This window comes from Phocoena sinus, chromosome 15, assembly GCF_008692025.1.
Source record: "Phocoena sinus isolate mPhoSin1 chromosome 15, mPhoSin1.pri, whole genome shotgun sequence".
Lineage (NCBI taxonomy): Eukaryota > Metazoa > Chordata > Mammalia > Artiodactyla > Phocoenidae > Phocoena > Phocoena sinus.
In genome coordinates this window covers 72,311,798-72,516,962 of record NC_045777.1, presented here as the reverse complement: position 1 = coordinate 72,516,962, position 205,165 = coordinate 72,311,798, and the positions used below count along the sequence as shown (strand labels likewise).

At 48.4% G+C, this 205,165-nt stretch overlaps 11 protein-coding genes and 2 non-coding genes across 36 annotated transcripts; 5 read left to right on the top strand and 8 right to left on the bottom strand.

Moving 5' to 3' along the window:
* Nucleotides 1-22,581: 22,581 nt before the first annotated feature.
* On the top strand, nucleotides 22,582-25,777 carry LOC116740370 (cardiotrophin-2-like; the record flags this gene model as incomplete). The annotated part of the gene is given in 3 exon segments (XM_032605961.1): nucleotides 22,582-22,731; nucleotides 25,262-25,567; nucleotides 25,569-25,777. Coding segments are annotated over 3 exon segments (609 nt in total), but the record flags the coding sequence as incomplete, so codon positions are not given.
* Nucleotides 25,778-26,584: 807 nt separating this feature from the next.
* On the bottom strand, nucleotides 26,585-30,670 carry CTF1 (cardiotrophin 1). Of its 2 annotated transcripts, XM_032605956.1 has the most exons (3): nucleotides 30,610-30,670; nucleotides 29,312-29,430; nucleotides 26,585-27,664 (listed from the first exon to the last, which is right to left on the bottom strand). In XM_032605956.1, exons 1-3 carry the CDS (start codon nucleotides 30,632-30,634, stop codon nucleotides 27,194-27,196), a joined length of 615 nt encoding a protein of 204 aa, XP_032461847.1. In that variant the 5' UTR covers nucleotides 30,635-30,670; the 3' UTR covers nucleotides 26,585-27,193. The 2 variants fall into 2 exon arrangements, with proteins under 2 accessions (XP_032461847.1, XP_032461846.1); XM_032605955.1 differs by lacking the exon at nucleotides 30,610-30,670 and having other exon boundaries at nucleotides 29,312-30,453.
* Nucleotides 30,671-33,658: 2,988 nt separating this feature from the next.
* On the top strand, nucleotides 33,659-68,590 carry BCL7C (BAF chromatin remodeling complex subunit BCL7C). Of its 2 annotated transcripts, none has more exons than XM_032605958.1 (6): nucleotides 33,659-33,994; nucleotides 34,546-34,624; nucleotides 34,958-35,066; nucleotides 35,160-35,321; nucleotides 36,778-36,863; nucleotides 66,117-68,590. In XM_032605958.1, the coding sequence occupies exons 1-6, from the start codon at nucleotides 33,903-33,905 to the stop codon at nucleotides 66,315-66,317; spliced, it is 729 nt and encodes a 242-aa protein (XP_032461849.1). In that variant the 5' UTR covers nucleotides 33,659-33,902; the 3' UTR covers nucleotides 66,318-68,590. The 2 variants fall into 2 exon arrangements, with proteins under 2 accessions (XP_032461849.1, XP_032461848.1); XM_032605957.1 differs by lacking the exon at nucleotides 66,117-68,590 and adding an exon at nucleotides 37,416-37,611 and having other exon boundaries at nucleotides 33,670-33,994.
* On the bottom strand, nucleotides 50,913-50,985 carry TRNAK-UUU. The gene has a single exon. It is a non-coding gene; the product is annotated as a tRNA-Lys (tRNA).
* Nucleotides 68,591-77,610: 9,020 nt separating the features above from the next.
* Nucleotides 77,611-99,876, bottom strand: LOC116740488 (translation initiation factor IF-2-like). Its single transcript, XM_032606130.1, has 6 exons — nucleotides 99,842-99,876; nucleotides 99,111-99,329; nucleotides 87,721-88,126; nucleotides 86,267-86,343; nucleotides 83,138-83,203; nucleotides 77,611-78,007 (listed from the first exon to the last, which is right to left on the bottom strand). Exons 1-6 carry the CDS (start codon nucleotides 99,874-99,876, stop codon nucleotides 77,926-77,928), a joined length of 885 nt encoding a protein of 294 aa, XP_032462021.1. The 3' UTR covers nucleotides 77,611-77,925.
* ZNF629 (zinc finger protein 629) lies at nucleotides 98,953-107,769 on the top strand. 3 transcript variants are annotated; one of them, XM_032605929.1, is made up of 3 exons: nucleotides 98,953-99,130; nucleotides 101,630-101,737; nucleotides 101,892-107,769. In XM_032605929.1, the coding sequence occupies exons 2-3, from the start codon at nucleotides 101,665-101,667 to the stop codon at nucleotides 104,423-104,425; spliced, it is 2,607 nt and encodes an 868-aa protein (XP_032461820.1). In that variant the 5' UTR covers nucleotides 98,953-99,130; nucleotides 101,630-101,664; the 3' UTR covers nucleotides 104,426-107,769. The 3 variants fall into 3 exon arrangements, with proteins under 3 accessions (XP_032461820.1, XP_032461821.1, XP_032461822.1); XM_032605930.1 differs by having other exon boundaries at nucleotides 101,873-107,769; XM_032605931.1 differs by lacking the exon at nucleotides 101,630-101,737 and having other exon boundaries at nucleotides 98,975-99,130.
* Nucleotides 107,770-111,093: 3,324 nt separating this feature from the next.
* On the bottom strand, nucleotides 111,094-123,440 carry RNF40 (ring finger protein 40). 4 transcript variants are annotated; one of them, XM_032605927.1, is made up of 20 exons: nucleotides 123,310-123,440; nucleotides 122,997-123,200; nucleotides 122,401-122,568; nucleotides 122,125-122,266; nucleotides 121,263-121,469; nucleotides 120,575-120,696; nucleotides 120,307-120,453; nucleotides 120,133-120,207; nucleotides 119,030-119,149; nucleotides 118,758-118,937; nucleotides 118,415-118,550; nucleotides 117,453-117,574; nucleotides 116,939-117,366; nucleotides 116,735-116,852; nucleotides 116,463-116,612; nucleotides 116,073-116,285; nucleotides 115,867-115,992; nucleotides 114,491-114,631; nucleotides 114,298-114,399; nucleotides 111,094-112,306 (listed from the first exon to the last, which is right to left on the bottom strand). In XM_032605927.1, the coding sequence occupies exons 2-20, from the start codon at nucleotides 123,126-123,128 to the stop codon at nucleotides 112,169-112,171; spliced, it is 2,967 nt and encodes a 988-aa protein (XP_032461818.1). In that variant the 5' UTR covers nucleotides 123,129-123,200; nucleotides 123,310-123,440; the 3' UTR covers nucleotides 111,094-112,168. The 4 variants fall into 4 exon arrangements, with proteins under 4 accessions (XP_032461818.1, XP_032461816.1, XP_032461817.1 ...); XM_032605925.1 differs by having other exon boundaries at nucleotides 111,094-112,345; nucleotides 123,310-123,439; XM_032605926.1 differs by having other exon boundaries at nucleotides 111,094-112,345; nucleotides 123,273-123,365.
* Nucleotides 123,441-123,607: 167 nt separating this feature from the next.
* Nucleotides 123,608-127,985, top strand: CCDC189 (coiled-coil domain containing 189). 12 transcript variants are annotated; one of them, XM_032605946.1, is made up of 9 exons: nucleotides 123,608-124,098; nucleotides 124,431-124,462; nucleotides 125,045-125,110; nucleotides 125,283-125,452; nucleotides 125,993-126,063; nucleotides 126,248-126,364; nucleotides 126,446-126,515; nucleotides 126,588-126,677; nucleotides 127,767-127,985. In XM_032605946.1, exons 1-9 carry the CDS (start codon nucleotides 123,895-123,897, stop codon nucleotides 127,940-127,942), a joined length of 996 nt encoding a protein of 331 aa, XP_032461837.1. In that variant the 5' UTR covers nucleotides 123,608-123,894; the 3' UTR covers nucleotides 127,943-127,985. The 12 variants fall into 12 exon arrangements, 11 of the variants coding, with proteins under 11 accessions (XP_032461837.1, XP_032461844.1, XP_032461842.1 ...); XM_032605953.1 differs by having other exon boundaries at nucleotides 126,563-126,677; nucleotides 127,767-127,905; XM_032605951.1 differs by lacking the exon at nucleotides 126,588-126,677.
* Nucleotides 127,986-128,050: 65 nt separating this feature from the next.
* On the bottom strand, nucleotides 128,051-139,999 carry PHKG2 (phosphorylase kinase catalytic subunit gamma 2). Of its 2 annotated transcripts, none has more exons than XM_032605939.1 (10): nucleotides 139,892-139,999; nucleotides 139,448-139,560; nucleotides 132,700-132,875; nucleotides 132,390-132,444; nucleotides 131,309-131,374; nucleotides 131,062-131,225; nucleotides 129,163-129,253; nucleotides 128,914-129,067; nucleotides 128,716-128,841; nucleotides 128,051-128,617 (listed from the first exon to the last, which is right to left on the bottom strand). In XM_032605939.1, exons 2-10 carry the CDS (start codon nucleotides 139,540-139,542, stop codon nucleotides 128,324-128,326), a joined length of 1,221 nt encoding a protein of 406 aa, XP_032461830.1. In that variant the 5' UTR covers nucleotides 139,543-139,560; nucleotides 139,892-139,999; the 3' UTR covers nucleotides 128,051-128,323. The 2 variants fall into 2 exon arrangements, with proteins under 2 accessions (XP_032461830.1, XP_032461831.1); XM_032605940.1 differs by having other exon boundaries at nucleotides 128,056-128,617; nucleotides 139,965-139,998.
* A 4,386-nt stretch (nucleotides 140,000-144,385) lies between these two features.
* TMEM265 (transmembrane protein 265) lies at nucleotides 144,386-147,775 on the bottom strand. Its single transcript, XM_032605960.1, has 3 exons — nucleotides 147,355-147,775; nucleotides 146,132-146,302; nucleotides 144,386-144,856 (listed from the first exon to the last, which is right to left on the bottom strand). Exons 2-3 carry the CDS (start codon nucleotides 146,297-146,299, stop codon nucleotides 144,695-144,697), a joined length of 330 nt encoding a protein of 109 aa, XP_032461851.1. The 5' UTR covers nucleotides 146,300-146,302; nucleotides 147,355-147,775; the 3' UTR covers nucleotides 144,386-144,694.
* Nucleotides 147,776-147,923: 148 nt separating this feature from the next.
* SRCAP (Snf2 related CREBBP activator protein) lies at nucleotides 147,924-181,383 on the bottom strand. 5 transcript variants are annotated; one of them, XM_032605922.1, is made up of 34 exons: nucleotides 181,034-181,383; nucleotides 179,521-179,594; nucleotides 178,689-178,951; nucleotides 177,247-177,498; nucleotides 175,502-175,687; nucleotides 175,124-175,264; nucleotides 173,556-173,778; nucleotides 173,163-173,440; nucleotides 172,437-172,530; nucleotides 172,209-172,298; nucleotides 171,238-171,426; nucleotides 170,820-171,148; nucleotides 169,947-170,124; nucleotides 168,908-169,044; nucleotides 168,512-168,681; nucleotides 168,203-168,395; nucleotides 166,055-166,191; nucleotides 165,780-165,966; nucleotides 164,103-164,272; nucleotides 163,414-163,679; nucleotides 162,915-163,202; nucleotides 162,228-162,392; nucleotides 161,284-161,550; nucleotides 159,443-160,938; nucleotides 156,040-156,305; nucleotides 155,701-155,903; nucleotides 153,771-153,940; nucleotides 153,425-153,621; nucleotides 153,215-153,329; nucleotides 152,887-153,006; nucleotides 151,366-151,560; nucleotides 151,126-151,209; nucleotides 150,975-151,022; nucleotides 149,992-150,204 (listed from the first exon to the last, which is right to left on the bottom strand). In XM_032605922.1, the coding sequence occupies exons 3-34, from the start codon at nucleotides 178,740-178,742 to the stop codon at nucleotides 150,142-150,144; spliced, it is 6,951 nt and encodes a 2,316-aa protein (XP_032461813.1). In that variant the 5' UTR covers nucleotides 178,743-178,951; nucleotides 179,521-179,594; nucleotides 181,034-181,383; the 3' UTR covers nucleotides 149,992-150,141. The 5 variants fall into 5 exon arrangements, with proteins under 5 accessions (XP_032461809.1, XP_032461812.1, XP_032461810.1 ...); XM_032605918.1 differs by having other exon boundaries at nucleotides 147,924-151,022; nucleotides 181,034-181,376; XM_032605921.1 differs by having other exon boundaries at nucleotides 147,924-151,022; nucleotides 181,260-181,325.
* On the bottom strand, nucleotides 172,621-172,751 carry LOC116741036. Its single transcript, XR_004346014.1, has one exon. It is a non-coding gene; the product is annotated as a small nucleolar RNA SNORA30/SNORA37 family (small nucleolar RNA).
* LOC116740368 lies at nucleotides 181,152-181,763 on the top strand. Its single transcript, XM_032605959.1, is given in 4 exon segments — nucleotides 181,152-181,309; nucleotides 181,312-181,361; nucleotides 181,567-181,690; nucleotides 181,692-181,763. Coding segments are annotated over 4 exon segments (369 nt in total). The 5' UTR covers nucleotides 181,152-181,186.
* Nucleotides 181,764-205,165: the final 23,402 nt, after the last annotated feature.

Sequence of the window (205,165 nt, the reverse complement as noted above, 5' to 3'; positions counted from 1 at the left end):
CTCCCCTCTCTCCTCCTTCCCTCCTCCTCCTCCTCTTTACTCCCTCCTTCTCCCAGAAGAACCCCGCCCCCTGCCCCCTCCGTCCCCCACCACCGCCACTTTCCAGGACTAACACGCGCAGGGCACGACGGAACTCGTGGTCCTGCGGACGCTGGTGCCACCGTGCGAACAATGGGATGTTGGGGCCAGCGGGGACTACAAACAAGATGGTGGAGGACGTGCCAAACCGGGAGCCGAGGGTGCCGGGAGTTATAGTCCGGTTGCCCCGAGGCTCCCCGTTGCAGAGCATAGGGCAGCGGGAACGATGACTACAAACAACATGGCCTTCTTCCCCGGCCCGACCTCCTTCCCAGGCACTCACACGCCCTCCTGTCCACAACCCTCCGCGTCTGTGGTACCTGACGGGAGTCGCAGTCCATCTGCTGCCTTCCCGTTGCCATTTCTACTCGTCAGGAACAATGGAAAGGTGAAAAGGAACGAGGACTACAAGCAAGATGGCGGGAGAGGGGCGGACACCTGACTAGTAGTCGAGCTTATGAGGTACGATGGGAATAGTAGTTTCTTGGCCTTCTAGCGTTCCTTAAGAATGGCGGATCCAGGAGGATAAGGAGACTACCATAAAGATGGCAGGCTACCTAGCCTCTCCCCATCGCCTCATTCTACCACCTTGGCCATCTCGCCCGCCTGTAATACCGAAATCCCCATCCCGTTGGCGCAGAGCCTGACGGGAGTTGCAGTCTTCCCTGCTCCCCTCTATTATCTTCGGTCGAGACAATGGAAGGGGAAAGGGGCGGGGGCTACCAGCGAAGATGGCGGCCGAAGGAAAGGGGAGACGGCGACCTGGGATTTGTAGTCCATGCGCTAAGACTACTCCCTACGGAAACGGGGGAAAGGACTACAATAAGATGGCGGCCTATCACTCGCCCTCTGCGCCAGTGCCTGCTGGGGGACGTAGTCCCTTCCTTAGCTCTACAGAGAAAGGACGTGGGCTGTTGAAATATGCATCACGGCCGACACGCTAAATTGAGAGCGGACGGAAACAGAGGGTCTCTTTCCTTCTATCCCCGCCACCCGCTTCTGAACGACCTGCCGGGAAATGTAGTCTCATGCCTTCACTCGCTAGTAGCGGGGGAGAATTTATGTCACCAGTGGGGATCATTGCGGGTGAGGGAGAAAGACGTCCGGGCGATCCAGGAATATATAATATCCGCCTCCCCGTGTGGCTAGGACTTCATCTTTCGATGGAAGGTTCTTAAAGGAAAGAAACAGAAATCAGTGTTGTCGGGACAAGGGGGGCGTGGTTCTTGCCGAATATACCGTTACGCTGTTGTCCCTTGGAAAGCTTCGGCGCCTCACACCCGATGCTTGTTCCCCCAAACCTCAGAGAGTCGGTAGCTTCCAAGTCGTGAGAGCTCCAGGGGAAAGGCTCTGGAGTCATACAAAATCCCCGCCCCTTCTTGGGAAGTCACCAAACCTCGATTTTTCTCATCTGAAAAATGAGGATAACGATACCTACCTCGAAGCAGAGCTAGGAGTGTTAAGATAATGTTCACGAAAATGCCCAGCTCAGGGCCTGACACGGGGCACGTGTTGGTAGTTCCTTTTTCGAGGTCCCTTCCAGCCCACCTGTTCTGGGATCCCAGGAATCCATCATGCCGGAAGGAGTTAGCTCCTGTGAGAAGAAAACTGTGGCAGGCAGTCTACCCCATCTTGAGCCGCACCCCCTCCTCCCCCACCGCTCATCTGGGTCCTCCTGTGTCCAGTACCGAGTACTGCTCCCAGGGGGCGCCCATTCTCCATTTGACTGAGGTCTTACAAACTGACCAGATTCCTCAACCTGAAGTTGTAGGCGCTCCAAATCGCCCCGCCAGTCTTGGAGGCACCTGCCCTCACCCAGACACCTCAGCTGACAAAGCAAATGGAACTGCTTCCTACCTCTGTGCCTTCTTACCTGCCTTCTTGATATTCCTCCTCTGCCTGGAAAACAACTCGCTTTTGATCCCTGTGCTTCCCCCTCTCTTCTGTGTTTCAGAGAAGAGGGTTAGAGGGCCCTGCGGAAGACTTGGTGGGTGTGGTTTTTCTGTCAGGAAAGTTAACACAGGCCAGTGTGAGTGAAATCCTAAATTTTCAGGGACTGGCCTCACGCTGAACTGAGACTCCTTCTAGCTCACACTTTATCAGTTAGGAAGTCCTTGGCTCCCAGAAGATTATGTCCTCTGCGTCCTCACTGCTCTAGTTTGGGTTTGCATGATTGCCTCAGGGCTTTCTCTGGAGATGGTCCCTCTGCCTGTTAGGCCTTTCCCCTCCACCCTTCCCACTGCTGCACCCAGTTAACTGTTCATCCTTCTGGTCTCTGTCCCAGTGAAACCTTCATGTGTGGAATTCCCAGATGAGGTTCATTTGACTCTTCCCCTAGATTATAAGCTTTATGAAGAGCCCATCTCATATGTGCTTTCAGCATCTCATTTTATCCTCATAAGAATCCTATGAGGTAGAATCCCATTTTATAGATGAGGAAACTGGGAATGGATGTGTGATAGAGCTAGGATTCAAACCCAAGACTCCAGAGCCCATCGTCAGAGCAACTGCAGCATCCGCCAACTGATCAAATGCAGCCCCTTTGTGTGTTAAGTTTGGCAGAGCAACCACAAACTTCTCCTTTCACTTGAAATCCAGCAGCACTTAGTCTGCATTCCTTGAACAAGAATCAGCTGGAGGGGCTTCCCTGGTGGCGCAGTGGTTAAGAATCCACCTGCCAGGGGCTTCCCTGGTGGCGCAGTGGTTGTGAGCCCGCCTGCCGATGCAGGGGACACGGGTTCGTGCCCCGGTCCGGGAAGATCCCACATGCTGCAGAGCGTCTGGGCCCGTGAGCCATGGCCGCTGAGCCTGCGCGTCCGGAGCCTGTGCTCCGCAACGGTAGAGGCCACAACAGTGAGAGGCCGGCGTACCGCAAAAAAAAAAAAAAAAAAAAATCCACCTGCCAATGTAGGGCACACGGGTTCGAGTCCTGGTCCAGGAAGATCCCACATGCCGCGGAGCAACTAAGCCCATGAGCCACAACTACTGAGCCTGCAGTCTAGAGCCCGCGAGCCACAACTACTGAAGCCCGCGTACCTAGAGCCCGTGCTCTGCAACAAAAGAAGCCACCGCTTCAACGAATGAAGAGTAGCTCCAGCTCGCCGCAAGTAGAGATAAGCCCGCACACAGCAACGAAGACCCAGTGCAGCCAAAAATAAATAAATAAATAAATAAATGTATTTTAAAAATAGTCAGCTGGAGCTGAACAGTTGGCTGCCCATTTTGGATAAGACATGTACTCACAAGATCAACACAGTCCCCATCCAGCTTGCTTCAGTCCTAACGTAAGCACTATTGGCCCCACTTCCTTAACTGAGACACGAACATAAGCGTACTGAAGGTCAAGACCATTTTTTACACTGTGTAGAGGACCTCAGTGCCAGGCCCTGGGCCTACACCCCCAGCTGGCTGGGTAGGGAGATGGCTGAGTGAGACTGCGTACAGAGATAGAGGAAAACTTTTACTTTTCACTTTGTAATTTACTCTGCAGTTTGACATTTTTACCATGAGCAGATATTATTTATATATACTTAAAACATGAGTTGAAAATACTCTAATCCAGCCATGTTGACATTAAAGTATAATGACTTCAGACCTTCTCAGACAAACAAACTCAAGGTATTAGCACCCAAGAGCCCCTTTTCATTTGTACAAAAATAAGGTTTGTCTTCTTTTTTTTTTTTAATTAATTAATTTATCTATTTTTGACTGTGTTGGGTCTTCGTTGCTGCGTGTGGGCTTTCTCTAGTTGCGGCAAGTGGGAGCTACTCTTCATTTCATTGAAGCGGTGGCTTCTCTTGTTGTGGAGCACTGGCTCCAGGCTTCTGGGCTTCAGTAGTTGTGGCACACGGGCTCAGTAGTTGTGGCTCACGGGCTCTAGAGCGCAGGCTCAGTAGTTGTGGCGTACGGGCTTAGTTGCTCCGCGGCACGTAGGATCTTCCTGGACCAGGGATCGAACCCGTGTCCCCTGCATTGTCAGGCAGATTCTTAACCACTGCACCACCAGGGAAGTCCCAGCATCTACTTTAAAAATATGTGATTAATAGATGAGTCCATCTTTCATGTTTTTCAAAATCATTTTTTCTTAACCTTAGAGAAATATTATATGAAAAAAATGTCATTTGTGCTGCACACCAGAATCTAACATGATATTGTAAACCAACTATACTTCACTTTAAACTTTTTAATAAAAAAATTTTAAATGTTTAAAAATAAATGTCATTTGTAGTGAGGAAACATTTCTCTGAAGTTCCATCATCCTTTCAGTTCCGTTTCCATTTCCTTTTTTTCTGTTAAATTCAAATAAAGTTAAATACAATGTTTTTGTTTTGAAATAGGACATATTGTATGAATTGTTATAAATTTTTTCTTTATTTACTTATGAAATATCTAGAGTGATGTTCTCCAAATGTTAATGCAGTAATGACTATTTCTGGATGGTGAACTAGGGTAGTTTGTTGGTTTCTTCTTTGTTCTTTTCTGGTTTGCTTCAATTTTTATAATGGACAGGTATCATTTTAACAAAAATGATAAAGTCATTAGTCTTTTAAATGTATATATTTTTAATTAATTTATTTATTTTTGGCTGCGTTGGGTCTTCGTTGCTGTGCACGGGCTTCGTATTGTGGTGGCTTCTTTTGTTGCGGAGCACAGTCTCTAGGTGTGTGGGCTTAGTAGTTGTGGCACATGGGCTTAGTTGCTCTGTGGCATGTGGGATCTTCCCAGACCAGGGCTCGAACCTGTGTCCCCTGCACTGGCAGGCAGATGCTTAACCACTGCACCACCAGGGAAGCCCTAAATATATACTTTAAAGAATGTAAGTGGCAGACTTGACATTTCTCCAAAAAAGATATACAAATGGCCAGTAGCACATGGCAAGATGTTCAACATCATTAGTCATTTGGGAAATGCAGATCAAAACCACAATGAGATACCACTTCACACCCCTTAGGATGGCTATTATTTAAAAACAAACAGGGACTTCCCTGGCGGTCCAGTGGTTAAGACTGGGGCACAGTTCGATCCCTGGTCAGGGAACTAAGATCCCTCATGCCACGCGGCATAGCCGAAAAAAATAATAATAAAAATAAAAACAGAAAATAAGTGTTGACAAAGATGGGGAGAAATTAGAATCCTGTGCATTGCTGATGGAAATGTAAAATAGTCCAGCCACTGTGGATGACAGTATGGTGGGCCCTCAAAAAATTAAACATTAATTAATTAAACATTAATGTTTAATTAATAATAATTAATAAAAATTAATTAATTAAACATTAATGTTTAATTAATTAATCAAACGTAGAATTACTAGGGACTTCCCCGGTGGTCTAGTGGTTAAGACTCTGGGTTCCCAATACAGGGGGCATGGGTTTGATCCCTGGATCCCTGGTCGGGGAACTAAGATCCCACATGCCAAAAAAAATGGCACAGCCAAAAAAAAAAATTAGAATTACTATATGGTCTAGCAATTCCAATTCTGGGAATTGAAAGCAGAGACTTAAACAGATATTTGTACACCCAGGTTCATAGCAGCATATTCACGATAGCTAAAAGGTAGAAGCAAGCTTAAGTGTCCATTGATGAATGAATGGATAAATAAAATGTGGCATATATGAATATCACAAGGGGATATCATTCAACCTTAATAAGGAATAAATTCTAATACATGCTACAACATGGATGAATCTTGAAAACAGTATGCTAAGTGAAGCAAACCAGACACTAAAGGACAAATACTGTATGATTCCACTGGTATGAGGTCCCTAGAATAGCCAAATTCATAGAGACAGAAAGTGGAATGATGTTTACCAGGGCCCAGGGGAGGGGGAATGGGGACTTAGTGCTTAATAGGTACAGAGTTTCAATTTGGGAAGTTGAAAAAGTTCTGGAGATTGATAGTGGTGATGATTGTATAACATTGTGAATGTACTTAATGCCACTTAACTGCACTTAAAAATTGTTCAAATGGTAAATTTTGTGTTATGTATATTTACCACAACAAACCACTATACTGTAAGGGGCGGGGAGAAGAATGTAACGGCAACAGGTTTTCTAGTTTAGAATGGATATAGAAGATACGGGTTTTATTTATGCAATGAACTCAAAATATTACCTAGAAATTTTTAAAATTTATATTCCAGTTACTTGCCACTTTCTTTTTTTAAGTTTTTTAAAGCAAAGTTGAAGGAGAAGGGAGCCCTTGTGCATTAACACCCGCATCTGAGAACTGAAACCGGCTAGTATTTCAATGTCTCAGTCAGTAATTTCTCTTTTTTAAAATTAAATTTATTTGCTTATTTTGTCTGCGTTGGGTCTTTGTTGCTGCGCACGGGCTTTCTCTAGTTGTGGCGAGCGGGGTCTACTCATCATTGCGATGCGCAGGCTTCTCATCGTGGTGGTTTCTCTTTTTGCAGAGCACGGGCTGTAGGCACTTGGGCTTCAGTAATGGCTCACGGGCTCTAGAGCGCAGGCTCAGTAGTTGTGGCTCCCCCGCTTAGTTGCTTGGGGGCATGTGGCATCTTCCCCGACCAGGGCTCTGGCGTGTCTCCTGCATTACCAGGCGGATTCTTAACCACTGCTCCACTGGGGAAGACCTCCACTTTCTTATAAAGATAGAATATATAGATATAATTGTGGTTTAAAAACAAACAACTGGTATGGAATGATTATGAGCAACACTGTGAAATTTAAAAAGCAAGATGCAGAACAGTGTGTGTGGTTTGCTACTGTTTGTTTTAAAAAGGCAAACACCAAACCTACATATTTCATGACATATACATAAAATGTCCTGAAAGTATTCAGAAGAAGCAAGTATCCATGATTCCCTCCAGGGAGGGGAACTGGGAGGCTGGGGAAGAGAGGTGGGAGGAAAGCCTTTCACTGAACAGATACCTTTTTGGCCCTTTTGAATATTGAACCAGACAAATGACTGCACTACCTTGGCAAACAATTGCACACAATTATTAAAAAATGATGTTAAAAGCTTTCTGGAAAATTCTGATATGCACATCTGCTTGGTTGAGGACCACTACCACTAAATGGAATAAATGGGTATTAAGCATCTCTGGTGTGCCATGCCCCATGCTAGGCAGCTATGATGCAAAATTCCTGACCTAATCCAGAATGATGAGGGAGCCTCAGGCCTTTGTTCATTTAGAGATGAGGGTTTGAGATTTAGTCTCCTCATAATCTAAGATCTGTAAGTCTGTGGCCTCCTGCACAATACTGCATTCTTCCAAAGCTCCGTGGAGAGACCTGAATCCTCGTGTAATACTTCCACCAGCTGCTACTAGGCCTCCTGCCTTCATTCCCTTTCTGAAATGGGCCCAGCTTCACCACCCCTCTAGGCGCAGGCCAAGCCCTAAATTCCAGCCAGTCCTACACAGATATTAGGAAACCCTGAGGGCTTAGATTTCTGCTGCCCAAAGCTCTCTCTTCCACTAGATTGACCTGAATTCCACTTGCTTTGGTTAAGCAAGGGTCAGGGGTCAGCTGCCTCCCATGCTTGATTCTATCCTTCCTCCCTCCTTCCCTTCCCCTCCTTCCTTCTTCCCTTCCTTCCTCCCTCCCTCCCTTCCTTCCTTTTCTTTTTTTTTCATATTTATGGCTCTCTTTCCCCATCTGGAATGTTTTTTTTCTCTCTTGTTATTGTCTTTTCTAACCATTAAAATACAGTCAATCTGCAACAACTTTACAATTTGTATATTCTTTTAGCTTTCCTTTTTAAAATATTTATTTATTTACTTAGGCTGAACCAGGTCTTAGTTGCGGCACGCGGACTCCTTAGGTGCGGCATGCATGCGGGATCTAGTTCCCCAACCAGGGATCGAACCCAGGTCCCCTGCGTTGGGAGAATGGAGTCTTACCCACTGGACCACCAAGGAAGTCCCTCAACTATCAATGTACGATTTTTTAGCTTCAATTTGCTCTTTTAACTATTATGGAAAATTTCAAACACATATAAAAGTAGAAAAGTATAATGAACCCTCGCATCCTTCTAAACATAACACACTTCCAACATTTGTTACATGTGACAAATCTAGTTTCACCTATACCTCCATTCCTCCCATCTTCCCCTCCCCCATCATATTATTTTAAAGCAAATCCCAGACATCATAACATTTCATTTTTTAAAATTAATTAATTAATTAATTAATTAATTAATTAATTTTTGGCCGTTTGGGTCTTCGTTGCTGCGTGCCGGCTTTCTCTAGTTGTGACGAGCGGGAGTTACTCTTTGTTGCAGTGCGCAGGCTTCTCATTGCGGTGGCTTCTCTTGTTGTGGAGCACAAGCTCTAGGCGCGTGGGCTTCAGTAGTTGTGGCACGTGGGCTCAGTAGTTGTGGCTCGCGGGCTCTAGAGCACAGGCTCAGTAGTTGTGGCATTCGGGCTTAGTTGCTCCGCGGTATGTGGGATCTTCCTGGACTAGGGCTCGAACCCGTGTCCCGTGCATTGGCAGGCAGATTCTTTTTTTTTTTTTAACACCTTTATTGGCGTATAATCGCTTTACAATGGTGTGTTAGTTTCTGCTTTATAACACAGTGAATCAGCTATACATAAACATATATCCCCATATCTCTTCCCTCTTGCAACTCCTTCCCTACCATCCTCTCTATTCCACCCCTCTAGGTGGACACAAAGCACCGAGCTGATCTCCCTGTGCTATATGGCTGCTTCCCACTAGCTATTTTACATTTGGTAGTTTATGTATGTCCATGCCACTCTCTCACTTTGTCCCAGCTTACCCTTCCCCCTCCCCGTGTCCTCAAGTCCATTCTCTACGTCTGTATCTTTATTCCTGTCCTGTCCCTAGGTTCTACAGAACCACTTTTCTATTTTTTTTTTTTTAGATTCCATACGTATGTGTTAGCATACAGTATTTGTTTTTGGCAGGCGGATTCTTAACCACTGTGCCACCAAAGGAGTCCATAACATTTCATTTGTAATATTCTTTAGGCTTTATCTAAGATATAAGGAATTTTTAAAAAACATAACCACAGGTATTTGTCACATCTAAATAAATAATGGTAATTCCTTAGTATCATCCGATACATAGTCCATGTTCAAATTTCCTGGCTTATCTCATAAATGTCTCTACAGTTGGTTTATTGAAATCAGAACCCAACCCAGGTCCACACATCACATTTGGTTGTTGAAGTAGGCAGCTTCTGACACGGCTCCAAATGATCCCTGCCTCCTAGTATTCCCCTCCCCTTGGTGTAGTCTGGACCTAGTGACTTGCTTCTATAATGAACAGAATCAGTAAAAGTGATGGGATGTCATTTTCAAGATAGGCTATGAAAGACTGTCATTTCCATCTTCTGAGCCGTCTCTCTGGATCTTCTCGGCTTCGTTAATAAAGCAAGACGCCACGTTGTGAACTGCCCCATGGAGAGATCCACGTGGTCAGGAACTGGGAATTCCCTGCTGGGGCCTGGGTTCCATCCCTGGCCGGGGAACTAAGATCCCACAAGCCACGGGGCCAAAAAAAAAAACCACGGCAAGGAACTGAGGGCAGCCTCCAGCTAACAGCCAGGGGAGGGAAGGATGAGGCCCTGAGACCAACAATCCTCAGGGAACTGAATTCTGCCAAAGCCACGTGAGTGAACTTGGAAGCAGATTCTCCTGCCCCTTGAGATGACCGTAGCCCTGACCTTGATTGCAGCCTGTGAGAGCCTCTCAGCCCAGACCCCGACCCACAGAAACTGAAATCATAAACGTTGTTATTTTAAACTGCTAGTTTTGGGGATAAGTTGTTACACAGCAGTGATAACGAATCCTGCTGTTATGGCTCCAGAATCTCTTAATCCACAACGGTCCCCTGACCTCTTGTGTATCTCTCTCACCAGGGTTGGTTCTGTATAGAAGACAGAAGTGTGTGTGTTATTCAGTGTCCCTCAAAGCAGGACCCAGAGTCCCCTTGGAGATGGGGTGCGGTGGCCCCCATACTAAAAATGCAAATGCCCGGGCTCCTTGGGATCAATTGAATGTCTGGGTGGGGACCAGGAATCTGTATTTGTAAGAGTATCCCAGGGGATTCTTTTTTCCACTGAAGTCTAGAAACACATAGACTCAGTTGGGAGACCTGGCCTTACCTCTAGCTGTGGGGCAGCGTGTGACCTCACCTCTCTGAACTCTCTGAACAGTTTTCTCATCTGTAAGGTATGATTCTCATAGCATTTACTTTGTAGGATGTTGTGCCTAGGTGCTCCCTTTCTCGCTCTCTTTTTTGTTTTTTAAATATTTATTTATTTAGGCTGCCCCAGGTCTTTTTTTTTTTAATACATAAACTTCTTTAAATTTTATTTTATTTTATTTATTTACTTTTGGCCGTGTTGGGTCTTCATTGCTGCATGCGGGCTTTCTCTAGTTGCGGCGAGCAGGGGATACTCTTTGTTGCAGTGTGCGGGTTTCTCATTGTAGCAGTTTCTCTTGTTGCGGAGTATGAGCTTGGACTTCAGTAGTTGTGGCACACGGGCTCAGTAGTTGTAGCTCAGGGACTCTAGAGCGCAGGCTCAGTAGTTGTGGCGCAGAGGCTTAGTTGCTCCGCGGCATGTAGGATGTGCCCGGACCAGGGCTCAAACCCGTGTCCTCTGCATTGGCAGGCAGATTATTAACAACTGCTCCACCAAGGAAGCCCTGCGCTGGTCTTAGTTGCAGTCCGCGGGATCTTCGTTGTGGCCTGTGGGATTTTTTTTTTTTTCTTAGTTGTGTCATTGGAACTCTTAGTTGCAGCATGCATGCAGGATCTAGTTCCCCAACCAGGGATCAAACCCGGGCCCCCCGCACTGAGAGTGTGGAGTCTTACCCACTGGACCACCAGGGAAGTCCCTCCCTCTCTCTTGATTCATGGATTCTCTCTCTCTTTTGTGAGAGAGAAAGGGAATGAGTAGGCTGTAGGTGGAGTGAGGGGGAATTGGGCCTAGGGATGGACCCACATGTGCCCTCACACACATTCAGTGTTACTGGGAAGCACGTACACCTCAAGTCCTTGCATGGGAGCACCAACTTGGCTTTTCAGTTTGCCAAACAGAAGTTTCTTCTGCATGACAATTTTCACATATCTAAGACAACAAACTATGTTTATGGGACAGTCAGCTCAACTGCATATGAAATGTTGAAGATTTAAGAAATTCTAAGGAGTCTGAAATGTTAAACGCACTTTTATCTCGCTCTGTGCTGTGAACTGTCTGGATTCTTTCTGCAAATTGTTACTGAGTCTATGTAATTCAATTGCTCTTCATTTTTGTGCCATATATTTCACAGGGCCCCTGTGTTAGTTTATCTATTGCTTCCTAAATTTAGTGGCTTAAAACAATAACAGTCATTTATGATCTCTCATGGTTTCTGTGTATCAGGAATTCAGTCAGGCATCAGTAGGGATGGCTTGTCTCTGCTCTACCATGTTTGGGGGTGTCAACTATAAGACTTGAAAGCTGGGGCCGGGGTTGGGGGGACTTGGAATCATCTGAAGGCTCATTCACTCATATGTGTGACTATGGATGAGGGCTGAGCTTGGGGCTCACAGCCAGAACACCTACCACACGGCCTCTTATGTCGCCTGGGCTTCCTCACAACATGGCACCTAGGTTCCAAGGGCAAGTGTCCAGAGCGACACTTCTTATGCCCTAGCCTCAGAAGTCACACAAGATCATTCCTGTCACATTCTAGTTGCTACTAGCAAGTCACTAGAACCAGCCTGCATTCAAGGGAAGGGGAATCAGCCTGCTCCCTTTGAAGGGAGGCATGTCAAAAAATGTGGGCACATATTTTAAAATCATCATGATACTAATGAAAATATCAGTGAAAGCATGACATATTCGTGGTCTGCATTGTGAGAGAGTGCACGTGAGTAATCAAGAGCAATATTTGGGTACACTTATGGTAAAAAAAACAAAACTAGAGCTGTACTTATATTTATCAACATTTTACTTTTCACTTAATGTATGTTTTGTTTTGTGACTTTCTTTAGAAGAAAGAAAGATATTTTTGTTTAGTAAGTTTAGAGATCTCTTTCACATTTGTCTTTAACCTATAATTTATTTATTTTTTATTGAAATATAGTTGATTTACAATATTGTGTTAGTTTCAGTTGCACAGCAAAGTGATTCCGTTATACATATATTTTTTTCAGATTCTTTTCCGTTATAGTTATTATAAGATATTGAATATAGTTCCCTGTGCTATATAGTTATAATTTATTTTTTTTAATGGTGTTAGAAAGGGATCTGCCTTGGGTCAGTTTCCTGAGAAACAGAGCCCAGGATGGGGATTCTTTTTTTTTTTTTAACTCAATAAATTTGATGTGTAACACTGTATAAGTTTAATGTATACTTACTTTGGCACGTTTGTATATTGTAATTTGATTGTCAGTGTAGTGATATCTATCACATTATATAATTATAGTAAAATATTATTGTCTATATTCATTATACTGTGCATTAGATCTCTGTGACTTATTTACTACTCATTACAAGTTTGTACCTTTAAACACTGTCACTCTTATCCCCTCCGCCCCATCCTTTCGTAAAGACCATTTTATTCTCTGGTTTTTTACAGGTTTAACTTTCTTAAATTACACATATAAGAGACATCATACAGCACTTGTCTTTCTCTGTCTGACTTATCTCACTTAGCATAATGTGCTCAAGGTTCGTCCATATCTTCCTTTCTCACAACTGAATAATATTTCATTCTGTATATGTGCTACATCTATTGATGGGCTCTTGGGTTGTTTCCATATCTTGGCTATTGTGAATAATGTTGTGATAAACATGGAAACGCGTATATCTCGTTGAAATCCTATATTTATTTCCTTTGGGTACACACCCAGAAGTGGAATTGCTGGATGGTAAGGTAGATCTACTTTTAATTTTTTGAGGAACCTCTTTATTGTTTTCCATAGTAGTTGGACTTATTTACACTCCCACGAACAATGTATAAGGGTTTACTTTTCACCACATTCTTGCCAGAACCTGTTGTCTCTTGTCTTCTTCATGATAGACTTTCTAACAGGTGTGAGATGGTAGCTCATTGTGGTTTTGATTTGCATTTCCCTGATGACTAGTGATGTTAAGCATCTTTTCATGTGCCTGTTGGCCATTTTGATGTCCTGATGTCCTCTTTGGAATAATGTCTGTTCAGTTCTTCTGCCCATTTTTTAATTGGAATTTTTGGGTTTTTTTCCTTTTTTGTTACCTTTTTTTCTTTATTTTCGTGGCTGTTTGTTTGGTTCTTGTCTTTTAGTTTGTTTGTTATTAAGCTGACAGCTCTTTACATATTTTGGATATTAACCCCTTATTGAGGGACTTCCCTGGTGGTTTAGTGGGTAAGACTCTGCACTCCCAATGCAGGGGGCCCAGGTTTGATCCCTGGTTGGGATACTAGATCCCGCATGCATGCCACAAATAAGAAGTCCACATGCCACAACTAAAGATCCCATGTGCCACAACTAAGACCTTGTGCAGCCAAAAAAAACCCACCAACACTTACTGATATATGGTTTGCAAAACTTTTCTCCCATTCTATAGGTTGTCTTTTAATTTTGTTAATTGTTTTTTTTTTTTTTTTGCTGTGTAGAAGCTTTTGAGTTTAATATAGTCCAAGATGGAAATTATTGACCAAATGACTGGGGAAGTATTCTCAGGAGAATGGGGTCATCAGAATAGGGCAGTGACAAAAAGCTGAACAAGAATGTGGTCTCACCTGGTGACTAGCTTTGGAAAGAGAAAGTTCTGGAGCCCAAATTGTATCACCAAGTTAGTTTCACCTGGAGGCAAGGGATCTACCTTTTTATCAATCTGGTGCTAGTCTGTCATTGGCCAAGTTTTTCCAGGAGGAGAGGTGCTGGGCAATTCTCTGGAGGTGGGGCAGGTGGGGGATGGGTTTACAGTTGGTAAAGGGACCTGGCTGGGGCACAAACAGTGTGCACTACAGTGTACCTTTGCACTGTTCAAATCTACTTGCTTCTCCCATTAAGTTCTCTCCATCCAGGTGCAGCTTCCCCAAGATTCTGACTGATCATAATTTCTGGGTAAACGTAGAAAAGGAGGATTAGCTCCTGAGACTTAATTGATATTTATCACCTCTTTCCTCTGCCATCCACTCATTCTGGCCCTCCCCTTCCCTTCTGCTTCTGGCTTCAGCTAGTATTTCTGCTGGTCTCGACAGTTTGTCTGGTGGGTTGACCCTGGCCCTCACCCCTGAAGGGTCTGAGTCCCTAGTTAGCATGCCCTATGAGCCTATGGTGATGGTACTTGCCCACTTACAAATAAAACTCAGCATGGGGATCTGGAGATGTCTCAATGGATCACCTGAATGCTAAGCGTATTCCTGTCACCCCCATTACACAGAGGTGGTCCTACTTCCTGGTGATGACCATGGTCTATTACCCCTGCCCATATGGCATGTTCTTTCTTTGCCTGCTGGTCTATTGGCAGAAGGAGACCAAAGTGACCAGGGGTTGCGTGTAGCTCAAAATTTAATGGGACTCTTGCCATGTCCCCTGGTAGAAATGTCCATCCCCAATCTGGAAATTAGGATCTCTAGACCCACAGGGCCTAAAGTTAGGGGGCTGCAAGCACAAATTCCCCAAGGAGGTCACTGGGAGCAATACTAAGCGGGGCCACGCCTGCTTCTACTCCTTAATTCCCAGGCTCATGTACCTATGTTCTGGGTCACAGCACCGTAAAATAGCCATTGTTTTAAGGTGTACACCTTATTCCGAAGGATGGTACTGTATCCTCTCCACACTGGCATCTCAGCTGGGCCTTCCAGAAGTGGTTCCATCATCCTAAGAGGCCATCAGCTTCTGGGTAGTGCATCAAATGGCAGTGTGTCCACCACTGTGCTTCCATTGTTGTCATGTGGGTGCCTCCATCCCAGGGAGAAGGATGCAGCTGTGAGTCATTTGCAGCCAACACTCACACCAGCTTGAGATGGGTACGCTGCCAGTAAAGGGGATTTGGGTGGAACACCAGCTGCGTTCACTACATGAGCTAATTTAAACTTTTCCATATAGTTTTCCAATGGTTCCAATATCTTTTATTATTTTTATTATTTATTATTATTGGCTGTGCCACATAACTTGCCGGACCTTAGTTCCTCGACCAGGGATGGAACCTGGGCACAGCAGTGAAAGCACCGAGTCCTAACCACTGGACCACCAGGGAATTCCCTCTTTTATCTTAATAGTTTATCCTTATCCTCCCTCATATGAAGTGTCCCTTTTATCACATCCTTAATTCCTATGTATACATGGGTCTACTCCTGGTCTTTCTATTCTTTTCCACTGACCTACTTGCCCAGTTCTGCATCTCTGGCATGCAGTGTTTAGTATAGTTTTAGGGTCGTTTTTGCTATTTGGTAGGGTCTACTCATCTGATTAGAGTCTGTTCATATGTCACTTCTTTGGGAAGCTTGGGTTACACAGTGGGAATTCAGTATGTAACTGTGAATGGAGGGCAGCCATGCTGGCTCTTTTTCACTTTCATTACATGCTGTGCAGAAGGGCTTGAGGGATCTCAGTTCCCTGACCAGGGACAGGGATTGAACCAGGCCACAGTAATGAAAGCCCAGAATCCCAACCGCTAGGCCACCAGGGGACCCCCACTTTCTCCCAGTTTTAAAGCCAACACCTCAATCTCCCATCTGTGCTCTTCCTCTTCCTCTGGGCCTCCTCATCAAGCCCAGGGATGCTCAGGAAGCAGAGGCAAAGCTTGGGTGGATCCCAGAAGGTGCCAAGGACCAAGATGAGACTAGGTTAAGACATAGACACAAAGCACTGCTGGCTCTGTGCCTCCCATTTGGTCACCATGGTGTCCAACCATGTGTCCTCTGAATGCAGACAGATGGTGGTGCAGATACTGGGCTATGGGATAACAGGAACCAGCCCAGACATTGGGGCCGGTCTCCTCAGGTCTTAGTTGTGGTACACGGGCTCTAGAGCGCGAGTGCTCAGTAGTTGCAGCGCACGGGCTTAGTTGCCCCGGCATGTGGGATCTTAGTTCCCTGGCCAGGGATCGAACCTGAGTCCCCTGCATTGGAAGGCGGATTCTTAACCACTGGACCACCAGGGAAGTCCCCGTTCTGTGTGATCTTGACAAGAACCTCATCTGTAAAAGTGGGAATAATAACCATAAAACTTACTTCCCAGGGTCATTACAAGGATTAAATGAGATAATGTCTATGTATAAAGTGACTAATAAAGGCTAAAAAATATGATTCTTGTCTTTTCCCTGAATTTCATCTGCAAAATGGGGATGACAGCACCTCGTCAGTTTCCTGAAGGGAACCCAGGGGGACAAAGGCTGTAGAAAGGGTTCATAGACTGGGCTCTGGAGCCTGTGTTCAAACTCTAGCCATGCCTCCTACTAGCTGTGTGACCCTGAACTAATCACTTAACCTTGTTGTGCCTTAATTTCCTCATCTGTGAAATGGGGAAACAGTACTATCCATTCCATGGGGTTTTGTAAAGGAAAGAATTATTATACAGAAAGAGCTTACAACATCACCAGGCCCTTAGTCAGTGCTCAAGAAATGTTAGTGATGATGATGAAGACAACTGAGCTGCAAGGTTGTACCTTCCAGAAGGGCAGGATGCCCCTCGGTCCTGTTCACTCCCATCCCAGTCTCTGGAACAGTACCGCAAAGGCTCATGGATTCAATGAATGGAGTAGGCTGTGCTGCTCGTCCTGATGGTCCCTGCATTGGGACCATGTGCCCTCACTGCCCAGTTGGCCCGCCACCCCATCAAGACAAGGCACTGACATGGCATTCCCAGAGATCAGGTGCAGATCAGACTCCTTGGCCTGGCTTTGCAGAGCCCCCAGCTGGAACCAGTATGCTCCTGCCTTCCTTCACCCATCACTCACGGAGGTGTCTTCCTTGTGGGTGGCCTGGTGCTGGGGCTGTGGAAATGACCCCGCCTCCTGTCATGTAGATAGAGAAATGAGGAGACTGAGAATGACAATGCAGGGTGGTCAGTAAGTGGACAGGGGGTGGAGCTTGGGGGCAGTGGGAGCTCTGAAGGGGCAGAGGAGACAGCAAAAGCTTGCCAGAGGAGGTGAAACCAAAGTTGAAGGTTAAAATATGAGAAGGATTGTGTCAGGTGAAGGAGGAGTACTTTCTACACAGGGGGAATGACAGGAGGGGCTGGTGCTGAGCAGGCGTGAGAAGCAGGATACGCGGCTGGCATAGAAAGTGGGAAAAAGCAAGAAGTGAGGTGCAAGGCTGCACAGGGACTGGGGGATTAACGGCCTTGAAGGCCAGGCTACAGAGCTGGGACTATATCCTGAGAGCACTGGAGAGTCAAGGAAAGGTATGGGGGTGGCAAGGCGGGACAAGGCAACCCTTGCTCTTCCCCATTGTTTCATGTCTCAACAACAACCAATCTCTTTGCTCTGTCTACTAGCCATGCTTGTTTCTGAAACCTGCCAAGCATGTTCCCAACCTCAGGGCCTTTGCACTTGCTTCTCTCTTTGCCTGGAGATGTAGGGGGTGAAGATTTGCAGTTAGGGGTGGGAATGGGGTTGGGCCTAATATTGGGGTCTGGGTGAGGATCTGGCTTGGAGTTCATGTTCGTGTGTTCTGAATGGGCCTCACTATGGGACCTGCTGGATGACATTGGGGTCATGCTTGAGTGTCCTGGCAGATGGAAGGGACAGATCTCTTGGGAGCATTAGTGTGGCTGGTGGGGACTGGGCTCTAAGCATGGGATGGTGGGGCATTGAGGCTTTTGTCATTGGTTGGAGGCATTATGTACCATTGGGGCAACCCTTGAGGGGACTGGGAGGGGCCTCATAGCAGGGGTCAAGGCACTTGAGTCAGTGAGAACCTGGGAGGTGGGAATGATTTTTCCAGTTTCCAGATGAGGAAACAAACTAAAGCTCAGTGAGTTTAAGTAACTCGCCCAAGCTAGTGATGGACAAAGGGAGGATTTGCACCCAAGTCTCCTGACTCTTAATTTGCTAGGATTTCCCAGGCATCAGCTTCTGGTGAGACCAAAACAGAGATGGAGACACGTGGGCTGGGAGGTGGGGCAGGATAGGGTGGCAGAGCTAATGACATCTGCCAAGACAAATGCCTTGGACAAATGGAGCTGGGCCTGGGATGGGGGCCAATTCCTCCAGCTGTGAAGGGCACCTGGGTGCCCTGGATGTCCAGAGAGAGAGAAAGTGAAGTCCCCAAGAGGAATAGGAGGTGTGGGGTGGTTGGATGAGGGTGAGCCTGCCCTCTGGGGTGAAATTCGGCCCCACGTACACTGCCCACCTGTGCATAGCACCAGATCGGGTGTCTGCCTCCCTCTTCCCCTCCTCCCTCCTCCACTACCTGGCCTGGCCCATGCCTCACTGCACCCACTCAATGGGCCTAGTCTAATCCCTTGACATCACCGCCTGCCCAGCACAGGCCCTGCCTGGCGGCCTTGGCAGCCCTCAGGCTCAGAGACACAATTTAGGATCCCCCACCTCAGAACCCATCTTTCCCTCAACCTCTTCCCTCCTTCAGCTCACAGTTCCGATTGGGGATACCCCAGATCCAATCCCAAGCTGGGGGGCAGGTGTCTAGAATCTGTCCTGGTCTTGCTGTGTGACTCCAGGTAAGTAGCTGCCCCTCTCTGGGCCTCAGGCTCCTTATCTAAGTCTCCTTTACCCCCAGCTAATCACGTCAACCTGTTTTGGCTTCCTCTCAGCACCTTGTAGCTTTAGGAAATTTTGTTTGTTTATGAGTTCACATGTTCGTTGTCAGGGGACCACTGGACTGTGTGCCCCTTATTATTCACCCAGGTGCCAGCATATAGCAGGGGCTCCATCGATAACTGCTGACTGAATGTATACATGGGTGAATGAATGAACAGATGTAGCTCCTGCCTTAGCAGGAAGCATATGGACCTTCTCCCTCCACACCAGCCCCAATGGGGGAGAAAGGTAGAGCAGTATTTCAGCCCTGAAACTGGGTGGAAGCAGGGTGGGCGTCTGACCCACCATCTTCTGACTCGGCGGGTAGACAGAGGCTGAGAAGTGAATCTCCTTCATGGAGAGACTGGGAAAGCTCTGGAGAAGGACCAGAACCCCGGACCTGTCTCTCTGCCCTCCCTCTCTGCCACAAGGCTTCCCCGGGGCGGGGGTGGGGTGGGGGAGGGGAGGGCCTCAGGTATATGTCTGTGTGTCCCTGTGTGCTTTACCTGGGAAGAGGGCAGCCACTGACCCAAGATCTCCCAGGATAGCAGAGGCTGAGACACGGCTAAATCTCAGGACTCCTGACCTCCAGCTGCACACGTGTGTGTGTGTGCATACACGTGGCCATGGTGCGTGTACACGCCATATGTATATGTGTCTGCTCCAAGCATGTGCCTCTGGTGGGGTGTCTGGGTACGGTTGTGTGTTCATAGGCGTCTGTGTGGACGCGTGCGCAGTCCTGTGTCTGGCTCTCCCTGGCAGGGTATGTGGTCTAACACGGGTGTAGGCATGTCCACTAGAGTGTCAGCTCCAGAGGGAAGGGATTTGTGTCTGGCTTGCTCCCTGCTCTATCCCAGCATCTGGAACAGGGACAAGCACACAGTTGCGGTCAATACATCCTTGACTGAAAAAACATATGAAACTGTGTGCACATGTCTGGTGCGTGCCCACTTGCCAACCCGTGTGTAGACGTGCACATGCTCCTGTGTCTAAAGGTGCACCTGCGTGTGGGTGACGTTGCTGACATGTCAACCTCCTGTCCCTTTTCCAAACTCCTCAGCAGCCAGGGCCCAATACCTGGGTCCCCGTGGGGCGGAGCAGGGGCCTCCTCCTCACAGGAAACTGGATCCCTGGACGTGCAAAGCAGCAGGGAGCAGGGCAGCCCCTTTGTCCCCCCGATAATCCCCTCCCCGCCTGGCCCCCTTTCTCCCAGCAACCAGGGTTTAAGGTCGAGTTTGGGGGCTGTAGGGGACGAGGGTGTCACCTCAGTGTCCCCTTCCCTACATATTCCCTGTGCCCGGGGCTTCTGACTCCTTCCTTCCCACGTGGGCGGTCCTAGGGCTCAGCCCCAGGTATAAAGCCACCTGAAGGGCGGGAGGAAATATGCCCCAGAACCACCCGGAGACTGCAGAGATGAAGGAGCCAAGGAGAGAGCATGAGCTATCATCTGCCGTGTGAGTAAGGGAGGGCGCCAAGGTCCCGAGGCCAGGACGGGAGCGGGTACCGCCCGGCCCTCTGGCCCGTCTGACTCAGGTGCCTGGCTATTTTACATCTGTTGCGAACCTCCAAATCCTTAAACACAGAGGACTTCATTCATCATTCATTCATTCAAGAAATATTTACCAAGTGCTTGTTAGGCGCTAGGTAGTATTCTAAGCATTTGGGGACACAACAGTAAAGAAACAGGCAAAACGTTTGTTGAATGAATGAATGAATGAATGGGCCTTCACCTTCAGGCCTTCCCTTAAGTTCTGAATTTCTGGGAATTCAGGAATGTAGACAGGGAAGCCAAGGAGGCCACCCTGGTTTGTCTCTCGTCTCCATCATAGCTGGTGACCTGAGGGAATTGCCCTCCTCTCTGATCCTCACACAGTTGGTGGGGACAACTGGGCCCGACCCTTGAGAAGTCAATTTGGCAGGATTTACTCAAATTTAAAATAAATACACCCTCCAGTCCAGATATTTCCACTTTCAGCAGTTCCCCAAGAGGCTAGGATAAGGATGTTCACGGCAGCATCCATTCATTCAAAAAATATTTATGGGGGCTTCCTTGGTGGCACAGTGGTTAAGAATCCACCTGCCAATGCAGGGGACACGGGTTCGAGCCCTGGTCTGGGAAGATCCCACATGCCGCGGAGCAACTGAGCCCGTGCGCCACAACTACTGAGCCTGCGCTCTAGAGCCCGCGAGCCACAACTACTGAGTCCGCGTGCCACAACTACTGAAGCCCACACGCCTAGAGCCCGTGCTCCCCAACAAGAGAAGCCACCGCAATGAGAAACCTGCACACTGCAAAGAAGAGTAGCCCCCTACTCGCCGCAACTAGAGAAAAAGCCCACGCGTAGCAATGAAGATCCAACACAGCCAAAGATAAATAAATAAAATGAATAAATTTATTAAAAAATATATATATATTTATCAAGCTCTGCACTAGGTGCTGGGGAACCAGCAGTGAATGAAGCAGGTGAGGTTTCTTCTTTCCTGGAGCCAACATTCCAGGGGGAGAGATAGCAACAAGCAAGTAGACAAATAAATCAATGAGGGGTCTGTAAACAGCAGAAGTCTCTGAAGACTACACATCAGGGAGACAGAGGGGCTTTTGACTTGAGGCCTGAAGGACGAGAAGGAGCAGCCTTGGGTAGGGTTGTGGGGTGCTCACGGCAGGACCCAGCAAGGCAAAGCCTTCACGGGGCGCTGCAGAAAAGAGGGGCCAGGCCTGTAGCCCACACGGAGGACTCTGGCTTTCACTGTGTTAGGTGGGAGCCACGGGAAGGTTTGGGCAGAGGAGGGATCTAGCTGGAGTTGGAGAGTTGCGGGGTGGCGGAGGGAGGCAAGGGTGGAGACAGAGACACTAGCAGAGAGAGAGGTAGCTCGCTTCTAGATACTTCTTTTCATCTTTTAAAATTTTTTATTGAAAATAACGAATACGTACAGGGAAGTGTGCACAAGTCCTAAGTATACAGCTCAATGAATTTTCACAAAGTCAAGGTATCCTTGTCATAAGTGCTCAGATCAAGAAACACAGACAGGGCTTCCCTGGTGGCGCAGTGGTTGAGAGTCCGCCTGCCGATGCAGGGGACACGGGTTCGTGCCCCGGTCTGGGAAGATCCCACATGCCGCGGAGTGGCTGGGCCCATGAGCCATGGCCACTGAGCCTGCACGTCCGGAGCCTGTGCTCCGCAGCGGGAGAGGCCACAACAGTGAGAGGCCCGCGTACCACAAAAAAAAAAAAAAAAAGAAACACAGACAGACCGAGGGAGTTCCCTGGTGGCCTAGTAGTTAGGGTTTCAGGCTTTCACTCCGTAGCCCAGGTTCGATCCCTGGTTGGGAAACTGAGATCCCGCAGGCTGCACAGTCTGGCCGGAAAAAAAAACAACAACAGACCTCTTGGCCACCTTTTAAGGACAGAGCCAACAGGATTTACTCTGGGTTGAACATAAAAGAAGGAGAGAATGAAGTGTCTAAAAGGACCCCATGGTTTTGACCTGAGCACCTGGGAGAATGGATGTGCTCTTCCCTGAGTGGGGAAGGCTGGGAGAGGAAGGGGAAGAGGGCATCTTGGGCTGAGCGTTGGATTTTTTTTTTTTTTTTGAGCATTGGATATTTTGACTTTGAGAAGCTTATTAATATCCAAGGGAATATGTCAAGCGGGAAGTTGAACACATGAGTCTGGAGTTCAGGGGGATATTCTGGGCTGGAAATAATGGGCTTAAAGGATGGTTCTGCCCTGACTTGGTTACACAAGATCATTGTAGGCCACAAGGGCTGTATCCACTTGAGGAGCTCTTATGATGAATGAATGAATTGGCAGGCGAGGTGCTGACCTCTGATTTCTCCTGCCAGCCGCCCTCTGCCTGCTGGCCCTGCTGCTGCCACCCCTCAGTCTGGGAGCCCCCATCTCCCCAGCTGAGCCCATCAGTCAAGCCTACAGCCTGGCACTCTACATGCGGAAGAATACTTCAACACTGCTGCAGACTTATGTGAGTGATACAGCACCAGCAGGGAATGAGGGGAGAAGGGCGCCACCCTCCCGGCCCAGCTCTGGGTAGGGGAAGCAGAGCAAGGCCAGAGGAAGGCTCCTCCGCGGGTCCAAGGGTATAGGGACTCTGCCTTCTAGAGACATACTCCCAGGAACGTTGTCACTGATGGCTGGCTGACCTTGGGCAAGTCATTCCTTCTCTCCCAGTCTTAGCTTCCTCATCCGCCAAATGGGCTGGTGATCCTGCCTTGGCTGACCTCTCAGGACTGTTAGAAGATTCAAAGGAAGCACATAGAGGGAAAGGCTTTAGGGGAATCATGATTCTTTCCACAACTACCTCATGCCCCGTGCTTTCTTTTTTTCGATTTATTTATTTATTTATTTTTGGCTGCGTTGGGTCTTCGTTGCTGTGCACGGGCTTTCTCTAGTTGTGGCAATTGGGGGCTGCTCTCTGTTGCGGTGCGCGGGCTTCTCATTGCGGTGGCTTCTCTTGTTGCAGAGTACAGGCTCTAGAGCTCAGGTTCAGTAGTTGTGGCTCACGGGCTTAGTTGCTCCACAGCATGTGAGATCTTCCTGGACCAGGGCTCGAGCCCATGTTCCCTGCATTGGCAGGTGGATTCTTAACCACTACATCACCAGGGAAGCCTGCCCCGTGCTTGCTTGAGCCTAAGCCATGCTGGGAAGTCTAGCCTCATTATCTTTTTTAAATATTTATTTATTTATTTTTGGCTGCGTTGGGTCTTCGTTGCTGCACGCAGGCTTTCTCTAGTTGCAGCGAGCGGGGGCTACTCTTCGTTGCAGTGCATAGGCTTCTCATTGAGGTGGCTCCTCCTGCTGCGGAGCATGGGCTCTAGACACATGGGCTTCAGTAGTTGTGGCACGCGGGCTCAGTAGTTGTGGCACATGGGCTTAGTTGCTCCACGGCATGTGGGATCTTCCCGGACCAGGGCTTGAACCCACGTTCCCAGCACTGGCAGGCGGATTCTCAACCACTGCACCACTGGGGAAGTCCTTAGCCTCACTGTCTTATTGACTCCTCAAATAGTTCCGAGAGGTGGATTTACAACCCATTTTACAGATAAGGAATACTGAGTTTTAGAGAGGGGGAATAATTTGCCTGAGGTCATAAAATCTCAGGTCTAGAAGTTCAAACTGGCAGCCTCCTGATTGGGTCTGACCCACAGATGTTTTGTTTAGGCCATGCAATGCTTGTTCAGATTCTGTGTATGAGTACCTGTCAAAAACAGGCACAGGGATCCTATTGGCCTCCTGCCACCCCCACCCCCCTCTTAGTCCTGCCCTCTTCCCCAAGTGACATGATCTGCCTGGCCCCTGGAGGCCCTGGGGTTTGTGACTCTTCTGCTGTGTTATATTCTAGGTCCATGTGAAGTTACTTAATCTAGTTTCTAGTCTCATATCCACCAAACCCTGGGTAGCTTTGGGCAACCTGAGCCTCAGTTTCCCCACTTGTAAGATGGGGATGTAGGACCAGACGATCTATCAATTAGGGGATTTATCAGTGTGCATTAAAATTCTGTGGACCTAGGTTTGTGGAGGCGAGAACTTTAATGGAGAAGTCACTCAGCTAAATTTAATAATATTAAGAATTATTTATTAATGATTATAATAAAATGAACAAACATAAACCACTAAATGCTGTGAATAAAAAGGAAATAGGGCTGTAACTATTATACATTGTTAATAATATATTTATATTGAAAATATTGCAATAATAACATAGTCATAGTGTTCGTGATTCTAATATAAATATATAGTTCGTGAACAATATTAACGCCCTTATTGTATGCCAGATGCTGTGCTAAGTGCTTTATACGTTGCGTTGGCCAACTAGTTCGTTCAGTTGTTTTTGTTTGTTTGTTTGTTTGTTTTTGCGGTACGCGGGCCTCTCACTGTTGTGGCCTCTCGCGTCGCGGAACACAGGCTCCGGACGCGCAGGCTCAGTGGCCATGGCTCACGGGCCCAGCCGCTCCGCGGCATGTGGGATCTTCCCGGACCGGGGCAGGAACCCGTGTCTCCTGCATCAGCAGGTGGACTCTCAACCACTGCACCACCAGGGAAGCCCCATAGTTTGTTCAGTTTTGCGTAAAAATAAAAGACACATCTTTTGGGCCACAACAGTGAGAGGCCCGTGTACTGCAAAAAAAAAAAAAAGAAAGAAAAAAGAAAAGACACATCTTTCATTTTCACCAAGAACTTTATTGAATAGTGTATTCATTAACCGAACTAACTTTCTGGCCAGCCCAATACATTACTTATCTTCACCATAATAGTGCCACATGGGAATTACTGAAGCTGTGATTCAAAGTTGCACAACCTGTATGTGAGGGAGGCCAAACTGGAACCTAACAGAGCCCGGGCTCTGTGCTAGAACATTTCACCAACTCCCTGAGAGGCAGGGAATGTCATCTCCCGCTGGGAAGATGCCAGTCTCATGGAAGGCAGATGTGAAGTCAGGGGAGACCCAGGGCAGCCTTTTGGCCTCCTCACTCCCGTCTCTGTCCCTCATGCAGCTCCAGGGCCAAGGCAGCCCCGTTAGTGATCCTGGCTTCTCAGCACCAGAGCTCCAGCTCAGCAGCCTGGCTCCTGCCGCCGTCTCCTTCAGGACCTGGCATGCACTGAATGATAGGGAGCGTCTGAGCTGTGCCCAGGGGGCCTTCCTGGCCTTGACCCAGCACCTCCAGCTCGTGGGGGATGACCAGAGTGACCTGAACCCTGGCAGTCCCATCCTTCTGGTTCAGCTAGGGGCTGCAACACTCAGGGCCCAAGGCCTGCTGGGCAACATGGCTGCCATCATGACTGCCCTGGGCCTGCCTATCCCCCCCAGAAGAGGACACTCTCGGGCTTGTCCCCTTCGGGGCCTCGGCCTTCAAGAGGAAATGTCGAGGTTATGTAGTAACCTGGGAATGTGGCCATTGGACTGACAGAGCTGTGAGGGACTTGGCTCTGCTCAAGGCCAAATACCCTGGGTAGAGGAGGTGGAACTTCCCGTCAGAGGCTGCAATACTTCCCCTTTCACAACGGACTCTTTTCTGCCTTGCTTCTTGGCTAGAAAGGAGACACATCTTGTCTAGGAGACAGGGCTTGTGTACCATGTATTTGGGAAAATTTCCTGGTAACCAGGCCTCAAGTCGCCACTGCCTGGGCCTTCCTGCCTAGGTCCTATGGCCTCCCTTCCAGATCTGGGTGGGACTCTATGGATATCATTTTATGGATTGCCAGTCCAGTGGTACTGGTTGCTCGCCTCCTGGGTGGAAAAAAGTGTCTCTTTGAAGCGGCTTCACTTCCCACTCTACGGGGCAGTACAGTTGGCCTCCTTCCTGGGCTCTCCCTGAGACCTTCTCCCTCCTGTAATTTCGGGGAGGTCCAGGGGCTGCCTTCTTGTCTCTGTCTACCTCACTTCCTGTATGAAGATATGGACTTTCTGAGCAACTAGGCCTCCCTTCTTGCTGGAGCTCATTTCCTCCCCTAGTCTACCTTTCCGACTATGGCCACTGTTCCAACTTCCCATCTTAAGGGGCTTCACTTCTTATTCAATGGATGTCCGATTCTTGAAAAACTAAGGATTTGTGTCACATCTGTTTCCTGCTCAGGACACATCCACTTCCTGTTCTGGGCTGAGAGATGGCATCCCTGGCCTGGGGCTCTCATGAATCTCCTATTTATACTGTGGCTTTTGCGGATGTCTGGGGGAACCAGTTTGTAACCCAAGGACCTTATTCTCCTTAAAGGTGTCTCCCCATTTTCAACAACTATATACACTGGTAACTTTAGTGTTCTTTTTATTTTTAAACATTTTATTTACAAAAAATTAATTTATTCTCGTAAATAAAACTCTTTTTAAGGGGTGATTTTTTTTTCTCTCCAGTAGACCTAACTTGGGGGGAAGGGAAGGTACAGGGATAGGGCAGAGGGAGGGGAAGAAGGGAAAGGACATCAAAGGCAGAGGAGGCAGGGCCGCAAAGGGTGGGATGTGGGAGGGGGAGAGCAGCAGGTGGAGTGACCCTGGGGGAAGGTGGCTGAAATTTGTCTGGAGGAGCCCACCCACTACAGGGTCAGCAGACATGTCCCTGGCCAGGAAAGGACAGAGAGAAGGACAGAGGGAAACAGAGTGCCAGGTGTCCCCTTGAGATGAGGCGCAGATGTACACATGCTCACATGGGGCCAAGAGGAGGCAAGAGATGGGGAGAAGGGGAGACAGAGATCCTCAGCGAGGCAGGCCCAAGCGATGGAGAAGAAGAGGGGGAAAGCAAGGAAGTGATAGACATGGGAAGTCACAGACGGAGACAAGGAGGCCCCAGGGAGAAAAAGAGATCGAGAGTGTACAAAGCAAATAGAGAGATGGAGACGGTCGGAGAACACAGAGACGCTGCTGGAGATGGAGAGGGATGGAGAGGGGGAGACGGCCCAGGAGGGGACCGCGAGCTGCGGCGCGTGCCCCGCTCTTAGGCCGGGCCCCCGGGCGCCAGCTGGCCTAGGTCGGCCTCGGTGCGGCTCACCCACTCGCGGTAGAGGCCGCACACGCGGAGCCCCAGCACCTTGGCCGGGAAGACGCCCGCGGTGACAGTGGCCGCGGCAATGGCGGCGGCGGCGGCGGCGGGCTCCGGTTGGGGCCCGCGGGTCTCGGCGCCCAGCGCGGCCAGCACGGCCTCCACGGCGGCGCCCAGGGCCCGCGCCTGGCGCGCCGCGTCCTCCAGGCGCCGCAGCAGGCGCAGCGCGCGCGGGTTCAGCTCGGCCTGGCGGCGGCGCACGACGTCCAGCAGCGGTGGCAGCGCGGCTAGCGCCGCCTCGTCCAGCCGCAGGCGCTCGGGCACTGGCAGGCCCGCGTGGCCCGGGGCCGGGGCGCTCAGATCGGCCACCGGCAGCCGCGGGGGCGAGAAGCCAGGCAGCCCGAAGGGGTCTCCCTGGTGCTGCACCTGCGGAGACGCGGCAGTCAGGGCGGCTCCTCCGCCCGGGACTCAGCCCCCCACCCCTCTCCTGGGTCCTCAGTGTCCCCATCTCGTAAATGACACACTCCTGCCAACAGAGAGGCTGTGTTTGAGATAATACAAAACAACGAAAACCACCGTGCGCTTTACACCACTGCTTTGTTTCCTCATCTCCTCAATGGAGATAATAACCATATCAATTTCATAAGGTAGTTATGAGCCCGTTAAAATGCTTAAGGCAGGTTCTGACTCATTGGAAGGGCACAAAAAATGTTAGCTCTTTTATTAATGCTATCTGACAGACCCAGCTTCAAATCCTGTCTCCACCACTTACTAGCTGTGCCATTCAGTGCAAAACCGTTTCCTTCTCTGAGCCTCAGTGATCTCCTCTGTAAGATGGGGGAACAGTTCCCTGTCCTGCCTTCCTACCACGGACCTCTTGAGAATCACAGAAAATAGTGCAGGGACCGAGTTTGTTTCACTCCCTCCCCCCATTCTTCCCCACTTCTGCACCTGCTTGACACACAGCCAGGGGCTCAATGAATAACTGTCATGTGAATTGAATGAACAAATGAAAAGATAAAGGTGATTTGTAATTTGTAAAGATGCTATAACAATACCATTTATCCTTTCCTAACATTTTGCTTCTGGTTCAGGCACTGTGCTGCTTTAAACACACTATTTCCAATCTTCCCAATAATAGGTGTGATGATGATGATCATGGTCTTGTAAATGAGGATATTGGGACTGACTTATCCTAGGTCATCCATCTAGGAAGGGGCAGAAGCTGGAATTTGAACCAAAGTTGGTAGGACTACAAAGCTAGCTTTATTATCTTACTATTGCTGTCATAATTATTAAATTATTATGTTTAATGTTATTAGTACTGCCCATGGTCACAACAAGTTGGCAGGGCTACAGTCTATCTGATTCAAAACTATACCCTCCCTCCACTACATCAGAGTATTTTGGGGAACTATCTAGTTTCCTTTGTCAGTGTCCTCTGGCCAACCAAAGATTTTGGCAGATCCTTCTCCTCTGTAAAAGTGTCCTCTTGGGATGGCGTTTTTACCCCTAGATTGAAACCCCTTCTTAGCTTCTCTGCATAACACAGGTAGAAGAGTTCACAGCTCATCTTATTCAACTGCCTCCTTTTTTATTTTTTTTGGTCCTGCCGGGATCTTAGTTCCCCGACCAGGGATTGAACGCAGGCTCTGGCAGTGAAAGCGACCAAATCCTAATCACTGGACCTCCAGGGAATTCCCTTAACTGCCTCCTTTTACAACTGGGGAGTCCCAAGCTCATGGAGGTGAGATGACAAGATCACACAGAGCCTAAGAACATAGGTTTCCTGACTCCCAGACGAGTTCTCTTCACTCTCTCAGGTTGCTTCTGTCTTAAAGTACCAAGGAGGGAGCCTCCATGCTGAGGCTAATGGAGGGGCATTTGGGGCACAGACAGGGTCCTCCTCCAATTTGCTATGTGGCCAGGGGCCAGTTACTAACCCCTCTTGGGAGCCCCAATTTCTGCAGCTGTGAAGTGAGATTGAGAAAATGGGTGGTCAAGGACCCCTTGATCTGTATGTACTTCCCCATTCCCCAGGCCCCTGGTACCCACACCCCGAACCCCACTCACATATTCCTGGAGCAGCTGCTCAGCATATTTGGTGAGGAGGCGGGCAAGGCTGTGTGTCTGTTGGATCTTGGACTCCAAGTGGGGAAGGGGTGAGATTGAGGAGTCAGCCTGGGGGTCCTCTGGTGGGAAAAGGGGGGGAGGAATGAGGGCACCCCAACCCCTTGCTTCTTGACCACTTCTTCCAGGCTGGCTCTTCCTGAACCCGGAAGCTCCACTCTGAATTCTCCACCTTTTAAGCCAGGCAGGTTCTGTCCCATTCCAACTGAGGGAAAATAGGGCACCAGACATTTGCCAAACGGTTGTTCTCCTGAAATGTGTTCCCTGTCCCCAAATCATGGTTGAAATCCTATTAAAGCCAAATTCAAATACTGCCTCCTCAGTGCAGCCTCCAGATTCACCCCTCCTTTAATTAACTTCTTCCTTCTACTTAAGGCCATTTGTTCATACTTCCAAGGCGGTTCTTTTAATATCTCTTTTATCTGTGAGAATCTGCCTCAGCATGGGAGCCCTTTGAGGGCAGGGCTCACATATCTCTGTACCTCAGTGATTGTTGGTGGAATTCAGCATCATCGAAGCACAGAACTTAAAATTGAAACAAGCCTTTAAGCCCATTTTACAGATTGGGATACTGAAGTGCCATTTCTTCCCTGATGGTCCTTCTGTGCAAAACCGTGGGCTGGGCACCGTACAGTTTCAATGAATCAGCAACCGGCCTTAACCAGCACAAGTTAGAGGGTGGTGTCCCTGGAAGAAGAGTACATTTCCCGAGACGCCTAGCGCGCGTGCACAGGGCATGCTGGGGACTGTAGTCCTAGACCGGCAACTCCCGACCCGCCCCTCGCTAGAGTTTGCCCCGCGGGTCCCTATCCTTAACAGCCTTGACTTTCGTCTCCTGTTGTCACTTACCAGCCCCTGTGGCCCAAAGACTTCCGCCCCTAACTTTACCCCTCCTTCTGTCTCCCAGATCTGCTTCTTTCCCGGTACTCAGATAGGGTCCCGGCGTCCTGCCCCAGCCACGACCCCAATTCTCCCCCAGGGTGTACTCGAACCGGTAATCTACCTCCTGAGCCCAAGTCCCTGAAGTCACAGCCCCAGGCCTCCTCTAAACTCTGGCGCTTGCCCCTTCCCACAGCTGACGCACAACTCACCCGCTCGTTACCTGACACCGGGGCCCTGCTCTCCCCCGCTCAGGCCGCTCCCTTCCCGGACCTAGGGGTGGCGGGGCCCCAGACCCCAGCTTCCAGCCCTTCTGACCCCTGCTCCCCTCGGCGCTCGGATCCGGCCCTTCAGCCCCTTACCCAGACTTCCCTCCCTCCGGCTCATGCTGGCCCCAGGCTGATCCCGGTTGCCTCCACGCCCCCCTACCGAGGAGGGGAGAAGGGGGAAAAGGGTGGGGGCGTGGCCCGGCCGTAGCCAATCAGGGCTCAGACCCCAACAATCTACACCCCCTTCCACCCCACCTCCGCCGCTCCAGGCAGGATTCCTTGGCCCTGAGCTCAGCTCCCTGCATGCACGGCCTAGTCGGGAAGGGGGCGGCAGGTTGTCTGCAGAGTGGACTCGGGACCTGCAGGCTTGGGTTGCCGGGGCCTGGGAGTCAGCCCTGAGTCAGATGGGAGGAGAAGGCTCAGGCTCCGACTTGGGGGAAGGCTTGGCGCCCGGGCTGCTTTTCGGAGAAAGCTGGGGAGGGGTGGGAGGTGGAGAGGGAGCAGCTGGCAGGACAGGAATGTGCTGCCCTTCCTCTTGACTGGGGGAGGGGAGAGCGGGGTGCGTGAGAGGCCAAGGTGGGGGCCCTCAGGCTTAGGCCACACCTGCCTGGACATACACCTCCCGGCCTATCTCAGATGTCTCCTGCCCTTGTTTTCACAGTCACACCTACTAGGGGGCCACCTCACCTCACCTTACTAGACCCAGTAAGAGAATTCTTCTGACACACCCACATCTACTGAAGGGTTTTCACACAGGAACAAACTTAAGAGACAGGTACAGGGAGTCATACCCACACGTCAAACCACTAACCTGATGCAGACAAATGCTGAACGGTCTGTACGCACTTACTTATCCCCACAAATGGTTCCCAGGCACCCACACTCTCCTGAGCTCTGGGACCCAGAGATGATCCATTCTTGGTCTCTAGCCCCCTGAGGAGCTCACAGTCTGATGGGGAAACGATAGACAACAGCTTGTTATGGGGTTTGTGAATGAAGAAACTGGGAAGGAGACCTGTGTGTCTGTGAGTACATTGCCATGTGCAGACAACTGTCAGAATAAAGGAAGAAAGAGATGAACTGGCAGAGGGCACAGCAGGTGGGGCCATCACACACTTTTTTTTTTTGGAGGGGGGTTGCATTGGGTTTTTGTTGCTGTGCGCGGGCTTTCTCTAGTTGCGGTGAGCAGGGGCTACTCTTCGTTGCAGTGCGTGGGCTTCTCATTGCAGTGGCGTCTCTTGCTGCTGAGCACAGGCTCTAGGCGCACGGGCTTCAGTAGTTGCAGCACGTGGGCTCTAGAATGCAGGCTCAATAGTTGTGGCTCATGGTATTAGTTGCTCCGCTGCATGTGGGAGCTTCCCAGACCAGGGCTCGAACCCGTGTCCCCTGCATTGGCAGGCAGATTCTTAACCACTCCGCCACCAGGGAAGTCACCATCACACATTTTTTTAACAGAAACTGTTGTTGGGTATTTACTATGTGCAAGGCACTGTTCTAAGTTATACAGGTATTAACTCACTCCCATGTTATAGCTGAGGAATTAGAAATAAGTGACTTGTCTAAGGTCACTGGACAAGAAGAGCTGGGATTTTACCCCAGCAGTTTGGATCCAGAAATGCTGTCATAACCACCTTTCTATACCTTAACCCCTCTGAACATAGTAACACCAAAACACACAGACACAATAGCCACACCCTTGAAACACATGCACACGTAACAACAGAAATTTAGAAGGTGGCATCTGCTGACAAACACAGCCTCAAACAAAATCAACCAAGACACACTCATTTTAAGTAAACTTTCCATTGAAGTAAAATATACACAGGGAAAAGTACACACATCATAAGGGTACAGCCTGACGAATTTTCCAAGAGTAAATATGCCCTGGGAACCAGCACCAGATTAAGAAACAGAACATGACCAATTCCCAGAGCCCCCTCTCAGCCCCTCCCAGTCCCAAGGCTGACCACTATTCTGATTTCTCACAACATTAATCGGTTTCGTCTGTTTTTTTTAATTTTTAAATTTTAAAAAAATTTTTGGCTGCGTTTGGTCTTCATTGCTGCGCCACGGGCTTTCTTTAGTTGCGATGAGCGGGGGCTACTCTTTGTTGCGGTGTGCAGGCTTCTCACTGCGGTGGCCTCTCCATTTCGAAGCACCGGCTCCAGGGGCACAGGCTTGAGTAGTTGTGGCTCTTGGGCCCTATAGCGCAGGCTCAGCAGTTGTGGCACACAGGCTCAGTTGCTCCACAGCATGTGGGACCTTCCCCGACCAGGGCTCGAACCCGTGTCCCCTGAATTGACAGGCGGATTCTTAACCACTGCGCCACCAGGGAAGCCCGGTTTTGCCTGCTTTGAACTTTATATAAGTGGAATCATACAGTGTGTAGTGCTGTATCTGACTTCTTTCATGAGACTTGTCCCAGTTGTTGGGGGTAGCAGGACATCACTCTTCTTGCTGTGTCCTCCATGGTCTGAACAGACTACAATCATTTTGCACTCCCCTGTTGATGGGTTGTTTCCAGTCTGAGGCTATTATGAATAGAGCTATGAACATTCCAGTACAGGCCCCTTGGTTCTGATACCGGCGCATTTCTGTTGGGTGTTAACGACCTAGGAGTGGAACTGCTGGATCATAGAGTTTCACTCGAAAACCCGCCAGCTTTCCGAAGTGTCTCTACCAATTTACACTCCCCCAGAAATATGAGGGATCCAGTTGCTCTACTTCTTTGCCTCCACTTGGTAAGGTCCGTCATTCTCACTTTAGCCATTCTGATGGGTGGGGAGTCAGTCATATTTGCAGTGTCTGGCACGTAACTGGCAGTCAGTAGACTGTTGAATGAATGGGTAGTTAAACACTGTAGAACCAGAGAGCCTGACGAGGGGGACACACACCCACGCACACGCACACGCGCACACACACACACCCCGTTCCAGGGACGCCCCCACGCGCAGCGGTAGCACACAGGACACACACCCTCTCGCGCCCCCTGGCGCCCACGTGGTCTGAACGCAAGGCCGCAGCCCCACCGCGCGCGTCCAGTCGCCCAGCGGCCCCCAACCTGCCTCTCGGCGGCGGGCAGGGGGCGCTGCTCGTCCGGGTGCCCCGAGGGGGCGGGCCCGGTCGGGGCGGGGTCGGCCGGCTTCCAGGCCTGGGCTCTGGCCTCCCGCGCCGCCCGGCCGCTCCGGGGACGGGCCGGGGCGGGGCGCGGCGGCAGGAAGCGGGGCGGGGACTCGCGGAAGCCTTGGGGAGCGAGGGAGGGCGCGGCCAACTCCCGGAGAGAAGACAGGCCGAGAGAGCGGCGCCCCGGCCTGGCGCCGAGCCTGAGCCAGCCGGACGGGAGGCGGCCCAACCGCGGGCTCGGCCTCGGCCCCAGCCCCGCCAGCATGGCCGGCCGGACCGTGCGGGCCGAGACCCGGAGCCGGGCCAAGGATGACATCAAGAAGGTGATGGCGACCATCGAGAAGGTCCGGAGATGGTGAGCGCTGCCCCGGGGCCAGGGACGGGACACGATGGGCCACTCCTCCCCCAGATACGTCTACCCCCCTTCGCCAGCTGTGGCCCCCAGGTGTTAGGTGTGCCTCCCAGCTGCGCCCTGGATCTCCAGGGCTCTATCTGCCTTCTCCTGGCTACACCCTGGGGTCTACAAAGCGTGTTCCCCAGCCCTGCCCTCCCGAGGCTGGAGCCCCCATTTATGCCCCGCCCCCTGAAGCTTTGACACTCCTTTTGCAAGCATGCAGAGTGATCTTCATTGCTTTGGTCCCCAGCCCGGCCCATAGTCGCGATCTCCACGTATATACCCCAGGGGTCTGCAGAGCCATGACCCCAAGTCACACTCTCTCTCTAGAGGCACCCCCCATCTATACCCTTGGGTCTGCAGGGTTTCTCTCTCTAACTATGTCCCATTAGCAAAACTGCCCCTTCCCTCCGGCACCGCCACCACCTCTACAGGTATCCCCAGATGTGTCCAGCTTCTGGGGTGGCTCTCTCCTCAGGCCTCTCTGACCCAGTCCCCCCACCGTCCCACAGGGAGAAGCGCTGGGTGACTGTGGGCGACACTTCCCTTCGTATCTTCAAGTGGGTGCCAGTGGTGGACCCCCAGGAGGAGGTGAGCAAGTTCTCCCACACCAGGCCCTTCCTCTGTGCAGCCTCAGGCGAGCCCCTCCCCACCCTGGCCTCCACCTCCAGTCCCCACTCAGACCTCAAATGCAGGAGCCTGGACAGATGTTAACAATTAGTAGCAACTCCGCCTCTTCCCCCTCCCCCCACACCAGACCCCGCTCACCCCACCCCAGTTCAAGGCCTAACCCAGTGTGCACAACCTGTCCCCTCACGCAGGGCCTTCTGCTTCTCTGTGCCTCAGTTTCCTTATTTGTACAGTGGGGGCTTTGCAAGTGCTAACTAGAAAGCTGACTCTGACCCTTAGCCCTCTAACCCCCAGGAGCGACGGAGGGCAGGTGGCGGCGCAGAGAGGTCCCGAGGCCGGGAGCGGAGGGGCAGGGGCGCCAGTCCCCGAGCGGGTGGCCCTCTCATCCTGCTCGATCTCAATGGTATGTAGGGATGCTGAGATGTGGGGGGCTGTGGGGATTGAGGGAGGGGGCTGGAGGCCTCAGGCCCAACCCTTTTGGCTTTTGCTCCCACAGATGAGAACAGTAACCAGAGTTTCCATTCGGAAGGCTCCCTGCAAAAGGGCACCGATCCCAGCCCTGGGGGCACCCCCCAGCCCAGCCGCCCTGTGTCACCTGCTGGACCACCAGAAGGGGTCCCGGAGGATGCTCAGCCCCCACAGCTGGGCCAGGAGAGAGGTAGGACCAGGTGCCTCCCAGGAGCCCTCTCTTCTGAACCTTGTTCTCTCCAAGGTCGAAGCCACCAGCTTACCCCTCGACCTGCTCCCCATCCTGTGTTGCCTCCTTGGGAGGCCTTCCCTGAGTCCTGTGGAAAGTCACCGCCCTTCCTCTAGGGACTATCTGTCTCCTTCCCCTGGCTTCTTGGCATCTGTGGATAACTTAGCACTGTCTGAGGTTTTCATGTAAATTTAGCTTTTTACTAGTTAAGTATCTTTCTCTGCCACTCCCACCTCATGTCACTTCCTGAATGTTGGGCCCATATCAATCTTGTTCACCGCTGTATCCTCAGAACACCATGGAACACATAGTAGGTGCTTAATAAATATTTGCTAAGGAATAAGTAATCGTGATAATCGTAAGAGTGATTAGTAATAAGTGATAATAACAGCTAATACTTATTGAGCTCTTACTGTGTGCCAGGCACCCTTCTAAGCACTTTCCATGTTTTATCTCATTTAATCCTTACAACAACCCTGTGAGGGTTATGATCTCCATTTATAGATGAGAAACCGAAACCCAGAGAGGTTCAGTAAGTTGCCCAAGCTCACACAGCCAGTGAGCCAGGATCTGGGGTATGAGTCCTCCTCAGCTCCCCTTTCTTCCCATAGAGTCAACCCCCTATCTGGTCAGATTCACCTCCCCAATGTGTCTGCCTTCCCAGGCTCTGTCATCTCTCTCACCCGCACCCAGCTCCAGCCTCCTGGGTCTCCTGTCTTCCAGTTGGTCCCACACAGCTACCAGAGCACAAGGTTGACGAGGTCATTTTCCTGCTTCAAAGCCTTCAATGGCTGCCTGTGACCTTTGACTTCTCAGCCTGGCACTCCGGGCCCTTCGTGAACTGTCCCCTGCTGACCTCATTGTTCCCTTCCAAGAACACCATGGCTTGGGCCTGTGTTCCGTGTTGTCTAGATCATACCACACGCTCGTGTACCTTTACTAATATAAAAACAATAATTGGCACTTATCGAGCACTTCTGTGTGCGGGGCACCGTACTAATGGCTTTTCCTGTGTTATCTCATTTAATTCTTACAACAGTCTCATGTGGTAATTACTGTAATCATCTCCATTTTACAGGTGGGGAAAACAGGCTTAGAGCAATTACGTCACTTGCCCAGGGTCAGGATTCGAACCCAGGCAGTCCAACCCCAGAATCTGGGCTTGCCAAGCTTCTGTTCCCTCTGCCTGAAATGTACTCCAGCTCCCTATTTGTCTATCTGATCAAATCTACTCACCCATCAAGATCCCACCTAAATGTCCTTCCTGTGTTTTCTTCCTGGGTTGCAGCCAGGTGACTGGCTCCCCACTCAGTGCTCCCACAGCCCGCGGGCTTATGTGATTGGTGTGTTTCCCTCTTGGTCTGTGCTGTGGTACAGAGCATCTGTTCAGGGAACACCTGTTAATTTCATGTTCCAGATCCTGGGGGCATAACTGCGGGCGGCACCGATGAACCTCCAATGCTGACCAAGGAGGAGCCTGTTCCGGAATTGCTGGAGGCTGAGGTGAGAGTGGCCAGGAGGCTGGACTCCCAGGTCTTGGAGGGAATGGGGGCTCTGGGGTAGCCAAAGCCTTGGGGGCTGCACTCTTGAGGTCCGGGTGGGAAATGTAGACCTTGGACACAGCTAAAGGCTATAAGGCTGGGTTCTTGGGACTGAAAAGAAAAGGGTGTTTTAGAAACAAAATCCTGCGGGCTGGATTGGGGCTGATTTGAGACCATTAAAAGCCTGAAAAGATCATGGTGCACCTCCAAGTATTTTTTTTTTTAATCCTAAGAATGTAATTAGCTTAAGAAAGTCCCCCACAAACTTCTGACGTTTCCCACAAGGACTACCGTGATACGTTTTCGAGAAATATCAAATATCAACTTCTTTCCCCCAAACGGTGTTGTTGTTGTTTCCGGCGCCCTACTTCATCTGCGTCCTGGGGCCCTGGCCCTGGGCTAGACTCCCGGGTCCGGGAGGGGAGTGGAGTGGAGGCTTTCGAGAAGGCATAGGCTAGGAGGCTGCACTCCTGGGTTTGGGTGGAGCTCATGCCTGTCCACCCTTCCTCTCCAGGCCCCTGAAGCTTACCCCGTCTTTGAGCCAGTGCCACCTGTCCCCGAGGCAGCCCAGGGTGATACAGAGGACTCGGAGGGCGCCCCCCCACTCAAGCGCATCTGCCCAAATGCCCCTGACCCCTGAGAAGCCGGCCTGCCTGTCCTGCCGCCCTAGGGGTCCCTTTGGCTTTTTACAAATAAAGACCCTTTTGTAATTTTGTGTCATGTCATTTCCCCGTCAGGGCTGGGGAGGGTCTTTGGAGACAGTTTTGTCTCATGCTCCATTTCTCAGATGGGGTCACTGAGGCTCTGAGAGGACCTACCTGTAGTCACACCCTGAGTCAGACATGGAAGAGGGGTTTGAGCCAGGACCCTGCCTCCCCAGCACTCCCTCCACCCTGTCCTGTCCCCCTTACCTTTGACCCTTCCTTCAGCCCTCCTGCTCTGGGAATCCCAGGACCCCTTTTCTTCCTGCTCAGCCCTCCCCTGGGCCCAGCAATTACCAAAGCTCTGGGCAGCTAGGCCCGTGATTCCCATTCACACACAGGAACACAGAAGCCCAGAGGGACTTTGGGGCCTGGGATGACCCAACCCATTCCCTGCCCTCAGGAAGCTACAGCATTGTTCCTCCCTGCCTCTGCTTAGCCATTCCTCCACTGGAGCCCCTGCCCACACTTCTGGTTGAATCTTGCTTGTCTTCAGCTCAGTCACTACCTTCTCCAGGAAGCCTTCCCCAGGCTCAGTGAGTTTCTCCCCTTCGGGCTCCTACAACCCCGTGTGCGCCTTTCCCTTTGTCTCAGCATTTATCAGGCTGTTTGGGGATGGTTGGCTGTGGGCTCCTGAGAGCAGAGCTTGGTCCCAGCCTTGCCTAGCAGCACACTAGGCATAGAGCAGTCATAGCAATCGTTTGGTGAATGAATGAATTAATGAAGGGGCTGAGGCTCTCCGGGAAGGCTCCTCTGAGTAGGTGGCACACAAGCATGACTCTGAGACATGTACCTCAGTGTGGTAGATCTGAAGTCAGAAGTCCTGGTTAAAGTCCTGGCTCTGTTACTCACTAGCTGTGTGGCTCTATGCTGGCTGTTTCCCCTCTCTGAGCCTTAGTTTGTTCATCTGAGCAATGGGGAAAATAACTAGGCCTGATCTGCTGCAGTGGGAAACTTCAAATAATATAAGGGTACCTTCACTCTGTGCCTGCAAGAGAGCCAGAGTCAGGTGTATTAGCCCTATTTTTATTTTTATTTTTTTTTTCCTATTTTTATTTTTAACAAAGGAAGAGACTGAGGTTCAGAGAAGACCAAATTGAAGCTTTAAAGAACTTTTTAAAATATTCAGGGTGTTTCCAGCAGCTTCAGTGGTAATATTTGAGCCAGGCTGGCCAGGGGAGCCAGGTGTGCAGTGATGTGGTACATTCATTTCTTGTTGCTGCCTAACAAATTACCACAATTGTAGTGGCTTAAAACAATGCAAATGTATTATCTTAGCATCCTGGAGGTTAGAAGTCCAAAATTACTCTCAGTCGGTTAAAGTAAAAATGTCGACAGGGCTGGTTCCTTCCAGAGACTGTAGGGAAGAATCTGTTTGCCTGCTGTTTCCAGCTTCTGCAGACCACCTGCATCCCTTATGGCCCCTCCCTCCATCTTCAGACCCAGCAGCATAGCACCGTCCAAACTCCCGTTCTGTCTCTGCTTCCATTGTCACATCTGCTTCTCTGACTCTCCTGCCTCCCTCTATTAAAGACTTGTGATTACATTGGACCCACCTGCATAATCTAGGCTAATCTTCCCAGCTCAAGATTGTTAATTTCATCACCTTGGCAGAATCTTACTTTCCATGTAAAGTAACATATTCACAGGTTCTGGGGATAAGGCCTGGACATCTTTGGAGGGCCTTTATTCAGCCTCAGCACATGTGGTAAAAATCTCCGCCATTTCTAGGGTGTGTGGGTCATCTCGTTGTTCCCCTGAATCACCTCATGTGGTGATGAGAGTGCCCTGTAAAATGTAAAGTGCTTTGTATGGATTAGTAGTACAGTGTTAAGGCCCAGAATTCAGGCTCTGGGTTAGAATCTCAGCGTCACCATTCATTCACTGTGTGACCTTGAGCAAGTGACTTAACCTCTCTGTGCCTCAGTTTTCTCATCTGTACAATGGGGATAATAGTAACATCAGCCTGGTGAGATTATTGTGAGGATTAAATGAGGCAATACATGGAGAGAGAGTCCTTGGCTTGGTACATAGTAAGTGCTCAACAAATAGCAGCTGTTTTTCCTATTACCCCATTTTACAGATGAGGATATTAGGGGGTAGGGGTAGAGGCCAGAGACTCACCTGCCAGTGAGACTGGGGAGGAAGAGTCATTTCTGAGTAGGCTTGAAAGGCTGAAGTTTGAGTCTTCCCCATTCCTATCCCTCTCCTAGCCCAAGGCCCCAGTCCCCAGGCGGCTGTCCCTTAGCCCAAGCCTGCCCTCACCTTTTCTGTAGCCTACACTGTAACCTGGTTTAAAAGCCACCTCTTCCATAGCCATATCCCTGACCATCACCTTGCCATGCCATCCCCTTCCGCTCCCCACATCCACACTCTCTTTTTGGAAATTCTTCACCCTTGGCTCTCAGGCCCTAGCCTCCAGTGCTCTCTTCCCCTATGTCACTCTCTCCTTTTCCCGATCCCTTAAATATCTCTCGCTCCGGCCTAGCTCTTTTCATGAACACTTTCCCTGCTAGGTCCCACCTACTCCTTGAATTAATGGTTCCCAAGTCTCTGCCTCCCAGTTCTGCCTCCTACCTCCAGGCTCAGAGAGCCAAATGCCTCACGACATCTCCACCGAGACGTCCCACAGATCCTCAGCCTAGCCCTTCTCCCCACCTGTTCCCAGCATCCCCTCTGGGATTCCCCAGAAATGGCCCACAATCCCAGGAGCTGGCTAAGATGGGAGCACCCAGAAGTCAGAGTCAACATCCCATGAGTCACCCTGTCCCGTTAAGTCCTTGTCCTAAATAACCCTCCCACTTGCCCCTTTCTTTAGGGCCCCACTATTTTGCTGGTAGGCACCAGTGAGTTTCCCTGCTTCGCTCTGGCCCATCAGCAATGCATTGTCCACCCAGCAGCTGGGCGGTCTCAGAAGCCCGAATCTGCCCACGATGCTGCCCGGGGTTAGAACCCTCCAGTCCCCTCATTACCTGCAGGATGGCACCACACTCCGCCTCTTCCTCCCATCCCTGCACAGCTACCCTTGGAACTGCCTATAATCACCCCCAGACACTTTGCTTTTTTCCTCACCTCTGCGGCTTTGCGCATGCTGTTTGCTCGGCCAGGAGTGCCCTTCTCGTCCCTCTTCATCTGGGAGATGGCTTCTTGTGTTTCAAACCTCAGCTTCCTGGTGTGGTCTTCTCTCCTCTCCTCGTGCCCCCTGTCCCCTCTTCTGCCGTTTCCAGAGCATCAGGAATTCTCTTGTGATGGTCGATGTTGCCTTGGGTCTCCAGCACCAGACTGCAAGCTCCACGAAGGCGGGGAATTCCTTTATTCATAACAACGTGTATTTATTGTGCACTAACTGTTTGCCGGGTACTGTTCTAGGCCCTGGGGATACAGCATAGACAAGATGGAAAAATAGCCTTGCCTTCACGGAACTTAGCTTCAGTAAATCAGATTATATGTAGAAAGTTATAAGTACTGTGGAAAAAACAGAGTAAGGGAAGTAGGGAAAAAGCAGATTGCAATTTTAAATAGGGAGGTCAGGGGAGGCCTGACTGAGGAGACATTTGAGGAAAAGGTTGAAGGAAGTGAGGGAGAAAGCCTTGCACATATCTGGGGGAAATGCATTCCAGGAAGAGGGAACAGCCAGTGCAAAGGCCCTGAGGGGGCACATGCCTGGAAATGAGATCAGTGCCTCTGGAGCAGAGGGAGGAGGGAGAGAGTGGTGGGAAGTGAGGTCAGGTCAGCAAGGGCCTCAGCGGCAGGACAGGCACATAACCTGTCATTCAAACCTTGAGGATAAAAGAGGATGTATTAGTAATTATCCCCAGATAACAGGTGAAACGGGATAACCAGGATGTAAGGTTATCCTGCTTGGAGGCCATTGTCAGGACTTTGGCTTTTGTTCTGGATGAGATGAAGAGCTATTGAAGGGGTCTGAGCAGAGGAGTAACATGATCAGACTTAGGGGGTTTTTTCCCTTAATATTTTATTATAGTTTTAAAGTTTACAGCAAAATTGGAAGAATTGTACAGGTAACACTGATGTACCTACCACCTAGATTCTATATAACATTTTACTGTTTGCTTTATCACATAGCCCTATCCATCCATCTAACAACCTTTCTTATTTTCTTGATACACTTCAAAATAAGTTGCAAACAGGGCTTCCCTGGTGGCGCAGTGATTGAGCGTCTGCCTGCTAATGCAGGGGACGTGGGTTCGTGCCCCGGTCCGGGAAGATCCCACATGCCGCGGAGCGGCTGGGCCCGTGAGCCATGGCCGCTGAGCCTGTGCGTCTGGAGAGACCACAGCAGTAAGAGGCCCGCGTACTGCAAAAAAAAAAAAATAAATAAGTTGCAAACAGTGGTATACTTCCCTCTCTACACTTCGGCATGCACATTTTTCACTAGAGTCCAGTATTTATTTATAGGTTTTTCTTTTCCTGTAAAAAGAAAAACTATTCATATAGTATTCATATAGCAAAACTATTCATATAGCAAAATGCACAGGTGTTAACTGTGATCCAGTGAGTTTCAACAAATATATAATTTGCATGATCAACTATATCACTATCCCCCTCCCCCCCCGAAAGTCTCCTGTTGCCCCTTCCCTGTCCCCAGCTCCCTAGAGACAGTGCTGTTCTGATTTTGGTTTTGATTAGGTTAACCTGTTGTTGAACTTCGCATGCATGGAATGTATGTGCTCCTTTGCATCCAAGTCCTTTCACTCAGCATAATGTTTCTGAGAGTCATCCACACTGTTGCTTGGATCAGTAGTTTGTTCCTTTCTATCGCTGGGTTAGATGCCATAGGCTTGTCTTTGACTAGGATTGCTCTGCTGGGTGGAGAGCAGATGGGTCCAAGTTCTCTGCCTGTTTCTGTTTCCCCGCACAAGCCTGTCAGGCCTGGGGCTTAGAGCCCTGGATGAGTACATCCCAGGGAGATGGATAGCCTTTTCTCAGGGACCTTTCAAACCTCAGCTTCCTGTTGTGGTCTTCTCTCCTCTCCTCGCATCAGTCCCCCAGAAATCTGGGGAGACAGAACGATATCAGAGGTAGGATCTAGGGTGACCAAGCATTCTGGTTTGCCCAGGACTTTCCCCATGTTAGCCCTTCAAGTTCCATTCCCAGGAATCCCTCAGTTCTCGGCAAACTGGGATCCCACCACGGCCCCTAGGCTCCCAGGCCCTTTCTCACTCCAGACTACACTTCCTTCCTTCTAAGAATTGATTTTCCTTAAACTCCAAACTGGTGTGCTGCTCCCTTGCTCTAAAACTTCCCATGGCTCCCCATGGCTTTGCCTGGCAACCCAAAGGATATACTCAGCCTATGGCAGTGGTTCTCAAACTTTGCTGTGTATTGGAACCACCTGGGAAATTTTGATGTCTGGCTTCTACCCCCAGACATTTTCATTGGTATAGGATGCGACTGGGGCATTGGCTCCACAGGTGACGCTCATATCCTGCAAAGTTTGGGACTCACTGGCCTATGGGTATGATTTGATTGGCTTACCTGGTGTTGAATGTGTTGCCAATACTTAAAATTAAGTGATTTCATACAAAAATCTGGCCTCCCGGCTACCTTTGACAAAGCAGAAGTTCTGAGACATTGAGTCTGCTACGAAACATGGTCATTACCTAGGGGTGTGGGCGCTGGCTGCCCTTGGAGATGGAGCGTGTGCTCTCCAGTCCCTAGAGTCCCCACCACCCCTCCACGGCTTGCTCTTCTCGTTCATGTTCATTTGCATGGCCTGCAGGCTAATGTCTGAGCTCTCCAGCCTGGTCCCCGCTCACCTCCTCAGCCTCTTCTTCCAGGATGCTCGCCTCACTTCCTGCCTTCCTGCCACATGGGCCTCATGGTGCCCTTTCCCACCTGCCTTTGCCCATGCAGTTCTTGCGCCAAACTCTTTATCATGGCAGACCAGGCCCTGCTCAGTTGCTCAGTTTGGCCTCTGCCCTCCTCTCTCCCTCCTCCCCGCTGAGCTCTCTACCATCTAACCCACGGAACTTCAAACACACCAAAGCTGGCCAAAGCTAGTTCCCATCTTAGCCCTTGCTGCTCCGTCTGCCTGGGAAACCCTTCCCTTCCTCCCTTCCTCTTGCTTCCTGGCTGATGGCTACTCATCTTTCAGGCCTTGGCTTAGATCTCACCTCCTTCAGGAAGGTCCCGTGATCCTCAAACTAGGTCACATTCTGGGTTAGTCACCATACTTCCTCTTTCACTTGACGTGTCACTTTCCCCTGCTAGAGTAAGGCCACGTTGTTCATCTCTGTTGCAGGGCCTCCTGTAGTGACTGGTAAGTAGTAGGCGTTTGTTAGTGATAAATGAATGAAAGACCACCTCCCTTTCTCCACTGGCAAATCCTACTCTTTTTCCTGTTACATTTCTACTATAGCATTCAGCTCTCTGTTCTCCTGGAGACCCAAAACCTCACTGAGGTCAGGTGATCCACTGAGTTTTAGCTCAGGTCCTTCTCACAGTGGGCTGAGTGGGTCCCCAAACCCATCCTGTGGTGTTTGCCCAGTTTCAGAAGGTGTATCTGGAATAGGCATACTCAGCAACGGGTAGACTCCCCACATCCGTTGAAGCCAGGGCTGCGACTGGTTGGTGACCCCCAGGTCCCCACACAGGGCAAGTGAAAGGGCAGAGCACAATAACTTACTTTCCATTCCCTTATATTCGTCTGTTGGCAATGGCTCTTCTGCCTGTCCCCTCCTTTGTTCCTCCAGTCAGCTCTGGGATGCAACTGTGGTGTAGTGAAGGGTCAGGATGCAGAATAGGAATGGAGGTATTCCAGATTCAATTGATTTGTACTAACTGTGTGATCTTGGGAAAGTCATTTCCCTGTCTAGACCTTAGTTGCCTCATCTGAAACATGAAGCCAATATTATCTTTTCCATGTACAGTAAGTCTCCTACATATGAACCTTCAAGTTGTGAACTTTCAAAGATGCGAATTGCGTTCGCATGTCCAGTCACGTAAATTAGTTCACGTGTCTGGCGTACGTTGTCACCTGTGTGCATCCTCTACAAGTGGTTGTGTTTTTGTGTACTTTACTGTACAGTATTGTATAGGGTACAGTAGTACAGTATCTTTATTTCAAGCCCAGGATGTCTGGAAGCAAGTGTAAAAGCAGTGGTGTTGTAGCTGGTACTGCTAAGAAGCGCCAAGCTATAATGATGGAAACAAAAGTGAAAATAGGGCTTCCCCGGTGGCGCAGTGGTTGAGAGTCCGCCTGCCGATGCAGGGGACACGGGTTCGTGCCCCGGTCCGGGAAGATCCCACATGCCGCGGAGCGGCCGGGCCCGTGAGCCATGGCTGCTGAGCCTGCGCGTCCGGAGCCTGTGCTCCGCAACAGGAGAGGCCACAGCAGTGAGAGGCCCGCGTACTGCAAAAAAAAAAAAAAAATTGAGAGAGTGGAGCGAGGTGAAAAGATGGTAGATGTCACTCGTTCTTATAGCATGAATCGTTCAACCATCAGCACAATTCTAAAGAACAAGGACAAGATCATGGAACATGTGAAGTCTGCTGTGCCGAAGATGTCGACAATAGTATCGAAGAAGCGTGGAAAAGTGATGGAGGAGATGGAGAAACTTCTCAGAGTGTGGGTGCAGAATCAGCATCAGCGTCGAGTCCCGCTCAGCTTAATGCTGATTCAAGAGAAAGCTAAAACCCTTTATGAAGACTCAAAGAAGAAACACAGCGAAGAATCAGAAGGTGCATTGTTTAATGCCGGCTGGTTTCATCGGTTCCAGGCTAGAGCCAACCTTCAAAACGTAAAAGGAAGTGGTGAGGCAGCGAGTGCAGATACGGTAGCTGCCCGGGAGTTTCCTGAAACACTTCAAGCAATCATTGATGAAGGCACGTACTGTACTAATGAAGACCTGATGGAATTGGAGGCCCAGAGGAAGGACGAAGAGAGACAAGAGGAAGAAGAGATAACTGAAGAACCGAAGAGATTCACGATGCAGGAAATGGCAAGGGGATTTTCTTTATTAGAGGAGGCACTGTTAGTTTTTGAGGCACAGGACCTGAACGTAGAACAGTACACGAAGGTTGCAGCAGCCATTCAGCATGCAATCCAGTGCTACCATGTCATCTACAACAAGGAAAAAAGAGCTACTACCCAGACATCCCTGGATCGTTTTTTCAAGAGGGTTGATATAATTGAATCCAGCAAGGAACCAGAACCTGTGCCATCAACATTAGGCGTGAGTGAAATTGAAGCTTGCCCTCCATCTTCTATTGCTGACGATCCTTCAGCTCTACCATCTCCCACCTCTTCTCCCTCCTCCAGTCAGTAACTCTTCTTGCCTGTTCACTTGATACCAGCCCCTGTATGCCAGCTGTTGTAGTGCACTGCTGTACTTTTCAAGGTACTGTACTGTAAAATTGTTTTATTTTTTGTGTTTGTTTGTTATGTATTATTTGTGTGAAAAGTATTATTAACCTATTACAGTACAGTACTATATAGCCAGTTGTGTTAGTTGGGGTACCTAGGCTAGCTTTGTTGGACATAGGAACAAACTGGACTTAGGAACATGCTCTCGGAATGGAACTGGTTTGTATTTAGGGGACATATATATATATATATATATATATATATATATATATATATTTTTTTTTTTTTTTTTTTTTTAATCTTTTCCTCATCTATCTTTGACCCGTGTCAGGAGCAGAGTGAACCAAGTGCAGATCACGCACGGAGAAGCTGTATGTAAACCAAATTTTTGTGAAGCGAATAATACTTCCAATCTTTAATTTTTAAAATCACCGGTAGGACTACAGGCACTCTGGGAAATGCAGTGCTAAAGAAACGAAAGTAAAAGTCTGTTGTAATCGATTATAACCCCAGCTGAGGTTTTACTGTATCTATTGTAAGATATTGTGAGGGAGCCAGAGAGAGTCGGTTGGGATCAATGAAAACAGCCCTAAATGGGGCGCCAGGGCTCTGGTTCAGCTGCCGTGTGACTTCAGTCACCTTGTCTGTAAAATTGGACCCACAGACCCGGCTCCCCTTCCTGCCTTTGGTGAAGGTTCCTGGAAACAAAGGAGGGCAGTGCGCCTCGGAAACGGCCGAGCGCGGGGAGGGCGCCCCGCGGCGAATCAAGCGTTAAGGGCACCGAGCGCCCAGCTCGGGTCCTAGAGAGGCCGCGGCGGACTTCCGGTGCGGGCGCTCCGGACAAGATTTTTCCCAGGGCTGCGGGGCGCGAGCAGGGGATTGTGCCGCCGAGGTTGTGTTTGCTCTACAGCAGCAGATCAGGGTCACCTAGGCCGGGACCTGCGGACGTGTCCGCTTCCCCCGAGTTCCTGACCAGCATTTTTGACCGTGGGCAGCATCTGGACCCTCTGGGCCTTTGTCTCCCCGGCTGTAATGCCGGCGTGAGGATCCCGGGACTAGCCGATCACAGTCGGTTTCTTTTATTTACTTGCCCCTGGGAATCCACTGTCTCCCCATTATACAGTCCAGGAAACCGAGGCCCAGCAAGAGAATGTGACTTTGGAATGGCAAAGACAAGCTTTCCCACCAGTGTATATAGTCCGGGCAGAGGCATAGTTCAAAACCACATCCCTTGATTCCTAGCGCTGCTGCTCCGAGAGTTTAAGGACATTTATGATGAGAGCCACTATTGAGAGCTTACTCTGTGTCAGGAGCGGTGCATACATACCTCGGGAGATGTCCACATTTTGCAAGTAAGAAAAGTGAGGTTCAGGGCGATTTTCTCCACAGTCATGATGCAGGACAGTGGGTGAGTAGCGAGGGTTATAAACCAGGTTTGTGCAACTTGACTGGCAGTTCTGTTTGGGGGAATATTAGCTAACATTGAGTGCTTATGACTGAATCCTTTCATAAGGGGGCAAAAGCTTACCATAGGGAGATGATGGGGAGCGGGGGATGCTCACCGACCTGGTTAAGTTAAATAACAGTGGTCCTGGTTCAGGTATCTTTGCATCCTTTCATTTACCTCAAGGAGAAAAAAAATAAGATTTAACCGTTTTCTCTTTTTACTAACAACTTTTATTGAGAGATCATTCATATACCATACAATTCACCCATTTAACGTGTACAATCTAGTGGTTCTTTAAGTATATTCAAAGAGTTGTGCAGCTATCACCACAGTCAACTTTAGAACATTTTCATCACCCTCAAACCATACCCATTAGCAGTCATCCCCATTCTCCTCCAGCCCTAGACTATCACTAATCTACTTTCTGTCTCTGTAGACTTGCCTATTCTGGACATTTCATATACAGCCATAAGTGGCCTTTTATGACTGAGATAATCTCTTTTGAACAAAGTCCAGGACTTGAGCTCAGAGCTTTGGCCTATAACCATCGCAAGCGAGAATTGAATACCATCGTTTTGATTTTGTTGTATTTATTTTTTACCATTCTAGGGTAAGTGATAGGTACTTCCTGTTTATGGTAGTGATATAAAGTTTCCTTCTTGAATAAATGTTTTTCCATTTTAAAAGCTGATATTTTTAAAGGACAAGATTAAGCAAATAGTAGAGATGGTGTACAGGTGTCTGAAGGCTGGGAACATGGGATGTGAATGAAGTTTTGAAAACACTAGGTTGTCTGATTTGAGGCTTTACAGGACATAGTTGGAAAACCACCCTATTATTCCAGTTCAATCTCCTAACAGTTCGTAAGAGGAAGTGCATCATTTTACTGATGAAGAAACAGGTATAGGGACTTCGCTGGTGGTGCAGTGGTTAAGACTCTGCACTCCCAATGCAGGGGCCCTGGGTTCAATCCATGGTCAGGGAACTAGATTCCACATGCATGCTGCAACTAAGAGTTCGCATACCACAACTAAGAAGCCTGCGTACTGCAACTAAGGAGCCAACGAGCCACAACTAAGGATCCTGCGAGCCGCAACTGAGGAGCCCACCTGCTGCAACTATAAGGAGCCCACATGCCACAACTAAGGATCCCTCAAGTCACAACTAAGGACCCTGTGAGCTGCAACTAAGGAGGCCACCTGCCGCAACTAAGACCCAGTGCAACCAAATAAATTTAAAAAAAAAAAGAAAAAGGAACAGGTATAGAAAAGTTAACTATGGTAACTTGTCCAAGGTCACACAGCTAGTGACAGAACCTAGACTTAACCTAAGGTCTCTTTAATTCCAAAGACTACCTATTAACCAAGTTTGACTAAAACATGTGGGGACCAGGCTGGTTGTTTTGGGTATCCCTTCAAACAAATAATCAAATATTTTTTTAAAAAACAATGCAATTTGTGACTCTAAGCAGAGATTCCATCTCAGGCACTGTGGGGGCTTTCTTCCTCTCTCAAGGGCACACCAGAATCCAAGAAGTGTTGCCTGGATAACTAGGGGTGTGTGTATGTGTGTATGTGTTGGTGCCAGGGAGGGTCTAATCCCTTGTTCATCTTGGCTGCTTTTGGCATCGCTGTCCAAGGGACAGTGGTCCTTTAAAGTCCATGGCTTCTGCCCCATACCACATGCAAGGCACCGGAATCTAGGGCTGCCTGCGGCTCCTTGTATGTAGGATCCGATGATTCCTGGAATATCAGGCAGCCACCTACTCCTAGGACTGGCTAGTTTCATGGAGCACAGCCTTGGGGCATGTGCCAGGACTCCCTCTCTCCCCTTCCAGGCCTGGGGACTTTTCCATCCCTTGTCATCACCTCCCCCAAGACCCTCTGCCTCCCACCCTCCTACCCTTCTTAATACACCTTATATTCTTTCACTGTTGGCTTTAATAGCACATTAAACTCAGAGCCCATTTCCATTTAAACTAGTTTTCTTTTCCTCGAGGGCAAAGAAAGGAGGGAGCTTAATTTTTAAATCTTAACTTTAAAAATGTAGCATACAGAAGACAAACATACTTGGTCCTCCCCTCACATAGCTGTGCAATTCAGCTTGGACCCAAACTTGAAGTTAATCACACCTATCCTCCTTCAAAGGCAATTAGGGTCCATTGTTATTCAACTTGAGTGAGAATCTCAACCCTCACTCCAAGCAGTTTAGATCTAAGAATAATTTGGGGCCATATAGAACCAAATAGCTAACCCTGAGCCAGGTAATACTCTAAGAAACTACATGCATAACCTCACAAAAATCATTTCAACAACTCTGTGAGATAAGTATTATTATTGTGTCCATTTTACAGATGGGAAAACTGAGGCACGGAGAAGTTAAGTCACTTATCTAAGGTCCCCCAGTCAGTAAATAGTAGAGGCAGATGTGAGTCCACGTAGTCTGATTGGAGAGCGTGTGATCTCGAACACAGAGCACAGACTCTGAAGTCAGACTATTTCCTCCATCATCTACAGCAAAATTTTAGTGTTCCCTATTCTTCGCAACTTTCTAATGAAAGCAGGCTTTTTCCTTTTTTTAATTTTTCTTTATTTATTTTTGGCTGCGTTGGGTCTTCGTTGCTTTGCACGGGCTTTCTCTAGTTGCGGTGAGCGGGGGCTACTCTTGGTTGCAGTGCACGGGATTCTCACTGCGGTGGCTTCTCTTGTTGCAGAGCACGGGCTCTAGGCGCGCAGGCTTCAGTAGTTGTGGCACGCAGGCTCAGTAGTTGTGGCGCATGGGCTTAGTTGCTCCGCAGCATGTGGGATCTTCCCAGACCAGGGCTCGAACCCACGACCCCTGCACTGGCAGGTGGATTTTTAACCACTGCGCCACCAGGGAAGTATGAAAGCAGGCTGTTTTGTTTTTTTTTTCCCTTTTTTTTCAATTTCAAAATTAAACTCAAAGACCACTGTAAAGAGAGTGTTCCTGTAAAGAAAGGAGTCTCACAGTCTGCTCTAAGGAGACATTTTCTGCCACGGCTTTCAGAGCAGCAAGTGGGCTGAGGGGCTTGGAGTTTGGGGGAAAGGAGACGGGGATCCTTGAACCTTGTGGGGAGCAAGGACATGATGGTAACAGTGGCTCCCATTGACTGGGTCTTCCTAACATGCCAGGCCCTAGGTTAAGTGCTAGATAGATGGGTATATGTAATGTGTATGTTTACATGAGACACACAGTAGAGGTCAAGTTTTTATCCACCGCCCTACTCTACACTTCTAGATTTTTAGAGGGGAGTTTTTTTAGAGATCACTTCATACCTCCTAATTTATAGGTGAGGAATCATTTCGGTTCATTCCTCAACAGCCATGGAAGTTCTGTTCTATGCTGGGCCCCATGCTGAGCTCTTAGGAAAGATAGAAAAGAACAATTCAAGGTGTTAGCAATAGGAATCTCTGGGTGGTAGGAATATAGTGTTACTCTTATTTTTTCTTATCTGTATTTCTGTACTTTCTTTCTTTCTTTCTTGGCCATGCCGTGTGGCTTGTGGGATCTTAGTTCCCTGACCAGGGATCGAACCTGGGCCCTCGGCAGTAAAAGCGCAGAGTCCTAACCACTGGACCACCAGGGAATTCCCTGTATTTTCTTTTTCATAATAAAATAAAAATACGTTCCCCCCCCATTATGCCCCTACATGTACCGTACTCTTTCTCCAGTTTAAATGATTACACACCTCAAAACCCCATGGTGGGAGAAATTCCACTTAAGGAATTCAAGACCTTGTACTAGAGAGGTGTCCTCCTAATTCACATGGCAGCTGCAGCTGCAATCCCATCTGAGCAAATGTCATGACACCCCACTTTCCTCCTCTCAAATCCCCAGTGGGCCCAGGAATTGTCATCTGAACCCAATTTTCCATAACAGTGATTCTCAGTGGGGCCTGAGCATTCAGAAAAGCATAGGGCAGATTTGATTGTCATAATTTCTGAGGCCGCTACAGGCATGCAGTTAGCAGGGCCGAGGGACGGTGGTCATCCTGTAACTCACCAGGCAGCGTCCACAGCAAAGGTCATGCCCAGAACGCCAGTGGACTCCTGTAGGGTGGCCTGGTGGCCTGGGAGGTGTTTGGGCCTGGAAATACTGCCCGACTGGATCATGCCTACCCAGCTGATCAGATCTAACCTCTTGGGAAGTTTGAAAGCCAGACCCAGAAAAAGTGAACTGAAACAGCAGGGGCCATGAGAGCCCATATCAGGAGTCTGGTGGGGGTCACTGTGCTGGGAGTGAATGTACCACTTCTAAGGAACAAGGACGTTCCAGGGACCCCATGACTTCCGTGGGTCTCAAAGGGTATGACCAATGTCCCAGGTGTCTGTGAGGCTCCACCATAAATGCTCAGCAGCTACATGGGATATATAAACCTATGAAAAATCCTACACATTTTTTTCTTTTACTGAAAGTTATTGAATAGGCATAGAGTGGCATTTAAAATATTTTTAAACTACTTCCTCTATTAATGGATATTCTATATACCCTTCCTTATTTTCTTGAAATGTTTTAGGATTCATTCTTTCTGTGGGTTATTTTGGGATAGGTAGCATGCCCTCTGAGAGGGATATTCTTCTATGGAATGTTTGTGGCCTTTTTAATTTTTACAGCTCCAGGTCCCAAGGTCATAACAAGGAATGATTTGAAATTTGTATGAACTGGATCTGAAATCCTCAGAGTTGCCTATAAGTTGAACAGAAAGAAGTAAATTCACATATTTAAGTGTTTGGATAAGTAGACTTTGTGACTGGGGAAGTATTATACCCCTGAACAACATCTAGCTAAATATTTTGTTCAATATATAATTTTTGTTAATTAAAATAATTAACGTTATAGACTCAGAGAGGGAAAGCAATTGGCTCAGAGTCACACAGCAAGTTAGTGCAAAGCTAGAACTACAACTTTGGTTCCTTATCTTGAAGCTCAGTGCTCTTTCCATTCGTTCTCTCCCCATGACTGTTGACTCACAAAGCTATGGGCAAGAAGGAAGTTTGGCTTAAGAGTGAAGCTGGGGGAATTCCCTGGCAATCCAGTAGTTAGGACTCTGCACTTTCAGTGCCGAGGGCCTGGGTTCAATCTCTGGTCCGGGAACTAAGAACCACGCAAGGCACGCAATGTGGCCAAAAATATATATAAGATAAAATTTTAAAAAGAGTGAAGCTGAAAAGAAAAGGAAGATGAAGTAGAGGTCATAACAGGAAGACAAACATCTTAAGGCTTTTTTTTTGTTGTATCAGTATTCTATTGTTGTAGCAAATTACCACATATTTGGTGGCTTAAAATAACATAGATTTATTATCTTACAGTGTTGGAGGTCAGAAGTCCAACATGGGTCTCACTGGGCTAAAATCAAGGGGTAGGGAGTGCTGTGTTCCTTCCAAGGCTCTAGAGGAGGATCCGTTTCCTCACCTTTTCCTGCTTCCGGAGGAACTCCATAGTCCTTGGCTTGCGGTCCCCTTCCCCCTTCTTCAGAGCAGCAATGTTGCATCTCTCTGACCATTCTTCCACAGTTACGTCTCCCTCTGACCATAACCAGAAAAGGTTTTCCAATTTTAAGGACTCGTATGATTACACTGGCCACCTGGATTATCCCGGATAATGTCCCTGTCTCAAGGACTTCAGTTTAATCACATCTGCAGAGTCCCTTCTGCCATGTAAAGTAACAGATTCAGAGGTTGTGGGGATTAGGATGTGGACATTTTAGGACATTAGACAAAGGCCATTATTCTCCCTATCACAGTTATGAAATATCATGCATAGACATTCATATAGAAATAGCTTAACATGATATCATAGAACAAAATACCCTCATAACCACCACCCAGAACCAGAAATAAACATTGCCAGAATCTTGGCAAGAACTCTTCCCTCATTCTTGTTGTTTTGGTTGCATTTGCCTGAAAATTTTTGTCCGTTTATGTGAAACATTTTTGTCACTTTATGTGTTTCCTATAAATTGCTTATAGCTAGATTTTAAAGTCATTTAGTTTCTGCCTTATAATAGGTTAATCAGTCTGTTCATATTTATTGTAATAAACAATATACTTTTTTCTTTCTACCTTATTTTACATTTACTATTTATTTTTCATTAATGTTTTCCTGTTTGCTTTTTTTTTTTAACTTTTGTTGACTTGGTCAAGTTTGTATTTATTGCCATCCACCCTCCCCTTTATTAAGCTGCTAGTGTTTATCTTTTCTTTCCTAGCAATCACAATTATTCTTAAATTGTTGTATCAGTACATGGTAATAATCCTACTCCTTCACCAAAATGTTTTACTTGCCCATTCCCACACAATCTCCTGAAAGATGATACCTTTAGAATGCTGTTGACTTCCCCACTCTCCCTACTCCTGGAGTTTTACTAAGATAGTTTACAGGGTTTTTTTTTTTTTGTTCTAATCTATTATTAGGTTTTCCATTAAAGTTCATGACTTCTGCAAAAGAATCCTTACTTAATACCTAAAGCACAAATTCCCAGTCTATCTCCTACCATTTAAACCAAACTATATATATCGCAAGATTCGTTGCTCACCTCTGCTACCCCATCTCTTCCTCTTGCATTATCATGAGCTCTCAATCACTATTGAGAGAATTTCTTGAGCACTTCCCTCAGATAGGCATGCACATGATCCATGCACTGAATGTTGTAGGCTAGCAGATGTCTTTCTTTTGCCCTGGTTGAGAAGTGACACGATGACTTGCTTTGATTTTTGGGTTACATTCCTTCTCTCTTAGCAGTCTGTATTCTACTGTCTCCTAGCTCATAGGATTGCAGATGGGTGGTCTTAAACTAGTCTGATTCTTGCTCCTTTATAAGTAACCTAGTCTTTCTATCTGGAAGCTTGCAAATTGTAGTGGTTGTTGTTGTCTTCTACCTCTGGAATTTAGGAATTTCATCAGGATATGTCTAGATGTTTATCTTCATTCATGTCAGTCTTTTAATCTTGAGACTCAAATTTCCCTCTCCACCTGTTACTTTTCTCTCCTTTGGGGACTTCTATTATTTGTGTGTTAAGTCTTCTGGATCTGTCCTTCAAATTTACATTTAATGGTATGATTTCTTTTCCCTCGTATTTTTGATGTGTTGTAAGATTTCTTCCAGTATCTTTGAGTCTCTCATTACTGACTGTGCCAATTACCAAGTATGTCTATTTTAATGATAAATTCAGGCATTGAAGAAATAACCACAGAATGGGTCTATGGGCCACCTAGGCCCACTGAATTGGCCTGGAGTTAAGATTCCATCTATCACCTGGCTGCTGTAAGCATCTACTTTGACTGGTGGATCACAGTGGCATTTTGGGTCCCTAGGAATGTGTCCATTAGAGCCAATGTCTAATAACCCATGAAGGGTCTGGATAGTTCCTTTTACCCAGTGCACACCCTAGTAAAACGGCCACAGGTCCCTTTGGGGAAGGCTTAGGGAAAGACTTATGATGAATACTTGCAGCAATGGTACAAGGTCCTTCCTCAAGGAGACTTAGCATCACCCTCAGTTAAGCGACTCTAGGTCTATGATTGACTTGGGTCTGCGAACTAGTGACAGGCTATGATTCTCCACTGTGACAACTCAAATCAGAATTTTGGCTACCAGACCTAGGGTTTCTCCTGTAGATCAAGCAGAAGAGAAACACTTCCAGAATGGTGGAGCGAGGACCTCTGAAAATTCACTCCTTCATAAAAACAAGAAGAACTCTGGCTAAAATGGTCAAAATAAGCTTTTTCAGAACTCTGAAAATTAACCAAAGCCTAGCTACAACCCAAGGAGCATTTACTCCAGAAAAACAGCTGTGCCCTAGTGAGAACAGTGAACTTTGTGCAGTTTTAACTTGCCTTAGTCCCATTCTCCTCTTCACAGGTTCACAGAAACCTTGAAAACTAAAAGCGTCACAACTAAAGGAATTGTGAAAACCAGTGCTTAGTAGCCACAGGAGGGGGAACAGGTTTGAGTCTTCATAACAGCTCCATTCCCAGAGAAGTATCTCTGTTTGGTAGCTCTCTGAAAAGCTCTATTCTCAGAGTTTGTCTTTATTTGACCCGACTCAGAACTCTCCCTGTGCTACAGCCATACCCCTAGGGATATGTTGAAACATCCCTAGTTTAAAACAATCAGTGGCCATTGTTTAATATCACAGCAGCCTGAGATGGTGATACCAGTTTTGGGGTAACAAGAGGCTGGACCTCAATCCCTGGTTGGGGAACTAAGATCCCGCAAACTGTGCAGCACGGCCAAAAAATTAAAAAATAAAAACTTAAAAAAAAAAGAGGCTAGCGACTTCCCTGGTGGCACAGTGGTTAAGGCTCTGCGTTCCCAATGCAGGGGGCCCAGGTTCCATCCCTGGTCAGGGAACTAGATCCCACGTGCATGCTGCAACTAAGAGTTCGTGTGCCACAACTAAGGAGCCCACATGCTGCAACCCCCTAAGGAGCCTATCTACTGCAACTAAGACCCGGCGCAACCAACTAAATAAATAAATATTAAAAAAAAAAAAAGAGGCTGGACCAAAAAAAACACAAAAAAACTTAAAAGGAAAAACTAGGGAATGAAATATCCATAGAGGGCTTTGAAAAGCCCTGACACATTCCTGGGAATCCCTATAAGGTCACAAGCATGAGTAGGGCTGTATGCACTCAGGAAAGACCTGAGAAGACCCTAAGCTCTTACCTCTAGCTGACCTTGATGCTCTGTGCGAGCAGGAAGTGGAAGTTAAAGCAGTGTTCTGCACACACACACACACAGAGCCCCTCAGAAAAGGCTAGGAAATTTATTGGTTGAAGGCATTAGAGGAAATCTCTGTCCAATCATTAGCTGACCACTAAGCAAGCTAATCGAGCACAGACGTCAATGGCCATGCACAAAGAATGCAGTCTTTACAGAATTCATCTAGGAAAGTTCGTAAACAGCAGCAACAACAGCAACAAAGCCTGAGGAGGGCTGGAATCAGATTTTTGGAGTTGCCACCTTATAATATTTAAGATGTCACTGTCAATAAAAAAAATTACGAGACATGCAAAGAAACAGGAAAGTATGGCCCACACAAAGGAAAAAAAGGAGTCAAAAGAAACTGTCCCTGAGGAAGTTATCAGACAAAGTCTTTAAATCAGCTATTATAAATATATTCAAAGAACTAAAGGAAACCATGCCTAAAGAATCAAAAGGAAGTGTGGGAATGATGTCTCACCAAACAGAGACTATTAATAAGCATATAGAAAGATTATATTTATATTAAAAATGTGCATGTATGTATGTGTATACACATGCATACGTATATATATATCTCAAATAGAAATAGAAATTCTGGAGCTCAACAGTACAAAAGTACAATTGAAAGATTCACTAACAGGGCTCAATAGAGGATTTGACTTGGCAGAAGAAAGAATCAACACACTTGAAGACAGGTCAATTGCGATTACTCAGTCTGAGGAATAGAAAGAAAAAAGAATGAAGAAAAAGGAATGGAGCCCCCAGACACCTGTGGGATACCATCAGATGTACTAATATACATATAATGAGAGTCCCAGATGGAGAGAAGTGAAAGGGGCAGAAAGAGTATTTGGGGACTTCCCTGGTGGTGCAGTGGTTAAGAATCTGCCTGCCAATGCAGGGGACACAGGTTCGAGCCCTGCCCCAGGGAGATCCCATATGCCACGGAACAACTAAGCCTGCACACCACAACTACTGAGCCTGCGCTCAGAGCCCACAAGCCACAACTACTGAAGCTTGTGCGCTCTAGGGCCCACGTGCTGCAACTCCTGAGCCCACGTGCTGCAACTACTGAAGTCCTCGCACCTAGAGCCCATGCTCTGCAACGAGAAGCCACCACAATGAGAAGCCCACGCACCACAACTACGAGTAGCCCCTGCTCACTGCAACTAGAGAAAGCCCACATGCAGCAACAAAGACCCAAACACAGCCAAAAAAAAAAAGTATTTGAAGAAATAATTTCCCTGAATTTGATGTTTTAAAAAATTAATCGGGGGCTTCCCTGGTGGCACAGTGGTTGAGAATCTGCCTGCCAATGCAGGGGACACGGGTTCGAGCCCTGTTCTGGGAAGATCCCACATGCCACGGAGCAGCTAAGCCCGTGAGCCACAACTACTGAGCCCGCGCGTCTGGAGCCTGTGCTCTGCAACAAGAGAGGCCACAATAGTGAGAGACCCACGCACCATGATGAAGAGCGGCTCCCCCCCCCCGCCACAACTAGAGAAAGCCCTCGCACAGAAATGAAGACCCAACACAGCCATACATACATACATACATAAAATAAATATTAAAAAAAAAATTAATGGGGGCTTCCCTGGTGGTGCAGTGGTTAAGAATCCACCTGCCAACCCAGGGGACGCAGGTTCAAGCCCTGGTCGGGAAGATCCCACATGCCACAGAGCAACTAAGCCTGTGCACCACAACTGCTGAGCCTGCACTCTACAGCCCACGAGCCACAACTGCTGAGCTCACATGACATAACTACTGAAGCCTGCACATCTAGAGCCCATGCTCCGCAACAAGAGAAGCCACTGCAATGAGAAGCCCGCGTACTGCAACAAAGAGTAGCCCCCTCTCGCCGCAACTAGAGAAAACCCGTGCACAGCAACAAAGGCCCAACACAGCCAAAAATAAATAAATTAAATAAATAAATTAAAAAATTAATCTACACAGCCAAGAAGCTCAAAGTAGGATAAACTGAGAGATTCATATCTAGACATATCATAATCAAACTGTTGAAAGACAGAATACTGAAAGCAGCAAGAGAAAAAACAAATCATCATGTACAAGGGATCTTCCATAAGATCAACAGCTAACTTCTTATCAGAAACTATGGAGGCCAGAATACAGTGAGATAACATATGCAAAGTGCTGAAAGAACAAAACTGTCAAAACCAAGAAATCTATACCCAGCAAAACAATCCTTCAAAAAAATAAAGGAGAAATTAAGACATTCCCAGATGAACAAAAATGAAGAGAATTTGTTCCTAGCAGACCTACCTTATAAGAAATTCAGAGGGACTCCTTCAGGCTAAAATGAAAGGACTAGACAGTAACTCAAATCCACATGAGGAAATAAAGAACATCAATAATGGAAACTATATAAGTATATAGAAAAGACAGTATAAATATATTTTGTTTATAATTTTTATATTTTAAAGACAGCTGCAAACATTGTAAAACAATATACCCCAATAAAATTTAAAAAAGACAACTGCAAAAAGCAATAATTGTAAAACTGTGTTTATGGGCTTATAATAAATAAAGATGTAACAGGTATGACAATAATAGCACAAAGGGGACTTCCCTAGTGGTGCAGTGGTTAAGAATCCGCTTGCCAATGCAGGGTTCATGGGTTTGACCCCTGGTTCAGGAAGATCCCTCATGCTGCAGAGCAACTAAGCCCGTTCATCACAACTACTGGCCTGCGCTCTAGAGCCCGCGAGCCAGAACTACAGAGGCCTGCGAGCCACAGCTACAGAAGCCCACGCACTGAGAGCCCATGCTCCGCAACAAGAGAAGCCACCGCAATGAGAAGCCCATGTACCACAACGAAGAGTAACCCCTGCTCACTGCAACTAGAGAAAGCCCACGCTCAGCAATGAAGACCCAAAGCAGCCAAAGATAAATAAGTAAATAAATAAATAAATTTAAAAAAAAATAGTAGCGCAAAGGAGGAGTGAGAGAAGGGAGCTATATAGGAGCAAGTTTTTATATACTACTGAAATTAAGTTGGCATTAACATGAACTAGATTGTTTTTTTTTAAATAAATTTATTTTATTTATTTATTTTTGGCTGCATTGGGTCTTCGTTGCTGCATGCGGGCTTTCTCTAGTTGCAGTGAATGGGGACTACTCTTCATTGTGGCACACAGTCTTCTCATTGCGGTGGCTTCTCTTGTTGCAGAGCGTGGGCTCTAGGCACATGGGCTTCAGTAGTTGTGGCACGTGGGCTCAGTAGTTGTGGCTTGCAGGCTCTAGAGCACAGGCTCAGTAGTTGTAGTGTGTGGGCTTAGTTGCTCTGCGGCATGTGGGATCCTCCCAGACCAGGGCTCAAACCTGTGTCCCCTGCATTGGCAGGCGGATTCTTAACCACTGCACCACCAGAGAAGCCCAACTAGATTGTTTTAAGTAGAGATGTTAATTGTAATTCCCAGGGAAACCACTAAAAAAGTAACTCAAAAGAACAGAATAAAACAACAAGGGAATTAAAATGGAATACTAGAAAATATTTAACACAAAAAGAAAGTGGTAGTGGAGAAACATAGGAACAAAAAAGAAAAGAATTATAAATAACAAATAGCCAAATGACAGATATAAATCCTATCTATTAGCAATTGCATTAAATGTAAATGGACTAAACATTGCAGTCAAAAGATAGAGATTGGCAGAATAGATTTTAAAAACCCAGCGTGATCCAACTATATGCTCTCTTTATAATCAATGACATCAATAGGTTGAAAGTAAAAGGATAAAAAAAGATATGCTATGCAAAAGCAACTATAAGAGATGTGGAGTGGCTATACTAATTACCAGACAAAACAGAATTTAAAACAAAACTTGTTACTAGAGACAAAAGACATTTTACAATGATAAAAAGGTTGATCCCTCAGGAAGACATAATAATTATAAACATATAAGTACCTAAAAACAGAACCCCAAAATACATGAAACAAAACCTGACATAATTGAGGGGAGAAATAGACAATTCAACAATAATAGTTGGAGACTTTAATACTGTACTTTCAATAATGGATGAAATAACTGGATAGAAGGTCAAGAAGGAAATAAATCCAGCAGTTGTGGAGTAGGTTTCCCATTTATTTCATTGCTAGGGACAGTGAACAAATACCATTGCCAAAGATCTCTGCTAGCCAAGAAATCAGATTGCCTGGTGGTCCCTGCTGCCCTTTACAGTTAATGTGTCCACCTTATCTGGATCCCATGATACCCACCGATAGCAGGGAGTCCAAATAAATGGTGATACCCCCTACAGTCATACCTGGCCTACAAAGAAGAATAACCAGAGAGCTTTTCAAGCATGGAGATGCTCCCTTCAGTGTTTTAGCAAAGGAATTGTCTCTGGGTCCTCTCACTGACTACAGTTGACAGATTACACATGATAAATCAGTCTTATCACCCAAGCCTTTGGATTCTCTCTTCTATGTGATGCCAGGAGAACTCTAGTATCTCAACTTCACTAAATTTCAGTCAGCTAACCAAATAACTTCTCAGTGCCAACTTCAGGTGTGTGAGCTAGCACATTAAATCTGGGATCTTTAGTAAATACACCCATATAAGTGAATGTGGCCCTATCTAGTGTTATACTCTACCCTCATTGGTCTAACACCCTTAGAATCCATTCTCACACACTCCTTAGGTTTCTGCCAACATATTAGCAATGTATTGCTATTCTTTTGATGTGTAAGCTGTTTCTTCCTGGATCATGGTGTGTACCTGTCTTCCTGAAATGTGTTGGGACTTGAGCCTTGTTAAAAGGCTTAGAGGCAACAGGGTAGTTGTGGTGAATTTTGAGTGGAATGAGCACCCCCTTTCAAGGCATTTGCCCCAGGTGAGGTTTTCACAGGGTCTTCAGACAGAGAACAGCGAGTCTCATCAAACACAGAAGAGCAAGCTACTTCCACCGGCAAAGGAGACTCAGAATGACTTGGGAGTCCACTATTGTCTGCTTCATCTGATTCCAACCAGATGCACCCTTTCGAATTTCTGGACCTTATCCTTTCCTGATTGATACCCTAGTTTTCCCATGACAGATTTGATAAGAGTGTGAATTCAACTGTCCTTATAAATCATCAACTTACACAATTAAATTTTGTGTTTGACTTTTAGCAATATCAGCCCTGGGTCTACATAATTAAAAGATAGTTTTAGGACTGTCGTGTAAGTATCCTGGTTCTCAGATTGTGACTTGTGCTGGAAGTGAAGAGACCCGAGTTTGTCATTTTCTCTCTGTAATCACCCAAGTGCACTGCAAAGAATCCATCCTACACCACAGGTCTGAGTTAGTACTACTGCTGTAGGAGTCAAGGGCAGCAGCCAGTTGGGCTCCCAAGGCATGAGCTTCAGTTGGCATCTCATCACAATCAACCACAGGCAACAGTTTGATTAACTGTGATGCCACTGCATACCGTGGATTGCTAGCATCCCATTTCCCATTGGTTAGGAGCTCCGCACTGTGCTCAAACTCAAGGGTATGACCATATCATTGCAAAATCCCATCTTTGTGAGTCTTTCTCCTGGGACCATCCCAGTACCAATTATTATATCAATCAAGGTCTAACCAGGAGAGAGAAGCCACAATGGGAAAGTTTAACATAAACAATTATTAACAGGGGATTGGAATAATAGGGAATCGGCTAATTAGAGCTAAAGACAATTCTAAAGAATACAGAAACAGAGGTGTTAAGATCAGCTACTCTCTCTAGGACTGAGATAGAGAGCCCAAGGAAGAGTCCTCTCCCACCAGGCTGAGATCCAGACTTCACTTGAAAGGGCATGGCAGAGAAGTCGCTGACTGCCTCACCAATGGGACTTCCTGGAAATTTGCCCTCTGGGGTGTCATGCATGAAATTTCATGTCATGCATGAAATTTGCCCTCATGGGGTTCCAGCACTGCTGGAACCAAGATTGTAGGAAGTGTTCCGTACAGGAACCCAGTGCTGGAGAGAGCTTTGCCAGTACAGGGATCAAGCACTCTATAAAGTCATACCATTGTGCAGTCAAGAGCCAGATGTATAATCAGGGAGAGCCCAGTGCTGGAGAAAGCCGCACCAAGAATCAAGCACTGTTGTCGTTAGAGAAGGTGCACTCGCTAAGAGCAGAGTGCTGGAGAAAACCAGACTGCTACCAAAGTCAAGTGCTGGAGAAAGCTTGCTCTGCCGGAGATCAGTGCTAGAGAAAGCCTCGTGAGGTGCACAAGAAGTCTGAAGCGTCAAGAGTCCACTCACTGCAAAGTCAGCTTGTGGTCTGGGGTCTGTGGTGACCACGTGGGAGTAGAGAGGGTGCGGCAAGGTGGTTGCAAGTTGCGGGCTGCGAGCTCCTCAGAGGACTCCTCACTCACACGCATCTAAGGCAGGGAACCACTGGATGTGCCCCTGCAAAACTGCAGCAAGCGCAAGAAAAAAACCAAACCTCGACAGGACCAGAGCCAGGAAAAGCATCCCCTTCCTCTTTCAATGTCCCTCTAGCGCCCTCTACTGACAAAGCTTAACTGCCAGGAGAAACGCATTAACAGTTCAGTCCAGTATCTCAGAGCAGATACTAGAGCCTGAATTTGGAGCTGAGAGGCAATAAATTGAAAACTGTCTTAGTGGCAGAATCCCCACATAGGGTCTCTGACCCACAGACTGGGGACCAATATGGCAAGGAGGGCTAAGTGAAAGTCCCACTTCCTACAAAGACAGCAAACCAGTAAAAATACCGCATCCCTGGGAGAAGTGCAGAGATTCATGCCAAAGAATTGAAAGAAGCAGGGGTAGTGAGACCTATCACATACCCATTTAACCCACCAGTCTCTCCTGTGCAGGAGTCAGATGGAAAATGACGGTGGACCTTCATGAACTTAATCAGGTGACACTTCCAAATGCAGCTGCTGTCCCAAATTTAGTACCTTTCCCCTGGTATTTGGTATGCAGCTATCAACTTGGTTTTTCTTCCATACCAGTATGCAAGGTCCACCAGAGCAGTTTCATTTTTAGCTGGCAAGGCCACCATGTAACTTCAGGTGGCCTCAGGGCTCTGCCGTAATAGAGTCTGCAAAGATCTTAATCATTAACATCCCACAAAACACCACACTGGTCCACTATATTGACAACATTACTGGATCTGATGGGCAGCAAGTAACAAGTACTTTAATTGCCCTAATAAGACATATGCAATCTAGAAAGTGGGAGATAAGCCCCACTAAAGATTCCGTGAAGTTTCTGGAGATGCAGTGGCCTAGAGTATGAAAAGGTATCTCCTCCAAGGTGAAAGACAAGTTGCTCCTCATACAACCTACTCCCCCTAAAAGAGGCCCAGTGCTTGGTAGGCCTATTTGGATTTTGGAGGCAGTGTATCTCATCGATAGAGTCACCTGGGAGGTGCCAGTTTTGAGTAGGGACAGGAGCAAGAGGAGGCTCTGTGACATGTTCAGGCTGCATTACAGCTGCCCTATCTCTTGGTATTTGTGATCCCCCAGAGCCAGTGATACTCCAGCAAGCACCAAAAGCAGAATCAAAGCACAGACTCATAGGACTTTTGATAAGTGTAGGCTCTTTTCTATAGATAACTCTTCGGCTTTTCAGCAACAGTCTCTGGCTTGCTATTGGGACTTGGTAGGAACCGACCACCTAACAAGGTAACATCAGGTGACCATGCAACCTGAGCTTCTCATCGTGAATGGGGTGTCGTCTGACCAACCCAACCACGAGGTTGGCTGTGCACAGCAGCAATCTATCATAACTTGATATAAGAGACCAGGCTTGGAAAGGTCCAGAAGGTGCGAGCCATTTACAGGACCAGGTGGCTCCTGTTGCATGGTCTTCTCTCCCTCAGTCACTGGCTATGACTTTCTGGGGTGTCCCTTACACCCAGCTGACTGATGAAGACTCAAGCCTGTTTACAGATGGGTCTGGCTGATAGGCCGTTATGACCTGACAGTGGACAGCTACAGCCCCCGCCCGCCAGCTGGGTGAACCTGGAGGACAGTGGTGGAGAAAAGTCCTCACGGTGGACAGAACGTCGAGCAGTGCGTTTTGGCTGTTGACTATGTCCGGCATGAGAAATGGCCAGAAGTACGGACCTATGCTAATTCATGTGTCAGATAGGATTTCCTTCCTTTTCAAGGCTGAATGATATTCCACTGCATGTATATACCACATTTTGTTTATCCATCCATCTGTTGTTTCTATCCCTTGACTATTGTGAATAATGCTGCTATAAACAGGGGTGTTCAAATATGTTTTTTGAGACTCTGCTTTCAATTCGTTTGGATATATACCCAGTAGCAGTGGAATTGCTGGATCTTTTTTGAGGGCCCACCATACTATTTTCCATAGCAGCGGCACCATTTTACATTTCCACCAACAGTGAACAAGGGTTTCAATTTCTCCACATCCTCACCAACATTTATTTTCTGTTTGTTTTTTTTTTTTAATAGTAGCCATCCTAATGAGTGTGAGGTGGCATCTCGTGGTTTTGATTTGCATTTTACTAATAATTAGTGATGTTGAGCATCTTTTCATATGCTTGCTGGTCAGTTTGTGTATGTTCTTTCGAGAAGTGTCTTTTCAAGTTTTTTGCCCATTTTTCAGTCGGGTTGTTTGTTTTATTGTTTTTATATTGTGGGAGTTCTTTAGATAGCCTGAATGTTAATCGCTTATCATAGAATCCAGGGATCTTTTTGATGAGACCTGTAGATCGGTATTTTTTAAAGCTCCTTCGCGTGTCCTCTCTTAGGAAATGAGACAGTGTGTTTAAGTTAGTTCTCATCAGGACAAATGGGTATATCATCCTATAGGAATAGAGCGTTGAAATTTCCTACCTGGTTACTATATGTATCCATCAGTGCTGTCCAGTCATGGTAACCCTGCTCTTCCAGGGTCACTGGACTCACAGTTCCCTGGGTCTATTCTTTTCTCCTTGCACAGATAGAAATGAGTTCATATTTATGCCTTATAAATAGAGGAAGAATAGAAGAAACAAAATTTCCATATATTAACACTCTCCTACTTATAAAAAGCACCAAGATTATACATCTCTCTTCTCATCACCTTTCTTTATCTAAGAAAGGTAGTACAACTACGTTTTTGAAGACTTGATATTAACTATACTTTGGGGTAGCTTAGGGTCTCACAGCCTTTCCCAGATATTTCCCTTAAGCATAACGATCGTCATATTTTTTAGGGTGCTCAAATCGTTACGGGTTGGACAGTGGCCGTGCATTTACTGAGTGTCTTTCTCTTTGTAACACTGCCCCTGACATCCTTGAAAATATCCTTGCTTTCTGGCCTCAACAGGTGGCTTGTAGACCCATCCTGATTTTTCTTGTATCAAGAAATGGAATCTACTACCCTCCTAGGACTCCTGGTTATTTTAATGGTAAATAATATGACACCAACATCTGGGCATTAGGGGTATACATGAGAGTTAGTAGCGGGGTACTGGACCTCACCTGGGAGAAAGAAGTGTTCTTTCAGGTACAGGTTTTTTGGGTTTTGTTTGTTTTGTTTTTTGTTTTTGTTTTTTGCTGTGCGGGGCAGCTTGTGGGATCTTAGTTCCCCAACCAAGGACTAACCGGGGCCTTCGGCAGTGAAAGTGTGGAGTGCTAGTCACTGGACCGCCAGGGAAGTCCCCATCACAGGTTTATATTGATCTTTCCAATTTAACATATTGCTGCTGTGCCCTGCCTTCCTGACAGTCTGTAGCTACCGTGATGCTGCCCTATTATCCCCACCCGATAGCTGAACAAACTAAGACTTTGTAAGAGGTTATGTAACTTGCCTGAAATCACACTGCAAATAAGTGTAGAGCTGCCTGGCTCTATTAAATTTCAGAAACTGAGCTCCCACAGGGCCCAGCCTCCACCTCTGCCCGCTGTCAGAAATACATCGTTTACAAAGACTTTCCACCAAGTTGCCCCGTTTAGAACTCCCAAGGCAGGGTCTTCCTGGTCTTGGCTGGGTTGAGGAGAAGAGAAAACACTACAGCTTCTTCTTTCTTCACTGCAGGATTCAGGAGTGAGGATGACCAGGAGAGCCCTCCACGAGAAAGGCCTGAAAACAGAGCCCCTCAGGCGGCTCCTTCCCAGGAGGGGCCTCCGGACAAACGCCCGGCCCAGTTCTGCGGTGCCTCAGGACCCCAGAGCTCCCGTGGGAGGAAGCAAGGCCCCGAGGGCACCGAGGACGACCCCCCAGGGGAAGGGGAGGTGAGCTGGCTCCCCAGGCAAGGCGAGGCCCTTAGGCTTCCCTTGGCCGCCCCAAGATCCAGCCACCCACCCGTGCCCCCCGAGGGTGCAGAGAGCTTCCCAGCTCCACAGCCACCGCGGGATCATTGGGGGCGAGTGGCCCCAGCCTGACCCGAACCTAAGGCCATAGCACCCGTCTGGCTCGCCACTGACACCGGCTCAGAGCGGGCTCGACGACACCCCAAGTGTGGGAAGGGCTTCGGGCACAATCGTACCACATCGAGCGCCTGAGGACGCATCGCAGCCAGAGGGTCCGGAGTGCTGGATGCGCGCCCGGCCTCCACCCCGGGAGGGGCTGCGCGGGAAGCACCCGGGCCTCCGCCAGCCTCCGGCCGAGGCCCGGGGAGGCAGCACAAGCGCAGAGACCCTGCGTCACACGCCCATCTCTCCACCCCCTCCCTACTGCCTCCCCGAAGGCCTACGGATGCCCCACCTGCGGGTGGGTTCCGTTGATCCCTGGAGGACCTGCAGCAAGACCACCTGGCGGGGCCAGCCTCGCCAGTTCCCCGGGAGCCCACGGGGCCGGAAGCCTTCCCTTCCCGCCCAGGCGCCCGCCTCGCCCACGTGGGGATGCGGAAGGTGGCCTGGGCTGGCTGGCGGGGAGCTCATGAAGCTTCTGAGCCGCCCCCAGCAGACCCCACCTGGAGAAGGTCCGGGGCAAGTGAGCCCTTTGCGCGGTTCCAATGGACGTCACCGAGTTCTTGCTTGTGCACTCCACTGCTGGGCCCGTCGTACTACGAAATAATCACGTCTCCCATTGGTTGAGGGCTTACTCCGTGCCAGGCTTTGTGATTTATGGGAATGACCTCATTCAATCCTCACCACACTCCTGTGCCATTGGGGTTCTCATTATCAGCATTTTACAGAAGGAGAAACTGAGTCTCAGAGAGGTTAAGGGACCGGCCCAAAGTCACACAGCCAGTATGTGGCAGAACCAGCATTCAGACCCAGGTCTGCCTGCCTGACTCCACAGCCCCGCCCCACGGCACTGCTTCTCCTGCCAGTACACGAGTGAAGGGTGCAGGTTTGACAGGTCATCTACTTATGAAGCATTCATTTTTCTCGTGATAATTACATAAAACACTTTTTATACTAAAGTGAGCAGATACTCCCAGGAATGAAAGTGAATATTTGTGCCAAGATTGAAATGCAACTTGAGACGCCGGAGATATTCCATATGCCAAGGTCAAGGCTTCAGGCTCAGCCCCCGACTCCCTGAACCGACCTCTTCTCAGACCTCTGCCTTTGGAGGGATGTTGACCAGGGAAGCTCTGCTGCAGGGCCAGCTTCTGTGCGGAACCTTCCTGGAGGCCAAGAAAGATGGCCTCTCCCCAGTTTGCCATCCCACTGAATTGCTTAGGAAGGTCATCGAGTTTCTCTGGGCTAAGGTTTCTAAATTCCCAACACATATATCAATCTAGGACTGGGGACTGAAAAATTGGAATTCTTAGGAATTCCTGAAGTCATGTTATTCTGTATTTTTCATAACTTTCTATATTTTTTTAATAAATAAGAAATAAACATTTAGTAGTAGTTACAAAGAACTGTAGGCTATAGCAAATATTCAAAACCAGGAAAATACCAGAGAACATTACTGGGTAGTATTTGGATAACAAAATGTTTAAACCTTCAACAGGATCAACTACACTACACAGAGCCATGTGTTGAAATTGCCAATTTAAGGACTTGTTTCTAAAACTTTTGACTTCTCAGAACATCATTCATAGGATTTGTATAAGATATACAAGTAAACAGGTTAATATTTTAATCTGTGAGAATGACTCACTGTTAACAACAAGTAGGGCCACGAATACGTTTTTTATTTGTTTGTTTGTGGTGGCTTGTGGGATCCTAGTTCCCCGACCAGGGATTGAACCCAGGCCCTCAGCAGTGAAAGCATGGGGTCCTAATCACTGGACCGCCAGGGAATTCCCACGAATACGTTTTTTACATGGCAACAGCTACAAAAAAAAATGACTGATTAGTTGTGATCACTTATCTCCTATGTACTTCGGTCCCAAGTTCCAGAAATGTCTACCTTAACCTTGGACTCTGTCAGCGTTTCATTCTTGTGCCGTGCTTTTTACTTGACATCAGTGTATTCCTTCAAACCAGGAATTCCGCGATGTTTATTGTTAAGCATTCGTTCTCACAGGAGAATTATAATAGTTTTTCCTGTTTTCCCAATTTTTTTTTTTTTTTTGCGGTACGCGGGCCTCTCACTGCTGTGGCCTCTCCCGTTGCGGAGCACAGGCTCCGGACGCGCAGGCTCAGCGGTCATGGCTCACGGGCCCAGCCGCTCCGCGGCATGTGGGATCTTCCCGGACCGGGGCAGGAACCCGTGTCCCCTGCATCAGCAGGCGGACTCTCAACCACTGCGCCACCAGGGAAGCCCCCAATTTCTTGACTGATTGTTCTTGGGATTCAGAAAAACACAAATTTCAGGACTTCCCTGGAAGTTTTGCATGCTGCGTGGTGCGGCCAAAAACAAAAAACACAAATTTCCTGAAAATGGTCGGGAAGGACTTCCTGCATCAAAATACTCTTCTGAGCTGAGTAGGGTTGGCAAGGCAAATATCCTGCAGAAATAATTCTCCTGTATAGCATAAAGCCCAGTCACTGAAGTTTCATGGTTTCAGGAACCTCAGAGTCAGAAGATCCAATTATGGATTCCAGCTCTGCCAGTTCCTGGTTGTGAGACCTTGGGCAAGTCACTTTACCTCTCTGAGCTTCAATCTAATGGATAGAATGCTACCTGCGAAATAACATGCTTGCTTTGTGAGGCGGTACTGAAGAAGGGTTAAAAGTGTGGCTTTGGAGTCAGACAGTCTGAGGTTTGAATCCACTGCTTACTACCTCTTTGATCTGGGGCAAGGTCTAACCACTCTAAGCCCCATTTTTTTCTCTTCTGTAAAATGGAAAAACTGATTGAACCCATTTCATAGGATTTTGGTGAGTTCAAATGAGATCACCTATAAAAACACTTAACACAGAGCATGGTACATTGTGAATCCTTGATGCGTGTGGACCAGTATAGTTATTATCTGCTGTATCTACTACCTCACAGGGCAGTTGTGAGGATGAAAGGGAGGTTATATTGTGGAAGTGCTTTCTAAGCTGTGAAATGGTCATCCACACACTTCCCTTTCCTTCAGAGATGAGATGGCCAGAAGCTCCTGGCAGACATCAGTGGTTTCTCCCAGTAAGGAGCCCAAGAATACCTACCTGTACCCACAGAAGGTAGCTGTGTTGAGGAGGCAGTGTCACCATGGTTACCTGGGAAAGAAGGTTTAATTGCAATCGGGTAGGCAAACTCCAGCATCATCTGACTGTGGGCACACTTTGGGGAAAGCCAGTTTTCAGAAGGAAGCTTTGGAGAAAGGACAATATTCAACAGAGCCTGCCCACCATAGGTTTGTTTAATAGGGATCGAATCAAGAGAAGGGGGCGTGTAATAGAAGGTGGTGAGGGGCTGTTGGACTGTTGTCTGAAGCCCTCTTATTGGCTGAACTTAGGAAACAATTCTATAAGCCGGAACCAGTGCATCCTGCTCCTGCCATGTGTGCACTTATGATGCGCATTCATTCTTAGGCTGTGGACAAAACACGAATCAAAGGGCTCTCCAAAGATGATCTTGTGTAATCCTGACAGCAGCCCCATAAAGTAAATACTAGCATTACTCCCGTTCTGTAGCTGAGGGCTTGGAGTCTGGGAAAGTTAAGTCCATCGCCCAAAGTCACATAGCCTATATGTTGTGGAGTCAAGATTCAGACCAAGTCCAAACCCTTAGCCTCCGCCAGGCTTCCTCAACTCAGCGGGTGCCAGATGCTGAGCTTGAACAAGGAAGAAGGAAACACAGACGTATAGGATTTAGTGCCTCAAGTGGCCTCCTCTCTTGCCTTCTGTAACAACTCTCTCTCCCGATACTATGCCTACTTTTCTGGACACTGTTTCTTTGCTTCCAGGGATGTTTTTCTCTGCTTAGCCCTTAAGTCCAGGTTTTCTGGGCCCCATCCTTGGACTCTTTTCTTTTGTATAGGACGATGAGAGATCTTTATGTCCACAGTTTCAGCTGCCAGTCATCTCTCCTATTTTTAATTTTTTTTATTATATTTTTTTAATTCTTTGGCTGCATCATGCGATTTGTGGGATCTTAGTTCCCTGACCAGGGATCGAACCTGGGCCCTCGGCAGTGAAAGCGCAGAGTCCTAACCACTGGACCGCCAGGGAATTCCCCATCTCTCCTTCTAATCCAGACCGCCCCTCTGAGCACCAGCTCAATCCAGCCAACTGCCTCCTTGACATCCCCTCTGACGTTCCAGCCTCCCAACCAAATTCATCCTCACCCCCTTAATATGCCTCGCCTCCTGAGTTCCCCTTCCTCCTTACCATGGCCTCCTAGTTTCAAATACTGGTGTAGTGGTGAGGAACCCTAGAAGTCTTCCTAGATAAAGCCTCTTGAGTCAGTTCTTGGGGCTGAAGAGGGACTGTGGGGTGTGTGCTTTGAGAGCTGCCATGGGTTTGGCGGTGAACTTGGAGGGTAGAATGCATCGTTTAATCAGCTGTCTGCTAAGTGCCCGGCAGTGGGCCTGGTCTAATAGCAGGGGTGGAGGACACAATCATGAATGAAACAGACAGGATCCCTGGCTTCAGGGAGCTTTCAGAGAAGACGGACCTCAAGCAATCCTCCCCAAATACCAGCTCTTACAAACTGTGACAAGTATCATGAAGGAAACGTTCAAGGTGCTATGAAAGAACGTGGTAAATCTATATTGGGTGGGGGGAGGGGGGTCAAAGGCCATTTGGAGAAAGTGACAATTACTATATTCCTGAGAACTGAGTTGAGGGAAGAGAATTCCACATAGAAGCAACCGTAGGTACACACACAAAGACCCAGAGGTGGACAAGAATGCGGTGTGTTGGGAAAACTGAAAGGCAACTCGTGTCTATGGCTCTGAGTATGCTGGGGCATGTGGGCAAGACAAGACTGGCCTGGTTGGCTGGGGACGGTGGCAGGTGCCTTGTGGGCCATGGTCAGGAGCCTGGATTTTTTGGTTTAACTTTTTATTTGGAAATAATTTTGAAGTTACAGAAAAATACGAAGGGCATCCGTATGTCCTCTACTCCAAACTCATCTGTTAAAAATTACTTGTTCTCCCTCTATATGTAGTATATACACGTGACTTTTATTCTGAACTATTTGAGAATAAGTTGCATACATCTTGTTCTCTTACCCTTAAATTCTTAGAATTTCCTGCCCCAGTGCAGTACAGTTATCCACTTCACTAAATTTAACATTGATGCAATATGGTACCTAATTTACCATTCACTTTGTCAATTGTCTCAATAATATCCTTGATGTAGTATTTTCCCCTCTAGTCCAGAATCCAGGCTAGAAACGATGTATTGCATTAAATTGTCATTTCTCTTTAGTCTCCTTTAATCTGGAATAGTTAGCCTTTGTCTTTTATGACATTGACATGGTAGAAAAATGCCGTCTTCCCCTTTAATAGAATGTTCCTCATTTGAGCTTTGTCTACTGTTTCTTCATTATCATATATGGGTTAAGAATTCCCGGCCGGAAGACTGCATAAATGTTGTCGTATCCTTCTCAGTGTGACAGCAAGAGGCACACAATGTCTGTCTACTCCTTAGTGATTTTGTCTGATTTCTCCAATCTCTAGTTAAAATTTTTCCCTCATAACTGATAAGCCGTCAGGGAGATACATTACAACCATGCAGCTACCCTATTCCATAGATTATTAAGTAGATGAGATTGACTATCTCTTCATGATTCTTGCCTGAATCAGATCAGTCTTTATTACGATGGTTACAAAATGATGACTTCAACTCCAGGACTCCCTCCACTTGACATTCTTCTGCCTACTTATTTAATATTTATTATTAGTAGGGACTTTGAGATTTATATTATTTTCCAATAGTTTTATAGTTATTAACCTTGCTTATTTTGGTGCTCAAATTGCTCCAGATTTGGGCAGTGGGAGCCCCTTGAAACTAGAAGCCTGGTTTTTATCCCCACTTCAGTGGAGTAGCATGATTCTGTTTGCAAATATGACCACCTTTTATTGTGTGACAGTGTGTCGCAGGGGCACAGACATAGGGAGACCTGATGGGAAGCTCTTGTGTAGTTCAGGAGGGAAACGTGGCTTAGACTGGGGCGGTGACATATTGGATGGAGAGAATGGATGGACATTGGAGGAACTTTGATGGTAGAATCAGCAGGACTTAGCGGGTGCAGATGGGGGTTGAATGTGTGAGAGGTCAGAGAGGGAGAAGTCAGGAGTGACCGAAGTGGCTGCAGGGATGGTGGAGTCGTTTACTGACGTGGGAAAGACAAGCAGAGTGAGGGGGTCGGGTGGGATGGGTATTTTAGACAGTTGAGTTTGAGATGTCTTTGACATCTGAGCGAAGGAGTCAAGTAGACAATTGGATATATTGTTCTGGAGCTGATGAGAGAAGTCCAAACCAGAAGAAAATTTAGGACTGCCACAGATGGATGATTTCTGAATCCATGGTCCTGGATGAAATGCTGTGAGAGGGAAGTGTAGAGGAGAGAGAGGGATCAGGCAGGGGAATCCTGAGGGAGTTCACTGTTTAGAGGTCTGGAGGTGCGCGGCAGGAGATGGCAATGGACGGGTCTGTGGGGTCAGATCCCATGGAGCCTGGAATGTCAGGCCAAATCCTGAAGGCTCTGGGAAAGCATTGAAGGGTTCTGAGTAGGGAAGTGAGTGACAGGGAATGATTTGAGTTTTAGAAAGATCGTTCTGGGAGCCAAGCGGGGATGATTTGGAAGGTCATTACAGTAGCTAATGCTACGGTTCTTTCTAAAGTAAATCGGTTTCTCTTTTGCCACTGGAACTTGCTCAGATGGCCACCTGCACCTAAATGCCCCCTCCTTGTCCATCTGGGCACAAAAAAAGATGAACTGAATATCTGCCCCAGCTGCACTTATCAGTCCCAGGTAATGTGACAGCAAACCCCCATCTCCTTGCCTCATTTTGGCTGGAGGCTATTTTGGGGGGGCGGGGGGTTTGAACCTTTTGAGCCAGGCAAAGTGTAGGTGTGCAGGTGATGGTCTCTGAGGTTTGTGAGAGTCTGTTTAGGGACCGTGATCCTCTGACCCGGCCTGCTTTGAGTTTAGCGTGGTCTCTGTCCCCCGGGCAACTGCCCATTTAAACCTGTATGTCGTCCCCTCCCCACACCCACACATGCAGGGGGAGGTGGGTCACGTCTGAAAGAACATCTCAGTGCATCCTCTCCTTAGCAGGGGTGGTGCTGTGCAGGGGACCTGCAGTTCTGCCCAAAGGGTGTCGGCACCTGTTTGGATGGAGACACAAACAACCAAAAGCGGACATTTTAAGAGGCCAGAGGGAGGGGCAGATGCTCTGGAAGCCCAGGAAAGGCAAGATTGTTTCTAGTTGGAGAAATCAGGAAAGGTCCCCTGAGAAGGTGGCATTTGAATCAGGCCTTGAGGGTAGAGGATTGTTCTGTGAAAAAGAGGAAATAAAAAAAAATCAAGTCCTGCGTCCTCATATTTTATTGACATTGTCAACATAGTCGTTATTGGTTGCATAAACATCCTGTTAGGCAGATCCTCCATTGTTAGTTCTCCAACTGTTGGAATCATTCATACCAGGCCTCGTGACATTGGCTTGGGGCTTGGGGCTGGGCACTGGGGACAGAAGCAACTTGGGACCAAATGCAACTCAGGAATCAGTGCTTGAGCCCACCCACTCATTCTTCCATTCAGCAAGACCCACCACCTCCCAGGCCCGAGGCTACGACGACGATGAGGAGGACATGGTTCCTGTTCTGAAGATGTCACGTCTGCTAGAAAGGGAGCCACAAGTGGAGAGAATTTATTGTAGGGCACGGGTAGATGCTGCCGTAGAGGCACAGCGCGTACAAGAAGCGTGCTGACACAGAGAAAGGGGCTGAAGGGAGCTGAGGCCTCGGGAGCAGATGAGTATATCAGGCAGAGTGGGACAGCAAGAAGCAGGGGAGGTCTGAGGACACACGTCAGAGGACCAAGTTCACGTGGAGCACAGCAACATACTTCTCTGTCCACAGGTCAGAAGGCACATCTCTCCTACTCAGGCTTCTGGGCATATTCATTTTTTCTGTTTTCTATTTCAAATATTTCCTTTCCCATTTTGGGGGTGGGGGAGTGTTTTATACTCTTTTCCAAAATCTCAATTTGCATGCTTAATTCATTTGTTTTATTTTTCTCTTTTTGACACTAAAAGTATTTAATGCTATTAATTATGCCTCTGCAGATAGCTCTGACTGTATCCTTTTTTAAAAATTATTATTATTTTCTAAATAGGTTGCTTTTTATCCTTGATTTACTTCTTGTCCTAAGGGTACTTTGAGATGTTATTTATGTTTTTCAATTTCTGAGTGGTGTGTTTTATGTTATTGTTAGTTCTACTGCATTTTGATCCGAGACTGACTTCTAGAATTCCCACTTTTCAAAATTTACCAAAATATTCTCTGTAGCTTAATATTTATTGAATTTTATCACTGTCCATGAAACTTGAAATGAAGGTACACTGTTTTCAGGGTCAAAAATTTATATGTTCATATCTTTTATGTCCTTATTTATTTTTTGATTATTTGTTTGGAAAACGTGTTAGGATATTTCCAATAAAAGTGTTTCTCATGTTTCTTCTTGTATTATGAAATATTTGATTGCATGGATCTTTGTTGTTATTTAACACATAAGAATTAAACCCCTTCACTGTGAAGTATACCTTTTATTTTTTTTTAATTTGATTTTACTTTTTATTGAAGTACAGTTGAGTTACAGTGTTTTGCAAGTATACCTTTAGAGAGTGAGGTCAAGAGCTCGCATTCTGGACTCAAGACAGCCTGGATTCACACCCCAGCTCCACCATCTCTCAGCTTAGATTCCTTATCTGCAAAATGGAGCTAGTAATGGTATTTCCAAGTTTGGGTTTTTTAAGCACAAGCTGTCTCTTCTCTTTGCTTGGCCCTGCAATTTTTTTAAAAAAAAAGGTATTTCCCTTGTCCCTTGTATAGTTGTTGGATTAAATGAGATGATGAATAGAAAGCATTTAGAATGCTGCTTGGCACAAGGTAAGTGCTCAATAAAGCCAGAATTCACTGCTACAATCACTGTTATGTTGCCTGGCTGACCATTCCTGGCATTCGAGGCCTCTGTTGTGGAGAAAAGGTCTCTAGGAACCTCTTTCTTTTTCTCCATCCAGTAAACATTTGGTAAACAGAATGCTTCTTCGTGCAGAACTTTAGAAGACATTGTGGGAAATTCCCTGGCGGTCCAGTGGTTATGACTCCGCGCTTTCACTGCCAAGGGGCGAGTATTCAATCCCTGGTGGGGGAAACTAAGATCCTGCAAGCTGCGCCATGCAGCCGGGAGGCATTGTGGAAAACAGGAATTAAAAAAAAAAGCTGACAACTTCCCAGCATGCAAATGCAGTGACACACTTTGGCTTTGATGATGGGATCACTGGGTGAGTGTCAGTGGCCTGCTGCCACTAATGTGGGGGTGGGGAGGGCAGGTAGGACGGGAGAAGAGGGGGAGGACCCAGCCTTCCCTGGATATTGTATTGAACACTACTGTCCAGCCCTCAGAGCCTCACATCCCTTCCACCAGTGCTGTGAGCCAGAACGCTGTAGGATTCCTGTCAACAGCTTCCACCTGCAACCTTCAGATGCTTGCCCTCAATGCTGGAGCCACTTTCCCCATGGGAACTTGCATGTCACCATGCCCTCCCTCCCCCAAGGGGGCTTATAGCCAAAGACTGGTGTGAAGTACAAAAGCCCAGCTCCTTGGCCTGAAGTAGGACAAACTCTAAGGTGTTATTTATATCCCAGAGCTGCTAACACACTTGCTAACCTGCCTACCTCACTCCCTTACTGGTTTTTCCTGGGAACACTTCCTTAATACATCACTTGTACTTTATTTATTTATGTTAGCTGCGTTGGGTCTTCGTTGCTGCACGCGGGCTTTCTTTAGTTGCATCGAGCGGGGGCTACTCTTTGCTGCGGTGCGCTGGCTTCTCATTGTGGTGGCTTCTCTTGTAGCGCAGCATGGGCTCTAGGTACATGGGCTCCAGTACTTGTGGTACGTGGGCTCAGTACTTGTGGCACATGGGCTCAGTAGCTGTGGCTCGCGGGCTCTAGAGCACAGGCTCAGTAGTTGTGGTGCACGGGCCTAGTTGCTCCGCTGCATGGGGGATCGTCCCAGACCAGGGATCGAACTCATGTTCCCTGCACTGGCAAGCAGATTCTCAACCACTGCACCACCAGGGAAGCCCCCATTACTTGTACTTTAATCCTTGGCCCAGGTTAAGCTTCCGGGAGAATCTAACCTAAGATAAACTGCTTTGCTCCCTCCTAACAGGAGGAATTCGGATGTGGAGAGAACATAGTAGTCAGTTTTTGTCCCTTTGGTTGCAAGGGACATAAACCCCAAAGGTACTAGCTTAGAAAAAAGGGGGAGTGGTTAGAAGGATGCTGGGATATCTTAAGTAATCACAAGGAGGAAATGAGTGCACCTGGGCCATTAGAAGCATCTGGAATCAGGACACTCTCTACCCAACATATTTCTTCTTTTTGGCCACGCCACGTGGCCTGCGGGATCTGAGTTCCCTGACCAGGGATTGAACCCGTGCCCTTAGCAGTGAAAGTGTGGAGCCCTAACCACTGGACCAGGAAATTCCCCTTTCTCCAACTTTACTTATGCTTTTATTCATGTCTGCTTTATTCCCTGAGAGTTGTATTTCCAAATAGCTGGAAATGAGGCTGCAAAGAGCGTCTCCACCTCACTTTCCTCAGCTCTGCCCCTGGTTTGTCCAGCATGGTACCAAATGGCCACAATTGGGGATAAGGAGTCACCTAGTCCCCATGAATCTCTTCTATTCCTAGTGAAAGAGGGGCTGTGACCAGAAGGAAGGAGGGGTGCTGGACAAAAAACAAAACCAAAAAACTAGCCCACCACACAGTTCTTCTGATGAAGAATGAAGTTAAAAATGCATGGCTTACTTGTATACCCATGTTCACAGCAGCACTAGTCACAAACCAAAAGGTGAAAACAACTCAAATGTCCATCAACAGATTAATGTATAAACAAAATGTTGTATATACATACAATGGAATATTATTCAGCCTTAAAAAGGAAGGAAATTCTGATACATGCTACAACATGAAAGAACTTTGAAAACATTAGGCTAATGAAGTAAGTGAGACACAAAAGGACAAATATTTGTTATGATTCCATTTATATGAAGTACCTAGAATAGGCAAATTCATAGAGGTAAAAAGTAGAATAAAGGTTACCAGGGGATAGTGGGAAGGGGCATAGGGAGTTATTGTTTAATGAGAACAGAATTTCTGTTTGGGGTGATAAAAAAGAAGTTTCAAAATGGATAGCAGTGATGGTTGCAAAAGATTGTGTGAATATATTTCATGCTAATGAATTGTGCACTTCAAAAGGGTTAAAATGAGGTGTTAGGCAGGGTTCTCCAGAAACTGAACCAGTAGGATAGAGATATATATAAAGAGATTTATTATACGGAATTGGCTCGTGCAGTTATAGAGGCTGAGGAGTCCAGACTCAGGAGAGCTGATGGTGTAAGTTCCAGTCTGACTCTGGAAGAATCAAGGAAGAAAAAATATATGACACACATAAAACAAATAGCTAAATAATAGAAGTAGATTCTTTACCAGCAATCACACTAAATGTAAACCCTTCTATTAAAACACAGATCAGGACTTCCCTGGTGGCGTAGTGGCATCTGCCTGCCAATGCAGGGGACACAGATTTGAGCCCTGGTCCGGGAAGATCCCACATGCCACGAAGCCACGAAGCCCGTACACCACAACTACTGAGCCTTGTGCTCTAGAGCCCGTGAGCCACAACTACTGAGCCCACGTGCCGCAACTACTGAAGCCCACACGCCAAAAGCCCATGCTCCACAACAAGAGAAGCCACCGCAATGAGAAGCCAGCGCACCGCAATCAAGGGTAGCCCCTGCTCACGGCAACTAGAGAAAGCCCGCGCTCAGCAACGAAGACCCAACGCAGCCAAAGATAAATAAATAAATTTATAAATAAATACAGATCAGTAGCTTGGATTAAACAAACAAAAAAAACCCCTAAGGATCCATCTATATGCTCTCTACAAGAGACTCACTTTAGATATAAGAACACAGAGTCCTTTAGAAATAAGGACTCACTTTAGATGAAAGTAAAAGAATGGAAAAAAAGATATTCCATGCAAGTAGTAACCAAAACAGTGCTGGATTTGCTGTATTATTATTAGAAAACATAGACTTTAAATCAAAAAAAGGTAATAAGAGACAAATAAGGACATTATATATTAATGTTTTTTTAAAACAGGGTATTTATTTACTTATTTTTATTTATTTTTGGCTGCGTTGGGTCTTCATTGCTGTGCATGGGCTTTCTCTAGTTGCAGCGAGTGGGGGCCACTCTTCATTGCAGTGTGTGGGCTTCTCACTGTCGTGGCTTCTCTTGTTGCGGAGCATGGGCTCTAGGCACGGGCTTCAGGAGTTGTGGCACGTGGGTTCAGTAGTTGCGGCACACGGGCTTCAGTAGTTGTGGTGCAAGGGCTCAGTAGTTGTGGCTCGCGGGCTCCAGAGCGCAGGCTCAGTAGTTGTGGCGCACGGGCTTAGTTGCTCTGCAGCCTATGGGATCTTCCCGGACCAGGGCTTGAACCCATGTCCCCTGAATTGGCAGGCAGATTCTTAACCACTGTGCCACCAGGGAAGTGGTTAAGAGTTTTTAATTTCAGTTATTGTACTTTTAATTTTTAAAAGTTCTATTTGATTCTTTTCAAGTCTGCTTGGTCATTTGGTGGCGTTATTATTTCCTGCTCCCTGGCAGATATTTTAAGTCTACGTTTTATTTCTTTAAACATAATAATCAGAGGTATTTTATAATTTGGGTGTGATCATTCCGATATAGGAAATGTTTGCAGGTTGGTTTCTTCTTCTGGTTATTTCTCTGTATCCCTGGATATTTCTATCCGTATATTCTCCTTGAAAACTTATTTGGGGGAATTTGTATTTGCTTCTGCCAGTGCCCAAACACAGGCAATCGACAGCCAATTTAAATTTATAGCTTGATGTTTTTACTTTTGACCACACAAGTGAGGTGATTAGGAGCTACATATCCACCCCAGGGCTGGCTTGTCATCACAACTTCTCAGAAGTAGTTTCTTCTCCCAGCTCCTGGTTTACTCCTGTTCGATCACGGCAGGGGGTGTCTCTCCGTAAGCACTGGGCAGACGCAGGGCTTGAATTTCTGTTCTGTGAAGCATGCTAAAGTTCATCTAGTTTGGCAAATGCTTTCAGGGTAAAAGCAGTTTGTGTTCCAGTTCCTCTGTGGGTTCACACTTTCAGCTAAATATTAGTCTGATAATTCCTTCTTCGTCCTTCAGTACTTTTAAGAAAATTTATAATTATTATTCCACATTTTTATTGTTTTCAGTGAATAGATTGCTCTGAATAGCCTGCCATATTTACCAGAAAGCGTTCTATGCTTTCAAGCTTCAAAAAATATTATTTATTTCTTATCTTCTTGCATTTCCTCTCTAGTTCTCTTTGTCTTGTGTACTTCAACCTGTTGAAAAGGTCTTTACTTTCATTTTAAAGGAGTTTTAAGAAAAGTCAGAGATAAAGTGCTTACAGACCACCATATTTAACCAGAAGTCTCCCATTAACGTCATTGTTATATCATTTTTGCAAATAAAATAATAAAATTCTAGAGGCTGGACGGGATGCTTCTCTCTGGTCCTGTCATCTGATGGCTAAATTTCAACTTGGGGGAAGGAAATAGTTGTTCCATAAGATGAGCCCTTTACTAGAGAGTAGATACCCTTCCCTCCCTCTGTTTTATCAGCCTCAGTCTTCCTTGCTGGACTGACTGCACACAGCACTGCTCGCACCACTCCTTCCCCCGCCCCTCACCATAATCAAGATTTGGGGGAATGAAGAATGCCTCCATGGTTTAGATTGAAAAGATTTCCCAAGTGATTCTGATATGACCTCATCATTAATTAGAGAATCACTGGGGTAGCTTACATAGGTGAGAGGAAGCTTTCTTGACTCTCACCTAAGTTAACTGAACCCTGTTATGTGCTCTGGTCACCCCTGTGTTTCTCTGATTGAAAAACTCCACCTGTAAATATTGATTTTCCCAAGACCCCAAGTCTGGTCCACCCCCCGCCTTTTCTATGTCAATTGATGGCGATTCCTTCCGTTGTTCAGGCCACAATCCTTAGAGTGATTCTTAATTCCTATCTTTATTTCATATCCCATTTCCAATGTGGGGGGAAACCTTTTGGGCTCTACCTTCAAAATATATCCAGAATCTGACCACTTTTCACCACTTACACCACCACCACCCTGGTCCAAACTACCCTCATCTCTTATACACTAGCATGCTTTTTTTTTTTTTTTAACCAAGCTGCTTTTATTTTATTTTAATGTCTATTTATCTGGCTGCACAGGGTCTTAGTTGCAGCATGCAGGATCTTTAGTTGCGGCATGCAGGATCTAGTTCCCTGACCAGGGATGGAACCTAGCCCCCTGCATTGGGAGCACGGAGTCTTGACCACCAGGGAATTCCCTTATTTTATTTTTGGCCATGCCGCTCAGCTCACAGGATCTTATTTCCCCCGACCAGGGATGAACCTGGGCCCTTGGCAGCGCAAGGAGTGTGGAGTCCTAACAACTGGACCACCAGGAAATTCCCTAACATGCATTATTGCAATTACCTTTTAGCAGACTTCCTTGCTTCCATCCTTGCATGTTTGATTGATTACCAACACAGCAGCCAGAGGGTTATTTTAAATATGTCACATAATGTCACTCTTCTGCCAGAAACCCTGCAATGGCTCCCTATTTCAAAGCAAAAGCCAAGCATACAAGACCCTGTAAGATCTGTACTCCCTGTCCCCTCAGTCGTTTCCCACCACTCTCCCTTCACTCACACGCTCCAGCCACAGTTTTCTCCTCGCCGTTTTTCACTAATACCAGTCAGATGTTCCCTCTTGCCTTGGATACTCTCCCAGATAGCCCACTGGCAAACCGTCTTGCCTCCTTCAGTTCTTTGTTCAGATCTCACTTTTGCACTGGTGTCCAACCTGGCCACCTCGTTAATGATGCAACCTGCTCCACCTTACCTTGCTCTACCTTTTTTTTTTTGGGGGGGGGGTGTTATTCATCTTTTTATTGTTAAATTGTAAGAGTTCATTATATATTATGACTCCAAGTCCCTTCAGATATATGAGTTCCAAACATTTTCTCCCATTCTGTAGGCTGTCTTTTCACTTTTTTTTTTTTTTTGGCCGGGCAGCACGTGGGATCTTAGTTCCCCGACCAGGGATCAAACCCGCACCCTCTGTGTTGGCAGCGCGGAGTCTTATTAACCACTAGACCGCCAGGGAAGTCCCCCCCTTGCTCTACTTTTTTTTTTCCCCACAGCCTTGTCCCATCTTCTAACACACTACGTAAGGTATGATCTCCCCTCGTTAGAATACAACCTCCAAGAAGGCAATAATCAGGTTTGCTCACTGAGCCCAAGCACCTAGACCAGTGTCTGGCACCCAGCAGGCGCTCAATAAATGTTCAATTTAAACATTAAATGCTTGTATTCCTCGCAATACTACTACCACCGAGAAGTACAACAATATCGGGTAGTTTTTGGTCTCCCACTACCTTCGCCCACACCTAGGAGAGCAGCTACTTCGAATTGGAAACACGGAATTTTCAGTTCACCAAATCTCTTTCTCTGCTCAGCTTCTCGAAAGTGTATGTCCCAGACTCACGGTTTCCAACCTGGGCGAGGTCCCACTCCCCAGCCCCAGGGTCACGCCAGTGATTGTACCCGACTCATCAACCAACCAATCAAAAATCGCCGTTCTTTTTTTTCTCTTGCCCCAGTAAATGACTTCACTTTCCGATTGGTTGTGCCAAGAGGGACAGGACGAAGCAATTTTGGCAAGGGGGGGTTTTACTCTAGGGCGGTTGCCTAGGTCACCGCCCGGCTTTCCGGAAGCTGAGGAAAAATGGGCGGAGCGAGTACACCCCACCCTTATTCACGATCTGGCTTGGTATTGGTTCGCAGCTTGCGGGCCACGCCCCCAACCCGGACTCGCGCCGCGCCCCAAGCGGTCCGCTGCTCCGGGCCGGGTTACGAGGAGATCCTGAAGGCTCCTCCCTGGGAAGGGGACCTCAAAAGCCAGGACACCTGAGCCCCGCCCCGAGTAATCGCCCCGGGCCGACGCAAGTAGAGGTGCCTCTGCCGGCAGGGACCCCTAAGATCACGTTCATTCATGCTACAGTGCGAGACCGTAGGTCTGGATCCAGGTCCAGTAAATTCCAAGAAACCTGGCCGGGGCCGACACCTCTTCTAAACCGCTGTTAAAAGAGGTTTTGGATTCTAGATGACCTCCAAGGAGCCTTCCCCGACTGACAGGCCCTATTCTTCATGGAAGTCTCTGGGCTCCGGCTTCCTCAAGTGTAAATGAATAGTGCCCCGCTATGGCACTCACTTGCTGTTTGACCTTAGACAAGTTATATCCTATTTCTGGGCCTGTTTCCTCATCCTGGCATGAAGGCACTGGGCTAGATGTTCCCCAAGGTCCCTTCTAGTTATTCCTTCCTAACTATGAAACAGACCAGGTAACATGTATAAAAGTTCTTCATAAATATTTGACCCGTTATATAAATTGTAAGCAATTTACGACGCTACCTTCTCATCCTCCTTACTTTCTGTACCCAGGAGTTCCAGGAACGGAGAACGAGTCTAGGGTGGCACCTAAAAATGAAATACGGACTGTCAACAGATACGGAAAAGGCTGACTGCCTGCCGCTCAGGAGATGATGCTGGAGACGAGGTGGAATAATCTTTAACCCCCTCATTTTACAGAAGAAAAACCTTTTTTTTTTTTTGTGGTACGCGGGCCTCTCACTGTTGTGGCCTCTCCAGTTGCAAAGCACAGTCATCCAGACGTGCAGGCTTAGCAGCCATGTCTCATGGGCCCAGCCGCTCCGCAGCACGTGGGATCCTCCCAGACCGGGGCACGAACCCGCATCCCCTGCATTGGCAGGCAGACTCCCAACCACTGCGCCACCAGGGAAGCCCGGAAGAAAAAGGTTTGAGAAGAGCTGAGTCAGGCTGCTAATGGGAAGAACCAGGTTTCCTGAATTGACTCCATGATTGGTCCCCTTACACTTTACAGTGCTGGCAAAGAGAAGGCATAACTGTGTTAAAACAGGTTAAAAAAATTGTTCACAGAAATAAAAGCAGACAATGTAATCTGGAGCACTTCCCACTTCCATTTACTTAGGATTCCTCTCCTCCTGACATTTGGGGTGACTAACAAAGAAGAAATAGAGCAATAAAAAATAAAACAGAAGCAAGTTATTTCCCTCTTCTGCTTTTCCTGTCACCTTTGTCTCCTTGGAAGAGCTTCTCAACTTCTAATGTTCCAAACCCACCTTTGTAAGACTCTTCAGTGGTCACCCACCCCCCTTCCAAAAACAAGGGGAAAAAAAAAAAGCCAACTAAAACCAAAACCAAAGTAGGCCATTTATACAGAATGTCCAGCCTAGGCAAATCTACAGAGACAGAAAGTACATTAGTGGTTGCCTAGAGTGGAGGGGGTGGGAGGTGGGAGGGGTGGGAGTGAAAGGGCAGGGGGGAGATTGGGAAGGGGGCGGACAAGAAGTGACCCCCATAGATAGGATGTTTATTTGGGGAGTGCTGAAATGTTCTAAAATTATGGCGATGGTTGCACAACCCTGTGATTGGACTAAAATTCCCAGAATTGTCCCCTTTAAGTATATACAGTGTGTGAATTCTACCTCAACTAAGCTGTTAAAACAAAAGAGGCATACAAAAAGCAAAACTAAAACCAACCAACGTGTGCCTTTGCTTCTTCCCTAGGTTCTGCGTGTTTAATCCTCTCACTCTTAGGGGATCTGGGCCATCTGGCCCTGCAGATGTTTCCTGAATCTCCAAAATGTGTCACCTCCAGGGTTGCCTGCCTCCTGCTCTTGCCACCCCTTCACATTCTGCAAGGCTCCATGTAATAGAAGGAAGCATGCTAGTTCCCCTGCCCGCCTGCTCACCCCCTCCTCTGCCACCTCATTTCTTGGCCACTCTGGACGGCGCTGGGATAAAGAAAGGAAGGACAGACAAGGCAGAATAGAGGTGAGTCTTGCAGGAGATTGGAGAAGTGAGAAACGATCTAGGGCAAAATGAGAAGAAACGAAAGGGAATGTTGAGAAGGAAAAGAATCAACTTCACTTTTTGTGTTTTTTTTTCCCCTTCCTGGAATACTTCAAGGATAGCAGATGGCACCTGAATCACTTTCCTTGGTCTAGGTTGTCTTTCTCGAGTTCTTGAAGGAAGCAGCAGACAGGCAGTTGTTACACATCTGCTTCCTGTCAGTCTTTCACATGAAAGCTCACCTTCTTAAAGAAGTCCCCGCCCAGCCTCCTTCTCCAAAACTACAACAACTTCCCTGACCCTGACACTTCCTAGCCCCCTTCCCAATTTGTTATTTTGCTTTTCTGTCTTCCTTAAAATTTAACCTCTGTGAGGGCAGGACTTTTTTTTTATCTGTTTGAGTCCCTGGGTCTGGCCCAATGTCCTCCTCAGTCTCAAATTTTTTTTTTTTTCTTTTAAAAAATTGAGCTAAGGGACTTCCCTGGCGGTCCAGTGGTTAAGACTCCACGCTTCCAATGCAGGGGGCACGGGTTCAATCCCTGGTTGGGGAACTAAGATCCCACATGCCGTGGTGCAGCCAAAAAAAAGAAGAAAAAGAAGAAAGAAAGAAAGAAAAAAAAATTGAGTTAAAATACACACAACATAAAATTTACCATCTTAACCATTCTGAAATGTGCAGTTCTTTGGTATGAAATAGAGCCTCAGATGTTTGGAAGGAGCACAGTGCTAAGCTCAGAAGCCCTGGAATCAACCCACGTGGACGTAGCTCCTGGCCAGCCTGTTACTATGTGGCCTTAAGTGAGTTACTCAGGCATTAGAGTCTCGGCCTTCTCTCTGTGAAGAGGAGATACTCACAGTATTGATGCCATGGCCCTGGAGAGGCTGGAAGGCCATGGGTGTGTAGCAAGGGGCAGTGCTTGGCTCAGAGGGAGCCTTGGTACATGTGAACCATTGTTATTCTAGAGCTTGGAATTCAGAATCAGAATCAGGTTGGCTTTCACTCACAAGGTCACACGGATACAGCTCGGTCCTAGATGTAGCTTTAGCTGGATCCTGAGCAGAGCCTCCAGGTTGAGGGGTCTGTGAAGTGCTCCTGGCTTTCAGGACTGAGTAAGCCTCTGCTCTCTCTTCTCTGGGGCTGCCTCTCCATTCCTCTGGGGCTTGGGGGAGCAAGGGGTGCTGCTTCCAGCCATGGGACTGCACTGAAACTCGGTATTTATTGCTTGTCTGGGGCACCTCCTTACAGCACCTACCTCCTTAGCCATTCCCATGTGTCTGCTATGTGCAGGGCACTGTAATGGTTGCTAGGGCAGTGCAAAGATAGATCCAATTTGGACCCCATCCTCGAAGATCTTACAGTTCAACCACGAGGATAAGACATGTGTGACTGGGCCATTTATCAAGCTGATAATTATTTATTGACTGCCTACCATGTGCAAGATGCTGTATAAGACACTGATTCAGGCACGGCCACAGAAATCCAGGGGAGGGAGAAATGATGGTGGTTTAGTCATACTCATCTAACCTAGTGCCTGGCTTCCAGAAATGCTGATGAGACGATGGGGTTGGTTGGATGTTTGGTTGTCAGGGAAGGTTTCACAGAATAGGAGAACAAGTCGAGGACACTGCTGAATAGAATCTACTCACTGGAGAAGATACTGCAAAGATATGGTCCTCTGGTTCATCTGAGAGGCTGTGAGGCAATCTAGCTGATGTGAGGGTTCCTGTAGGGCAAGTGGAAAATTCAAATGGAAATGGGGTCCAAGAAAGAAAAGGAAAAGCATGAAGGATGCTGAGAGCTTACTCTCTCTGTTGTCTTTACACAAAGGTCCCTCTGGGTTTACTTTCCATTTGAGTCCTTTTGATAGAAACCCAGGAGCCAAAACCTACTTCTCTATTCTAGGAAAAACATCAGTGCAAGCACAACAGCTGATCCTCAGGCTCAGAGACAGGGAGGATTCTGGAGTGGATGGGACTAGGGTGAACTGGGAAACACAGCCCTATCTAAAAGGGGGCAGCCACTGCTCGGTTCAAACTAGATGCTGGAGGCAAAAACCTCGGCCTGCTGTTTCCAGCTCTTTTGATGGATCGAAAGCTGGAAACCTGTTTGGTTTTTTCTTTAATGGGATCTCCCAATGTTAAATATCAACTCAAATTTTGTTAATTTTATTTCTTTTTTGGCCGTGCCACGTGGCACGTGGGATCCTAGTTCCCCAGCCAGGGACAGAAACTGTGCCCCCTGCATTGGAAGCACGGAGTCTTAACTACTGGACCGCCAGGGAAGTCCCAACTTGAATTTTGAAAAGAAACTCTGCGACCATTGAAACACATTTTCCAACTGTAGCTATCAGTCTATAACCTCTATTTAGGGAACCAAGAGAGATGAGGTTAGAAAGATGGGCTGAAGTGAAGTTTCAAATGGCCTTGAATGCCATGCTTAGAGAGGTCTGACTTGAGCCTATAGACAACTTCAGTTTGATAGACTAAAAGGGTTGTTTGAACAGGGGAGTGGCTTGATGCAAGGGTTTGGGGGCAACTGGAGTAAAGTGGGGAGGTGTGGCATATGAAATAACAGGGGAAGCAGTCAGGATTGAAGGTTACTGCAACAACGCAGGTTTGCAGCAATGAAAGCTGAAAGATGGTGGCAGTGGGACTGGAAAGATAGGTTGGGGGGAAAAAAAAAAGACAAAGACTAACAAGATGATAAGGAAAAGATGGGGGAAGTAGAGGGGGTGGCAGGAGAAAAGATAACTGGGAGTTCCAACTCGACTTGGAATGAACCAGCTCTCTCGCAAAGAGAAAAGGCCAACCAGCTTGGTTTCAGGCCTGCTGAGTTGAAAGAAGTTAGCCTGATGCTAACACACCACCCGAATGCTGAGCCGGTAATGAGTCCGCGGGCCAGAGCACCGCGGCGCGGTCCTGGCTCCGCTCCTGGCCCCCTGAGGGTCTGGGACAAGCCCGTTTATAAATTGACTTTATAAATCAGTTGCCTACAAAATGGGGGTGATGCCGCCGGCTTCTCAGGTAGGTTGTGGGCGTTAAGCAGGAGGCGAACGGGGCCGCACTTGGGAGCGGGGAGGAACGAGCGAGCGCAGTCTTACCCCGGGCTCTGGAACGTTCGAGGTCTCCGGGAGGGGCCGGCGAGGGCCCCGGCGGGCGACCGGGCTGCTGGCCCTTCCAGGAGAAACAGCCGCCCGCCCCGCGCCTCCCCGGACCAGCCTGCGGTGGAAAGACCACAAGCCTCCGGGGCGGCCAAGTTCAGGGGCACCACCCCCTACTCCCCGCACCCCGGTGGGCCCCTGGTCTGCGCGGGCCGGGCCCCCCCTCCCCAGCTCAGTCCCCGTTTTCTGGAGCCCTGCCCTTCCTCCCGTCCGCAGCTCATCCTCCCCGCGGGGAGGCCCAGGCCGAGGCCCGGTCCGAGCGCCGCAGCCCACAGCCAGCCCGCCCGATTCCCGAGTCCCGACACGGCCGGAAGCGCATTTTCCTCCCGCCCCCAGCGCGGCCGCTCTAGGAACCCGGGGTGCGGGCTTCTCAGTGGGAATAACCCCTTCGGCCCCGGCAAGTGAAATCGGCTTCTGGAGGAATTGGTACACTTGCTCCCTGAGGAGGGTTGAGTTGCCTGGTGCTCACTCCGGGGGACGTTTTGATGATTCTGGTGCCTAGATCAGGAGGGCGAAGCCCAACTGCCTCGGTTTCTATCCCAGCTCGGCTGAGGTCATTTCACCTCTCTGAGCCTTGGCTTTCTTACCTGCAAACATAACCAAGCTAGCTCAAAGGCTTGCTGTAAGGATTCAATGAATTAATACATGTAAGCACTTAAAAGTGTGCTTGACACATAATAAGTGCTCAATAAACGCTAGCCAACGTCATTATTATTGCTATTATTACTGCTGTCTTTTTTAAAAGGTCTGTCGGTAGAGGGTCAGTTTTGTGACACAAGAATAAGGAACACGGTAGAGACAATAGTAAGGGCTGCTATTGATTGAGGACCTTCTTGCTAGGTTACTTACAGACCTTATCTCTATGGCCTTAGGGCAATTCTGTGAAGGGAGTATTATTCTTTGTCCCATTTTATAGGTAACTGAGTGTATGTCAGAGTCTGATTTGAACTCAGATCCCTCTGGTTCCAGGGCACATGCTCTTCTTCTCCTCCACACTGCGTCTCTGATATTGAAAACTTTTTCTGGGAATTCCAAACTAAAGCATCAAAACAGACATGGATGTCTAGTTAGTCCAGAGCTGAGGAGGCTGTGCAAAATCACCTAATTCCTCCAACGGGACAAAAGTCAATAATGAAGGGAACTGCCCCGGGATGGACACCATCCTTGCCTAAAGAAAAGGATCTTGTGACCTTAAAAACGAGCAAGTTGCGCAGATCCCCCTGGAGGTCCACTGCAGTGGGTACGATTCCTGGTGCCGGAACTAAGATCCCGCATGCCATGTGGTGCGGCCAAAAAATAGGAGAAAAAAAAAGCAAGTTGTAGACGTCCAAAGAGAGAAAGGCGTTGAGCATACATTTTAAGGATAAATTAAAACCATGTTTTTATGTGCAAAAACAATTACCATCCAGCCCGCCCTTTCACACACCCTGTGGAAACCTCAGGGGCCAGTTTGACTGGCCGTTTCTTCCTGCTTCAATTCCTCAGAGTCCCTCTGGGCAGTTTTCACTGGGCTCTAGCACTTAGTACTACTAAAGGTCCTTAGAGTGTGTGGAAGCCTGGAGGACGTGGGCGGCTGTTCTTTCTTCCTTTCATTCTCTAGGGATTTAGCAACTAGACAGGCATGCAGGAGAGCAGCCCAGGAGAGGGTGGGCCTGGAAGCTGTGAGTGAAAGGGGTGAGAGGCAATGGGAGATGAGGAACTGGAGTTGGTGGGCACCAACTTTCTTCCCCTCCTCCTCCCCATGTCCTTAGGCACCCCGCTCCCTCTGCCTGGTTGAACCTTTGAGAGGGCTAGACATTGTCCATCTTGTCGCTTCTGCAAGAAAGAGTGGGGCTTTCCCAGGATCACTCCACAAGTTAATGGTTTAGTCAGGACTGCTTAGGACATGAATACCTCATTTAATGTACCCAAGGCAGGAAAAGGAGCATGAGGCCACACTGGTTCAAAGACCATACACACTTTCTCCAGTAAGGAAAACCATGTCCATACAATACAGGGGAGATGTTTTCTAATAATTTTTCCTTTTCACTTCTTTTTTTTCTTTTTTTTTTTTGCGGTACGTGGGCCTCTCACTCTTATGGCCTCTCCCATTGCGGAGCACAGGCTCCGGACGCGCAGGCTCAGCGGCCATGGCTCACGGGCCCAGCTGCTCCGTGACATGTGGGATCTTCCCGGACCGGGGCACGAACCCGCGTCCCCTGCATCGGCAGGCGGACTCTCAACCACTGCGCCACCAGGGAAGCCCTCACTTCTTTTCATAGTTTGAAAAAAAAATTCAAATGGTATAAAAAGATAAAAGTGCAAAGCCAGCCAGCCTCCTGCCTCTGGCTGCCCCATCCCCTATCAACACCTGCTGAGGTGAGCATGTTACCAATTTCTTATGTATCTTTCTAGAGATACTTTACGCATATGCAAGCATCTCCTTTTAGAAAAACATAAAAATGATAGCACACTGTAGATACTTGCTTTTCCCCTGGCTTTTTTCACATAGCAACATTTTTTTAAAATAAATTTTAAAATTTTATTTATTTATTGTTTCTGGCTGCATTGAGTCTTCGTTGCTGCGCGCGGGCTTTTTTCTCTGGTTGTGGCGAGTAGGGGCTACTCTTCGTTGCGGTTCGTGGGCTTCTCATTGTGGTGGCTTCTCTTGTTGCGGAGCACAGGCTCTAGGCGTGTGGGCTTCAGTAGTTATGGCACATGGGCTCAGTAGTTGTGGCGCATGGGCTTAGCTGCTCTGCAGCATACGGGATCTTCCTGGACCAGGGATCAAACCCGTGTCCCCTGCACTGGTAGTCGGATTCTCAACCACTGCGCCACCAAGAAGCCCTCACATAGCAACATATTTTGGAGAATGTTTCGAGTCAGTTTGTACATAACTAGTTCATTTATTTTCACAGCTGCTGAGTATACCATTGTATGGATATGCCATAATTTATTTAATCAGTTCCCCTATTGGTGGACGTGTAGATTATTCACAGTCTTTTGCTATAAAAACAACATTTCAGTGTGTATGATTGTGCATACGTCTTTGTGTGCACGTGTCACCAAGCCTGTAGGATCTAGAAATGGAATTGTTGGGTCAAAGGGTGTGGGCGTTTTGAATTTTGATCAGTGTAGCAAATTTCTCCTTCCTCCAAAGAGGCAGTGCAGATGTATCCTCTTATTAATCATGTTTGAGAGTGTCTGTTTCTCCACAAAGTATAGAATCAGACTATTCATATTTGATAACTTCTTAGGTTAAAAACAGTGTTTCATGGTTGTTTTTATTTGCATTACGAGGGTTTTTTCTTTTATAAATTTATTTATTTAATCTATTTATTTCTGGCTGCGTTGGGCCTTTGTTGCTGCACGCGGGCTTTCTCTAGTTGCGGCGAGTGGGGTCTAGTCTTCGTTGCGGTGCACGTGCTTCTCATTGTGGTGGCTTCTCTTGTTGCGGAGCACGGGCTCTAGGTGAGCAGGCTTGAGTAGTTGTGGCACGCAGGCTCAGTAGTTGTGGCTCACAGGCTTAGTTGCTCTGTGGCATGCAGGATCTTCCCGGACCAGGGATCGAACCTATGTCCTCTGCATTGGCAGGAGGATTCTTAACCACTGTGCCACCAGGAAAGTCCCTGAGGTTTGTTTTATAACCAACACTGGTGAGAGAAAATTGAAAGCTGACATTGGAGGTGTGAGATTTTAAGAAAGCATCATGCTGCTTTGAACTAAGTCACGTCTGATCTGATTTGGACGAAGAAAATGAGAAAATTTGCCAATGAGCTCTAAGCCACCTGACTCCTTGGAGAAGAGGTACAAAAGACAGACAAATGATTTTCAAAAGAGGGGAAAGATATCAGTAACACAAACCAACGGCCAGGAATCTTGATGTTTAACTCAGCTAGAATTCTAAACCAGACCATCAAATGGATGATTTTTGAGTACAATTGAATGGTGTAGGGAAGAGGAAGGACACTGAGTCCTATCAGACTGCAATAATCACAGCTTTTACCTAACAGGGTGACCTTGGGCAAGCTACTTCATATATCTCTGAACTTCTACTTCTTCAGCATAAAATAGGGGCAGTAATAGCCATGGGCCAGAGTTATGGCAAAAACTAAAATAACTCATGGAAAATGCTTGGCACAAAAGATATCAGTGGGAGTTCCCTGGCGGTCCAGTGGTTAGGACTTGCGGCTTTCACTGCCGTGGGCCTGGGTTCAATCTCTGGTCCAGGAACTAAGATCCCACAAGCTGCACCGTGTGGCTGGAAAAAAAAAAAAAAAAGATATTAGTTAAAGTGGAAGGAAGGAGGTCAAACCTGAGCCCTCTGAGGTTATAGGCCCTAGACATCTGAGAAAAGGGGAAGAAAGCTGGACAGATGATCTGGAGATAGAACAGCTGTAAGCCAGAGCAGCTTGATCGCCCCTGTAAAAGGCAGTATTTTCCAAATCTAGTGATCAGATCTCAAGGGTGAAAAGCCAGACAAACAAAACCTCCAAATACTATCCCCCTTAAAGCTTGAAACAAAACCATCTTCTTATCAGTTGGGTATTTCTAGGGCCACCAATGTTTCATTCTTTGTGAATGGCCCCTGGAGACGACAAGGAAGAGGTACTGTGTATCTAATCTGTCAACCCCCAAAAAAGCCTAAAGATGCATGTTGCAGTTACTCCCCTTATTGGGATTATGAGTGGGATGCGTAATTTGTAATAGTGTCTTTAAACCCGGCTGCGTTTATGGCAGCCATGCTGCTCATCACGCCCCGTCGGAGCTGTGTTTGCCATCTGTCTCTGTGTTGGACTGGATCCAGAATTGGATCCAGATTAGGGTTGAAGACATGGCCCTCGGCATCTCAAAATGTCATCTTGATGAGGACTCACCGGAGAACTTTCTCCCAAACCTCACGTGAGTTTTGTAACCAATCTTTGCTTCAGCCTCTAGAAAGCACAGCAAATCTGTAACCCGCTTTTAGTAGTTATAAACAGAGCTTTATACATATGTATTGTATACCAACCCTGGATCCATGTTATCATTTCACCCCTTATTTTCCCTTTGCCATTTAATTTTTTATCTTGATCATGATACCCTACTACTGCTACTGTCAGTAATTATGGCCAGCGTTTTAGCGGCTGTGAGGCTTACTAGATGCCAGGCACCTGTTGCAATGCTTCAAGTCTTTGTTGAAACCAAGCAAGGTACAAATAGATAAAGAAACAAACACAACTGCCAGGTTCCCTCATCTCCCTTATGGTACCAACTTAAAGGGGTCGTTTTAATATCTGAGGACATAAATCTTAGAGAAAGGCTGCATATCTTTGACTTCATAGTTCTGCTTATGAAGCTGTATTTGGAAATAAACAGACCTACAAAGCAAAACAAGAACCTCTCAGCAGTCAGAAGGCATCAGTCAGGGAATTCCCTGGTGGTCCAGTGGTTAGGACTCTGTGCTTCCACGGCAGGGGTCCTGGGTTTGAACCCTGGTCAGGGAGCTAAGATCCCGCAAGCTGCTCACTGTGGCCAAAAAAAGAAAAAGAAAAATGAGTCAAATTGAAGGAAACATATCAAATAAATAATAGTACAGTGGGTACCCAGATGTGGCAAAGGTGTTAAGTAGAACTTAGGAATCCCTGAGGTCAGACCCCCAGACAAAGGTGAGGGCAGTTATCTAGGAGACACTGTAGTCAGGGAAGGAAGAGGAAGGATTTAGCTGGATTTCGAAGGAGAGAAGCTCCAGTCTTAAAGCTGGGAAATCCAAGACTTCACAGTTGATCTGTGGCCTAGAACATGTTATCTGACTTGTTTGCAGTCCCATTCCCTTGTGAGTAAAAAGAGGATGATAATACTTGCCTCTCAAAGGTAGAAACAAATGCCTTCATGTGAATGAAAGTATAAGTTGTAAAATGCTTACTCAATGTGAGCTACTGTCAGGGCCTAGATTTACATTGGCTGGTATTTGATCAGGACCCTGCAGACAGACCAGACTCAGCTATGTGGACAGGAGGAGGGGAAGTGCTTTAGAGCATAGGGAGGGAGTCAGGGTTTGGTGAAAGGCCCAGAAGCAGGACAGCCCTTACTCTGTCAGGGGATGGGTGGGGTGGAGCCCTTGGTACGTGGGAGGGTGGGGATTACCTGTGAGGGAGGCAGAAAGGCTGCGTTCAGATAGGGCCAGGCCCTTCGGGGGTTTGAACTTCACTGTTCTACAGGCACAGTTCTAGGTTCCTTGGGGGATGTCAATGGTGGAATCAGGCTTCAAACTTTTGAGAGCTTCCCGATTTTTTAAAAAGAATTTTAATGTGTGTGACAATATAATACTCTCCTCCATCTGCCTTCAACCTTCTTTCCCTTGCGTAGGCCCCAGTAGAGCATTTGCTCCCAGGGCTGATGGGAACCTCTCCAGAAGGTTAGTCCATGTGTCACATATGGATAGGAAATCAGTTGAATCGACCTAATTTGACTCGGATTAGTACAAACCTGAAAAGGAAATCAACTTTTTTTTTAATCCCACAATCGCCACTCCTAACCTTCCATTTAAAAAGTGGTTGTGGGCTTCCCTGCTGGCGCAGTGGTTGGGAGTCCGCCTGCCGATGCAGGGGACGCGGGTTCGTGCCCCGGTCCGGGGGGATCTCACGTGCCGTGGAGCGGCTGGGCCCGTGAGCCATGGCCGCTGGGCCTGCGCGTCCGGAGCCTGCGCACTTCCGCAACGGGAAAGGCCACAACAGGGAGAGGCCCGCGTACCACAAAAGAAAAAAAAAAAAAAAGTGGTTGTTTTTTTTTTCCTCTAAATTGGAAATCATCAAACAGAACAAAAGATTACAAAGCTAAGTCTTGCTCTTACTTCAGATTCTCACTTCTCCTCCCCAGAAGTAACTCTTTCCAGGTACTTATGCAAACTCCCCAGAATAGTCAAGATATACACAAAAGTTATTCACAGAGTCGGACTCTTGCGGTTGGAGAACATCTGAGCGACCATGTCATTTTTCAGAGGTGGTAACTGAGGCCCTGAAAGCTTAGCGACTAGAGTTAGTTCAGATCATACCTTAATGGTTTCAAAACAGTATACAAAGATTTCATTTCTCTTCATTTGTATTATATATATATATAATATACACATATATATAATATACACATTTACTTAATATATAAGTTAATTTTATTTATACAATGATATATGTGGTCTTCAGTAGCTTAATCAAAGTTATTTTAACTTTATAAAAATAGAAAAGTTCCGTAATTTCCAAAAATTAAAAAAACAAACAAACCATCTCTGTTGAGGATGAGGACCATGGAGTCATTCTGAGGGCAAACACTGCAGTGCCTTTGGGGAGACCCATGGGCACCAGATGGGTGGGGAGAAGTAAAGGACACTGGAAGCAGGACAGCTGGCTGGAAAGTCACTGTGGTAATTCAGGAATGAGAACCAGGGGGCTGCAGTGGCCTGGGGCAGGCGGATGGAAGAGCTGGATGGACTCAGCAGGGGTGCCATAGGCCTGAGGACCTACTGGCTAAGGGGTACAGAAGATGGACCCCCCCAGGCTTGGTATCGTGTAGGGAAAAGGAGCCGGTGAATCTGGGATGAGGGCGAAGTGGACGGGTCTGTTCAGCAGATGGAGAGAAAGAGCTAAGGCTTTGAGGATGGGGCAGAGCTGGGCAGCTAACAGCTAAGGATTTGGAACTGACCACATGCAACAGGAGATTTCTGAGGAAGAGAATGTAAAGGAAGGACTTGGTTCTGAGCTCAGGGGACACGGTGGTCGGGAGGCACCAGGAGGGAAGAACTTGTTGTGACAAAGCCTTAGGAGCCACCGTTGGCACCTGAACAGTTCCTGAGTCTGGAATCTCAGGCTCTCAGAGGTGGAAGGGACCTCCAGGTCCCCAGACCCAGCTCTTGTCCCGCATTTGAGAACCACGTTCCTGAATAGCAGCTCCCAATATTCCCTGTGGGCACGCACATCTCCGCGGAAGAAGGCCCCATCCGTTCCTGGTGGCAGCATCTGGCAGCCTTTCTGCCTGTGGTTAGACAGCTGTCCTGGTGACAAGGTGCTTGGGGTGGTGAGGTGAGTGGCCTCCTCCAGCTTCACCTTCCCAGTCCTTGCATCCTGCCCTGAGAGCGTCCCCATCCATACAGCAGGGGATTGGAATGTCTAGTCGTGGCCCCAAGTCCTCCCAGATTACTCAGGACATTACCCAGATTTCCAGACTCCTGGCTCTCCTGCCCACCAGGCTGAGGGCTGTGCCCTCTGATGAGGAAGACTGAGGCAGACGTGGCTAGAGTTGGTCAGCTCCAAATTCTTGCATCATCTCATTTAACCCTCCCGTCCCTTGGAAACCAAGGCTCATCCTCTTTCCAAAGAAGAGGAAGTTAAATCTCCAAGAGACAAAGTGACTTGCCCAAGATCATACTGGCAGTGAGGATGGCGCAGGGTTTGGATCAGGATCTACCTCCAGGACCTCACTGCTCTCAAAGCAACCTGGGCCTCGGGGCACAAGGCCCTGTATTAAGGGGCCATGTGGGAGGCTCGTGAGCTGTGACCAAGAAGAACATGGCAGTGGGTTGTCCATGAAAGGCAGGGAGTCAATCCAATCCTCATCCTTCCAGGAATTCCCCTGCCAGGAGGGTCTCCTTCACGACCACTGTGCCAGCTGACTATAGGCAACAGGACAGCACACTGTCGTCTATAGTCAGAGCGCCCTTTGCCTCCCTAGAAGCAGGACAGGAAACTTTCTGGAAAATGGCTTGGCCCATCCGGAGTGCCCTGCCCTTCCCAATTCCTCTCTCCAGCTTGTGGAGCAAGATGAGGAGAGAATGGCGGGGCTGAGAGGCTTACCCTGTGGTCCCAGAAACGCACGCACACACACACACACACACACACACACACACACACACACACACACACACACACACAGCCAACCTGAGCCCTGATGGTTCTGAAGTCAGCATGCCTGGGTTTGAATCCATCTCTGTCACTAGTAAGCTGTGTACAAGTGACTTACTCTATCCTCAAATAATAATAATATTGGTTTCATGAGTTGTTTTGAAGGTTCATGGAGTTACTACATGTAAACCCTTGGAACAGTGCCCAGCATATAGTGAATAATGAAAGGAACTACGTCAGCAGACATGATCCTATTTATTACTCTGAACCTGGTAGACACAGATCAAGGGGTACAGAATCAATAGCTACAGTTAAGTGGGTGCTGGAGCATCAACAGTGAAAGATGATTAACATACTGAAACCACCTTTCAGCCTCACGGTTGGGGAATACAAGAGGAGTGACAAGGATTGTGACAAGCTGGAAAGCCCGTGCCCCTCTAAAGAAGGAAGCTACCGCCCAGCCAGTTGTTGCCATGTGAAAATTTGGGTGATGTTGCCACATCTTTGGATTTTCCAAAATTTGAATTTTTATGTGAAATGTACCAATTTTTAAATGTGGCAATTAATTCAGTTTTTAAAAAACCCCAAAACCTTGTAGGCCAAATTCAACTCTTCTGTGAGCCTCCAGGGTACAGCTTTCCTGTCGACTTACTGCCCCACGGCCAGGTCAGGCTTTTGCAGCCCTGGGAGGGCAGAAGAGAGCCTTGAGGGCCGGATCTGCCCACAAGCCTCTCTGATCCCAAGTCGGCCTCCTTCTCACCTGTCCCTCCGAGCAAAGGGGAGAGTGGGGATGTCTGGGAATGAATGTGATCGTGCAGTGGAGGCTCTGCCCAACTCTACCCCATCTGTCCAGCCTAGGGATTAATCCAGAAACAGATGGAAGAGGCAGAAGGATGACTTCATTCCACGCACTGAGCACCTACTACCTGCCATTACTGTTCTAGGTGCAGTGGAGACAGCAGTGATTACAAGAGGCCAGGCCCCTGCCCTGATGGAGCAGATCTTAACCCCTGTGTGTGCGGGAGGGGAAGGCAGTGCCAGAGGTGATGCGTGCTTTGAGAAACAGAGCAGGGGAAGGGGGGCCAGGAGGAGCAAAGGCCCTGAGGCTTGACTGAGGTGTCAAAGGTGACAGAAGCCAAGGATAAGATGGAGATATGCCTGCTAGGGAAGGTGGAAGGAGACAGCCCTGATAAGGAGCAGAGGCAGGGCCAGCAGGGCCTCTTCTGCTGGTCACACTCTCTAAACCGCATATGTAGGCCCAGAGGAGTTGCCTCCCCTTAGCAATTTCTGACAGTTTGTTCCTCCCCTCACTCCCTCACATCTCTGGACAGATAGCCCTTTTCACACTCTCTTTGTGAATGTGATTTGTAATTCCTTTGTGTTTATCACACACACACAAACACACACAATCAAACCTCTTGAGTTCTTGAGGGTAGAGAGCCCAATTTTTGTTCAGCTCTGAGGTCTCCCTGCCGTTATGCTCCCCACAGTGCCCAGAAATAATAGGCTTTCATATACCAAAGTGTTAAACTGAAATAATGGCATGGCTTAAGCACGTTCCCTCACTTCTCACACCTTAGTTTCCTCTCCTGTAAAATGGGGATAATCATTGATTATGATGAGGAGGAAAAGAGAAAAAGGCTATAAAAATTGGGGGCCTAGATAACCTGGACTTGAGGCCACCATGGTTTTTCTCTTGCTCTGAGTTGGGTGCCCCTGGAGCTACTGGGAAACATTCTTGCCCTCCTCCCTCCTGCCACCACGGGGCCTCAGTTTCCTCCTCTGAGGGGAGCTAACTGGGAAAGAGGGGCCAGCACACACTTCCCAGTGAGGCTGGGGCTAGGGACACAGGCTGCCACAAATCTCTCGTGGCTGCGCTGGTCCCCTCAGCCCAAATGCTTGTTGCTGTGACTACTTATTTCACCTAAGCCATTTTTGGTCTGTAGGATGTTCCGTCTCCAGGTCTGTCCTGCCAGCCCTGGCTCCCACCCCACAATCCAGGCATCCAGGACCCATGCCTGGGTCTGAGTCCCAACAAAGGCAGGCCCCGGAGACCAGCAGCCAACAAATCTGAGATAGGGCTTTCTGGTAGTGGCAGGCGGAGCCCCTGTGAAATGGAGGGCGGCCATAAATCCGGAGGCCCTCACTGGTATCTGGGTTCCCCCGAGAACTGGCTTCCACTGGAGACGGAGAGAGGGGCGTCGTCTCAGCCACCTCCCTGCTTCCCGTCCTCTTTTTCTCCCAGGCTGTGGGAGGCAAAGGGTTAAATCCCATAGAGCTGATGCTCTGACTCCAGGCTAGAGGGGCCCGGGAAGCTGGGGTCACTTCCTGCTCCGTCCCAGTCACCCTGAACTGGTCCCCGGGTCCTCAGCCTGGGATCACCCCTTGAGAAGGACCCCAGAGTCCTCGGCATCTAGCCCGCCCCCCGAGGCAGGGCATTCAAGGGGTTAAGTCCCCTGGGGCTGGATTCTGCCTTCCGGCCTTTCCCAGACCCCAGAGCCGTGAGTTGGGGGCGCCTGGGTTCCCGGGGGGTTGGCCCGGAGGGCCCGGGACGGCCGCCGGGGAACAATGGGGCGCGAGAGGCAGGGGCTGGGCGCGGGACTGAGCCCCCTCCCCCGCCCCCGGGCCGCCCGGGTTAGGGGTGGGGGCCGGGAAAGGGCCGTGAGGGCCGAGGATTCTGGGAAGAGCGCGAGGGTCTGGCTGTGGGGGAGGGGAGGGCGTGAGCATTCTGGGAAGAGGGAATTCGGCCTGGCGGGCCGGGCCGGGGGCCGGGGCGCCGCGGGAGAGCCGGGAATCCTGGGTGCCCCGGGCGGGGGAGGGGAGGATGCCAGGCTCGGGGTTGGGAGCCAGAAGGAGGGTCGTGGGGACCGGCTGGAGCAGAAGTCCAGGGTCCGGGCTGGTGTGGGTGTCGGGGGGCCGGGGCCAGGGTGGCTGTATTCCCGCGGCTGCTTCCATGTCAGGGTCACCCTGGGCCGCTCTCCACACCTCTCTGTGAGGCAGCCTCCTCCTCTCCTTCCCTCCCTCCCTCCCTCCCTCCCTCCGCAGTGGGGCTGGCCTGAGGTCGAGGCCGCTGCAGGCCCAAGCACTTCTTGCCTCCCTCGTTCTCCCCACTTTGATACTCCATGTCGGCCTTGTCATTAACCCCTTCCCTTCTACCCTGGATCGCTGAGTTTGAATTTCTCGAGAGAGGATCATGGTACATAAATTCTTACCTGTCCTTAGCAAACACAGCAGGCCTCTTCAACATAGTCAGGCAGCCCCCAGCTTGGCAGAAGTCCCTGCTTCCACCTTCCCAAAGACACTTACAGATGGGGGTGGGGGATTCTCATAGCCTAAGGAGCTGCGGAGATGAAGAAGTTCATTTACTTCCTAACATCTAAGTCCTGTCTCTCCTACTGCTGTTTGGCAGGCTTCAGCTAGCTCCTGCTTCACTTTGGTCACCACCCTGCTGCCTTCTCACAAGTCCTTGCACCATCGCCCCCATACACACAGTGGTTATCCCACATGGCCACTCAAAGCCCAGGCCCTCCCCAGGGTCTCTCTTGGGAGTTCTCCTCCTAGCACTTAGCTCCTGTGGCCCTGTTCCCTCATCATGGAATCATATGACTGTCTCTGGAGTGACAACTGCCTGTGTTTTACTCTGAACTCCTGCTCCTCTGCTGCCATCCCCTTTAAAGGCATTGGACCAAACAGGTTTTCTAGGAGCAAGGGGCATCTCATTCATTCATCTTTCGTTCATTCAAAATTTATTGAGCACCTATTACGTGTTAGGGATGGGATACAGCAGTAATGAAAGAGAAGATGGATTAGAGGAAGGGGTACCAGGATGGGAGTGGTAGTGGAAGCCTTCAGTGGGGAGTACTCTGTTTCGAGTTCACAGCTACAGATTGTCAGGATCCAACCTCTCCTTTTACAGCCAGGGAAACCTCTTGATCCCAGGAATTTCTCCATCCCGTTCCCATGGCCAGCAGGCTCTGTCTGAGCTTCTTTCCCCAGCTGCCCACGTTTATGAGTTTCACATGACTTTCAAGGTCACTTCCCTCTCTTAGAGGCTGCGACAAGCCAGACACAGAGCCTTGCATATCTGGTCTTAGCTCTGCCACTTCCCAGCCTGTGACCTTGGAGAAATCTCCCTGGGCATTGATTTCCTAATCTGGAAAATGGACAGCCTGATTCCTGGGTCTCCTCACAGGACTGTGGGGAGGATGGGGTGCGACAATGAGGACAGCACAGCGGGCACTGTGTCAGCTAGCTGTCAGCTGCCAGGTGGTCTCCACACACTCATCCCGCCTCTCTTTTCCTTTCCAATTCCCTCTCAAGGTAGTTCCTGCAGAAGCCCCCGATGGCTTTAAACTGCCCCCTCTCCCTACCTCTGGCCCGAGCTTCGACCTTCTTTCTGTGCTTGGATAACGGGAAAGTGCCCCAGTCTTTTGGAGGGCCCTGTCCCCTCAGGGAAATCAGGGTGGTTACTTTCTTTTTTTAACTCTTTAAGTGTTCCAGGCAGTCTTGGTTGTCTATGGGGCTCATAAGGAAAGTTTATTGGTCCCAATTAGCAGACCCATTAAGGAGGAAAATTAGAGTCTTTAATGAACTTCCTCTGATTAGCAAAATAACAGGTTTCCCAGCCTCTGGGCATCAGAGGGGTAGGGTGAGAGCCTGCTTCCCCTGTGGGTATCAGATAATACCTCTCCAGCCCCCAGTGTGGGTTCAAAGGGTTATGACTGATGAGCTTTTAATTACACTCTTAAATTCACCTACTTGCTTAGTTGTGATCTTAAGATCTGGAGCAGGAATCTGGCCTGCGGGGGCGGGGTGGGGGGAGGGGGGTGGGCGCGGTGAGAACTGATGCCCAGAAGAATGGGGAGGTAGGAGACTGCAGTTCAGATCAGGAGAAATAGGGGCTGGGGGGTGGGCAGGTGGGGGAGTGGGGCTGGGGGAGTAAAGGAAGGCGGGAGGTCAGCTCCCATGGTGTGCTCTCTCCCCTCCCCTCCCCTCCCCAGGGTCCCTGGAGCACTGGGCAGTCCTGAGTTCTGGGATGGAGCCCGAGGCAGCGCTGTGGGGCCCTGATCTGCAGGGTCCTGAGCTGAGCCCCGACGATGCTCATCGAGGTGAGGGACACAAGAAGGGACTGCGGTCCTGACAAGACAGTAGCCCCAGTTCAGGGAGGGGCGCAGACTCTGGGGGAAACCCAGGGGAGGGAAGTGATGCTCGGCCCGTGTTCTGAAAGGAAATGGGGGCTGGAGACTCCCTTTCTCTCTGTAGGTGCCGACAGTGGGAACGAAGAGGAGAGCCCTCAGCAGGAAAGTTCTGGGGAGGAGGTCATCTTGGGAGATCCAACTCAGAGTCCAGAATTCAAGGACCCACCAGAGATGCCCCTGGAGACACCCTCCCAGGATCCCTCAGTCCCGCAGGACCCCCCGGCCCCGCTGGGTCACTCCAGCCCCTCAGACCACCAGACCCCTCTGGACCCCCCAACCCCCGAGGTAGTCCCGACCCCGTCTGACTGGACCAAGGCCTGTGAGGCCAGTTGGCAGTGGGGGACTCTGACCACCTGGAACAGCCCCCCGGTGGTCCCGGCCAACGAGCCCAGCCTGCGGGAGCTGGTGCAAGGCCGCCCTTCCGGGGCCGAGAAGCCCTACATCTGCAACGAGTGCGGCAAGAGCTTCAGCCAGTGGTCCAAGCTGCTGCGGCACCAGCGCATCCACACAGGCGAGCGGCCCAACACCTGCTCCGAGTGCGGCAAGAGCTTCACGCAGAGCTCACACCTGGTGCAGCACCAGCGCACGCACACGGGCGAGAAGCCCTACAAGTGCCCCGACTGCGGCAAGTGCTTCAGCTGGAGCTCCAACCTGGTGCAGCACCAGCGCACGCACACGGGCGAGAAGCCCTACAAGTGCACCGAGTGTGAGAAGGCCTTCACCCAGAGCACCAACCTCATCAAGCACCAGCGCTCTCACACGGGCGAGAAGCCGTACAAGTGCGGCGAGTGCCGGCGGGCTTTCTACCGCAGCTCGGACCTCATCCAGCACCAGGCCACCCACACGGGCGAGAAGCCCTACAAGTGCCCCGAGTGCGGCAAGCGCTTCGGCCAGAACCACAACCTCCTCAAGCACCAGAAGATCCACGCCGGCGAGAAGCCGTACCGCTGCACCGAGTGCGGCAAGAGCTTCATCCAGAGCTCGGAGCTGACCCAGCACCAGCGCACGCACACCGGAGAGAAGCCCTACGAGTGCCTGGAGTGCGGCAAGAGCTTCGGCCACAGCTCCACCCTCATCAAGCACCAGCGGACTCACCTGCGCGAGGACCCGTTCAAGTGCCCGGTGTGCGGCAAGACCTTCACGCTGAGCGCCACGCTGCTGCGGCACCAGCGCACACACACGGGCGAGCGGCCCTACAAGTGCCCCGAGTGCGGCAAGAGCTTCAGCGTCAGCTCCAACCTCATCAATCACCAGCGCATCCACCGCGGCGAGCGGCCCTACATCTGTGCCGACTGCGGCAAGAGCTTCATCATGAGCTCCACCCTCATCCGCCACCAGCGCATCCACACCGGCGAGAAGCCCTACAAGTGCTCCGATTGCGGCAAGAGCTTCATCCGCAGCTCCCACCTCATCCAGCACCGGCGCACGCACACGGGCGAGAAGCCCTACAAGTGCCCCGAGTGCGGCAAGAGCTTCAGCCAGAGCTCGAACCTCATTACGCACGTGCGCACCCACATGGATGAGAACCTCTTCGTGTGCTCCGACTGCGGGAAGGCCTTCTTGGAGGCGCACGAGCTGGAGCAGCATCGAGTGATCCATGAAAGGGGCAAGACCCCCGCCCGAAGAGCTCAGGGCGACAGCCTCCTGGGGCTCGGGGACCCTGCCCTGCTGACCCCACCCCCTGGAGCCAAACCACACAAGTGTCTCGTCTGCGGAAAGGGGTTCAATGACGAGGGCATTTTCATGCAGCATCAGAGGATCCATATTGGAGAAAACCCTTACAAAAATTCAGATGGCCTCCCTGCACACTCCACCCCCAAGCCGCCTCAGTTTCGACCCCCCAGGCTCCCTTTTGGAGGAAATTCCTATCCAGGTGCGGCGGAGGGCAGAGCTGACCCCCCAGGACAGCCCTTTAAAATGCCTGATGGGCAGGAGAGCTTCAGCCAAAGGCTGGGTCTGCTGTCCTCCAAGTCTTACATCTGTTCCCACTGTGGAGAAAGCTTTTTGGATCGTGCTGTCCTCCTTCAACATCAGCTCACCCACGGCAACGAAAAGCCCTTTCTCTTTCCTGATTATAGGATTGGCCTAGGGGAAGGGGCAGGGCCCAGTCCCTTCCTAAGTGGAAAGCCCTTTAAATGCCCCGAATGCAAAAAAAGCTTTGGCCTCAGCTCCGAGCTGCTGCTGCACCAGAAAGTCCACGCCGGTGGGAAACCCCAGAAGAGTCCGGAGCTGGGGAAGAGCTCTTCGGTCCTCCTGGAGCACCTCAGGAGCCCACTGGGGGCCAGACCCTACAGCTGCTCAGATTGTGGGGCCTCCTTCCTCGATCGCCTAGCCCTCATCCGGCACCAGGAGACCCATACCCAAGAAAAGTCCCCCAAACCTGAGGACCCCCACCCAGAGCCAGCCACCCTGTCCACAGGCCAGGAAAATGAGGAGGAAGCCCCCATCCCCACAGAGAGCAGCAGCCACGTGGAAGGGGGAAGCCCCAAAACGCTTTCAGAAGAAAAGCCCTATTTGTGCCCCGAGTGTGGAGACGGCTTCACAGAAGTCGCAGCCCTCCTCCTCCATAGGAGCTGCCACCCAGGGGTCACCCTGTGAAATGGGTCTGGAGACCAGGGGCCTCTCTCTCCTGAGAGGAGCACTGGATCTCCCCAAAAATTATGTGGGGAAAGGAGGAAAACTCTTTCAGATTGTAGCGAGGCAGAGGATAAAGAATGGTGGGTAAAAATAGCGCTTTTACATCAGTGATGAGAAACCCTTTAAAATTGTTGGTGGGAACCACTTATAAGGCAGTAGAGAAAAACTGTTGGGTTAGAAACCCTATAAATACGTAGGAAAAAAAAGCCCTTTAAGTCTGTAGCAGAAAAACCCTATAAACCATAGTGGATAAAAGCCCTATTAATTGTAGGAAGAGGTCCCAATATGTCTCTAGACAACTCTATAAAACTGTATTGAAATCCTTGTGAAACTATAGGGTCAGGGAAGTGCAGGGAATATGACAATGGCGTTGACTTGGGAGGAGTGACCCTTAGAAGGTGTAGACGAACCTCCCATGAACTTGCATTCTCTCCCCTTGGAGTATGGGAGGGAACCTCTCTCCCAGAGCCGTGGACAATTACACTGAGGAAACTGCTCGTCTGGGGAGGAGCGCGGGAATGGGGTGGAACCAGAAAAGGAAGAAAACAGAGGAGAAAAATAAGTGATGAGGAGCCCTCAGATCCACAGAGGAGAAATGACCCAGGAACTAGGAAAAGAAGGTGTAGCTCAGGACACTGGGGGTTCTTGGGGTACGAGGGCAGTCTTAGATGATTGTGTGTGTGAAAGGAAGAGGCCCATGGAATTCCTGATCAGAAAGAACCCAAAAATGGGGAAGGAAAAAAAAATCCAGCCTTTTTAAAGGCTGAAGTTTGGGGTGCATAAAAGCTTTAAGTATAAGGAGACCACAAAAATTAGGGAGGAAGAGTAGGGGGTTGGTTATAGTGCTTTGAGGAAAGCAGACCAAGGTGGAGAAACTGTTCCGATGGAACCCAACAAACTCCAGGCTGCCCAGTCTTCCCTGTCTCCAGGAGCTTGTTAAACTACAAGTACAAGCAGATCCCAGCTCAGGCCATGAGGGTTCCCCCCACCCCCAAAGCAGGCAGGACTCCCCTCTCCCCAGCCCAGCTGGGGACGTCTACTCTCAGAGGCCTCCAGGGATGGAGGGTCCCTCCTGCCACATTCTCAGGTCTCACTGTCAGGAGGCTTCTCCTGAAATCTAACTGCCACCAGTCCTGCTGCAGTGGCAGCCCATTTCCTCAGATTCTGTCCTCAGTCAGAGAGGGAGAACCGCTGCTAGTCGACCTCCAAAGAATAAAGCCCTTCAGAGACTCAAGGCCTGTGTGTGGTTAAATCCTCCCCAGACTTCTCCAAGTCAAGAGAGCTATGTGTGGGCTCTCTGTGGCAACGAGGGACAGCAAGTTGACAGAATAGAGAGCTTTGATTAGCCAGCAACCTGATTTTAAACCTCACTCTTTCATCTGAGCTGTTAGCAAGGCTGCTAGCAGGACAAGCCAGCCCGCACACTGTGATGGGTGTCCAAACGCCCCACAGACTGGACCGTGGGTCCCTGAAGAGTATATGGAGACCTGACCACCTCACCCTGGTACCTGGAGCCCTCTGAGGTTGTTAACAACCCAGCCCGACTGTGGGCTTGCAAAGGGACAGATTCCACCCACTTGGCTCCTTTCCTCCTTAGCCAGAAACCTTCAGAGGGAAATGGAAGGATGAGAAACACACTCCCTGGCCAGGCTTGTCTCCAGTCCTCACACACCACACACAGTGACATACTTTCATTAACCCAGCCAAACCCGCTCACATGACTGGGAGTGTGTGGCAGGGGAAACAGACTGTTTTCTTCTAAAGTGGTTGGAGAGAGAAAACTCTTGAAACATCTGTAACAAGAACCCCATCCCCTAACCCTAGAGACCCTTAAAGAAGGAGAGGACTCCGTCCAGTGCTGGGTTCAATGGAAGTGCCCACTGACCCCACGCTGGCCCCTGTAACGCACTGTGGTCCTGAAGTAAGAGGACTGAGATGCCAGGTGAGGAGTCACATCCCTGGAGAGGGTGACCCAGCTTCCTACAAACTTGTGGAAGAGACCTCTGATTCCACTACCTAAAAGTTCAAAAGGTGAAAGTCCTTCACCCTTCGTCTATCCTGTTCCCAAAGGGATGACCCTCAAATTCAAAGATCGAAGTCATAGAACGCTGTAGGAGGAAGAAGCGAGGCCTGCTGGGGAGAAGGAAAAGGCAGGCCTTGGATGACTACGGGGAGACCCTTGTTAACATCTGCATAAAGCCCCGCCCCACCCAAGTGCCAGGTCAGAGAGCACCACCAAGAGGGGAGAAGAAGGCTGCCTGCCTCTACTGACAGCATGGACCAAGGGGGTGTCCCTCTGAGACTGAGGAAGAGGAGACGATTCTCCAAGCAGGTTTTTTTCCCTGTAAGATGGCAGCAGAAAGAAACTTCAGTTGTAGAGACAAACCCCTTGTAAAGCTGGAAGCAGATCCTCTCAGAAACAGGTCTGAGGAATCTGTCTCCAGAAGGGTCCTGGAGAGCCCTTGGGGCTCCAGGGTCAGTCCAGGGGAAGATGGTCAGTGTGGTCAAAGGCCGACTGAAGGCCAACTGAGGACTAGGGTGTAGCATATGTAGTAGGATGCTCGCATGTTGTAGGGTGAGGGCCAGAGGTCTTGGCTCCGGTACTGAATGGATGATGTGGACACGATTAGTTGGGGTCTGGGGTTTCATAGCAAGAAAGGGGGCAGAGTCAGAGACCTTTGGGGCATCACCTGTTCTCTGTTGCCCACCTCCCCAAACTCTTTTAGCTGGGTACTTTCCTCCCAGAGCAAGCTACATCTTGGGAGGAACTAAACAGGGAACAGGCTGGGGGCGGTGGCAGTGTCCAGAGTCCCTCTGACCAGCTCAGGCCAAGGCCCAGGGGTCGTGGCACTTTCCCACCAGAACTGGGTCTGGAAGGCAGAGCGTAGCCAAACCCTCTCGTTCAACTCCACGCAAGCCTGACTCTTAAGAAGTGCCCTCGTGGAGGAGTGCGACACAGGGTCACAGCGTCATTGGTGAAAGCAGAGGGGAGAATAGAAACTGATCTGAGCTTAGGCTGAAACTTGAAACTGCTATGGATATGGAGGTCAGAAGGGAGCATGGGCATGAATCCTGAATGGTGGGGCAACTCGAAACCATCCCAACCAAGAGGTGGGTTCCATGGCACCCGCCCCTCAGGTGAGCAGCCCCGACTCCTTTGCCCCCGTGAGGGAAGCCCCACTCACCTGACTTGTCCCCCCTGGAGTGAAAAGAGGCCCCACTTTTGAGTGTTGTGTGTCAATAACAGTGTTGTGTCACTGGTGGTCATGTTGAATAGTTGAAGAGAATAAAGGGAATAAGATTTCCCAGGTGGTTTCTGTCTTCTCTTTCAAGCCTAGAGCAAGCTGAGAGAGCCCGTCCTCTCCCAGGGCAGCTTCCATGTGTAACCTCAAAAGCTCAGTCCAGCCCCAGGCCGCCCTTGCAGCCCTCTTCCCAGAAGCCTAAAATCCCCTTCCAGAGCTTGCTGGTGGGAGCCTGAGGGTTTATGGAGTTTTAAAATCTGCCCCCTTGGGAGACAGGGGCAGAAATGTGTTGAGAAGGTGGCAGAGCCAAGCAGCACGACATGCTGACTTCTGGGTGGCAGCCTGGTGACTGGCACTCGCTGGCTCGGGTCCAGCTGTGCTGCCCCAGGGAGGCCTCTTGGGCCCCAACACCTGCACCCTCCCCAGATGGCCACAAGGCAAAGTGCCTAAGATTCTAGTTCCAGAAGCCGGCAGCTACCTCCCCTGGTTCGCCTGGGTCCTGGCCCTGGCCCAGCTCTTCCTCTGGACCAGAGCCTCCTAGCCCCCGAGGAGAGGTGGGTGGTGACCTGGCTCGTCATCTCACTCTCAGGATGTAGCCCCTGAGCCCCCAACGTGTGGAGAGGCTGAGGCTAACAGGAGGCAGCCATTTGCCTAAGATGCGAGGGAAACCAGAATGGCCAAGAGCAAGCTCTGCACCCAACCAAGCCTCTCCTCCCCCACCGTTGGGCCTGCCTGGGCCTGGCCTGGGCTCCACACTGTCTGGGCCAGGCAGGGGTTGCTCCGCTGAATCTGCCTTGCAGGCTTGCCTCAGCGCTATCTCCTGAACCTAGACCTGGCCATGGCCCCTGAGTGGCTGCTTGAGGTCAATACTTGCTCTAACCCGTTGCCTGCCTCTGCCCCAGTCTGCCGGGGGCCCCATCTCCCCACCTTCCCTGTGCTTCTCTGACCCAGACTCCCAAGGCAGACTCAATTGTCTCTCCTTTCCCTTTTCCATCTGGAAAGCAAGGGGTGGGGGACGGTAGGGAAGGGGGAAAGAGAGGAGGGAATTGCGTTTCACGTAGAAGCGAGTAATGAAGGCTATTCTATATTCCCTGGGGACACTGAGGTACGTCAGCACAGGAGGATCCTCAGCAAAGTGAGGGGACTACAGGGGAAGAACAGACACTGGAGCACATTGGTTCATACTTAGCAGAAGGGGCTGTGTATCCAGACGTGGTACCTGCCACGGCAGAGGGTCAGGAAACTGGCAGAGGAAGTGACCTGAAGGTTGAGGGCTGCAGGAACAGGAAATAGTAAGTGTAGGGGCCAGGGGTGTGGTGGGGGATAGAAGGTGCATAACAGTTAGGTGTAGGCTTAGAGCATAGTGGAGTAGAAATTGAGAAAAGGGAGAGAGCAGAGCCTGGAGTGTAGAGCATCCTGTTTGAGTAACTTTGGAATAAGGACACCATTGGGGGAGAGGGGGTTAAGGAGAATGATGTGATCTTATCCCCCTCACCCCACCCTGGCCACGAATGATGGTGATTTACCAGGTCTGGAGCTCAGGAAAGAACTGGGTTGGAGGAGTTGGGCCTTAGCAGCCTAGCTGTAGCCATGGTTCTGGGTAAACACACCCAGGGAGAGCAGTAGAGTAGAAAGGAGAGGGTCTAGTTTACAGGTAGAGGAGGAGGACCATGAGAAGGTGGTAAGTACGAGGAAAAGCAGGCGAGTGCAGCACCACAGGGCCCAAGGGAAGTTTTAAAGAGAGTGGTTAATGTCAAATGCTCCCCTGGACCCTGTGGCCAATCACAGACAGCAGCCTTAATTCTGGCTAAAACACGTAACTTTGCCACTGAGGCCAACATCTGCTTACCCTCCGAGGCCAGCCAAGGTCAAGATTGGTTCAGGAGGAGCTTTGGCCTGCCCATCCCAAGGGCCCAGAGTACCACACAGCCACTGAGATTACTGCGGGTTGTAAGGGATCAAATATCCTGAGTGGAAGGGGCTGACCAGCCCCTAAGGCAGATCCTCCCAGCACTGGGCAGGCTCATTGCAAACCAACGTTTACGGTGAGTTTACTCTGCTCTTCCTGCAGCATCAGTGCTTGCTCCTCCCACAAATTCTGGGATTTTTATCCCACTCCCTTGGTCTGGAACTTGAGAAAGTGGTTTGGGCATACTTTATTAAGCATGAGGACTCAAGAGATTTTAGCCCTACTGGATATGGAGACTAGCCCAGGAGAGAGATTTGGGGAGGTGTCGCAGTCACTTGCATTTGTTAAGGAGCTCACGTGGAGGTGACTCCTGGGAAAAAGGGTAGTGCTCACAGAAGATTGGCGGACCCCGGCCCGCTCCAGGGCGCAGCGCTCCTTTCACAGCCAGACGGCATCTCTATGACGCAATGTGCTGCGTTTTTTCCCACCTTGGCCACCACTGCCGGGAGCCACGGACACCTCCTCGACGGCCCGATGCCAACCCCCGCCACGGCGAGCGCCTCGGCGAGCGCGCCCACTGCCGCCCGCCAGCCCTGAGCCGGAAGTCACTGTAGCCCGCGTCTCCGTCTCCGGACCGACCTGGTCCAACCGCTGCGGCCCCGCCGAAACCTTGGGCACCATGTGGAGCCCGAAGGCGGACAAGGCCGCGAGCCCCAGCAAAAGTGAGACCTCTGATAAAGCCGCAGCTTCGCGCAAGGGCGTGACTGCTGACAAGTCGGCGGCCGCTCCCGTGGCCATGGCTCCAGCACCAGCTCCCGCACCAAGCCCGGTCAACACCCGCCCGAGCGCGAGCCCCAGTGCAGCCTCCGGCCGCGTACCCGACAGCACACTGAACCCACAGGCGCCGCCGGACACACGGTTCCCGAGAACAAGGCCAGTGGCCAGTGCAGGTCGCAATGAAATAAGTCACCCGCTGAGGCGTCCTGCTTGTCCGTCCGAGGGGGAAGGGCGGGTGAAGCCATTGGGGAAAAACGGCCCACAGACTGGGTCCAGGCCCGCCTCTGGCCAGCACAACCGGGGACCCGTCTCTCCCCTCCGAGGATCTTGCCTAGAAGCGCCAATATAGAACTACATTTCCCAGGATGCACTTCGGGGTTCCCAGCATCCCTGCCGCCAATGACTGCGCGGGCTGTTGCGAGCCCGCACGGACCCTGCCGGCAGAGATGCGGAGATCCAGGGTGTGTCAGCGGCTTCCCATGGGAACAGGTGGGGCCGGCTGGCGACAGAGTGCTGACCACGATGCTTTCTCCCTGCAGACGCGCCCCCCCCCCAAAGGCCCAGTCTAACCAGGTGTTGGGAGTGGGGATCTCATCTGTGCAGGTCCTCCAGGTTCACACGCCAGCCAGGGCAGCGCTGGGAACAAGGTAACAGCCAAAATCCGGAACCACATTTAGGGCAGGAAGCCTGGCTACCCGGACTACAGGCTGAGGGTTGGACGTTTATTCAAAACAATTAACAGCCTATACAAGACATCTCTAGGGCAGGGGCCAAGAGGAGCCTTGCACCTCTCAGCAGCTCCACCTTCCAGGCCCCTGCATACTGCCTTCACAGCCCATAGAGTTTGCTTGGGCAGGCAGCACAGGAAGCATTGTGGGTATAGGCTCAGTCACAGGGTGTTAGATGCTCTTCTACCTGGAATGATTGGAAGTCGGCCCAGCACACTAGTCTGTCCCTTTTTCCCCCTGGAAGTTCTGCCTCCACTAAAGTTAAGGCCACCAGGATGAAAGCAGGGTCAGGGCTGGGGACCCAGTGGAGCCCTGGGAAGCATCAGGGCTGTAAGTGGGGCCTGGGAGCGAAGTAGAGATTGGGAGGGGTCTGATTAGAATAGAAACTGATGATCTTAGTTCAGCACTCCCAAGATGAGTGCAAGGTGACTGCAGCAACCTTAGAGCTTCCTAGAAGACAGTGCCCCCACCAAGGAGGTGCTCTTAGTATAAGACCAGACCAAAGAGCCCAAGGAACTCCACAGGAGGGAAGGTCTGCCCAGGTCTGGGGAGCAGAGGGTAAAGAAACTCCCTGGGCCCCAGAGCCCAGTCTCAGAGCAAGGAGCTGGGGATCTGACCCACCCCTGGTCCTTACTTGTGGGTGTGTAAGCAGGTAGTGAACTTCCACTTGTGTGGGAAGTCACAGCCTGGGGAATTTCCCCTTTAGGGCTGGGATGGGCCCATGGAGTCAGTTGGAGAAGGTTTAGGGCCAGGTTCCAAGAAGTTCTGTTGAGTGCTCTGGGCCCCTCAGGCCTCTCACAGCAGACCTTTTGTGCAGGGCAAGTGCCCCCTAGGCTGTAGTTCTGACCTTGGGGAAAAGGTGAAACTGAGCTTGGTTAATCCCACTCCCACTAGCATGCACTGGGGCCCCCAAAACCAACTACATGGGGAGGGGCTGGGCCCACAGGGTCCAGAATGGAGGGTGGGGGCCACTGGGTGTGGGGTGGGGAGGGACTGGAGGCACAGCCCCCAGGGTCCATGGGTGTTCCAAAGTCCCCTGAGTTACGGTTCAGCTGATGTAGACACGGTGGAAGTCATGGGCACCAAAGGCTGCGTTGCACTTGGGGCACTTCCTCTGGCGGGCCTCATAGCGGCCCCGTACGCACTCGAAGCAGAAAACGTGGAAGCACTTGGTGAGGACTGCATCCTTCTTGCGGGTGTTACAGCAGGGGCAGGTCAACCGCGCCTGGGCAGGGCAAAGGCATCAGCTCAGGAACAATCCTGACAGGGCCCGGATCCCAAGCTGATAGCAAGAGGTGGTCCAGACTAAGGCCACCACAGAGCAGACTGCACCTAACTCTCACCATAGCCCTAGGAGGTAGGGATAAGCACCCTCCAGATGAGGAAACTGAGGCTCAAAAGCCCAGGTTTCAAAACTACAAAGTAGCACAGTCTAGACTCTAATCTGGGTGGTGATGGCCAGTGGTCACATGTCCCCTCTAAAGGTCAATGACCCACAGGCTCCAACCTGAGCTCCTCTGCCCTGGGGCTTCATCTCTTGCCCCTCTGGCCTTCTCTGGCAAAACCCCAATCCTAGCTTAAGCCGACTGTCTACCTTCTCTCCACCTTCTTCTCTCTACCTTCTTACCTGCATCTGGTAAGTCACAGCTGGGTATGGCAGTGCCACTAGAAATCTGCTGTTCTCAACCCTCAACTGGGCCCATCCCTGGTGCTGCCCAGAAATCCTGCTGTGGGTCCTGGGATCCATTTCTCTCTAAGGAGGTTTTACAAATCTCCTCTCCTATCTTGAAACTTCCCACCTGCCACCAGGTCTCACTTCCAACTCCAGACAGGAAATTCCCACAACTCAGCATTCCCAACATGCATCCTCTGCCCTGCCCGCCACCTCAGCAACTCCCCACAAGCATCACCTCTTCCCTAGCTCTCAGAACCCTACCCATCAGCATTTGACAGGCTGCAGCCTGTTGTTTCTCCAAAAACCCTTCCCTGCTCCCTCATGGCTGCCTCGAGCTGCCTCTGCCCCTTCAAGGCCAAACTGCTTCAACAGGTTGTCTACTTACTGACTCACTCTCCACCCTTTCCTCACTGCAGTAGGTGAGAGTCCAGGTGATCTGACCTCCACCTCCACCTCTGCCCAAGAACTCCCACCAAGGCTGCCAAATCCAAGAGGCATCTCTCAACACCTGCTTCATTTGCCTTCTTGGCAGTTCTGAGCTCACCTCTGCCTCCTTGAAACCCTTCCCCAATCAATTCCCTCTAGATCGCTCTCCTTCCTCCTAAGCTACAGGCTCCTCTTCCTCTGTCCATTTAAGTTTCGAGGCTCCTCAGGGGGAGTGACCCCTGTTCCGTGTCATGCCACAGACCCTCCCTGGGTGACAACAGTTATATGTGGCTTCTACCTTTGCCTCTGCCGACAATCCCCCACAAACTCCTGTCCTCCACACCAGCCCTTTTGCTTTGAGTGCCTTCCCAGACAGCCTCCCAAGAAGTCCCACAGGCACCTCATCCTCAACATCCTTGAGACATCGCTCTCTGCACACTGACTACAGTGCAGCTCAACCTGGTTTACAAACCCTTCAGGATCTAACACTGCCCAACTCCCACCAGGCTTGTCACTCACCACAAAACCCATGTTCTGTCCTCCAACTACGACTGTCCAGCTCTGTCCTCCAGCACGCCTCTCTCAACTAAGGGCCTCCACCTCTGCCTTTCCCTTTGCTGGAATCGTTTCATCCCTGTTCATCACGGCCAACCCTGACTCACTCTTCAGTTTTTCTTTGGATGATATTCCTTCCAGGAAGCCTGCTGACCACCAGGGCTGTTAAGGGGCTCCCCTGATTTCCCACAGCCCCTCTCGCCTCTGTCATCACACTGCTCATCACTCAGATGGGAGAATTACTTGGCTGCCTCCTCCAACAGACTGTCAGTTTCAAGAGATCTGAGACCAGGTCTAGTGCCTAGCCCTCTCATACCTAGCCAGGCACTCTGCCTGGCACACAGTATGTGTACCACACTTGATAGTTATCTGATTCTCCACATCGGGTTCTGCACAGGTTTTGCCACCCTACCTTATTTCTGGGTTCCCCAGACTACCCACCAGAGCTCTCACCAACCCCCCATCTAAGATTCCTAGGTCATCTAAGATTCCTGGAGCACAACCCAGCCCCAAGGCCCCACCTTGTACTCCTTGATCTCCTCCTGGAGGATTTCATCGGCATCTGCGTAAACCTCCACCTTCCTCTGCTTCTCCAGCTTGCGCCGCAGCCGTGAGATGTCCTCCTGGGGCAGGAGAGGGGCTAGGCTGAGTGCAAGGGTCCTCAATCTGAACCTCCCGCCCCCACCCCGCCCCCACCCCCTGCCCACCACACACCTGAGCCCTCTTGAGGTTGAAGCTCTCTTTCTCACGGGCAGCCCGGCTCTCTGCCAGGCAAGGCTGGATCTCTCGCAGCCGTGTCTGCACGTGCTCCAGCTGTACCTTCAGGTCCTCGGCCAGCTGAGCTGCTTCCACAGCCTGAGGTGGGTGGAGCGGGGAGGAGGGGCACCGTTTGCCTGAGCCTGGGGAGTCAGGCATGTGGAGCCATGGCCCACAGATGCTTGTGTCAACCATCCAGTGATTCCTGCTCTTGGGATAAGTCCAGTTACCTTCACTGGAACTGGTTCTGTCTCCTGACCTCTGAACGCTCACCTCCTCCTAGTCTACCTCATTCCCAACACCTTCAGTTCCTCAACTGCATAACGCTCTCTCCTGTCTTTGAGGCTTCACCGGGCTCCTCTTTCTACTCCCCTCAACACACTTTTTTTTCCTGCAACCCCCTGAGGCCTCAGCTCAAATGTCACCTCCTGAGACACGCTGTCCTATTTTTCTTTCATCCGCCTCTATTTCCTTCATAAGACATACTGTGAGTTCCCTGGTGGCCTAGTAGTTAGGATTCCAGGCTTTCACTGCCGTGGCCCACAAGCTGTGCAGCGTGCCCCCCCACCCCCACAAAACATGCTATGATCTGTAAAAATGTTATTTTGTCTGTGGGATTATTGGCTTGCTATCTGCCCCTCAAAACTGGAAGTTCCCACTTCCAGCAGGACGGTCTTGTTCCCGTGATCTCCCCAGCACTCAGTGCAGGTCCTGGTATATAGCAAGGGTATGACTAATACTGCTTAAATGAATGAGCCAAATGGAGAAGAAAAAAAGTCCAGGAGGAGAAAAAAGATGAAAGTCAATGTTAATCTTAAGCCTTTACCATAAGCTAGAGGAGTGATGTCACCAAGAGGGCGCCACAGATCATTCCTAACTCTGTTACCCTCAGAAGAACAACTACCACAAGCTAAACATTTCTTAGGTTTAATACAACTACATGACAGAGACCACCATGCACATTTCACAGCTAACCAATGCAGTGGCCAGGACGTGGGCTGTGGAGCCAAGGAGACCCCGGGCCCAAATTCCAGTCCCACTCTTTCTTGAGCAAGTCAGCTACCTCCCTGAGCCTCAATCTTCTCACTTATGAAAGGTAACAACAAAAACTGTTGTAGGATTATTTTCAGACTGAAATGTGACCAAGCATGCAAAGTCCTCCAGTACACAGTCTGGAACACAGTAAGTGTCTGAGACATGAGCTGGGCTGTGAGATGAAGCAGAGCCAGACTTTGGCCCAGGTCATCTGCTTCAAGTTCTCTAAGCAGAGTCACAAAGTGAGGCTGTGAGCCAGCATCCCAGGTTGCTGTCCCCTCGCACAGGTCTGGCCTCACCTTCCTCTTGTTGAGCTCCAGGGCCTGGCTGCGCAGTGTCAGCTCCTTCTCCACACCCCCGAGGCTGCCCTGCAAGGCCCGCTCTTTTTCCTCCAGCTTCTGCACGGTCAGCAGCTGGGCATCCACCTGAGGACAGGGGTGGGGACTCAGTGCTGGGGAGCCCCTGCCTCTCCAGCTCCACTCTAACAAGCCCAGGGCAGCCATACCTGGGACTTGAGGCCAAGAACCTGCTCGCCCAGCTCATCCTTCTCCTCCCGCAGTAGCTTATGAATCTGGTTGGCCTTGATCCGCTCTGACATCAGCTTAAAGTTGGCATCGTCCTTTTCCCGCAACTGCTGTAGCAGCCGCCCATTCTGCTCCTGCATGTCCTCAAAAGCCTGGCCTGTCACATCCATCTCTGAGAGCAGAGCCTCCTCCTCCTGCAGCAAGTGGGCAGGGACAAGATGGAATGTAGTAGATGGACAAGACGACAGTGGGGAAACCACAGGAAAATATGGCTGAGCAAAGAACCACAGAATGGACCCAGGTCATGTGCTAGAACAGGAGGTTTAGGGAATTCCAATATTCAGAAGCAAGGGGCCAGAACGGGGTCGCACCTGCTTGGTGGCACCCAACTTGCGTTGCAGGTGTTCTATCTGCTCCTCTGCCTGACGAATGCGCCGCAGGGCATCCTCATCCGCGATCTTCTTGCTCTCCCTCCGATCCCTCTCCTCTAATTCCCGGATGCGGCTCCGTAGCTCATCGACCTATAACCACCAGAAGGAGGGAGCTCTCTTGTCACTGCTTCCTGCTGACCTAGGGCTCTGCTCTGGTTACAACCCCCTGGGGCAGCCTCTCTGCACACCTCATGGGCCCTACCTGCCCTCACCTCAGCCTTGGCCTTGCGTTCCGCTGCCATGAGCTGCACCTTATCCCGCTGCTCCTTGGGTGCAGACTTATACATGTCCAGCAGCAGTTTCATCTCCTTCTGACTTTCCTGGGCCTTCCTGGGGGAGGCACAGGAGGAAGGCTTGGTGAGTAGGGTTGGAGGCCACTTGGCAGGGGTGGGAAGGAGAAAGGAACAGGGCCTCACTTGAGCTCTGCTCGGAGACCTTTGAGGAGCTCTGACTCCTTCCTCTTGGCCTCCTCCACCCTGACCTTCTCCCGATCAGTCCTTGAGAGAGCTGAGGCTACAGATGGGGGTCCCAGCCCAGGCCCTTCCCGATCCCGAAGCTCCCGCTTGGGTTTAGCCTCAGGTTCTCGGGCCCGGGAGGAGGGGCCCTGGGCCCCAGGGGTCAGGGCCTGGGCCTCTTCCTCAGAAGGGACCAGGTCTTCCTTCTTCACCAAGGAGGTAGTAATGGCAGCGCCAGGCATTGAAGCCATCTCCTTTCTGGCGTCAGGGGCACCAACAGGGCCTGGCCCACCCTCTTCTTTCCCTGGGGCTGGGGCACTCAGGCCAGAGTCCTCCGGGTGGCCCAGGGTGGGGATGGAGTGGGTAGAGCCACTGGCCTGGGCCCGGAGCTGCAAAGCACAGAGAGAACAGGGCTGAGGTGAGGCGTGCTCACTGGGGTCTAGCCGCAGCTTTCCCCAGGCAGCCCCCTCCTCACCTTGGCAATCTCAGCCTGCACCTCCCGCAGCTTCCGCTTGTATCGCTGAGCGTCCCCCTTTAGCTGGTGGTTGTGGTTTTGGAGGCTGCTGATCAGGTGGCGCATCTCCCGGTTGATGGGCCCTGGAAGAGTACAGGAAACCAAGGCTGGGCTGGTCCCTGGGTTAAGGGCCCAACCCCTCAGTGGGGGAAGGGGCAGGGCCAGAGCCATCACTCTCATTACAAAGGAGATAACAACTGAAGCCTTATGCAGAAAGTGTGATCTCATCAAATAAATGAAGAGAATTCACCTAAACATAACTTGACACTGCCTATGTGTGTTATTTCTGCTAATGCAGACTTCTAAAATATTTCCAAATTTTCTTTCAAAGGAACACATAACTAACTGTAAATTCACAAAAGTAAGTTAGTCCACTTCTTTTAGCTTTTTAAACAAATATCATCTTCTTAGTTACATTTCCCCGGCATTTCTCATAATACTTCCTATCTTCCCTCCCTGCTTTATTTTTCTTGATATATTTGTCACAACCTAATATACATGTTCAATTTTTTCCTCCTTTGTTGTCTGTCTTCCCTCACTATAACAATGCTCCACAACAGGGATCCGTCGTGTTTTGTTCACTGGTATCATCCCAAAGCCTAGAACTGAGCCTGGGTCATACAAAGTGTTCAATAAATCTGTGAAAAATGAATTAGTATCTCAGAGAGGCACCATAAGGCCAGAGAAGTATGGATGAGGGTGACAGCTCCCGTTCTGGCTAAGTCTGCTCCATGAGCCACCTCATCTGGCTGTAAGCCTCACTGCGCCTTTGAGTCAGGTGGTGTGGTCCCCATTTTCCACAGAGAGATGAGGCTCTGGGAGAAGAAAGGACTTAACCTCTTACATCTGGATAAGCATCTGGCCACACCAGGGTCCAGCAATCCCAGATAAGGCCCCACCTCAACCCTGTCCTCACCACATACCCGCCTGCTCGTTGGCCGCCAGGTTCTGTTCAAACTCGATGCGCAGCATCTCGTACTCCTTGCGTACCTGGGCCAGCGTATCCTCCAGCTGGATAACCTCTGTGCGCAGCTTCTTCTGCAGCCCCAGCTCATCACTCTGTGGGTTGAGGCATTAAGGACCCACCCAACCCCTTAGCTCCCGGCAAGCCCCCCCTACCCTCAGGCCTCAGCAGCTCAGGAGGAATTTATTCCCAAGGCATCTCTGGCAGGCACACAGGGCCTCTGACACCCTTGACCCAGGAACAATCTGACCCTAAGGGTCTGGCCTTTACCCCTGTCCCCGGCCCCTGTTCCAAGGGCATACCTCCATGTGCTCAATGTGCCTCAGGTGGGAATTCTTGGTGGCCAGCAGCAGCCCACGGGCCTCGTCCAGCTGGGTCTTCACTTGCAGAGACTCATTGTAGAGCAGTGAGAACTGCGCCTGCAGCATTCGGTACTCCCCTGTCTCCCGTACCACCTCCTCAGGAAGGCTCCGCAGGGCTACCTAGGGGCAGGGATGTCCAAAGGCAATCAGCAAGAGGTTTCAGAGCTCCTAGTGTGCAGGCTCAGGCCCTCGCAGTCCCAAACACAGCTCACCTTGAGGCGCTCATTGGTCCGCACAGCCCCCTGAAGTTCCGCCTGCAGCTTCTCCAGCTCTGCCATGCGGCTATTGGCCAATTCCTGGTTTTCCTCCAACTCCGCATTCAGCATCTCAAACTGAGGAGTGGGAAGGGCAGTGGGAGGCAGGGCCAGGCCAGGACGCATGCTTCCCTCATAGCCCCACCATATGCCCTACCCAAGCTCCCCTCTGCAGAGCAGTGATGTACTCTGAAGGCCCAGGGACAAGCCGGACCCAGGCACTTTCCTAAGGGCTCCCAGGCAAGTAGGAGAAAACTCAGTACTGCCTGGTCAGTGCTGGGAAGCAAGGCTTGTAACTGACAGGGGGTCAGGGAAGCCTTCCTGGAAGACCTGAAGAGCAAGCTGAGCAAGGGGAGACAGGGCGCAGTGACCCTGTAGCACCAAAAAAGTGTGCAACGACCAAGAATTGAGAGAGCAAAAGCAGGACAAGGAATGAGACAGCGACAGCAAGGCCCTTTCTCAGCTACACAACTGAGAATGCCAGTTGACTCCAACATACCCCAACATCTCTTTTCTAAGTGGTACTTTTTTTTTTTTTTTGGCGGTACGCGGGCCTCTCACTGTTGTGGCCTCTCCCGTTGCGGAGCACAGGCTCCGGATGCGCAGGCTCAGCGGCCGTGGCTCAGGGGCCCAGCTGCTCCGCGGCAGGTGGGATCCTCCCGCACCGGGGCACGAACCCGTGTCCCCTGCATCAGCAGGCGGACTCTCAACCACTGCGCCACCAGGGAAGCCCCTAAGTGGTACTTTTAACCAGCTGATGTACATAAGACCTTACCTAATTCTTGTCAGTTACCCAAACTAGAACTTAAGCTCCGTGAAAGGTTTAATCCCTGTCTGTTTCGTTCTCCAAAATGCCTGCTTCCTACACAGTACCTAGCACTTAGTGTTCAGCAATTATTTACTGAATACACACATGAAAGAATGAAATAAAGAGCACTGTGAGTAACGGGGAAAGACCTCCGAGACCACAGCTGGACGTCTGTCCTTAATTCTGAGGGGATGTTCAAGGGTAGGGTAGAGAACAGGTTGTGGGAGGGACGAGGAAGAATGCTGCTGCTCACCTTCTGCATGCTGAGTGTGATCTGGCCCCCCTGAAAGCCTGAGGAGCTCCCAGATACATAGTAGCCAGAGTTGAGCTGTGGAGAGAAGACAGAGGAATAGACGGGTGTGGAGAAGAGAAGCGAGGGCCCCAAGTACCCTGCTCTGGCTCCATCTGACCGGATGTATGACCCTACCTGCTCCAAGGCCTCCGCTAGGTGCTTATTGAGCTTTTGCTCACGCTTCCGCAACTTCTCAATGTCCCACTGCAGGTCTTCTACTGTCGTCTCCATCTCCAGCACTTTGGTCTCTGCAGATGTCACTTTATCCTGGAGCTCAGAGTACTGGGGACAAGGAAGGGGACAAGTACTTAGATAAGAGACCCGGCTCCCTGAGATCCTTGGGTGCCCATCTAATCCAAACCCTGCCTTGGTTCTAATCCCACCCTAAAAGCCCAACTCCCACCTCCAACGAGATGCGGTGGTGCTTCTCCTGTAGCTGGGTGGCCAAGTCCTGCAGTCGCCGGTTCTCACGGCCCAGCTCCCGGGTGCGTGCCCGAGCCGCCTCACTGGGGGGCTCACTGTCCCCTGTGAAGGGAGGGCTCGGGTAAGAGCCAAGTCCAAGGCAATGGGTCAAAGTACTGACTCATCCTGGAGTCTGCTAGGTCATTGCCCAGTGTGATCCACCAGCTGTCTTGCCATTTTCTCATGACAAAGCCAGGAGTCTTTGTCCCCACTGCACAAAGGAGGAAACCAGCTCAGAGAGGAGAGCCATCTGCTCAGAACGCCCAGGCTGGACTGACAGAACTAAGGCTGAGAGAAGTCAGCCTGCCTGCAAAGCCTGGGCACGTGCTGCTATGCCTCGTGGATCAGCAACTGCCAGCAAGATTTGTGCACAGTGCTCCCAAGAGGTCTCCAGCCACAAGGGGGAAGCTCCCCCAGCATCAACAGCTCCTCCCACCCATCTCTCCAGAGCTCAACTCCAGGAATCAAAGCGAGAGCCACCATCAACAGCCTAACCCTGCACCTGAAAACATGGCTGATTTATTCCTTGGGGAACTGTGGCTGCCTCTGGGCCAGGAGCACTGAGGAGGGGATACCATAAAGATGCAAATGGAGTTGGACCCTCTGGGGTGGGGGCACAAAGAACTAACCTCGGCTGTATACTCGCTGACAGAGTTCCTCCACCTGGCGCTGTAGGCGGTCAGAGGCCTCCACGACACGGGACACAGCTGCCTTGGAGAATTCCATGCGGCCCTGCAGCTGCAGCTCCACCTCCTCACTACTGCTTGCACCCAGGGCCACCACAAAAGCCAAGGCTGGCTCACTGAGAGGTGGCCGCAGCTGCATTGGCAGGGGCTCTGGGAGGGACAGACAGACCCTCATGAGGATAATGGTAAGTTACCACCACTCTTTACCAAGTTCCAGATCGCCTCCTTCAACTCTCTATGGCTCACTGAGTCAACATAACCAACACCTGTAGTACTGTTGTTATCCCCATCTTAAAAGTGAAATAACTGCAGTTCAGTGAGGTAATTTCCTCAAAGCCAGAGAGCTACCAAATCACTTCCTCAGGGAAGGCCTTCTCTGCCTTCCCAAGCTAAACTAGTGTGCATACACACTAATTCCCATTCAGGGACCCCTATACTTTTTTCTTACGGTTTATAATCACTTTCTCCGTAATGGTTGAGGCAGTAAGTATTTCTTTCTTATTTTCTTTGTCTCCTCCAAAGCTACAACAATGTCAACTACACAGTCAGCATTTAATACTTTTTTGAACTAAGAGTGTCAAAACAAGAATTGCACTCTTAACCATGTCACTCAGATTCCAAAACCTGTGTTCTTACCCACTGCCCTTTGCTGCCCAGATATGAAATCAATTTGTGTGTGTGTGTGTGTGTGTGCGCGCGCACGCGCAAGCAGGGAATTCAGCAGCCTAATGTCAAAGTTCCCTCCTCTCCAGGACCTTCCCCAGAACTTAATTAAGCTTCCCAGATCCCAGGGCTCTGGCCCTACCCCTCAGCTCCGATGTCCCTGGCTCTGTGAGAGGGGTCTCATCATGTGTTGGCCCCTCCTGGGTCCCAGGCGCCTCTGTCCCCGAAGACAGCTCCCCCTGGCTCTCATGGTGTCGGAGAAGGGCTTCCACAGTTTCATCCAGCTGAAGGGAGAAAGCACCAAAAATGTTATGAATCCCTCAGGTGCTTCCCAGCATGATACTCCTTTCCTAGCAGAGGAATCTGAGGATTGGCAGCTGGATCAAGGCCAGGTCTTGGCAAGTAGAAGGGCATCCACCTGGGCCCAGTAGCGATTGACAATGAGGAGTGTGGCGTCATCTGTGGCCTGCCGCTTCTCCAACTTCTCAATTCGTTCTCGGAGTTCATCTTCACAAGCCTGTCTCTGTTCCAACCGCTCTGCCAGTTTCTTATTCTTGAACTGCAAAACCTTCAAGTCCATCTCCTCCTACCAAGGAAACAAAGGGGCCGAGAAGATGGTCAAGCAGGGACCAAGAACCCAATCATAGAAAGAAACAAAGAAAAGCAAAATGGAATGGATGGGAGAGGGGAGTATCCCCAAACTAACTGCTAACAGGATTTAAAGAGGCTCAGACACCCACAGAGAAAGCGTCTCGGTTGTGAGGAGGGTCACGTTCTGCTTCTGCCTCTTCCTAACTCTGAAGTCTTTGACAAGTCACACGCCCTCTGGAAACCTGTTTTCCTATCTGTAAAGGGAAGGCAGACGTCGTGTCCTCGGTTTCTTTCAACAGAGTGTTCTGAAAAGTGGATCTTGCTAAACCTGGGGAACTGGGAGTAAGGCTCTGGACGACGCGGACGGAGAACAGAGATGGGAGTTCTGGTAAGTTGTGAGGCCTGAAACAGGAGCCCACGAACCGTGGAAGAGATGCCCCCAAGACGAATGGGCTCTATAAGCGTGGTTGTGGTCTTCTCCTCGCGACTCAGCTTCTTCTCTGGGGGCCCCGAGCCCCCATCGCCGGCGGCGCGTTTGTTGCCGGGCCCAGACATGGCCGCGGCGGGGAGGAGCGGCGCAGGCTCTCCCGAGGCACGTCAGGCAGGCGGAGGCGACGCTTCCGTCACCTGCAGAACACAGAGAGCAGAGATGTGGAAGCGGCCGGAGCTCCTGCGGCCCCGAGCCTCCTCCGCACCCACCTGCTGGACCCCGCCCCGCCGGCTCCGGGCCCCTCACCGGCAGCAGAATCACCCCACCGCCGCCATCTTGGACTCCCCTGGACGTCACTGGCCTCCCCAGCACAGAGCGCAGGCGCCACAGGCAGTACCGGATGTGGCGAAATCTTCTCCACTTCCTGTTTCTATTGGTCGCCCTTTGTGCCGCCTTTCGGGTCCCGTTTGGTTTCTTCCTGAACACCGCCTCTTCCTCTCAGTGATTGGCCAGTAGGCAGTTCCTATGGTAACCGACAACACACTTCCACTCTCCAGTCCTAATGACATCGCCTGCCTCAGAATAGCAACTTTGAAGCGAGGGCACGGGGGCGGGCCTTGCGGCTTATTACGCACGCGCATTCTCTTCTCACTGATTGGCGAGCGCCGTACACTTTCTCTCTTGCTCCAAGAACCCCCTTAGCAACGGTCACCGTTGAGACGGAGGAAGACGCCCCCAGCGGATTGGCTGCACCGGGCCTCTCTGCAGCGTAGATTGGCTTGAAGCGTCGATAGAGGTCCAGGCCTTGGCAGCCTCTGCCGGAGAATCGGCTGTCCCAGAACCGAGGCAGGACAGAACCTGTGGTGCCCCGCGGCACAGAGGAGCGACAAGATGATCCGCCGGAAGTCCAGCCAATTCCAGGGACTGAAAATGCAATCGGAGCTTGAACAGCACTACGAACTGCGGAGAGAACCCAAGAAAGACCTCAGGTCATTGGATGAATCGGCCACGCGGATGGGAACAGGTGTGCATACCGAGTCGGGGACCGTGGCTTCAGTGAATGCGGATGAAGATCCTGCAGCCGACTTGTTCCCGGTAAGGACTGGACAGAGTCGTCCGCTCATGAATGTTTATAAAAGGGCTCCCCAGCAGGGCGCCACCCGTCGTTATGCTTTCTAACGTTCAAGACGTTTCCCGGGCTGCCTTGGTGAAGAGACAGGGGTGTGTGACCCCCCCTTGTTAATATGCTCATGAATAGTACTTAGGGGTCGCTGAAGCCCAGCCCGCCAGCATTGCTCGTAGCTAGTCTTTAAGATGAGAAGGCAAGTTAGCGCGTTCTTAGGCCCGCTAGAGATTCGCAACGGCTCAAGAACTAGGGGCCACGAACAACACAGCTCTGCCTTTCCCAATCCGCTTTCTCTCTGCAGCCGTCACTGCCCCAGCCCCGGATCTGCATATGGTGAGTGTGAAGAGCTTTGGGGGAAAGTTACCCTTCACACTTGTATTATTCCTTTAGGGCTTCCCCACAATCCTGTCAAACAGCAACGGTATCCTCATTTTACAGATGAGGAGACTGAGGCCCAGAGATGCAGTTACCCGAGATGACTAAGTCAGGTCTCCTGCTGCCCCAGTCCAAAGAGAGTGTGAGAAGAGGGGAGCCAAAGACTGAGAATGTAAATGTAGTATCAGTGCCTCTATGGAGCATTGTACAAATGGGGACACTGAGGTTCACAGAGGGAGACTTGCCCAGTTATACAGTAGGGAGTGGCAGAGACCAGAACTCAAGTTTCCTAATCCTACGCTTTAGAAATGAAGAGGATCATAAGAGTTCATTTTGGCCATACCCTCTATTTACAGATGGAGAAAGTGAGGCCCAGAGAAGGAAGTGACCTGCCTAAGGTTACAAAGCAATTCAGTGGAAGGGCCAAACCTCTAACTCAGGTCTCTTGGTTCCCAGTCCAGTGCTCTACCCATCATAGCCCTGTTATGAGGGTAATGCATAATGGCCACCAACACATTTTCCCCTCTTTTCCTATGACAGGAAGTACCTGGACATCCATTCCATGCACAGGCTGGAGAAGACAGCCAACGTTGAGGAGATGAGGGAGTATGCGGGGGGAGCAGGGAGGGGAATAAGAGCTAGCTCTTGGGGAAGGCTGGGAGGTGGATGGGCTGGGAAGGCATGAGGAATGCCTGGCTCCAAAGCCTGTTGTACACTAGCGTGGGGCGGTGAAGAGAGGCTCCGGTTGTCGCTCATTCCTTCCTCTCTCCCTCCCAAGGGTGCTGGCCGAGCTGTTGGGACTAGGCTCTCCTGCGCAGAGCCTGCGGGACACCATCACCCTGGACCTCTTCTCCCATGCACTCATCTTCTGCCGCCAACAAGGCTTCTCCCTGGAGCAGACATCAACGGCTTGTGCCCTGCTCCAAGATCTTCACAAGGCCTGTATTGGTAAGAGAAGGCCCCCGAAGGCTGTGAGTCCAGGGGAGAGGAGAAGGCTGGCACAAGTGACCAGGGGAAGTAAAAGCAGGATTAGCACCTGAAATCTTTGTTCTGTCATCACTAGCAGCAGTATCACACCCGTTATTTCACCTTTGAAATCCTCTATTTCCTTATCTATAATAAGGCTACAGCACTAACATTATGAAACTGTTCTGAGAAATATTATATATAATAGATGTAGATATATGCACAGTGCTCAATAAAACAGGTCTTGCTTTACTCCTGGAACTAATTTTCTACAGAATGTTTAACGAGAGCTAAACTATGTATTTCTTGGTTTATTGTCCATCACTTCCACGAGAAAATACGCTTCTTAAGGGCAGGAACTTGTCTGGTTCAGTGCCCAGAACAGTGCATAGTGGGTACTCAATATTTGTTGCCTATATCTTTCTACTTCTAAAGCTCATGCTCAATAAGTAGCTGTTGAGTGACTAAAATGAATGATTATCAGGGAGGGTACTCACTGTCACATCTTGCCTTCTCTCCCAGCAACCCCCTTGGGCAACGTGGAGGAATGTTACCGCTACTTCACCAGTGTTCTTTTTTGCCACGGAATCAGGGTCAGTTTCACTCTCCCCCCAGATAAGGTCTAGCCCAGCCTCCCACCCTCTCTTACACACATGACCCTCATCTTCCTCTGAAGGCCACAGTGGGCTCTTCCTGCTCCTGGATTGCCGGGCACTTGGAGAAAAGGTGAGGGCTTCAGGAGGTGGTCAGTCCTCTAACTCCCAATCATCCCCACAGCGGCCCCCCTTCAGTATCAACCTCTTTAAGGAGGAACAGCTGCTGGCCCTGGCAGATTATGTGGTCAACACCTACTTCCGCCACTTCAAGCTCTACAAATATGTCTTCACACCCCAGGTACTGGGCCATGGGCTACAAGAGGCCACCCCTCATCTCCTCCCTTTCCCTCAGTGCAGACGTCTTCCTCCCTCTTCCCAGGTGCGGCTGGATCTGTCTTTGACTTACATGGGGCTACAGGCACCCAAGCTCTGGCCAAAGGATGAGACGGGTAAGGGAGAATGCCGGGGCGAGGGCTGGACTGGGCTGGGGCTGAAGCCTCCTCCTGCCTTCTGGCTTGCAGAGAAAGAAGAGGGCGAAGAGGTGGAGGAGCAGGCACTCACCCCAGATGAGGAGGAACCAGAAACAGTGGTCCAGCCAGAGCCAGAGCCAAGTGAGGACCTGGAGGGGTTAGGGTTCCCTGTGACTTTGGGCAGGTGTGAAATGAAAGGTTTAGACCATATCAGGACTTCAGAATTTTTGTTTTAGTCATGGTGTCCTTTCTCCAAATGATTCCTTATGCAGAAGTCCAAGATGGCAAACAGATAAAAGCACAGCTGCTGGGGGTGAGGCAGGAGTCCCAGAAAAGGATTATAAAACCAATGACAATAGGGCTTCCCTGGCGGTGCAGTGGTTAAGAATCCACCTGCCAATGCAATGGACACGGGTTCAAGCCCTGGTCCGGGAAGATTCCACATGCCGTGGAGCAACTAAGCCTGTGAGCCACAACTATTGAAGCCCGCGTGCCTAGAGCCTGTGCTCCACAACAAGAGAAGCCACCACAATGAGAAATCCGCGTGCCACAAGGAAGAGTACCCCCGCTCGCCACAACTAAAGAAAGCCCACGCACAGAAATGGAGACCCAACACAGCCAAAAATAAATAAATAAATAAATAAAAATTAGAAGAAAAGAAAAAAACCCAATGACAGTAATAGCCAGCACACATTTGACAACACTATGTGCCAGGCAGGCCCTATTTTAAGCATATATATATATAGAGAGAGAGAGAGAGAGAGAGAGAGACCTTTTTTTTTTTTTGTCTGTGCCGTGTAGCTTGCAGGATCTTAGCTCCCTGACCAGGAATCGAACCCGTGCCCCCTGCAGTGGAATTGTGGAGTCGTAACCACCGGACTGCCAGGGAATTCCCACATTTTACATCTATTAACCCATTTAATCCTCTCTCAATCCTAGTTGCTATCACTATCTGCATTTTACACAGAGGAAACTGAGGCATGGAAAGGTTAAGTCACCTGCCTAAGGTCACAAGGCTACTTAGTAGCAATCCAGAAAATGCAGCAGCATAGCCACTCTGCCCATCTTTCTCTCACAGAAGGGCTGGCTGACATTTTCTGAATTGAAGCAACACTGCCACTAGTGTAGCTCCCAGGGCACCCTGGAAGGTTGTGTTTGCCTGGCTAGGGGCAATCCCTCAGCCCCAGACGGCATCTCTTCTGACCCGTCCCTTCTTCCCTGCCCCTGCAGGCCAGGTATCCATCCTCCGGGCCTACATCAAGACCCAGATGAACAAGGAACTGGAGCAGCTCCAACAACTGGTGGAGGAACGGCTCAAGGCCAGTGAGGAAAGGCTCAGCAGCAAGCTGACCGCACTCGAGCGGCCCCTCCAGCTACCTCCAGGCAAAGGCAAGAACAAGACCTAGTGACCCCCACCCTCTTCCCCAATAAAGACCTGGACCAAAGTGACCCTACCCCGCCTCCATCCTGAGCACCTTCTGGGCTTCCCTGCACCAGACACAGGACGCTGGCTCTCCCTGGCGTGTAGCAGATTTTATTGCATACGTGGCACAGGCAGCATGGATAAGGCCAGGCATGGCACTCTGGGTGGCTCTCTTCCACCTCAGCTCTGATCTCAAAGCCCTGGCCAGTGTGGGTAGGTGTACAGGGCTGGTCTCTATGATACTTTGATCAGTGGCGGGCCTGGCCAGGCATGGGGGCCTGAGGCCATAGCCCAGAGGGGCTGGAATGATAAAAATCCTCCTCCTGGAGAGCTCTGCTTCCTGGGATTCCTCAGGGCTGAAGTACTAGCCCAGCACCAGCATGGCCTCATCTTCAGTGATAGTAGCTGAGTCCCCCTCCTCTTCAGGGCCCATCATGGAAAAAGGCCCTGGGGGCCGGTGCTGGAAGAGGGCTGCCCGGTTCTGCTGCTCACCCTTCTTCACCCAGTGTCCATAGAGCCGGAAGGCACAGCTGTCAATGAGGCGCCGCACTGGCCGCAGCGCATAAGGGTCCCTCAACAGTGCACTCTTGGTCAGCGGCCGTACACGGTGGGTGCTTAAGGCCACCCGTCCAGCAGCCAGCACTGTCCACACTGCCACCTGGGAAAGGGGGCAGTGTGAGCTCCACGGGCACATCCACCGAAAGAAAAATCATGGGACAGAGGAGCAGGCCCACACCCTGACACTCTCAGGCTTACCCGGAACCGCTGGCGGGGGCTGAGGTTCCAGGGTTGGCTGCCTTCACAGCGCTCAAAGAATGGGTGCTGTAGGGCTTGCTCAGCTGTCAGGCGCTCCTCAGGGTCCACCTGTAGCAGCCTCGAGATCTACGGGAAATGCCAGAGCATGAAGGGCAGCTCTTGGGCCTCCCTCCTTGCCCTCTCATGGCCCCAGCTCACCAGGTCTTTCACAGTGTCAGAACGGTCATCCCACTCAGGTGAACTAAACTGGTACTGGCCCTCCATAATCATGCGTAACATCAGGATCTGGCGTCGGTGCCAGAATGGTGGCGAGCCAGCCAGGAGTGTGAACAAGATCACCCCACAGGCCCAGCTGAGAAAGAGACCACAGTCAGGGAGGACTAGGTGAGCGAATGTGTTGAAGGACACTACACAAAGGAGGAGGGAAGGGGGAGACCAGAAACTCACAGATCGACCTCCTTGCCGTAGCCTGGGTGGGTTTCATCCATGGAGCACTTAAGGATCTCTGGTGCTAGATAACCTGGAGTCCCACACAATTCTGGGGAGAGAGGCCTGAGATTGATAGGATGTCACAGCCCCCTCAAGGACCCTTAACACCAGACCTCTGCTGGAGCCTCAACACCACCAGAGCCCCAAGTGTTCCCATTCTGCTCCTGCCTGCCTTCTGCCAAGTCTCGGTATTAGACCCTAGCCCTGCTGAACAATTCAAGGACCCACCAAGGCTCCCGGTGGCCTTCCTGGGAAAACCTGATTTTTAGATTGACTTAAAGGTGCTATCCAACTGTATCACTTGCCTCCCCCAACCCTCCAGCCAACCCACTCCTCACACAACTTTTTACCACGTTTTTACATATATACACACATAGAAAACAAAACTTAAATCTTTTCTACATTCCTTTCTGCCCAAATCTATTCCTCCTCCTATAATCTCTACTGCAGTTAGTGGAACCACCACTCAACCAAGGGGAATGAGTAGGAATATGGGATTTCTTAAGGCACATTCTGGGTAAATTGTTTGTTTAAAACCCTTCCCTGGCTTCCCATCATGGCCTCAGGATCAAGTCTAGACTCCTACAGCACAGAACCCTCCATGACTTGATCTAAGCCTGTATTTTTAGTTTCTTCTGGCACCAATTCTTCCATCCCAGCAATTTCCAAACTGTGATCCATGGCACACTTCGAAGAGATCTTAATAGGCCTGAATTGAGAAACTGAATTTCTCTGGGGAAATTCATTCCAACTCAAACTATTTACTGAACGCCTACCATGTGCCAAGCACCACACTAGACACAGTGGCGAATTTGATGTGCCCTTACCAAGTTCACCACCTGCCAGAAAGCAAACAAATAACAGAGTAAGACATGTATCATGAAGTGGGGGAGATATAAGAGCAAAAAGCAAGGGCTCTAACCTGACATAGAACTTTAAAGTAAAAGCTAAATTATCCAAGCCAAGGGAGAGGCTGGAGTGGGCAGGGGCAAAAATGATGCAGAATAGGGCAGTGTATGTGGCAGCCCAAAGGGACACAAAGCACAGCATATGGAAGATGTGTAAGTCCACAGATTAAGACCATGAACTCTGGAGTCATACTGCCCAAGTTCAAATCACACCTATGTGACCTTGGGCAAGTCACCTCACCTCATTAAGCCCACTTATAAAATAGACACAAATACTATTTCAGAGCTGTTGAGAGGATCTAGAGAAATAAGCCATGTAGACGCAGTGTGGTGCCTTACTCACATTAAGTGCCCAGTGAATGTTAGCTATTAGTAAGTCCAATGCAGAGCCACTGAAGGAGAGGAAGTAGTATATTAAAGGCTCTGAGGAGTCTCACAGTTGAACTTTGTTTAGTTTTCCACTTGCACTAGAAATGGTTGTCACAACAAATGTGTGGGCACGAGGTGAGAAGGGCTGTCGCGCCACACCAGGCTCCTCATAGCACCTAAGCAGCACACTGTGGACCTGCCTCCGCCAGACCCCAAAGGCACAGCTGAGCCCTGCTACCCCTCGCTCCCTCTTTTTCCTCCTGTGACAAGCCCAGCCTCCCCAGGCCGAGGTCCGAGCCCCTTCCTCTGTGGGTCCCTACAGCTGAATCAGGTACTCCTTCCTGGCTTCCTGGCATGGCTCCTTGCCTGCTGTGTGCCATGATCTTCTCACTTGTCTGCCTCCAGGTCAGGAAGCCCACACTGATTTGCACACGAGGCTCTGCGCCCAGTGGGGACCTGGCAAGTGCTCACTGACCTTCCTTTCCTTGGTACTTGGGACCCAGTTCTCAGACCCAGCCAACCAGCCCCAGGCCTGAGCCTCTTTCTCTCCCAAGCCTCTCAGGGTACCAGGTCCCCTCACCTCGAAGCTTCTCATCAGGTTCCAAGTGGCAGGAGAACCCAAAATCTGATAGTCGGATCTGCATATTGTCATCTAGGAGAATATTCTCAGGCTTCAGGTCTCGGTGTACAATGTTGTTAGCGTGGAGAAAGCTCACTGCTTCCAGCAGAGACCTCATGATGGACCTGAGGGAGGCACAGTCTGCTTTGCTTCTCCCTGTCCCGCCCCACCCCCTGCTCATCCCAGGGGTTGCAGGCTCACCCATTACCTGGTTTCCTTTTCTGAGAGGGCCACCTTCTCTGTGAGATAGTCAAACAGCTCTCCCTTCCGCATCCTAAGGGATAGGAGGGGTTGGGAGATAGGTGCACCTCACAGTGGTGGCTGAGAAAAGAAGCCAGTGCTCACAGAAAATACCACGGAAGAGGCCAGTAAAGAGATCCCTCTGTAGACAAATGAAAGGGTCTCGAGACAGAGCACTCCAAGAGTGAACCGGATGTCAGGGGCACTTTGGCCCAATGGGTTGGCCGTCGAAATATCTGCACTGTGCCACAAGGGGGCTATTTTAGCAAGAATAAGTGCCTTGTGATAATAATCATTTACAGGAAGTCTGTGTTATCTGAGAATACACTCACAAAACGCCTTCTGAAGTGAATCTATTTAGACCACGGACCAAAATTTTCCAGTTAATAGTAGGAAGAAAGTTGAATGGGACTTTATTTTGAATTTTGCTTATTTTATCTTGTCTTTAAAATCTGAGGTTATAATTGCAACTCTGCATCAATCCTTGAAATAAAGAACACACCAGGTTCTGCAAAGTTGCATGGTGGTGTAACAGACACTTCCCACTTCCCCTCGACTTTTGCAGAGGGTCATTACTGTCTGAAGACTTTGTAAATTTCTTCCAAGGGCCTCTCTTAAACATCTGGTATCCAAACCATTCTCTTTTGAAGTACCTTTGCAACTGGTTTGCATTATAGCACTGTATAATATCTGACATTCAGCTTTAGACCGACCAGAAAAAGAACTGATGGGCAGACAGAGACTCCAGTGGAGGGTGTTAAACACTGGGAGACTGGTGAGGGAGAGTCTATTTATATGTGGTCAGCTCACGAATAAACACCCTCCTCCTAAAACAGGGTCTCATGAAGACCCTTTGTACTTAGCTGGTCACTATGACTCTTGAAGAACTTGCCTCAATCTGGGCACCTAGGGAGAAGGGCCAGAGCCCTGAGCTGGCAGGCAGGCCTGAGCGGGAGCAGAGGAAGGTCTTCAGCCCACTGTGCTGTAAGGCTGGGGCCATGCATGGAGGTGAGGAGGAGGCTTCTCGATTGGGGCTGGGAGATACTCACAGGTCAAACACCAGGAACATGAAGCTAGAAGACTCGTAGGAATCGATGAGAGTGACTGGGGAAAGAGGCAGAAAGGCAGAGAGACAGAGATGGAAAGGAGCAGATGCACATTAAAGGGCCTTTTCCACCCTGAGGCAGCAGTGGACTGTTACTGGGAAGGAAGGAGAACCAAAGGAGGCAGTAGGGACCCAAAGGCTGGCCACACTTTGAGGTGCAGCGGAGCCAGGACTAAGGGAGCAGAGGCATGGAGGCAGTGCTGGGGGAAGTGGGCTGTGGGCAGGGCTAACAGGAGCAGGGAATGCAGCCTCACTGATGTGGGGGTGGCCGGCGACCTGGCGAAGGATGTGTGTCTCTCGCCGCGTGGCTTCTCGCACCTCCTCCAGCTGCTCAGGACTCAGCCGCTCAGCTGTCACCTCCATGATCTTCACCGCAAACTCCCGGCCAGTAACTCGATGAACGCAACGGCGGACTACAGAGCTCACTCCTCTGCCAGAGTCAGACAACGCACAAGTCAGGGCCTCCTGCTCTCTCATTTCCACGCAGAGTAGAGCCTTGGCAGCCTCACACCCACTATGCCAGACTCTGGAAACCCATTTAGACAACAGGGCGAACTCCCAAGGAGCTCACCCTGGCCTGCAGGAGCTTCACAGCAGCATCAGCAAGCAACCTGGGCATCCAGCAATGTGCAACACAAAGCTCATAGGGCAGGCAGGCAGGCAGGGGTCCTGGGTTCCAGTCTCTGCCACTCCCTCCATGGGTGAGCCTAGGCACTGGGCCCCAGAACCTGCCCCTTGCCCTAGAACCCCACAGGGAGAAAGTGGGAAGGCTTCCTCCAGATTTTACCCACTTCCATGGTTACCCCATCTAAATCCCAAAGTTCCCCTACAATATCTCAAGTGAAGGAGGCTCCAAATAAATATTGGGCCACTGACCAGAAGACCAAAGTTGAGAAGTAGGAGATCTCGGTTTAGGCCCCAAATCTGTCACTAATTAACCTCCAAGTGACCCACTGACATAAGGTCTCTGGGCTTCCACTTCACCTGCTCTGAAACGTAGCCAACAATATCTTGAAGGGATGCTGAAAGGCGTTAATGAGGTAGAGACAGGAAAGCCCATTTGGCTTTGTAAAGACAAAGTCCTAGGGAATTCCACGTGGTCCAGTGGTTAGGACTCCACTCTTCCACTGCAGAGGGCTCGGGTTCGATCCCTGGTCAGGGAACTAAGATTACACAAGCCGCATGGCACGGCCAAAAAGAAGAAAAAAACACAAAGTCCTAGACAGGGATTTCCTTGCTTGGCTCTGTCACCAACTCCGTGTGACCCTACAAGTATTTCAGGCTAAGGTGAAAATCTCTCCAGGATCTGACCTCATACCACATTTCGCATGCTGGTTCCCTGGCTGCCATTCACAACCTCACTGCCGTGCTCCCAGGGCCTCCTTGCCTTTATGTAACTCCTTTTGCTTGAAATGCCTGTCATCCACATCTCTGGTTCAATCAATGGATGCAAACTATTGACCCTCCAGGCAAACACAGCCCACAGATATATTACACTGTGGTCAGTGCATTGTTATTTACAAATCTGAATTCACATATCTTAGTTGGAACAAGAACGCTCCAGCTGCCACAATGCTCACCACTTCCTCTTTTTTTTTTTTTTTTTTTTGCAGTACGCGGGCCTCTCACTGTTGTGGCCTCTCCCGTTGCGGAGCACAGGCTCCGGACGCAGACGCGCAGGCTCAGCAGCCATGGCTCACGGGCCCAGCCGCTCCGCGGCATGTGGGATCTTCTCAGACTGGGGCACGAACCCGCGTCTCCTGCATCGGCAGGCGGACTCTCAACCACTGCGCCACCGGGGAAGCCCACCACTTCCTACTCTTTTACTCTTGGCCACTTCACAGTTTTCATTTTCTGCCCAACTACAAAGGGCACCTGAGTTTGAGGTCCCTGGTCTAATTATTACTCATCTTTTAATGAACCTCTGAGAATTTGTGGAAAGCTGGAGACCTCTGCCACATATATCCAACATTTTTATTATTTCGGGGCAGGGGGGTGGTCAAGGATCCTTTGAAGCCATAAAGCAAAGAATCCCCGCTTTAAGGCCCAAAATGAATGCTGCGTCTACCAATTCTTTGTTTATTCTCCAGGAGGGAGGGACCACTCCCATCGCTGGTATCCTATAGCATGTTATCTGTAGGAGCATTCCCCTTTTTTTCTTTTATTTATTTATTTTATTTATTCTTTTTTTTTTTGGCTGCATTGGGTCTTCGTTGCTATGCGCGGGCTTTCTCTAGTTGAGGTGAGTGGGGGCTACTCTTCATTGCGGTGCGCGGGCTTCTCACTGCAGTGGCTTCTCTTGTTGTGGAGCATGGGCTCTAGGCAGGCGGGCTTCAGTAGCTGTGGCTCGCGGGCTCTAGAGAGCAGGCTCAGTAGTTGTGGCGCATGGGCTTAGTTGCTCCTTGGCACGTGGGATCTTCCCGGACCAAGGCTCGAACCCATGTCCCCTGCATTGGCAGGAGGATTCTCAACCACTGCGCCACCAGGGAAGCCCCTACCTGTAGGAGCATTCCCTTTTAATTAAGCCTTCCTACTATGTGTCATGACTATCTACATGGGAAACCTGGGTGTTCAGACTCAAAGTCCAAACTCTTCCTACTGATGCACCCCAGTACCTTGTTCTCTGCCCACCCCTTAAATCTTAAGACTTCCCCAGGATCCCATCCTTGGCCCTGTTCTCAGGCTATATACACTCTCAGTAATCTTATCCACCTCCATGACTTCAACATTCATGCTGAGATGTCTACCCCACCCCCCCGCCATTTTTTTTTTTATTTTTGGCTGCACCACACAGCTTGCGGGATCTCAGTTCCTCGACCAGGGATTGAACTCGGGCCATGGCAGTGAAAGCCCGGAAGCCTAACCACTAGGCCACCAGGGAACTCCCCTAGATGTCAGACCAACACATCTTACTGAATAAATTGCTTCCCAAGGGTCCTAGAGACCTCTCACTGTCATCATGACCACTGAACACTTCATCTTCCCGACACTAGCTCCTCAATTCCTGATCTCAATTAATAGCAGTGCCATTCAATCCGACTCCCAAACTAGAAACACTGGTGCTATTCTTGGCTTCGTCCTCTCCTTCACAATCTACAACATCCAACCAGTCCAGCCCATCCTGTATTATCTCTCAAATCTGTTTCCTAGTACTCCATCCCCACCACTACGATGGCCTCCTAACTGATCTCCCTGCTGCTAATCTCAACCACTGCCACCCATCTGCCACACTGCTTTGAGAACTAGCTTCTTAAAACAGTCCCAATTGTGTCATTCACTGCTTAAAAACTTCCCTGTTTAAATTCTTTACTAAGTTCTGTGTTCCCTCATTCCTCAGCAGTACCCCTAAAGCAACTGTCCTCTTTTTAAATGATACCTAATACTTTCAACCTTACAGTTACCTGTGGAATGCATTCAAAATTCTTGTTTTCTTTCCATACTGCCTCCCTATTAATTACAAGATAAAAGTCAAATCCGAATTCCTTCATCTGTCACTCAAGGCCTTCACCAACTTCTTAGTCTCTTTTCAGCCTCATCCCTGGCTATAACCCTGCTCTTCAACCTTTGTTTCAGTGACTTATAACTTGTCACCAATTTCCAGAATGTGTCAAGCTCTTTTAAAGCTTCAGGTCTGAAATTGGTACTCTGGAAAAAGTAATTTAGTTAGAGTGTGCAGGTAATTTACTGTGCAGGAAAAACAAGAGGGAAAAGGTAGAAGAGAGAGACGAGGGATGATGCTACCACAGTAATCTTGGAATGAAATGATAAGGACCCTACTCTCTGATCTGCCTTCTTCAAAACTGGTTCTTCTGTGCCCTTGGCAGTGGAACCACTGTTTTTACCTAAGGGCTCTTCCTAGCCTCAGTGCATCTTCCCTCACCTGGTCCTGAAACCTTGTAGCATCTCAGGACTTGGATCTCAGCTCTCTTCTTTTCCCAATATTCTCTCTTCCCTGTGACCTCCAACCAGACCCAGGAGTTTTGTGTCTTTTTTTAAAATTTTGATCACGCCATGCGCGGCATGTGGGATCTTAGTCCCCTGACCAGGGATCAAATCCATGCCCCCTTCAGTGGAAGCACAGAGTCCTAACCACCAGACCGCAGGGAATTCCCCCCAGGGGCTTTAAATACCAACTATGTGCAAATGCTTCCTGCTACGCTGTCTCAAGCCTTGATTTCTCTCCAGAATTCCTGACTCCAACAACCTTTTTGACATCTCCATGTGCTATCTAAAAGGAGTCTGAACAAATCTAACGGTCACACCACCATTGGATTTCCTGGCCTCAGCAGCATGTGTCACAGCAGACCATGCCAACCTTCCAGAAATACACTCTTCCTTTTTTTTAAAGTTGGTGGGTTTTTTAAAAAATTAATTTATTAATTTATTTTTGGCTGCACTGGGTCTTCATTGCTGCGCGCGGGCTTTCTCTAGTTGCAGCAAGCGGGGGGGCTACTCTTCGTTGCAGTGTGCGGGCTTTTCACTGCCGTGGCTTCTCTTGTTGTGGAGCACAGGCGCCTGGCATGTGGGCTCAGCAGTTGTGGCTCACGGGCTCTAGAATGCAGGCTCAGTAGTTGTGGCGCACGGGCTTCGTTGCTCTGTGGCATATGGGATCTTCCTGGACCAGGGATTGAACCCATGTCCCCTGCATTGGCAGGGAGATTCTTAACCACTGCACACCAGGGAAGTCCCAAACATACTCTTGTGTTTTTCTTTCTAACTCACAGATGGCATCTCTGTAGTTTCCCTTGCTGGCTCCTCCTTCTCTAACTCTTTAATGGTGACACGCCCCACAGTCTGAGCCTAGGTCTCTTTCACTACTTCACATTTCTCTTGCCAACTACTATCTATATGCTGATGCCTCCCAAGTAAACAGCTCTAGCCCAGCGCTCTTGTTTGAGTTCCAGACTCACATGCCCACTGGACAGCTCCAGTTGGTGGAACTCTTGACTTGCTCACACCTCCCTCCAGACTGATCTTCCCCAGTCTTCTTCATTTCAGTAAATGGTACTCAAGCACTCAAATCCAAACCTTAGAATTTATTCTTGTTTTCTTCCCTTTCCCTTGTGGTCCATATCCAATCCTTCAGGAAATTGTATCAAGTCTCCCTTCAAGCCATCACCTAAATTATCCACTTCTCTCCATCTCTACCACTACCACTCTAGTCTAAACCATCACCATCTCTAGCCTGAATGAATCAATAGCTTCCTAGCTGGTCTCTATACTTCCATTCTTGCCCCTCTCCTATCCACTCTCCACATAAGAGCCAGAATGATCTTTTTTAAATGTAACAACACACCTGTATTAAGCACTCACCATGTGCCAGGACGTGTCCTAAGAGTACCATATTAACTCTTTCTGTCCTCACAGCAACCTACAAGGTAGGCTCTTTTTTTAATTCTCCCATTTATAATGGAGAGACTTTGAGGCATAGAAAGGTTAAGTTCCTAGGCCCCAAATCACAGAAATGTAAATCAGATCATATTACTACCCTACTGGAAACCACCAGTATCACCAGAGCAAACTTTACATTCCTTACCCTAGGGAATTCCCTGGCAGTCCAGTGGTTAAGACTTTGCCTTCCAATGCAGGGGGTGCGGGTTCGATCCCTGGGGAGCTAGGATCCCACGTGCCTTGCGGCCAGAAAACCAAAACATAAAACAGAAGCAATATTGTAACAATCAGTAAAGAATTTAAAGATGGTCCAGAAAAAAAAAAAAAAAAAGATGGTCCGCATCAAAAAAAATATTAAAAAAAAATTCCTGGAACTTCCCTGGTGGCGCAGTGGTTAAGAATCCGCCTGCCAATGCAGGGGACACAGGTTCGAGCCCTGGTCCGGGGAGACCCCACATGCCGTGGAGCACCACAACTACTGAGCCTGCCCTCTAGAGCCCACAAGTCACAACTACTGAAGCCCAGGCGCCTATAGCCCGTGCTCCGCAACAAGGGAAGCGACCGCGATGATAAGCCCGTGCACCGCAACGAAGAGTAGCCCCCACTCGCCGCGACTAGAGAAAAGCCCGAGGCAGCAACGAAGACCCAACACAGCCAAAAATAAATAATTAATAAATAAATAAATTTATTTTTTAAAAAATTCCTTATCCTGGCCCAAGGCTCTACATAATCCAACCTCTATTTACCTCTCCAACTTAATTTCCTCCACCTTTTCCCACTCTTACAACATTCTAGTCACTATGATCTTCTATCTGTTGCTTGAATAGGCCCTTTCCTATGCTGAGCCTTTGAACATGGCAGTTCCCTCTGCCCGGAATATATCCTGCCTCAGCTCATGACCTGTTCATTCTCATCGTCCAAGTCTCAACTCCATTAATTACTCTTGTTCCATAACCCTATTTATTTTCTCCCTAGCACTTACAATGAACTTTAACTTGTTTTCATGTCTATTGTCTCTCTCTACCACTGGAACATAAACTCCAGGAGAACAGAAATCTTGTAAGATGTTAAGGTGTGGGTCTTACATCTCCAGTGCCTAGCACAGTGCACCCAGCACATTGTACATGCTTAGGAAACCTTGATGAATAAATGTATCGGCCACTGCCTCTACAGGTGATGACTTCCTTCTATTTGGTGTGTGCTGAACTCCAACTCATCCTTCAAGACCCAAATATCACCACTTCTGGGAAGATGTGGTTTTCTGAGACCCAGCAGCACTTTTTACACAGCCTGATACTTTTTATATGTTCACGTGTCTCCTTCAGTCACATCACTTGGAGTACCTCCAAGGCATAAACATCTCTTCTACACTCCCCATGTTTATCTTTGTGTCTGGCACCCAGTAGGTGCTTGAATTATGTTTGTTGAACACACAAATGAATGAATTCGTGAAAAAATGGGGGTTGACCCAGAATAAGAGTCTAGTCACCAAATGTTCCTCCACTCACCACTGACCCTTCTCATTTAGAACTCTTCAGCCCTCAGAGAGAACTGTGTACCCTGGCTAGGACCTGACCTCTCTGGACCTCTGTTTCCCTGCCGTGGGCTCACCTGCCAATGACGTCCTTAGGGTCGTACTTCTGGTAAAACTCCTTGGCCGCAGCCCAGTCGGGCAGCTCATCCTCCGTTCCCACGTCCAGCGTCATTTTGAAGTAGGTGGGGGCCTGTGTGGAGGAAACGGAGGGCAGTGAAGGCAGGGAGGCCCACAGGCTCTGAGAGGACGAACATCGCGGCTCGCAGAGGCGCAGCCCTTGCGGCTGGGGAGCCAGGATCCTGTGGGATGGGGACGGGGTGGGGGAAGGACAGGGACTAGGGAGACCCCACGAAAGGGCCTTAGGGGTCGGGACGGGATAGCAAGGCAGGGAGGGGGGCGGGGGAGAGGAAGGGAAAAGGTGCGGAGGAAGAGGGGAAGGGGCAGTCGGGCTGGTGGCTGTTGCTGCGCAGGCGCACTTGGGCGGGCGCTGGGAGGGGGCGCGGGGTCTCGCGCGGGCTCACCCGCGGGGGCGGGGAGAGAAGTCAGAGTCGACGCGATGCCGCCCTGTCGCCTGGTTCGCCTCTAGTCCCTTACCTTATCCACAGGCAGTGCCGGCGACGACCTCAGGCCCCGCCCCCATTCTGTCCGCCAATGGCCAGCGCCACCCGAAGACTGAGGTTCAAAGACCCTTCCGATTGGAAACTGGTAGTCCAATAAGAAGCCGAGAGTCCCGAGGCTGGCGCGGGAGTTGGAGCTCGGAGTTACCTGAGGTTGCGACGCTAGGGCGGGGCTTCAGATACGGCCAATCAGGGCACGGCATCTGCTGGGGCCAGCAGGGGGCGGAGCTTATTGACCAGTGGGGCTGGAGGCCTGGAACGGGACCCGGAAGTTAGATTTACCGGTAAGTGTGACCTCCGGGTAGCTGGGACGCGGGACTCGCTGCGCCTTCGACTCCCGGACTTGGGCATGGTCCCCTCAGTCTCTCAGAATCCCTATCTCAATTCGGCTTTTAAAGATATTAGCAGCCTAGTCCAAAGCGCCTGCTTTGAGGGGCAGAGCATGCAGCTTGGCCCTCAACTTGGCTACTTGGTACGAACTTGTACGAGCCACGGCCCGTCAGGCAGAAGAGGCTTTGTCGTCCTGTGGCTGCTCCGACTCTCGAATACCTCCAAAGCCCTAGTGCTCACCATCTGGGGTTATACATTTTCCCAGTCTTCCACTACCACCTCCCGAAAGCCTTGGGGAATATCACACTTTGTTCGAGGCCTACCAGGTTATGAGATTCTGCCAGGAGCGACTCACTTCATAAATCTCAGCGCACAGCTCAACCCTGGCATTCACTTACTCATTCAACAAATATTTGTTGAGCGTCTAAGAGTTAGACTAATAGCAATGAAAAAAAATAAGGTCCCTACCCTTGTGGAGGTTGTGTTCCAGGAGGCAGAGAATGAATTCATTTAATCTTAGAAATGTCACTTTGGGATTGCAAGCATGTAAGAGGAGAAAAACGAGTCCAAGTAACTTTTTAACAGAGTACTTTGACCTTATACCGTTAATCTAAAGACAAAATAGTTGCAAAGAAATCTTGTACTTAGTAGACTTGTTGTTTGGTAGCATAATGGGATAATTATTTTGAAATTGAGCAAGTCAATAAAGATTGATGTAGTTGGCAGCCTAGATTCTTACTGTGGGAATATGGAATTTGGAATAGGGAAAGGAGAGCACCTTATGATTGATTGAAGTTGGAGGTATGATTTCAAGAAATGACTTAAGATAGATAAAATTAGATATTTTCTAGCTCTAAACCTCTGAAAGGGCCTAGAAGCAATAATGTCCCAGTAGAGTGAGCATAGCTAGTGTCTAGATACTGATTTCAAAGTAACAGTCCTCAATAAAAGAAACCAGGCCTCCTTGGGAGAAATGGCCAATTCCCAGGCTGGAGCAGAGAAAGTACAAGATGAGCCTGGAATAATTTGTGCCAGAAAGCAAGTGAAGAAAGATGGGGACTTAAACACAAGAACCAGGTTGAAATCAGGGACAAAAAGGATAATGAGACTGAGAGGGCTATGAGGGAGCCTTCTGATGTACTAGAAATGTTCTATTCACCTAGGTGGTGATTACACAGGTGTGTTCGTGTAAAAACATTCACCATTCGGCACACATAAGATCTGTGTACTTTACTGTAGGTAAATTATACCTCAACAAAACAATTTAAGAAGGCTAATGACAGTAATGGGTATAACAAATTGAATTTAAAAACAATCTGAGACCATACTGACACTAAAAATTGTAAATAAATAAATGAAAGAGAAAAAGACCTTCTTTATAGTAGAATGCCAACTAATAAGTATAGAAAGAATGATAGTTAAAACATCAACATTTTGTAAGCCTCAGAATAACTGACTTGGGCAAAATGGACATTAAAATTACTGGTAAAAAGTTGCTGAGGTATTTATACAGGTAACTTTTTTTTTTTGGTAAATTTATTTATTTTATTTTTGTCTGCGTTGGGTCTTCGGTGCTGCGCACGGGCTTTCTCTGGTTGTGGTGAGCGGGAGCTACTCTTCGTTGCGGTGCGTGGGCTTCACACTGTGGTGGCTTCTCTTGTTGCAGAGCATGGACTCTAGGCTCGCGGGCTTCAGTAGTTGCAGCACGCAGGCTCAGTAGTTGTGGCGCACGGGCTTAGTTGCTCCGCGGCATGTGGGATCTTCCCAGACCAGGGCCTGAACCCGTGTCCCCTGCATTGGCAGGCGGATTCTTAAGCACTGCGCCACCAGGGAAGTCCCTATACAGATAACTTTTTAATTACAAAGGAAAAAAGTATCTTTACCTCTGCAGAAATCTGACAGACACTACCTTAAAATCAAGTTGTCAATGTTACCTCCACCAGTAAAAGGGCAAATTGACATATACCTCTCGATGTGATGTATTGAGGACATACAGCTTATGTAATATTTTAGCCAAAAATGCATAACCTGAATTCAGTCATAAGAACCCAAACCGAGAGACGTTCTACAAAAGGCCTCACCTCAAAAATGTCATGAAAGACAAAAAAAGAAAGGGTGAGGACCTACTAAAAATTGAAGAATGCTAAAGAGATATGACAAACTAAATGCAATAAGTGTTCCCACACTGGACCCTAAAGCAGAAATTGCTATACAGGACATTACTGGGACAACTGGCAAGTTTGAATATGGACTATATAGTAGAAGATAATATTGTACTGATGTTAACTTCTCTGAATTATATAATTGTACTGTAGTTATGTGAGAGAATATCCTTGTTCTTAGGAGATATAGATCATGAGGTATTTAAAGATGAAGGGCCTTCAACTTACCCTCAAATGATTCAGCAGTAACAATTACGTACATTTAGAAAGATATAAAGCAAATGTGGTGAAGTTAAACATTATAAATCTAGGTAAGAGTACACATGAGTTCATTGTACTGTTACTGTTCTATAGATTTGAAATTTTTTCAAAATAAGGAGTTAAAAAATAGCAAGACCTCATGTAATCAGTTTGGGGAAATGGGATATTCTAGTAAACTGAAGCTGCTAATTAATCAAATACTAGCTTCAAAAATTTTTTGTAAAAAATCTCTCTAAAATGAGTTATCCTGATGCCCAGGCAGCAATTCACACAAATTAAATCAGAATCTCTGGGGGGGTAAAGCTCAGGCATAAGTTACTTTTTAAGGCTCCCCAGGAGGTTCCATTGTGAAGTCAAGGTTCAGAACCACTGCTGTTTATATGGCTTCTACCCATTGTTGTAGTTCTAACCTCTGGACCAACAATGGATTCCCTTCACTTTTCCTTCCTGAAACACTCTGGAACACTGAAAACAACCATCATGTGCCCCTCCTTCCCCTTTAATCTTCATCGTGCAACATCTCTAATTCCTTTAGGTGCTCTGTTGGTCTCTCTGCTGGTGAAATCACCCCAAAATTTCATTCCCAGGGTACATGTACTTCAAAAAACATGTACAAGAATGTCCAAAGCAGCATGATTCATAATATCCTAATGGGAAACATTCCAAAAGTCCACTAACAGAAAATCGGTAAATTGTAATATAGTCATATAATGGAATACTATACAGTAACGAAAACTACAGCTACACCAAATATTGATCAATCTCACAAGCAATGTTAAGTAAAAGCAGCAAGACATAAAAAGAATACATATGATTCCATTTATATAGTGTTCAAATGCAGGCAAAACCAAACTACATTGTTAGAAGTCAGAATACTTGTGGGTAACAAACAGAAAGTTACCTGGGGGAAGAAACGAAGGTGTAGTGATTGAGAGGGGTATAAAGGAGGGTTTGGAGTGCTGGCAATGTTAAATTGGTTACATTGACTGAATGGTGGTTTTTCAGATGTTTTCTTTGTGTTAACTTATTGAGCTGTCTATTCTGTTTTGGATATTTTGCTTTGTGTACCTCACAATTTTAAAAATGTTTAAAATATTATCACAAGGCCCAAGATAAAGGATATGAAAATTCATTATAATCATACAAGTTTCTACATACAGGGTGGTGGTTGCTATTATCCAATCCTTTCACTCCTCTCTCAGCTCTGGAACTAACTGTCTAGGTTGAATTCCAGCTCTGCCACTTACTAGCTGTGTGACCTTGGATAATCTGTGCCTGTTTCCTCAACTATAAAATAAAAACAGTAGTACCTACTATTGAGTGATTTTGAGGACTGAAGAAGTTAAGAAATATAAAATGCTTAGCACACAGCCTGGAATATAGTAAGCACTCAATAACTAGTAGCTGCTGCTACGACTTTTCCTCTGTGGCCTAAGGGTCTCTGTTGATAGGTAAGGGAGAAGTTTGGGTCTTTCCAAGAAGGGAAACTTCCAGAAGAAGAAGGAAAAGGGGGAAAAAAATCCTTTCCTCCTCTTGAAGCCCCTAGGTAAGGGGAGATGCAGGCTTCTGCCATCAGTCAGATGTCCAGTCTGGCTCTCACTAAGGGCCCAGGGAAAAGCAGGGGAAGAACAATTAGACAGGAGCATTTCACCACTAAAAAAGACTTTTATTACAAAACAAATACTAATAAAATCAGGCCTGGGCTTCAATCCCACCTCCTAGAGGCCCCTAGGATGGAGGAGATTGGGGGGAATAGGGGATGGTGGGCACTGAAAGAACAGAGCAGGCTGACCTCCCCTCATCAGTCTCAGCTGCTGCCTCTCTCTTCCAAAGCCCTTTGAGAGAGGCACCATCCTTCCAGCCAGGAAGTACCATTGTTGGCACCAGACCCTAGCAATGCCGCATTGCAGGATTCAGGATGTCTCGGCTGACTCTCAGCAAAGGCCAGCTAGGGTCACTCAGCCTGGGCGATGGCGTAGGAGAGCAGCCATAGAAGCAGCGGGCCCAGAACAAGGACAGCAAGCCAGACGGCAAAGCTGGCCAGGATGAACCTCCGGGCCCGGGCCCCCCAGTGCACTGCCTCCTCCAACCGGCCTGCCTTATGCCGCTCTTCCGCCTGTGGGGGCAGGTTTTTGGTTAGGTTCTCCCCCTGCTTCTGCCCCAAAATGCCCTCTGCCCCACTCCAATCCTACATCCTCATCTTGGCTCAAAATCTCACACCCAAACCCTCCACCTCCCTTTCCAGTTTCTAACTCTCATGTCTCAACTGCAAAGTAAGGTACCCACTCTGCTCTGCCTCCTTTTCAGGATGGCTGTTGTTTGCTCAGAAGATCGCATACGGAAAAATACTTTTCATTTTATTCCCCATCCTTTTCTACTCATTTCAGATTCATTCAGAATTTGGAATTCTTGGCAAGAAACAGTGACCAATCTTGGAGTATTTCACTCATGTCCAACCAAACAACACTCTATTCTCATTAGCCCAATGGGCCTCATCTTTTTCATTAAGGATTCTTTTTATGATTTTGCCCTAATGAAATCCAGAAATTATGACGATAAGAAAACAGTTTCTGATAAAAATACAGCTAGGGTCGAGGAAATTCCAAAAGGTACACATGAGGTTTCTGTTAGATGTTTTGAAATGGTGAAGCCCTCTCAAAAACTTCATAGCTTCTTCCGAACTCCTATAGATTGTTCTAGTTACTGCTCGGCTGCCCCGAGTCTTGCCCCTTCCCATTCGTCCTCTTTATAGGCCTTGAGAGTAGACCTTAACTACAACACAAATCTGACCATGTCATTCTCCTTTGCAAAAATCCTTGAAAGGCTCCCCAGTACTTCCCAGATAAAGCTGAAACTCCTAAGCACAGCACTGGAGGCTCTTGGGAATCTGGATCCTCTGGCTTCATCTCTCACTGTTCCTTACTGGTTCATTCATGCTGAACTAATAGTCCAGGTTGCCTTTGTATAGGCTGCCTGTGCTCCCTTCGCCTGGAATGCGCTTTTACCCTTATTCACTCATCCTTTAAGATTACTTTCTTTTTACTCCCTTAGGATGCCTTTCCTGTTCACCTACTCTATTATAAATGTACATGTACTTACATACATATATATACACATACATAGCTCCTGGAATACACTGTGCTTCCTCTATCATAGAACTGATGAGCTGTATTCCATTAATAATTACCCATTTTCACAGCCATCTCTTTTGTTAGACTGTGGGCCCTTTGACGGCAGGAACCATGTCTTTTTCCTATTTCTGGCACCAGGCCCACAGCCAGGCTCTGGCAGGTACTTATTAACTGTTTGATCAATATAGATAGATCGGGTATACAGAACCATTGCCTTACTACACCCACACCCCTGCTTCCATAGGAATTGCTTTCCTCACCTTGATGGCAAACACAAGGGCCACGACTCCCAGGCAAGAGCAGCCACATATAATGCTAGTAGCTGCCAAGTAGCGGAGGTGGAGCGAACAGCAGCAAATGGGGGATGGAGAACGAGCAGCGTCCGTGTTGCTCACCAAGCTCTCCACTGCCTTCTCCTCGTCCTCCATCACCTGTAGGCGATACAGTCAAGATACTTGTAAGCCCAACAACTGAACCCCTGGTAGAGTCTTGCTCAGACTCTACCCACCTCTCTGATCATGTCATGGCCTAGTCGAACTCTCAGAAATGCTGCCTTACCTGGGGAATTCCCCTAGTGACTCATAGACTGAGAGGAAATGTGTGTCTGGAATCCTTTTTCCTCAGCCTAAGGTTCCCAGTCTTTAAAGGCAAGCTGGTGTGAATGTAGCATTATCTGTTTTACTGACTGTTTTGGCAAGTGGGGAAAAGCAAAATGACAGGTGCATGCCGAGAGGCAGTAGAAAAACACAGAATCTCAAAAACTGCTAGGAGTCTGAGACTACCCAATTCAGTGATTTTAAACTGTATTTCAAAGGGCCCTGAAGTTCCTTAGAGGCTGCCCTCAAATATTAAGGAGGAATCAGAGAATGGCATCCTAGGTCCTGTACTCCACTTTAAGGAAATCAGCCATTTCATGGGAAAACACAGTGCTGGGGATGGGGGAAAGTAGGGGAAAAGTACCCATCTAAGCTCTCTTTGTAGCTGAGGAAACTCAACTTCAGAAACATCTCACCCTCCCCAAATTAGAGCCTCCCTTGCTATGCTGACTCCCTTCCACCTCCTCTCTCCATTTAACCCAGGTCATACAACACAATCAGATTAACACTGAGTCCAAATGACCTCATAAGCCACACAGAAACCTGCATAATGATGCCCTACTTAATCATTTCTCATCTCCCTATTTCCCAAGCCCTCAGAGCCCTGGCATCAAACTGCCTTTCTACCTTCATCCCCAACCATTCCCCTTCACCCTAGACAAAATGAAAACACTTGCAGTTCTCAGAACACAAGTAACAAAGGATAGGAAAGGTTAAAGAGAAGAGGCAAGAGCCAAGAATGATATGTGCCACAAAGCTGCAGGAGAATGGATGTGAGTAAACAACTGAGATGAGGTAAACACAGTACAGTCATCAGGGGAGAACACAAGGAGAGGGTCCAGGGAATTGAGATCAGAGAAAATGTAAAAACAAATGGGGACTCTTACCTGGCTATAGGCCTTGAGGAACTGTGAGTTTCGGCTCCTGCCTCAGGTTTGATTTGGCTTGGGTGGAGATGGAGCTGACTCAGGGCTCCAAGCCAAGCCCAGGGGTGGGGTTGGGTGGCCAGCCACCATCCGAAGAGCCCCAGAAGCTCGGAAGGGGGTGTGGCTGATTCAAACCAGTCTGGCTAGATGGAGTAACTGGAGGTAGAATGCCTGCCTTCTGGAAAGGGAGTGAAAGCACCTGAGCAAGAGGGATTAAAGCAGGGAAAAGTCTGAGGCATCAGATAGCTCCCAAGGAAAGTCCAGCAACCAAGGGAATAGAAGGTAGGAGAGGAAAAGTATGAGTCTGAATGACTTAAAATTGAAACTTTAGGGAAAGGTACCCTACCAGATAAGATTTGCCATTCTTCCCTCTTCTTGCGTGGAGATTTCTGCCTCAAAGATACATAATTCTGAGTTAGAGATCAGGTACTAGGGTCTTAGCAAGAGCAAGAGAGAAGAGAAAACTGATACCCAAGTTCCCACCCAACCCTCCACCAGACCAGAAAATCAGAAGCCTCCTTACGCGGATGCTCATACAGAAACTAAGTTTATTATTTTTTTCTTCTTAAAAAAAAAAAAAAAAGAAAAAAAGAAAAAAACTCATTGTAGAGAAGCCCCTCCCCCTTCCCCTAAGGGTGGGGGGCTGTGAAAGATAGCTGGGGAAATCAAGTACAAGGGGGTGGGGACAAAGACTATCTTGCCACCCTTAACACTGCCCAGCCATGTGGGGTGGAAGGGAAGGGGATATGTGAAGAGCCCCATTTCCATGACAACCAGTTGCCTACCCCCTACTTTGGTGGAAAGAAGGGAGAAGGCCCCTATGTCTCCCTGGAGGATTCCCCCCTCAAAAGACTTCAAGTAGTGGTTAACAGAGTCAGGCCTGGTCATGGAGGGAGAGAGGCCATGGCAGAAAGCCTAGGTGAAGGGGGGCAGCCCACTCACGTCTTGGCTTTACGGCCTCTGTGACTAATGGTAGGGCCAGCCAAGTGGGAAGGGGCGCTGCTGCGCAAAATACGCTGGTCCCCTTGGTTGGTGGCCCCACCAAGCCGGCGGGGGCCAGGCCGGCGCCGTGGGGTCCCATCCCCTTCCTCCTCCTCACCTGAGGCTTCAGCCTCAGACTCCTCTACTGAACCCTCAGGCCCCAGGGGACTTGGGGGCTGCAGGCGGCTCCGCTTTGCCAGCCCAGGACCACAGCCAACTGGGGCCCCTGCCCGTTTGCGAGGCACCTTCTCAGTCTCTAGTGGGGGAACTAGAGACCCTGGACGCAGCCGGGTCGAACGCAGTTTTGGAGCCAATGAGACCACGGGAGGTGTCAATTCTAACCCGCCTGGCCCACTATCCGCTAAATCCAGATCATCCTGAATTACAGCCACTACCATGGACCCTTCACTCTTTCGTCCCCTCATTCCTTCTGCTTCAAGACGTAAGCGGGCCAGGCGGGTGAGGGGGCGGCTTCCATCCTCATCAGATGAACTACCCTCACTCTCCCCCTGGCCCTGGGGTTGCCGCTGCTTCCCCAATCCACAGCTCTCAAGGACAGGAGAGCTGTCGCGGTCCAAGACAGGGAGCTGGCTGGGCCGAGGTGACGGTGGATTCTTGGGAGGTCGGCCCCGCTTCCGCTTGGGTGGGGATGTTGAAATGGTGAGAGTGGTGACAGTGTTGGCGACAGTAGCAGTGGGACAGGCTAGGAGTGGTGGGAGCGGTGGCAGGGGTGGCGGTATCGGGAGTGGCTGTGTCCGGCTCTCTAAGCTGCCATCCCCTGGAGAGGAAATGGTCCCAGGAATGGGCAAATCTCGGGCCTTAGGGGGCCGCCCACGCCTTCTTTTCTCCACAGGTGATAGGATGACAGGCTCGGGTCTATGAACTGGCTGGGGTCCAAGAGGCTGGGGCCCAGGAATAAGCTGGGGTGCCAGGACAGGCTCCGCAACAATAAGGGTCTCAGCCCCAGGGACTGAGTCAGCCCCACTGGTTTTTCCCTTAGAGGTGGATGAAGGTGCCTCATCCACCCCTCGCCCAGCATCTGCTGGAGACCTGTTCTTCTTGGGGGGCCTCCCCCTGCGACGTTTCACAGCAGGAGGGGTGATGGCAAGTAGTGCCCCTTCTCCATTTTCTGGGCTGCCCCCACCAGTCAGCCCCAGCTCAATGCGACAGCGAGCTATGAAGGGCTGCTGGGTTGGGATGGGCAGTGTGGATGGGGGAGCAGCTTCACAGGGACCACTGGTGGGAGGTGAGGATTCTGGCCCCGACATGCTGCGGGTAGATGGGCTTCCCGGGCTGGCACCAGTCTCAGAGACCCCAGGCACTAGGGTGCTGGCAGCTCCCCGCTGCTGTCGCCGTCGCCTCACCAGTTCCTTTTCCTCTACCACAGTCACTAGCCGTCCTGGCAGCTTGCGAAGCACTTTGGGACCTGGAGGCTGCCCTGGCCGACCAGCCCCCTGACCCCTAATTTCTACATCGGCACTGGTGCGACGCCGAGGGGGCCGGGCAGGCGAAGGACCCTCAGGTGTGGAGGTGGCCGAGGATGAGGTTGATGGGGCTGCGGCCTCAGCTGAAACAAGTTCCTGTGGTTTCTCTGGGGTAGACGTTGGGGTCTGGGCTTCCACCAGCTCTTCTGAGTTCTTGTCAGCCTTCAGTGGCTCCTGAAGTAGCTCATCAGATGCTGCTGAGGGTGGGAGCTCCAGCCTATTGCTCTCACTCAGACACGTGGCCACTTCCTCACCATCAGGCAGCACTGAGAGGATGGTCGCCTCAGCAGGCTCGGGCACCTCCTGCTCTTGACCGTTGGGGACGCTGCCAGCTGCCAGGTTTGGGCTAGGTGCAGAAGAGGTGAGAGAAAGGTTCTTCTCTGACATAGGCAGGATCTCAACAGCAACTGGCAACAGATCCTTAGGGGGCACAAGAGTAATTGGGGAAGTCTCGGAACTGGCCATATCAGCCAGCTCCAGGGACTCAGTAGATGCCATTGCTTGTGCACACAGCTCTGCCTCAGGCCCCATGCCCAAGGGGAGGTTGGTGACTGGTGGGGAAATGGGCACAGAAGGTAGACCAAGCAAGAGAGGGGAGGAAGGAGTTAAGAGAGAAGTCTGGGCTGGAGGTGGGGTATGAGCTGGTGGAGGGGTACAGGCAGGAGGAGGGGTACAGGCAGAAGAACAAGAGGGAGGAATCTGTGCAGAAGGAAGAGGGGGAGAAGGCAAGATATGGACAGGAAGCATGGTTATTGGATTTGGGGCTGAAATGGGGATTGGGGCAGAGATTGGGGCAGGGACTGGGGCAGGAATTGCAGCAGGAGCTGAAGCTGGAGTGGGTCGAGGCCTAGGCGCTGGCCGGGGAACTCGGTCCCTGGCAGGGCTGCAGCGGGGGGGTGTGGAGGTGTTGCGGGGGTGATGCATGGATGTGACAGGAGTGTGGTTTGCCCCTTGAGTTTCAGCCCGGGCTCCACGAAGACGCTCACTGACGCGAGTCCCTGGCCTTTCGGGGGCCTTGGCCTTCTTACTGCGCCGGTGGCTGCCTCCACCAGTCCCACAGGAAACCTCATCCCCAGCCCCTGGCCCCTCCTCCTCCTCCTGGGGTAGGCGGAACACCTCCTCCTTCGCTTGGTCCAGGTCCTTGCGGGCAGCTTCCACTTGCTCCTACCAAAAACAGAGCCCAATGAGTGGTCAGAGGGAGGCAAGAGGCATGGGGAGTGGGTGGAAAGCAGCCACTTTCCACTTCTATCCCCACCCCCATACTCACTTCTGCCTGCTTGAGCTCCTCTCGGCTCACCTCCTCCAGTGAGGCTTCCAGGAATTTCATGGCATAGCGCTCAATGGGGGTCAGCTGTGGGGAAGAGCAGCGATGATGAACATAGGGACCTGGTGCCCAGGGCCCATCACCCTTGAATATTTTCACCAGAGAAGACAGAAAGAAGGTCGCAGAGTCCAGAGGAAGGAGTTGTGGAGGGTGAGATTGAGAACTAGTGGATCCAACACAGACCTGTTCTACAAGGGCAGCAATTTCCTGCTCAGCCCGGGACATCTCCTCATCTTCAGCCCCAGGCCGACCAGCCTCCTCTCCGTCAGCAGCAGGAAACCCATCATTCTCATTGAATTCTGCAAGCTCAGCCACCTGTTCAGCCTTGGCCTGGGTGGCCGCACGGATATCCTCTTCATCCTCTGCCCGACACAATGCCTATGAGGGTGTGGGGAAGAATAACCATGAGAATTAAAGAACTTTACATCCTGTGATTTGATTCTGGCAAATGTTTGAGGCCACGTTTACACCAAACCAGATTTACATCAGAACTCAACTCTCTTCTGGGCCCCCAAAATTACCAAAGCAACACAGTGGTCCACAAAGAATGGAACAGATTCAACCAGGAGTGCCACCAGGGACAAAATAACTGTTTTAGAGACCTCTAGTTCCACTTACTTTCCATTCAAGTAAGCCTCAAATCTCTTTAAAAAAGCAATCCCAGAAGTTTTGAATACAAAATAATCCACAATTCTTTTTTGCACTGAGATGCCTCATGACAACAGATTAACATATGATCATTCCCCTGAGATGAATATCCAGGGAGATCACAGCAAAGTCACTGAGGGAAGTAGCCTAGAGCATGAGAGGAAGGCACTTGGTAGGGGAAAATTTCTCCATGATAATCCACACCTACAGTTCCTAAACATCTGTCTACTTCTGAAAAAATACAAATGCCCAGACCTCACCACTCAAAATCATGATTTAAGTAGACTGTGAGATGGGACCCAGGAATCAATCTTTTTCAAAGCCTTCCAAGTGATTCTAGTATGCATTAATGTTTGGGAAATGAGAGTTTTACACCATATACAAAGCACTTCTTACATCCACTATGCTATTTAACCTTCAGTTACTTCCTTCTAATTTAGCATTTCAGAAAACTCGGAAGTGAGGCTCAGAAGATTAAATGGATGTGGCTTAACGAACACAATTAAGAAACACTGTTGGGGCTTCCCTGGTGGTGCAGTGGTTGAGAGTCCACCTGCCGATGGAGGGGACACGGGTTCGTGCCCCGGTCCGGGAGGATCCCACGTGCCGCGGAGCGGCTGGGCCCGTGAGCCATGGCCGCTGAGCCTGCGTGTCCGGAGCCTGTGCTCCGCAACGGGAGAGGCCACAACAGTGAGAGGCCTACGTACCGCCCAAAAAAAAGAAGCACTGTTGGAGCTCAAACCTAGAACCGTGGACTCCATATTCTGTGTTCTATCTATGAAATCATGTGAACCAATAAACAATCTACTCACAACTATCAAAGGCCAACTGTAATCTGGGAAGCAGCAGAAATAGTTCTTTCCCCTTGGACAAACTCAAAAGACTGAGAGACAACACACACTACAACCATTAGCTCTACTCTAGGGACTGCCCACTCTTTTTCTGCGGTGGGATCTTTGTTCCCCAACCAGGGATCGAACCCGTGCCCCCTGCAGTGGAAGCACAGAGTCTTAACCACTGGATGGCCAGTGAAGTCCCTGCCCACTCTTTTTTCACCTGCTCCAGGATATGGGTCTGCTTGCTGGCCACAGTCTCTTCCTCTTCTTCAGGGGCAGAGGGTATAGATGAGCCAGATGGTTCCTCCAGAGGCATATCAAACAGCTCTCGGATGGTCTGCTTTGGAAAGAACATATGAAAAGTGTCAGAGCCAACGGAATGTTAGTCCCAGGTCTATAGCTATGAAGCTGATAGCTCTTAGTAGTATCAGATGCACCACTAGTTGAAGAGGCAGATCTGTGGAGGCCAAAGCATCCTTTTTAATAAGCAGTAGTAACTCCTACAGCCATAGCAGTTCTCTCTTGCACAGACTGGAAGATCTTAGTACCTGTTTAAAATAGGCTGTGGTGAAGTTGCCTCCCTCAATTGCCATGTCTCCCAACATTCTCTTCTGGTTTGCCTTTTTTAGGATGTTCTCTTCCACTGTCCGTTCACTGATAAGCCTAGGGGGTGATAAAGGACATGTATAAACAGACAAATACATCAATAAAACCCTATTAGCAAAGGGAAAGTAAGGTAAGGGGAGAATAGGCAATACCTATATATGTGGACATCTCGGGTCTGGCCAATTCGGTGACAGCGATCCTGGGCCTGAGCATCCATGGTAGGATTCCAGTCGCTGTCATAGAAAACAACAGTGTCTGCCCCCGTCAGGTTCACGCCCACACCCCCACTCCGAGTTGAAAGGATGAAGCAGAATATGCGTTTGTCTGCATTGAATCGTTCCATCAAGGCCTAGAGGAAAAGGAAAAAAAAATAGTATTGGGAGACATATCTCCAAAAACACACCAAGGCTTAGTGGGGGCCCCTCCTGGGACTCTGAACCCTGGAAAAAGGAGACAGAGTTGAGGCGAGCCTCTAAGGGCCGGAGATGCCTGGGTTACCTGTCTCTGTTCAACTCTAGTAGACCCATCCAGACGCAAGTAGAGGTGGCCATGGTAGGTGAGAAACTGCTCCAACACATCCAGCATTCGGGTCATCTGGGTGAATATGAGCACCCGGTGGCCCTCCGCCTTGAGCTGTCGCAACAGCACTGCCAACATTTGCAACTTTCCTAAAGAGATATGAAGGGGTACAGGGAGCTAGCTATAAACTGGAGTGGGAAAAACACAGCACTGGAAGCCTGTGTAGTTGAAAGATCAAGTTTTACGCCAGGGTTTCGATCAACCCAGGGGAATCAAAAATATTTAACTTTTTATATTTTCTTCCCTTAAGGGTTCTTCCTCTTCAGTCTGCTCCCGTCTTGGATCTGACTTCTTTCAGTCTAACTAGGGGTAGGGTAATACAGACCCTCAGGGGGAAGAAAGAAATCCTCAATGGTGTATGAGCAAGAAAAGACCTTCAAGTACTACACTGAGTTATACCAGCTGCAGCACAAGCCATTCACAAGATAAACATCAACAAATCCATTGATGTCATAGCTCACTTGGATGGAAGGTCACTGAGATAAGAACCAGAGAGGCAGGATCTTATGAGGTTATGTAGTTTAACCTCCCATGAAACACGAAAATAGTGATTCAATCAGTTTGAACACTTTTAACAAAGACTTTCAACTCACCTATTCTGAATGGTTTCAAATGTTATAAAATTATCTTTTTACTAAAATATTTATTGAACACATATTAATAAAAATTCTGCTGACTTTCTTATGTTCTAAGACGTTTAAGAAATCTGCAAATATATTACTATAGAAATACCTGTGCACAGTTGTGGCAGAAACTATTCGCTACTGTCCAACAGCCATTCTCGGTTAACAGAACCCGACTAATCCTATGGACACCTGGCAGAGATCCCTTGATTCCCACGGAAGGCGCACGCCAAACCAACCCCAGAAAATGAATCATTATTGTTCTAAATAAGCCACAGTTCCTTTTTCCCTTAGTCAGTGATTACTCTAAGGATGGGCATATGGCCCAATCTGAGCCAATGAATTTTGAATCAAAGTCAACTAGGAGGGCTTTCTTTCCCAGAAAAAAATGAAAGACTTGAGAGTGTTTTATTTCAACCCCTTGCTTCCTGCTTGGAGCACTGGTGTGCTCCCTGGAGTTATAGCAGCCATCTTAAGACCATGAAGAAATAACCATGAGAATAAAAAGATAAAAGCTAAGGATAGTAAAGTCCTGGGTCCATGAAGATACCACTAAGCCGCTGAACCAGCCATATACCACCATTCTCGGCATTTCTCATTTAGTAAACAATAAATGATCTTGTGGTTTAAGTCACCGTTGGTTGGTTTTCTGTTACCTGCAGCCCAATTTCTTCTAATCAATAAGATTCTATTCAAAAGACAAGCATCCTTGTTCAAATCTTTCCCCAAAACAAAATCTACTATTTACTTTTTTTTTTTGGCCACCTGGCTTACGAGATCTTAATTCCCCAACCAGGGATGGAACCTGTGCCCTCAGCAGTGAAAGCGTGGAGTCCTACCACTGGACCACCAGGGAATTCCCCCAAATCTACTATTTACTGTGCAGTCTTATACCACCACACACCTTTCCCCATAAATCTGAAAACTCCACGCTGTGCTATGTCATTTGCCATTGTATCCCAAATGATGTAACATGTTCACAAAATAATCACTGAATAAATGAGTTAGCAAACATTTTCAACTTTCATCAAAGTCAAATTCACGAATGCCAAGAATCTATCATGAGGCCTACATTTCTTCATCTCACCCGGAAGCATAACCTAAAAGACTATCTGATGTTTAATGAAATCCACAGAGACCTTATGTACAGCAACCCTTTGATGTAACAGTCTTCAGGCTAAGACAAGAAAAGAGGTCAAGAGACCCTCACTGGCCAAAGAACTCACCGCAATCATACTGGATAAGCCTCAGGTCAGGAAACTGGGTACGCATGTTACACACAATACGGTGCAAAGGACGAGCCCGGGGCCAGAGCTCACGAGCCAATTGCTCCTGGAAGGCTGCCTGACGAGGGGCCAGCCAAGGAGGTGGGTGGCAGGCGTGCAAGGAAGGGGGAGGTGCCTCCACAGGAGGCATGACAAAGATGAACCTGTAAAAAGAAGGCAAGCAGTATAAAATATGGAACTCTGAATGGCCCCAGAAGTTAGCACCTTTACCAGCCCTAACCACTATATCCACTCAGAGGCCCCAAGACCCACTTCCCATTAGCACTTAGCCCTGCCAACCTCTCAATGATTTCTGACAGCTGGTCTAGTCGTTGCTGGGGAAACAGTACAGCCTGGCGGGCAGCCTCGGTATAAGTCCAAAAGGTGGGGTGGCTGGGGCCAGGAGAACGAGGGCCGATGGGGCTGGCAACAGGTTGGGGCAGGGTACAGAAATCCAAGACTTCAGTCCCATACACGGGTGCCAGGGCCCCATGAGCCTCACTAAGTTGGAAAATCCGTTCCAGGCGTTCAGACCGCTGCTGCTTCCGCTTTTCCTCCAGAGCGTCCTGAGGATAAGAGGAGAAAAACACAGAAAAAGTGATCAGCGTCCTTATAGAAAATCTGGCAATTCCTCCCAGAATTAAACATAATCTGTGGAAACCATAAGATTCAACAATACACTATTTTAGTTCTTCCAAATTGTCAATAATGGGAGTTATTCTTTTCCCAATGTTAAAGGAAATAACTTCTCCGCAAAAGAAAACTGATCTTCCCTGTATGCTACCAAAGCAGGTGCCTGAATATTCAAAATTAAGATCCATATGTTTGACAAATTTATAGAATGGATGATTTGCGTGAGTTTTCCCATATAACACTTAAATCCAGAATATCCAAGTTAATTTATCTTCTTGCAGTAGATCCAAAACAATTATTAAAATCCCTCCTCAAATCACTGACCAGGATACAGAGAGGCTAATCAAATCCATGGCAGGTTTTTGTCCAAGGTCAGACTGGAATGGGGTGGGATGGGAACAGCTAACCAGACATCTAGGTAACCCCGAGAGAGAAAAGGGGAGTGCCCTGGCTGACAGGATACCTGTATGACTTTGACCCAATCCTTTCCCATCTTTGTGCTTCCAGTTTCACAGGCTATAAAACCACCTAACTCTTTTGTAGCACTTATCACACTTGCAGTTTTACATGTATAGGATTCTTTGATTAACATCTTCTACCTACTAAACTGTAAGCCCCTCACTGTAATCATCCAGTATCCCAACTCAGTTATCTGGCACAAAGTAGGCTTTCAATAAATATGTTATTAGAATGAACAAATAATGAAGGAGACTGGACCCTACAAGATGGTCCTGAAAAAAAGCAGTGTCCCAACTCTCCCTTCCTGACTGCTACCTTAAGCTTGACCTCTTGGCTCCTGGTGGTCTAATAAGTGAGGAAGGAAAGCATCCTAGCAGAGGGAAAAATCATTAAGGCCAGCTCTCGTTAAGTAGCAGCAAAGGAGACAGTATTTGCAAATCATCTACCTGAAAAAGGACTTGTATCCAGAATAAAGAACTCTTACAACTCAATAACAAAAAGGAAAAGAATAAAATAACCCAATTAAAAAAGGGAAAGGATCTGAATAGACATTTCTTCAAAGAAGATATACAAATGGCTAACAACCACTGAAAAGATGCTCAACATCATTAGCCATCAGAAAAATGCAAATCAAAACCACAAAAGGGACTTCCCTGGTGGTGCAGTGGATAAGACTCTACTCTGTGCTCCCAATACAGGAGGCCCGGGTTCGATCCCTGGTCAGGGAACTAGATCCCACATGCATACCTCAACTAAGAGTTCGCATGCCACAACTAAGGAGCTGGCGAGCTGCAACTGCAGTGCCCTGGAGCCGCAACTAAGGAGCCCCCCGCTGCAACTAAGGCCCGGCGCAACCAAATAAATAAATATTTAAAAACCACAGGATACCACTTCAAACCCACTAGGATGGCTATAATCAAAAAAGACAAATAATAACAAGTTTTTGGCAAAGATGTAGACAACCTGGAACCCTCACAAGCGCTGGTGGGAATGTAAAATGGTACAGCCACTTTGGAAAACAGTTTGTCAGTTCCTCGAACAGTCAAACATAGTTACCATAACCCAGTTAATTCCACTCCTAAATTTACATCCAATATAACCGAACATATATGAAAAGATACAAAATCTTATACATGAATGTTCACAGCAGCATTATTCATAACAGCCAAAAAGAAGAAACAAACCAAATGTCCCCCAATCAACTGATGAATAGATATATAAAATGTGGTATATTCATACAATGGCATATTATTCAACAATTTTTTAAAAATGAAGTACTGATATATATACATATATATATGTCAGTTATAGCATAACATGGATGAACCTCAAAAATATTAAGTAAAAGAAGCCAGTCACAAAAAACCGTATATGACTCCATAAGTAAATCTACAGATACAAGTTACTTAGAGCTAGGAGGGATGGAAAGGTCAGGGATGATGGTTAAGGGTGTGGGGTTTCTTTTTTTTCAGGGCAATGAAAATGTTCTAAAGTTGATTGTTGTCATGGTTGCATAACTCTGTGAATATACTAAAAGCCAATGAATTGTATTGTTTAAATAGGTGAACTGTATGGTATGTGATTTATATCTCAAACTGTTTAAAGAAAAAGTATCAAGAAGCTGCTACCTACTTGCAGAGCAATGAAAATTTAACACAGACCATGGCGTTGTACCCTTGGGCTAGGATCTAGGCTCTCCTCTCTCTACTTCCAAAAAGCCAGACCAACCTGGCAGCATTAGAGAAAGACCAAAGTGGCAAAGATGGAGGGTGGGGGACTGGGGCCGAGAATAAGCAGCTCTATTATCAAAGTGAGAAAAAGACAAGAGGGCCTGGAAGGACTCACTAGATCTTTCTCATTATTAGGTCCTGGGTTACTTACTCTGAGTTGCAACTTTAGTTAACCAAATATATATACAACTATATATATGATAGAAAAAAATGGCTACCAGAAAGCTCATGAAGGGACAGAGTTCTTTTTATTTCCCACTTAATCACCATGGAGGTAAAAAACTACAGCAAATGACCCTCAAAGTCAAAATGCTCATGATCTTTAGGGAACTGTATTCCGTGGTGTCCTTTCTCCCCTAGAAGTTCAAATACTTAATGGTGACAGTCTTAGCAACTGAGAAAAATCCTCCTGTCTCTGAGGACTGCCTCTTGTGGGGAAGAAGAGAAAGCAATGGAGCCAGCACATCTGTGTTCTCACAAGTTGTATAAATTTTAAAACATCATTTAGTAGGCTAGTTTCATCTGTAAAATGGGGCAATTAGATGCCAACACTAACTCAAAAGAGTAAGCAAGAACCAAAGAGACCAAATGTAACAAGAAAGCCTTGAACACATCAGTGATTAATAGTTTTAAAAGCACATTATGTCCTCAATTACTTCCTCTGTGAAAAGTAGGACATGGATTATTCTTCCCATTTTACAAATAAGAGTAAAGGCCCAGGGAAGGGCTTTGTCCAGTGACATTCAAGTATTAGGTCCACAAAACTAGGCTTCGTAATTTACCAAGATAAAGGTGACATTATTTTGTTCCATCCACTCTGTAGCAACACTCCAAAGAAATTCAATTTCCTGTTCCCTCTCCTTTGAGGCAGTAAAACTTACCAGATAGAAAGGGGAACGAGGTGGTGGTGGGGGCTGGCGTCGAGGTCGGGGACCACTGAACGAGGTAGCAGTGGAGGGAGGGCTGGGGGGACCAGAGCGTAATGTCAGTGTCTCAGGCTCATCCTTGGAAACAGGCAGCCGGGATACCATGGTGACAGGCAAGGGAGCGGCACCAGTTGCCGAAACCACGAGGGAAGATGCCTGGGAATCTGGGGCCTGTGTTGAGGCTGGGGCCAGTGCCAGAGTCTGAGCTGCCGCTGGGCCCAAGGTGGGCACCGGCACTGGGGCAGGGCTCAAGGTCAGTGTTTGCACTGAAGCTGGGGCCAGGAGTGAAGCAGATGACGACACCGTAGCCAAAGTCAGTGTGTGAGCTGGGGCCGGGCCCATTGGAGAAACTGGAGCCAGAGGGGGTGCTGGAGCCAAAGACAGCGTCTGAGATGGACACAGTGGTGGTCCCGGTGCCAAAGACAGTGTCTGGGCTGGAGCTGGTACTAGGGATGCTGCTGGAGTCAATGACAATGTCTGAGCTGGAAAAGAACCTTGGGGGTTCCCAGTTCCCAAAGAGAGTGTCTGAGATGGAGACGATCCGCCAAGAGTGGATGCTAAAGCTGGGGGTAAAGCCAGTGTCTGCGTAGAAGCCGGACTCGGGAGAGGTGACGGAACTGGGGCTGGTACCATAGTTTGAGCTGATGATGGAGCCAACACAGGAGCTGGGGCTGGCACCAGTGAGGAAGCTGAGGCTAAAGGAGTTCCTGGAGTAGATGCTGAAGCCAGAAGTGGAACCGAAGTCTGCGATGGAGCCAGTACAGGAGTAGGACCTAGTGATGGAGCCAGGACTGGAAGAGGAGCCAGAGAAGGAGCTGGAGAAGGAGCCAGGATTGCGGTCTGTGGAGCCACCATGGGAGCCAGAGAGGTGGCTAGAGCCTGAGATGCAGTAGGTGCTGGAGCCAAAAGGGAAGCCTGAGCTGGAGCTTGATTTGATGCTGCCGGAAAAGGACTGGCCAGAGCAGAAGCTGGCACCAGGACAGGTGAACATGCTGGGGCCACGGCTGAGTTCAAACCTGGAACATGTGAAGAGGCTGGAGCCAACAACAAAGGGTGACCAGGTGCCTGAGATGGGGACAGGGATGGAGTTGTGGCCAAACCTAGAGTCAAGGCTGACGCTGATGGAGAAGCCCCAACTGGTGCCAAGGAGGGAGGTCCAGGAGCCGCTGCCAGTGTTGGAGTCACATTAGTCAACAGAGCTGGGCCTGAAGCCGAAACAGGCAAGGGGGCTGAGATGGGGATGGTGAGTGGAGCTGAGGCTGGGGACGGAAGCGTTGTGCAGACAGAGATGGGGAGTGAAGATGATACTGGAACTGGGACTGTAGAAGACACAGGACTAGCAAGGGGAGAGGAGTTGGGAACTGGCATTGGAGAAGAGGCTGGCCCAGGTAGTGAGGATGACACGGGGAGAGGAGAAGAGATGGTCAAAGGAGCAGCTCCAGGTGCTGAAGCTGTGGAGACAGAGAATAAGTTAGACCCCAAATTCTTTTATTGCTCCTTCTATTACCCTGTCCCACCCCTTCCCTTACCCCCAAGCTTCACCTGTTTCCCAGAAGACCTTCACTCCCACACCATGAGACCAAAGATTCAAGGAATCTAACAATTCAACATTTCCTTTCCCTCCAAAGTTCCAACTTATGTATCTTGGAATTTGGCAAGGGCTCAGCAGACCATTTTGGGGGCTAATGCAAATCAGTATACTGATAACGGAAGGATCTATTGTGACTTAGAAACCCTCTGGCCCACCCTATCTCCATTCCTGACAAAAATTTGTGGCCTCAGCCACCTGAACTCACCACTGACTTCAGGCGTAGGACTGTGGACCAGCTTGAGAAGTGGCCTCACCAGAGTGGACGTGGGTATGGGAGCCCGGGCAGTACCCAGAGCAGGTGTGGGTAGCCGGCCAGGGGTTAATGTGGGGCGTGGAGTCAACACAGCTGGAAGCCCAGAGCTCGGAGGCCGGGGTGCTGGGGCCAACGGAGGAACAGGAGTCAGTCCATCCCGAGGGGCCTGTCTCACTACAATCTTCACCACGCCTGTATTATTCACCATGGTTGGTGGCACTGCAAGAGGAAGCTAGATTGAGGGGAAGGTAGAAAAGAAACAAGAGACCCAAAGGATGGAAGAAGTCCAAGGGCAGGAGAGGGTAGCAGACAGATATCAGAGATACTGGCAAAGGAAAACAACACTGAGGGAAGGCTAGACAGACAGTAGCCCAGGGCATGCCTGGAAGGACCAAGGCCAGCAGGGCTAAGTAAGTAGGAAGGCCAGAAGCCTCACCCTGGTTAGCAGCAAGCGGAAGGCTGAGGCCAGTGGGGGCAGGGGTGGTGCTGGGGGTCGAAGAAGGCAGCACAGAGACAGGGGTAGGGCCAGGGGTCGGGGCCACGGCCTGGATGAGGGCCACATGGGCAGGCTGGCTGATGAGGTGGTGCTGCCCCCCTGCTGACACCAGGTGCACCACATTCCCTGGGTTAAGGGAAGAGAGAAAGAAAGAAAGAAGCAGCTATCAGCCGGAGGAGGGCAGAGGCAAGAGAAGAGAGAAAGAACGAAGAGGGAATAACTCCTCCAGAATAAACTCATACCTATCTTGATCAAAAGACCCCCTCCAACCATTCCCCTTGGCCCCACCCACCAAAAGGTAGGGAAAGAAACATACAGGCTGACATCTGAAAAGAGCCACAAAAACAAAGGGACAAAGAGGAGGAGGAAAAAGGCAGGACAGGGGGTGGGTTTTACCTACTTTGCAGCGGGCGGGGCTGCCCCACAGCAAGCTGGCGCACCTGCGCACCAGTCAAAGTCAGCTTGTTGCCCTGGATTTGGAAGGTGAGAGGTTTGCTTCCCCCTGTACTAGCCACTGGCCGTTGTGCCAGTGAGGCTAACTGCCCGATGCTGACCACTTCACCTGCTATGAATAAAGAAGAGGCTTAATGTACATGGGGCTCACTCTGCTCAAACTCACTTCACAGACCTTCATGAGGCACAAGTCTCCAGTTTCTCCAACCCTCCCCCTCAACTTACCATGTTCCAATAAGCTTAGCCTCCACCTACAGCCTTTGAGCTTTTGACATGCTACTCCTTCCAATCCCACCTGTTTGCTTTGCAATCTCCTTTACATCCTCTAACAGCTTTCCACCATACTGAGCTAATCACCACCTGCCTCCTCTACACTGCCCTTTTATCCCAAATAATTTTCTACTGCTAGGCTTACCACTATTTATTCATCTATGGATCATCTCCCCAACTAGAGACTGTGAACTACTTGAGGGCTCTTACTTGATTATGAATTACCAACGCCTGGCAAAATACCTAATATATGTTAGCCACCATGATACACTCATGGTCCTGAGCTTTTCCTCTCCAGCTCCATGGCATGTAGGCTTTCCTCCCATCTCAAGTCCTTCACCCTCACAGAGCCCTGGGAACTTACAGGGCAGGCGAGCTTGCATATCGGGAGACAGGATGAGGCGCTGTGGAGCAGGAGTAGGAGCTGGCACTGCCGTGGTGGGAGCCGTGGCTGTGGTGGTACAGGTGGTGGTGACAGCAGCAGAAGGGAAGGTATAGCCTGGTGGCACGGTAAGGGGCTTCAACAGGCTGGAGGAGCCTGGGGGCGGGGCAGGGCTCAGGCGAACAGGAGCAGGTGGGGCTGGCTTCAAGGATAGGGTTGGCGTGGGAGGCCGTGAGGTCCCACTCAAGACCCCCAGAGGGGATGGCATCACTGTAAACACAAAGCAAACACTTATCAGATATACCTTGACTAAAGCCTCAGCCTGGTCCTAGAAACCTCCATACATAATCCCTTGTAGCCCATCAAACACCACACCCCTGTCTCCAACCCAGCTCCTCAAACACTAATTTCACTACTTCTCCCCCAATCTGAACAATCTGTCTGAAGTATCCCCCAGCACCCTGGCTCCCTTGGAACTCACCCTGGGGAAGAGGCCCACCGTTTGGCTGCAGTGGGGGCAAAAGAACAGGGCCAGGAGGCCGGGATGCCGGAATGAGTGGGGGCCCGGAAGGCGAGGCCGACACCATCAGTGGTGCTGGCAGCACTGGGGGGGTTGGGCCAGGGGTGGGCTGGGCTGAGAGCTCAGGGCCTGGAGGGGGTCGGACTGGGACAGGGCCCAGAGGAGTCCGTGGACTGTTCACCACCACCACTGTCCGGCCTTCTTGCTTGGGCATTGGCTGCAGCATCCTACGAGGAAAAAACAAGGGGATGGGTAGGGAAGGAGGGAGAGCGAAGAGTAGGAAAAGAAATTAATAAGGAAGATGAGGCAGAAAAACAGATTATAAAAGCAAAGGAGGGAAAGGTAAGACCCAATGGAGAAAGAGGGAAAGAAATCCGATAACCAAAAAGCACAGAGCAAAAAAAGAAAAAAGAAAAAGCACGAAGCAGAGAGAGGAGGGAGAAAAAAAAAAAATCAGTGACAAACACAAGGGCCTCTCCCAAAATCATCTTCTGGTTATTCTATCCCCCAATTCCTCCAAGTATTTTTCATCCATCTATATGAACATTCCAGCCTAGCCTCCAACTCTTACCTTTCCACCCCAATTCCCCCCAGCCAGCTGCAGCCACTTTTTTCTAGGAACACACTTCCTTATTCCTCGGCCCTGGTACCTGTTGACCTTCATCTTGACCGGCTTGGGCCGGGGTGGGGGGTCTGGAGCAGTAGCCACCTCTAGCAGAACCCGGCGGGAAAGGCGGTGCTGGGGTAGAAATGTGTCGGCCTCATATCTAGAGACACGACCCTCCAGGCCAATGAGATCAAATCGACCCATGTCTATCCGCTGACATAAGAAGGAACACAAGAGCATAGTGTCAAAGGAGCCAATTTGGCAATGATTTCTTGGATATCACACCAAAAGCACAGACAACAAAAGAAAAAAACTGATAAATTAGACTGCATCAAAAGACACTATTAAGAAAGTGAAAAGGCAACCCACAGATTAGGACCAAAATTATTTGCAAATCATGTATCTGGTAAGAGGCTAATATCCAGAACACACAAAGTCCTACAACTCAACAAAAAAAACAAACAATCCAATTTAAAAACTGGCGGGAATTTCCTGGCGGTCCAGTGGTTAGGACTCTGCACTTTCACTGCTGAGGGACCAGGTTCAAGTCCTGCTCGGGGAATTAAGATCCCACAGGCCCCACAGCGTGGCCAAAAATAAAAATAAAAATAAAAATTGGCAAAGGTCTCAAACAGACATTTCTCCAGAGAAAATATACAATAAGCACGTGAAAAGATGTTCAACATCACTAATCGTTAGGGAAATCAAAATCACAATGAGATACCACCTCACCTACTGAGACAGCCGTTATCAAAAACACAGAAAACAGGTGTTGGCAATGATGTGGAGAACTCAGAACCTTTGCAAAATGCTGGTAGGAATGTAAAATAGTGCAGCTGCTATGGAAATCAGTATAGCGGTTGCTCAAAACATTAAAAATAAAATAATCATATGATGCAGCAATTCCATTTCTGGGTATATATACCCAGAAGAATTGAAAGTAGGGACTTAAGCACACATTTGCACACCTATGCTCACAGCAGCATTATTCACAGTAACCAAAAGGTGGAAACAACTGCAGTGTCCACTGATGAACAGATAAACGTGGTATTTGTCTCTATGTATGTAAATGTATACATGTGCATACTCACATACATGTATACACATACACAAGAACATGTACAATAGAATATTACCCAACCAAGGAAATCCTTACACATGCTTGAAGACATTCTACTAAGTAAATATGCCAGTCACAAAAGGACAAATACTGTATGATCACACATACATGAAGTACCTAGAATAGTAAGTTTATAGAGACAGAAAGTAGAATGGTGGCTGCCAGGTGCTGGGAACAGAGGGAGAATGGGGAGTTATTATTTAATGGGTATGGAGTTTCAGTTTAGAAAGATGAAAAAATTTCTGAAGATGGATGATAGTGATGGCTGTACAACTATGTGAATGTACTTAGTGCCACTGTACCATATGCTTAGAAATAGTTAAAATATTTAAGCATTATTAATATGCCAGGCAATTCTAAAAATATTAACACAATTCTCACAAACATACTGCAGAATAGGCCTTATAACCCCAGTTTTGAAGGGCAAGCAAATTTAGGGTTAAAGGTTAATAATTAGCTTGCCCAAAGTGACACAGTTAGAAAACAATGGAATAATGCTGAGGTGACAGGGCAAGTAAGTATGCAAAAGGTCAGACTCCAGCATAAAGAAAAGAGGTGCAGGGCTGGGTAGGGCCAATAACCTTGGAGGCAACTGCTTACCTGGAGAGGGTGGACATCAGTGGCCCTTAGCACCAGAGAGGCGGTGCTGAAACAGATGCCTGGAGTGATGAAGGGGGAGGTAACGGGTCGAGGGTCAAACAGGTTTGGATGATTGCAGACTTTCCGCAGCTGCATCAAAATGTTGATGACGCTCATGAAATGGCCCGTGGCTAGTGTCTCCTTAGTTCTGGGAGAAAGGAGAAATAAATGGGACATCTTGATAGTCACCTCCGCTCCACTGTAGGGTCCCAGGCCCACCCTCGGTCCTCCCTTACGTGGTCTGTGCCATGAAGTCATCATAGAGACAGCGCTGGCGCTTGGAGAGCCGGCAGCGGATAACATGCTCATATTTTTTGGGCATCTGCTTCTCAACATCCACCTTAACTCGGCGCAGCAAAAAAGGCCGCAAAACCTAAAAGCAAATAAGCAGGAGGCTGACAGGAGAACAGCGGGCACTATACCCCAGGCTAGACCCTCTACCTGGGTCTTGGCCTGATGACCAGCAGAGCGCTGGCTTAGCCCATCAGTAAACACTCATGGAGCCATGCAGCATGCCGGGAACCAATCACACAAAGATGAATCAGATGCAAGCCCTCCTCTCAAGGAATTTATTATAATGAAAGAGACGAACATAAAGATAATACCACAACACAAGAAGTGATAAAGAAGGCACTGAGGACAGAGCAACTAACTAAGCAGAAGGGATGGGTCAAACTACAGTTCCAAGGAGTAACTGTAAATTTACAAGATTGTGAAAGTAAATCCAGCCAAGAAGCTGAGAACAAATCTGTGGCACTGACAGCAGCATAGAAAACCGAAGACAAATCTGAGATCTCAGGAGATAAAATCTGATATGACACAGTCATCAAGTTGACATGGAAGAAGTGAAAAAAGAGAAAATAAAGAGGTATAGTTTCACTAAATCTAGTGTGGTAATCATTTCATGATGTATATAAGTCAAATCATTATGTTGTACACCTTAAACTTATACAGTGCTATATGTCAATTATATCTCAATAAAATAGGAACAAATAATATTAAAAATATTTTAAAACTTTAAAAAGGAGGAAATATAGTTAAGGAAGACATCTTGGTTTCTACTGATAGTTTGATTTACCAAACTGATGGTGTTATTGACCAAAATGGAGTAGAAATAATAGGCTATAAGGCTTGAGATGTTTGGCTTATAACAGAGTGAGTTCAAGAGGAACTTTCTGGCAGGGTAGGCGACAGCTGCCAAGGCAGGGCTGAGCCCCAGGGGCTAAGGAGAGAGGGAAGTGCCCCTTGCATTCCAAAAATGTCAGGCTGAAGGCACCAAGCTGAGAGGGAAATTTTTTTTTTTTTTTTTTTGCGGTACGCAGGCCTCTCACTGTTGTGGCCTCTCCCACTGTGGAGCACAGGCTCTGGACGCACAGGCTCAGTGGCCATGGCTCACGGGCCCAGCCGCTCTGCGGCATGTGGGATCTTCCTGGACCAGGGCACGAACCCGTGTCCTCTGCATCGGCAGGCGGACTCTCAACCACTGCGCCACCAGGGAAGCCCTGAGAGGGAAATTTTTATTGTTTTCTGTATAAAAATGTCCATCAGATGGGGGTCAAAAGGGTTGGGGGCAGATAACAAAAATAAATAAATAAAATTTCCAAAAAAGAGGAACTTTCAATTAAAGACATTATCAGAAAATTTAAATACAGGTTGAGTGGTCTAGAGAGTCAAGGAATTATATAAATCAGTATGCCGGGCTTCCCTGGTGGTGCAGTGGTTGAGAGTCCGCCTGCCGATGCAGGGGACACGGGTTTGTGCCCCGGTCCGGGAAGATCCCACATGCCGCGGAGCGGCTGGGCCCGTGAGCCATGGCCGCTGAGCCTGCGCGTCCGGAGCCTGCGCGTCCGGAGCCTGTGCTCCGCAACGGGAGAGGCCACAACAGTGAGAGGCCCGCGTACCACAAAAAAAAAAAAAAATCAGTATGCCGATGAGATAAGTAAACTGGGTGACAAAAAAAAAGTAAAGATCAGAATGCTGAGAGATGTTATTTAAAAGCTGGACACTGGACAAAGGAAGAGGAGCCAGAGAAGACCAAAAATAAAAAAATTTAAAAAATAAAAGAAGAAAAGAAAAAGAGAACACAACAAAACTATGTAATTGTGGAAAGTCAGGTAAAGAGAAACCCAAGCCAGGAACTGATCAGCATTATCATTCTACTCAAAGAATAAAAACAGAAATGCTACCATTAAAGAAAACAAGCAGAATGATGACTAAGATGGGGTCACTCAATCTGGCAATGAGTTAAGTCACTGGAACACTGCAGTTTGACAACTGGGTAAATTCAGCCTAGCACTGACTTCCCTCTTCCTAAGGGTTTTCTGGGTATTGCCCTTAGTTCCTTGCCATTCCCAATGCCCTTGACAAACTGGTACAGGCCCTACCTTGTGAAGGCGTTTGACTAGACCTTCATTGTACTCTTGGCTGCCCTCAATCATGCCAGTTAGGGGATTAGAGAACCATTCTTTGAACTCGCGATGAGACTGGAAGACATGGGGCATCAAAAAGTGCATCAAGGACCACAGTTCCATGAGGCTGTTCTGCAAGGGTGTTCCTGTCAGGAGCAGGCGTCTCTGGCTGCAAAGAGACAGGGAATTACAGGGAGGATGGTCAGCAAAGTCCCAACTGTGCAAGAATCCCACCCGGCAGGCCAAGTCAACCCTCCCATCAATCTCAGACATCTCCATCTCCACCTGTTGAAGTTGAGCAATGACTGCCAGCGCTGAGACTTGAAGTTCTTGATGTTCTGAGCCTCATCCAGAATGAGATAGCGCCAGTTCTTGCGGCGGAAGGCCTGGTGGTCCTGCAGCACCAGCTTGTAAGATGTGATACACACATGGAAGGCATTGGGCTTGGTCCAGCCCTGCAGTATCAGGAGAAAGTAGCAGAAAGTGGGGTAAAAAGAAAGAGCAAAAAGAAGACATCCTAAGATCTTCCAGGAACAGAAATCATGTTGGGAGAAAGGAGAAAAGTCCCAGGAGCAGAATGGGGTAACAGAAAGGGAAGGGAAAGGAACTCATTTGAGGAAAGGGCCTAAAAGTATACAAAACATCAATAGGGGAAGGGAGCAATCACATGGGGAAGCAAACCTGCCGCTTGAGCTTCCTCTCCTTCTGGGCTCCATAGTAAGTAAGGATTTTAAAGCTGGGGCACCAACGTTTCAGCTCCATCTCCCAGTTCAACATCACGCTGGTGGGGACAATGATCAAATGGGGACCCCAGTTACCTGTTTAGCGAAAGAATGAGAGATGTACAACACGGTGACTGCAGTTAATAATACTGTATTGCACATGTGAAATTACTAAGAGTAAATCTTAAAAGTTCTCACCACAGGAAAAAACAAAATGTTTTGTAACTATGTATGATGATGGACCTTAACTAGTCTTACTATGATGATGATGATCATTCTGCAGTGTATACACATACCAAATCTTTATACTGTACATCTGAAATATAGTGTTAAATGTTAATTATACCTCAGTTTTAAAAAATAAAGTAAGATTCAGAGAGATCTGGGGCAGAGGAATTTTAAAAAAGATGAGAGATGGTAAGGAAATACAAACTGTGGGGTTCTGGAACTCAGATATAAAACCCTGACGATTCTGTCCTAATGGCCCTTCCTAAGAATCCTAGCACCATAATACAAATGAACTTATTTACAAAACAGAAACAGACGTACAGACACAGAAAACAAAATTATGGTTACCCAAAGGGAAAAGGGAGAAGGGATAAATTAGGCATATGGGAATGACAGATACACACTACTACATGTAAAATAGATAAAAAGAATTTACTACATAGCACAGGGAATTACATTCGATATCTTACAATAACCTAAAAGGAAAAGAATCTGAAAAAGAACATATACATACATACGTATAACCAAATCACTTTGCTGTACCCCCCGAAACTAACCGAAAATTGTAAATCAACTAAGTCAAAATTTGGGGCGGGCGGGTTGGAGAATCCTAGTGCCTACAATGACCTCTCTATACAGTTATTGACCAGAGTCAATGAAGCTACTTATCAGCAAGAGACTGTTTCACCATGCTACAGCTGAAGCCATTAAATAAGCTTCCCAGGAAATTGGCCAAGAGAGACCCAAGAAGAAGGGCCCGGCCTAGTTACCTTTCTCACAGGCCAAGTGGGCAAGCAGGGAAATGGTCTGGATCGTCTTGCCTAGCCCCATCTCATCAGCAAGAATGCCATTAAGCTTCTTCTCATACATAGTAACCAGCCAGTCCAGCCCAATGTGTTGGTACTCCCGGAGCTGGCCCCGTAGGAGCAGGGGGATGGGTGTCTTCACCTAGTAGGTAGGAGGAGAGGTAACACAATGGAATTGAGGAATCTGTCACTGAGAAACAGGAGACTCAAGATATGAGAAAGCAGGGGCTTCCCTGGTGGCGCAGTGGTTAAGAATCCACCTGCCGGGCTTCCCTGGTGGCGCAGCCATTGAGAGTCCGCCTGCTGATGCAGGGGACACGGGTTCGTGCCCCGGTCCGGGAAGATCCCACATGCCGCGAAGCGGCTGGGCCTGTGAGCCATGGCCGCTGAGCCTGCACGTCCAGAGCCTGTGCTCCGCAGCAGGAGAGGCCCCAGCAGTGAGAGGCCCGTGTACCAAAAAAAAAAAAAAAATCCACCTGCCAATGCAGGGGACATGGGTTCGAGCCCTGGTCCGGGAAGATCCCACATGCCATGGAGCAACGAAGCCAGTGTGCCACAACTACTGAGCCTGCACTCTAGAGCCTGCCAGCCACAACTACTGAGCCCAAGTGCCACAACCACTGAAGCCCGCATGCCTAGAGCCCATGCTCCACAACGAGAGAAGCCACCGCAATGAGAAGCCCGCACACCACAACGAAGAGTAGCCCCCACTCGCCGCAACAAGAGAAAGCCCGCACGCAGCAACGAAGACCCTAGGCAGCCAAAAATAAATAAATAAATAAATTTATTAAAAAAAAAAAAAGATATGAGAAAGTAGAAGCTTGGGCCTGGAAATACCTGGGTAGTGGCCAAGGTATAACCCTTGGGCTGGAGACTTTCAGCTGCTGCAGCGATGTCAGTAATTTCTTTCTTAGGGCCTAGAGTGGTGGTGGGCCCTGGGGTGGGAGGTCCACTGCCTCCATCTGCCTCACTCTGCTCTTCGTCCCTGGCAAGCAAGTACTCCACCCCAAAGTCATCATCTTCCTCCTCTTCCTCATCTGCTTGGCTCTGTGACTGGGACTCCTCAGATTCCTCAGACTCAGATTCCTCCGATTCCGAACTCCCGCTTGTCTCTTCCTCTTCTGAATGCTCATCTTCCTCATCCTCACTCTGTTCCTCAGCAGAGTCTAAAGCACAAGATCAAGGCTTAGTGTTCACCATACCTACTCCTCCAGTCTTGCCCTCCCCAGCTCTTGCCTCATGACCACACATTCACCTGACTGACTGCTACTATCCTCTTGAGTAGCCTCCTCAGCTTCTGTGGCCGCCTCTGGTTCACAGTCAGAGCTGTTAGCCTCAACTTCATCTTCATCTTCCTCTTCACTACTCCCAGAACCTGGGGCAGAGGCATCAGAGGCATAGGCTCCTGCGTACTGCTGCAGTAGCTCCTCCACAGACAGCTCACCTGGAAGAGAAGTGAAGGATAAGCCTTTACATGCTTCACGGGGAAGAAGGGGAGGTCTGAGTGGTGCCAGTTCATTTTACCTCAGCTTCTACAGACACTGCTAGGCCCAGGTCTGAAGGGAGGCAAAAGAGTTTACTTTCAGCAGCAGTTATTTTCAGCCAAGCCCCGTAACATGGGCTAGAACTGTGGATGGTCCTGCCTTCCATTGGGAAGGACAGCATCAATCTGAGGAACCTCCCCTTTAAGGTTCAGATCAAACATGGCCACTATCCTCTAACAATAGTTCTTCCCTCCACTCAGCTCTCACATCACTTTGTTCAAACTTCCATCATAACCAATCATAATTTTCTACTTATAACCATCTACAAATCTGTCTCGGGCGAGAGAGAGTCATGGACATATACACACTAACAAACGTAGTAAGGTAGATAGCTGGGGGGAAGCAGCCGCAAGGCACAGGGATATTAGCTCGGTGCTTTGTGACAGCCTGGAAGGGTGGGATGGGGAGAGTGGGAGGGAGGGAGACGCAAGAGGGAAGACATATGGGAACATATGTATATGTATAGCTGATTCACTTTGTTGTAAAGCAGAAACTAACACACCATTGTAAAGCAATTATACCCCAATAAAGATGTTTAAAAAATAAATAAATAAATAAATCTGTCTCTGTCATTAGATCTGGAGTATCTCCAGAAAGGATAAGAGTGTCTTATTCATTTCTTTATCTCTGGCATTCTGCACAGAGACACCAAGTGGGTACTCAGTAAAATGTCTGGTGTCACCTTCTCGAGCCAACTCGCTCAGCTCCATGGCATGATCCACCTCCCCTTCCAACTGCTCCTCAGCTGCTATGGTATCCTCTTCATCCTCCGCTAGGAAAGAGAATGAACCAAGATCAACGGGGACAGAGGCTCAGAACACAGTCCAAGTGGAAGAGGTGAGAAAGTCTGAAATATTAGGTCCAGACAATTTAAGGGGTAAGAGGCAACAGGACTGAGAACAGGCCTGACCTTCATCTTCATTGGCAGCAAACTCCTCATCCTCCTCATCTGGATGCCAAGGCTGTTTGTTGCGCTGTGTGACAGAGGAGGGTGGGGGCTTTACCTGTTTGGCAGACGATGAAAAAGGAGAAGGCCTATGGTTAGAGCAGCAAGAGAAAGACACAACGTTGAATAAGATGTCACAGAATAGTCTCTCTGTCCCACTGAGTGACAGTTGCCACTGACACCGTCCCAGGGCAAGGATACAACCAAGGGTTTTCAATTTCAGTACCAGCTACCAAATCCTGGCCCCACTGCCCGGGGGAGGACCCGTGAAAGTGCTAGAAGAGAAACACAGGCCCCCAACACCAACCCCATGCACTCGGACACATGGAAAAACAAAAAGCTTAGGTCCAGAAGAGACTTCAAGGTTACCATCTCAGCTCCGAACCTACAAACCAGCAAGTGAGTATTAGGGCCATTTCACAGAAGCAACAAGGACCAAAGTTCAAGCTCACACAGCAATTCTAAGAGTACAGTACACTCTTCCACACATCAGAAACCTGGCCATCTCACACTGTAACTTGCCCCAAACCCAGATTCTTTCCTATCCAACCTCAAATGAGAGCCCAACTGCTCAGACCATGGAGGACTCCTAAAAACCACAACCAACCTCATAGACCGGAAGAACTCAGTCCTTAAGGCTCTCCCTCTGCTCCCACTCTGAACCCACCTTCTATCCCCTTCTGCCCATACCTTCAACACCTGAGAGGACTCTTCTTCACCACCTTCTTCAGGCCCATCTCGGGTGTCACTATCATGAGATGAGGGGGTTCTTGAGGGGCTGGAAGGCCCTCCTAGCAGCTGAGGGGGGAGGGAACGGAGCAGCTCTTCCAGTGGCAGTTCTCCCTCACGTCGAAGTAGCTCAATCTCACGCCTCTGGGTCTCTGCATCATTGCCTTCCTGTTGTTCTTCAACCTCAATCGTCTCCTCATCATCCTCTTCCTCCTCCTCTTGGGGTTGGAAGTCCCCATCTATAGCAGGAGAACAAGGTCACAAAGTCCACGGGGCCCTGCAAGCCACAGGGTGGGTTTTCAGCTCTGGAAAGGGTACATGAGGAAGAGTAACAGAGCTAAAGAGGACACACACCTTCATCATCCATCCGGGAAACTGGGGGTGGAGGACTAGAGGCAGCTGAGGAAGAGCCAAGGCAAGGGGAGGAACCAGCTTTGCTGGAGGTTAGTGGCTGGTTGAGGCTCTGAGACAGAAGGTCTGAGTACTTTTCAGTTTGCCCCACGATGAAGTCCAGGTGCAGGTCCAGGGCTTTTTTCCGCTTTTCCTCAAGCCGGGACTGTTGTTTGAATTGCACCACCTGACACAAGCATGAAATGGAGGGATCACCAAGATAATCTTTTACTCGTGTATTCTTACTCAACATTTAGGGAAGCCTCCACTATGCTAGGCCCTGGGCTGGCTTTTCAGGAGGGAAGAGCTAAATGACCTTAAGGGTGCTTCTGAGGAAAGCAGAAAGGAAGCACAGAATAGAGGAGCCAGCTTAGTCTCTGGCAGTGGGGAAAGACTTACAAATGTATCTGGAGCTGAATCTTAAAGATTAAGTAGGTGTTCCCTAAGTGAAGATGAGGAAAAAGGCATCCCCTGCAGCAGAAAAAGCATGTGTAAATGGCCACGGACATACAAGAGAATGTTTGAAGTGGAAAGAAGAAAAGGGGGCTTCCCTGGTGACGCAGTGGTTGAGAGTCCGCCTGCCGATGCAGGGGACACGGGTTCGTGCCCCGGTCCGGGAAGATCCCACATGCTGCGGAGCGGCTGGGCCCGTGAGCCATGGCCACTGAGCCTGCGCATCCGGAGCCTGTGCTCCGCAACGGGAGAGGCCACAAGAGTGAGAGGCCCGCGTACCGCAAAAAAAAAAAAAAAGAAAAGAAAAGGAACTGGCAGAATACAAGAATGAAAATATAGACAGAAGCCAGGTAATACTTAAGAAATAATTACAGGGACTTCCCTGGTGGTCCAGTGGTAAAGAATCCCCCTTACAATGCAGGGGACATGGGTTCGATCCCTGGTTGGGGAACTAAGATCCCACATGCCGTGGTTCAACTAAGTCCACGCACCATGACTACTGAGCTCGCACGCCTCAATGACAGAGCCCACGTGCTGCAAACTACAGAGCCCATGTGCCCTGGAGCCCGGGCGCCACAACTAGAGAGAGAAAACCCACACGTCACAACTAGAGAGAAGCTCACACACCGCAACTAGAGAGAAGCCTGTGCACCACAACGAAGACCCTGACACAGCCCAAAAAGATAAAAGAAAATAAACAAAATAACATTAAAAAAAAGAAACAATTACAACTTAATAAATGAAAACAATTCAGTTAATGAGAACTTTGATGGTATTTAAGCAGGTAAATGGCACACACTTGAAAAAGCATGCTGAACGGGCTGCAAAGGACAGATGGCCAAGGGGAGTCAAGAAGTCCTATTATCAATCCCCAAATGCAGGACCCATATTTTTCCATTGTACTTCTCTCTTCCTCGTAGAACTCAATGCTTGAAAGGTCCAGCACACAACAGAAACGTCATCAGAGTTGCATGAAATAATTATCCACTCTCCCGAGGAGAACTTTTGATCATTCCTGCTACCATGCTACCCACCAGTCAACACCAAGGCATTTCCCTTTCCCAATCTCTGCTGCCTACCTTCTCCACATTGCTCCAAAACTGCCTAACATCCTTGGCCATGGTGGAGGCGATTCGGCGCAGCTTGGCCTGCTCCTCCCTCCGGGCCCGTTCCTCTTTCTGCCGCTGCTCCTCGTGGTGCCGGATCACCATTCGCACCACCTGTGGGAATGAGGTGAAAACACTCCAAGGCCAGACGCTCGGCCCGTCCCCAAGTCAAGGGTAAAGAGAAAAGTCAAAGCCAAGAAACCTGGTAAGTCAGAGCTTGCCTCTTGAGACTAGAAGCATTTACAAGCACTGTACACCATTATGTTTGGTTCCCTTCCAACCAACCTACCCATCAAGAAAAAGCAAACCTGAAAACAAAATGGAAGGTAGTAGGTCCAGTTGAGGACATACCTTACGGGCCACACCCCGTTTCCAACGGCGCTCCTGAGCAAAGTCGGCAGAGAGCCACTGCATCTCCTCACACAGATAGTCCCAGTGGCCCTTGGGGCGGGGAGGCTCGGGCACTTTAGGCAGTCTCTTCAGTGACCAGAAACCCTCCTTCCGCAGCTCAGCAATCCGAGTCTCAATCTCAGCCTCCTAATGAGGAAGAGCTAGGTCAATCAAGTTACTTGACATATACTTCACCTCATGACCATGGCTGAATCCCTGACCTCTGACTACGTACAGGCACTGACTGGACTGAGTGTTATATGCTTGTCTTGAGTCCACATACCAATCCTACGAGTTGATATTATACGCTCTCCAGGTGAGCAAAAAGAAGATCAGGGAGATTGAGTGATTTACTTGAGATTACAAAGATAGGAGCTGATAAGTACTGGGAATTAAAAATAGGTCTGACTCCACACACCAGATTTCATGCTTTTTCCATTTTTTCACACTCCATACCTTATGAATATAGGCACAACTTAGGAAAACATATCCAAGGGAAGCTTCCCAGAGAACAAGGAAAGCATGCTTCCTTACTGACTCTAGATACATTGCAGGGACCTTCACTGCCGCAGAATTCTACTTACACAAGAGTGTATGTTCGTACTTAAAAATATGCTATAAAATCCAATTTACATAATCCTGTTTGTTTTTAAAAAACATCATTTTTATAAAATGTATTTTTTAAAATGTACTTTTTTGTGGAAAATACTGAACAGTTATACACAAAAAGATTAACAGTGGTTAGTATTACAAAAAGATAACAATGTTTCTACATTCGTTATATCATAAAAAGAAAAATGAAAGCACTTGAAATTTTTATTTAACAGAGGTGACTTATAAACTCAGGACAACTGCCCTCATTATTTTTGTCCTCTCCTGACAAAAACTAAATCAAAGGAACTAACAGCCACAGATGAGACAAGGAACTAAATGGCCTGATGGTCACCAAGGAAACACCAAGAAAGACATGGATATTAGACCAATGGCTCTCAAGTTCAAGCATGCATCAGAATCATCTGTAGTGCTTTTTAAGACAGTGCTGGGGGCTTCCCTGGTGGTGCAGTGGTTGAGAGTCCGCCTGCCGATGCAGGGGATGCGGGTTCGTGCCCCGGTCTGGGAGGATCCCACATGCCGCTGAACGGCTGGGCCCGTGAGCCATGGCCGCTGAGCCTGCGCGTCCCGAGCCTGTGCTCCGCAACGGGAGAGGCCGCAACAGTGAGAGGCCCGCATACCGTAAAAAAAAAAAAAAAAAAAAAAAAAAAAAAGACAGTGCTGGACCCCACGCCTAGAGTTTTAAATGGGTAGGTAGAAGAAGGGTACGAAGAATTTGCATTTCTAATAAGTTCCCAGGTAATGCTGATGTTGCTGGCCCAGAGACAACATTTACCTCTGGTAAGTTTAACAGAGACTACAGGAGAAAAACGTGAAGTAGAAACCAGTAAATCTTAGGAGGCTCATAGCTTACAAAGCACTTTTGTGTCTATTTTCTCCTTTAACTTAAACCTTTTAACAGCCTATTCACTCCTACACCATCCCTATTTAAAAAAAAAGAAAATGAGGCTCAGAGTCCAAGAAACTTGTTCAAGATCAAAGCAGAGACTGTACTGTAAATCAAAGATAAGGAAAGAAATGTAAAATACCCATGGGACATAGGAGTTCAGGGAGGAAGACTCCCAAGAAGCCTCATGGGCCTTCCCAATACATACATGCTTGGCCTGCTCTGCAATCTCAGCATGGCTCTTCTCCCACTTTGGGCCCTTGTTAGCCAGGTCAGCAGCCTGGGGTAAGCTGAGCCCCTCCAGGGGCACTGTGGCACCATCTGGGGGCCCTGGAGGTCCATCCAAAGAGGAATCTTGAGCTATATGCTGGGGGGAGATGCCACCTGCCCCACTAGAGGCTGGGGAACTGGATGAGGCAGGGGACACAGGATTGCTGCCTGTCATGCCGTCCGACACCATCTAGAAAAGGGAGAAATGACAGGTAAGATGAATGCTTAGCAGCACTCTACCATGGGTTTTAAGTACATTCCTTCATTCTATCTCCACAAGAAAAAGCTCTGGAGTAAGGTATCAACCTCACTTTTATAAACACAACATTTGGGATAAAGTTTTAATAAGGTACTCAAGACAGCAAAGCCAAGTTTCCAGTAAACACTTGGCATGCAAGAGGAATTAGAGCCTGACATTTACACAATTCCCAAATTCAAGACTACTACTATAGCACATGACCTCAAATTTTAATGATCTTTTCAGAACCTCAATGATTTCACTCACATAAACAACTCCCTGTTTTTCCCTCCTTTTCACAGCAAGTATGACAGATTCACCCATGCGAATAAATCTGAGCTACCACCAAATTCAAAAAGCATCAAAAAATCCAAGATCACCTAAACCTCTTTATGTTCATCACCAGCCTCGATAGTTTCCTTTACTGGAGAGGTAGATGGGGAAAGGGAGGATTAGTCACTGTTCTCAAATATCCACCTATTACAAGGTACCGTATAAACAATAATGAGTATAGAACAAAGTCCTACTTAAATGTGCATAGTGAGGGAACTCATGAAATTCACTCTGGCACACAAGCCTCATAGTGGGCCACTCAAATTCCTACCTCAACTAAATGAAGAAAGACATTATGTCGCATAATTTCCCCAGCTGCTCAGGAAAATAATATCAAACCCATAACCATAAAAAGCCTACTGTACGGGAAACGTAGGTCTGTCCAGTTTTTTAAAAGTCATCATTTTCTTCTACCTCCAGCACTCCCTCAGTATGAGAAAAGAATGAATACTACACACCATCCACAAGGCTTACCTCATTCCAGTTCCAAAAGAAACCGAGCTATTCTCAAAGTACGCAGTCTTAAAAGCATTTTGTCACAAACCCCATTTCCAACCTGGCTTAATTCAACTTTTTTCAGGTAACGAGGAATTTCCATGCTCTTAGAGATCAACATTATACTAATGTCAAGTAGAATATGAGTATCCAACAGGCTTGACAGCCCACCTGAGCATCAAAGATTCTCCAAACTCAGTTACCAAGGTAGCTAGGATCATGGAAACACGGCTAAGACCTTCCACACTTCTTCTGCCTCAAAGCCAGCAGCCCACAAAGCAGAAGCAGAGAAGGAACCCTCCCCACTTTCAAACCTGTGTTTGCAAGATTGGGAGCTGAGGGTGAGCAGGGGAGGGGCTGCTCTGCATGGTCCCACTCCCAGGCTCCTCTTTGGATGCCTGAAGAACGACTGGGTCGTTGTCACCACTGCTGCTGGCCGAGGGGCTGGCGTCCGGCTGCAGGGCATGCTGGGAGCTGGCCTCATTCTGGGCCACCGGCCACCGGGACCCGCCTTCCAGGGCCCGGGGCCCACTAGGGCGTCCCAGCCTCCTCTCAGGTTCACCGGCCTCTGGAGCACCTAAAGTAGGGTAAAAAGAGTAGAAATGGGATTTAGAAAGATTAAGGAATCTTCTTAAAAAACAGGGATAACACTAACAAATAAAGATAATCGAACACAGTGATTATAGCTTACGTTTCTTGAGCATCTACTATGTGTCAAATACTTTACTGAGTACTTACTTGATGTGTTCTATAATCCTCCCATCTACCTTATAAACCAGATACTTTTCATGCTGTGATAAATGCTTACTTAGCTCCTTCTACATACCAAAAACAGAGCTACGCAAAAAAGACCGCTGACATAAACGCAGCTTACATTCTAATATTTCCTCTGTTTTATAAATTAGGAAATCAGAATACAAAGAGACCAAAAGACTTGCATAAGGTCACAGTAAGGAAGTAGGAGGAGGAGGACAAACCTAGACAGTCTGATGCCAAAACCGAGAGAACATGCTACTCTCCTTGGTAGACTCAGGGTGATCAGATCTTTCTCTCTCCATAGTCCCAGATCTGTTATTGCACCACAATCATTATCTCAAACATCTTTCCCATTAGCATCAGCACATGAAATGGTATATGAGTCCTCACCTGTGTGAGCTGAGACCACACCCCCTGTGAAAGTCTGTACTTCCACGGTGCCGCCGTACTGAGGGGAATCACGCCTGAAACAAAAAGGGAGGAAAACAGCAGTGAGGAACTAATCCACATTTACCAACACCCATCAAAGCTTTCTTTACACCAACTTTTGAGGCTTTTAAATATACCCAAATCAGTTTAAAGGCGGAAGACAACTACAGTAGTAAAAAAAATCACATTTCAGAAAAATAAAAACAAACCACGTTTTGTGAAAACAGAATTCCCTAGTAACATGAGATTTTGGCTGGGGAGGAGAAGCAAGGAAGTGAAGCCCCCCAAACAAGTTTATAAAGCTTAAGGGTAAAAGGCTCCAACTTCTGAATGGAGGACAAATTAACAAAGCCAAAAAAGCTGTCACAGCCAGAAGCTCAAAAGGTGCTGGCTGCCTGGCAGCCGGCTCTCCTTTCCAGTGAGGGCTAAACGTAGGAGGATCCACCCTTCCTCAGGGCAGGCCCTGCGACTCCTATACCTGCGCCATATGACACTTCCCCAAACAGCAGAACTAGAGCAGGAGACCTTAGAGGAGCAGAGGTAAGGAAGCCCGAACAGCAAAGAACCATACCCCGGAAATAGGCAGGGTAAACCCACACAAGGCCCGGAAGTGTTTCCCCAGTGTTTAAGGAAATTCTTTAACCACAGTGCAGCCTTCGATTCACTCCACCTTCCACAACAGAGTCACTAGAATCGAGCTAACCAGAATCCAAGAAGCTTGAACTCTCGACCCCCTTCTTTATTACCGTCTCCCAACCCGTCCCCACAGCCTGACCCAGCGTGACCCCTGACCTCTGTCCCAACTTGCCACTAGCCCTAAGATAGCCCCGCCCCCTCCTAGACTCCCACCCCACCCAACGTGCGCGACTGGGGGAGGGGCCCGCGCGTGCGCGCCTGGAGGCGGAGAAAGCCGGCTGCGCGCACCGCCCGGGGGCTCCCGCCAGAACCCAAGCCCACGCACCCAAGGGTCGCAGGACTAGGAAGCCTCTCATCCCTGCCCGTCAGGGAGCCCCCACCACCAGACCGCGAAAGGCTGAGATAAGGGAGGGCTCGTGCCGCCAGGTCCTGGCTCCTGACTGGATATGGTGGGCGCGGGCCCCGACTACTCGTCCCACGCCCCCCTTCCTCTTCCCGCGCGCCCCTTAGGGGGGACTGGGGTTGGTGGGCGGGCAGGAGCGCACCTGGGTCCGTCCTCTCACGGCTCGCTCGCTCGCTCAGGCACGCGTGCGCAGACGGGCGGGAGGGGAGAGAAGACGCGCCCGGGCCCAGAACCGGCCGGCCTGGCCCCCCTCAGCCTGTCGCTATGGGCGCGCGCCGACAGCCTCGCGCACCGGCCCCGGGGCCCCGGCCGAAGGTGCGCGCGCAGCACCCCGGGAAGGTGGGAGGGGAGGCGGTGGCGGAAAGATGCGCGCGCAGTCACCCGTAAGGGGAGGGGAGCTGTGGGGCGTCCGCCATCTTGTCTCCCTCTCCTTACCTGCGTCCTCGGGGGCGTGCGCACCACCCCCCCTCCCGCCGAGGAGGGGGGAGGGCCCCCTCTTGGCCGCCGCCTTCGCGGCCTTTAAATTCCCCTGGGGCCCGCGGTTACTGTCACCGCCTTGCTTCCACTGCTTCCTCTCGCGGCACAGAGATGCGGGCGGTGGGTGGGAAAAATGGGAGACGCTACTCGCAGCGAACCGCCACCGCCGCTTCCGAGGCCTCACCAAAATGGCCGCCGCCGTCTCGGCCGCCACCACCAACACCACCGCCACCACCACAGCTCACTATCGCTACCGCCGGCGCGGCCCGTCCTCTCGCGAGAGACAGTAACAGGAGGTTCGGGGAGCAGAGAGGTTCGCGTGCTAGCGTAGGGCGCTGTCCGAAGCGCAAGGCAGGCTGGGAGATGTAGTCCTCCCGGAGGCTCGCCGCTTGGTCCGCGGCGGAAAGCTTACCCTCCACCACGGAACCTGCCGCTGGGGCTGCTTTGCGGCTGCCAACTCGGATCGATACACCCCACTTTTTTTTTAATAGATCACCCAGAAAGCTGAAGCAATTTCTCAGGTACTTTCAACAAGTTAGCAGTGGAACCTGGGCCTCTGGATTCCCATGACAGTCCACTTATGTAGAGCTGCTTCGTTTTACACAAGGATGGTATTCCCAGTAACTCCTAAGCACTTATGCCATCTGTTAGCCAACTTTTTAGGTTAAGAACCCCTTTGGGAATATGATACCCTCACCCCGAAATAAAATAATAATAATAACAGATACCTTCTATTGAGGCCACTTTGTGCACTTGATTATCTCTTTTAATCCTAGCAGTGCTCCATTTTACAAATGATTTGAGGCTCATAGATTAACTAGTGACAGAGTCCAGAACGAAGATTCATAACAAAGCAGTCAAAGTCACAAGGATACAAACACAAAATTTACCACCTAAAGCCCACCCTAGGAGCCAGGTACAGAATCCGAGATAAAGCTCTCATTCAGCTCCTCTTCATCCACTCAGTTGAGCTCTTCCCCATTCTACTCAAAGAGCTGATTCTCTCTCTGTGTCGTTGATTTGAAGTACTGTTTTTGTTACAGCAAAAACCAGGGGTTGAAAACTCAAAAACCTAGGAGGACCAGGAAGGTAGTGTAAATAAAGCAAAGAGGGGCAAAATACATCAGATTCAGCCACAGGCTGTCAGTTTGCTACCTCTGTCCTATGCTGGAGCCTCAGGGCACACAGAAGCATCAAGGATGGATTGTTTGATTGAAAAAGTGGGTAAGTGCCCATCCATTTAGGCCCAGTTCAAAATCTTTCCAGGCCAAGCTTACATATTTCTGAGACTCCATAGAACCACACTGAACTCCCAAGAGAGCTCACATTTCTTGGCCTTCCCATATACTTTTTTATCCTTTTTCAATATTTTTCCTTCAGAATTTAGCTCAAGGGCCACAACCCCCAGATGATCTCTCTTGACTACCCTTCTGGCTCCCATAGCCTCCTGGGCTCCATAAAGAACTGATTGCATTGTATCTGGATTCATGGTCTGTCCACCCCACGCCCAAAACTGTTGTTAACCCCTTGAGAGTAAAGACATGGTTTATACCTGACAATTCACTATGCCAGTCTCAGAAAGATTATTCAGGAAATTTACTAGTATTATCACACCTTATGAAACACAGAAATAACGTATTGGATATGTGAGCTCAAACTCAAGGTAAGTCTAAAGTCTGTCTTCCATTTTCATTGACTATAACCCTGGTCCAGCCACCATCATCTCTTGGCTTGGATTACTCCTGACTGGGCCTCCCACTTCCACTCCTGTTTCCCTTTACTCCTTCTCCACACAGCAACCAGAGTGACCTTTTCATATAAATCAGAGCATCGTGCACTCACACTTAAGATCATCTTAGTTCTCTTAAATGAAAATGATGTATCATGGTTTAAAATTCCCATAGGACAGACATTATGTTGAGCTGAAACAGCCAGACACGAGAGTAAATGCATAAGATTCCAATTATATAAAATTCAAGAGCAGACAGAATTAATTGATGGTGATAAAAATCAGAACAATAACCATTGGGAGAGAAAGGTTTTAACTGGAAAGATGCACAAGGGGGATACTAGAAATGTATCAGGTTGGTAAACTATGGCCCAAAGGGCAAGTCTTGCCCACCACCTGTTTCTGTACAGCTGGCAAGCTAAGGATGGTTTTTACATTTTCAAATGGTTGAGGAAAAAATCAAAAGAAGAAAAAATATTTTGTGAAAAAAAAATATATTTTGTGATACGTTAAAATTACAAGTAATTCAAATTTCAGTGTCCGCAACTAAAGGTTTATGGGAATCTGACCATGCCTCTTCATTACATAGCAACTATGGCTGCTTTCCTGCTATAGTAGCAGAGCTGAGTAGTTGCAGCAGAGACCATAGCCCACAAAGCCTAAACTATTTTCTATCTGGCATCTTACAATAAAAAGCTTGCTGACTCCTTCCTGTTCTATATCTTGATCTGGATGAGGTCACATCCAGGGTTGTATACAGATGTAAACATTCACTGAAATGTGCACGTAAAATTTGTACACTTTATGTATCTCACAACATGTATTTTATACTTTTTTTTAATAAAATAACCCTACAGGATATGATCCCTGTCTATTTTTTTTAACCTCATTTACCCCTTGTTCACTATACTACAGCCACCTTGCCCTTCTCCAAACCATCCATCCAATTCACTTCTGCTTCCAGAGCCTTCATCTCCATTGTTCCCTCCATCTAAAAATTTTTCTTGGAATTCCCTGGCGATCCAGTGGTTAAAACTCAACGCTTTCACTGCGTGGGCCTGGGTTCTGTCCCTGGTCGGGGAACTCAGATCCCCCAAAATAATAATAATAAAAATTTTTCTCATGGCCAACTCTTCCTTTTCATGAAGGTCTTAGTTCAAATGTTGCCTCCTCAGAGAAGTTCCCTGACATTAAATAGCCCTTTCACTGCCTGTCACTCTTTATCATGTGCCTTTTTCACAACCCTTACCTGAAGTTATTAATTTATTTGTATGTTTGTTTATTGTCTGCCCCCTTCCCACTAAAAGATAAACTCCTTGAGAGCAGGTACATTGTCACAGCATTCACAGTATCTCTAGATAATTAATATATGAAAACCATTTCAAACAACCCTGTGAAGAAGAGATTGTTCCATTAGGCAAATGAAATTTTGGTTGAATGAAAAGTGAATAATGAAGACTCAATATTGTCAAGATGCCAGTTCTTCCCAACTTGATCTATAGATTCAACGCAATCCAATCAAAATCCCAGCAAGTTACTTTGTGGATATCAACAAGCTGATTCTAAAATTTGTATGGAGAGGCAAAAGATCAGAATAGCCAAAACAGTATTGAAGGAGAACCAAGTTGCAAGACTGACACTACCAGACTTCAAGCCTTACTATAAAGCTGCAGTAATCAAGACAGTGTGGTATTAGCAAAAGAATAGGCAGATCAATGGAACAAAAAAGAGAGCCCAGAAATAGAGCCACATAAATATAGTCTACGGATCTTTGACAAAGGAGCAAAGGCGATACAATAGAACAAAGGTAGTCTTTTCAACAAATGGCGCTGGAACGACTGGACATCCACATGCAAAAATTTAATCTAGACACAGATCTTATACCCTTCACAAAAATTAACTCAAAATGGATCACACACTTAAATGTAAAGCACAAAACTATAAAATTCCTAGAAGATAACACAGGAGAAAATCTAGATGACCTTGTATGTGGCAATGATGACTTTTTTTTTTTTTTTTTGGCTGCATTGGGTCTTCGTTGCTGTGCACACGCTTTCTCTAGTTGTGGCAAGTGGGGGCTACTCTTCGTTGCGGTGCTCGGGCTTTTTATAAAAAATAAATTTATTTATTTATTTTTGGCTGTGTTGGGTCTTCGTTGCTGTGTGCAGGCTTTCTCTAGTTGCAGTGAGCAGGGGCTACTCTTCGTTGCGGTTCGCGGGCTTCTCCTTGCGGTGGCTTCTCTTGTTGTGGAGCACTGGCTCCAGGTGCGTGGGCTTCAGTAGTTGTGGCACGTGGGCTCAGTAGGTGTGGTTTGCAGGCTTCTAGAGCGCAGGCTCAGTAGTTGTGGCGCACGGGCTTAGTTGCTCTATGGCATGTGGGATCTTCCCAGACCAGGGCTCGAACTGTGTGTCCCCTGCATTGGCAGGCGGGTTCTTAACCACTGTGCCACCAGGGAAGTCCAATGGTGACTTTTTAGATGCAACAACAAAGATATGATCCATGAAATAAATAATTGATAAACCGGATTTCACTGAAATGAAAAACTGCTCTGTGAAAGACAATGTCAAGGGAATGAGAAGATAAGTCACAGACAGAGGGGAAATATTTGCAGAAGACCCATCTGATAAAGGACTGTTATCCAAAATATACAAAGAACTCTTAAAACTCAAAAATAAGAAAACAACCTGTTTAAAAAAAAATGGGTCAAAGACCTTAACAGACATCTCACCAGAAAAGATACACAGACAGCAAATAAGCATATGAAAAGATGCTCCACATCATATGTCATCAGGGAAAGGCAAATTAAAACAAAAATGACATACCACTACACATCTATTAGAATGCTCCAAATCCAGAACACTGACAACATCAAATGCTGATGAGAATGTGGAGCAGTGGGAACTCTCATGCATTGCTGGTGGGAATGCAAAATGGTACAGCCACTGTGGAAGACAACTTAGTATTTTTTTACAAAAGTAAATATACTCTTACCATACAAACCGGTAATCACTCCCTTTAAACACCCAAAGGAGTTGAAAATTTTTGTCCACACAAAACCTGCACATGGATGTCTACAGCAGTTTTATGTAGAACTGCCAGAACTTAGAAGCAACCAAAATGTCCTTCAATGGGTGAATGGTTAAATAAGCTGTGGTACATTCAGACAATGGGCTATTTATTATTCAACGCTAAAAAGAAGTGAGCTATCAAGCTATGAAAAGACATGGTGGAATCTTAAACACATTACTAAGTGAAAAAAATAAATCTGAAAAGACTGCATACTGGGACTTCCCTGGTGGTGCAGTGGTTAAGAATCCGCCTGCCAGTTCAGGGGACACGAGTTCGAGCCCTGGTCAGGGAAGATCCCACATGCCACGGAGCAACTAAGCCCGCGCGCCACAACTACTGAGCCTGCGCGACACAACTACTGGAGCGCACGCACCTAGAGCCCATGCTCCGCAACAAGAAAAGCCACCACAATGAGAAGCCCGCGCACCACAATGAAGAGCAGCCCCCACTCACCGCAACTAGAGAAAGCCCGCTCAGCAACGAAGACCCAATGCAGCCAATAAATAAATGAATTTAAAAAAAAAAAAAAAAAGACTGCATACTGTATGATTCCAACTATATGACATTCTGGAAAAGGCAACACTATGGAGATAGTAAAAAGATCAGTGGTTGTCAGGGATTGGGGGTGGGGAGATGGGACGAATAGGAGCACAGAGGATTTTTAGGGCAAAGAATACTCTGTATGATACTTACTGGCGGGTACATGTCATTATACACTTGTCCAAACCCATAAAATGCACGTCAGGAGTGAACCATAATGTAAACTATGGACTTCGGGTGATAACGTGTCAGTGTAGTTTCGTCAGTTATAACAAATGTACCACTCTCATGGGAGATGTTGAAAATGGGGCGATACTATGCATGTGTGGGGGCAGGGGCTATAGAGGAAATCTCTGTACCTTCCCCTCAATGCTGTGAACCTGAAACTGTTCTAAAAAATAAAGTCGTGGGGAATTCCCTGGTGGTCCAGTGGTTAGGACTTGGTGCTTCCACTGCAGGGGCCTGCGTTCTATCCCTGGTCGGGGAACTAAGATCCCGCAAGCGGGATAAATAAATAAATAAATAAAATACAAGGCACAGGGATATTAGCTCGGTGCTTTGTGACAGCCTGGAGGGGTGGGATAGGGAGAGTGGGAGGGAGGGAGACGCAAGAGGGAAGACATATGGGAACATATGTATATGTATAACTGATTCACTTTGTTATAAAGCAGAAACTAACACACCATTGTAAAGCAATTATACCCCAATAAAGATGTTTAAAAAAAATAAAATAAAATAAAGTCTTAATTTAAAAAAAGGTGAATGATGCCCATCTTTTTAGACCCTCCTCCCATCATCCTCAGAAGACGAGGCCAAGCCAGAGTCTGAATGGATTGAACATAGCCTTGTACTACTAATTCCTTACTATGTGACCTTGAGCAATTCACCTCACCTCTCTGAGCCTCTCTCCCCTCATCTGTAAAGTGGGGATAGAGTTGCTGATGTAAAATTGCCTTGAAAGCTCTAAAGAACCAGCTAAATGCAGGGGTGTATTTTAAACCTCTATTTCAGAGTCTCAAACTCATGATCTTCAGGTCAAGTTTAGCCTTCAGATGTGCTTTACATAATGTTTTGATATTCTGAGTATTATTAATACTTTAGGCAGGAGAATGAAGGTTCTTACTTGCCATAAGCCCCACCATTTCTAATTGTCTTTTACTGGGCGACCTCACACATTCATCATATCTGCCTGGCTCCTGAAGGCAGTTGAATCTGCAACTTCTTGTTCCTACACGTGAGTGGGAGAGACGGGAGCAAAGATGACACAGCCCTTGCTCTCAAGAATTTAGTCTCATTACGGAATGAGCTGTGAGCTTGGTAAAAAGTCAGGGCAGAGCGTTTTGATGCCACGGTGGTCAAGGGTCGTGTCAGGTCCAGTGGGGAGGACTTCCAAGAGAAGTTGTCGTTTGAGTCTGACCTTGAAAAATTTAGGTATGAAGGGTAGGCACTTCAAGAAGATGACATGGCCTCAGTGAAGCTGAGGGTTGTGGGGGACAGTGAGTAGATCAGCTTATTTTCTTTATAAGGGAACAGATTGAGACAGATAGGTCACATGGAGCCAGGCTGCCAAAGGCCTAGCATGCCACGCTAGGTAGTAAGGGATTCGTTCAGAGGTTACAGGGAGCTATTGAAAGTTGTTGAGCAGGAATTGGCATGGTCCAGACTCCACTTTCCAAAGAATAATCTAACAGAATGAATGGGGTGGCTGTAAAGATAGCTGTAAGGCTGGAGATAAGAGAGGCCAGAGCTGTTACCCAGTTGTAATGGGGGCTTCTGGCCAGCAGGTGGCAGTAGAGATGGAGGGAGAGACACTGAAGAGGAAGAATTAGCAGGATTTGGCAGACAGTTGATTGCTAGTGATAACGATCCTCTAAACAGCAGTTCCTCTTGCCTTCTGTGAAGCTAGCCTTTCCCAGTCTCCTCCTACCTCCTACCTCCCTGGACGCTCCTTCTCAGTCTTGCTTACAGGCCACTTCTCCTGGACACCTCCATCAATTGTAGGGGGTCCTCAGCATACTTCCCTCAATTGCCTTCTCTCATCCAGCACGTTCTCAAGGGCAGAGGCAGGTACCCCAAAGCTTCAGGACCCCTCCCTTACAGGGACCCTTCATTACTCGAAGTATCTGGGGGTTATAGAACAGTCTAGGTGAGGTGGGAAAGCCAGGTTGCAACCCGAAAGCATTTGCACATAAGCATTTCTGATAATTTGCCTAAAGAGAAGAAAAAGACACTAATCCCTAAGGCTCCAGTAATTTGTCATGATTTCATCATGCAGTCCAATGACCACCTCTTAAGTCAAGGACTCGCAAGAGTTATTCCCACCTTGGAACCTGGTTTCCCATCTAACTCGTGGATTCCTCCTGCAGGCATCCCAGGCACCTTGGACACATACATTTAAAACTAACTCTGGTGGTCCAGTGGTTAAGACTCCAGGCTTCCACTGCAGGCGGCGCAGGTTCGAACCCTGGTTGGGGAGCTAAGCTCCTGCATGCCTCGTGGTGCGGCCAAAAATAAATTAATTAATTAATTAAACTGAATTCATGACCTGAACCACAAATCCGCTCTGCAGTCCACCACTATCCACCCAGTTCAAACCAGAATGGAAGGCAACACCTTCCCTTTCCCTCACATCTCACATCAAGCCACCGAGTATTTTCCATTACATCTGAAATATTTCTCTCCAATGGATATTTCTATCCATTTCCCTCCAGTCCCACACCCAATTCTTAGCCCTTGATGACCTATAACCAGTGACAGTACCAAGAAATGGCTTGTTGGGACTGCAGGGACTTTAGTCCTCCCCTGCCCCACTACCAATATCTCTAACTGCCTCCCCACCCCATTCTTTGATATGGCCAATGACTGTTTTCTCAGTCTTATGTAAAGTGGTATGCAAATGAAGTTTCTAGGGGAGTCTAGTCCTCTAGCCTTCTGCTCTCTACCAGCCAGACAGCTGTTCCTAACCCTCCTCCAGACAGCTGTTCCTAACCCTCCTAGGGCTTGCGCTGTCTTCACCAGCCTCCTGAGTGGTCTCCCTGTGGCCAGTCTCTCCTCCCGCTAAAGACCCAGCTCTGGCAGGGTTTCCATTCCAATGGGGGTAAACAGAGAACAGGCATGAGAGAGTGTAGTACAATGTCAGGGCCTCATAACGTGGTAAAGCAGGTGGAGAGGGGCAGAGATGGGGGGTCTGGGAGATGCCATCTTAGACGAGGTAGTCTCTGGTGAGGTGGCAGTTGAACAGAGACTTGAAGGTATCTCCTCCACACAGCAGCCAGGAAAACCTCTCTAACTTCAAAGCTGATACAGTCACTCGACTTCATATCCTTTCATGGTTCCCATGAAACTCCTTTCTGAGACCCACAAAGCCCTGCTTGGCGGCCTTTGCCAAATCCTCCAGCCTCATCTCTCCCAGCCCTCCACACACCAGCCACGCTGGTCTTCCCATTCGTGTCCCTTTATAGGCTCTTTCTCTACTCTGGGCTTTCTCACACATGGTTCTCTTTCCTTTCCACCCAGTCAAAGCTTACAGAGTAACATCACTGCCTCCAGAATCCTTCCCTGGTTCTCAGACTACATTATATCTCCTATTACATTCTGTGCTTTTTTTTTTTTTTTTTTTTTTTTTGCCTCTCATCACTTTAACACTGGAAATAATTACTCGACTTCCTGAAGGCTCATGGCAAGAGAGGTGTCACATTTGTCTTGTTCCCATGTCTATACCCATTGTCTGGAAGAGTGACAGGCACATACTAAATATCAATGGATAGGGGTTGGTTGTTGACTCTATGGGGTTTTTTTGCAGTACGCGGGCCTCTCACTGTTGTGGCCTCTCCCGTTGCGGAGCACAGGCTCCAGACGCGCAGGCTCAGCGGCCATGGCTCACGGGCCCAGCCGCTCCGCGGCATGTGGGATCCTCCCGGACCGGGGCACGAACCCGCGTCCCCTGCATCGGCAGGCGGACTCTCAACCACTGTGCCACCAGGGAAGCCCAGTTATTGTCTCTATGACCCACATATGTGAGATTCACTCAAAAATTATAACAGTGACAAACACTGTAAGCACCAACCTGTGTTTTTACACAAATTAATTCTCACAAAACCTTATTGAGTAGATTGTCATCCTCGTTTTTACAGATGGTAAAAAAAAAAGATGGTTAACTAACTCATCCCAAGTGACAGAGCTGGGAAGCAGCAGAGCAGGGACTCGAACCCAGAGAGACTGGCTCATGTGTGTGCCCTTAACTGCTGTGCAACACAGCCTAACAAATCCAGGTCTATGAAGCTCCAAGTATTATTCTAGGCACCAGGAAGATAGTATTGGAAAAACAAACCAGTGAAAACTCAACATTCAGGTTTTTATTGAGCTGATATTCCTGATGGATAAAAACACAGAACAAATTTATAAGCAAGTAAAAGTATAAAATAACGGTAGGTAATATGTGTTATGAAAAAATAAAGCGGGGCTGGGGAGAGGGAGTGAGGGGCACGGGTGGTGCTTTTTTGGACAAGGCGGTCTGGTAAGGCATCTCTGGTGTGCTGACATTTGAACGGAGAATGCTTTGGGGGAAGAATATTCTAAGCGAAGGTAAGTTAGTACAAAGAGGCTGCCCAGCTTATCCTGACAGGAAACAACCAGAAGGCTCAGGAGGCTGCAGGGGACAGGAGAACAGTAGGAGATGAGGCCGGAGAGGGGGGTCAGGCTTGGATCTAGTAGGGTTTTGAAGGAGTTTAGATGGAATTATAAGTGTAGCAGGGGGGCTCTGAGCAGAAGCCAGTGTTGAGAATGGATTATAGAGGTGAGATTAGAAGGCGACTGCTGTAGACTAGGTGAGAGGTGATGGACACCAAAATGTTTAGGTAGCATGGGAACCCAGGGATAAGGTTGCCAGACTTAACAAATAATTCCTCCAGGGGACCTCCCAGAGGAGCCTCCAGAAGTCAGCTGTGCAGTGGGTGAGGTCCCAGGAGCCTAGGAGAGGGTAGCAAGCTGCTAGAATACCTCTCTCCTCTCTGGAAGGACTGGGAATTTGTGAGAACACAGCCAAGCACAGAGACTTTATGGGTTGATTCCAGCACATCTTAAGCTAGCACAGCAATCAAAAGCATCCCCAGCACTAAAAGAGGGAAACTAAAATCATGATGCGTGGTTCTAGGAAGGGTGTGAAAACAGGCACTCACATGCTGCAGGGGGAGTGTACATGGGCACAATCATTTTGATTTGGGTTTTTTTTTTTTTTCGGTTGTACCAGGTCTTAGCTGCGGCTCGCTGGCTCCTTAGTTGCGGCTCGTGGGCTCTTTAGTTGTGGAACGGGGGCTCCTTAGTTGTGGCATGCAAACTCTTAGTTGCAGCATGCATGTGGGATCTAGTTCCCTGACCAGGGGTGGAACCCGGGACCCCTGCATTGGGAGCGCTTAGTCTTATCCACTGTGCCACCAGGGAAGTCCCGATTTGGATTTTTTTAAAAGACTGTTTTTTAAAAAAAGAAAATAAAAGTATTAAATTTAAAAACTATTCTTTGGGAATTCCCTGGTGGTGCAGTGGTTAAGAATCCGCCTGCCAATGCAGGGGACATGGGTTCGAGCCCTGGTCCGGGAAGATCCCACATGATGAGGATCAACTAAGCCCCTGCGCCACAACTACTGAAACCTGTGCGCTTAGAGCCTGTGCTCTGCAACAAGAGAAGCCACCGCTCGCTGCAACTAGAGAAAGCCCGCGCGCAGCAACGAAGACCCAACGCAGCCAAAAGTAAATAGATAAATAAATTTATTTTAAAAATTAAAAAAAGCACTATTCTTTCCCCAGAAATCACACTTTTAGAAATTTATTTAAGGAATCAATCCGAAAAATGAGCAAATATCCACGGACAAAGAAGTCCATCACAGCATTGTTTATAAAGGCAAAAAAATTTGGATATGACATAAAGTTTCAACAAAAGAAAAATAGGGAATTCCCTGGTGGTCCTGTGGTTAGGACTTGGAGCTTTCACTGCTAGGGCCTGGGTTTAATACCTGGTCGGGGAACTAAGATCCCACAAACCACAAGGCGAGGAAAAAAAAAAAAAAAGACAAGTATGTGAAGAAGTAGTTGGGAGACAAGGAAAGTCAAATCACCAATAAATATATTGAAAAGATGGTCACCCTCATGAATAATCAGGGAAATGTAAAAGTGATAACGTTACCATTTCACAAAACTAGGAGGACTTCACTTTACCTGTAAAGTTGCATTTTATTTAACAATTCTGCACCCCAACAATGCACCTTAGCACCCAGATTATGGTCTCTAACTAGGGCTGGTTGCAGAAAAGGCCAAGTCTGTGTCTAGGGCTGAAAGGTACAAGATGAGCCTGGAACATCTTGTAGACCCAGGAAGCAAGGAAATTTTCAAAGATTAACATAGTCTTGTTGGAAAGACAAGAATCTTGACAAAGGGGCTCCCGCTGGCCAACGCTAAGACCATTAAAACCCTAAAAAAAACCTGTTGGGCTGAGGTCAGTGTTGGGCTTGGTCCACTAAAGTATTCACAGAAGAGTGAACATAAAGTCCTGAACTCTTTAAAAAGGGTGAATAGAATAAAATCATCCTATTTTGTCGTCTTGTTACTGAAAAAAAATTTTTTTAAATGAAAGCAAAAATATAACAAAATGTGTGTTTGTTAATTCTAGGAGATGGTACACACGTGTTTGTTTCAGTTTTCTTTTTTTAACTTAAAAACAATTTTTAAGTGTATCTAGGAGAGAGGTAACACTAATGTTTGCTTTATAATTACTTCGTAAGAAGTACATACGCTTTATACATTCTTCTGATGTATGCTGTATTTTACAATTTAAAAGTTTTTGTTAAAAAAATTCAACAGTGAGGGATTGCTTGATTAAATTTCAATGTAGCTGTTATATGGCATAATGCGCAATCATTAAAATGATGTACTGACATGGAACATATTGAAAACAGCAGGGTACAGCGTAGTGCATTTTGTATAATTGCAACTTATAAATTGAGAAGATGAATATATTTGTATAGGCAGACAAGGAAATGTGAGTGTGCTCACCAATGTGTCGACTGGGGTTATCTCTGTGTGGTAGGATTTGGGATAATTTCAATTTTTTGTGAGCTTGTCTGAATTTTAAAAAATTTTGATCACAGGCATGTATCATCATTATAAAAGCAACATGCTATAAAAATCCAAACAACCTCAATCCAATCTCCCATACATAACTACTCTAAACAGAGTTTAATGACTATTCTCCTCGACTGTTCTTTCAGACCTCACACACACGTTTTCTTTTTTCTTTTTTTTTTTTTTTTTTTTTTGTGGCACGCGGACCTCTCACTGTTGTGGCCTCTCCCGTTGTGGAGCACAGGCTCCGGACACGCAGGCTCAGCGGACATGGCTCACGGGCCCAGCTGCTCCGCGGCATGTGGGATCTTCCCAGACCGGGGCTCGAACCTGTGTCCCCTGCATTGGCAGGCAGACTCCCAACCACTGCGCCACCAGGGAAGCCCCCTTTTTTCTTTTTTTTAACAAAAATGAGAGGACACTGTACCTATTGTTCTACAACCTGCATTTCTTATTTAACAACACAGTTATAGAGATATTTTGTTTGTGAATCACACTTGTACAGTCAGAAAAAAGTACAATTATTTATGGTTTTGGAAACAAAATGCTGTAGGTATATATTATTAACACCATAAAATGTGAAAAAAAGACTAACATATGTAATATGATTCCATTTCATAAAAATAACTAAATCTAAATAGGCAAACAAAAACGCAGACAAAAATTTTTAGAAGAATATACCAAACTGTTAAATGTGATCATCTTGTTGAAGATGAGAAGGCAAAGCTGTTGATCTTTTCTTCTTTATATTCTTCTTTATTTTCTTTAAAAACTTTTTTGCAATGAGCATACATTGCTTCTTTTTAATTTATGAACTTTACCCCTCCCCAGGTTTACTGAGATATAATTGACATTGTGTTTTGAACTCTTAAAATCTTTTTTTTTTTAAATCGCGGTAATAAATGTTTGCTTTTCATCAAACATAAAATCCAGTACTTTGAAGTATAAACCAAAAGGTGGGGCTTCCCTGGTGGCGCAGTGGTTGAGAGTCCGCCTGCCGATGCAGGGGACACGGGCTCGTGCCCCGGTCCGGGAAGATCCCACACGCCACGGAGCGGCTGGGCCCGTGAGCCATGGCCGCCGAGCCTGCGCGTCCAGAGCCTGTGCTCCGCAATGGGAGAGGCCACAATAAGGAGAGGCCCGCGTACCACAAAAACAAACAAACAAACAAACAAAAAGGTGTGTCTTTCCTTCACCTTCTTAATTCCATCCCCAGAGGTAATCAGTGTTGTTACTTGTATTTCCTCAGAAATTTTCCATGAGTATGTCTTTTATACCTAGAAATGATATCATACTGTATATATTCTACATCGTGCCTTTTTACACTTAATATATGTGTAACATCTTTCCACATCAATACATACAGACTTATCTCTTACTTTTTTAAAAATAAATTTATTTATTTTATTTTTATTTTTGGCTGTGTTTGGTGTTCATTGCTGCACACGGGCTTTCGTGAGTTGCAGCGAGCGGGAGCTACTCTTCTTTATGGTGCACAGGCTTCTCATTGCGGTGGCTTGTCTTGCTGCGGAGCACGGGCTCTAGGCGCGTGGGCTTCAGTAGTTGCGGTGTGCGGGCTCAGTAGTCGTGGTGCACGGGCCTAGCTGTTCCGCGGCGTGTGGGGTCTTCGCGGACCAGGGCTCGAACCCGTGTCCCCTACATTGGCAGGCGGATTCTTACCCACTGCGCCACCAGGGAAGTCCATATCTCTTACTTTTAAATAGCTGCCCATCAATTGTGTGCATATAACATGATGTCTAGCTAACTTTGTACCATGCTGTGATGGACAGCGTTGTACGTTTATATCTTGAGTTGTACAAGTAAATCTATAAGGTAAATTCTTAAAGTGGAAGAGAATTGCTGGGTCAAAGAATATGTGCATTTAAGATTTCCATAGACACTACTAAATATTGCCCTCCTAAGGTGCTACCCTAATTTCTAGTGCCACCAACAGGGTACGAACGGTGCCCCTTTGCCCCTCCCTCATTAATATCACTAATTAGCAGGCTTTTATTTTTTTAATAAAATTAATTATTTATTTACTTTTGGCTGTGTTGGGTCTTCGTTGCTGCACGTGGGCTTTCTCTAGTTGCGGTTCGCAGGCTTCTCATTGCGGTGGCTTCTCTTGTTGAGGAGCATGGGCTCTTGACGCTCGGGCTTCAGCAATTGTGGCACGTGGGCTCAGTAGTTGTGGTTCGCGGGCTCTAGAGCGCAGGTTCAGTAGTTGTGGCGCAGGGGCTTAGATGCTCCACGGCACGTGGAATCTTCCCTGACCAGGGCTCGAACCCGTGTCCCCGGCATTGGCAGGCGGATTCCCAACCACTGCACCACCAAGAAAGTCCCTAGTAGGCTTTTAAAACATCTCCTGGGAGGGCTTCCCTTCCCTGGTGGCGCAGTGGTTGAGAATCCGCCTGCCAATGCAGGGTACACGGGTTCACGACCCGGTCCGGGAAGTCCGCGAAGATCCCACATGCCACAGAGCGGCTAGGCCCGTGAGCCATGGCCGCTGAGCCTGCGCGTCGGGAGCCTGTGCTCTGCAACGGGAGAGGCCACAACAGTGAGAGGCCCGCGTACCGCAAACAACAACAACAACAACAAAAAAAAACCATCTCCTGTGAAACATCAACTCTACCGAATAAAAAGCTAGTTTTTATTTTAATTTTTCATCTTGACACAAACCCTTGTTGCAAAGACATTCTATGCACAAAGTAAAACAAAAATTCCAAACAGTACACAAAGGTATACAGCAAAGAGAAAGTCTCCCTATATGACCCTCCTACCCCATCCAACCCAGATACCCTGTGAAAGGCTGGTGTATAAAAATAAAAAGTTCTGTGCATAGTGAATGAATAGTTTCCCCGCTAGTGTTTTTTAGTGTAAGGTACATGCTTTTTTTTTTAGAAAAGACTTCAGGTACTAAGAATTGGATTAATTAAAATCCTTAATAACACATTGCTATTATCTGTTTATAGCCCTCTTTTATTTCTTTATCCACTTGTTTTATGTTTTTATTTGTTTATTCATCTATTTATATATTTACTTATTAATATTACAATAATATTGACAATAATTCCCATCTTCTGATGGGCTCTACCTTTGTCCTGTTCAAGCTGCTTCCCCTTCCCCACACCAGGAAACCACTATCTGGAACTTTGTGTTTATTGTTTTCTTGCCTTTAGTTTTGTAGTTTTGTCCTATCTATGATGATTAAACAATATATTATTTAGTTATAGTTATTTCTGAATTTTTTAAAAGGTTATCACGGTGTAGGAGTCCTCAGGTTCTCACTTTCTGTTTTTACACTCAATGGTCTATTAATGAAATTCATTCGTACTGTTATGTGTAGCTGTGGTTACTTCCAATTCCACTCTTGTGTACTATTTCATTTTGTCAAGATGCCCCAATGTATTTATCCATTCTCCTGTTGAAGGGCTTTTCGGGTTCATTCTGGGTTTTGGCCATTTGTTCACTGCTGTTATGAATATTCATAGACATGTCTCCTGGAGCACTTGAGCAAGACTTGTTCCTGGATACCTGCCCAAGAGTGGAAGTGCTAGGCTTTAAGGTGTGTAAATGTTCAATTTGACAAGAAAGAATGATGAATTGTTTTCCAAAATGGTTGTATGGATATGTATTCCCACCAGCAATGTATAGAAGTTCTTCTCCAGTACTTGGTGTTTTAATTCTTGCCATAGACTGGATATCTCATTATGACGTTGATTTGTATTTCCTTGAATGATGTTGAACATCTCTCAGTAAGTTTCTTAGCCATGCTTCCTCTTCTTTGAAATGCACGTTTGAGTCTTTTGCCCATTTTTCTGTTGATTTATTATGCTTTGTTGGTTCGTAGACGGTCTTTAGATCACCTCAATATATATATCCTTGAATAGTGATATGTGTTTGCAAATATCTTCTTCAAATTTGTAGCTTATAATTTTGTTTTAATTTTAATATAGTTTTATGTATCAATATTTTATTTTATAACTAACCTTTTGTGTTTTGAGATTCGTTATTACTCCAAGGTCAGAAAGAAATTCTCTTATATTTTCTCCTAAAACTTTTAATGTTTTGCCTTTGATAATTAAGTCCTTATATCTGGAGTTGATTTTTGTGTATAGTGTGAGGCAATGATCTAATTTCATTTTTTCCTATAGAGAGAACTTTTTTTCCAGCTCCATTTATTGGATAGACCCTCCTAGGATCTGCCGTGCCACCCCTGTCATTTATCAAAATTTTTTTTATTCATGAGTTGATTTTGGTGAATTTCTATCACTACCAACACCATCTTGTCTTCATTGCAATAGCTTTTTAACAATTCTGGTAGAGCAAGTCTCTTCTCTTTATTCTTCTTCAGAAGTATCTACCTGTTCTTAGCTCCTACTTCTCTGTATGTATTTTTTAATTGGCTTGTTGAGTTTCATGAAAAACCCTGTTGTAAGCTTTATTAACATTGCATTGACGGTTACAGATCAATTTGGAGAGAACTGTATCTTTACAATATTGTCTTCCTATCCATGAACACAAGCTAGCCCCATTTGCTTATTAATAATAAATCTTGGAGATTGTCCCAGATCTGCATGTTGGGATCTACCTTATATTTTATTTTACCTTATATTTTAAAAGGCCATACTAGACCATTGTGTGAATGTTGAGTGATTTATTTAATCACTCTCCTATTTTGGACAGTTTAATTATTTTCATTCTCTAGCTCTAGGAACAATATTTTTGTGGAAAACCTGTAGTGAATATCTTCACATACATGAAAAACAGTGTTTGATTTTGTTTTTTAAGTCTTTCTTTATTGCTAACTTTAGCCTGTTCTGCACCCAGCACAATGGCTCTAGATGTCCTCCGTCTTTTTTCATCACCGTCTTCCTCCTGCTGTGTCTTCCCCAGGAGACTGGCAATGGCTCTGTGATCCCTAAGTATTGGGGTCAGGGTCCCCTAGAGAGTCTACAATTGCTTCTCCTGAAGCTAGGGGTGGGGTGGGGAGATTTGGAGTAAAATAAAGTGATTTTGTTAGGTAAGAAAAATTGCTTCATTTCTAAGGTGTGTCAAGTGTTTCATACACATTTCATCACAGCCGCCCGACCCAGCCCTGAGAGGTGAGCATCGTTACATCGCTGTTATTCCTACATTAGCCTTAGACACTGAGGCCCCAGTTCACCCAGCGTTTTAGAGACCTCAACTGGATTCCAAGCTGGGGTTGTCCCAGCTGGCCTCAGGAAATGTTTATTGACAGTAAAGCAGGGTATGAGTATATCAACAAACACTTATTAACCAATCTTTCTCCTTTTTCAAAGTTCCAAATATTTCCATCAAGGGCTCACTGTCTCGTTAATGAAAAGAGTAAACGCTCATTTGCATCACTGAAGACCTCTTCTCCTTCACAGCTTGGGAGGGCAGGGGCTGGTATTAGGGAGAGAGTTAGAGACCATGAGACCTGGTCTCTAGGCACCTAACATAGGCTCTGACACCTGGTTCCGTAAATGTTATAATCATTCAGGACATTTACAGAATAATGACCCTAACAGCTGCTATTTCCTGGGCGTTTACTAAGTCCCCAGCGCTTTGCGAGGCCGCCTTCTTTTGCCGCAGCTTTTAGTCCTCCAGGCTTTTGAGGTCCAAGGACTTGTCCCTTTTTTGGTAGGTGTGGTTAACTCTCAGGTTCAGAGAGGTAACTAGCCTAAAATCACAAAGCAAACAGCTAGCAAAGCAGGGTTTCAAACCCATATTTTGTCTGACCCTAAAGTCTGTCCCTCTTGAATTTTTCACTAAATTTACATGAGCCTTTTTCATTGTTGCACCTCAGTATACACTGAGGATACTCATCCCAGTCTTACCTGCCTTGCAAGCAAGCCTTGTGGGCATTACATTCTTAGTATTAAATAACCAACTCAAGCAAGTTGGTGCTAGAGGCAGCCTAATATGAGTAAGCATCTTAACCATTTCTAGAACACCAGTGATTCTCACAGCAACTCCATTGAGATACGCTTTATTACTATTCTCACTTTGCAGATGAGGAAACTAAGGTTCAGAAAGGTAAAGTCATTGGCTCAAGGTCACTCAGCTCAAGCCTACTCTGGATTTGATGGGTCCTGGAGAAAAGGTGGGAGAAGGGGGGAAGGAAGGCAAGAGAGGACTCCCTCCAAGAGCCAGGGCAGGGCCTCCCACCAGTTGGTGGGAGGGTTTGGGAGGAACTAGCAGCTTGGTGAAGGCATTTGTCAGTCTTACCCACCACTGCCCACGCACAACCCCACAGCGAAATGCCTGGCATGTAGAAAGTGCTCCACAAACACTGCTCCCAGGCTCTTCTTCACTTGGTAGCCGGCAACAGCCCACACGGCTCCCCTCGCTGAGGCTCCAGCTCACCCAGCACGCTCCCACCTCAAGAACTGGCTGGGCACTGCTCCCCCTTCTGCCTGAAGCATTCCTCTCCCAATTTTTCTATTTTTAATTTTTGTTGTGATAATTAAATTTTATGTTTTTGTAAAAGTTTTACATATAAATATATATATTTTTAAAGTAGAAAGAGTAGAACATGATCCGTAAAGGTGAAACCGTATCTCCACTCCCTAGAAGTTCCTATTGAGCAATTCTCAAATATCTTTCTAGAAATACTCTATGCATGCATAGATATATACTTTTCTCACATAAATGGTAGCAAACTATACACACAGTTCTTCCCTGAATTTTTTTCTTTGCGGTACGCGGGCCTCTCACTGTTGCGGCCTCTCCCGTTGCAGAGCACAGGCTCCGGACGCGCAGGCTCAGCGGCCATGGCTCACGGGCCCAGCCGCTCCACAGCATGTGGGATCCTCCCGGACCGGGGCACGAACCCGTGTCCCCTGCATCGGCAGGCGGACTCTCAACCACTGCGCCACCAGGGAAGCCCTTCCCTTAATTTTTTTAACTTAACACTACATCACAGGGAGCTTTCCTTATCTGCCACACCAACCAGTACAGACACACCTCATTCTTGTTAATTGTTCCATATTTATCCATTGATGATCCTACAAGTTTAACAGATGCCTGTGGCTAGACATTTGGGTTGTTTCCAGTCTTTCCATGATAACAAACAGGGTTTCCGGGAACATTACTATTATTATTGACTTATAATTCATATACCATAAGTTCACTCTTTTAAAGTATACAATTCAAAGGTTTGGGGTTTTAGTATATTCACAAAGTTGTACAACTACTACCACTACCTAATTCTGGGAACATTCTTTTTTTTAAAAAAAAATTATTTATTTATTTTTTTTAAAGTTCCAACTCACTTCTTTTTTAAATAAATAAATAAATAAATAAATAATTTTTGGCTGCGTTGGGCCTTTGTTGCTGCACGCGAGCTTTCTTTAGTTGCGGTGAGCAGGGGCTACTGTTTGTTGCGGTGCATGGGGTTCTCATTGCGGTGGCTTCTCTTGTTGAGGAGCACAGGCTCTAGGACGCGTGGGCTTCAGTAGTTGTGGCTCATGGGCTCTAGAGCGCAGGTTCGGTAGTTGTGGCCCACAGGCTTAGATGCTGCGCGGCATGTGGGATCTTTCCAGAGCAAGGCTGGAACGCGGGTCCCCTGCATTGGCAGGCGGATTCTTAACCACTGCGCCATCAGGGAAGCCCCTTTAATATTTACTTTATTTATTTATTTTATTTATTTAGTTGCACCAGGTCTTAGTTGTGGCTCTCTGGCTCCTTAGTTGCGGCATGCATGTGGTATCTAGTTCCCTGACCAGGGATCAAACCCAGGCTCCCTGAATTGGGAGCCTGGAGTCTTAACCACTGTGCCACCAGGGAAGTCCTTGGGAACATTCTTGAACACATATTTTTATGGCCTTGCCTGAATGTGTCAGCAGGAGGCACCTCTAGAGGTGCGGTGGATAAGCTTTAGGGAGATGATTACTTCCAATGGGAAGAAGGGTGGGGCTTATTTTTACGAAGAGAGGCTTGGGATCTCTGCATTACCCTCTCCACACTGAGCACATGCCTATGGCAATGACCACCTTGTCCCTTAGAGAAAATTAGGTTCATCTGGATTTTCACACATTGGATTTGCTTAAAGCAGGCTAGGCCCCTAAATCGTCCAGTTAGAACAGGCTAGTGATGGGAAATGCCCCCATCACGTGTGGACTGTAACAACCCCCTTCACAGACCTTACTGTTGTGCCGTTGTGTGGTCCTTTAAAAAACTAAATCAGGTAATGTCTTTCCACTGTTCTGAAATTCTAAAAAAAAAAAAAAGTACAGCCTAAATAAACTGTAATGGCTAGCATCTCACTCAGAGTAGAAGCCAAAATCCTCAAGTCCCTACAAAGGCCTGCCAGGTCCTACACGATCTCGTCCCCGCACACCTCTTGGATCTCATCTCCCATCCCTCTCCCTCTCACTCACTCTGCTCTAGCCACACTGGTCCCCTGGCTGATCCTCCAGCTCACCCAGCACATTTCCACCTCAAGGACTTCACCCTGCTCCTCCCTCTGCCTCGAGCATTCCTCTCCCAGGTATTGCATGATTCCTTTCCTCACTTCATTCCCACTCTGCTCCCTTGGCATCCCTTAGAGAAACCTTCTTTGATCTCTCATAGAAAATTGCACACCAGGGACTTCCCTGGTGGTCCAGTGTTTAAAAATCTGTCTTGCAATGCAGGGGATGCCAGTTGGATCCTCGGTTAGGGAACTAAGATATCACATGCTCAGGGGCAACTAAGCCTGAGCTCCACAACTAGAGAGAAGCCTGCGCACTGCAACAAAAGATCCCAGGTGCCGCAACTAGGACCCAGTGCAGCCAGTAAATAAATAAATAAATAAATGTTGAAAAAAATAAAAGAAAATAGCACCCCAGAACTTTCTAGCCTATATTCTACTCTTTTTCCTTAACAGTTATCGCCAACTGACATATATTTATTTCTTTACTCTTTCTGCCCCCTCTAGAATTTTAATCTCCCAGAGAAAAATACCTTTGTCTTTTCTGTTCACTGCATGTTGCTATAACACTGTAGATAATAAATATTGATGGACTTAATGAATGAGTAGCTTTCACTGAGGCACAAAACAAAGATTAGAAAAAGTCTAAAGGGCAGGGGAGGGGGGAATGGGCAGAAGATCTGAAGAGACAATTCACAGAAAAGGAGAATACAAGTGATTTGTAAACGTCTGGCAAGATGTTCAGCTTCACTCATAATAAAAGAAATGCAAATTAAAACTTCAGTGAGTCACCATCTTTCACCTATCTGATTAACAAAGATCAAAAAGCTTGTTATGGGCTTCCCTGGTGGCGCAGTGGTTGAGAGTCCGCCTGCCAGTGTAGGGAACGCGGGTTCGTGCCCCGGTCCGGCAAGATCCCACATGCCACAGAGCGGCTGGGCCCGTGAGCCATGGCCGCTGAGCCTGCGCGTCTGGAGCCTGTGCTCCGCAACGGGAGAGGCCACAGCAGTGAGAGGCCCGCGTACCGCAAACAAACAAACAAAACGCTTGTTACTTCTCCATGTTAGCAAGGGTGTGGAGAAACAGGTCTTCTCATACACTGTTGGTGAGAATGAAAATTGGTGAAAGGTTTTGTGGAGGACAATTTAGCAGCATCTAAATCTTGAAAGCATGTACTCTGGCTTAGCAATTCCTTGTCTAGAAACTGATCCTGCAGGTTTATTTGCTCAAGTATACAAAGATGTGGGTATTCACTGCAGCACTCCTTATTCTAGTAAAAGACTAAAAAGAACGTAAATGTCCATTGATGGAGACTGGTTAAATATATTATGGTATAGCCTTACAATGGAATACTATGTAGAGACTAAAATGGAGATGGATTTCTATGTGCTGAAATGGAATAACCCACAAGAGACTGTTAGTTGAAAACAGCAATGTGCTGAACAGCATGTACTATATGTAAACATTTGTTTAAAAGAAAGAACAAAGGAATTGTTCTGCAGAAACAAACAAGAAATCAAATGATGTCTCCGGGGAAGGGGAAATGGAGCAGGGTAGGAGGGTCAGAGGAAGGAAGAAAACTTTTTATTCTACCTTTTTTAATAACCTACAAACTTTAATGTTAATTACCCTAGGCATAGAAGCAGATAATACATGCACATGAGACAAAAATCCAAAAACATAAAAGGGTAATAATAAAAAGTAAGTCTCTGCTAAAAAAACCCAAAACACCCAGAACAAAAAACACAATGGGGCTTCCCCGGTGGCGCAGTGGTTGAGAATCGGCCTGCCAATGCAGGGGACATGGGTTCGAGCCCTGGTCTGGGAAGATCACATGCCGCGGAGCAACTAGGCCCGTGAGCCACAACTACTGAGCCTGCGCATCTGGAGTCTGTGCTCCGCAGCAAGAGAGGCCGCAACAGTGAGAGGCCCGTGCACCGCGATGAAGAGTGGCCCCTGCTTGTCACAACTAGAGAAAGCCCTCGCACAGAAACGAAGACCCAACATAGCCATAAATAAATAAATAAATTTATTAAAAAAAAACCCACAATGATGGGGGTACATCAAAGGGACACAGGAGCCAACTGAAAACTGGAGAGTAATAATTAAAGTAGTACTAGTGTTTAACCTAAAGTATAAAATGAATATCCATAAATCCATCATAATATAATATAAATAAATGATTGAATAAATAAATTCTTACCATACAGAAGAATTCCAAATAGTTTATGTATATATTTTTGCCCTCAAGGAGGTGGAGCATAATGTCTCAACTCCTGTAGTCTGGGCTGTGCATAGTGACTTCCTTCCTAAGAGTAGGATAGGGAAAGGAGTAATTTTACAGTGGAATCTCACAAGCACTACCTCAGCCAGGTGATTAAAGTTAACATCAACAGTGATAAATCATCTTGGGCCTTCCCTGGTGATCCAGTCATTAGGACTCCATGCTTCTACTGCAGGGGGCACGGGTTCAATTCCTGGTCAGGGAACTAAGATCCCGCATGCTGTGTGGTGCCAATAAATAAATAAATACAAACCGAAAAAAATTGCAAATTAAAAAAAGTGATAAATCATCTTGAAGGCATGTACCCTTGATATGATGAGATGAAAATGGCATTTTACCTCTGCCTACTCCCCAAACGTATAACCTCTAGTCTACTTCTAGGGAAAACAACATACAAATCTCAATTAAGGGACATTTTATAAAATATCTGACCAGTAATCCTCAAAGTTGTCAAGATCATCAAAAACAAGGAAACCTGGGATTTCCCTGGTGGCGCAATGGCTAAGAATCCGCCTGCCAATGCAGGGGACACAGGTTCGAGCCCTGGTCCGGGAAGATCCCACATGCCGCGGAGCAACTAAGCCCGTGCATCACAACTACTGAGCCTGCGCTCTAGAGCCCGTGACCCACAACTACTGAGCCCGCAAGCCACAACTACTGAAGCCCGCGTGCCTAGAGCCGGTGTTCTGCAACAAGAGAAGCCACCGCAATGAGAAAACCGCGCATCGCTGCGGAGTAGCCTCCACTCATCGCAACTAGAGAAAGCCTGCGCGCAGCAACGAAGACCCAACGCAGCCAAAAATAAATTAATTAATTTAAAAAACACACACACAAAAAAAGAAAACAAGGGGCTTTCCTGGTGGCGCAGTGGTTAAGAATCTGCTTGCCAATGCAGGGGACACGGGTTCAAGCCCTGGTCTGGGAAGATCCCACATG

Bases quoted from the DNA above. Each gene is read 5' to 3' on its own strand.
- CTF1 (XM_032605955.1), bottom strand. From the start codon at position 29,647: ATGATTTGGGGACAGGGAACACATTTCAGGAGAACAACCGTTTGGCAA. The intron at 27,665-29,311 runs GTGAGTGGGGTT...GCGTCTCCGCAG, and splicing joins AGCAGCTGCTCCAGGAATAT to GTGCAGCACCAGGGAGACCC.
- LOC116740488 (XM_032606130.1), bottom strand. From the start codon at position 99,876: ATGTTGAAGAGGCCTGCTGTGTTTGCTAAGGACAG. The intron at 86,344-87,720 runs GTAAGACTGCGC...CTTGCCCTACAG, and splicing joins CGAACGTTCCAGAGCCCGGG to GAACCCTCACATCAGCTAGA. The intron at 83,204-86,266 runs GTGAGTAGATTC...TTTCATTTTTAG, and splicing joins TCTTTGCAGTATCTTCTCCA to GTGCCACCCTAGACTCGTTC.
- CCDC189 (XM_032605941.1), top strand. From the start codon at position 123,895: ATGATCCGCCGGAAGTCCAGCCAATTCCAGGGACTGAAAATGCAATCG. The intron at 125,111-125,282 runs GTATGCGGGGGG...CTCCCTCCCAAG, and splicing joins AACGTTGAGGAGATGAGGGA to GGTGCTGGCCGAGCTGTTGG. The intron at 125,453-125,992 runs GTAAGAGAAGGC...CTTCTCTCCCAG, and splicing joins TCTTCACAAGGCCTGTATTG to CAACCCCCTTGGGCAACGTG.
- BCL7C (XM_032605958.1), top strand. From the start codon at position 33,903: ATGGCCGGCCGGACCGTGCGGGCCGAGACCCGGAGCCGGGCCAAGGAT. The intron at 34,625-34,957 runs GTGAGCAAGTTC...TCTAACCCCCAG, and splicing joins TGGTGGACCCCCAGGAGGAG to GAGCGACGGAGGGCAGGTGG. The intron at 35,322-36,777 runs GTAGGACCAGGT...TTCATGTTCCAG, and splicing joins ACAGCTGGGCCAGGAGAGAG to ATCCTGGGGGCATAACTGCG.
- TMEM265 (XM_032605960.1), bottom strand. From the start codon at position 146,299: ATGGAGGACGAGGAGAAGGCAGTGGAGAGCTTGGTGAGCAACACGGAC. The intron at 144,857-146,131 runs GTGAGGAAAGCA...CTGCCCCCACAG, and splicing joins CCCTTGTGTTTGCCATCAAG to GCGGAAGAGCGGCATAAGGC.
- PHKG2 (XM_032605939.1), bottom strand. From the start codon at position 139,542: ATGACGCTGGACGTGGGAACGGAGGATGAGCTGCCCGACTGGGCTGCG. The intron at 131,226-131,308 runs GTAATGGGTGAG...TGCCTCCCTCAG, and splicing joins CTCTCAGAAAAGGAAACCAG to GTCCATCATGAGGTCTCTGC. The intron at 128,618-128,715 runs GTAAGCCTGAGA...CCCCTTTCCCAG, and splicing joins GCCCCCGCCAGCGGTTCCGG to GTGGCAGTGTGGACAGTGCT.
- ZNF629 (XM_032605929.1), top strand. From the start codon at position 101,665: ATGGAGCCCGAGGCAGCGCTGTGGGGCCCTGATCTGCAGGGTCCTGAG. The intron at 101,738-101,891 runs GTGAGGGACACA...TTCTCTCTGTAG, and splicing joins CCCCGACGATGCTCATCGAG to GTGCCGACAGTGGGAACGAA.
- RNF40 (XM_032605925.1), bottom strand. From the start codon at position 123,128: ATGTCTGGGCCCGGCAACAAACGCGCCGCCGGCGATGGGGGCTCGGGG. The intron at 120,697-121,262 runs GTTAGTTCTTTG...CTCCCTTCACAG, and splicing joins TCAGCGAGTATACAGCCGAG to GGGACAGTGAGCCCCCCAGT. The intron at 114,400-114,490 runs GTGTGTGGTGGG...CTCCTGCCCCAG, and splicing joins TCAACCTCAAGAGGGCTCAG to GAGGACATCTCACGGCTGCG.
- SRCAP (XM_032605918.1), bottom strand. From the start codon at position 178,742: ATGCAGAGCAGCCCCTCCCCTGCTCACCCTCAGCTCCCAATCTTGCAA. The intron at 161,551-162,227 runs GTAGGTAAAACC...TTCCTCTTGCAG, and splicing joins GCAGCCCCGCCCGCTGCAAA to TGCCACCAACCATGGTGAAT. The intron at 160,939-161,283 runs GTGAGTTCAGGT...CTGTCTCCACAG, and splicing joins TCCTACGCCTGAAGTCAGTG to CTTCAGCACCTGGAGCTGCT.